Source organism: Ascaphus truei, chromosome 3, assembly GCF_040206685.1.
Source record: "Ascaphus truei isolate aAscTru1 chromosome 3, aAscTru1.hap1, whole genome shotgun sequence".
In the NCBI taxonomy this organism is placed as follows: domain Eukaryota; kingdom Metazoa; phylum Chordata; class Amphibia; order Anura; family Ascaphidae; genus Ascaphus; species Ascaphus truei.
Genome location: NC_134485.1, coordinates 254,910,896 through 255,187,898, shown reverse-complemented (window position 1 = coordinate 255,187,898; position 277,003 = coordinate 254,910,896). Strand labels below are relative to the sequence as shown.

The 277,003-nt window shown below is 41.7% G+C and overlaps 1 protein-coding gene and 1 long non-coding RNA gene across 3 annotated transcripts; both read left to right on the top strand.

Annotated features, from left to right (window-relative positions):
- Positions 1–57,224: 57,224 nt before the first annotated feature.
- Positions 57,225–244,033, top strand: LOC142491056 (uncharacterized). Of its 2 annotated transcripts, XR_012800244.1 has the most exons (4): positions 203,369–203,490; positions 203,938–203,987; positions 226,653–226,774; positions 243,815–244,033. It is a non-coding gene; the product is annotated as an uncharacterized LOC142491056 (long non-coding RNA). The 2 variants fall into 2 exon arrangements; XR_012800245.1 differs by lacking the exons at positions 203,369–203,490; positions 203,938–203,987 and adding an exon at positions 57,225–57,692.
- On the top strand, positions 180,227–182,662 carry SOX1 (SRY-box transcription factor 1). Its single transcript, XM_075590689.1, has one exon. The coding sequence runs from the start codon at positions 181,084–181,086 to the stop codon at positions 182,290–182,292; it is 1,209 nt and encodes a 402-aa protein (XP_075446804.1). The 5' UTR covers positions 180,227–181,083; the 3' UTR covers positions 182,293–182,662.
- Positions 244,034–277,003: the final 32,970 nt, after the last annotated feature.

The window sequence follows — 277,003 nt, the reverse complement described above, 5'->3', positions numbered from 1 at the left end:
TCCTGAAGGGAAAAGTTTTCAACTAGAAGACTAGGAAAAGACAGAAAGAGAGGACATCTTCGGTGGGTGCACAGTAATTGTGCACTGGTCGCTCACCCCAATATGAATGAACTGGGTGGAGGATATGTGACGGAGTCACTGTCCTTATGGACTATAGAGCTAGTAGCTATGGGACTTTCCAGCATACATGGAGTTAATTTCCCTTGGATAATCTACCCTCAGGTGCAGCTAATCAGCCTGGTCTGAATGAGCAAGGAAGTCTTTTAAAACAGACACAGGAAGCTGCCATGCTGGGAGTGGTAAGAGAGAGTTTGGATGTTTTCCCTGAGGGAAAGGGACAGAGAAGAGTTTCTCTGAAGTCGCATGGGGCCGAGCTCCCCTAGGAAGGAAGGACGCAAGGCTGTGTTGAAGCGGGGATGTCTGATCCAATGGACTAACAGATAAGAAAGACATTATATTGATGTGCATATGTGCATATGCCGGGGCATGTTTTAAGCTGGGAACCAGTATAGCTTGCCAGCTGCCGTTCAAAAGGGCTGGAGTGAAGTCTAGTTAGTTTCCCTAACAGGAATAGGTGTTTATGTTTATTATTTGGTTTTCTTAAAGGGAAAGTGCACCCAGTGTTTATTTGTTTTGTAGCTAATAAACCACTACAGTTAAAGTTTCACACCGTGTCTTAACGTCTTACTGACCCTGCCGCGAGGCTGTCCTACCACAATATATCGATTATGCTTAAATACAGTATGCTCTATCCTTGGACTTTCAATACTGCCCTTTCCATTGTACACTACACAACCTATGAACAAAACATGCCAACACCAAAAAATGGTTACAAATGGCTATAGCTTTAGTTCCAAAAAGCATTATAGGAATATTAAACCAGGTAAATATCTTAGGAACCAGGAAGTCATCGGACCTGAAATTAAGGTGGTCCAGCTCATCATAATAAAGAAAGAAGGTCTGGTGGGGAGCCTGCTCCTTTTTTTAATAGACCACATCCCACATACTGTAAGATAAATACAGTGCTTCCAGTGGGTTGAATTAATTTGCAAATTTGTAAAAAAAATAAAATACGTTTCATTTAAAAGGAAGTGCAATATGAATGACATTCTCTCATCCTACTTGTGGATGTGTGTGGGAGGATAATATTTAGCATTTCATGTATTTTAACCACTTTTTGTTATGCACGTAGAAGGTCTTGAGTTGTCCTTGTATCTCTGTATGTTATTAATTTCTTCAACTGATTTCTATTTTACTTCCACAGTTTCAATATTCTTCAGAGTTTTAATATCAATGCGTCACATATGCATTACAATAAATAAACCAATATATATAGGCGGTTTTCGGTTATCGATACAATGCATTTTGAAAATAGTGTCGGATAGTGAAGCGTTGTAATGCATATCCCTTTTTCCCATAAGATCAATATTACAAATTGATGTTACGTTCCTGATCACGGTTAAGAAGGCATTTTTAACATAAAATAACCCAGATTATTGCTCTCAGGAAATAATATATGCAGTGCATACAGTAATTATGATGTATAAATTGTATTGTATTGTATGTCTTTATTTATATAGCGCCATTAATGTACACAGCACTTCACAGCAGTAATACACGTGGTAATCAAATAAATAACAGATAATATAAATAACAGATCATGGGAATAAGTGCTTTAGACATTAAGGAAGAGGAGTCCCTGCCCCGAGGAGCTTACAGTCTAATTGGTATGTAGGGAGAACGTACAGAGACAGTAGGAGGGAGTTCTGGTAAGTGCGTCTGCAGGGGGCCAAGCTTTATGTATCATGTGTCCAGGATTATCCACAGTGCTATTCATATGCTTCTTTAAGCAAGTGTGTCTTAAATTGGGTCTTAAAGGTGGATAGAGAGGGTGCTAGTTGGGTACTGAGGGGAAGGGCATTCCAGAGGTGTGGGGCAGTCAGTGAAAAAGGTTTAAGGCGGGAGAGGGCTTTAGATACAAAGGGGGTAGAAAGAAGACATCCTTGAGAAGAACGCAAGAGTCTGGATGGTGCATAACGAGAAATTAGGGCTGAGATGTAAGGAGGGCAGATGAGTGTAAAGCTTTAAAAGTGAGGAGAAGAATGGAGTGTAAGATGTGGGATTTGATCGGCAGCCAGGAGATGAATTTCATGAGGGGAGATGCTGAGACAGATCTCGGAAAGAGTAGAGTGATTCTGGCAGCAGCGTTTAGGATAGATTGTAGGGGAGACAGGTGAGAGGCAGGAAGGATATTAAATATAACTATATACAGTACAGTATAAGCAATATAAATTATTGGAGGAAGGAAGAAGGTGATTGGAGGGTATCTTGAGGGGATTCAGAAGGGTTTTTTGGGGGGTGATTTTGAGTGCTTTTGGGAGGAGATTTGGAAGTGCTCTAGAAAGGGAATTTAGAATGGGTTCTTGGAAGTTGATTAGTACGGGATTTAGAAGGACTTCCTGGAGGGGATATAGGTGGACTACTCCCAGGAGTCTGAAGTTGAGTGTATGATTTAGTTCTCTTGAAGAAGCTCTTTAAGGAAGTCTGCACAGATGCTTTCCTTTTCTGCTTATAGAGCTCTCTGTAGCCACTGATTATGTTGGACATGCCTCAACTGGCTGAAGAGCTGCGTTCAATGGTAGGGTAATGTTCATCACGTATGGCTAATGCACTATCAATGTGCTTAAATAATAACAGTTTTGTTGTTATGGCTTTACGAGGAGAAATCTACAGTATTCAACAGATTACTGTGCCTCCTCTTCATCTGCAATTGTTTGTTGTTCTAATTACAGAAGGTCTTCATTGCTTAATTCCTTAGAATGTGATACCAGCAACTTATCAACATCCTCCTTTTCCACCTCTAGAGATCTTTACTCAGTTGCACAACACTTTTGTAACCTCTGCAACTGTCTGTAAAGCCTTGGAAATTAGAGACAAAATCAGGGAACAATTTGCTCCAAACACAATTTAAATTTGATGGTTTCACCTCAGTCCATGCCTCACCAATGTTTTTTTCACTGCATGGAGACTGTTGAAACCCTTCCAAAAAAATTTTAAGGTTGGACCTCCTTCCTCATCATTTACCCTGATAGCCTGAGCAAATGTTTACCTAAGATAGTAGGACTTGAAAAAAGCAATAACCCCTGGTGTATAGGCTGGATGAATGAGGTGGTTTTGGGGACAAGAACACTACCATAATGTTTGAATGCAAATCGTTCAGGAACACAGGATGGCCAGAACCATTTTTCAGGAGGACAATGCTTTAAAATCAAGATTCTTCTTCTTAAAATATAATTCCATAGCAGGAACAAAATGGTGCTGGAACTGGTTTTCAAAAAGGCTCCCTGTTACCCGAGCCTTATGATTAGACTTCCAATGCATATGGTTAGACTTCCAATGCAGTGGTCTTTGCATACTGTAAACCTTAAAGAGGCCTTCCCAGACTTTTTTTTTCCATTCATTTTTCAATACAGAATTGAAGCAAGGTATCTCCGGAGATGAACCCCATTAATTTCAGCTCCGGGGACCCCTAGCTTCCAGAGATACTTACCTCAATAGAGGTGCCGTTTGCCACTCTGGGGTTCACTATATGTCTGCATTTAAAAGCTGCAGGGCTCTGTGGGCCTCCAGGAAGCTGTGACCTCATCAAGTGCGGTTTCCTATTGGTCCATGTGATGAGGAAGCTGGAAACTGCAGAGAGCAGTAGAAGATACCGGCAGACCCTTCAGGGAGCTGAAATTAATGGGGTTGAGCTCCTGTATCCTCCTACTTCAAACCTGTATGGAAAAAATGAAATAGAGAAAATGGCTGGGGCTGCCTCTTTAAATGCCCTAAGGTTTTCTGCATGGTCAACAAGCAAAGGTTTTAACTTTAAATCTCCCTCAGCATTTTATCCAACCAAAAGAGTAACCCTGTCCTTGGCAACTTTAAAACCAGGCATAAATGTTTCCTCTTTTGAAATGTAGGTTCTACTGGGCATTTTCTTCCAGTAAAGCCGTCTCATCTATATTGGACACTTGATGAGCGCAATAGACACCATCCTCTATATTCTTTGATAATATAGCAGGGATAGTTTTAGCTGCCTCTTCATTAGAAATAGCAGCTTCACCAGTTTAATGTTATGCACATTTGTACTCTCTTTAAAATGCATAAACCAGCCCTTACATGCTGTGAATGTTTCATCTTGGGACCCTTCTCCCTGCTGCTGCTTCATGTCCTCAAACCGACTCCAAGCCTTGGCTTGAATTATGGCTAAACGTTTGGGCACACAACACTGTGATTGATTTTTCCAGCCATATGATAAGGAGTGTTTCAACCTCAGAAATAAGTCCATCCCATTGCCTTATTGTTTTTGCTTTGATAGGAGCAGAACACTTAACCTGCTCCAATATTCAGGCTTTGTCTTTAAGAATTGTCACTATTGTCATACGAGGGATATCCAACAATTGACCAATAATTTCTCTGAACGCCTTATAATGTTTAACTTTACCTCCAAAGTAACAGACTTTCTAGTTTGTTTCTGAGCAGAAACATCACTGGCATTTTTGCTTATGTCAGATACAGTAAAGGGCAAAAAATACACCACAAAATGTTCACACAGACTGAGCTGTGCAATTTCACTGAACTGTGCCTTTGTATGATTGATTTAACTTGTCAGTGTGGTATCATGTCGGATATGAGCATCAGATAAGGTGCATTGGCATCATAAAACTGCCCATTGGTGTGTATTATAAAGCGTTGGATATGCCATTCGCCGGAAAGCAAATACTCCCTTTACATTAAAAATATTTTTTTACAGAAATGTGCCAAGTAGTTATGCTTTTATTCTTTAGAGCCATATTCACATACAATTTTAGCAAGGAGCTTCACAATGTTATTTCTATAGTAAAACTTGCACTGTACTGCAACCTTTTCCAGTATACCCCAAACTTTTATTGTGGTGTCTTTATATTGAGATAAAAGTGATAAAAATCTGAGACCAAAAATTGCACCACATGATAATAGAAAATCCTATTTGTTTCCATGGGATTTTTTTAATTGATAAAGAGGGTGTAGTATTTTTTACCCTATCATTGCACCACTTTGTCTTACTACATTGACCCTCAAATAATGAAGTCTATAGCTTAATTTTGTTCCCAACAACTTAGGTGCCTAAACCACTCAGAGGTAAATTTTTCTAAATAACTCCAGTTTATAACTGGTCATATTGTCTTTATTTATTTTTTTGCTTGTACTTTGAAATTCTTATTTTTAGGGTGCATCCCATATACTTATCAACTTAAATCTGCCAAATATGCAGCAGTGGTACAAGAAGTACATGAATACAGTAGAACAAGTCTAAATAGATTGGTCCATTCTAAGGGGGCTATGCACTAAGCAGTGATAAGTCGTTTTAAGAGCGCGAAGCGCAAAGTGCACCGGGAGTCCCCGGTGGGCCTGACGGGTCACCTCACAGACCTACAGTAGCCCAGCACCATGTTTCAAACAGGGTCTGGAGGCCTATGTGTGGTCCCCGCCAGGCGCCATGGTCAACCAGGTGGTCTCCGTGGGTCACCGTGGGCCACAATGGGGTCTCTACGGGTAGGCCTGTGGCTGTCTGGGTGGCCCCGGGTCAGACCCACAGGTGTCTGATGGGCCTCGGGTGGTTCCCATGGGGGTCTGTGGGCCCACAGGTGGTCCCTACGGGTCCGCGGTGCCCCCAGGTGGGGCCACCGGTTCTTCCCCGCAGGTGTCCCCCTGTGGACTCAGCAGCCGTTTACCCGTGAAAAGTCAGAGGAGACCTCAGGTGGTCTCCATAGGTCTCCCACAGACCTGAGGAAACAACCCTGTATGTAAAAATAAATAAACATGTCCTATACATTAAATACATCAATCCCTCCCCCCCCCCCCCCAACACATACAGTACAATAATGTGCAAAATAACTATTATCCAGATATGGATAATAGATTATTTGGCCATAATGAAACACATAAAAAATGCATAAATCAAAACATGAATTCTTAATCTTAAAATCACCACATTGCATGTTACAAATAATCCAGCAGCACTTGTAAAAATAAACCAACAAACCAGCAGCTACACAAATGTATATGAAATGTCACACAATTGCATTGAGTGTGTACATGATGCAATTAATCTGTGCATCATGTAACACTATGCAAAATATATGTAAAAATGAAATACACAATGAACAATGTCCCCTAACCACCAATGCCATCCACAAAATCAAATAGAAACTAAGCAACATAAATACATTTAACATCAATTAATCAATTTCCTAAACCAATTACAATACAATACAAATCAATTATACAAATCCCTATTCAATTCCTAAGCCAAACCATTCCCAAAATAATTCTAATTGAAAGTAACCACCATCATTCCAATCTAACTACCAGAAATAAGCCATTAAAAAAAATCTGTAACTAAATTCAAATTACATTATTCCCACCAATGTATAAATAAAGCTGCTAAATACATTAGACATACATGAAAAGAGCATAAACATTAGCAAAACAATGGATTATTATCCCTGTATGTCTATCCATATAGATTGATATACAGTACATAACATACAGGGTCAATAATCGAGCATAAAAAACAATGCATTAACATCCAAAAATCACATAGAATACACCCATTCAGTGTCCCTGAAAGTATCTATGTATATCCAAAGGGACATAGATACATTCAGGGGCATTAAATGGGAATGAAAAAATAAAAGACATGAATAAAAAATCAAAAATACCTGTAAAAGTAAAAATAATAAACTTTTATTTTGTTTGCTTACCATTAGATGCCCACTCACCGAAATCCAGCCGACCCGGAAGCACTGGAACCAATCCAAAGGTAACCATAAAATAATAAACCCTTACAATCCACAACAGATTCTTCTTTCTTCTATTTGTAATCCTTTCCTTCAGTCTTGGGGTCTTCTTTTCTTCTTTGGGGTCTTCTCCGTCTTCTTCCATCTTCTTACGCCACGCCCTTCTTTTCTTCTTAGGAGAGGAGGTCCTTCCTCCTCGGCGTCTGGCTTCAAAATGAGACGACATAGGCTTTTATAGGCCTATGACGTCACATTTTGGTCAAATGTTTCCCACGGCCCTGATTGGGCCGTGAAAAACATGTGATTTGTGAATAAAAAAACTGATGACGTCATTTAAAGGCAATGACGACAGCCAATCAGAATGGCTGAGCTTCAATTGCCTTTAAGATGACGTCATCAAAACAAAGATGGCCGGCGACACATGACACACTCTGATTGGCTGAAGCAAAGCCTCTGTCACATGGTCTACCAGAGCCAATCCGAGTTGGGATTTCGTTCCCACGCTCTGATTGGCTACCATACCATGTGTCGCCGGCCGTCTTTGTTTTGATGACGTCATCTTAAAGGCAATTGAAGCTCAGCCATTCTGATTGGCTGTCGTCATTGCCTTTAAATGACGTCATCAATCAGGGCCGTGGGAAACATTTGACCAAAATGTGACGTTATAGGCCTATAAAAGCCTATGTCGACTCATTTTGAAGCCAGACGCCGAGGAGGGAAGACACTCCCTTCCTAAGAAGAGAAGAACGGTGTGGCGTAAGAAGATCGAAAAAGACGGAGAAGACGGAGAAGACCCCAAAGAAGAAAAGAAGACCACAAGACTGACGGAAAGGATTACAAATAGAAGAAAGAAGACACCATTGGGGATTGTAAGGGTTTATTATTTTATGGTTACCTTTGGATTGGTTCCAGTGCTTCCGGGTTCCATGGATTTCGGTGAGTGGGCATCTAATGGTAAGTAAACAAAATAAAAGTTTTTTATTTTAACTTTTACAGGTTTTTTTTATTTTTTATTCATGTGTTTTATTTTTTAATTTCCATTTAATGCCCCTGAATTGATCTATGTCCCTATGGATATACATACATTCAGAAACACTGAATGGGTGTATTCTATGTGATTTTTGGATGTAAATGCATTGTTTTTATTTGCTCTATTATTGCCCCTGTATGTTATGTATATCTATCTATATGGATATACATACAGGGATAATAATTGATTGTTATGATAATGTTTATGTTCTTTTCATGTATTACAAATGTATTTAGCAGCTTTATTTATACATTGGTGTGTGTAATGTCATTTTTATTTAGTAACATGTAATTTTTAATGGTTTATTTCTGGTAGTAAGATTTGAATGATGGTGGTTACTTTGACTTAGAATTTATTTGGCAATGGTTTGGGTTTAGGAATTGAATAGTGAATTGTATAATTAATTTGTATTGTATTGTAATTGGTTTAAGAAATTGATTAATTGATTGATGGTAAATGTATTTATGTTTGTGGCAGGATGGCCTGTAGCCGAGGTCAGGGAACAGTCCACAAGTATAGTTTCAGGATAAATAAAAACGTTCAGTGGCTTTATTTCTCCACAGTAACATAACATGCGGGTACACTGTCCCTTTAACAAAATAAATCCTGCTCCACTTTGGGAGAAAAACTGACTAATAACACAGCAGACCTATCTAGCAGGCTGGCTGGCTAAACCAGAACCAAACCATAAGGGTACTTTAAGCAGTCAGTAAACAAATGAATAATCCTTACTTTAGTTGAAGTAGTCTTTGGTGAAATCCCTCTGGCTAAGGGCTCACGCAGCAGTGTGCTTCTCTCTCTCTCTCTCTCTCTGGCAGCTACTGCCAGTCACATGATCCTTTATCTACCTTGCTGGCTCTCATGTGTCAGCTAAAGAGTTCTGATTTCCTAACTTCCACCTGAGTTAACCCTTATGAGTGCTGGATGAAGCACTCAGACATATGTCTCCCTGGCGTAACTGATAGGAGTTGACTTCACTCTGTCACATACCTCCCCTGTTTGTGTGTGGCTAGTGTCCCACACGGCTGAAGCCCGACCCTCCACTCCTTCCCTTGACAAAAAAATCAGCATTTCCATGGTCCTTTCCAGGTCTATGCTGAATATCAAAAGAGAAGGGTTGGAGGGCCATATACCACCTGGTCAACCTTGGATTTGTGTCCTTCATGGTGTTTAACCACTTCAAGGGCGCATGGTCAGTGACCAGGGTGAAGTGTACTCCGGCGACATAATGTCTCAAGGCCTCAATTGCCCATTTTACAGCGAGGCACTCCTTCTCAATAACGGAATACCTCACTTTCCTTTGGAACAGCTTCCGGCTGATGAACAGTATGGGGTGTTCAACACCATCAAATTGCTGAGACAGCACTGCTCCCAGTCCTACCTCTGAGGCATCCATCTGGATGATGAAGGGCTCTTTAAAATCTGGTCTCCGAAGAGCGGGGCCCTCTGACAGGCACTTTTTTAGCATGTCAAAGGCGTCTTGGCACTCCCAAGACCATTTAACTTGGGTCGGGGCACTCTTTTTTGTCAGATCTGTTAGGGGTGCAGATATTTCTGAAAAATTGGGGATAAACCACCGGTAATACCCTGCTAACCCCAAAAGGGAGTGGACCTGTGTCTTTGTCTGTGGGGTGGGGACTTCCTTTATGGCGGCCACCTTGCTAGCTAGTGGCCTTACTATCCCTCCCCCAACGGCATAGCCCAAGCACTTTGTAGTGGATTTACCCAGGGCACATTTTTTTGGATTTGCAGTGAGCCCTGCTTCTCTTAAGGATGTTAGGACTGCCCTTAACCTTTTTATATGAGATTGCCAGTGTCATCCAAGTAGGCCGCGGCATATGCCCTATGGGGTCGTAGTACCTTGTCCATTAACCTTTGGAACGTGGCTGGAGCCCCATGTAACCCAAATGGCATAGTGACGAATTGGTATAAACCGAGAGGGGTGGCGAAGGCAGTTTTGCATTTGGATTCTTCCGCTAGAGGTATCTGCCAATATCCTTTCGTGAGATCTAGGGTGGAGATATACTCTGCTTTACCAAGCGAATCAAGCAATTCATCCACCCTAGGCATTGGATATGCATCAAATCTGGATACAGCATTTACCTTTCGCAGATCCACGCAAAACCTCACCTTCCCATCTGGTTGAGGGACCAACACGATAGGGCTACACCATTCGCTGTGGGACTCCTCGATCACGCCCAATTCCAACATGTCTATTATCTCCCTCTCTACCAGGTCTTTTCGGCCCTCTGGCAATCTATAGGGACGGGACCGTACTTTTACGCCAGGTTCTGTCTCAATCCTATGGGACACTAAATCAGTCTGCCCTGGCAGCTCAGAAAAAACATCTGGGAACTGGTCACATACATCAAGTAGGTCTGACCTTTGTTCCGTTGTTAACTGCTCTCCCGTGGGAACCTGATGGTCAGTGTACGTATTACTCTTTGGAAGCTTTGGACCCAAATCCGTCTCTCCTTCCCGAGGGTGAATGAACAGCGATCTCATCGTTTTCCAGGGTTTCAGGAGGTTCACGTGGTAGATTTGTTTACCCTTCCTGGACCCTGGTTGACAGATCTCATAGTTCACCTCCCCGGTGCGGCGGAGAACTTGGAAAGGACCCTGCCACTTCGCAAGGAGTTTATTCTCTGATGTCGGTAGTAGTAGCATCACTTGGTCCCCAGTTTGGAAGACCCTTAAGCGAGCATTTTGGTTGTACTGCCTCTCTTGACATTCTTGAGCAGATTTGAGGTTTTCCTTCGCAAACCGACCTATCATGTCTAGGCGGTTTCTAAGGTCTATGATATACTGAAGGGTATTCTTGGATGGGGAGGGCTCCTCCTCCCAGGATTCCTTCAGTAGGTCGAGAATACCCCGAGGTTGGCGTCCATATAGGAGCTCAAACGGGGAGAAGCCTGTAGATGATTGGGGAACTTCTCGTACCGCAAACAACAGGAAAGGGAGAAGTTCATCCCAAGCTCGCTTTTCAGTGTCCATAAACTTCCTAAGCATAATTTTTAAAGTACGGTTAAACCTCTCTACCAATCCATCAGTCTGAGGATGGTAGACTGAGGTCCGGACGGATTTTACCTCCAATAACTTCAGGACATCCTGCATTAACTTTGCCATGAAATTTGTTCCCTGGTCAGTTAACATTACTTGTGGAATTCCTACCCTAGAAAACAGTTCTAACAGCCTGTGAGCAACCTGTTTAGCAGTGGCTGATCTCAGAGGGAAGGCCACAGGATACCTGGTGGCATAATCAACAACAACGAGTATAAATTTATGTCCCTTCGCAGAGGGTTCTAAAGGTCCGACCAGATCTACCCCAATTCTCTCGAATGGGACGGCTACCAAGGGCAGAGGAACCAAAGGAGCCGGCTTCTGTCCTTTTTGGCTAGTTAACTGGCATTCAGGACATGTCTCACATAGTTTCATGATGTCACCATGTATGCCTGGCCAGTAAAACCGGGACGAGATGCGGTCCATGGTCTTATCTCTGCCCAAATGACCACCCCATGGGAGAGTATGGGCTAGGGTAAACACTGTTTTAATCAACCCTTTAGGGACTAGCATCTGTCGAATGACCTCCCCTGTTTGTGTAACCTTATTCACACGATATAGTATGTCATTCAACAGTTCAAAATGTGGAAAAACTTTTACACCTTGTTCATCTATTATCTTGTTCTTGACCTGTACCACCTTCTCATATTGTCTAGCCAGAGCTGGGTCCTCCCTCTGCCTCTGACGGAAGTCAGGAAGATCCAGGTCTGGCAACACTCCCGTATCTATCTGTTCCCCAACCTGGTCATCCCCGGCCATGACCTGCAGTCCTTTGGGCTGACTAATGTTACCAAAAGTCCCAGCCTTTCTTAACCAGTCCTCTTTTTCCGCACGTCTCTGTTTACGTGTCTTTGGGACATGGTGTCTACGGGGGAAAATCTCTGGGGAAAAAGGGAACAAGTCTCCGGGCTTCTCCGGTACCAGAGAAGTAGGCTCCGTAGGAGTAGGGGCCAACAATGTTTCGAGGTAGGGCCAGTCTCGGCCAAGTAGAACAGGAGCAGGTAGCCAGGGAGCAACTCCCACTAGTAGGCTAGCCTCTTGATCCTGGATATGCAGTGTAACGTTCGCCGTCGGGTATCTCTTTGTATCCCCATGGATACACTCGATATTCCAAGGAGAGTCATAAGATAGTCTATTGCTTGGAATTAGGCCCTCTAGGATCAGGGTTTTTCCAGAGCCCGAGTCCAGCATGGCGTTTACTTTTGTCCCCTCCAGAGATGCTGGGACTAACCACGGATTGTGGTCCCCTCGGAGACAAGCTGTGGCAGTGGTTCTGCCATATGAACAGTCCATCTCCTCATTTGAGTCCGCAAACTCAGTCATCCGCGGAAGCTCTCGACGGGGCTCGGTGTTTGGACCTCTCCGCTGTTGGATGGGGTCCTCCCTTCTGGTTGGTGGGGTTATCCTCTCCACTGGGTGGGTGACAGGAGTCCAGGTTCTCGGGGAATACTGTGGGTGGCGGCCTCCCTTGAGTGATCCAGTGGCCTCGGACGCAGGATGGGCGTCTCTGTGGGAGTTTGTACCAGGAACCCTCCGAGATGGGAAAGGGTCTTCCGATCGGGTTGACTGGATCTCCCGAGCTGGCGGGTTGTAGACCCCTCGATTGTCTGCTCTCCTGCCTCTAGTATCACCGGAAGCAACTGGTGTTTGCACCGGCCGTTCCCAGCTATCCTGTTGGGTGTCGTCGCCCAGGAAGTTTTCCACCAAGCGGACCGCTGTATCCAGGGAAAATGCAGCGTGTCTTTTTACCCAGGAGCGGGAGGAGGGGGGCAGTATCTGTATGAACTGCTCGAGCACAAACTGTTCAAGGATCTCTCCCTTGTCATGTTTTTCCGGTTGTATCCACCTGGCACATAAGTCTACTAAGCGGTGGGCTACGACCCGGGGTCTGTCTCGGTTTGTATATTTGACTGTCCGGAACCGCTGTCGGTAGGTCTCTGGCGTGAGGCCTAGGCGATCCAGAAAAGCAGCCTTTAGTTTCTGATAGTCCATGGCCTCGTCCGCTGGAAGAGCCTGGTAGGCTGCCTGAGCTTCCCCTATGAGGAGTGGAGCCAGAGTCGTTACCCAGCGATCAACTGTCCAGCCGTGGGCCGTGGCTACCCTTTCAAAAGTGAGGAGAAATGCCTCCTGGTCTTCGTTTGGCTTCATTTTAGGCAGCATCACTGGTGGGTTATTTGGAATTCCTGGTCTGCCTGGGGTTGGGCCTTCGACCAGCAGTTGGAGTAGCTTTTCCTCTCGCCGGGCCTGTTGCTCATCTTGCTGGGCTTGTCGCTCATCTTGCTGGGCTTGTCGCTCTGCTTGCTTCTCTGCTAGCTGGAGCTGTTGCTCAAGGAACTGAGAAAAAAATTTCTCCATTTTTTTTTTGTGTGGCCCTTCAGATACAGGGCCCGTCCGACATCCCACTTCTGACACCACCTGTGTCAGGACGGCCTGTAGCCGAGGTCAGGGAACAGTCCACACGTATAGTTTCAGGATAAATAAAAACGTTCAGTGGCTTTATTTCTCCACAGTAACATAACATGCGGGTACACTGTCCCTTTAACAAAATAAAACCTGCTCCACTTTGGGAGAAAAACTGACTAATAACACAGCAGACCTATCTAGCAGGCTGACTGGCTAAACCAGAACCAAACCATAAGGGTACTTTAAGCAGTCAGTAAACAAATAAATAATCCTTACTTTAGTTGAAGTAGTCTTTGGTTAAATCCCTCTGGCTAAGGGCTCACGCAGCAGTGTGCTTCTCTCTCTCTCTCTGGCAGCTACTGCCAGTCACATGATCCTTTATCTACCTTGCTGGCTCTCAGGTGTCAGCTAAGGAGTTCTGATTTCCTAACTTCCACCTGAGTTAACCCTTATGAGTGCTGGATGAAGCACTCAGACATATGTCTCCCCGGCATAACTGATAGGAGTTGACTTCACTCTGTCACAATGTTGCTTAGTTTATATTTGATTTTGTGGATGGCATTGGTGGTTAGGGGACATTGTTCACAGTGTATTTTATTTTGAAATTGATTTTGCATAGTGTTTCATGATGCACAGATTAATTGCATCATGTACCCACTCATTGCAATTGTGTGACATGTGATATACATTTGTCTAGCTGCTGGTTGTTGGGAGAGGACATATCATTTATTTTTAAAAGTGCTGCTGGATTAATTTTAGTATGTGAAAATTATGAGATTCAGATTTGATGTTTTTATGTATACATGTTTATGTAATCCTGAACTATTTATTTGTATATTGGTGTTATATGTGTATATATGTATATATGTGTATGTATGTATATATATATATATATATATAACCCACTGTACAAATGAATGGTGCCAGGGTGGATGACCAGATGCCCATCATTGCCAGGGGGTAAGTAGAACACCATTTATTTATGCTGATTTATATGTTTAATAATGGGCAAATAATCTATTATCCATATGAGGATAATAGTTATTTTGCCCATTACTGTATTGTATGTGTTAGGGGCGGGGGGATGTGTGTTGTATATTGCTATGTTTATTGGGGGCAATTGTCCCCAATAAACATGCTATTGTGCTTTAACCCCTTCATTGCGTTAGCGGACAGCTGCTAAGGTAATGAAGCTGCTTTAATGTATTTTTATTAATAGTGCGCGGGAGCAGGGGGTCCCCTGAGCTGAACCGCATTGATTTCTGCCTCAGATACCCCCTGCTTCCCGAGTTACAGGCCCCAGTTTGGGGCATCGGTGCCAGTGTCGCCGCCATCTTTATAGCGTTCCCGTTGCGTCTTGGATGCTATAAAGATGGTGGCGACACTGGCCTCCGATGCCCCATACCTGGCCCTGAAACTCGGGAAGCAGGGTGTCTCTGAGGCAGAAATCAATGCAGTTCAGCTCAGGGGACCCCCTGCTCCGGCACACTATTATTAAAATGTACATTAATGCAGCTTCATTACCATTGCAGATAGCCGCTACGGTAAGGAATTATTGTTTATTGATATGTGTGTTTTGACAGTAGTGTAGATGTGTCGGGGGTCTCCAGAGCTGAACCACATTGGTTTCAGCCTCGGGGACCCCCTACTTCATGAGATACAGGCCCCGTTATGGGGTGCCGGTATCCCCTGCAGAATTTAAATGTCCCAGTCACGTGACGTGGAAGCTTTCAAAGTGCAGGGGATACCGGCACCCCATAATGGGGCCGGTATCTCCTGAAGTAGGGGGTCCCCGGACCTGAAACCAATGCGGTTCAGCTCCGGAGACCCCCTGCTCATGTACACTATTATTAAAATGTATTTATTTAGTGTACGATCGCCGTAACAGCCTTGCATGGAGATGCAGAATCTCCATGCAAATGTCACAGGCGGCTTATTTTTTCCATCAGCTAGCATACGGGAAGTTTCAGTACGCTAGCAGAGGGAAAAAACTTTGCACGCACGATAAGCCAGTTTTGGGCACGTCCGATAGAAAATGGGCTGAGGGCCTTAGTGAATCGCGCCGCCGGCTTAATTTTTTATCGGACGTGATAATTTTTTTCAGGCCGGCGCGAAAGCACCAAGCTTAGTGCATAGCCCCCTAAGTATTTAAACATTTGCATCTACCCGACCAATATGGTAGCAACATATCTGGATAATCTACAGTATAGAAATCCATCTGAGATTCAGAGTTTTGGTTCAAGTTACATTTTGATAATACTTTTCTACCTCTAAATATTTTGTTACTCCTTGCAATACTGGAAGGGCGGGGGGGGGGTGGCAATTAAATATTCTTTTGCATACAAATCCAGCTGCAAAAGTGAACAAAGGAACATTTTATACTAACAACCTGATACATTGCATTTCCAGCTGCAAAAGGACTCCAGCAGAATTTTCTATATTAGCAAACCTATTCCTTGAAATAAGTGTATTTCAAGAGTGAAATCTGAGATGTTTTAGTGCGTTTTAAAAATGATTGTACATTACTGTCATGTTCACAGTACTTTAATCTGTTATTGACCCATCCACAAAACTGACTGCTTATTTATAGTTTTGCCCTTAATGTTGAACATCTATGATTGGCACTTAGGCAGATGTATGTGGTTCTCATTGACCTTGTCATCATTACAGAGGTCATATATTTTCACAGAAATGAAATGGTCTTGAACAATTGAATCGGCCAAGTCAGAAGCAACCTCACCTTGGACATCAGTAATTCATGTGTTCTCTCATCATCTATTTTCCCCTTCAACAAACGTACTTATGTAGGCCACTGGACGGGGTAGCAGATTCTTTAGTACTACATGACCTCGATTACATTGTTTTTAAATGGCATGATAGTTGATTGCCCTGAAGTGTGATTGACTTCAGCACAGCATCTCTGTGTAGTACGCTAAGGAAAGGTAACAGGCCATCAAACCTTAAAAGAATGTCAAGGAGATAGACTGATAGCTGATGGAAAAATGTTTTATAGTTCTCCCTCACTCTTGTCACCTTTGCTTTATTCCTTCACTGTTCTTTGTTTGCATATGGTCTTGGGTCAGTATAGTTGTAAGAAACATTATTGTTATATGAAGAAAGAAAACTCTTACTAAATCATTCCATATATTTACTCATCTATTCTATATGTTGACTATATCATTCTATAAACAGGTATGCATTGAGACTTTCAGTAAAGTTATTGGGGGTTATTTATCAAAACTCCCTGCTGCAAAATTACACCAGACATATTGATAAAAAATAACATTCTCATTGAAACCAATTGGATTTTGTGTGTTTGATAAATGTGGCGTAGTATTTTGCACCAGTTTTGCAATCAGAAGATTTTGATAATTGGCCCCTCTTACAGTATCTTTAAAATCGAAGTGAAGGTGTGCAAACACACAAGAGCCTGTGTACTTAGCAAACAGCTTATTTGATGCAAAATTGTCACACACACATTGTTAGCCTACAGTATGTAATAATTTTCTTAATGTGTAAAAAATAATTTTTTTCATATTTTTTGTGCACAGAAGTGGACTACAGATGTGGCGTACAGATGTAGATGGTATGTGCTAAAAAAATATTTCTGTTCACCGAAAAGTAGAAAGTGCGTCTAAATAGTTCACCACGTTCAACCTGGCGTAAACCTAAACAATCTGTAAATAGTGTCAGCGCAGAATTAAGTTGCTGTGTATCAACTAAAAATGTATTTGACGCAGCATGGATGTTTCATTATTTGCGTTAGCAAAATTTATTATTTTCACAATATGGCTTATAGATATCAAAGAGAAAGTAGCGATGTCATGTGTACCGGAGCGTGCTAATTCAGTGAGCGAAGGTAAGTTTGAACCGGGGGGGAGGCATGGTGGGAGGTCCATCAGAGAAATATATTGGGTATTGGAGGCTGCAATGTAGCTACTGACCTCCAAGTAAGGACACAGGTAAAATCCCATCAATTGAGGAAATCCATTCCAAACCGTCAGGGGACTAAGTGGGACCGAAAACAAGAAGTAACAGCAAATCTGTGATGAAGTTTCAAGGCACTAACGATAAGCCCAAAAAGAACAAAAAGCAGGGAACCCAGGTAGTGAAAAAATCATAAAGACTTTATTAAGAACATTTAGAAGTGGTACTCGGAACAGAATGTGTCCTCCCACGCGTTTCACGCAAAAGTTGCGCTTTCTCAAGGAGTATTGGACAGAAACAAGCAACTTTATGTGTGCTGAATAATTAAGAAAATCACATCAAACACAGCTGACTGTGGCATAACAGTATTTTTTAAACATTTATTCAAAAATCACATCAACTGAGACTAAAATAAAAAAGAGAGAAAGGAAACAATGTGAGCACAATATTCAAAATCATTTGTTTTGTGGACACTGAGAATATAACTGTGTTGGAATAAACTCATCTGATAAACTGATAAATGCAATCTAAGTAACAAGTAATATGTTTTCTTTTCAACAAATGTTTCATCAGTTGAACATGGTAACGTCTTTTACAATGCACAGAATGATGTAACCTGCCAATATGAATATTTTCCCATTAATCCTTAGAAGTAAAGCAATACTGTCAAAGCAAACTGTGCATCTAAAATTAAATCAGATTATATGGCTATGAATCGTCCAAAAGAATTAGATAAAAAAAAGAAAGACACTATTGATATGCTATTAAAAGCGTTAGGATATAATAGCAATCACTCAAAAATCAGTGTTTGCTGTAAGGAGCATTGCAATAAATGTATCACATTTGTAAAATAAGAGTATGCGAATGCAGGTAATTACATTTTGGATAGTTTTTAACTATGTTAATATATTTATTTGACAGCATTTTAACAACTGTCAGGTTAAATAGGGCTATGCATCATATGGGGTTATTTATTATATGGGGGTTGCAAAATCTGGGGCAAAGTGGAGAAAAAGTATTGTACTAGATTTATCAAAAATAAAAGTTATATTGGTGTCGAAAAACATTGAGGCACTTTGTTCACTTTTTTTTGGTGCCTCAGCTTTGTATCCAAGATACTGTACCGTTATAAATGGCTCCTTATGTATTAAGTCAAAATAAAGTCAGGGTCGGCATTTGAGCAAGAAGAGCAAGGCAACCACCATGGGCCCTGTACCTTTGTGGGCCCCACCCTCCCCTTGCTCTCCTCTCCCTTATGTCGGCGCCAGGATCCAACTTTCACCCGACCGGAGGGGGGAGCTAAAGTAGGGAGCGTGGGGCTCTCTCCTCCAGCTCCACCTTCAGGTTGGAAGTTGGATACCCGTGCCGACAGGAGGGAGAGGAGAGAGCGCGGAGACCCAGGACCGGTAGAGTGGTAGGCGTGAGGAGGGGCAACATAATGTCATGATGCCGCAACATTGCCGTTGAGGACTGCATATCAATGTAAGTCCCATTTTTATTTATCAGGGGGGGCCACACTACCAGTATGCCGCCTTGGGCCCCACAAAGCCTAAGGCAGGCTATACAATTAATGGATTAAAAATCTTATGTAGCCATATGTAAAAATGGGTACAGCTCTTTTCTCATGCTGGCAGTAAACCTGGTAAGTATGCAGGGTTGCCATCAACAATCATGGAGGTTTGCCCTCACACCCTGGTGGGGTGTCATACTGCACCGACACACTTTATTCGAGCAAATACCCGGTATGTACCTGGCAGATACCTGGAATGCGCCGCTCCTCACCTCTGACAAGCCCCGTTGCATTTGCCTTCCCAGCCTGGGTTCATGCCTGGCTGATGGGCGGCTGATCTGTTAAATGATAATGATTAGGATTTAATAGGCTGCAATGCTTCGCGTGTCTACCAGATGGCATAAATTCATGAATTGTAATGCAGTATATATATATGTACTGTGCAGTATTGCAGCCAGCGGGAATAAAATGCTTCAATCCCTGCCTGGAAAATAACTCAATGCACTCGGGCAGAAAACAGTCACAAACCTCAATACACCCGGGTATACCCGAATTCGTGGGACTAGCCGAGCTCGAATAAAGTGTGTCGCCAGTGTATGTAACAAGGGAAGTGACAACATGTTCTGTGTCCACTGTTCGTGACACAGAGGTGGGTCTGTTCTCTGAGACTATATAAGACACAGCACTGCCAAAAGTTAGTGTGGTTAACCGGGAGAGACAAGGAGTGTCTGCAGCAGTTCAAGGCTGTCAGGTTCAAGTGCTAGCTGACAACACACTGTGTTCAGGGACCTGACACAGGTGGTGATCTCTCTTAGGGGAGAGGTGAACCAACTCTATTGAGAGAGGAGGAACCTTCTGAGAGGGATGTACTCAAACAGGATGAGCGGCTGAGCACGACCGCGATGAGGGGCAGTCTGCCTAATAAGATGACAATAAAGATGCCCTTGTTCACTACATCCCTTCTGTGTGAGTGTGGAGTCATTCTGCAGAAGGAGGTACCACAGAGGAGTTCCTCCTCAGATACATCCCCCTGCGGCCTCAGAGATCCTGATGGGGTGGAGGCGCTGCATCATATGTGAGTAGGACTCAGAGACACTATCTCAGATGCCTGTCATGCTGATATTCCCCATACCAACCAAGCGGGAGACTCAGGAGTCATGTAAGCCAGCAGGTGCAACACGACATACACATCCATGTAATTGGGGGCTTTCCTTACATATGGGTCAGGATAGGCAGGGCACAGGGAAAACACAGTTACAGTTGGAGGCGCTGCTGAGATTCCTATCAACAGGACAGGCTTTTTCTGGGCACACTAGGAAACAGGGAGAGTGTATGCTGCCAGTCAGTGCTGTTTATGGGGACGGAGCCTAGGGGCAGTCAGGAGTGTGATGGAATTGTCAGCTCGCAAAGTACAACCTAGGATCCTGAGAGGAGTACAGTGGGTCTGGAGCCAGGGCTATAGCTGTCCTAGTCACCTTGAGGCAGCTAGGGGTAGGATGCCTAAAGGAATAGCCTGGATAACTCAGGAATTCTGGAGAGGGTCTGCGCTAGTGGTGGCCAACAGTAGGTAGATGCCCTTGTACTGCATGGGAGAAGCCAGAGTACTCTAGCCAGAAAAAGAAAATCCCAGAATCACTTCACAGGAAATACTGATGCTCCAAATTGTGTGCCAGTTATAACAATCATCCAGAATAAACTGATAGTATATGTATAAATGAAGCCAACTTCTGTTCAGAGTCCAAGTGTTGTACATATAATGAATAATATAGTCACCCCACTTGATTGAGTGATAGTGGCTTCACACGGGTAGGGGCTGTATAGTGGTAAGTAGGCACCGCGGCAACAATACCGCCGCATCCCCTGAGAAGGGACAAAACGGCTAAGTATGCCGCCACCCTCCGCCACTGCCTCTCAGTTCCCGGCGCCACACCAGACCAAGAACCCCACTGCGGAGGTAATAATGGGGGATAAATGAAAGAGCAAATGCACTCACTGTCTTGACACGAAGTCTGTCTCTGGTCCGCGCTCCGCGTTCGGCGTCCACCATCAGCCGATGACGTCAGGATACTCTGTGCCAGAAGTGACGTGTAGCGTGCTCCAAGCCGGGGGAATCAAGCAAAAATAGAACAGGTAGGCGGTGCACTGCTGCCGTCAGGGTTGAAGGGAATCGAAGTCCACACGCAAAGTGAATTAATAAAAAGGTAGTTTATTAAAGTGCATATACACTAAAAAGGTGCTACAGAGCGAACTCTGACGCGTTTCGTCCCTGCCTGGGACTTTGTCAAAGTCCCAGGCAGGGACGAAACGCGTCAGAGTTCGCTCTGTAGCACCTTTTTAGTGTATATGCACTTTAATAAACTACCTTTTTATTAATTCACTTTGCGTGTGGACTTCGATTCCCTGCAACCCTGACGGCAGCAGTGCACCGCCTGCCTGTTCTATTTTTACTCTAGCCAGGAGCCAGGACACTTACCGCAGAGCACAGCCTGGAAGAAGGTAGACACAGCATACACTGAGAGAGTGAGCCTAGCCTGAGGTAGTGAAACATGAGTCAGACGTACATTAGATACATGTAGGTGGTGCATAGTAGCATTCTTTATTGCATCGAAATGGCAGCTGCCCCGCAGAGAGGAGCACCTAGTGTGATCCTAGAAATTACAGTGTGAAGATGGCGACCGCATGTAGAGAAGCTCCGCGCGGTGCGGAGAGTTCAAGATGGCAGACCACGGCTGATGGAGGGAGCACACGTGGTGTGTATGCCACAGAAGAGAGAGCTGCAGAAGGGGGAACTTTTGCAAGTCTGTAGTGGAGTGGCGCCAAGGCGGTGGCTGCACCGTTTTTGTCCTGCCTAGGATCCCGGAGTGCTACCCTGGAGGACAGTGTTGAGGACATTGTGGTTATGTGCAATGTGGACGGAGAACCTGATCGCCAGACGGTGATCCCTATACAAAGATCTACCTCAGTTGCTATTGTGAATGGCCGTGCAAACCACGATGGCGGTTACCGCTTCCCTGGGAGACAGTGTGGGCGGAGTGCAGAAAATTCTGCAAATGCTAAAGTTGCAAAGAGTTGGCCAGCATTGGCGCCAAAAAAAGAACACCACCCTGCTGGGGGGTATGGCGCAAAATCTGTGGCCACGCCCTCCTGGACTGTGACAGGCTCAGAGCCAGTGCTGGGTCACCCAGTGAATCTATGGGACCCTCCCCTAATATCCACCAGGGGGAGGGGTCTCTACCTTTGCCAAATGAGAGCGGAGCTAGCTGAGGGAAGAGTTAAAGGAACGACCCCTGCTCTGCAGTTGCGAGGAGCTGGTGAACAGGCAAGACCACTGTGCAAAGTGTCCCCTGTAACCAGCGCTACAAGCGAGAAAGAAATGGACATTTCAGCTCACCCCTATTCGTTGCCAGGAGGCTTCCTGGTGATCAAGGCGGGTGACACCAAGACGATACGATGCCTGTGTATGCAGTGCCGATTGCTGGGTGGAGAAGCCAGTACCACGGCCAGGTGTCCCCAATGTGGCATCCATTATCTGTGGGCCGTGCAGCCCTTTGTGCCGGGGTATACCGCGGAGGCATGCGGAGAAACAGCCAAGCTGACGGCTGAAGCCTCGCCCAATGTCAAGGAAGAGCAAGCTGATCCCGGAGAATGGGGATCGCTGTTGATGATCGCAACAGAGCCTAAAGAGATTGGGGCCTGCTACCGTAGTGAGAACCTGGAATCTCACTGTCGGGCCCCTGCGGGAGTGCCACTACCTGAGTCGGAGTCTGCATCTTCGGACGAAGAACAAGCCAGCCCGACATCGGTGGTGATGCGCCTACCGGTGGACCACTGCAGGAGAGCTGTAAAAGAACCCGCCCTTACCTGCAAAGCAGCGGAGCTGAGTCTCGAGGTGCCGAGATCACCTGTGCGGAGACAACCGGAGCGGAGGAGTCCTATGGCCGTGGTGACTTCCAGCACGGAAGGCGGAGGAGGCCCCATCGACAGCCGATGTAGTGGTGAAATACACCCTTACCCTCCACAGGCATCGGTGGCGGCGAAGATGGAAGGCCTAGCCCAGGCCCAAGTGGAGTGGAGAGCAGAACCTTCACTTCTGGTGGTGGATCTCATTGTGGAAGAAGAAGTTCCGGTTGGGAACCCCACCCAAGATGGCAGCGCCTCATCCCCAGAAACTGATGACATCACTTCCGGCAGACACTGCGGAACCGGATGGAAGATGGCCACGCCCTTGCGACCGCCGTGTTGTACCAGGTCGCCTGGATCCGGGAAGGGAAAGAGCTGGCAGGCCCTGCGGATGCCCGGGAACCAGGAGACGGATGAGCCTGAATCCCAACCTGCTGATACCGGCCGCGGTATCGAGAAGCTGAGGGTAGTAGTCCCGCATCGGCCTCTAGCGTTTCCCTATGCCCAGCCCCCGGCCTTAGTAAAAACCCCTGCCCCTGTCACCTCCTCATCGGGGTCCCAGTCGAGCCAAGGGTTGTCTGGGGAGTCACGGGACAAATCCAATGAACGGACTGGTTCGAATTTGGACTGGGGGGACTGTTTCACCTCTGATGAGGGATCGGGGAGGGAAATGTCATTGCGGAAAATGTCCACCTGTACCAGCAATGGTAATAGTGCTGTAAATGTAAGGTGTAGGCCTAAGCACCTCGGATCTAATTCGAGGTCCACAGGGACATCCGAGATTTCTTCGGGGGGAGATCCGGAGGAAAGTGAGCCTAAGGTAGTAGTCACTGAACGGGCATAGGAGAAGGAAACCAGGTGGTGGGCGCCCATGTTTGAAAGATTTGAGGCCTGGATGGACCGTACCCGGTTCATATTAAGGAGGGATGGAGTAGTGGACTACTGTGGGGAGATAGGACAGTTCTCTGAAGAGGAGCGCTTAGAAGAGCTCCGGATACGTTGGCATGATATTCAAACGGGGGTAGTTACTCACCGGGGGTCATCTATATTTCGTGACCTAATCAAGCCCAATGAGCCGTTGTCGTGTGTACTGCCAGGCAGGGCAGGCAATAAGAAATTAATATGAACTAGCAGGGCTGAAAGAGCCATTGTAACCAAGTACAAAAAATCCCATGGCCTAGAGTACCCCTACGTGCCTGAACCCTTAATGCAGGAGATTGAGGATAATAGGGAAGTGTGATTGAGGGAAACTGTGGAAGAATACATCATAGGCAAATCAGGTGGCTATTAAGGTTTTAAAACTGAGGAGCGAATCTCCCATCTTATGAGAGTGTGGAGTGTTGGGCGCAACATTTTCATGAATAGGATGGAGTACCGGACAGAAAATGGGCCGCCTTGATCATACAGCGTGACTGTGAAACATGCCAATGGTAGGGAGGTGCAGAAACCAGACCCTAGGCACTATTATTGATGTGGATTCTCCTTAGGAGTAGTGCAGTCTGCAGGTCAGAGTGTACTGTGTGCATTTATGTTTACTGTATGTAGAAACTTTGATGTGTGAAATAATGTACTGCCATGATAATATGTTTGTAACAGAGTAATCCCTGTTCAAGTAATGTGCCTTTAATCTAGCAGTGTGGTGGTTAACTGCTGGTAGTCAATTAATAAACACCACCTGCCTGATCTAGATTGCTTACAAAAGCCTGTCTGTTGAGACAGGAAGTAACTCCTTAGCTCTGACTGAGAGCTGAATTTTGGAGACAGAGCAGTGTTCTTGAGTCTCCCAGGAGAGACTGACCAAGAGAACACACATCTCTGGAGCTGACCGGTCTTGAGCTCTGCCCAGCATAGCTGATTGCAAGACACCAAATAAGACTTCTAAACCTGGATGCTGATTTTCTGTACACGCACGGGTGCGGTTCCAGGAGAGCAGAGAAGCTTACTCTACAGCAGCTAACAATTAAGACTTTCATTATTAAGAGACTGCTTATATCTGCTTATTTCATGCTATATGTTTTGGGGCCGCGAGACATGCTTTACTAAGGGAGATGTGAATTAATTGCATAGGATTTCACTAGAACTACTCCCAAGTGAATAGAAGCTTTGTCCCCCCCCCCCTGTGTTTGGTTGGTTTCCTGATGAAAAGGAAAAGGCACAATAAAGTCTATTATAATTTCACCTTATAAAGTCTCCAATTGTGTACCTCTATGAACGTCCGTCTACATATGGTGTCAGAAGTGGGATAAGAGGTGTCTTTGAAGTTAAAGGACCGGAGATTTTTATGCGAAATTTTTTTTGTTATGCTTTTTGCCTACAAACAGTCTGAGCAACTTAGAAAAAAACAAAAAAAACCCTCATGCAGCAGAGATCAGAGTTAAAGGGATACACACCACTGAAACCACACTGCACTGAAACTTACAAAACCACAGATGGACTCTTTGCCCCAATCCCAAGAGGAGAGAGACTGCTGAAGTAGCTAAACCTTATTTTGACTATCACAAAATGTCATATGGTCATTGAAATAGGGGTTTTGCCTTCCAGCCATAGTCAGGGTTCAAGAAGTGAGTCAGCCCTTAAAAAGGGATAGGTGTTTGTTGTTTTCAAAAGTTTCGCTGAAGCAGTGAATACAGATGATGACCCACGATTGGTACTGATTTTACAAATAAAGGTTGCCACACCGCATAGGGCTACCAGCTGTGAATGGAGTATATGCAGAAAAGTGTGAAAATTGATACAAGACTGTGCTGAAGCAGGGGAATTTTTAGCAAACAAATGCTGAGTGTAAAATTGCCCTATAGGGGAAAAAGTGATTTCTGAACTGTATAAAAGGTTTTTCAAAACCAATTGCTGAATGTTGAGTCACCCTGCCGGGAATGAAAGAAATAGTCCACTGCAAAGAATGTTTTTTTTCCTGCAAGTCAAAAAGTCTGCCTATATACTGTATATCTTGGGAGCAAAAACAGACAGCCAAAGTGTGAAGTGTGAATGCCATAATACCCAAAGATGAGACTGAAAATTACTGAACTCAGGCAGAAAACCAAATTCTGTTGCTGAAGTGGAGAGATTTTACCTAGCCAGTAAATGGTGTAAAGCAAACAGAAGTTTTTTCCTAGCAACTACACATTCAGCATACCTAATGAGAGTTTACCTAGCAAGTAAATGGTGTAAAGCAAATAGACTTTTTTACCTAACAACTGCACATCTTGTATACCTGATGAGAGAAAATGCATGCACAGTACTGCTGATATTGTAAAACTTATCCAAGAAAGAAAAATTCTACAGAGATGCCTGTGAGAGCTACGACCTCCACAAGCAAAATATGCCCACCTGTAGGACTACCACAATTGGGGGTTCTAGCAAATACAGTGGCAACAGCTGCAATAGCACCTCCTGAGGTCAGGAAGAAAATTATACCTGCTAGCCTAAAAATGGAGGACAAGATGCAGCGTTCCTGTAATGAACCCTACCCCACGGAAGAGTGGCCCTTCCAGTCCAATAAAGAGGAAGACATCTCTTATGGGGAACCCGAACCGAGTCACAACCACAAAACACCCCAAGAATGGTGGGGGTGCCTGAACTCGGCACGGACAGAAAAGACCGCTCCCTTTGATGACGAATATGATCAGCAGGAGACAGAGCGGGAGCAGCAGATCACCCAATTTTTCTGTCAGCTAAAGCAACTGCAAGAAAAGCCTGGTGTATATAATGAAGCTGCTAAAATTTCAAATGAAGGTGGAGACCCCAATATCCCTGAAAGGACGGTATCATCCAAATCAAAAAGGCGGGAAAAGAAAAAGAAAAGCAGTTCTTCACTTACCGTGGAAGGAACAGACACGTCCGCAGATCCTGTGGAGGAAAAGGGGGACCGAGTTGCCCTGCAGCCTAGAGAAAATGGAGAATTCGTCCCGCGGGTAACCGAATATCCAGAGGGCCCAAGGCAGAAGTCGTGTACCCCAGAGAAGTGTCTGTCCAGTGCCAACAGTGAGGAACCCTCAACCAACCATCCCAGGGAAGTGGAGCCGGAACCAGTGAGTGACGATCCCTTGATCAACCCTGAAGATGCCCTGAAAAATGCCAGGCATAACTGTGATATGCTCCGTGAACAATTGAAACAAAAGGAAGATGGTTACACAGAGCTACAGAAAAATAACGTGAAGCTACAGGAATATGTGCTCGCAAAGTACTCTGCAGCCAGGACAGAATTGGACGATCTCAAGACTGAGCTTGATACTGCAAAGGCTACTATTTCCACCATGGATGAAAAGCAGAGCCAATCTGATAAAATGGTGGCTACGCTAAAGCGGAAGTATGAGGAGGCACTGAAGCAGATGACAGTCTTCCAGCAAGAGGTTCACACTCTTCGCATAGAGATGAATGCCTCACAACAGGAGGTCAACAGTGTCCGGATAGAAGTGGACGTATCTCAAAAAGAGGTTCAGACACTCCGCAGAGCACTGGATGCCTCACATCATGAGACCAACAGCTGCCGCACAGACCTGGAAGGTTCCAGAAAGGAACTACACAGTCTCACTGACTAGCTGGACATTGCTAAAGAAACTATTGGTAATCTTAATACAGATCTCAAAGTCTCTCAGAAGGAGCTTCAGACCCTCGACCTAGAGAAGGAAGTGTCACACCAGGAGATTGTCATTCTCAAAGCAGATGTGCATAAATGGAAGGTGGACTGCAAAGAAGCCCTGAAGAATACAGGGACTGAAAAAGGAGAAAATTCAAGATTAAAAAGAGAAATCTTAAAACTGAAAGAAGAAATTTTTCAGTTGACAGAAGTAGTCCAGGAAAAGTTTGAAGCAGAGCACCGACTGCAGAACCAACTGCAAGGTCTGCGTATGCACCTCAAGAAGGCAGAGGAGGAGCAGCAAACTCTGCAGGATGACAATCTGCAGGCTGTTAAAGAAATTCAAGTGCTGCAGAAACGTCTGATGACCCAGTATGTCCCCGCAAAGCAGCATGAGAAACTGAAGGCTACCCTGAGCATCACCAAAGCAACGCTAAAAGCCAAGCTTAGAACCCAGGTGACGCGGCACAAAAGGGAGCACAAGAAGGTCCAGAAACTGAAACAAGTAACTGTGGCCCAAGCTAAGAAGTTCATAGTGCTTCACAATGCAATAAAAATGTGGAGGCAAGCTCAGAGAAAGCAAAGCATGCAGATAAATTCCCAGAGAAGAGACTTGCAAGATGCACTCAAAAAAAAGGGATCTCTCGCGGATGAGATTAAAGTCCTACAAGGACAAGTATTGACCCTGAATAAGCGTCAGTTTCCCACAGCCTCAAAAACCCATGAAGACAAGGGTACAGTGAGAGCTGGGAATACCGCTCATCTGAAAGACAAGGTTGCAAAATTTGAACCACCTACACAAGCACTAGCAAAACCTTCAGCCACCCAGCAGGCAACAAAAGAAGGTACACGTGCTGAATTAAAACCAGAAGAATCCTTAGCTGATGAAGCTGAAAAGATGGGACATTCTCTGGAAGTGGGTGTGGAATTGCAACTTAATCAAAAAGGGGCTGAACTAGCAACCCCATTGAGTGGGAAAAGGGCAGAGCGACAGCTTCAAGAGTGGAAAACTCAAAGGGCTGTTTTTAAACGCTCTGCAACTGCTGCCATACAGTATGCCTACAATAAGACGAGCACCCGGCGCGAGGGAAATCTCATGACCACGCACGTAGAAAAAAGACTATACTTGGAGAAAGTCCTCCTCAAGTGACTGATGGGTGCTGATCTCAAACACCTTCAGGAGGAGACACGAATAAACTGGAGAAAGGGCTCCAATCCCAAAAGGACTAAGGGTTCTCTTCCTCCATCCACTCTCATTCAAGTCACTGAGATATCTAGAATGAGAGTGGAAGGATGGGCTTTGGCCGTGGCAAGCCCGAGCTTCCCACAAACAGGGGAGGTATGTAACAGGGGAGTAATCCCTGTTCAAGTAATGTGCCTTTAATCTAGCAGTGTGGTGGTTAACTGCTGGTAGTCAATTAATAAACACCACCTGCCTGATCTAGATTGCTTACAAAAGCCTGTCTGTTGAGACAGGAAGTAACTCCTTAGCTCTGACTGAGAGCTGAATTTTGGAGACAGAGCAGTGTTCTTGAGTCTCCCAGGAGAGAATGACCAAGAGAACACACATCTCTGGAGCTGACCGGTCTTGAGCTCTGCCCAGCATAGCTGATTGCAAGACACCAAATAAGACTTCTAAACCTGGATGCTGATTTTCTGTGCAGGCACGGGTGCGGTTCCAAGAGAGCAGAGAAGCTTACTCTACAGCAGCTAACAGATAAGACTTTCATTATTAAGACACCGCTTATATCTGCTTATTTCATGCTATATGTTTTGGGGCCGTGAGACATGCTTTACTAAGGGAGATGTAAATTAATTGCATAGGATTTCACTAGAACTACTCCCAAGTGAATAGAAGCTTTGCCCCCCCCCCCCCCTGTGTTTGGATGGTTTCCTGATGAAAAGGAAAAGGCACAATAAAGCCTTTTATAATTTCACCTTATAAAGTCTCCAATTGTGTACCTCTGTGAACGTCCGTCTACAATGATGTTTTGTTGTGTGTTGCAGTGCTACCTGGAAGAAGGTTCCACAAATTTAGATCCAGCCGGGTCGTTGGGTTTCCCCAGGGGGAGAATGTAGCCAAATGTAAAAATGGGTACAGCTCTTTTTTTATGCTGGCAGTAAACCTGGTAAGTATGCAGGGTTGCCAGCAACAATCATGGAGGTTTGCCCTCACACCCTGGTGAGGTATCATATGTAACAAGGGAAGTGACAACATGCTCTATGTCCACTGTTCGTGACACAGAGGTGGGTCTGTTTTCTGAGTCTATATAAAGTTAGTGTGGTTAACCGGGAGAGACAAGGAGTGTCTGCAGCAGTTCAAGGCTGTCAGGTTCAAGTGCTAGCTGACAACACACTGTGTTCAGGGACCTGACACAGATGGTGATCTCCCTTAGGGGAGAGGTGAACCAACTCTATTGAGAGAGGAGGAACCTTCTGAGAGGGATGTACTCCAACAGGATGAGCGGCTGAGCACGACCGCGATGAGGGGCAGTCTGCCTAATAAGATGACAATAAAGATGCCCTTGTTCACTACATCCCTTCTGTGTGAGTGTGGAGTCATTCTGCAGAAGGAGGTACCACAGAGGAGTTCCCCATCAGATACATCCCCCTGCGGCCGCAGAGATCCTGATGGGGTGGAGGCATTGCATAGTATGTGAGTAGGACTCAGAGACACTACCTCAGACGCCTGTCATGCTGATATTCCCCATACCAACCAAGCGGGAGACTCAGGAGTCCTGTAAGCCAGCATGTGCACAACGACATACACATCCATGTAATTGGAGTCTTTCCTTACATGTGGGTCAAGATAGGCAGAGCCCAGGGAAAACACTGTTACACTTATATTGTCCCATATACAGTTAAGCAACTAGTGATATGGGGAGTGTCAATAAGAAGAGTTAGAAAGGGGTTAAAATGCTCACATATTACAATGTATTACATTTATCACCTTTGTGAATAATTTTTTTTTCATTTTAATGTCAAAACACTCTCAAGACGGAGGCAAAAAAACTCACAGCTAGTGACTTCAGTCCCATGTTGGAAAATGTACAAATATAACTTCATTAACAAATTTGCACACACTGAGAAGTTGTTAAGCAGCCCACACTGATTGTCAAACCATCTCTTATCCTGATGTACTGTAGCCGAGTCCCCCTACCCTGCCTCTGGTGCGGGGGAGTTGTTTTGTGGTTCCTCGGAGCTCCACGTGATTGGGAGGTGGGGGCGGCCATTTTGTGAGGCGCGCATGCACAAAGTAAGGAGTGCAGTTGCCATCTTAGGTTAGCTCCGCAGATGCAGCCGCAGTACTACATTTTCCAGAATTCCTAGAGGGTGGGTCTACCCACCTGGGGTTGCCCCAGCCAATGGGATTTGCGCAGGAGGAAGAGACAGGATATCCTCTGCATGCCGGGAGCGCGCAAGCCAGTCTGGACAGAGGAGGTAAAGAAGAATGTAGTGTCCAGGGAGCAGTGCTTCCTGGCCTAGGCCTAGATCTTGCCCCTTAGGTCCCAGTTAGGCCCTGAGCCATAGTAGAGGAGTGTTGTAGGGAAGGCCCTAGATAGGGACTTTTCCCCTTACTGATATTTCTGCACCATTGACCAAACGGCCAAGCGGTGCTCTGCGACCTGGGATCAAGCCACAGTTCCCCAGAACATTCAGGTGAGATCCTCCATCTGGATCTCATCTCACGAAGAGGATCAGGACCCTTAGGAGAGAGGGGATTTATGTTGGAGGCCCCACCACGTAGGACCCGCTCCAATCCCTCGCGACAAGCAGCACCTGGGTACTGGAGCACCCAGGTATGTACCCAATGTGCACCTACATCCACAGGGGGTAGCGCTACCTCACATTTGGATGGGAATTGCTGGGACAGGACATCAGGGGTATTGGTGCCACAGAACCCTCAGTACTTTGGGAGAACCACCATGTGTTGGGGCACTGGGTTCATACTGTGGGTACAGTTATTATATGTTATCTGTGTTAGTATGTGTGTACAGTAAACCAGTTATATACATTATATGGTGTATTACTTATTACTGTATATCTGTTCTTGTGAGGGGTTATTCCACCAATGCTCAGATCTCTCAGAGGTGGAGGCGCTGAATGCAAGGTGAAAGAGCTTACCCCAGGCTCCCAGAGGCCGGAAGCTTAGGCCTTCTATGAGCAAACAGGTACAGCAGCATGCGTAGTTGCCCACGTAGCTCCCTTAGGCTGCGGTCCCAGTAACAGCCTGTGCGCACGGTGCCGCCCCTCAATGGGGCTGGGCCCAATATGCACCGTCACGCTGAAGGTGCAGCCGCGCCGTGCTGCAAGGTTTTTTCCAAATCAATCAAATTGAGTTCAAACCTTGCGACGGAGGCGTGGCCACGCCCCCACCGGCGGTTCACCCAATGAGGGCGAACCAGCCGCGTTATGCAATGGCCACGCCCCTGCAAATCCCCGACCATGCCCCCTCCCATCGCAAGCTCCCTCTCTCCCCTCAGACCGCAGATCGCGGTTAGCGCTGTGCACGCTCCGCCCCCCCCCCGCCGGGCGCGCGTGTCACAGACATGACTGGGACCGCAACCTTTGACATAGGGAAAGGGGGCTACACTAACATGGGTATTCCAAACTTGAATCGATGTAAACGAATGCCCCAGTTAAACAGTTTATGTATAGGTGATCGGTGCCATAAAAAATAAAGGAAAGTATTTTTAAATAAAGTTTGAAATATTTAATTTTTCCATAATAGGCATATGTTTTGGATAACTTTTGAGCTCATTCATAAGGCTGTTTTTTGAACTTTTTAGTAAAGATGTGCAAACTTTTCACCTAACTACGTGAACCTCGCATAATGTGCAGTTTATTTCAAGTCAGAAAAATTTAACTTTTAAAAAAGTTCTTAAGGAGTTCTCAAGTGAAAATCTCCACAGCATGGGACTCTCTCTTTACCCCCTAACTCTCCCTCCACACCCTCTCACTCTCCCTTCCATATCTCTTACCCCTCTCTCTCTCTTTCCATGTCTCCCCCACTCGCTCACTTGCTCGCTTTCTTGCTCTGTGTTTCTCTCTCTCTTGCTCTCTCTCTCATGCCCTGTCTCCTTGCTCTCCCTTACAGATGTAGCAGGAATTACTGTCCCTGGTACCAGGGAAAGTTGTGAGATTCCTTCCACAGGAATATTTTGGTTACCATGAGATGCCTACGAAATGATATCCCACGGTTAGGTTTAATTTTAATATCAATTTCAGCATCTGTCCGCCAGAAGGTACAGTGAATATATTTTTTTTATGACCTTGATGATGCTATTGAACTGCTTAATATCTGAATATTTTAATATTAATATTCCCCCCCCCCCCCATAAATATAATGTGTTATACCCTGAACCGCATGTATGCATTTTCAGGCTGGTTGAACAGTTGTCTACGCATGCGTGTAAGCACACATTTACAATATTTCTTTTTTAACTTATTTTTTAATCAGTACACACCAAAACACCCTTCAACCCAACCTACCATCCTCCATCATGCATATTCTAAAAAAAAAGATCTGCTATTGTACATTGTGGCCATTAAAACACTATAGACTATGGTAAATACCTTGGAAACTTCACTTACTATTGTGTTTGTCGAGGGGAGGGGCAGCAGCTCCAGTATGTGTGTCTAATTAATCAGCATTGAGTAGAGAACTCATCACTTTAATGACACAGCAGATGACTTTGCCTAACAATGTTGACAGTGGGATGTTGGTTGAAACAAAGAAAATAAACAAGAGTGCTAAACACTATCATATTAACATATTGTACTACACAGTCTCACACCTTCCAATTAAACATTTCTCACCCCTGCTCTGCCCTTTTGTTGTGTTCATTTAACAAAAAATGTTTATTAATAGATATAAAATACTGTAAAGTAGTATAGTACAGTTACTTTAACTACAAGGTAAATATCATTCAGTAGTTTACCTGTGCATCGGAACATTATAGGGTTACTACTGTTTAACACGTGTAATGTGTACCTCCACAATCCCAGATAAGGTTCAATACTAATTGCAACATTGTTAAAGTTATGTTGCATGGGCCGCGTCACTTTCACTCTGGAAGTTTCCATAACGGTATAATGTATAAGGTGTGCACATTAAAAAGAAATATTGCTGCAGGCACATCCACCTAGAATGCAGAGAATGAAAAAGAATAAGTGCGCAACCCAAAAAACAACTTAATTGTGTTAAAAAAACAGTGTATGTCCTTGAAATAACAATATTGTCAACCCCTATATTGTATTGGACTATGCAAACGATATTAGATACAACCCTATTGTGAAGAGATAGTGAAAAAATATATAAATATAAATGTATTAAACCATACCAAACCGTAGGTAAATTGGCGTATGCTGCTATGATTATGAACATGTGCACAAGGCAAATAAGGCATGCAAAAGCACAATATTACTCTGACAATCTCCACCAAAATACATCAAACCCAGCTAACTTCTGTAAGGTTATCAACAATATATTCCAGCCTCCTAACCATCAACAACCAAGTAATATCACTAAGGGGGATATTACTCTGACATACCCCACTGACATTGCAAATGCATTCAATGATTACTTTGTGGGGTGTGCCACTAACTTATTAGCGAAACGCAGCACAAACCCCAAACATGAATCTCATCCTGGGACTATCCCTACAGTCCCACCCCCTCCCAACACTGCCCACAATTTTCAATTTAGCCCAGTATCTGAAGAGGAGATTACAAAAGCGCTCCTCAAACTAAAACTAAGCAGCCAATGTGGACCCGACTTATTACAATCTAGGTTCCTACGACTTGGTGCCCCAGCTATTGCCAAACCAATTGCGTCCATAGGTAGAAAATAGGGGTAACTACCCCCCTGGTGATGCTCTCACCAAACAAGGAAGTCCATATAGGAAGAAAAATATATGTCCATAAAACGGTATGATGTAAAATAAATGATATGGGGATTATAGAGTCCAGTGGGTGAGCCGATGGTGTGTGCGTGCCTGGAAACCCCCACCTCACCTGTATGCTGCCGTAGGAAGAGTCTCGCCACGCCGATGGATAACACTCATCCCCACCGATTGCTGTTGAATGGGGTTAATACCTCCTCAGCCGAGAATACGGTAACCCGGTGAATGGGGACTGGCTGCTGGAAATGGAGCTCCGTGTACAGGATCTCCCGCCTTCTCCCCCGGGTGCCGGATCGATGTTCTCCGAGTTGCCGGGTCGTGGCTGTCGGTGGGGTTAGTGCTGGCTGCTGGCAGTGAAGACCGGACAGGACACTCCACTCATATGTAGTATGTCCGTCCGCGATGTTGATTCCCGGAACAGGTGAGGAATGGTGACCGGCTGCACACTGGCAAAAACCCCGGATCTCTGCAGCTAGGAGAGGAAATCCTCTTGATGTAAACAGCTGCTCCGTGTAGTAGATACCGGCGTGCTGCAATACTAGGGTAAAAAATCAGGAACAGGGAGGAAAAAAGTAGAGCACTGCTAACGAAAATGAAAAAAGGGCCAGTTGCAAAATGATTGTTTATTTATTAGGCATATAAGCCAAAAAAAGGGGACAGACACACTAACATTTAAAACTCTGACGCGTTTCCCGCCGTGGAGGCGCTTTATCAAAGAGTACTAATTGTTCTACTCACATCAGATTATATAATGGTCAGAGGTAAGTATACGCCCACAATAAGGTAAAGGTTAATTAAATATGCAATCAGCTGTATCCTTATGCAAGTTAGAGGAGCGCCCTCACCTCTGAACATGACACCAATCCGGTGAGGTGAACCAATTTATCACAATAGACATATAAACATATATTTTAAAAGACAAGCAAAAGACTAATGTCTATCCAAAAACAGAAACAATACAGTGTCCAAAGGAATCATAAATAAATAAAGAATACTATATCAAACAGTAATGTGTCTTGGTGTTTAAGAAATATCAATTGATTTTTGATCTCAGCAAAGTACAGTGGCGGGAGAGTTACAGATGGGTAACTATGGACATTACCTCACTCTATAACATCATTAAACATGAACAGGGCATTTTCGCCATACAGCATTTTCTCAAACTTTCTCACTTATCACCAGCACTTTGCACGTTTTTATTAGACTCTATCACGTTTTTACTCACGCACAATTATTTTTCTTTTGATTCACAATTTTATTTACAAATTCGAGGCACTGCTATGGGCACTTCTTTCGCACCCTCATATGCGAATCTCTTCATGGGGTTGTGGGAGTCTGATTTTATTTTTAGCGACAAAAATTCTTTTAGACACCAAATAAAATTCTACAAACGGTATATAGATGATCTTCTATTTATCTGGGATGGTGACCTCACCTCACTCCAAACCTTTATACACTCACTTAACACTAACGATCAGAATTTACATTTCACTTATCAGGAAAATATTAATCACATTTATTATTTGGACCTAATGCTGTATGTCGACATGCGGGGTGACATCCAAACTGATATTTATAGGAAATCCAATGCACGAAATTCCTACCTCAGAGCGGACAGTAATCATTCCAAGTCTCTCAAAAAGGGCATTCTTAAGGGGCAATTTACAAGATTAAAAAGGTTGTGTTCGACTAAAGAATCTTTTGACATACAATCGAATGATCTCATTACAAGATTTTCATCCAGAGGTTACAAGATGCATGACATCATAGAAGCCCATAATATGGTTAAAGATTTAGACAGAAGAGATCTTCTATTATCCTCCAAAAAGAGATCCAAACAAGATCAGGTGACAGCTCCATTATTTATCACCCAACAGAGCAGGCAGTCTGATCGCATACGTTCCATCATTTATAAACATTGGGACACTTTAAAATTGGATAAAGATTTGACTCCAATTCTAGAGAACAAGCCAAAATTGGTTTTCAGGAAGGCTAAATCATTGGGCACATTCCTCTCCCCTAGTCTGTTTGATTCAAAAACAAATTACAATAGCATTACGACTATACCAAAAGGTTTTTTCCCATGTGGACATTGTGGGATTTGTAAGTTTGCCAGAAAAATAAAAAAACTCAATTGTATAAATCCCAAGAAAGAGCAAATTATACATACTTTTATTAATTGTAACTCTAGTTACACTGTATATCTCTTGAGATGTGGGTGTGAGAAAGGTTATGTGGGTTGTACCATACGACCCTTAAAGAACAGAATCATGGAACATGTCCGTGCAATAAATAAAAAAGATCTAACACACCCAGTCTCAAGACATTTTACAAATTGTCCACAGGGTACTATCAAAAATTTCTCATTTTCTGGAATAGACCACATACATGCCCCTATCAGGGGAGGAGACAGGTTGGGCATATTGAATAGAAAAGAAATGTTCTGGATTTACAGCTTAGACACTATGCAACCCTCAGGCATTAATATTGATTGGGAACTAAAGCATTTTTTATAACATTATATGTATCTAATAGTTCTTGCCTTCTTTGTGATTTATACTTATTATTGATTTACATGTATTTATTTTATGTACATGTCTTCATATATCTGTTTGATAATCTGTTTTTTAGATCTGTTTATTTAATATTTTATCATTATGTTTCATTGATAATTATTATATTTGTATAAACTGTTTATATAGCTGTATCATATATCCTTATCATCTACTGCTTTGAATTCATGCTTTAAAATATGTCACCATATTATGATATTAGTTCATGTGTGGCTAAATTGGCGGATTAATATCTCTACCAATATACATATCCCTTATATTATAATTTATTATATATATATTATTATATATATTACTTTATCTTTTCATATACTTATTAGAATTTGTTGTTCATTTTTTTGATATGATTTTTATCTATCTGGTGACTATTAGATCTTACACTATGTGTTAGATTAGGGTTTTTTAATATCTTTTTGGTTTTAGTTTACACATTTTTTGTTATTTACCCTTAAGACTATTGTCCATCAGTTTAAGTTTTTCTTTTTTCTTTTTCATTTTTCATTATACACATAAATACTCATTTTATATTATTCAATATTTTTTATTATCACATTCATTATACATACACATACATTGTTCTTTATTTAACACTTAATAGGTTACACTTACATCATTCTCCTTTAATTAAGGGGCTGATGTATTATAATTATCATGTTTTATAAATATACATATTTCTTACACACCAAGACACATTACTGTTTGATATAGTATTCTTTATTTATTTATGATTCCTTTGGACACTGTATTGTTTCTGTTTTTGGATAGACATTAGTCTTTTGCTTGTCTTTTAAAATATATGTTTATATGTCTATTGTGATAGATTGGTTCACCTCACCGGATTGGTGTCATGTTCAGAGGTGAGGGCGCTCCTCTAACTTGCATAAGGATACAGCTGATTGCATATTTAATTAACCTTTACCTTATTGTGGGTGTATACTTACCTCTGACCATTATATAATCTGATGTGAGTAGAACAATTAGAACTCTTTGATAAAGCGCCTCCATGGCGGGAAACGCGTCAGAGTTTTAAATGTTAGTGTGTCTGTCCCCTTTTTTTGGCTTATATGCCTAATAAATAAACAATCATTTTGCAACTGGCCCTTTTTTCATTTTCGTTAGCAGTGCTCTACTTTTTTCCTCCCTGTTCCCAATTGCGTCCATAGTCAACTCTATCCTGTCTGCAGGCCATATCCCTAAGACCTGGAAAACTGCCAGAGTTGTCCCAATCTTCAAAAGTGTGGACAAAAACACTGTCTCAAACTACAGGCCAATCTCACTTTTCCCAATTCTATCCAAAGTCATGGAAAAATGTGTCCACTCCCAATTAAGCGATTTCTACACCAAGACAAATTTCCCTAGCCAATTCCAGTCTGGGTTTCGTCCCAAACACTCCACCGTAACTACCCTGCTAAAAGTTTGCAATGAAATCCAGTGTGGAATGGAACGGGGTCAACTCACTGGTGCAGTATTCCTAGATTTTGCAAAGGCTTTTGACACAGTTGATCATGTTATCCTGCTTAACAAACTCCAGAGCTCTGGAATAGGGAAGCATGCTTTAAACTGGTTTCAGTCCTACCTATCAGGAAGATCCCAACATGTGTCCATCTCAGGCTCTAACTCCAACCACCTGGATATCACCTGTGGTGTCCCGCAAGGCTCTGTTCTGGGGCCCCTACTCTTCTCAGTGTTCACTAATGATCTTCCCACAGCTTGTAAGGAAGCCTCAATACACATGTATGCAGATGACACAATCCTATATGCACACAGCCATAGCCTCTCTGACCTTCAACACATACTTCAGTCTGACTTTTTGAGACTCGAAAACTGGATTTCCCAAAACAAACTGTTTTTAAACACTGACAAGACTGTAACAATGGTATTTGGGACCAAGACTAAATTTGTAAAGCTTCCAGTGACTGAGCTCCTGATTAGAACCAACGCTAACACCACACTAACACCTGTCACTAGTTTTAAATACCTGGGCTTATGGTTTGACTCCCACTTAACATTCGGGATGCACATTGATACCCTGACAACCAAGACCTATGCCAAACTAGGGGTACTTTACAGGAACAAATCCTCCCTAAGTCTCCTGGTCAGAAAGCGTATTGCACAGCAGATGCTAATGCCAATTATTGACTATGGAGACATAGTATATGGCTCGGCTCCTCAAACCCACCTTAGCAAACTTGACACCCTCTACAATTCAATTTGTCGTTTTGTTCTCCAATGCAACTACAACACACATCACTGCGAAATGCTAAAAGAACTATATTGGTCATCACTAGAGTCTAGGCGCAAAGTTCACCTTTCCTATCTCACCCTCAAATACTTTCTGGGCAAGCTACCCAGCTACCTGAACAAGCTCCTCACCCCTACCACATGCAGCACCTATCACCTGAGATCAGACTCCAAAAGACTATTCATGGTCCCCAGGCTCAACAAAGTATCCGGACGTTCCTCCTTCTCCTTCCGTGCACCCCAAAACTGGAACAACCTACCAGAGACTCTCATATCCACCACCAGCTTAAGTTCTTTCAAATCTAAGGCTGTCTCACACTTTAATCTGGTCTGTAACTGTTTCATACGCTCATAATATATATTTTCTATAACTGTGCACGCAATGTCTTGTATATAATGTATACCTTGTTCATTTATGTAACTGTACTTGTAACCATGTATTATTTGTTTTACTCTGTGCCCAGGACATACTTGAAAATGAGAGGTAACTCTCAATGTATTACTTCCTGGTAAAATATTTTATAAATAAATAAATAAATAAATGATTAAAGAGTGGCTCGGCACTCCCACGAACTAGAGATAAAAGACAAGAAAAAAGCGCAAAACGCAAATGGTCAAGTAAATTCAAAAACACGTGTTTAGTATAAAAAGGGGGTAAGTATTCTGCGTAAATCAATATAAAAGAACATTCGCATATACGTGTAACATTACACGATTTTACCACACAGCTAGCATCAGGGTGGGCAGTAGAAGGAAATCCTTCTTGTGTACAGTCCTCTACTGTTTCCAGATGTCATCTGGGTCTCTCACGGTGACTACAGCTTGTAGCAAGCATACAAGTAGTCTGGGGATCACATGTAGAGGGCACTCCATTGTCGTCTGGATATCGCACACGGCGTTGATATAAAGAGTCCTCAGTCGAGTTAAACACACTATGTGTGTAATGCAGGAAAGTCTTTATAATCATACGCCAATGCGTCGTTAGCAGGGGGAACACAGGGAAGTGTTCGCGTCTCAGGCCAAGATGGCCGTCGGCTAGAGATGACGATTCACCTCTCAAAGTATCCGCGCATCCATGTGACGTCACACTGAGGGCGTGACTACAACAATATACACCCGAGCGGTGTCGCGTGAGAATAAAATGCACAGAATATTACTGGTCTGATAACTACCTTGTGGGGTTGTTACAGGACTGTTAAGGAAGTATAAAAGGTACCAATAAAACCAAAAAACAAAGAATAATCCTTACGAGTTTCGTAGCTATGCCAAACCTGAAGAAGTAGCACCTCATAGCTACGAAACGCGTAGGATTTTTTTATTTTTTTATTGGTACCTTTTATACTTCTGTAGCCAGGTCCCCCTTTCAGTGCACCCCCCCTGTGGGTACTCACAGCAGCCGCTCTTTGGGAGGTGTGTTGGCGTGTGCGAGCATAGCGTGCCTCTCCTAGGGATGCGGCCAGTTGCCGGGGACACGCCCGGCCCGTTGCTAGGGCCGCAATCGCATTGCAAAGGTCCTGGCGGCTCACGGTGAAGGGCGCTACCATAGAGATCCTCGCGCATGCGCAGTGCGGCAGATAGCAGCGGCGGCCCCTAAAGTACTCGCGCATATGCAGTGATCGCGCGAACGTCACGGCCAATAAGCAGAGGGCTCACAGCAGGGACTACATCTCCCATGAGCCTAGGAACGTGACCCCAGGGAGCCAATAGGGCTACAGCATCTCCCTGCAGGGGAGATTGGATACATTTCGCGGGCTTGAAGCACGTTTGGCAGTAGGTGACCAGAGCAGCCAGGGGAAGGAGGTAGGGTGCAGGAGTCAGTGACTCCCTGCACTAGGCCAGCAACCCCCTAGGCCTCAGATAGCCCTGACCCACCAGTAGTGTTGTGTTGTTCAGGGACAGGCCCCAGGTTAGGGACCCTGCCCCCTATTATCTAGAGTCAGTTAGGGACACAGTGGACGCTGCGCGTCCATCCAGAGGTTTGGGCTCAGACCTCCGCTGCAGCTGCAGCAGCCATCCGGGTGGGATCGCCCCGGATGGTAGTTCCTGTATTCCCTCGTCATCAGGATCCTTTGTGAAGCTCCTTGTCAGGCCCGGGCACTGGAGTGCTCGGCAGGTAATCTACAAGTGCACCAACTATACCATCTATTCATATAAGACATAGTGGCTGCGCAGTCACACATATCAATCTCACGTGAAGGGACATATTGTGTTGGGTTACTGGACACGGGGTGGGATCACCCGGTGAAAGGGGGTAGCGTCCTGCGAGACGCAGAAGTTAGTGTCTCCTCTAGAGAGGGACACCTGTTGAAATATATGCATAAGTATGGTTGCTACAGTAAAGTTATTGGTTGGTTTACATGCTGTGTGTGTGATATATATATATATATATTGTCCTGCGACTAACCACTCCCCCCTCCGGTGGTAGCCATCGCAGGTGGAGGCGCTGCACCGAGTACGAGGTTACTCCTATTATTTGTACGTGCCCCAGGCTCCCCAATGCGGAGGTTTAGGCCTCCTGTGAGCCTAACAGGTAAAGCACCACACCTGGTAACATTAAGTTCCCTGCACACACATACTATATGCTATTGGGTGGGGGAATACCCGTTACACTTCCTTAACAGTCCTGTAACAACCTCAAAAGGTAGTTATCAGACCAGTAATATTCGGTGCATTTTATTCTCACGCGACACCGCTCGGGTGTATATTGTTGTAGTCACGCCCTCAGTGTGACGTCACATGGATGCGCGGATACTTTGAGAGGTGAATCGTCATCTCTAGCCGCCGGCCATCTTGGCCTGAGACGCGAACACTTCCCTGTGTTCCCCCTGTTAACGACGCATTGGCGTATGATTATAAAGACTTTCCTGCATTACACACATAGGGCCTCATGCAGAGAGCAGCGAATTAAAAAATTGGCGAATTTAATAAAAAGTAGCTTTTTTGGAGAGTTTTATTCTCCATATGCAGAAAAGTGCGAATTCTGCAATGTATAGCATGAATGCGTGTGGCGAGTTTAAATTGGAGAGATGCGCGCTGCAGAAATGTGTTAAAAAAAATCGCGCCTTTTTTTTTTCCTTTCCTATGGCCGCGAGCGCCAGCTTCTTGCCAACTTTTCCTGGCGAGGCAAATAGTAGAAAATCGGGCCATTTTATTGGCGCGAACAGCCGCTAGATGCCGTTCGCGCCTCTCTGCATTAGGATAATTTTAAAACTGGCGAGATGGAGGTTCTCGCCAGCCGCGAGGCGAGTTTTAGAAATACAAAATAAAAATTGGCGCGTTTTTCGTAACTCGCCATTTTCTGCTGTTTTCTGGGCGAAATTCTCCAAAAAATAGCGCTGCTCTCTGCATGAGGCCCATAGTGTGTTTAACTCGACCGAGGACTCTTTATATCAATGTCGTGTGCGATATCCAGACGACAATGGAGTGCCCTCTACATGTGATCCCCAGATGACTTGGATGCTTGCTACAAGCTGTAGTCACAGTGAGAGACCCAGATGACATCTGGAAACTGTAGAGGACTACTCACCAGAAGGATTTCCTTCTACTGTCCACCCTGATGCCAGCTGTGTGGTAAAATTGTGTAATGTTACAAGCATATGCGAATGTTTTTTTATATTGATGTACGCAGAATACTTACCCCATTTTTATACTAAACACGTTTTTTTAATTTACTTGACCATTTGCGTTTTGCGCTTTTTTCTTGTCTTTAATCTCTAGAAGCAGAGAAGCCTGTGACTTCTAATCAGAATGCAGAGAAGCGCAGTGCAGCTGAAGGGAAGGCCTATGTTAAAGCCTTAGATGGGTGATATTCCGCCAAACACTTTGTATATACATTATGCCCACCCTTATCTGCCTGGACATGTCATCTACTTAAACGAGACTGAGGGTGTGTGGGATGTAGAACTGGTCATGGTAAGTTATACTCTGTGTTTATGATATGAATTGCATACCTCTGGCCTTCCACAGAAAAAAAAAGGAAAACCTGGTTTTAATTGCAAAGAAGCAATGAAAGTTTTAATATCCATTAAAGGGTATCACCTTCTCCTTATTTATTTGAGTTTGATCATATTAAAGCTTTTAGGACTTGTTTGCTCTGGGTTTTTTTTCCTACAGTGTGACAATGGCCATGTCAGAACTTTATTCATAGAGTGTAACGCAGATAATTATTGCCTGAGAGCTCCATCGGAAATTCCCCTACCCAAGCTGATGAATGTAGAAATGGAACCAGCATACAACGGTCGTCATAAAGGGACATTTGGGATTCACTGTGGGTATTGTGCCTGGAAACACAATTGGATTGTTGAGTCTATTACTGAGGTTTGTGTCTTTTCATGTCCATTACTGCTAGTGAAGTCCTCTGTGTCATGAGTATTCTGTAGTTTTTATTAACATCTGATCTCCAGAATACATTGTTGTCTGTTTCTAATTTTAAAGAATGAGTCTGCAACAGACACGCCTTAAACGCCACAACTTATTTTGCATTTTGTGGAGTTTTAGGCCTCGTCCAGGGTGGTGCTTAGCGGGCACGTGCTCTCACAATGCGATAATGCACATGGCCTGCGTGAGCGGGCGGGTGCGCCTGCTCGGCGCTCAGCTGCTTGCCGAGCAAGCAAAATTGATTTTGCTGCTCGCAAGGGTGTCACGTGAGTGGTTCGCCCAATGATGGTGAACCAGCTTCGTGACATCACGGCCGCGCCCCCAGATGCGCACACACCTAGCCGGCCTAGCAGGGCGCAGCGCTGGAGCGCCAATGTGCCTGTTTCCACCCTGGACGAGGCCTTACAGTAACAGAATAAGGTGAAACACGTGTATGTACTGTATATTGTGTACTACTCCTATAACTTTGAAGTATGTACTTACTGTGTATGCGACTATCCATTTGACTGGATTCAAAAGTGATGTCCTTGTGTTTCCAATTAAAAAAAACTATTTTGAAGCCATACCGTTTTCATAATATTTAATAGTAAAAAAAAACTGGTATTGCTTTTCTTGTCAAATGTATATTTTACTTATTGATTTAGCTGTCTCTAAATGGAAATTCCAACCAATGCTATACTGTACTCGTTTATACATCCAAAGTAACACCTGATTTATTTTTCTTAACAGAATTATGCAGCACTATGCCTGCAAGCTTCATGAAGAGTCAATATACTTATTTTTTGTATTTTAATGAAACCGTGTTTATTGCACTGTAAATGACTGGTAAATGAAAAAAAAAAACCTTTATATATTTTTTACTTTACATATTTTATAAAAAAAAAGAAATGCAATCTTTAATTTTTATCGTAATACAATATGTACCTCAATTAAAAAAAAAAAAAAAATATATATATATATATATATATATATATATATATATATATATATATATATATACATGCTGTTGTCAGTCTACTACAGGCATGGGTGGCTTTACCATAAAAATACACATCATTTATTTTTTTCATAGTGCATTCTTACTTTTAGTCAGATGCTCCACAGGTTTAAATAGGATCTTGGTTGGAAAACACTAATCTAGTGCATATTGAAACATATTTACTGTAGCACGAACTTCACCATAGTTATCTGTCATACACTAACATTAGTAGAGGTTTCTATACAAAAGAGCATGTAACGAGGTCGCTCTCTCACTCCACCTCCTCCCTAACAAGCAACATATTCTGACTGCAGAGGAAGGATGGAATTGCCCCTGAATGCCATGGATCACGGTTGTCAGGGCCATCTCACCCAGACCAATTTTATTGTTATGCAGAAAAGCAGTACATGGTGACCACGGATTAAGGTTAAAGCAAAGAAAGCAATATGCGGTGATGCGCTTAAGAAAACAAAACCTCATACTACTGGTTCATCACTTGGCTTGTAAAATTGCACACAGCTTATGAATTAAATATTTTTAAAGTGAGGTTAGGTACTGTTGTGTTGTCCAGTTACAGGTACTGTATATTACAGGAATATTGTTCAGTCCATACAGTAAAGTAAATATCATTCAAGAGTAGCTGTACCAATGCATTGAAACACTATAGGGTTAGACATTATAGGGTTAATACTATTATCTCATGTTAGGTATTCCTCCACATGCCAGGATATTTTTCCATACTAATTGCAGCATTGTTAAAGTCACGTTGCAATCTGGCCCTTCCATAACAGGGTATATAACGTGAGCACATCAAAAAAATTGTTGCAGGGATGTAGAGTTCTTTTTTAAAGCCAAGTCAAGCTGTAGGGACATCCAGAAAGAATCCAAAGAATCACAGTGAAGATGAAGGCAAGGCCTGGCAAGTGACAGGGACTTCCAGTAGAAATGCAGACAAGTGTGGTGAAGCTGAAGGAAAGGCCTGTTCAGAAGAAGGCAAGTCAAAGCCAAATTGAGATTACATCTGGTCAAACACTTTGGAGATGCATCATGCACACCCTTACTTGCCTGGACATGTAATCTACAAAGGGGGTACAGTATGGGGGATTCAGAGTTGATCATAATAAGTGTGTGTGTGTGAGTGTGTGCGTGTGTGAGTGTGTGCGTGTATTAATGGAGGAAGAAACCGGCTTTGCTTTTCTTGTGAAAAGTATTTAGCATTGTTGTCTTTGTGTCTAAATTAAGATGTCCCTAGCCGTGACACTGTACTGCTTTTTGAACAACAATGAACATCTGATTTATTTTTCTTTCTAGAATTGTACAGACTCTGCCTACAGGATTCAGAAGGTTTGGACAACAGCATCTTTTATTTAAATGAAAACATGCTAAAGGCAAAAGGGAAGAAAAAATTAAAAAACCTTTGTATTAAAATGTGTATTCAATTATGGCACCTGTTTAAAAAAAAAAAAAAAAAAACCTGTGGAAACAATAGTAGTGGTTTATTTAAAAAATAATATCATAATATGCCCTTTAATTTTCATTAGAAATTACCATTTAAATAAAGCATCTTTTATTTCATTACTTGCTGCTGTTACTTTAGCACAAATTGGGGCCTATGCACTAAGCGTTCATAAGCCACTTATTGAGCACTTATCGCCCAAAATGCCTAGTCCGATTCTGTAAGCGTCGATAAGTGGGTGATAAAATAATGAATCGCCAAAAATGTCAGAGTTCCAACAAAAAAAACCGCAGAGTGAACGGCGATAAACCACTTATCGACAGGTTCTGAAACATGCAATTCTAGTAGCCACGATTAGGTTATCCTATCGTGGCTCTAGAATGGCGAGTTTCTCCCAAAATCTTGGTGTGAAGGTGCTGAGAACTTGCTGAGAAGTGGCGAGATGGGACTTAGAAAATAAATGTTTTTTTTCTGCATCAGATTAATGCCAGGGGTCTCTGGAGCTGATACCCACTAATATCAGCACTGGAGACCCCCTCATGAATCCCATGCAATAAAAATGCATTTACAGTCAACTTCATTACCTTAGCGGCTAACTGCTAAGGCAATGAAGGGGTTAACCCCTCCCGCTACCCACTAAGGGCCAAATACCCACCTCACCCAACCCCGCTACCCACAATAAACACTAATTCCCACCTCCTCTACCACCACATAATTGATACCATAGTCCGCGGGGGTCTGGGGTCAGGTAGTACCCGCGGGTGTCTGTGGGCCTCCAGATTGTCCCTGCAGGTGGTCCCCGTGTGTGTCTGTGGGCCCCCGGGTTGTGCCTGTGGGAGTTCGGGGATCCCCGTGGGTCCCTCCTGGCCTGCAGTACTAATCCTGTTGCAAAAAAAAAATTGACCTAAATTGCAATAAATAACCCCCCCTACTCCCCAACACATACAGTACACTAATGGGCAAAATAACTATTATCCAGATATGGATAATAGCTCATTTGCCCATCATTAAATCAAACATTAGCCAGGCAGCATAAATAAAGTAAATAAAACTTTCTACTTACCCCTGCCATCATGAAGAGCGTCCTCATCATCATACTGCAGGGCCATGTCCTCCCTTGCCAGACAGAATACAATAAATAATAGAGTCTAATGGTCCCAAACCCCTTAATCACCTTAGCGGTTAATAACCGCTATAGTAATTAAGGGATTAACCCACCCTCCCTCATTACCCACCCTGGAGGCCTAACCACCCACCCTGGGCCCACCATACCCAGCCTGTACCCATTGATTGGCATAGTGGTACATCATACCCATGTAATATGGGCATGATAAGCCACTATAGCACACAATGGTCACCGTAATAAAAAAGCCTCAAGGCCAAAAATACACAATAATAAAACATATACACAAGCACCACAATTCAAGAAATAAAACCATTAGCCAAGCAATTAAATAAATACAAGCACTAGACAACCAATCATTTAAAGCCCTAACCAGTGCTTGTAGACAACAGGCTTAGCAATATTCCCAAAGTCATGCAGTAGCTGCAAAGGCAAACAAGATCTTATCTTGCATTAAACGGGCAATGGATGGGGGGCATGTCTAGCAGCTGAGCCGTGCAGTCGCACAGCCACAGAGCTCCATGCAGGACCACAAAGAAAAAGGCTGGGGGACGTGCGGGAGAGCCCCCGGAGAGCCCCGGGACAGCCCAAGGTGAACGGGGAACCCCTGGGCTTCTATCAAGTGCCCGCTCCCACCAACAATCTGCTTCTGTAACCCTCGGAAGAGACCGGCGAAGTGCGGGCTCGCCGCCGCTTACGGGACGGATTCAAGATGGCGCCGGCAAGCTCCGCTCTCACCGAGGAGAGATTCTAAGAAAAGAGGCAGCCAGAGCAGCCCGAGCACCAGATAAGCCACCCAGGAGCTAAGAATTAGCAGCAGGGAAGCGGCAGGAGCAATAACACCACCCCCCCCCCTTCCTCCATCCCCCCCCTTCTCCCCATCAGAGCTCAGGGGACCCAGAGCCCCCACTTCTACTGGGGCAGCAGAGCAGATACTCTGCTGGGTGGTAGGGTGAGCAGTTACAACCCCCTCCCATGACAGGAGGCACAGTCAAGGGACTGTGGATATGAGTCCTGGCAGGCCGGCTGGCCCGTGTTTCCCAGTACCAAGATCCAAGATGGCTGCTGCCCACAGTAGTGAGTAGGGGAGCTAAGAGAGATGTGGCAGGCAACGGACGAGACGACTGTCTAGATGAGGAACAGTGACCACAGGGGAGTTACTACCACCATATAAACCAAACAAAATAACCTTGTAGCCACATACTGGCAGCATTAACCAAAACTGCCCTAAAGCAAACTAAAAACAAAATAGAAGTGCAAGGCAGCAATAGAATGGAAGAAAATGCCAAAGAAAAAAAAAACCTACAGCAGCTGAAAGCACACTTCAGAAGTTCCGGCGATCGGAAGCAGCGCCAAAGCACATAGGCACAGCGGATTCGCTAAAGCCATCTCACTCTCCGCAAAAGGGGGAAGGGTCCTCAGGCGCGTTGCTTTACTTGTGGCTCCACGGCGTGTAGAACGTATGAAATTGAAGGGAAGAAAGGGGAACCACAGTGAGAAAACAACACAAAGGTTATACACAATTCACTTCTTCATTTGGGGGGGGGGGGGGGGATAGACAATGAAAATTTACTTTTAGGAGGAGACACACTCACATCTAGTCTTCAATTTTAATTAGATGACTTCTCCTCTGTGGGTGATTAGAAGGGGTGGTGGGTTGAGGGGATGCCTCCTGGTAAATCAAATCTCTGATATCTTGAGCAGATGTCTTCTCCTCTGTATGTGATTGGGTGGGTTGAGGGTGAGGAAATGCCTCCTGATATCTTCCTTAACAAAAAATAAAAAGGGGAAAAAAATAGTGCAATACAGTTAATTAACAGGTGAAAAAAAGAGATTTAAAACTTACAAGCGACCGATAATTTTTAGCATAGGGAGGAAATGCCGCCAGACTCCACAGCGCATCCCTTTATGGGTTGGGGTGTCTTGTCTTGGCTGGTTCCCTGCTGGCAGGTTCTTCCTGTCTGTGCTTTGAGTGTAGGTGGCTGCAGTGCGGATATCCAGAGCCCGTGCACAGGCTGTGTCCTCCTCCGGCCGCCTATCCCCTCTGCACACACAATCCTCAGCTTCCCTACTCCGTTGCGCATGCGCATGCGCAGACGGCGAGACGCTGGGCCAGGAAACCGGGAAATCAAACTCCTCACTACGGTGGCTTGCAGTGACCAAAAAACGTCAGACACGTTTCGCTATTGCTTACTCAGTGACGTAGGAGGAGGAGGACACATTTCCTCCCTATGCTAAAAATTATCAGTCGCTTGTAAGTTTTAAATCTCTTTTTTTCACCTGTTAATAAACTGTATTGCACTATTTTTTTCCCCTTTTTATTTTTTGTTAAGGAAGATATCAGGAGGCATTTCCTCACCCTCAACCCACCCAATCACATACAGAGGAGAAGACATCTGCTCAAGATATCAGAGATTTGATTTACCAGGAGGCATCCCCTCAACCCACCACCCCTTCTAATCACCCACAGAGGAGAAGTCATCTAATTAAAATTGAAGTCTAGATGTGAGTGTGTCTCCTCCTAAAAGTAAATTTTCATTGCCTACCCCCCCTCCCCCCAAATGAAGAAGTGAATTGTGTATAACCTTTGTGTTGTTTTCTCACTGTGGTTCCCCTTTCTTCCCTTCAATTTCATACGTTCTACTCGCCGTGGAGCCACAAGTAGAGCAACGCGCCTGAGGACCCTTCCCCCTTTTTCTACCTATACTTATACAGAGGTTGGTGAATCACCTCTGAGAGACTCGGGCAGCAGAACTCCTTTGTGGAAAGAACTGAAGCCACATATTGAACAGTAGGAATTCTTTTTGGCGCAACTTCTCTTTTCTTCCTCACTCTCCGCCAGCCTCGCCTGGGCAGAGAAAAGAAAAAGATTTAATAATGGCTGCAGGACAGTTAGAATATGCTACAAAAGCAGATCTGACAAACCTAGTGACCAAAGAAGACATATAAAAGCTGTTAACAGAGTTAACGCTAATGCTTAAAACCGAACTGTCCGAGATTAAAAAGGATATTGCTACTTTAGGGGATAGGGTAGATGAGCTGGAGAAAGAAGCTGGAATGGTCACAACAGTACAGGAGCATGTAACTTACAAAGTGCAGGAACAGGATGAGACTATACAGAATATACTTCTGCATATAGAAGATTTGGACAATAGGGGGAGACGCTCCAATATAAGGATCAGAAGTATACCTGAAACGGTGCAATTCCAAGAGTTAGTCCCATATCTACAAAAATTATTCTCCCACGTGATGGACGAATCGCAGGAACGTACCTGGAAGATGGACAGGGCACACAGAGCACTTAGACCCAGACCCCAGCAATCAGAACCCCCGAGAGACACTGTCATAAAAATGCAAGACTTTTTGGAAAGGGAACTAATTATGCAGAAGCCCAGAAACATCGATAATATAGAATATGAAGGGGCCCGGATCCAGTTGTACAGCGACCTCTCCACGTTAACCCTTCAACACACGCAGAGACATGAGGAACATCACTGTGCATTTACAAAAAGCCAATGTGAGATATAAATGGAGATTCCCTACCAAACTGATTGTGATACAACAAGGGAAAGTTTCCATGTTCAGATACGGAGAAAACCCCACTAACTTTTTTGAAAGGCTCAATATTCCAGCTCCCAAAGAAAGTGAAAGACCGCAGGATTCTGCGACTTCAGGAACTCTCCAACCCTACCCAGAGCAGAGAGGGCAACAATGGGAAGAAGTGGGCAGTAAAACGAACAGAAGAAGAAGAGTAAATAACGGAGATTATTGACTATATAATGTTATGTTTTTTTCTGTCAGAACAGAGGTCTGGTTATGTGACAGTTTAAAGGTTTACAAAAAAAAGGTTCTTTTTGCTGGTAAGAAGCTTAGGTTAAAGTTAGTTATATTTACAGGATGGTTAAGCTTCTTAGATTGGTTTATAAAGAGATCTATAGTAGTGCTGTGATGTTATAACAGGTATATTATAGACGTTACATTGAAGCAGGGGGTCTCCGGAGCTGAATTGCATTCATTTAATTCCCAGGGACCCCCTGCTTCCTGAATACCGGCCACGGTATGAGGTATCAGTATCTCCCTCAAATTGAAATGTCCCAGTTACGTGACGCAGGAGAATTAAACTTGCAGGAGCTACTGACACCCCATAGCAGGGCCTATATCTCAGGAAGCAGGTGGTTCCTGGGGCTTAAAATAATGCAGTTAAGCACCGGAGACTGACTGCTTCAATACTATGTAATTAAAATAAAATAAAAGCCTTAGTGGTTAGCATTTAAGGTAATGAAGGGGTTGAAACTGAAGTAAATGGTTTGTTGGGGTAGGCAGGGTGGATGAAGGGGGTAGTTGCCCTGGTATGAGTGGGTAGGCCTCCCGGGAGGGTTGCGGGATGGGTTAATCCCTTCAGTACCTTAGTGGTTACTACCACTGCTAAGGTAGTTAAGGGGTTAAGCCCTGCTGCTACCCACCCAGGAGGCTTAACCACTCACCCAGGGGTAACTACCACCAACAATCCACCCCCCCCCACACACACACACAAAATGGGCAAATGCCCTAGTAGTCAAATACTAGTGCTTTTCCCATTCACATATACAGTAAAATAAAATACATTAAAAGTTACATAGTTACATAGTTACATACATAGTAGATGAGGTTGAAAAAAGACTTCCGTCCATCAAGTTCAACCTATGCTAAATTTAGACAACAGATATTTTATCATATATCTATACTTATTGATCCAGAGGAATGCCAACAAAACCCCAGAGTCACATCATCCAATGATATCTCATAAGGGGAAAAATTAATTCCTTCCTGACTCCAAGAATTGGCAATCAAATTAATCCCTGGATCAACATCCTTCCCATGTATACTTATTTGGTATATCCCTGTATACCTTTCCTATCTAAAAAGATGTCCAACCTTTTTTGGAACAAATCTATTGTATCTGCCATCACAGTCTCCATGGGTAATGAATTCCACATTTTAACTGCCCTTACTGTAAAGAACCCTTTCTTTTGTTGCTGGTGAAATCTCCTTTCCTCCAACCTTAAGGGATGCCCCCGAGTCCTTTGTACTGCCTGTGGGATGAATAGTTCTTTTGAAAGCTCCTTGCATTATCCCCGAATATATTTGTATATAGTTATCATATCCTCTCTTAGACTCCTCTTTTCTAATGTAAATAAATCTAATTTAGCTAGTCTCTCCTCATAAGTTAGATTTTCCATCCCCTTTATTAATTTGGTGGTTCTTCTCTGCACTCTCTCTAGTTCCATAATGTATTTTCTTAGGATTGGTGCCCAAAATTGTACCCCATATTCAACGTGTGGTTTTACTAATGCTTTGTAAAGTGGCATAATTATGTTTACTTCCCTTCCATCCATTGACCATTTGATGCAAGATAAGATCTTGTTTGTCTTTGCAGCTACTGCATGACTTTGGGCACTATTGCTAAGCCTGCTGTCTACAAGCACGCCTAAATCCTTCTCCATCAAGAATTCCCCCAATTTATCCCCATTTAATGTGTAATTCGCCTTTTTATTCTTGCATCCCAAATGCATAACCTTACATTTATCTATATTAAACCTCATCTGCCATTTACCTGCCCATGTTTCCAGTCTCTCCAAGTCCTTCTGAAGATAAACTACATCCTGCTCTGTTTCTATTACCTTACACAATTTAGTATCATCAGCAAAGATGGAGACTTTTCCCTCAATGCCAACCTCAAGGTCATTATTAAACAAGTTAAAAAGCAGCGGTCCAAGTACCGATCCCTGAGGTACTCCACTCACGACTTTAGTCCAACCTGAAAAAGTTCCATTTATGACAACCCGAATAGATGTTTTACTTACCCCTGCCAGGATGAAGGCCATCCTACTTCTCCTCCTCTTCATCCTCATAGAATAAATGAAGGGCCAATATCCAACCATTAAAACCGTAGTAACCCCAGTCAGGATGAAAGCTGTCCTCCTCCTCCTCTTCTTCATCCTAACCATAATTGAATAAAGAAAGGGCCAATGACTAACCATTAAAACACCAGTAACCCCTTAATTACCTTAGCGGTAATTAACCGCTCCCGGAAGTCTAACCACCCATCTAGGGCAACTACCTACTCCACCAACCCCCTTAATAAAATCAAATACATTACAATCAAATACAGTACAATCAAATCCATTACAATCAAAACAAACATTAGCCATTTAATCAATTGATTGCCACTGGGGTCATCTATGCCCTCAACTGGGGTACAGATAGCCACATTGGCAACCAATAGGTACCCTATATAAGGGAAATAGCCCTGACATATATTTTCCAATACCTCCCTCCCAGTTCCTTTCTCTGTCCATGGATGTGCTGCTATTTTCTGTCTGCTCTGGGGTTCTTCTGCCTGTCTCCTTGTTGCTCCTGTCTTCTGTCCTTATAGTTTACTGTTTCCTTTTCCTCCCTTGCCTTTTTGTGTCCAGACTCCCTCTGTTCTGATTTGTTTATGTTCCTATTCTGAGTCCTCTTCATATTAGAGGACCTTGCTATTGAACTAGATTGCCCTAGTCTGTTTCCTGCTAACAAGTCCCAGTCCTGTTCCTGCTCCCTAGTCTAAGTCCCTGCTCCCTAGTCTCAGTTCCTGCTCCAGCATTCCTGTTGCCAACCCAGCCTTTGACCCTGGCGATCCTGCTTGCTGCCTGCCACCTGGCCCTGATTGTGACCCCAACAATCCTTGTCTGCTCCCCGCTGTTCCAGACAACGAGTTCCTACCCGCTCCAGGCTTCTCTCCTTGACAGGCAGGCTGTTGCTACTAGTCGTTGCTCATGTGAAGTATTTGTTGCCTTGTCCTGTCTGAGCTCTGCCATGCCTTTGTTTTGCCTGCTGCCTGTCTTGACCTTGGAACTTAACCTGACTACCCCTTGCCTGCCGCCAGACTCGACCTCGGAATTGGACATGACAACTATTTACCTGCCTCGACCTCAGAACCAGACCGGACTACCCTTTGTATGTATTTAAAATAAAATATAAACATTGTTATTGTCTGTTAGAGATGCGCAAAGAGAGCGACCGCTTCTGTCTGCTCTCACTACGTACCACTTCCAAACTTGTGCAGCCTAGTAGAATTAACACAGCAGGAGTCCCATTCAGTAGCAGGGACCATAGCTGTGTTATTCTTGATGGGCAATTAGTCTGGCCACAGGGAAGCCGCGGAATTCTCGACAATACATCTAACTGCATCTGTACCTAATGCAACAGAGTGCCACTTGGATGCTCCTTGCTACAACTACAGCTGTATTCTTGTGATTGTGAATCCCTTGTTGTACATGTGCATTTTGTTTTGTTAATTGTTGGTGTAATAATGCAAGATTTATACAATTATCAGTGTACTGTGGTAGTAAACCAAGAGTCCTACTTATGATACCTTGTCCCAATAGAAATCAAATCACAAGTTCAGACCTACCTTACATGTACAGCTTTGGCCCCAGACAATGAGAAGTAACCAACTTTTAACACCTTTTCACAACAGACATCCAATCATATTATTAATCGCTAGCACTATAACCACATCAGCTGCATATAAAGCTACCCAAAAATTAAAGTGGCGCACAGCCAAATAGAAAAGGCTGATCTAGAGTAGAACTCCTCTTCTGCATTGCTCTTTTACATGTTTTGCTTCAATGAAGGCAAAATTTAGCTTTTACAGACTCAAGAACATTCTCAGGGCTGTATCAGTTACATCTATTCAGACCCTAGACCCTGAGAAGACGCAAGATCATTGAAGATAATGTCAGGTGACCTGTTACCCCCGGAAAGCAGCCGTGTACAGAATTCAGCTGACAAAGAAAACTCAGTTTGATCATCAAAAATTAAGGAGCACAGTGGAATAAGAAGCCAGCAAGAACCATTGCGATTAAAGTTCCCAGGAAAGCTGGTTCTGCACCAATGACAGCCTTGTACAATTGCCTAGATGTTCGAATACTGTGTTTAATATAGAAAAATCTTGTTAGTAAGCAAGAGAAGCCATATCAAATGCCCCTTTTTTATCTTTTAACTTGCAGATACAAAGACATGGTCAATGGAGATTACCAGAACACATCCCAACCTATCATCAACCTCAAGCCTCATCACAGCCTGCTCACCACATAGTAAACTAAGCACACCCACTTGAGACCCATCTCACCCCAACTCAGACCTAGCGCAACCAATTTTAGAACAAGCTCAACCAACCTGCAGGAAAGTGGCATCCCGGAGAAGTTACCTGGGCCTTTTTACCAAAGCACACCTTTGGTAACTGAACCACAGAGGTGGAGACAAACCAGTATCCACATCACTGGGGACCCTGTACCTGACATCCCTCTGTCCATAATACAAAGGGAATCCTTGGAAATATATGCAGCATGCTGCATGGAACAACCACATGGATTTGCCCAGTTGATTTTCAAGCACCATGTGCCTTTCGAGCTTTATGTCAAGTGGGCCAGAAAAGTTTACTTTGATGGCTCCTATGAGAAGGCAACACCGAGCTATTTGAAGGGTGCTATTTTAGAAGCTTTTCAGATGCCGTATAAATGCACAACTGCAAAATTCAAGAATGTCAAAGCCATCATAAATAGACTACTGAGGCATCTGAGAACGGTGGGTTAGAGTAAAAAGTGGCTGCAACTGGAAAAAACACAAAATATTAAAGCAATATATAGAACAAGAGTAATGGACAGCACGCTCAAAAAAAAAAGAAGGCATTTACAGACTATTTGCAAGGTGCCAAAGGAACAAGGAGGACCCTAATTCTTCCTAACACAATAATACATATACTGAAATGTTCCAGCACTCACTGACTATTGGAAAAATTGCCAAACAAGGATAATGCCAAAATGAAAATGTAATGAAATGAACAAAAAATATACTTAAACTTGGAACAATGTAGTGGTATAATGGGAAATATATAGTGGTATAATGGGAAATACACAGGAGAAGGGGAAAAGGACAAGGAAAAACCACAATGGGAATTCGGAATGGATCGACCCAATGGATCATATGGTTATTTCATCCATAATACAAAAGATGAGAAAAATATAACATAGCGTGATACTGTATAAAAATGTAATTTAAAAAAGGCCAGCAAGAATCTCACTCATGGATTCCCTGGTCTTTTGTGCTTTGTTTAAATGTACGACTGGTAATCCCGCAACGTCCTAAATTAGGAGTCCATCCAATCCTGAATGGCGGTCTTGGTATCCCACGAGCACCCAGAAGCCGGTTGCTTCCTGGTTTGCATCCTGGATCTGCCTCCTTTGAGGGAATCACCATCATTTAGTTTCGGGAACAGTAAATCTTGCTATATCTGTGTCTCTTTCCTTTCTAGCACAATCTATTGTATATTTCTGAGTATATTAATTTCTTGCAAATTTGACATCATTCACAATTTTGAATTTTCAAACTTTTGGAACTTCGAGCATAACATAGACAAAGTGAATTTGGGTAAATTCACACGCCTCTACTTTTTCTCTACTGCCAATCTTCTTCTTTATTTTTTATCTTTAACTCCTTTTCCTTCTGCCCTTCTTTATAAAATATTATCCTGTCATCATTAGCCAAACAGTTAAAAGTGGGTAATTTATTATCTGAAACAGGAGCGTTTCATAGGACCCACTGAAAAAATACCATGCGTTTCGCTAGGCGTAAGTGAGTAAAATGTTCACTTTTAGTGGGGGGTTTGAATAAATCTGAGGTAGACAATTACATTTCTCTTTTGGCATTGTCCTGCTATGTATAATTACCCCTTTAACACGTCTTTGTAATTGGTACAATGAAATAACAATGTGCATGTAATTATGTGAAATGGAAATAAATGGTTTACATTTAGGTTTTCTTACACTCCACTGACATGCTCAGTGTTTTGGAACAACGGTAGTTACTGCCACATACCCTATAGGCTATTAAGCAGATAATAATATTCTCTGATTCCATGCAAAAATGAAACAGGGATGAAATAAATGTGTTGTAAAAAACAAAAGACTGCCACATAATTTAGAGTTTAATGAATAGTCCATGTCAACTTTACACGTTGGCCCTAAAGTAAACATGTTGGTTTTCGAATGGTTACTATTAACAAGATTAACTTATTTCTCGCATGTAAAAGTTACAATAAAAATATTCATAATAGAATTACCTCCACAATGCAGTAGTGAAGCCTGAATAAACTGTGGCCTCCCTGCCCATATGCCATTCAGCTTCCCTCTGTCTTTTTGTTTACACTGGCAATACAATGGAAGCTATAGTGCTTCCAATACATCATTTATAAGTGTATTCTACCTCTGAATGTACAGACAGAACGGGCTGTGTGAATAAGCTCTGTGAATATTGCCAAGACACTGTGCTTTGTTCAGCATTTTTCTTCACAATAGATATCACACTTTGGAAGTAATTTTAAAAAGAGAATCAAAATAGTGGTACTTTTAGCCTTTGTTTCTTTTATACCACACTGCATTCTCCGTCTCTTATTCAACTGCTTCCATTATACTGACAAATTAAATAAACCACTCCATTGCTAAAGAGGCTGGGGCAGGCAGAGCTGTACGAGACGCCCGTACTGGGAAGTTCTAATAAACATTTATTCAGTTTATTCTAGCAAATTTAGTTAGTTTTAGTCCTGTATGGTCAAAGAGGAGTGCTTTAAAATTTGGATTGATCTACAGGCAATCTGGCATTCGAATCAGTGGAATGATGAAAATCCGTGTGTGAGGGTAATGAGATTCTTTCATGATCCTTCAGCATTTAGAAGCATGGAAAAGTTTTGATTCCTGCTGTGGGGCCTCTGAGAACATGGATTGGTAAGTTACAGAACTCACTGGCTCAAATAGTAATTAGTAAATCGTCTAACAAGACCGCAGTTTAACTGACAATGCTAGGGAGGGGATTTCAGCTTCCACACTAACCTTGACTGTGCTGTTATGTCAGATGAAGTACTGTACTATAGATGGAAGGGATTATTAGAACATTAATATTCTTTCATGTTTTTCCCTTTATGATGATCAATTGTTACACCAGTCTATCTTCAGATACTTGTATACAATTTTCTAGGATGGCTTATAGATATTGGTAAAGAAAAAAGCTTTTTGTATTTGAAACAAGTCTCATGGGTTCAAGTTAAAACAGGCTCTTATGGTAAATGTACAGTAACTTACTTTTCCAATCTTTTTTTTTTCACATCTGTTTCATTCACGTCAGACTTGAAGGAGCAGTGTGTTCTCAAATACTTGTTTTACGTATGCTTAGTTAGACCAATAAACGTACAAGTTGAACTGCATAATTATTTTCCGATTGCAAGTAAGCAAACACAGCTGCCTCACCATTGAATCCACTTAGTTTTGTAACTTTTAACTTCATGCTGTCATACAGTATATGCGTGAAAAGATGTACACTTATTTTATTTGTACGTTTTGTCCTCCTCACTAGCAATTACTATGCAACCAATCAAGTTTTTGTAAGTGCTCTGTATATTCATGCTAATTGGAGATTGCGTTGCCTTAAAAGAGTAAACATGATGAACCTCACAAGGCCTGTGATACCATATAGTGTGTCCAAAAATAAGTGCATCTTGTAGTTTTTGCTTGGCATTTTAAGAAAGAGGTTTGCAAAGTTGATAAATTATGGAGAGTTAACCTTACAGCACCTTTTTTCCTTCATTTTAAAGAGGACCTGCCCGTTTGTAGAAGTCTAAGGCAAGTTGTTTGCTTTAAAAAAAAGAAAGAAAAAAAAAATCTTAGAAAGTGTTGAATTTTCTTCTGAGAACAGAACTCCAATAAATGCCAGTTACAGAAGAAGCTTTGAAGACTTAAACCACCAACCAGGCTGACCTCATTTAAAATGCAAGGAGTCTAAAGTATAAACTGAGTAACTCTTGTGTTCCAGCAGAGATGCCCCTCGGCTTCTAAGTGAGAGATCACGGCAGGCAAAGGAAAATATTGAGCCAATGTAGTTTGTACAGAGCAATAAGGGTTCATCTTTTATTACCAAAAATCCCAGATGAATTTTTTGGACCATTGTCTAGAAAAATTATCTTTAATTTGCCCCGAGGGGAAATTCAACTGTTTTAACATTATACATGTCTCCTACTTCCTACTATGAGCATCATTCTTTTTTTATTCTCTGTGTACATTCACACACACACACTTTTTTTTTATTATTCTGCGTACCTCTCTTTAAAACGTAAATGCCTGCAGGGTCCCTGCAGAAAGAATTGGGCTTTGTGGAGAAAGCTGAAGGTCAGGCTTACCCACTGTGACATGACTTTTAAGCTAAAGAGGTTTTTATTTCTGTTGTTGCCATGTCAAGCCTAATTTGGTGTGCATTATGCTAACGGAAGGGTCTGCTCATGACAGGAGGGGGTTAAATGAGATTACAACCCTTAAGGCTTGTCAGCAGCTACTCATGCCTGGGTATGTTAAATTGCAATTTGATGGTCAGCTTTATCTGTATGGTATCAGTTTAAATCTGCTGTTTTCAGCAATTTAACTGGCTGTGTGTTTAGTAGGAGTTTGCATTGAGTAAGACGAGCTGGAAAGATTTGAAAACTGAATTATTAAAAGAAAGAAAATGCACGAATGAACTATTTGTTTCAGAAATACATACAATATATATATATATATATATATATATTGTATTTGTCCCGTACTAAAATCTGCGAATTTGGGAAATAATTGTGCATTTTGAAGAAAACTACAAATCTATTTTCACACATAACTGAACCGAGCATCTAATTTATTTAGTTGATTATAGGTGTCTGTCGGGGTATATGCAGGGTTTTTCTTTTTACGTCTTTGGGGGATATGTATATAAAAAAATGATGCAATGTGCTTTAAATATGAACTTAACATAGAGCATCTCCATCAATCTACAAGCAGTGACATAAGTATGAATCTTTCAAATCTTGCTTCTTACATTTGGCCCAGATCTCGTTTATTGCAGAGGAACAAGCCACACTAACCTGGCAGATTAAAGACAGAGAATAACTGCACCAACTTTAGATATATCTCATTATAACATTGCTCGGACTCTCTCCTCCCTTATCTCGTCCTATAGCCACTCCCCAAAATGTTCACGGTGCAAGTAGATCAAATTGGGACAAAAAATAGAGCATGGACACATAGATGTACAGTATAGTTAGAAATGACACAATTTGCTCTTTGCTGTTTTTTTATATGCCCATTTGAATTGCGGGACAGAGTTGTTCTTTCATACTGACTGGTCCTTAATCCCATGAACTATCCCTGTGTAGCCACATAGGTCGTTTGTTGTCTCGGTCTGATGTCACTACAATGCTATAATCCACAGCATGGTCAAAACAACTTTTACAACATACTTGCAAACAGGATTTTTTAAGTATGTTGTAAAATAAACAACAATGGTGTAGTGATTTTAGCCATTAATATTCCTTTCGATAATGAGGGCATGCATAGGCTATGGGTTAAGGAAGCTTTTATTTTACTATATATTACAAAGCACTTAATTAAAAGATAACAGAATGAATTAATCAATGTTTATAGTTATTTATAAACATGCCGTATAGTGCATATCACTGGGACATTAGCAGATGTTTACAGATACACAGATGAGAGGTATAGAGGTGCCACTGTGCTGTATCCATCTGTTAACTGGAAACACATTCCTTGATATTTTTAAAGAAAAGTACGCTTTTGTTTACTTTAGTAGCTATTACAGATTTTTCTTAAAAATATTTTTAGAATAGTGTTCAAGTAAGGGATTTGAGGACTGTTACAATGAGCTAATGTTCTGTGATGCATAGTGATGCCATCATGTTCATGCTACTTCCCCCGCTTGATTCCACCTGTAGGGTCATATGACATGACATATTGTTGTTTAATGCTGGAAGGGGGAAGTTGGAATCGTGGGATATGCCATAAACTCTCACAAATTCATTTTAAGTGCAGTGTCTTACTTTTTACTTACTTCTTACTTACAGTGTATGTTTGTTTGCTATTGGTTGTACACAATAAGCAATATCTTTAAAAAAAAAAAAAAAAAAAAGTGACACTGTGAGTGCTCGTTTCCATGTCATTACCAGAATTCATAGCGGCAGTGGAAGCATTGCATGCAAAGAGATAATGGAGAAATGCAGGATTGTAGAACTGACTAAGGCTAAGTCCCTGCTAGCGTTGATCGGGCTGAGCGGGTGGCGCTTGCGGAGGAGACTTACATATCTATCTATATATATATATAGATAGATATGTAAGTCCCCGCTCACGTGGTGCGTGCAGTGCTCTTGCGCTTGCACACACGCTCAGCCACGATCGGCGCGTAGGTAAACAAAAAATCTATACTTACCTGCACGCTGAACTGCCCGTAATGCCCCCTCGACCGCGCGCGCGTACAAGCCGGACACCCGGTGCTCATGCTTGGAGCGCTCTCCAAGCATGAGCGCACTCAGCGCCAGCGGGGACTTAGCCTAAGACATGTGAATGTGCTCACAAGTGATATTTTTATTTAAAGAAGGGAACCTCTAACATTCCTATCACGCACTGAATTCATTTCTCATTCTTGTTATCAAAGAATCATGCATGTCGTGCAGTACGTTTAGTTCCTCGTTTAACTAAATGACCAAATAAACAGCCGAGGCCCGTTCTATAGCACTGGTTTGAGAATGAGTTAGTGCGAAAAGTATTAACTACCAATTAGTAATTTATTACATTGTTCCAATGTGTCCATGAGCTATTGTATTTTAAGAAGTGAGCCAGCAGTATCCTTTACCGGCCATGTGTTCTTATGTAGCACTGACAGTGTATGCAGTGCTGTACATAGACTTTTGCAGGTATAACAACTCCCTGCTCGTAGATCTTACAATCTAATTTTGGAGCCTGCCAAAAGGAGATTGAGGGATTTGCCCAGTGTGACAAAAAGATGACACTGACATTCGAACCAGTTTCACCTGCTTCGTAGGCAGTGACATCCCCACTGAGCTACTGCTTCAGTTCATTTAATGTAATTTGTGAAGTACTATAGTATAAAGGCTGTCGATTACACATGGGTAATCACGAGGAACACACTGAATTTTGTAATTGTAAAAGAAAGATGGAGACATTTTTTTTTACAGGAAAATATGAGAGAAACAGTGATAATTGTAATAGATTTTTCTATGTCAAATACATTATTATGCCGTCAGATAAACACTAAAAAAAATTAATGCAAATCTGATGCCATAGGAAGAACTTTAATGGCAGACATCTTGGGTTGTCTTTTCACCAAGAATTGTAATAACCAATGAAAACTCCCTTGTACCACTGTCCAAATGATACAGTCGAAGTGATAATACCATAAATTTAAGAAGCAGGAATTACTGTGTGCTCATTCTGAAATGTCACATGCAAACCCTCATTACAAAAGAATGAATGCCTTTGAAAGCCTGTGTAATCTATACCAAACTAGAAATGCAAATGCATCATATTTCAGAGTTTCTTCTATTACATTTGAATCATTTTTGAAGAACCTGATCAGAATAAATAATCGTGACAAGTAGGAAATGATAGTTTAAGAATAAAATCAAGGCTAGTGGAACTCAGAGGTCGTATATCTAACTTATCAAAAATATTGTATTTTTTTTAATCAGTTCTGCATATTTTAATTGGCATATCACAGGAGATAAATATATAACATTAAAATGTGCATTAAGCACTTTATTACTGAGGGGGTTTCCAAAGCAATATGTAGTGAACCCAAAATGTGGGTGGCCGCATAGGTCTAGATAAAAATAAAAGTCTTCAGGTGATGTCAAATATATAGATCCTTTGGGAGTTACAAAATAAATAAAAAAAGTTTATGTGCACTTTGTACAAAGTTCTGCACCTCTCTAAGCAGCTGTCACATCTGTACATTATGGTACATTGAATCTCAATGAGGCTCTCCACATCAAAACCTTGCATCCATTATGATATCATCTCCTGCTCTAAGCTGTAATGCTTATTAATTCTGCACCCATACTCTCCAAGCTTCAGCAAATGTATTCCATCAGCCTAGCATTTAATTTAATTAGTACAGCTGGGCTCTCATTCTCCTTTCTGTGTCAGAGGTATTGTCAGCACGTTCTGCTATAACACAATTACTGATTGCTTTTAGATAGGCAGAAATATGATTAGGGTATTGGTTGACTGTATCATAAGCCTTATTAGATTCATTTGAAATCTGGAGATAAATAGGAAACTTTTATTTGCAGTGTAATGAGATTATGCTTATTAGGCCAAGGCCCCACAGCCCTCTGCAAAGAACATAGTGTATCTAAAGGATTACACACTGGAACCACACTTTTTGCTCAACACACATTTTTGGTTTTAACCATTGTATCACTAGTTGATAGAAAAAACAATATTTTATTTATATTAGCTTTAGAGGTTTTTGGGTAATTATTATAAAAAAATAATGTACAATATTCATTACTTGCTACAATGCTGGTCTATTCCATATTATATTTATAATAAATAGCGCCACTTGTGAACTGGTGTATATAATTTGTAAATCGTAATGTGTGTGATAATGTATAAAAATAAGGTGAAAAATAAATAGTTCTAGAGATTGAACCCTAGCTTATGTGATATGGAATAATTCTATGTGTGTAGTGCACAAAAAAAATCAGAAAAAACGTATACACTCTAAAAACATACAAAAGTGTAAATGCATATAATAATTTCCAAACTGGAAAAAACATGTGCAAAAGTCCAACCCTTAGATGAGTCCTGATACGTTCAACAGAACAGATAAATACTCCAGGGGTCCACGGCTGCTCTCAAATGGAAGAACCAATTCCAATGATGATTCTATAGAAACGAAAAGAGAACAGAGAGTGCACGCCCCATAGCGTAAAATTGTACATTTAATATAAAAATAAGGATTGGGGGAGGGATTAAGAACACTCACAAAGGTAGTAAATAACAAGCATTGTGTGATAATATCACCGCCAGCGAGGTAAGCACATCCTGGATCACAGCGACAGTCCAAAAGGAATGTTCCTGCCGATTCACCAGTAGAAGTTTATCCTCTGTATGTCCCGCAGATGGTAAACCACGTATTTGCCTCTTAGAGGAACCACAATAATATGACACACACACAGTGTATGCTAATAACAGTTTACTATTGCTAATACTAATAACTTCGGTACCTGTACCACACAGAATAATGCATATAACCATACACATAGAAGTGCACCGGATGCACATATCACCATAAATATTCCCTCCTCCAAAGTACTTGGGTGCTAGGCACCAATCCCCTGATGTCCCTTTATGTCCACACCCACTTAATGTGTTGGAGATAGCGCTATCCCTTGAAGTTTTAGTGCACTACTATAGGTACCTGCCCGGGGCTCCAGCCCACGGGTGCCGTTATACAACAGGGTTTGGATCCGCCTGATCCGATGTGATGTCCTCCTACGCATGGGGTGAATTCCGGCGTGGATAATATCACCGCGGCTCCGCACCGTCTGTACCTTGTGGGGATCTGTCTGCAGCTGGCAGGCCGCAGTCACTGCTTGGCGTGGCCTCCGTGAAGATAGTCTATATATATATATATATATATGAGTCTCTGGGAAGATAGTCTTTATATATAGAGGGGGTCTGAGCCCAGACCCAGAAATCAGTCTGCGCGCCACAGAGTTTTTTCTTTACTTAACCAAATAGCTAAAGGGGCAGATCTCCTTCTCTAAGGCCTGTCCCTGAAGCAACCAACAAACTGGGGCAAAAGTAACCGTTATCTGGGGCCTTTGGGGGTTATCTGGCCTAGTGCAAGGGGCTACTGCTCCCCAGCACCCTCACTCACCAGCTCCCTGCTCCAACTGACATACGCAGAGCCCGCAAAATGTATCTAATTGCAACTGCCGAGAATCCTTGAGCCCTATTGGCTGTTTGTCAATGGAGATTCCACTCGAAGCAGTGAAGCAGAGCACAGCCATGCAATGAGGATATATCAGGATCACAGCGGGAGGGTAAAAAACTTCTTTATTTGAACACCATGGTGCAGACAGGAATGGAGGGTAGCTGTTTACCTATAGTCATTTGAGCACTATTGTTGAACTCTGTTCTACTATCCTATTGGCTGTTTGGTGTATGTCCCCCTTTGCCTCATGGGAATTGTAGTCCCGTGGAGGCTGCTGTAACATTGGGGCCGCGTGCGCGATTCCACTGCATGCGCGACTTCCTAATGGCCGCCGCAAATCCCGCACTTCACTGCGCATGCACAACTACTGCGCATGCGCGTGCAAACCATCATGGCGGCCCCCGCTAGCCGAGTGCGCCACTGAGAATCCTGAGGCTCAGAACGCACCCTGCTCCGGCCCCCACCTTTGGAAACAGCCGGCGGGTCCGTCGCTGGCTCCGGCGGCACCCGCGACCGCGCTGAGGAAAAGGAGGAGGGTCTCTGGGAGCTGGAGGGGACTGGGGATACATAATAATACTAATAATAGCATGTTCTTGTATAGCACTGCTAGTTTTTACAGAGCCATTTTGCAGGCACAGATCCCTGCACCGTGGAGCTTACGATCTATATTTTTAGTGCCTGAGGCACAGGGAGATAAGGTGACTTGCCCAAGATCACAAGGAGCCGACATTGGGAATTGAACCAGGCTACCCAGCTTCAAACTCAGTGTCAGTCAGTGTCTTTCCTCACTGAGCCACTCCTCCTCAATGCATTAATCACCCTTGCTCCATTTCTGCTCCAGTGCAAATATTTGTGCACTTTGGAGTTTTTCTTTTCTACAGAGAGAATTAGATTTATTTTTCCTTTATAGTTATGGTAGTCATTTAGCTATTGTGAAAAGTGAAGTTCTTTAATAACTGTACACTTTAACTGGCTTATAAAAACAATCTGCAATGTTTCCCTAATTTTCATAAAGCTCACATTCCAATAAGGCCACATACTGTATCATAGTAAATACATTTCTACTGTACAGGCATACCCCGGTTTAAGGACACTCACTTTTAAGTACACTCGCGAGTAAGGACAAATCACCCAATAAACAAACGCCAGCTAACGCATGCGCATGTCAGCACGTCCTGAACAGCAATACCGCCTCCCTACCTGTACCGAAGCTGTGCGCAAGTGGGGAGACTATAGAGCCTGTTACACATGCGTTATTTACATCAGTTATGCATGTATATGACGATTGCAGTACAGTACATGCATCGATAAGTGGGAAAAAGGGAGTGCTTCACTTTAAGTACATTTTCGCTTTACATACATGCTCCGGTCCCGTTGCGTACGTTAATGCGGGGTATGCCTGTATTACATATTCTTTTGAATTAATATAGTTAAACGCTTTCCATTTTTCAATGCTATTCATTAGTTTTTGGAAAATGTGCTAATCTTCTCTACCCCATTATATCATACGTGCTTACTTGCTGTGGCTATATGTGCTTAGAATATTTTTAGTCATTTAAAAATTTTGCTTCTGATGGGCTAGGCTAGTAATACACGTCATGTACATAACAACATTCTTGCTCGTGTGCAACTTTCTAACTTTACAACAGAAATAGCACACATGAACAGAACAAAATGTTGACCACCAAACACACACACATTCCCAGATAGCTCAAACTCCCACACCCACCACATCATGAATATATATTTGTGCCAAAATGAGTGCTACTGAGCATGGCAAAGGTATACAACAAAAGACAGGGGTGCCCAATGCTACATCAAATTGACAAAACATATATGGTAATAAGTATAAAGTTTAAATACTTCAATAATAATAGTAATTACTTGGTTATTTAGTTAAACGTCACGGTATAACCAAAAATGCAGGTCCTAACACTAAAACTGTTAACCCTTCCAGTTACCTATGTATGAGGGGAAGGAACTGCAGTGAGTCTTGTCCATTCAGCAAAATGCCAGAACCTCCCAAGTTAAAAAGGTGGGGAGTGGTGAACTCTGGGGGGAGGTGCCACCTACCTCCATTTAAATGTTAGCAAACAATGTGCACATGTGGAAGTTATCCATTGGTAGCCCAAACAACCTCGTCTGGCTCAAAACCCTGAGAAAAGGTCTGTGAGCCACTAACACGAGCAGTGAAATGTTTTCCACCAGAGATCATGGTTCAGTAACCAAAGATTGTTAGGTAAAAACTATACATACTAAAAATATTTTTCATCTAGTCATTGAATATATATAGAGTAACAAATGTGAAACTTAATAGAAAACATAATCAAGCGCTACTTCTGCTTGGAAGAATGTATTTTTTAAGAATCATTATTTTGAATTGTGTGGTTTTTGTGTGTGTGGACCCATTTATTACATGTCATCATTATATTATTACTTAGAGAATGTTGCAAGACCATGTCTTTCAATTTGATAGGAAAGATAAAGCCCTCATTTTTGACAGTTATGTAAAATAAAAATGCAATTGATAATTTCTCTTCTAAGACATAAGTCTGCTTTGTAACTTACGTATGGTTCTGCTGTACATCTTAAACAGAACATTTCGTACACCGTAAATAATTCAAATAATATAATTACTAGAGATAGATATTAGCTAGTGCTATTTATTATAAGATGATAATGTGGGATGTTGCATAAAATGAAAACAGACAATTAATAAATGCATGGCTGCAAGCTGCCTTCCTGGTGCTTAGTGTGGATGTGAAGATAGTGTGCTTGCAAATATGAATCAAGTGATTTTTTTACTAATTTGTAATGCATGACATCGTCAAAAATGTACACAAAAGTGGTTTCCATTATGATGCATCAAGGGAGGAATACTTGTAGAAAACAACTTCCATTTGCGGACCACATTGTTGTCCAAATTTGTAATCTGGTAAATGTACACATTTTCTTTGTGGGTGGTTCAGCTTTAATAAGGGAAAGATTAATTAATTCCCACTTGTAAAACTATTGTTTTTATTTCAACATTACTGTAAGGTTAAAACTGTCTTCTGTAGCTCTGGAATTGATAAGGTTAAACAGTATACGCTGGCCTTGCTATTTTCACAGAGATTATTGTAAATAGCTTTGAGACCAACTGTTTTGTGCCTGTCATATGCTGTTAAACAAGACTACAGAGGACAGGACTGCCTTATAAGTCACCATTGTATATATCTCTTGCTCAGCAGTTAAAAGTTTTAAGATCTATAGAAAAGGCATTATGTAAAGGTTACATGTAAATTTAGATGTGTACCCATATTTGTAACAGATGACAACTGTATTTTTGTCCCTGCCTTATGTATAAAACCTGCTTTGTGAACCATTAAAGTTAGTTGTGAGAATTCAACCATAAGTCTCCTTGAATTCTTACAGCTCCGGGCTCGTCTGCCATACTATTTGAAAGAATTCCATATCCGTTGCGTTCGATGCTCCCGGGAGAAGTTGTGTTTTGCTTGCCCTAGAAGATAACCTGATCTGTAGAGATCTAACAATTACAATGAAATATTGTTGATGGGATCTGTCCTAGTGACTTCTAAAGCAGTAAGCATATATTACAAATTGTTGATCCTTGTATATCCATTATGATTTATATCAGAAGTTTATGCATTTTGAAAAAATATTCCGATTGAAATGGAGAGGCAAACTTGCAGAGATCTACATAATTATTTTAAAAAAAGAAGTAAAACAAATATTTACCATAATCTTGGTATCAATGTATTAGGTGTCTACGTATTCATTTCTGATATTGCAAATACTGCACTGTTAGTTTCAGAATAACACTGCTACCAGGCATTTATTAGTAATAATCTGTTATGTCACTGTCTTGTTCCTATTTCTTGTCATTATGATTCATATATTCAAAGCTACATATCTCAAATGAAGTGTACACAATTAATGCAGATGTATAACTACATGGATGCAATATACAGTAAATGCATCTTATACATGCTACAGATTTACACTAATTCTAACGACAAGATCATGTTTCAAAATGTCAATGCAAATAATGTACCTAGTAAGATAATAATTTGTATTTTTTGTAAGTAATATTTCAAGACACTAGAAATGGGTGAGTTCAGGTGAACTCTATTTTTTCTTTCAAAAATGTATTTAGTTTGGGGTCAAAATGTAGTGAGAACAAGAATTCTCGCAGCGTCTCCTCCATATTTGAGCCACGTGACTGGGAGGGTGAGATGGAGAGTTCCCAAAAGAAGAAAGTCATGGAGTGGGGAAGGAGGGGGCAAAAGAGGGAACAGAAGAAAAGGAAAGTTAGGGGCTTATTGTATATAAGCCAAGGTGGCCAAAATTCCCCAATTTGGGCTGAAAATGACCCTATTGACCGCTACATCTAGAATTAGTCCCATAGTGAGTGAGTGAGTGAGTGAGTGAGTGAGTGAGAAAGAGAGAGATACACACATACACACAGAAAAAGAGAGAGTGTAATAATGCTTGTATATCTATAAGGGGGCTGTACAAGTATATCAAGGTAAAAATAAAAGTATTTAGTTTCTGCAGTTATTTGCAACGCGTCTCTTAATTGCATAGAAATAATACAAAAGGATAACTATATGCACTGTGATGAAATGGACAGCAGGGCTCCTAAAAGGAGGATGAAGCCCTGACCTTCTATCCACTCTCATCAGTATAACTGTGGGCTACAAAGGGCTATTGCTGACCACAGGGGTGCTGTCTAAGTATGCATATGTGCAAATGTTTAAAAGCAGTGATACCGCTCTGTTAGGAGATTGTGGACACTCAGGGGTCAACCTGGACTCTCAGAAGAGGAGCTGTAATCCCTGTAATCACTGTGTAAATATCAGACATTGTATGCCTGGCAAGTAGCATCAAGTTAGCTATGTATATTTGGCCTGTTTTGTATGTGTGTATTGTGGGCTCATTGTTGGCGAACAAGGGAGAAGTCGACCGCCTGCTGGGAAAAGCAACAGAACGAAGCCGGAACTTTGTTCTGCTCTGACAACATGGCGCCAAAAACAGCAGGGTGCCTGGAACCCTGAAGTGGCTTGATGTGGCTGAAGGGGCCTCCTTGGATTGGCTAGATTCAAAGTTCCCTGCCAATGTGACAATCCTCTTGGGCAGGTTTTTTGTTGTAGCTATGGCACCTCATCGGATTGGCTCATTTTAGTCACCCACATCGCTTCTGATTGGTAGAGAGTTTAAAGGTACAGATGCAGCAGCTGTTATTCGAACATTTCACGCGTTGTATAATTTTGCGTTGTTATTCAAACATTTCACGCGTTGTATTCTTATAGATTTCACACGTTGTGTCATGGTGCGTGATTTCTCGAAATATTCTCGCGGTAAAATGCGACATTACTAGTTTTTTGATCGAGTGCAGAAAATAGCATTTTAGCATTGTCTTCAATACAGTTGAGAAACTGAAGTGGGCGATCGCGAGTTGTTGTCTTAAAATTCTAATTGCAATTCAACCTGTCTTTTATTGCCGTACAGTACTTCAAGTGTGTGTAATTGTAATTTGAAGATTAACCTTATGAGTTTATACAGTATACATGGGATATAAGTCCTTTTTGAGGCTCCTTAGCTAAAAATACAACGTTGCCTCTTCTGCTGAATGTGAAATATGTTTTCCGCGATTTAGTGTTTCTCAAATTGGAACCTTGTTGAAACGCATATGCGTGTCATCAAATTTTTGCGCATGCATGTCCTGATGTTTCTAAGTAAATTACTGTACAGTAAGATACAGTGCATTTCCTCACAGAGTACTGCTGTTAGTGTATCTACTGCTGCGGCCGAGTTTATTCGAGAATTTGCCCGTTCTTGGCCGCAGCAGTAACCTGGCGCGCGCCAGAGGGTGCCGGGCGAGCGCCGAAGACACGGAGGAGCGCCCTCCGATCGGGGCTTTCTCCCTCCTGCTGCCGGGTCCGCCGGGTCCCCCGGAACCCCCTGCCGCCGTCCCCCACATCGCGGGACACCAGGGCTCCCTCGGGGAGCCCTGGACACGCGTGCAGGGGGCGCAGGCAGTCGATGATGCGCGGCACGCCAAGGGAGTGCGGCTAGCATGCCGGGGCATCCCCAGGCTTGCGGAGCTAGCCGCACTCAAATAAAATGTGCCGCCTCTGTAAATAGAAGCAAATATTTAATTTTCTAGCTTTATACTGTATTTTGTACATAATAAAATGTACAAATATCAAATAATAATAGAACAATACAATGTTGCCTCTTCTTCAAAATTTACAATCTTGTCTTTTCCTTCTTTGCAATGGCTGGTGCTTATAGGACATCTGGGTCTGTAAAGAAAGAGACAATATTCTATATTATCAATTGCACCGTATATTATGGTTAAAAATTGCCTACATCGTCTCTCAAGTTTTCATCATGATCTACTGTATACCAAGAGTCACTGATTAATTGTAATTTGCTACTCATACAGAAAATAACAATACAGACCGGCACCTCAAAGTCCAAATGGAGGAACAATAGTGTAGTCCAAATAATGACGACAATGTCCAATGGAAGAAAATCCAATCTTTAGACAGCAGGAAGACGTCCAGACAATACAGGCAGGGATAAACAGTGTGTGTAGTCCGGCGGCAGCTACTGATGGACACGTGGCGATCGGGGGAGACTCCAAACACTTCCTTAGTTCTGCATCATCATATGCGTCACCATGGGTTGGTTCTCCTGATGCCGTCTGTCGCTCCGTAACCGGAAACACGTCACTGAGGGCGGGACAAGTCTCCGAAACTCCCTTCTCCTGCTTCTGTGCTCCGTCGCGCTCTTGTATTGCTCTGCTCTGCTCGATGCAATCACTCTCACAAACTGCCCAACGCGTTTTGTGCGCATGCGCACTTCTTCAGGGGACTCATACAGGACTTATTCAACCAGTGTGTATTAGTGCTGCTACAGTATACTAAGTGTCAGACTTTCAAGTTAGTATTGCCACAACAATGTTACATTCTAGTACCATGACACGAGTGCAGACCATAATTATTCAGAACTGTATCTTCTGCTTTTTGGGGGGGGGAGACAAAGCATGCATGGCTTCGGGTACAGCACTTTACATTAGGACTAGAGGTTTACATTTGGCTTTGGGGTCTGGGGGGAAGGGACTTGGCATGCATGGATTAGAGCAGGGGAGCGCAAACTTTTTGTGCTGCGCCCCCCTGTCTCTCTGCCCCCGGCTCTCGCGCCCCCCTGCCTTCCTTCAGGCACGTCAGATGACGCTGCATGTGCGTGTGACGTCAGGTCACATGGTGCCACGGCGTCTATTGATGCCGCGTTGCCATGGCGACGCAACACAGACGGCTGAATCCCGGTAAGTAAACAGTTGCAGGGGCCTCACGCGATCCCCCGGCATTTAATTTAAATGCCTGGGGGAAGAGCGCGGGGCCTCTGCAACTGCCCGCGCCCCCCCAGCACAATCTCCCGCCCCCCCTGGGGGTCACGCCCCCCACTTTGCGCACCGCTGGATTAGAGCACAGTGTCTTACCTGGCAGTATTGCTGGGAGAGTTTCCTGCACCAAGGAGGGGTTTTTCCTGTGCATTGCAAAACAGAAATAGAAAAAAATATTATAACGACACCAGTACAGACCATAATTATTCAGAACTGTATCTTCTGCTTTTTTTTCAGGGGTCGGGGGAGAGGAGACACAGAATGCATGTCTTCAGGTACAGCACTTTACATTATGACTAGAGGTTTACATTAGGTTTTGGGGAGGGGACTTGGCATGCATGGATTGGAACACTGTGTCTTACCTGGCAGTATTGCCGGGAGAGTTTCCTGCACCAAGGAGGGTTTTTTTCCTGCATGTTGAGCAGGGGACTTCGGGACGAACATCAGCGTTGATGGCAATGAAATGTCTGGGATGTCAAATTCGGCTTTGGTGGGTGCAGGGGCACTTCTGGGCCCGGCCAATGAACTTGGTCATGGTCGATTTTGGCCATTTTCTTCTTCACGTACAAAGGACCAGGCTTCTTTGCCTTTGGAGCCTTTGGAACCTTTTCTTTAGGCACCTTTGGCTTGGAAACAGCTTCTGACTTTCACTTTTTCATGGTCAGCACAGCAGAAGAAAGCAGGTTCCTGCGTCCGTAAAATCAGATCCATTAATGCAGATGGAAAAATGCACAATACAGTATCTGTACTAGAGCTCGTTCAGATAGAGATCAGCGTGTGGGAGGCTATGCCATTTGTGTCACCTTTTATGCACTGTGTCCCTATTTGAATTGTTTGGTGGGCATGGACACGAGCTGCAGGTGTTAAAAGTGGGCGTACTGTATAATAAACCTGTTGAGCGAAGTCTATTACATTATAAATACACCATCACTTCTATTGATTCAATGCACATTGAATATACATCGACTATACATTCCTCTCTGCTTGAATTATTTTCTAAAGCAGCGATGCCGAGGAAAAGGATTTCAAAGAATCTGAGAATACAAGATATGTACAAGAAAGGACACAGAATTTTACAGATCCAACGCTAGTTAGTTAATTTGGGCCTCGGTTTAGCAAAAAGCACTGTCAGCTATCATGCCCATGGTAAAGCAAAAAGTGTCAAGTGGAGTCCCCCAGTCACAACAGAGTAAGTATTTTTGTTTTAATTCTGTAATTTCTGTATTACAGTACTTGCATAAGCTTGTTGCATTTCCAAATGCATTTTTTTTTACTTGTTTTCTTTGCAATTTGATTCGAGCCTAAAAATGACTGCACTACTTTTAGATGAAAATATGAATGGTTTTTTTTTTCTCCTGCTGATTTTATGACTCTAAAAGTGTCTTGCATATTAAAATGCATATTTTTGTTTAGTTATTTTTGGGCCTAGCAAGTTGTTCTTGTTTCCTTGAAACTGTAGTACAGCAAAGTGCCTGGTGGATGAAATCAGCGAGGCTAATGATGAGCGCCGTGCAGAAACAGTCAATATTATTCTAGAGAAGAGTCACAATATCACAGCATCTGAGACCAGCATCAGGTTCATGAGATGTCGATTGGGATGGAAATATGGACGTGTAAAGTAGGTGTCTTACTGTAATAATGTACAGTATATTGCAATAATATGCAGAGTGACACAACAGGGTTGATACTGTACTGTAATTACTGTGCAGTAGTTAGGACAGTACAGCTAAAGTGTTGTACAGTACTGTACTTTAGTTAAAAGTGTGGTTTGCCGGTACAGTCCCTCTAAAATTCTTCCTTATCATTACAGAGCATATCCTATGATAAAGGAGGCCAACAAGATAAAAAAGAGTGGACCAAGAATGGGCATGGATCGAAAGTGGCGAGACTTTTCAGGATGTCATCTTTACTGACAAGCTATTGAGAGATTTGCCACTTTCGTATTTCGCAAAAAAGGACAGCTATCTCTGAAGCCGCAGCCCAAGCACCCACTGAAGATGCATGTGTGGGGTGCGATCTCTAGACATGGACCAGGATGCATAATCATCTTTAAGGGTAAAATAATGCACAAAGTCACATGCTGTAGCCTTATGCACTGTATAACTGTAGTGTATTCTGTACCCTAATGTTCATCTTTTTCATAGTTTTTTCTTTTCTTGTTCCAGGAATCATGTCTAAAGAATTTTTTAAGAGCAAATTGTCACCCGTATTGCTCAATACATTAGGCATCATTTCCCATCTGATGCCACTGTTTTTTCCAGGACAATTACCCTAAACATACCGCCTCTCATGCCAATATTCTTGCCAGTGGGATCAACTGGGTTAAGACACCACCGGAGTAAGTGTTCCAGTGTACAGTAACTGTTTCTCATTGTTTTAAACAGTTTCTATCTGACCAACTAATTCACCATTTTTTCCCCCTCCCATTCCAAATCCCCAGATTTGAACCCGATAGAATTGGTCTGACATGCGATGAAGGATCATATAAGAAAGGTGGTTAAGCCATCCAATAAAGAGGAATTAAGAAAAGGAATACTGAGTTTTTGGAACGACAAACTCACCGTACAAAAATGCAACAATTATATTGACTTTATTAGCAGCATTTTTCCCGTACGCTTAGAGCGTAATGGCAGGCAACCTGCATGTAGTAATGTATTGTACTGCAGTAAGGTAAGTACAGGTATAGAAAGTATAGTACAGGTAAGTATGGTACTGACAATAACCTGTTTCAATGTTAGCCTTATATTAAAGGTACTGTAATTGAATGTTAACCATTTTATATCTGCGCTTACACTCTCCACAGTCTACAATATATATTATATACAGTACGAGCATTATTTGTATTTGACATTTGTGTATTACCTATTATTTCTAATAATTAATTATAGTTTACAGATACGGTTATAGTTTTTTCGTTTTGTGTGCCTGTCAATAGTGTTACACAGTCAAGGCCTTCAATTCCCTAACCCTGCAGCCATTTTGTTTTCTTTCACAGGCAATTAATCCAGGCTTGTTTACGCCGAGTAATGTCACTCATCTAAACGCCATGGCCAGGGGAGGTGTGGAGATCAAGTATTGTACTGTAGAATGCCTTTTTCCTTGGCTTTGTGAGGGTGAGGGGGTGGAGAAAGGTGCAATGAAGTAAGCCATCTTTGGCTAAAGCTGTGATGACAGTAGAATGAAAATAATTTGAACTTTTTTCAAATGTAATAAAAGTTAAACTCCCTTGAGAACATATTTCTGTGTGTGTGATATTTCCATAAACAGTTTGAAAATCAGACCAAGCCTACTCAAATTTGAAGGTATTGAATTGTATTCCCCCTCCTTAAAAAAAAGTGTCTGCCATCTCCTAAAGAAATAAAAAGGAAGGGATTTTCAGACTGTAAAAATTGATAAAATATTAAAAAATGCATCACATTATATTTTCTTTAAATCACTCATTTATTAAACCCTTTCAAGAAATAAAGAAGAAAAAAAGCCATGCGTTTTTTCTCTGACTTGCAATTAACATTGGCAGTGAAGTCATTCTTGAGAAATCACAATGCAGGATTTATCACTCCTGCGCATGCGTGCATAAACGACAAAGACATTTCTCAGCCAAGAATCAAAGGCTTAAAGATTTTCTTTTTTCTGACTTGCGATTACAGTAACATTGGCAGTGAAGTTTAGAAATCACAATGCAGGACTTTATTTAGTTATTAATATTTATTTTTTGGGTTTCTTATCCGAATTAATTACACATGTAAAGTCTAATTACTGCTTACTGTAAAATGCAACATCATTGATAAAAGAAAACAGTAACATACAGTAGTGTTTTCCATTAACCAGGAAGTGGAATACTGTAAAAGCAAAAAACATCTCGTTGTGAAATTTTAATACAGGCTATTACGTGCAGTAATTGAATCGATAACATACTGTACAGTACTGCAGTGCATACTGTAGTGTGTTGTCAAAAATATTAGCGTGACAAAATATTAAAAGCGTGAAGCTGGTATTACTGATGGACTGTAGCGAAATTAGAGTTCCATCGAACGTCATCCTTATCTTTTGCTGCTCGATTTCATAGTTTCTTATCTGGAAAAAATGATGCTATTATTTCCAGTACTGCGCATGCATCAACTTGCGCTATATGGTGCATGTCTACAAGCATACTGTACACTACTGTAGTGTCATTGGGAATGAAAGCTAATACTGTATAGTGTAGTACATTATATTTACCTTCATTATAAACTTTGCCAATCGGGTGAAGATGAGCAAATGTCAGAGGTATATTGTGCGTAGAAGCTGGGGTCACTCATGTCGTCTGCATTATAGTTGACAAGTGACGGCTGGTAGTCAGATGGGACAGGTAGCAATGATTGTAATCAGGCGTGGCCAGGAAGCAATGATTGTAATCAGGCGGGGTCAGGTAGCAATGATTGTAATTAGGCGGGTTCTCTAGGTTTTCAGTGATGGTCAGCGAGCTATTGCAATCATATTGGAAAGCCGGGGTGTATTGTGCGTAGAAGCTGGGGTCACTCATGTCATTTGACAGTTGACTGCTGAAGCTGGTAGTCAGACGGGGCCAGGTAGTAATCATTGTTGACAGGTGGGGTCAGGTAACAAGGATTGTAATCAGGCGGGTTCACTAGGTTATCAGTGACGATCGGACCGTTATTGCAACCGTATTGGCAAGCCGGGTTGGTACATTGCAGGGACGGGAAATACGAATCTTAAATGGATTAAACCCGACCATTCTTCTTTTGAAGTTGCCATCAGCAAACTTACCGGCAAAAACTGGGAGCACAAACCAATAACCCCTGCTATCTACCTCAGGATGGGCAGTGTGAAAAAAACAATCCTCATTAGTTAAATTTTGCCTTATCCAATGCTTCCACCCACGATAGTTAGGTGAAAATTTGAAATAATCATAGTTCTCAAAGATATGATGATATGTTTCTGCTAAAGTCACCTTCTTATCTGTTCCAGCATTAATTGAAGAAAATATTACAAATGTGTAACTGAAAGTCACCTTCTTATCTGTTCCAGCATTAATTGAAGGAAATTACATACAGTATTCCTCTAGTGTCTCAGGGGACTAACTGCTAACTGCTAACTGCTAACTAACTACTAACTGCTAACTGCTAACTGCTTCCACCCACGATAGTTAGGTGAAAATTTGAAATAATCATAGTTCTCAAAGATATGATGATATGTTTCTGCTAAAGTCACCTTCTTATCTGTTCCAGCATTAATTGAAGAAAATATTACAAATGTGTAACTGACGTTCGGCTTTGAATAAAGACTTTTCATATATATGTAAAGTGAACACAAAAGAGTGTAATACAAACAAAAAAAAGGTCAAAAAATATATAATCGGAATATGATGAAAAAATATATAAAATATGATGAAAAAAAATAACAATGAAAAATAAAAAATAAGAAATAAAAATAAAAAAATAAATGAAAAAATGAAAAAACAGGGAATGTATTAAATTGAAAAAATAAATATATATAAGGTAACCAAATATTAAAAATTATTAAACAAAATTTGTAATAACTGAAAAGAGAATGAAACAATGATATATCTCTTATAGAAAATGGGCCAATTGCCAATCAATATTTAAACCCGAAGCGCGTTTGGAGAATGAAAATCCAATACGCTTCCCTACGATTCAATAAATTGATGCGATCACCTCCTCTAGGCCTATTATTAATTAATTCAATGCCCAGGAAGGAGAAATTCCTAATATCCCCCTGACCACATTCGGAGAAGTGCTTAGAAACAGGATGATTAGTGTCATGTAATCTTATAAGTCTTACATGCTCTAATATCCTGACCTTAAGAGCTCTACTCGTTCTCCCCAAATATATTTTGCCGCAGACACATGTTATAAGGCAGCGGTGCGCAAACTGGGGGGCGCGCCCCCCTGGGGGGGCGCGAGATTGTTTAGGGGGGGCGCAGGAAGCAGCGGCGATTTTGCCAGGAGCAGAGGGAAAAAAGCCGTCTGCAGCTGCAATTTTTCTTTTGGCCATTAGGTGGCGCTGTGCTCCGCTGTGCTACAGTACACAGCAGCATCTCGTTGCTTCCTGCATCAGCGTGTGACATGGGGAGAGGGGGTGAGTGAGACTGGCACATGGGGGGGTGAGACTGGCACATGGGGGAGTGAGACTGGGACATGGGGGAGTGAGACTGGGACATGGGGGAGTGAGACTGGGACATGGGGGGGAGTGAGACTGGGACATGGGGGGGAGTGAGACTGGGACATGGGGGGGAGTGAGACTGGGACATGGGGGGGAGTGAGACTGGGACATGGGGGGGAGTGAGACTGGGACATGGGGGGGAGTGAGACTGGGACATGGGGGGGAGTGAGACTGGGACATGGGGGAGTGAGACTGGCACATGGGGGAGTGAGACTGGGACATGGGGGAGTGAGACTGGGACATGGGGGGGAGTGAGACTGGGACATGGGGGGGAGTGAGACTGGGACATGGGGGGGGGAGTGAGACTGGGACATGGGGGGAGTGAGACTGGGACATGGGGGGGAGTGAGACTGGGACATGGGGGAGTGAGACTGGGACATGGGGGAGTGAGACTGGGACATGGGGGAGTGAGACTGGGACATGGGGGAGTGAGACTGGGACATGGGGGGGAGTGAGACTGGGACATGGGGGGGAGTGAGACTGGGACATGGGGGGGAGTGAGACTGGGACATGGGGGGGAGTGAGACTGGGACATGGGGGGTGAGACTGGGACATGGGGGAGTGAGTGTGAGACTGAGGCATGGGGAGGGTGTGAGTGACATGAGGGGGGTGAGAGTGTGACATGGGGAGGGGGGGCTGAAAGAGCTACATGGGGATGGGGATGAGAGAGACATTGGTGGGAGGGAGGGAGACACTGGCAGGAGGGAGAGAGACACACAATGGCTGGAGGGAGAGTGTGAGAGAGACACCGGGTGGAGGGAGAAACAATAGCTGGTTGGAGAGTGCAAGAGAGACACTGGGGGGAGAGGCAATGGCTGGAAGGAGAGTGAGAGACAATGGAGGGAGGGGGACACTAGGGAGAGGGAGAAAGAGAGAGAGACACACAGGGGGAGGGAAAGAGAGTGGGGGAGACACTGAGGGGAGGGATAGAGAGGGACTGGAGGGGGAGTGAGAAATACAGGGAGTTGGAGAGACTGGAAGAGGGGAGAGAGTGAGAGACAATGGGGGGAGGGAGAAAGAGACACACACTGGGGGGAGGGAAAGAGAGTGGGGGGGGAGGGGGAGACACTGAGGGGAGGAATAGAGAGGGACTGGAGGGGGAAATACAGGGAGAGACTGGAAGAGGTTAGAGAGGTCCTGAGGTGTTCTAATGTGGCGGGAAGAGAGAGATTAATAATACAGCAGAAATGGGAACGCTATTAGACAAATATTATAATATTTATTTTTAAGTTATGTAATTTGTGCTATAAATACTTTTTTTGTAGACGCGTGGCGGGGGCGTTACAAAGCTGGTTCGCCCTCAATGGCTGAACCAGCTCACGTGCGCTGACGTCATGTGATTTTGATTACATCAGGCAGGGGGGGCCCGAGAAATTTCATGGATGAAAAGGGGGGCTCGGCATAAAAAGTTTGCTCACCCCTGTTATAAGGTATATAACAAATTGACTTTTACAATTTATGAAATTATTAATATAAAATTTCTTAATGTGACTGTTGTCGTCATCATGTGACTGCGGCAAATTATCCTGAAAAAAACTTTTGGCTGGTTTCATATATTTGCAAACGCTACAAGAACCACATTTGAAAGAACCCCTGGTGATAAAAGATTTATCAATCCTAGAAGTAGTTATGTCACTTGGGGAAACATATGTTCCGATGGTTCTCGCCCTACGTTACACAAATGCAGGACCAGAATCGGTGTATTTTTGAGCACAGGGTCCATAGATAATACGTTCCAATGTTTGGAAATGATAGATTTAATTTTCCCACTTTGTTTGTTAAACTGTGAGATAAATAATGGACATTTATTATTGGATTTTGCAGACATTGGAACGTATTATCTATTGACCCTGTGCTCAAAAAATACACTGATTCTGGTCCTGCATTTGTGTACCGTAGGGTGAGAACCATCGGATCATATGTTTCCCCAAGTGACATAACTACTTCTAGGATTGAAGAAACCAGCCAAAAGTTTTTTTCAAGATAATTTGCCGCAGTAAAAGTCAATTTGTTGTATACCTTATAACATGTGGCTGCGGCAAAAGATATGTGGGGAGAACGATTAGAGCTCTTAAGGTCAGGATATTAGAGCATCTAAGATTTATAAGATTACATGACACTAATCATCCTGTTTCTAAGCACTTCCACGAATGTGGTCAGGGGGGTATCAGGAATTTCTCCTTCCTGGGCATTGAATTAATTAATAATAGGCCTAGAGGAGGTGAGTGCATCAATTTATTGAATCGTAGGGAAGCGTATTGGATTTTCATTCTCCAAACGCGCTTCCCTATGGGTTTAAATATTGATTGGCAATTGGCCCATTTTCTATAAGAGATATATCATTGTTTCATTCTCTTTTCAGTTATTACAAAAAAAATTTAATCATTTTTAATATTTGGTTACCTTATATATATTTATCTTTTCAATTTAATACATTCCCTGTTTTTTCATTTTTTCATTTTTTATTTTTTATTTTTATTTCTTATTTTTTATTTTTCATTGTTATTTTTTTTCATCATATTTTATATATTTTTTCATCATATACCGATTATATATTTTTTGACCTTTTTTTTTGTTTGTATTACACTCCTTTGTGTTCACTTTACATATATATATATATTGGTTCTTATATTTCATTTTATATTTATTTTCATATTTATTCCCCTGTTACTTCAAGCTAAATCAGTATTGTTTTCGTTCTTTATTTCAATTATTTGCTTTTTGTTTTTAAATACTATAATCTTTTTGTATTATATATTTTAAAATACTTTGTGGTCATATGCATTTTTAAATATTATTTCTCTCCTGATCGTTTTTGATTAGGTATAAGAGGTTCAGTGGTTTGCTCATTGTTATTGTCTTTTGACATTTCCTTTTTGTCCTACTGTGGTTACCGTATGTATTGCCCTTACTAACAAAGCTTCACACTGCCTATAGGGACAATTTTGCCCTCAGACGGCGGCGTGTCGCTCTGCGCATGCGCGATGACGCGCATTGCGTCATGACGTCATCGTGTGCCCGTTTTTGGCGCGAATTTGCCTGCTTACTACACCATTAGAATTACTGTGTTGCCGTATGCATTGCCCTTATTAACAATGCATCACACTGCCTGCATGGACAGTTTTGCCCTCAGACGGCGCCGGGTCGCTCTGCGCATGCGCGATGACGCGTATTGCATCATGACGTCATCGTGCGCCCTATTTTTGGCGCGAATCTGCCTGCAGGTAAGAGGGTATTTAATGGATGGTATTGCACTATGTTTTATCCTTGAAAAAGAACACTGTGACGTTCGAAACGCATTGGATGGGTCTTTTGTCACATTAAAGTGCCCTTTTATTCTATTTTTGATTCTGGGTCCTTCCTGCTCCGTTTTTGCTTGTGCGCTTTGTTTCACCATTTATCCCTGCTCAATTCACTATTGGAAGCTGCACAGCCTGCCTACCACTCCTAGGATTTGTGAGTATTGCTTATTATTCAGGGGAACCTGCCAATGAGACTGATTGTGGGTGGGCTTGTACCATCTACCACCTGTCTTCAGGAGGATAGTACCCATACAAGTGGTTATTATGTACTACCATTAATACTATTACTCATTCCTTATACCTTGGATGAAGTGGTTTTGGCTTACAATATTCTTTATTTCCTGGCATTGGAGCGCTTTAGCCTATTTTTTCTATCCCTACATATGAGGCCTTCCCTATGAACTTACCCACTAACCTAGTGGGGAGTGGGGCCTACCTGGGGCCTGGGGGTAACCTGGCCTAGTGTAAGAAGCCACTTGCTACTTACACACTTCCTCCCCCTTCCTTCTCCCAGCTCCAACTGACTAGCGTGGTCCCTGCAACATTGTATCCTTCTCCAACAGGAGAAGCTGCAAACTCTATTTGCTGGCTGGCTGCATGTGATGTGGGTGAAAGGGCGGTCCTCAGAGGCTGCTGGGAATTGTAGTCCACTCAGGACCTCTTTAGCATTGGGACCGCGTGCGCTATCTTTACTGCGCCTGTGCGAAGCTGTAATGGCCGCCGCTATGCTTAACTGTGCCTGCGCGACCTTGGGGCGTCCCTGCACTACGGAGCACCATCTCTGCCCCTTCGCACTCACTATATTGGCCACTGCGTCGTGTCTGCGCATACACGAGCCTTCGCGCCCGCGCGGACATAACAAAGATGGCGGCGCCGTGCCTCCGATGCCACCGAGAGATGCGCTCGCCCCCGCATCTGCCTTCTCACTGGTGAAGGTAAGGGGAAGAGGAACGGGGAACCTGGGAGCCAAAGGGGACTGACAACATTCTCCCCCTGGTGGAAATACCAACGTCTCCGCTTGGAGGACAGCGTCACATAGCACAGAGTTATATAATAAAAATGCAGGGCATAGTATATGCAACTTATCACAGGTGCTTTAACATCAACAGTGCATAGCTTAATCATAACAGTTATACCTGAGGCCAGCTGAGTGTTAGCTGTTTGCTGAGACCAATTGTGGGGTGCCGCTAACTGATAATGTGGGGGTACCTCACTTTGACTTTCGTGAGCCTCTGCAAACTCATGGTCAGGTGCAGCAGTCACTGGTTCCATACTACTTCCTCCCCATGGTGGAAGGAATAGCACAGTGTCTCTTGGCCAGACCTTTACCCAGCCATCCGCGGCATGGATGCGGTAGGCCAGGAGGTCTTGGCCTTTTCTGCAGTCCACCACATGGTGAATGGAGCACTCTTTTTTGTGCTTAAAGGAGGCAAATTTCACTGGATCACTCACAACACAGTCCTTGTCCCTAAGCACTTGGGAGGCTCCCACTGGGAAGCGAGCGATTAGCAAAGTCTCTGTACTCAAAGTCTCTGTTACATCCTGCAGGGGGTAAAGGGTTGATACCTTACCACTGCATTGCTTCACAGTGTCCAGCAGGTCATCAGGAACGCTGACCATTACCACCTCAGCTACACTGGACATCAGGGCAGAGTTGAATTGTCCCTCCACTTGGCAGATGGCCGGTACACACTGTTGATCCTGTACCGCCTGGTAGCAATCATTTTCTGGAATCTCGGGAGCGTTGGATCCCAGTCCTGGGACCATTTGAGTTGGAACGCACGGGCTCCCAGGTTGACGAGAGCCGCCGTTTTGGACTGGGTCCCGCACCGTAACTTCCTCTTCTTCTTCTACGTCCGGCGCCTCCATCGGAGCCTGTGGGGAGTAAGAGGGTATCTCACCACTCCGCTGGCTTGCGATGGGATCCTCTTCCTCCGGTCTCATCTCCGACTGTTCCTTCGACACACTGGGAGTTGCCACGGCCGTGGGACTCTTCTGCGGTTCCGGCCGCACCTGCGCTTGCTGTCAGGGAAAGTGAATGTACAACGGGCCCACTGCCAGGTCATGAGTAATCTCACCTCTGGCCCACAGGCCCACCGCAGAGCATGCGGCAGCATTTGGATACACCTCATCTAGGGCATACGGGCCCACAGCAGGCTCTGTATCCGCTGAGATAGTTGACTCTTGATCTTTGCCGGAGTGGTCTGCCGGTTGTCGCATCACCAATAATGGTGGATCAGTGTCAGTGATAGGAGAGAGAAGAGATACTTCCACAGGGGGACAGCATCTGGGTACCTTGTATTCGCTGTTGGCTATCAACAGCAAACAGTCTTGCTCCAGTGCCACTAGCGGAAGTGCACCCCACTTTTCCTGGGCATTCACCCGCTCGGTAGTTCTGACATCTGAGGCTCCTGCTCGGAAACCAGGTCCGGAACCGACATCTGGCTCCATGCCTATCCAGTGGCCTTCTTCCGCTGAGTCTGCTTCCAAGGCTCCTCCTGTTGAGGTGCTTGCCGGCCTGGATTCCGTTCCTTCCAATCTCTCGATTCTTCCGACCGTGTATCATAAGTTCCTGGATGTGTTCAACAAGGTACAAGCTGAGGTTCTGCCTCCCCATCGTCCGTACGATTGTCCTATCGATTTAATTCCAGGGACCATCCTCCCGAAGTCGAAGTCTTACCCTTTGTCCGTTCCTAAAACTGAGGCCATGACGTCTCACATCCAAGAAAACTTGGAGAAAGGATTCATCTGAAATTCTACCTCCCCTGTTGGGGCAGGCTTCTTCTTCGTGAAGAAGAAGGATGGATCGCTAAGGCCATGTATCGACTTTCGCGGACTCAACAAAATCACGGTAAAGAATCGGTACCCCCTTCCCTTAATCTCTGAACTGTTTGATCGTCTCCAGGGAGCCTCTATCTTCTCCAAGCTCGATTTAAGAGGGGCCTATAATCTCATTCGCATAAGGGAGGGGGACGAATGGAAAACCGCGTTTAATACGCGATCTGGACATTATGAGTATCTAGTTATGCCCTTTGGTTTATGCAATGCTCCTGACATCTTTCAAAAGTTCTTGAACAACATCTTCCGGAATGTATTGGGAACATTTGTTATTGTATACTTGGATGACATTCTCATTTTTTCTAAAAACTTAGATGAACACATTCATCATACCAAACTGGTGCTGTCTAGGCTCTGTACTAACCGCCTATACGCCAAGATGGAGAAATGTTTGTTCCACCAGACTTCTACTGCCTTCCTAGGCTATATTATCTCTAACCAAGGTTTTTCTATGGACCCAGAGAAACTGAAGTCTGTTCTCGACTGGCCGCTGCCAAATTCCCTCAAGGCCGTGCAGCGTTTTCTCGGCTTTGCCAATAATTACAGGAAATTCATCCGTAATTTTTCTTCCATTGCTCTCCCCATCACTGCCTTGACCAAAAAAGGTGCCAACCCCACGTCTTGGTCTCCTGAAGCCATTGAGGCATTTGAGTTTCTCAAAAAGGCCTTCGTCTCTGCACCCATCCTACGACACCCAGATACCTCTCTTCCCTTCACACGCTTCGGATGTGGGAGCTGGTGCAGTTCTTTCTCAGAGATCCTCTCCCCAAGGAAAACTCCATCTCTGTGGTTTTTTTTCTCGGAAATTCTCGTCTGCCGAGAGAAATAATGATGTTGGTAATCGTGAGCTTTTGGCCATTAAATTGGCTCTTCAGGAGTGGAGGCACCTTTTAGAAGGCACCAAGGAACCTATTGCCATCCTCACCGACCACAAAAATTTGCTGTATATCGAGGGGGCGCGAGGGTTAGGATCCCGTCAGACTCGTTGGTCACTTTTTTCCCCCCGTTTTAACTATACCATTTTGTATATTCCTGGTACCAAAAATATCAAAGCGGACGCTCTCTCTCGCCAGTTCGCCACGAAGAACGAATCTAATGAATCCACAGAACCCATTCTTCCTGCCAAATGCATAATCTCTGCCAATAATTTTGATGTGCTGGAGGAAATCAACAAAGCCCAGGTTCACATTCCCAGCAGGTTCAGGGTACCAGCGGGACGCTTATACGCAGCTCCACGGTTTCGCCACAAAATTTTACTTTGGGGACATTCTTCTAGATCAGCCGGGCATCCAGGCTTCAAGAGGACAGTGGATCTTATTAAACGGACATTTTGGTGGCCTAAGATGAACAAATAATTTTTTTTATTTCACTAGTGCTTGTCCGGTTTGTGCCCAGAGTAAAGCTGCCCATCACAAACCTTCTGGCCTTCTCATGCCTCTTCCCATCCCGGAACAACCCTGGAAACACATCCCTATGGATTTCATTGTCGAACTTCCCAATTCCAAAGGAATGAATACCATTCTTGTCATGGTAGACAGATTTTCTAAACACTCACAGTTAATTCCCCTCAAGGGTCTTCCTAATTCTGCTACTTTGGGCGAGATTTTTTCCAAGGAAATTTTCAGATTACATGGCGTTCCCATTTCAATTGTCTCTGACAGAGGGTCTCAATTCATCGCTAAGTTCTGGCGAGCGTTTTCACAGAGACTCGGAATTTCTCTTCTTTTTTCTTCCGGTTACCACCCTCAGACCACTGGTCAGACTGAAAGGATGAATCAAACATTAGAACAGTATCTCAGATGCTTCGTCTCTGAGTCAGAAGACAACTGGGTGGACCTGTTATCGTGGGCCGAATTTGCTATCAACTCTCTTAAGAATGAGACTACACAAGAGTCTCCTTTTTTCATCAATTTCGGTTCTCACCCTAGTAGTCTTCCCCTCTCCTCCCCCCTACTGGCGTTCCCGCGGCAGACTCACATGTTACGACCCTTCAGAATTCTTGGAGAAGGATCCTTAAGTCCCTACAAACTGCCGTCTTTAAACAAAAGACTAAAGCTGATCGACGTCGTCAACTGGGTCCTTCATTTAAGCCAGGTGACAGAGTGTGGTTGTCCTCAAAGAACATCAGGCTCAAAACTCCATCTCCAAAGTTGGCCCCAAGATTTCTGGGCCCTTTCAAGATAACCAAAAAAATCAATCCAGTCACCTACCGTCTAGTACTGCCTCCAACCATGCGGATCCCTTCCGTATTCCATGTGTCCCTACTCAAGCCCTTTATCCAGAGCTCGCACTTCCCGGATCCTTCCCGAAAACCCAACCCAGTGACTACCCTAGGACAACAAGAGTACGAAATTCACTCTTTAATCGACTCTTGTTGGTCAAGAAACAAGTTTCAATTCCTCGTCCACTGGAAGGGGTATGGCCAAGAGGAGCGTTCTTGGGTTCCAGTGCGTCACATCCATGCTCCCAAACTTCTCCGGCAGTTCCATCTGAAATTTCCCCAGAAACCATGGCTGGATCGTCCGGAGATCGATCCTCAAGGGGGGGATACTGTGACGGTTCAGGGGATTCCTTCCCCTCCATGTGTCCCTGGCGCTCTGCTCCTTCCTGCCTCTCATATCCCTTCCTTGCCTTCCCCGGCTATTCTCCCTTCCTCTTCCTGCATCTGTCCCCCTGCGGTAGCCTCTGACGCGCTCCCGGCGTCTGCGTGCGCTCCCTGCAAGACACGCACGCTTTCTCAGTCTCCCGTTCCCCGATGCAGTGCTCCCCGCTCACGGCCCCCCTCGGCTCCCGTTCTGGTTCCCTTACCTCTGCAGTCTCTCCTCCTGTCCTTCCTCCACTCTCGGCAAGCGTCCCCCTCCTGTCCTTCCTCCACTCTCGGCAGGCGTCCCCGCGGCGCGATGCTCTGCCTCGTGACGCAGCCTGTGCGCATGCACTCTAACCTTACAGAGGGCGCGCGCACACGCTCCTCTTGTAGGCTTCCCCTGGCTCCTCCTCTCATACTCTACAGGCTATCTCCCTCACTGGCTCACCTGTCTCCTCCTCTTCTCCTCCTCTCCTATCCCTGCTGCCTCCCACTTCACCCTCTGCTCCTCCTCTCTCTCCCATTGGTGTTCCCTCCTTTATAATCCCTGTCTGTCCTCTCTCTCATTGCTCTGCATAGTTCTTTGTAACCTCTGTTTGTGCAGTCCTATGCTTGGCTCTCCTGTGTTTTCCAGCTTCTGTTCCTGCTCCTGCGTATCACTGGATTTCCCTAGCTTGACCTCTGCTTGTACTGGATTACCCTGCTCTCTACTGCCATTGAACCCTGCTTACAGACACGACTTTCTGTTATCCCTGGACTCTGGCTTACGAACATTACGATCCTGCTCTCTGTATCCCTGGACTCTGGCACACGGACATCACTATCCTTACTCTGAATCCCAAAGGCATTGCAAGTATATCTAACCATCTCTCTACAGGCCCGGCAATGCCATACCACACTCCGGGCACGCCCTCACTGCTGTGGGTGCGTGGTAAAACCCTTCCCACCTCAGTACTGGGGACTGGCCAGGTCTGCGGGCATACAGGCGTTACAAACATACAGTATTCCTCTAGTGTCTCAGGGGACTAACTGGGCCCTGGGGGTATACCTCTACCCTAGCCCCTGCATGCAGAATATTTCTTGCAACTGGCACTGGTGATATTACACACACTGTATAACTTAGAAAGCAATCCCACTTCTTCCTATGAGGGGCCTTTCCCTGACACAGCCAAAACAACTACTCTAGCTGCACTGTCTCTTCTTGTCAGAGCACACAGCACTGCAGCTGTGTCTCTGACTAGACTTACACTCATCTAAGGGCAGGGTCCCTACCTAAGGGGCCTTCCCTATGAACTTACCCACTAACCTAGTGGGGAGTGGGGCCTACCTGGGGCCTGGTGGTAACCTGGCCTAGTGTAAGAAGCCACTTGCTCCTTACACACTTTCTCCCCCTTCCTTCTCCCAGCTCCAACTGACTAGCGTGGTCCCTGCAACATTGTATCCTTCTCAAACAGGAGAAGCTGCAAACTCTATTTGCTTGCTGGCTGCACGTGATGTGGGTGAAAGGGTGGTCCCCAGAGGCTGCTGGGAATTGTAGTCCACTAAGGACCTCTTTAGCATTGGGACCTCGTGCGCTTTCTTTACTGCGCCTGTGCGAAGCTGTAATGGCCGCCACTATGCTTGACTGCGCCTGCGCGACCTTGGGGAGTCCCTGCACTACGGAGCGCCATCTCTGCCCCTTCGCACTCAAATATATTGGCCGCTGCGTCACGTCTGCACATGCGCGAGCCTCCGCGCCCGCGCGGACATAACAAAGATGGCAGCGCCATGCCTCTGATGCCACCGAGAAACGTGCTCGTCCCCGCAACTGCCTTCTCACTGGTGAAGGTAAGGGGAAGAGGAACGGGGAACCGGGAAGCCAAAGGGGACCTTACTACATATATATGCGTTAACCTCTTGATAAATAACAGGTGTTACTGATTTTGATAACAGCACTTTATGGATCCTGAGTTGATGGACCTGTGTGGATCTAGACCTTGATTGGCTATACCTTTCACCACTATTGCTACTGATTTGTAGAACAGGAATTAAGATTAAAGCACACTAAATACAAGTTTTGTCTAACAATTTTTTTATCAGGTTTAAGCTAGTGATCATTCTGCTTAATTCAGCAACAGTCCAATACATGATGTATTAACACCTTGTGAAGGAATAGGAAATTCTGAAGCGCTCAGTCAAATGACCATGAGCTCTGAAGTCTCTGCTTAATGTTCTGTTAATACATCAAAGAATTGAAATTGTTATAAAAGCATATAAAATGCCAACTGTACAACTCTGCAGTTGCATGTGGCAGTTATTGGCACAGATTGTTCTCGTTGCCATTATACTGTATAGGTATTGTTTGTTATATAAAATATATTTAATTGTTTTCACTGTAGTGGTAAATCATTTATGACAGTAGTAATATGCATTTATGTAAGAATTCTTTATCATGCTATCACTTAGATACCATTACATTTCTATGAATTAATAACCCTGTCTACCCCGAGGAAACCAGAGTAGAACATCAAAAATGCATGCGACTTCTCTTATCCATTAGTGTTAGCCATTTCATTCTTTAAGTCATGATTGACACATCACTAATTATGAAGGCAATAATAACACTGGCACCACTAAAGAGGAAACTTCTAGAACCCATTAACAGTGTTATTTTAAGTGACTTAACTGTGAGCTGCTCAATTCTAAATTACATTACATGTCCATCTCAAAGACGTATGCAAGTAATTAAGTGGAAGCAAAATAAATCACTATATAGACCACCAGGAAGTCATATTACAAAAGGTATAAACTCCAGTACATAATGCATATATTTTACCTTCCCTCTGTCTTGAACATATGACATTTCACTTCAGTCCAAAGTACTAGTACAAACCTTAAACAGTCTGAATTGGCATATTTCCAAATTATATTTGTTGCTGCAAATACTTATGCTACATTGTTCTTGTAGTGATCGCTCTGGTTTAATGCCTAATATTTTGTTGCATTGACATATCCAGATTACATTTGTTTTAATTAAGGCACATATTACTCCAATAGGTAGAAAAATTAAATAGTACTTTTACATTGAAGGTAAAATAAACAAACAGTTTCTATACAAATGGTATACAGCGTACACTTTGTTTAATGTACATATAGGGGCCTATACAGTAAAGTCCGATAGAAATTATCGGCAGGGTTTTGAACTCGCCATGTTTTTGCCGAGATGCTCTCACAGTATGCAGAAATGCCTGAATACCAGTGAGAGCAACATTTCCAAACATGGCGAGTTGCCAGCGGTGATAGGGCCTGCCCTCCAATAAGGGCTCACCCGGCGACTTGTATCTGCTGCAGAGAGATCCGCCTCTGCGAAAATCTCGCCGGAAAAAAAAATATTTTTACATTTGAATTTGATTAATAGTGTAGATGAGCAGGAGGTCCCCAGAGCAGAACTGCGTTAGTTTCAGGTCCGAGGACCCCCTACTTTCCGAGATACAGGCCCCGTTATGGGGTGCCGGTATCTCCTATGCATTTAAATGTCCTGGTCACATGACGCAGGACATTTACATGAGTCCATGACGACACGTATGATAGCGGCTGGTCCTACCCGACTGCAAGAGTTCAGTGGGGAAGCTCCATCATTAGAGCATGGTTCGGGAAGGTTTTTGTATGGCGGGGAAGGGGTTTCTGCTGTCTGGACTCTACATGTCATGGAGTGGGGAGGGTTCAGCCAAATGGAAGTGTTTTTTTTTTCTTGAGCTGTACATTTCTTTGCAAAGTGGCCCTTCATGCTACCGCTGTAGCAGCGGTTGGAGCAACCTTCGCCAGCTGTGGAGGGGAGAGCTAATCTTCTTGGTGGCGGGGAGATTGGTTGAGACAGCCTGTGAGGAGTCGGATCCTCAGATTTCTCTTTAGTCCTAGACGGTTTCCCTAGAGTTTCCTTGTTCTCCCCTTTGGAGGAATCCTGGGAGGTTTTAGGGGCCTGGAATCTCAGTATAGCCTCCTGTTCTTGAATTTGGTCCATTAGATCCTCAAAGTTGGGAGGACTAGTGATGGAGATGGTGCAGGAGATCCTGGCCACAAGGGGGTATGTGAGTGACACTCCTCGCAAGAATTGCCTGGCTCTATAAGTATCTAGGTCGGCCTTCTGGATGACCTTCTTGCTGGTCAGGGTCCACAACATCATTTGTAGCCAACGTAGGAAGTCAGATAGCCTTATGGGGGCTGTAGTCCACGCAGAGCGTCTCCCTCTCTTGTCGCCGCCTGTGCTTGCTTCATTTGCCTTTAAGGTGACATCACTAAATCCAAGATGGCCAGCGCACATGGTATTTCAGCCAATCAGAGTGTGGAATTGGTTCCCATGATCTGATTGGCTGAAATACCATGTGACGTCGGCCTCATGACGTCATCTTAAAGGCAAATGAAGCACAGCCATTCTGAGTCATTTAAAAAAAAATTAAAGTCGGAACATGGTTTTAACAGCCAATCAGGTGGCTGTTAATCATTTGGAGGTTAAATGTGACGTCACAAGCTCTATTTAAGGCCGTGACTTTTCATTTGAGCCCAAGAAGTCAACGAGACAACATCGGTTGGGATCTACTATGGGCTTTTTGGATTGACAGATGAAGATAGAAGATAAAGAAGATCAAGAAATGGTGACAGATGAAGATAGAAGAAGGTGATTAAAGAAAGAAAAAAGAAGATTTGGGTACCTGATCCGGATCTTCATGGCGGATGGCATCGGATGCTGTTGGAGGCCTTCAAGGTACGTGAGCTTCTTGTTTCCCCCGGGAGTCGGAGGGCCACCGTTTCTAATGTTAAGTAATATATTGAATGTTTGCAAATGTCTCTTTTAACAGGTTTTTTCATTGGATGTGTTTTTTGATTTTTGGGGTGAGGCACATTGACTGATAATATATTAATCTGTACCACTTTAGGGTACAGATTAATACATTATTATGACAATATTTGGGGGTGCATTTCTGGCTTGGTATTGCTATTGTTTTTTTAAATTACAGTATATTATGTGGATGTCATTGTTTGATTCTTTCCTGCTTGATGGTAATCAAATGTTTGCGATTGTTGTTCGTTTTTAGTTAATGTTGTATTATGTTAGCTAATGCGTTTAATGGTTATTTCAGATATTGTTTGAATTTATTTCTTTGTATTTTAATGTTTAAATTAATTCATTATTGTTGTAGAAATTAATTGGTTTGATTGGTTAATGTTACTATTAATTTTGAGTTGGTTTAGTAATTAATTGGTTTGATTGGTTACTGTTTAAAATAATTCAGAGTTGTTTTAGGAATTAATTGTTTTGATTGGTTAATGGTTTAATTAATTCATTGTTCATGTTGTTATTGCTTGTATTCATTGGATTAGCTGGCTACTGTTTTTATTTAGTGGTGTGTTATTTTGGAGTTATGTTTTATTATTGTGTGTCTGGGGCATTAATGTATTGTGATTTGGGTGCCCATTGAGTGCTATAGAGGCTTATCGTGCCCATATTATTATTATATGGGTATGATGTACCACTATACTACTCAATGGGTACAGGGTGGGTATAGTCAGTCCTGAGTGGGTGCTTAGGCCTCAGAGGTGGTAAAGGGGGTATTAGCCCTAAGGATGGGTGTCTTGACCTTGCGAGTGCGTAGCGGTTGGGTTAACCCCTTTATTACCTCAGCGGTATTAACCGCTAAGGTAATGAAGGGGTTAAGTCCCCCCGCAACCCCCCCGCAAGGCCTAAACAGCCACTAAGGGCCAAATTACCCCTTCACCCACCGTCGCTAGCCACAGTAAGCCTGGCACAGGTATTTAACCCTTTCATTGCCTTAGCGGTTAGCCGCTACGGTAATGAAGTTGCTGTAAATGCATTTTTCCTGCATCGGATGCATGCCGGGGGGCTCCAGTGCTGGTATTAATGGCTATCAGCTCTGGAGACCCCCGGCATCAATCTGCGGCAGGAAAAGTCCCCACTTATCGCAGCTCATCGAAGCATCTCCCCAACAATCTGCCAAAATTTTGAGGCGTATCGGATTGGGGAGAAGATCACCTTTTTAGGGCTGCGATATGCGGCGACAGCCGACTCGCGGGTACTAGAATCGCGTAAGTTTATGATCCTTCCGAAAATAGTCGATAAGTGGCTGATCGCCGCTCAATCTGCGTTTTTATTTGGGTCATAAGATTTTGCAGCAATACAGGCCGTTATCACCCACCTATCGAGGCTTACTGAATACGAGTAGCCATTTTGGCCGATAAGTGGGTGATGTGCCTTATCGACGCTTACAGAATGAGGCCCCTAATGTCAACAACCTAGATAGAACTGAGCATGTGTGCCAGGGAGCCTGCTCATTGGTGCTTCGTCTAGTAACTGTGTTGCGAGTACGGCCATGATAGTACTCGTGCATGCTAAACAAAAATGTCAACAAAGCCCTCTAGGTCCCGCGGATATCCCGGCCTAATCGGGTTGTCATGGGCACAGTCCGTCAACTAACATGTATGGACGAGTGCCTTGAGACCTCTCTGTTGGTTGGCTTGTTTGCATATGTGAATAGCAGATTCTGCCAAGTAAGTGTATACTAGAGGCTGAAAAGCAGGCAGGATGACAGGCAGATATACTAACAACTGGAGCACATCATTAACCCCTCGTGAACAAGGGCGTGCCAGATGAAGAAGAAGATACAGATGAAGAAGAAAATAGAAGACCCTCGAAGACCACAGAAGACCCAGAAAGACCCCAAAATTGAATTACAATTTACAGATGAAGAAAAAGAAAAAAAAATGACTTTGAATTGCTTTTATTACCTGTGGCCCATTGCTGTGGATCGTGGATTGGTTCGAGAGCTTGCGGTGACCATGGGAATCTGAGGGTGAAGACATCTATAGGTAAGGAAAAATATTGAATGTATGTTATTTTTCATTTCCAGGTTTTTTTTTATCGTATCTTTTTTGTGATTGCATTATTTTTTTACACATTCATTCCAAATATATTTATGTATGGCCCATTAGGGTTATACATACATACATACATACATACATACATACATACATACATACATACATACATACATACATACATACTGTAAGAAGCAATGGTTGTTTTGGCAAATGCTTGCTTATATGTATTTTAAATGGATATTGCTTCTTTGATTTTAAATTTGTATGCTATTTATATTGCATATTGATGTAGTGTTCAGGCATTTTTTTCTGGTGTTTTAAAAAGTTTATTTCTGGCTTTTGATTGATTTGCTTTTTAATGTTGGATTATTTTTTGACTTTTGATTTTGAATGATGCAGTTTATTTATTTTATTTATTCATGGTTTGTTTTGGTGTTTTAATTGTTTATTTTGGATTTGATTAATTGATTGGTGGTAATTTTGTTCGGTTTACTTCGTTATTTGTTTTTAGTTTTAGATACTTTTGAATGCATTGGTCCTTGTTTGTGATTGTTTTGAATGCATTGGTTTTTGTTTGTGATTGTTTTGTTTAGGTTGACCATTTACTGGCATAGTGTTAAATCATGCCCATATTATACGGGCATGATGTACCCACTGTGCCATTCAATTTTTTGATTGAAATTTGTAATGTGTTGATTTTGCAATGTAATGTGTTTTTTTATTTGGGCCTGTTTTTTTTATTCCTTTACCATTTCTTGCTATAGAGGTAAATCATGCCCATATTAGATGAGCATGATGTGCCCACTATAAAAATTAATGGGTGAAGGGTGGGGGTAGTTGCCTGGTGAGGGTGGTTAGACCTCCTTGGTGGGGAGTGGGAGAGGGTGGGTTAACCCCTTAATTACTATAGCGTTTACTAACCGCTAAGGTGATTAAGGGGCTAGGGGACATTAGATTGTATTTTTGATTGTATTGTTTGTGTCAGCAGAGGACATGGACGGTGATGAGGATGGCCTTTATTGTGGCAATCTGGTAGGGGTGAGTGCAATTTTATTTATTTTATTTTGGCAGCTTAATGTTTTATTTTAAATGGGCAAATGCACTATTATCCATATCTGGATAATAGTAATTTTGCCCTTTACTGTACTGTATGTGTTAGGGGGTAGGGGGGAGTATTTATTTCCTTTTTTTTTGTTTTTAAAGAACAGGATTGTACCGCAGGCCAGTGGGGACCCCCAGACACCTGTGGGGACCAACCGAGGACCCCCGGACACCCACGAGGACCACTCAAGGGCCCCCTGAAAGCCTATAGTAACATTCCTGCGCTTTAAAAAAACCAAAATAAATGTAATGTATGTTAGGGGGGTATTGGGGTTGTTGGGGGCACAGGGGGTGGGTGCCTAGTACATAGTGCAAGGTTTATTGAGGCAATTGCCATCAAAAAAGCTGCTATTTGGCCTTTACCCCTTCATTGCCTTAGTGGCTAACCAGTAAGGTAATGAAGCGGCTTTAATATATATTTTTTAATAGTGTATGGGAGCAGGGGTTCTCCTGAGCTGAACCGCTTTAATTTCTGGCTCAGGGATCCCCTGTTCCCAAGTTACAGGCCCCGGCATGGGGCATCGGATGCCAGTGTCGCCACCATTTTTAAAGCCTCCACGTCACATGACGCGGGATATTTAAATAATGGAGGAGATACCGGCACCCCAAATCTGGGCCTGTAGCTTGGGAAGAAGGGGGTCCCAAGAATGAAATCAATGCGGTTCATCTCGGGAGACCCCTGCTCCTGCACACTATTTATAAAAATGACATTAATGCAGCTTCATTACAATAGTGGCTAGCCGCTACGGTAATGAATAGTTTTTTATTGATATGTGTGTTTTGATCATAGTGTACATGAGCAGGGGGTGTCCTGAGCTGAACCACATTGGTTTTAGTCTCGGGACCCCCTACTTCATGAGATACTGGCCCCGTTATGTGGTGCCGGTATCCCCTGTGCTTTAAAAGCTCCCACGTCACGTCACCGGGGGATTTAAATCTTGCAGGGGGATGCCGGCACCCCATAACGGGGCCTGTATCTCATGAAGTAGGCGGTACCCGAGGCTGAATCCAATGCGGTTCAGCTCAGAAGACCCCATGCTCATGTACACTATGATCAAAATCAATATTCTTAATGCACGATCGCCTGTAAGAGCCGTGCATGCAGACGCAGCGTCGGCTGCTTTTTTTCAATCAACTATCATGCTTTAGATTTTTAACAACGATAGCAGGGGAAAAAGAAAACAGCTTGCGCGATCGGGCATGTTTTTGCCCGCACCTAACCAAATGTGCTTCACTTCTTAGTGAATCCCACGTCTGGCTTCATTTTATCATGAGATTACAGATTTCCCAATCTGGTGCAAAAACTCACTGCTTGGTGAATTGCCCCCATAGCCTTATACAAAGCTGTATCCATCTTTCCCCATCTCTGGGTTTCTGGGTGTTTATACAGTAAGTCTTTCTATGAAAAAATTGTCTTTTGTTTGAAAAGTACACTACAGAAATATAATTTATTTTACACCTGAACAATTTCCCACCACTGAAATCAGTTCAAGTAGTGTATAAAATTACCTGTTAAATTATTGTGCTGGTCAATAGGCTCATCTTGGACATAGACAAAGATATTCCTTATGCCACCTGCCGGACACATACTGAATTGCAATTAAATATATCAACGCTGCAAAAACGCTGGATGCAATTCCTTCGCCTGTCCGCAGCAAGATTGTTGTGCACAAAGTGTCCCCGCATGCGGAATTTCATGCCTTGTCATGAAACCAAAGACAGTAAGTCTCGTTACATCTGTAATTATACAAATGAGTTCTTACTGATGTAATTTTTTCGCTGACCTAGTGTTACTGTTGTTTAATTTACCTGAGATGGATAAAAGATAAAGATATATATGTAGCACTTGAGAGGGAAGAATGAAAGGGAAGTTGCTGAGACCCGAGTCTCGTAGGGATGTTGACTTTAGTGGATGGAGGTGGGGCTGTAACGATGCTCATCTTTGAATAGGAAGCGGACCCGCAGGACTGAGGTAGGGGTATAAGATCACTGACCAGAACCAGGGGACAGAGTCCTGTTAGAGTAGTCGTGATCCAGGCAGAGGTCAAGGCAGGCGGCAAAAGTGCAAGTCCAGGTACAGGCTGGGATTAAGGCAGGTGGCACAGGAGCAGTGGTCGGGGTAACAGGCGGAGGTCGGCAACAGGGAATCCAAAAGAACAGGGAGGGCTAAGGAACAGGGCAGGCTCAGGAATCAGAACAAATCAGAACACAGGCACAAAAGGAAATGCATACAATGCTCAGGCAGGGGCTGGGAGTCACTGATCGCTATTTAAGCCCTAGAACAGGTGCAGCCAATTCAGGAAGTTTAGGTAGAGACTTGCCAGGACCTAACATGGCCACAACAGTGCATCTCTGGCAAGATCCAGCAAAACCCTTGACTTGAACTCTTACAGGGGCCCAGGACTCAGCAATGGCTTGGGCTGCGGAGAGTTTTTGAGTGGCGAGGAGAAATGGTGGCATCCAGGATTACAACTCCCTACCTTGGCCCCAGCGTACTGTTGAGTAGGAGTTTCGGCGGACTTATCATTTTAGCTGGGAAGATCGGTTCAGGGTTTGAGGTTAAAAAGAAGGGGTAATATACTAGGCCTTGGCCCTGGTGAAGTCTGAACCGGGGTGGGGGTACTACAAGTTTCAGGTGGTACTACAGCGGTGGACAGTCTTGTTGAGTGGACTTAAATGGGCATGATGGAAGGCACACTGCATAGTCAGTGAAGGGTCCATAGGACCCAAGATTGTTAGTGACAGTCTGACTGAGAGACAAAATTGAGCCTAGCACCTGTGCCACCATGTTACCTGTACTAGTACGCCACACCCCGCTCACAGCTGCCCAGACCATCACCAATGGCTTTGTGCAATTTTAGCTGTCCACCTTCCAGTGTCTACTCTGAAAGAATATTTACAACTATCAGTGGATTTGATGTACTTATCGGCATATATATTTTATATATATTTTACGTTTCTCAGAAATAATATTTTGTTTAATTGGTTTGTTTTTATAGTTTTATACTTCGCTTAAGACATTTTCATACTTTTAATGTTGTTTTAGCATTTTCCTGATTATTTTTAGTTTCTGCCATATTTGGTAAAAATGTAAAACCAAAAACAAACTAATCGAATTTTTGCAAAAAAACAAATCCAAATACTGTGGTTCCTATGATATTTCTAAGAGCATGACCATCCTAATTTTGAGTCTTAGTTATAACTGCTAGTTGAGTGTGATTTCCAGTTTCATATTTAGTGTTGAAAATGTACATATTACATTAATATTCCATTGCTTTCTTCCACCCATTATGATCCTCAAGCTTTCACACACAATAAATACACGAGATACAGTAGATATTCTGTTTCTGTTTATTACATATGCCCAATACCTCTGTAAGACTGTGCGGTGGTAGAAAGATGAGAATACTTATTGATTAGTGAAAAATGTGACTAACTTTATTTTACCCCAAAAAAGCTTACACTGTTTCCAGCTTCTGATGCCTTTATTATTCTAAAATACAAGCAAAAAGACATGGGAGGTTTTAAAAGTTATGTATACACTATTCCATCTATGACCAACTCTCTTATTGGTCCAACATGCTACAACCTAATTTGCAAATGGACCAACATGTAAATATTATAATACATCACAAAGGTGAAGCACCTGCATAATTGTTGTGGAATCGCTGAGGAAGATTGCCTTTTCTTCAGCCGCAGACTGCTTATGAGATTCAAGTTATTCAAGACTGCACATGGGCCCATATTTATTAAGCAGTGCAATTTCATAAGACATTTTTCAGTGTCAGAAGATACTTTTTCGCCCATCCAAGTGAAGTCTTATATGATAGCACCGCTATGTAAATATTGGCTATGGTCTTTTCATGAAGTTTTAACATTTGTGGGAAAAATGTTTATTCATTAGAAAATCTATACATTATAACTAGATATAACCAGTTAAAACTAAGCAATCATTTATTTATGGACAATATAAAAAAATCATATTGGAATTCAATTTATACTAGATGCTAAACTGTGTTTGTTTTTTCTCTGATGAATGCAAATATTTTCAAGCTAGTCTTGCAGTTGCTGGGAAATCTTGGCCATGAAGATATGCTGAGAGCCAAGACAGATTTTCTCCACATGCTCACCTAAACATCATTGGAAAAAATACCTAAGGTTTAGGCATGCATGATAAATGGATGCTTTCAAGCACAAATAATGCTATTTAGATATTTAAATGGGTCATAGACATCATAATAAAATTCTAAACCCCCATCTACAAGCTTGGACCGGACAACTAATGTTTACACTAAGCAATGATAGAACCTAGCTCTAAAGTTTGTGTGTGTGTGTGTGTGTGTGTGTGTGTACACACCATCCCAACCACTTCCAGTTTAAAGGAGGATATTATTCTTACCCAAAGATTAATCAAGCTCCACTACATGTTAACACAGCTGAACAGGCATTACATGCCTTGAAGCTCCCACAGAGCTTGATGAATAACCCCTTTCGGGGTAGATTCGCAGAGCTCCGTTAAATCAGAGCAACTCACATGACATTAACTAAATAGGTAACAAACATGAGCTTCCCCGAGTTTAACGGAGCTCCACAAAGCTAAATACATGCAAAAACAACAGCAGTTAAGGCCCTCGTTTCCATATGGCTAACACAGAGTCGGGATTAAACACCCTGGTGCTGGCTGCTAGTAATGCTGCCTCGCATTAGCCATAGTCAAAGGAAGATGTCAGGTGCATATTGCAGTGCAATATATACCATGTCAGGTATATACTCTTATGAATTACTCACTGCCTTCCCAAGAAAAAAAATAATACTGTTAACCCCTTGGAAGCCATAAGGGCCATTAGGGCATGCATTATTCATGCCGCCATGGTCACTAAGGTAGTCAAGGGGTTAATAGCAATACCCTAACTACCCTACTATTCATTGTATGCTATACCAGTTATGTTTTAAACATTTAACTGTTTTATATACATATACAGTTGTAACGGGTATTCCCCCACCCCCAATCGCAGATAGAGTGAATGTGTGGGGGAACCTATATGTTACCTGGTGTGGTGCAATATACCTGTCAGGCTCACAGGAGGCCTGAGCCTCCGCCAGTGAGAGCCTGGGGTGAATCCTCTGGAACGATCTTACTTACAGCGCCTCCACCTGTGTAGGATTCTAGGAGTGTAGAATGTTCCGTACACAGGACCCACATACACAGTAAACACATACACCGAAGTATATATAAGAACTGTTTACTGTTTACAATATAGAACATAACTCATACATCAATGACAATAACCTTATTGTCACCCCTGTAACACTGGGCCTCATAGGCCGTAACCTCACACCATATATCCCTGAGTCCCAAGTGTCCCAAGAGTCCCACAACCCCACCCACGTGTGGGACAGCGCTGCCCACTAAGATGAAGTGTATAGGTGGTGCACTTGGTGACTTGGATAATACCTGCCCGGTGCTCCTGCTACCGGGTGCGCAGATGACCTTTACTTGGAATCCCTTGCTCCAGGAGATGATCCAAGATGCCTCTGCCTCAACGGTGGGTGGCTCCCGCATGGAGTGATCCACCTTTATAATGTCTGTTATCTCTGCTAACGCAGTGGATGTTATACCTTCACGCAATTCACCTTCACAGCAATTCACCTTCACAGCAATTGCCAGGATAGTTACGTTTCCTGGCTGGACTCTCACTTGTCTAGGTTCTACAGGACCCTGTCCCTATCTCAGGGGAGTCCCTGCAGTAACCACAAGCTGGGGGTGAGTAGGGTCTTAGCTGGGGCCTAAGGGGAGACTTCTGGCCTAGTGCAGGAGGCTACTTTCCTCCCTGCACAAAGACACCCTCCCCTCTCTGTGTCCCAGCTCCTGCTGACACTCTCACACTCATGCTCCACTGTCAGCTTCCTGACTCCAGCACGCAACATTGTATCTCCTTTGCTGCAGAGAATCTGTAATAGTTAGTGGCTGTTTGACTGCATGTGCTCTGGGTGAAAGGGCAGTCCCCAGAGGTTGCTGGAAATTGTAGTCCACTCAGGACCTCTTTAGCATTGGGACCGTGTGCGCTATCTTTACTGCGCACATGCGATCCTGTAATGGCCGCCGCTGCACTATACTGGGCATGCTCTAACTCTGGTAGGCCATGCGCTACTGTAATGGCTACCGCGGTGGTTCTATGCATGTGTGACCTCACGCCAACCTTAACATTGCCGCCGGAACTCCTGGCACTGTACAGCGCGTGCGCGGCTGCACTGCTCAACCGCGAGCTCCTGCAAGATGGCGGTGCCCTGTAGCTGATGTCACGGCAGCCCCCGACGATGCGAACGCCCCCGCAGCAGCTCCCCGACATACCACGGGGGTCCCCGTTCTCCTGCGGTAGTAAGGGGGGCCAGGGGGAAGCCTGCTACACAGTATTATGTGTAATGTTTTTTTTCATCTTTATTCCTTGTCGATATACTTCTAGATGAGGGCCTCCCCAATGATCTACGAGATACTGCATTTATAAGCTTCTCTTCTCCACATTGCTCCAAGATTTTTTTTTTACTTCATTCTCCCATCTTACTTTTCGTCATCATCTTGGTCTTTTAATGCCCCTTTAAATCCAGTTGAGTACCATCATTTGTCCAACGATGGTCATTCTTCTTGAAATATCTCTGGCCCACTGTCAGTTTAATTTCTTCACTTTTGAGAGGTCACTGACTTTTGTTTTCAAATCTATTCATTCTTTTCCTTGTCTCTTCAGGCAATACCCAACCTACACATCTGTCCATACTTCTTTGAGATGTCTAAAGCAAATCCACATGGGTGCACAAGCAGAAGACACTGGTCAAAAAGTTTCCTCGAGGCACAGTGGATGGTTCTCTTTAAAGATTGTCTTTTTACTTCCAAATGAGCTCTATCCCATTTTCATTCTCCTATTGATTTCGTTCAAAAGATTCCTATCCATTGTTACTTGACTAGAGTTTATACATTTATTGAACATTCTTTTAGTCTTACTGAGATTCATATGGAGGCCCACTTTCTTATTAGCTGCGGCGAGTTCTCGAATTTCTTAGGTCTTTTGGACATGTGGAAAAAAGAACTTCACCTGGAAATCGTAAGTGACTCAAATATTAATCGTTGATTTTGATTTCTTTTTCTTCTTCTCAATGCAATGTCTTGAACAATTCTTCAAGTATTGCTATAAAAAGATTTGGTGACGGTGTCGTCCCTTCACAAACTTTCTTATCTTTATGTTGTTTGTATCTTCATGTAATCTAATGGTTGATGTGGCATTATTGAAAATGATCTTTATAATATCAATGTAAGCTTCTTCAATGCTTTGTCTTTTTAATACATTTTAGAACTGCTGAGTTGTAGACATAATCAAATGCTTTTTCGGAATCTTCGAGTCCTAAACTGAGTGGTAGACCGTATTCATGACTTTGAGAAATCACTTCTTGTATGACTTGGATGTGGTCCATTGTTTTATCTGTCATGATTTTCTCCCACAGTACTTCTCGTAGACCTGTAGGGATGTACAGAGGAGTCAGTTTCAGACCCAGAACTGGTAAGAACTAAAACAGTCCATGAGGCCAGCTGACATCTTAGTTTTGGTATAAAACCCCACCCAGTCTTAGTTCTTTGCGTCAACGTTCTGTTTACAGGTGTGGCAGGACGGCCTCGCGGCGGGGTCAGTAAGACGCTTGACACGATGGGAAACTTTCAACTATAGTTGTTTATTAGCCACAACCAAAATAAGTACGGGTGCACTGTCCCTTTAAGAAACTACTTTCTTGAAAATTAAATCCTAGTCCCGTTAGGGACACTAACTCACTTCTTGAGCCCTTACTAACAGGACAGCCAGCTAATCTGGTCATGCCCAAAACATGCTACACAAAGGTTAACCGATACGTATAAGAATAAAGTCTTATCTGTTTCAGCTCCAAACAGCAAACAGGAACACGGTTCCGGGGAGAAGGCTGTGTCCAGCCTCGCAGGAATCTGTATCTTTATCCTGGGTTGGGGTCCCAGCTGGTCCCAGCAGCAAAGCTCCTCGCAGGACTGGGGACCAGAGCAGCAGCAGCTGCTACGGCTTCCAAGCCGGGAGAGTTCTCTCCACCTTCCTGTGGAAAAACAAGCTCACCATGTGTGAGCAACTTCCTGCTTTTTAAAGCACTTGTTTCACTGATAGTTCAGCCCCTGTTTAATTAGGCTGCAGGTGTGCTTCTTTCTGTCTGAGGAGATTAACACTCTGTGAACTGGCTGCAGCGTCTCTCCATTCACTATTCCAGCCTACTGAGTTAGTGACTGTCACATATCCCTCTCCCCAGCGAAACATTGTCCTGTGGAGCGGCCCGTGCACCATTCCCGTGCACCAGCATCTTCGTCGAAAATGTCTGACGTCGGCCCTTCCCTCCCCCTTTTTTTTTTTCTTGCCTTCCAATTTAGGCATTTTCTTTTTGGAGTAATTACCAGGCTACCTGTGTCTGAAGACTGGTACCTCACTACACTGGCGACACACTTTATTTGAGCTCGGCTAGTCCCACGAATTCGGGTATACCCGGGTGTATTGAGGTTTGTGACTGTTTTCTGCCCGAGTGCATTGAGGTATTTTCCAGGCAGGGATTGAAGCATTTTATTCCCGCTGGCTGCAATACTGCACAGTATATATATATATACTGCATTACAATTCATGAATTTATGCCATCTGGTAGACACGCATTGCAGCCTATTAAATCCTAATCATTATCATTTAACAGATCAGCCGCCCATCAGCCAGGCATGAACCCAGGCTGGGAAGGCAAACACAACGGGGCTTGTCAGAGGTGAGAAGCGGCGCATTCCAGGTATCTGCCAGGTACATACCGGGTATTTGCTCAAATAAAGTGTGTCGGTGCAGTATCTCTTTGTCTTGTGCCAGTTTCAGTTTAAGGTTGATGCTCCGCTTTTTTTGTGTCTCTTCTTGACAAGGTTCCTGAGCATCCTGCTGTATATTAGCTCTCCCTGCCAGGACTCTACGCCACGCTGTGACCTTGATCTGTAAATCCTGAAGATGCATTGTTGTCCTTGTCCTCTTGTGCTCAGAGTCTCCCTATCCTGTAGAAGAGCATTGACCTCGGTCAGCTCATTGCATACACTCGCCAGTGACTGTTTGGCCTTCTCTTTTGGACCTTTCTTCCTCAGTGTACCTTCAGTGTTGGGTTCCTCACAATTTATCTTCAGTACTTCAACTTGGTCAGGATTCCTTTTAACCCGAAGTACACCCCATGGCACCTCCCTTTTACGGTCAGCAGACTCATAGGCTTGGGCCTTTCTGTCTTGACTCTTTAACTTACTCTGTTGGGAGATTTGCTGGACTATCTGTGCGGTCTTTCTCCCCTTATGATCACGGGCACACTTCCGTCTCATTCGCGGCTGTCTCTTCACAGTGGCTGCCCTCATGACAAGGAATCCACTTTGTGTCCCCTGGGCACTGTAGTTTGATTGGATTCTTACTGTGCTAGTGCATCGCAATTTGGCCTTCGCATTCCGTGCCTTGTGGAAAGTAGACTGTAGTTCTGCAACGGTATCACGGTCATGCTTCCTGGAGTGCCTCCCTTGTTTTATCTCTACCGCCACCTTTTCCTTGGACTGCTTCAGTAACCCAAACATCTGTCTTGGGGTTGCAAGCTTTTCCTCCAGCTTCATCTGAGAAACCTCCTGCTGGTCAGCCGTAACGTAGCGTCCCGCTCAGTCTTCAGAGCCTCAAGCTCCTTGACCAGGTCACACTTTTGTTTCTCCGCCATCTTGCGGCCAGCACACTGAGACTCCAGGTCCTTCCTCAGGTCTTGAAGCAGTCCTTCTGCCTTTCTTCTTTCACTCAGTGCGGCTGCTAGTTCATCTTCGTTAGAATTGAGTCGCGATTCTACGTCTCCTAGCAGACTCAGAGCAAGGCTTAAATCTGTCTCTCTTTCTTTATTCTGGACCTGCAGCTGCTGGTGCTCCTCCCGGACCTTGTCTAGCTCCAGCTGTAGCTGGGCCCCCTCATTGGTCGTGTAGTCCAGCCGCTTGTGGATATCAGCCATCTCGGTTTCATGGTGCACCATCAGGCAAGCCACCTGTCGGACGGTCACCTTCTCCCGCTCGGCGAGCTGTATCTTGCACTCAGCAACCTGCGTTTACAGCTCTTCAATCTGATGCTGCCAGTCCCCTCTCAGGGCCTTCACCTCTTCCCGGTGCTTACTCTGGGTTTGCATCAATGCCTCCTCCATCTTTTTGAGCTCTGCAGTTCTTGTCGCCAGTATCGCTGTTGCTTCTGTCTTCCAGGCTTCTTTCTCCTTGGCATACTGACTCATGGAGATGGAGTTGCCTCTCTGCTTCTCCAGCTCTTGCTCCAGTCTTTGGACCTTCTCATGTTCCCTCTCACACAGAGTCACCTGGCTTCTAAGCTCCGCCTCCAGTGATGCTCTTGTGGCGCTCAACGTGATCTTCAGCTGCTCCAGGGCGAGGCATTCTTTTTCCAGCATTTTCTCTGCATTCTGCAGAGCAGCCTGTACTTCATTTTTTTCTTGCGCCAATTGCGTCTTCACTTTCTGCGCTTGGTGAAGCTTCTCAGTCCCATCACTGACCTGACCAGTCAGGTTTAAAACCTCTTCCTTCAGGTTTATATTCTCCATTTTCACAGTCTCTATATCCCTTAGGACCGTTTCATTCGCTTTCTTCAAAGTACCCAGCTCTGCCCCTAGCGATGCTCTTGTGGCGTACAGCGTGGCCCTCAGTTCCTCATGCTGTTCTGTGGGGACATACTGGGTACTCAGCCGTTCCTGTAGCACTCGCTGCTTCTCCTTGGCTGCTTGCAGACTTGCATGTAGCTCTTGCAGCTGGCTCTGCCATAAGTGCGTTGCCTGTGTGTGCTGCTGCAGGGAGACACGTTGCATCCTCTCTGCATTCTGCAGTGCTTCCTGCACCTCTAGCTTTTCCTGGATCAATTGCTTCTCCACTTTTCCTGCTTGGTGGAGCTTCTTATCACCTTTACTGATTTGATCAGTTAAGTCTGAATTTTTCTGCGTCAGACTTACATTCTCCTTCCTTACAGTCTCTAAATCCCTCAGGGCATTCTCATGGGTTTCCTTCAACATACCCAGCTCTGTGTTTAGACTGTGGCCCTCCTGCCATGAGAGCTCCAGCTCTGTTTTGAGCGTGCTAGCTTCTTGGTGAGAAACTTCTAAGTCTTTGATGAAGTTTTGCACATCTCTCTGGGACATCTGATAGCATAGTCTCCAGTCAGGACTTGTTCTCTCTGATTCCATGTTAGCAATTGCGGTGTTGGCCTTATCCAAACTTGTCGTCAGCTCCTCCAACTCACTCCGTAAGAGATGCTCTGTTTTCTTTAAAGCCGCATACTCTTGTATAGCTGGGAGTATACACCTCTGTACCTCGGCATTAGCTTCTCGCTCCCTATTCAATTGTTCCTGCAAGACATCATAATCACGCTTTGCAGTTTGGAGTGCAGAAATTAAGGCCTCTTTTCCCTGGATCAAGGATTCAGCTTCCCTTTGCTCCTCCTTTTCCTTTGCCACCGTTCCTGTGACAATTCTTCCGGTCACTCCGGTCTGCAGCACATCTCGGCGCCTTTCTGATGCATGTCCTGACAGCGCAGGTTCAAGTGGCTTGGTCACTTCCCCTGTGATTTGAGGAACAGTTTTCTTTTTCTTCTTTCTTTTTGCTTTATTAGCTCCAGAGAGTGGTACTGGGTACACGCTCACTGGTATCAGCTTCCACATCTTGCTTGCACTCATAGGGCGTTGCTTGCTTTTGCAGCTGTTTGTCTTTGAAAATTTTGGGGCACACATCTTCCATGGGACCTACTTTATGACAGGCCCAGCATACTAAATTCATTTGTGGGTACGGCTCTCCTCCAGGGGCCACATACGAGTCGTCATCATCATCATCATCGTATGGCCTGAAGGGACACTGTTTTGTATGGTTATGTACATTGCAAAACTGACACATGACGGTGGCCATTTTAAAACCCCGTATTTTTTTTTTGTTTGTTTTCTTCACACCCGACGAGGCAGACTTTGCACAACACACGTAACTTGTATGGGCTTTACAATCTTTGAACCTTCTGGGTTCTTCTTAGGGCAACATCTTTGCCAAAATTCATTTTCACTTTCTTTTTTACCAGACAGGGCAAACTTTGCTCACAGCACTTGCTAGCTGCAAATTCACTCACTTCAGCAAAAGGCATTAGCTTTACACAGCAATCCTTTCATACCCGATGGGGCAAAATTTACACTCGGCGCTTGCTAGCTGTAACTTCCATGCTTCAGCAAAAAATCATTTTTTTTTTTCGGCTTGAGTTCAGTGTCTCAACACATCTTCATCTACTGACCCCCAGAGGCGTAGCATCCCACTTCTGACACCATCTGTGGCAGGACGGCCTCGCGGCGGGGTCAGTAAGACGCTTGACACGATGGGAAACTTTCAACTGTAGTGATTTATTAGCCACAACCAAAATAAGTACGGGTGCACTGTCCCTTAAAGAAACTACTTTCTTGAAAATTAAATCCTAGTCCCGTTAGGGACACTAACTCACTTCTTGAGCCCTTACTAACAGGACAGCCAGCTAATCTGGTCATGCCCAAAACATGCTACACAAAGGTTAACCGATACGTATAAGAATAAAGTCTTATCTGTTTCAGCTCCAAACAGCAAACAGGAGCACGGTTCTGGGGAGAAGGCTGTGTCCAGCCTCACAGGAATCTGTATCTTTATCCTGGGTTGGGGTCCCAGCTGGACCCAGCAGCAAAGCTCCTCGCAGGACTGGGGACTAGAGCAGCAGCAGCTGCTACGGCTTCCAAGCCGGGAGAGTTCTCTCCACCTTCCTGTGGAAAAACAAGCTCACCTTGTGTGAGCAACTTCCTGCTTTTTAAAGCACTTGTTTCACTGATAGTTCAGCCCCTGTTTAATTAGGCTGCAGGTGTGCTTCTTTCTGTCTGAGGAGATTAACACTCTGTGAACTGGCTGCAGCGTCTCTCCATTCACTATTCCAGCCTACTGACTTAGTGACTCTGTCACACAGGTCAGCAATCAGGTTGGTCTTCTCTTTATTCAGGCTCCTAGTTCTGCAGGTACCTTCATGTTTGTTGTCTTGTATTTTCATTTGCACTATTTGCCCCGTTTAATATTTGTTTCCTGCTACTATTAAATTTTGCATGTAGTGCTAAAATACTTGCAGCTAACTTTAGTTTGTTCTGTCATTTCACTTAGCACTATTTGCCCCCGGACCTTGTTTGTTCCCGTAGCTACCATAACCTTTTGCATGTATGTCTGAACTCTTTCAAGACTCCATTTATGTTTTCCCAATTTTGTTTAATATAGTGCAACAATAAACCCTGTCAGTTTTTACTTATTTCGGCCTCCTGTCTTTTGTGGGTTTCCATGTTACCTCAGAGCATTCCATACATCCTGATAAATTGACAAGTCCAAGTTTCAATCCCTCATTGGTACATGGATTCCACCAGAATACAGCTGGCTACGCTAGCCAAAATTCAGGGAAAAAATGGTAGAAGCAAACCCCAGCGATGCTAACCAGAATAATGTCCATGTAAGAATATATTCAACATATGAACCATAAGATCTTCTTTTGTTTTGCTTGTAGACAGTTATGTAAGCCTGGTTATATCAATATCCTGCACAGTCAATACTATATACTGTACTTTGAAATCCAAGCACTTTAGAGACAACACTTAGTGTGCTTACTCAATAGCCTTGCGAACAAGGTAAGTCTTAGATGAGTATGCAGTGGTGCACATAATAGCCAATAGTTGCAATAATGTGGCAAGTGTAGCAAGTGCATACAAATGAACGGTTACTCACTCGATACAGCGTGGGAATCCGGGTACTGTCGGCATGCTCCTACCAGGCAGGGTCAAGGAAGAAATGGAGTGAAAGAGGCAGTGCAGCTGCCTTGGAGACAAACATGTGAACTGGACTGCTGTCTTCTTGGTACAAAAGATTGCTTTAATGGCACATTAATAACAGCAAGAGAAAACTTGTACGCGTTTCGCACGGTACACAGTGCTTTATCATTCAGGACATGCAGCGAAATTTTTCGAAAACCTTGCAGGACAAGCAGGGAGATTTGTCAATTACTATGTAATTATGCAGGGAGATGTCAGTGCCCAGAGTAGTTATAACGAGTTTAGCTGCTAAAATGGAAAGTTTCCAGGCTCAGGTAACACCTTTACCCGAGGGGTGCCACCGACTGTTGCTATTTCCCCCAGTTTTACTCCGCAGGGGTCTCCTGACCCTCAAGTGGTCAGTCAGGTACCACACATTTCTGCATTACTTTCCCCAAGCAATTCCTTAAGCATCACCAGAATAGTATTTTTGGGGATCCCCAGAAATATCAGATATATTTGACCCAATGTCAACTTAATTTTTTAGGCAGGCCTATGTCTCTTCCTGACCCTCAATCTAAGGTAGCATTTATTGTATCTTACTTTGGAGGGAATGCAGCTGCATGGCAATCTCGTTAGTCAATTTAGAAAACCCACTGCAATCAATCTGGATCAGTTTAAACCAGCATTTTTATGCTGCTTGCTGTGGCAGACAGACCACCGGAGGCAGCTCACTACCAGGATATATGCACGTGCCCCTTTCAAATATAATCTTGATAACCAAAACATCAGACCACCAGTACCTACATTGGGAACATGCATATCCCATGCATATCGACGAGCTGTCGTCTAAGCAGCAGATAACAAACTTCTGTAGCTTTGACAGGGCAACAAAGACATTTTGTCGTATCTTACGTCAGTTCAATCGTCTAGTACTAGAATCCACTTGGCCTGAAGATAAAAGAGTTCCCTGTTTTATAGAGGTCTCAGAGATGAAATTAAAGATGGTTTGGCCGAGGTTGTTCTGAAACTGGCTACCTACTCAGGGTTAGTGGATTTAGTTCTTCAATTGGAAGACACACAATCCCAGCAATCTCTAACCCCAGAACCCACCACATCATATATATCAAACTGGAGTAGCGCCTTAGTGTATTTGGTTAGAATTAAGAAAAGCTGTGTCAGATAGGATTGGATTATAGGGCTAAACTGACCAATGGATACCTAAAGACGATAACAATTTGATATAGCAGCTGATCTAAACTATGAACTAAAACACTCAAAAATGTATGAATATATCAAATCAAATATATATATATATATATGAGAATAATAAAAATGTATAGTGTATATAAAAAGTGATTTTATACAACCAGTCCACAGATTAGAGTCCACAGATTGTAATCCACCGGAGTCCTGCAGACTGAATATAAGGATCACCAAATCCACAAAGATATCTGCAAAAAACAAGACAAAACAGGTGCACTCCTAGTGTATTAAAGTATAAAAATAATTTATAGGACTAAAACATATAAAAAACGCACTCACAAACAGAGTTCAATTTAAAGCATGTATGAGATATACTCAATCGCCAGAGAGCTGTATGGATCCACGCCAAACATTCTGTTGGTGACAAGGTGTCTCCTCTGCTATATTTTGTGGTTCAACAGGATGTGTGGGTATTCTAGAGACCGGATGGTGTCATCACTCTGTGTGTTCCACAGAAAGACTGCCTGCAGCTAGACCTCCTTCTGTTGGTACTGCTCACCACAGGAACTTGCAGACAATCACAGTTCAATGAAAAATTGGCAGTCCATTCACCGCTCTCTACAGCCACAAGTCGGCTCTCTGTTCGTGGATAATAAAATCAGCTGCTACACTTGCCGCTTTAGGAAACGCCCTACACATTTTGTCACAAATGACTTCGTCAGGGGTAACCCCTTCAAGTTCCTGTGATGAGCAGTACCAACAGAAGGAGATGTAGCTGGAGGCAGTCTTTCTGTGGGACACAGAGTGATGACACCACCCGGTCTCTAGAATACCCACACATCCTGTTGAACCACTGGACACAGCAGAGGAGGCACCTTGTCACCAACGGACCATTTGGCATGGATTTGTACAGCTCTCTGGCGATTGAGTATATCTCACATGCTTTAAATTGAACTCTGTTTGTGAGTGCGTTTTTTATATGTTTCAGTCCTATAAATTATTTTTATACTTTAATACACTAGTAGTGCGCCTGTTTTTTCTTGTTTTTTTGCATATATATATATATATATATATATATATATATATATATATATATATATGTATATATAGCCAAATGTATACAAAAAAAGACAAAAATTCTCAATGCTATACTCAATTGGTACGTCTGTTTCAATGGAATAAATTACAATTTGTTTTACCTTCTTGTTTTGCTCAATGTTATGATTCCGGTAAAAAGGTGAAAATGCTTGGTCTCCCATGACACACCATCACTTTTATCTTATTGTTTTAGGTGTTATTCACCTGATTGCAAATTATATGCTCACTCATTTCTGCTTAACTTTAGCAAGTCCCATGTGGATGGACTGCCCTCCCTCCACCATTGGTATTACCATTACATTATATATTTTAAAACAATTGTGTAGTCCTAGCTGTAATAGGCAGTCTATATGTTTCCTAGTTTTTAAGCCTCTGAGGTTAAGGGAAACCCATAACAATCTTTTGACGTGTTATTTAGTGTTCTTTTCTTAAAGCATATTATAAAAAAAGTGTTAAATAATCTTTCACCCCTATTTGTACATTGAAAATATGTTTTTACCATTTAATGGGTCAATAACTCTAAACAGCCATTTTTATCATCCCAGCAAACACTTCACCATTTACTTTAACAGAAATGTGCCCTACATCAGCGGTGCGCAAACGGGAGGAGGAGGGGGAGGGGCAGGAGATTTTTGTATGGGGGGTGTGGGCGATTGCAGATGTCCCGCGCTCTTCCCCCCGCATTTAAACTAAAGGCCTCTGAAACTAATTTACCGGGATTCTGAAGAGCTGCAGGGATGCATTGCCATGGCAATGCGGCATCAAATGACGCCGCAGTGCCATGCGGAGTGACCTCACACGTCCATCTCCATGGCAACGGTGTCACGTCACGTGACCCCGCGGCTTCATTTGACGCCGCCGAACAAGGTGAGGGGGGTGCGAGAGCAAGGTTGAGCAGGCAGTGGGGCGCAGCTGAAAAAGTTTGTGCTTCCCTGCCCTACATGGTCCTTTCCATTGTATTGTCTGCCACAGTTTCTAAAGTAAAGGCTTACTTTTAAAAAGACAGTATCATTCATAACAATGGACTTATTATAAGACAGATCAATCGAAACGGAAATAAAACCCTTCTCAAACACATCATTAATGTATCATTATTATTATTACTATAAATATTAAACTACTCCTGCAATTATTTACCACTAATAATAAAAATAATAATATACTAGACAAATATAATGAAACAAGTAATAGTGAAGCATAGGGCACGAGGAATGGGCACATAGTAGATGGGAAATACGAGCTACTAAAGTGCTCTACAAACAACTCTTTTTGCTATTGCAATAATTTTAAATTAAGTTTTCAAGCAATTTGATATGTAATGTGTATTAACAAAAACATTATCTCTGGACAAACACCAATAATCATAAATGAAACAATATTGTATTGATAAATATGAAATGAAACAAAATTGATTGCACTTCAGAATTCCCTTGTTAAATAAAGTTGAATTGATTTATCATCCTTGAAATCATCAACCTATACTGGATTTCATCAATAACATTGTGTGCCTCCTACAGCTTAGCTGAGATGGTATTGAGAATTTCTCACAGTTCTGATCAGTCATAGAGCTTAATATAACCACAGTACTTTGAAGGAGCATTAACCTCTTTATGAAAGCATTGAGAAAAAAAGCCACATACTAGGTCTATCAGGAGTAGATGAATAGAGTAATCCCCTCTCTTATGTAAGATAAGCAGCAGCACAAGTTTTGTATTGATTAAACTTGTAATACTAATTACTTCAGGTAAAGGCCATCAGTGTGTAAGAGGGATGAATTAGTTTATCAAGTGATATTTGGCTCCTGAAGTAGGTTAATAGGACAGTCAGATTGTTTTTTATAGGTTGTGAAAACTCCTTCGATAAAAGACCTCATAATAAAGTAAAAAAAAGGGGAGCATTTATGTTTTAGATACCAATTAGAGATGGGCGAATTTGGATCCGCAGCGGAGCGGCCGATTCCTTTGGTCCACAGATTTCAGAAGATCAAAAAAACAAAAAAAGCTTGTCCCGCCCCAATTTCCAATTAGCAGTTTTTATCATGTTCCTGTGTATCACAGACCCAGTATGGTTTTTTCTCCCTCCAGCAAAAAAAGAGAGGTACATGAGAATTATAGCAGGTAGTGTTAGGACCTGCAAATTGGTCATGCCTTGATACTGGCTGCAGGTTTATAACTCTTTAGCTAAAGGATTTAACTAAATGACCCCTTCTCATGAGCAGATTAGCACTGAAGTATTGTACTATATGTTTTGTCACTTTGGATGTTGTGCTGGGCCTTTCTGTTTTTTTTTTTTTTATGTCAAAAAGGGAGATTTGCGTTTTACAGATTTTTTATTATTATTACCAATGCACTCCTCGTATTCTGCAACCTGTGGACGGATTTGTATAATCCAATTCAAGGATTTTTAAGAATCCGCCAACAGATTACTGAATCCACAGATTGGATTCTAGAAATCCATCCACGGATTGTATCCAATGACGGATCTTGATGAATTCGGGTGGATTGAAGCCACCCAAAACCATTTGCGGATTTTACACCACAAAACCGATTTTGGAGGGTAACATTAGTGAAAATCCAATAAACAGATTTGATTCGCCCATCTCTAATCCCAATTCCCTCTTTATTATGTTTACCCAATTTGTATGTATCTGTATATATGGGAGGGGGAGAAAGGATGAAAGTTTAACAAGTTTTTTTGTCAGGAGAAAAACCTGGTATTTGCTTTAAGTTAGTAAAAGTACAATATTTTTTTTAATTTGAGAGAATAAAGCTTAGAACGAATGCTGATTGTGTATTCACAGTTCCATTTCACTACACATTTGGGGGTTTATTTATTAAAGTCTTCTGGGTACAATTTCTGCTGACGTTTGTGAACCATTGAAAATTAGCCAATTGTTTTCGCTATGAAGTACATAAAAGTTGGCAAGCATCAGAAAAAATGTTTGCCAAGCATCAATGGTCAATGTTCTAGGTAACGTAGCACTTTACATATTGCCATTCACTGCCATCTTCACTGAAGCCTACTGTGGCAAATTTTAGGTGAAATTGGTGGCATTTTTGTGAAAATTAACAAAGCCGAAAATTCGAAGTAATGTGAACCTATGCAAAAATTTCATGAAAAGGTGGGGAAAAAAGGGAAATACACATAAAAAAAATTCCCAATTTGCACAACTCGGGCAAAAAAACCGCACCAAATGTTTCAAAGAAAAAATAATCCCATTATAAGCAAAAATATATATTTTTTTGTTTTGCACTGGTTTTACCACAGTTCTGCAGCTGGGATACTTTAATCACCCCCACTGTGTATATGTTTTGGGAAATTAATTTTAACCACATCTTCAAATTAATTCAAGTTATATTTATAGCGGAGTGCACATTTTTCCCGTTTAACATTTTTCTCCTTTATTGCGGAGGGATTCAAGTTGACACAATATTACGTACGAGTTGCAGAAGACATTACAGATTTCTAATTTAGATCAAACAAACAATAGGATTATCACCTACAATATTATAACTATCTGCCATTTAAAAGTCTTCTAGTGGACATTAAGGCCAGTAATATAGAGCGCGGTGTTGCGCTACCATGCGCACGCGTCAATTACAATTGACTGTGGGAGGCTGACGTTGATAAAGTCAAGACGCACGCGCGCGTGCGCACGGCCGTGAGTGGTGGCGAGGCAGATCAGAGAAAGTACAAGAGAATTGTATTTTCACACTGTTGCAGTGCCACGTGATGTTATGAACCAATCACAGTGCGGTCTAGCGCTGTGACGTCATAGCCATGCTCCCTAGCCGCGCGCATCACCGCTTACCCTCTACAAATGAAACGCCTGCGCTACATGCACGCGAAACAACGTGCCTGCACACGCACCAGCGCGCACTATATTACAAGCTTAATGGAGGGACACTGACACTCATATGGGACAGCATTTACACAGGGACACAGGGGGTCACTGACACACACAGACACATTAGGGTACTTTAAGGCACAGAGGGATAGCAAAATGCCCAAAGTGCAATTCTGAAATACATAGGACATTAAAAGACATAGAAAGCAAATTAATCGCGCATTTCGCAATAGCCACTAGGTGCGAGATTGCAGCATTATGGATGCAACCAGAAATCCCAGTTATCCCCAAGATTCGAAATAGGATTTGGCACGTTTGCCGGATGGAACAATTAACGAGTTTGGTTAATGACACCGGCACAAACTTTCTAAAAGTCTGGTCGCCTTGGTTGGCACAGACAGATATCCCCGGGGTGAATGCCACCGCAATTCTGCTATAATAGGTTCAGACGCGTTCTCCTCTGGGGGTCAGAGACCGGACGACAAATAGCGACGAACAGGTAGTTGACAGCCCCTGGTGTAGTAGCCAAACACGCCAAGCCTATAGGGATAACAAGGCATACTCGAGATAGAAAAAAAGAGTGCCAACCAAAAAAGACAGGAAGCTCGTAAGAGACAACACGTCAGCAGGAATACCCGGAGAAGACCCCTCCCTCCCCTTTACCCTCCCCTCCTCCCCTTCCCCCCCTCCCCTGTCCGTCGTCTGGTCTGTCTTGTTTGTCCTATACGTACTGTTCGTGTTCTAAAATGTGGCAGTTAAAATCGCCTGATGTATGTTTTAAAAACATTATTGGGGGGACGTAACACAATAGGATGTGATACAATGTAAGAACCTGTGACCCCAATAAAGAAAATTTGAAGTTGGAAAAAAAAAAAAAGACATAGAAAGAGGTCATAATACATACAGTCACTAGCCATCCCACACATACGCACAGGTGCTAGCCATCCCACACATACGCACAGAAGCTAGCCATCCCACACATATGCACAGAAGCTAGCCATCCCAAAAATACGCGCAGAAGCTAGCCATCCCACACATATGAACCGGACCTAGCCATACCACACATACACATAGAAGCTAGCCATACCACACATACACACAGAAGCTAGCCATCCCACACATACGCGCAGAAACTATCCATCCCAAATATACTCGCAGAAGCTATCCATCGCACACATACCCACAGGAGCTAGCCAACCCACACATACACACAGAAGCTAGCCATCCCACACATACACACAGGAGCTAGCCATCGTACACATACACACAGGAGGTAGCCATCCCACACATACACACAGGAGCTAGCCACCCTACACATACACACAGGAGCTAGCCATCCCACACATACACACAGGAGCTAGCCATCCCACACATAAACGCAGGAGCTAACCATCCCACACATACACACAGCAGCTAGCCACCCCACAAATATGTGCAGGAGCTAACCATGCCACACATACGCGCAGGAGCTACACCATCCCACACATACTCACAGGAGCTAGCCATCCCACACATATGCACAAGAGCTAGCCACGCCACACATACGTGCAGGAGCTACCAATCCCACACATACTCTACACACAGGAGCTAGAACACTTACAGGCATATAAGAGAATTAACAGGTTCAAGCCTTTAAAAGTGACAGAAGGTTCAGAGGAGAATTTCCAGAAAAGCATGTGCAGGGCCCAAAGGCTTCTGGAGGAGGTTGATTTATATAGGAAGATATTCCACCTGAAGGAGGGAGATCCCCTGAAACGTTGTGCATTTGCAACCTGCAAAAAACCACTTCATTACATTACAGTATAATGTCTGGTGTCTGACTTTATTAGAACAGTGCGGCTAGCAGATATCCAGTTTCAAGTCAGTACAATCCAGTATTTCTGCTTGTCACACAGCTACAGTTTATCTTATTTCATTGTGGTTTGTGTCAGATTTGAATTATCATAGCTTTTGTAAATCTGTAAGGATAGGAAATGGAGTCCTTAATGTCACCTTTGTCAGCTGTGAACCCAAGTGATTTGTATCGGCGCTAAGTACCACCCTTAAATAGTTAAAGTGTAGATAAATAAACACGCAGTGAATAGGTGTGTATCCAGAAAATACTTCTCAACCTTCACAGGAATTTGTAAGGATTCCTTACAGAAACAAGCTTGGTCCAAAAGGGAGGGAAGGGAGCGGTACAGTCAGGAACACACCAAAAATAAAAAGATAAACACAATAATGGTGCAGTATATTCAAACAATTTGGAAGATAGTTGAATCTTGGCTCGAATAGAATTCCTACTTACAACAAGTAGAATAAATGTAAGCAGTGGTCTGACTAAGTCAGTGTGGATCAGGTAAGGTCTTTAACAGAGATGACTCTGGATATGCAGGAACTTCAAACGTAATTCATTGAAGTGATGGAGACTCCGGTTCACGCAGAGTGTAGGGATCATATGCAAAAGAAACGGACTATAGTGTGAATCGTATAACACAGTATTTATCCAATCAAACAAAGTAAGAAATGTACTTACAATAAGTACATAGGGCATGTACACGTAACAGTTTCGTGAGACAGTAGAGGGCTCTTAGTTAAAAGAAGCTAGCTGGACTCTTCTCCCTTTGCTCCCACCTCGCCGCCGGTGGATGGCGTCTGACGTCACTTCCGGTGGAGTGGGTAATGACATCCGGTAGGGAGCGGGGAAGAAGAATCTCGGCCGATCAGCAGCAATTTCGGCAGGCACCTCACATGTCTTCACCCTTAGAGCAACTGCAGCAGACCTAATGAATCTTATCCTTTTTATCTCCTTAGGTAAAAACCATTTCTAAATCCTCTCATTGAAGCCTTTGCTGTGTGTATTATAGTATATGCAAGCATGTGCAGGGCCCAAAGGCTTCTGGAGGAGGTTGATTTATATAGGAAGATATTCCACCTGAAGGAGGGAGATCCCCTGAAACGTTGTGCATTCGCAACCTGCAAAAAAACACTTCATTACATTACAGTATAATGTCTGGTGTCTGACTTTATTAGAACAGTGCGGCTAGCAGATATCCAGTTTCAAGTCAGTACAATCCAGTATTTCTGCTTGTCACACAGCTACAGTTTATCTTATTTCATTGTGGTTTGTGTCAGATTTGAATTATCATAGCTTTTGTAAATCTGTAAGGATAGGAAATGGTGTCCTTAATGTCACCTTTGTCAGCTGGCCAGAGAGGCCTTAGGAATTTTTTATATCGCTATGAAGATACAATGGCCAGATCAGGACAAATCTGTGGTACCTCTGCACACTGTCACCAGTCACTTCACTTATAAACCTGTTCCTTTACATTGTTTTATTGGCCCATTAATGCAAATACCATGACCGCCCAGGTTACCCTCATGGGAGACAGAGAAAAATAGGTATTTTAAAATGAAAGTTAACTCCTTGTTTGCTGTATTTGATCTCACGACTCAACATGTTTCTCTCTAGTGTGACAGTCTACTTCACAGATAGCAGAGAGGAAGTGGTAGAGCCTCACATTGGAGGTAATATATTATGTAGGCATAAGAAGTTAATCATTTAAAAATTTATTAGATGGCACACAGGTAAAGAGCTTACGTAGCACATAGGGACTGTGAGACTAATGAGGAGAGGACCGTTTGATGAGCCATATTATAAAAGTGAAAGGGCCTCCATTATTACATATATAGTTTTTGTTTTGTTTTTTAAAATAGGAATCAGATTATAGCATTTGCTTCAAGAAGAATGTCATGGAAAAATCAATTCTAATATCTCAGATTAAAATTAACAATTTATTTGAGATAAGATAGAAGTGGTATTTCTTACTTATCCATAGGTTGTAATTATTAACCTGCTAAGCTCATGATAAAAAAAAGTCACAAATCGTGTGTTCCAACCTTTCATGCGGATCACTGTGATCAAGATAACTAATACTGCACAAACTTTAAAATATCTAACACATCATTGTAATTTCTATTCAGAGTATGGTATTCTGCAAAAAATGGCACAGGTCAATTCACAGTACTTTATTAAAGCATTACATTATATGACATTAGTTGAATTCAAGTTGTGTGCTTTACCAAGATAATAATGCATACAGTTGGAGAAAACAAGTAATAAATGTATCAAATGAGTGCAGTCACACAATTTTGTCACATACTGGAGCGCCCACACCTCCAGTGTCAGAGAATACCCATAACTTCAGTCTTTTACCTTCTTGCCTCTCTATGGTCAATGAAATCCCATGTATCTTTAGTTTCAGTCAGCATGATCAATACTGGTGTGTGTGTGTGTCTGGTTCAGCATGGAACTTAATGGAGGTTTGCCGCATTATATCTATATATATAAAACTGAAAAATTGTTTGTCCTTGGGTTTGTGTGGTTGATAATTGGTTGGCGGCGGCTCACGCTCTCATTGGCCTGCAGGGTGGGGTGACATCACAAACATGGCTACACACGCCCTCAGCCTCCTCACACCGTGTGTCCCTCTGACCGAGAGCCACATGCCGTGCAGCGAGATAATTGACCGTCCTGAGCCACACATCATCCTCACCGAGGCCTGCCCCCTCACACCCTCCACCCGCCGCCTCACACCTTCCACTCGCCACATAGCCTCACACCCTCCATCCGCTCGCCACCCTCGCCCTCCACCTGCCCCACCACCTCACACCTTCCACCCGCCCTGCCGCCTCACACCTTCCACATGCCCCGCCGCCTCACACACTCCACCTGCCCCACCGCCTCACACCCTCCAGCCGCTGCATAACACACGAGCCACACGCCCTCCACCCGCCGCATAACACAGCTTCACACTGATGTGCAGGGGGGGAGAGTGAGGTGCAGGGGGAGGGAGAGTGAGGTGCGGGGGTGGGGGGAGAGAGTGAGGTGCAGGGGGAGGGAGAGTGATGTGAGGTGCAGGGGGGGAGAGTGATGTGAGATGTGGGGGGAGGAAAAGGGATGTGAGGTGCGGGGGGAGGGAGAGTGATGTGAGGGGCAGGGGGAGAGTGATGTGAGGTGCAGGGGGAGAAAGTGATGTGAGGTGCAGGGGGGAGAGTGATGTGAGGTGCAGGGGGGAGAGTGATGTGAGATGCAAGGGTGAACGGGGAGAAAGAGAGAGGGGGCGGGGAGAGGGAGAGAGGTGAATGGGGAGAAAGAGAGGGGGAGCGTAGAGAGAGAGGGGAGCGGAGACAGAGGGGGAGCGGGGAAATTAAATCCCGGGCAACGCCGGGTATATCAGCTAGTTGTTTATTATAGCAAGTTACAGCTGGCTAATTACAAGTGTCAGTATCAAGCAACTTGTATCATGAGAGTAGACTCCCTCCAGTAATCATGTAAAAACAATTGTTTTTATTTATAAGTTGCAGCAAATTGATCGGTTATCATGGGATGTTTCAATGAGTGTGCCATACAATTAAAAAAATCTTGCAAAGCAGCCCTGCATCAAATTGGCGTTGTATCATAATTTTGGAACATGACTCAAATTGTCAGCCAACTATAAAGGGGTCCATGTATCAAGGCAATTAGGGCACAAAACCGGGGCATCTATATTTCAGAACTTGCGATGTCAAGACTGGTAGAAGGGGGAGCAGGGGAGAATTTACATGGTGCACATAAAATGAAATGCATCACATTCTGCGTCTTTGTGCGTCATAATTTTTCCCTTTTATTTGCAAAACAATCCCCTGCTATTTTTGAAGTGGCGTAAGTGCAAAATTCTGCATCAGCATTTCAATCCAAAATCCTTCATTCAGGAGTGCTCAGTGAGTAACGACATTGAGTTTGAAGCAGGGAAACCTAGTTCAATTCCCTGTGTCCTCCTTGTGATTTTGATTTTTACTTTATCTCCCTGTGCCTCAGGCACCAAAAAACATAGATTGTGAGCTCTATGGGGTAGGGTGCTACGTAGCGCTATAGAAGAACAAACCATTATTATTATTATAGTGAGAGCCAGAATTTTGAACCCATAAATATTATACAAATGGAATATCGACCAAGGTTGCCCGATACCTACTATGTTACTAAAGAGAAGCAAAAGGTGACATGTGTTCATTTGCATATCATTTCCCAGTATCCCTGCAGTGGAAGCATTGTATGCTAAGATATAATGTTAAAGAGGAAGCTTGCAGACCTGTCTGAGACATGTAAATATGCTCACAAATTCTATTTGTATATACTGTGCATTGGAAGGTTTTTGGAACTTTTTACCCCCCATAACTTATTTAATGTGTGGTTGACTAAAGAGACATACTTTATGCAGCAGGTCAATTCATGAGAAGGCTAGTATTTTGGGACAAAGTGCTATAACCTATGAATATTGTATATATTACTTGGATCCAGTGATTATGCATGTACAGTATGTGATTAAAGAAATACAGTATATACTACAGTAGAGGCAACTCTTATTCGAACAAAAACCAGTGGCAATTCCCCAAAAAAACCAGGAAACACCCAGGTACATTCTGAATACATGCCTTAAACTTTCCTTAAACTAGCCCCAGCATTTCTGCATTGATTAATGGCCTATCAGATTAACAGCGGGGGTCCCTGGCAGTCCCATTCAAACTGAATTGGACTGCAAGGGATCCCTGCTGTGTTAATCCTATGGGTCGTTAGTCAATGCAGAAATGCCTTAAACGTGCCTCAAACTAGCCCAGAACATACCCAGCACATACCCAGCACATACCCAGAATGTAACCCGGCTAGTTTACGGCAAATGTTAGAATAAACGTTGCCTCTACTGTATGCAGCTGGGCAATGGATGGATGGGATGATCAGCAACATATGCCAACCTATACATAGGTTGGTGGGAGGAGGTAATTGTCTTCAGTGATGAGTTAAATCAATATACAAAATATGTTGATTTATGGACGAGATACATAGATGACATACTCCTCCTTTGGAGCGGACCGTGCCATTTATTTGAAGAATTAATTGACAAACTAAATAACAACAGTTTTAACCTCAAATTAACTGCAGAAGTAAGTAACACCACTCTCAATTTTTCAGACTTAAAAATAGAACGAGATCACCATGGCCTTCTGCAAATAACTATTTTCAGAAAGGAGACCTCAACAAACAGTCTGCTTAGAGCTAGTAGTCATCATCCTTATCATCAAAATAGGAGTATACCAAGAGGTCAATTTTTGCGGATATGCAGGAATTGCTCCACCATGGATGAATTTGAGAGACAAGCTGTTGACCGTACTGAACGATTTAAACAAAGAGGTTGCTGTAATAAAAATTTAAGACAAGCATATAGGAGAGCAAAATTTACTCCACGAGAAACTCTTACAAGACAAACCAGTAAACACTCTAGAACAGAAATTAATTTGTTTTGTGGCAACCTGCAACAATCAATGGTATCAAATAAAATCAATACTGCAGAAACCCTGGCACATCTTGTTGCATGACGAGATAGCAAAAGAGGTACTAAAAGACTACCCTATCATGGTTAATAGACGAGCCCAAAAAAATAAATGATAGGTTAGAACATAGTCACCTGCCAGTGGAACACACTACTACATGGCTAAGTAAATCACAAATTAAGGGGTCTTAAAAATGTTCAACCTGTAAGGCTTGCACGGCGATGTTACCAGCCAAGAAATTTCAGAATTGGGATGAGACTAAGGAATTTTTATATCCATCAATTTTTGAATTGCATATCGACTGGTTATCTACATGGCACTATGTACTTGTAAAAACAAATATCTAGGTAAAACCACACGTCAACTCCATAGAAGGGTTCGTGAACATATTGGTACAATTATATATGAAAAAGATACACCTGTTGCTCGCCATGTTAATCTCTATCATAATTGAGATAGTAGCTGTTTAAAATGTACAGCCGTTGACAGTGTCCCCCACAATCAGAAGGGGGGACTGGGATAGAGAAATATTGAAAAGAGAGACATTGTGTAAGGTCCGGGGGAACACCTCTCTCTAAGGGGATTCCTCCCGCGACTTTACCTGCCTCCGCTCCAGCTCTGCCTCCTCGCCGCCGTGGGCGGGATCTTCCTTCTCCTCCGCTTCCCGCGGCGGCTACTGAACATGCGCATGCGCGCGCACGGCCGAGGACCTTTACGTCCTCCCTCAGGAGGAGTTCCCACCCCCAGCTGAGGCCGCGCGTGTCTCTCCCGTGCGGCGCACGCGCCTGATGCGCGTGCACCGCTCACAAGCTGCACATCTAGCGCAGCTGTGGTAAGTTTCTTCCTACCAATCCTTATTTTCCCTGGGGCTGCTCCCTCGTTACTCCCCCTCTCCCTATTGGTCCTTCCTCCTACTTATACGTTGCTCAGCCATTCATTCTTTGGCTGAGCATAGCTTTGTATGACCTGTGTTAACCACGGTCGTGCCTGCCTCAGTTCCTGTTTCTTTGTCTCCTTAGTGATCCCTTGTGTACCGAACCGGCCTGGCTGTGGATCCACTCTGGGCTTCTACCCTTGGTTTGTATCCTGACCTCCTCGACTCCCCGACCCCTTTATCTTGGTTTGCGGATTCTGACCTACCTCCCGGCTCTGGACCCCAGGATCTCGGTACCAACTATCTTCTGGAACCTCCCTTCTCGTCTGGCGAGTATCTTACTTTATCTTATACTCCCAGACGGTTCCAGACGCCTATTTTCCACTTTCCAGGCATGTCCCCGTAGCTGTGGGTGCAGTTTGTTACCCATCTCACCTCAGTTTCGGGGTCCCTCCTTGTCTGTGCTCAGCCCAACGGACATGGACCCCAAAGGTTGAGCAACCAAGCCCCATGCAGCGACTTCTCCAGCAAGAGGCGCAGCTTGCCTCCATGACGCAGGAGCTCTCTAGACTCTCCTCGTTGCAGCATTCCCCAGGGTCTTCTGCCATGGCAGCTGCGGCATTTCCCTCCCCGGGTCTTCCTGTGGCTGTGGATCCTCGTCTCCCGGCTCCCAACCGCTATGCAGGGGATCCCCACGAGTGCAGAGGGTTTCTTAATCAGTGTGAGATGCAATTTGAATTATCTCCTTCGCGCTTCCCCACTGCACCTTCAAAGGTGGCCTATATTATGTCTCTCTTGAACGGAAAGGCTCTAGCCTGGGCATCCCCCATCGGGAGCGGTAGCCTGCCATGACGCATGACTATTCTCGCTTTCTTCGATAATTCAAGCAAATATTTGATACGCCTGATCGCCAAATTACGGCAGATTCTTCTCTCTTCCATATTTCCCAGGGTACTCGTCCTGTCGCCGAGTATGCTTTGGACTTCCGGACCATCGCGGCGGAGACCTCCTGGAACGATAGCTCACTATCAGCAGCTTTTTGGCAGGATCTGTCGGATGCCATCAAGGATCAGCTGGCCACTATGGAGAGACCCACCAGATTGGAGGATCTCATTGCGGTCTGCATCCGCGTGGACCAGCGACTACGAGAGAGAAGACTTGTACGCGCTCTTCCTCGTACCACCTCCTTCCGGTCTTCCAGCCGCAGTCTCGTACATTACGTTCCCCAACCTATGGATGAGCCCGAACCTATGCAGCTCGGAGCCCATCGGCTATCCGCGTCTGAGAGACAGCGCCGACGAGATGGTGGACTGTGCCATTACTGCGGTCATCCCAGTCATCTGCTGGTAAGCTGCCCTCTGCGACCGGGAAACTCCAGGACCCAATAAGGTATGAGAGGGTCTCGTTGGGTGTAACCTCTTCTCCTCTTTCTTCTTTTAAAGTACTTCCCACTCGTATAATGCTGCCTATTTCTCTGGCCTGGAATAACTCCCATATCCCCGCCTCTGCATTTATAGATTCTGGGTCTCAGGGAAACTTTATTGATCAGAGACTAGCACAAAAGCTCCTAACATGCCTCTTATGACATTGGACCATGCCCCCTTGAAGAAAGCCTTTCCGCCTTCATCCCGAGCAATTTTCTTCCAGCAGTCTATTGGGATTCCCTTCCGATCTAAGGCTGTTCCAGTTGGTCTGGAGGCCATAGACGGGCGTCCACTCCAACCAGCCTTTATTTCCCTGGAGACTTGTTCTCTATCCCTCTCCACTGAAGATGGTAACCAAGAGAAGATTATCTTGGACGTGATCCACACTCCATCGGTAGATGTGATTCTCGGACTCCCCTGGCTGCAACTTCATAACCCACAAATAGATTGGGTTAATAAAGAACCCATACGATGAAGCCCCCAGTACCTTAAGACCTGTCTTCCCCCCAAACGGATGTTAGCCGGAGTGGAATTACCCGCAGAGTATAAAACTTCCCTTCCAACTGTCTACTGGGACCTGGCGGACGTTTTTGATAAGGTACGTTCTGAAGTGTTACCTCCCCATAGAGATGTTGACTGTCCTATTGAGCTCCTTCCCAGTGCTACCTTACCCAAGAGCCGTTCTTACCCCCTATCCATACCCGAGACCAAGGCCATGACCGAGTATATTCAGGATAATTTGAGGAAGGGTTTCATCCGCAATTCTTCATCTCCAGCTGGAGCTGGATTTTTTTTTGTTAAGAAAAAGGATGGCTTCTTGCGCCCCTGTATTGACTACAGACGTCTTCACAAAATTACGATCAAGAACCGTTACCCCCTGCCACTTATTTCCGAACTCTTCGATCGTCTACAGGGGGCAACAATTTTTTCCAAACTTGATCTCCGCGGAGCCTATAACCTTGTCCGCATTCATCAGGGCGACCAATGGAAGACCGCCTTTAACACCCGGGATGGGCATTATGAATATCTAGTCATGCCTTTCGGCCTGTGCAATGCCCCGGCAGTCTTCCAGGAGTTTGTCAACGAGATCTTCCGTGATCTCCTCGACAGCTTCGTTATCGTATACCTTGACGATATCCTTATTTTTTCCAAATCCCTCTCTGACCACATTCAACACACCAAATTAGTCCTGTCCCGCCTTCGGGAGAACAATCTCTATGCTAAGCTAGAGAAATGTTCTTTTCATCTTTCTTCCATTCCCTTTCTTGGATAGATCATTTCTAGTACTGGCTTCTCTATGGACCCAGTCAAACTCAAGGCTGTCTTAGAATGGCCACAACCCACTTCCCTGAAAGCCATACAGCGATTCTTGGGATTTGCGAATTACTATCGTTAATTCATCAAGAATTTTTTTCTACCGTGGCCCCCATTACTGCCCTCACCAAAAAGGGAGCTAACACAGCAGTCTGGTCTCCTGCAGCTCTCCAAGCTTTCGACTCCCTCAAAAAAATATTTCGCTTCTGCTCCTATTTTGTGTCACCCTGACCCTGGGCTTCCCTTTACCCTAGAGGTAGACGCATCCGACGTCGGTGCTGGCGCCATTTTCTCTCAGAGACAGTCCCCACAGGCCAAACTTCAGCCCTGTGGGTTCTTTTCAAAAAAAAATTCTTCGGCAGAACGGAACTATGACGTCGGAAACAGAGAGCTCCTGGCTATTAAACTCGCCCTTCAGGAATGGAGACATCTTCTGGAGGGAACGGAGACCCCCATTTCGATCTTTACTGATCATAAAAACTTACTTTACATTGAGAGTGCACGTCGACTTGGGGCGCGTCAGGCTCGATGGTCTCTTTTTTTTTCGAGATTTAATTATCTCATATCTTACATTCCTGGTTCAAAGATTTCACGTCAATTCCTGTTTGAGGACAATTCCGAAGTTATCTCCGAAACAATCTTACCCTCCAAATATATTGTTTCGGCCAACTATTTTGATATCCTGGATCAGGTCATGGCAGCACAATCTAATCTCCCGAGGGGCCTTAAGGTGCTGGTCGGCCGTCTGTATGCAGCTCCATGCTTCCTTAAGAAGATTCTTGAGTGGGGTCATTCTTCAAGGTCAGCCGGTCATCCAGGCATTAGCAGGACTTCTGACCTCATTGGTCGTACCTTTTGGTGGCCAACCATGTTGCAGGACATGTCGGAGTACGTAAAAACTTGTCCAATCTGCGCCCATGTTAAGACCGCTCGTAAAAAGCCGTACGGCCTTCTACAACCCCTCCCTATACCAGAATGCCCATGGAGTCATCTGTCCATGGACTTTGTTATGGAACTTCCAACCTCTAAAGGGATGAATACCATTTTGGTTGTCGTGGATCGTTTTTCCAAGCAGGCCCATTTCATTCCTCTCAAAGGCCTACCCAATTCCCCTACCCTGGCAGACATTTTTGTTAAGGAAATATTCCGCATTCACGGAGTTCCTCTTTCCATCGTATCCAATCGAGGTACACAATTTGTCTCAAAATTTGGGCGGGCCTTTGCTCACAGGATGGATATCACCCTCCATTTTTAGTCCGGGTATCATCCCCAAACTAATGGGCAAACCGAGAGAACGAACCAGACTCTGGAGCAGTACCTCCGATGCTTCATCGCAGACAGCCAAGACAATTGGGTAGATTTACTTCCGTGGGTAGAGTTCTCCCATAACTCTTTAAAGAACAGCTCCACATTGAAATCCCCTTTTTTCATTAATTATGGTTTTCACCCGGGTCAGCTGCCCATCACCTCAGTTCCTTCCGGAGTTCCAGCGACCGATGACCGAATCAAGGATCTTCAGGAATCCTGGAAAAGGATCCAAGAGGCTTTGAGAAACGCAACCCAAAGATAAAAGGCACAGGCAGATTGTCACCGTCGTCAGGCACCAGTCTTCAAACCAGGGGATAAGGTCTGGCTCTCCTCCAAGAACATTAGACTGAAGACTCCAAGCCATTAGCTGGCCCCCAGGTTCTTGGGTCCATTCTCAGTAATAGAATGGATCAATCCTGTGGCATATCGTCTGGAACTTCCTCCATCCATGAGGATACCCTCCGTGTTCCACGTGTCACTGCTGAGACCTGTGTCCCAGAGTCCACGGTTCCATAGGACACCGATTGACCCTAAACCAGTCATAGTTCAGGGGCAGGAAGAGTTTGAAATTCAGTCTATTCTGGATTCCAGGAGGACGAGGGTTTCGGTACAATACCTGGTTCACTGGAAGGGCTTTGGTCCAGAGGAAAGATCTTGGGTACCCTACCATCAAATACATGCCCCCAGACTGCTGAGACTCTTTCACTCTAAATTTCCCCAAAAGCCATATTGGAGTCGTCCTGAGGCTGCTCCTCAAGGGGGGGGGGGTACTGTAAGGTCCGGGGGAACACCTCTCTCTAAGGGGGTTCCTCCCGCGACTTTACCTGCCTCCGCTCCAGCTCTGCCTCCTCGCCGCCGTGGGCGGGATCTTCCTTCTCCTCCGCTTCCCGCGGCGACTACTGAACATGCGCATGCGGGCGCATGGCCGAGGACCTTTATGTCCTCCCTCAGGAGGAGATCTCGCCCCCAGCTGAGGCCACGCGCGTCTCTCACCTGATACGCGTGCACCACTCACAAGCTGCACATCTAGCGCAGCTGTGGTAAGTTTCTTCCTACCAATCCCTATTTTCCCTGGGGCCGCTCCCTCGTTACTCCCCCTCTCCCTATTGGTCCTTCCTCCTACTTATAACTTGCTCAGCCATTCATTCTTTGGCTGAGCATAGCTTTGTTTGACCTGTGTTAACCACGGTCGTGCCTGCCTCAGTTCCTGTCTCTTTGTCTCCTTAGTGATCCCTTGTGTACCGAACCGGCCTGGCTGTGGATCCACTCTGGACTTCTACCCTTGGTTTGTATCCTGATCTCCTGGACTCCCCGACCCCTTTACCTCAGTTTGCGGATTCCGACCTACCTCCCGGCTCTGGACCCCAGGCTCTCGGTACCAACTATCTTCCCTTCTCGTCTAGCGAGTATCTTACTTTATCTTATACTCCCAGACGGTTCCAGATGCCTATTTTCCACTTTCCAGGCATGTCCCCGTAGCTGTGGGTGCAGTTTGTTACCCATCTCACCTCAGTTTCGGGGTCCCTCCTTGTCCGTGGTGAGCACAGTGTAACACTTTGTGGATATATAGACGTGGCACTCTAGCCCCACAGGGCCTTAATGAGGGTTTCCAATTCTCTCCTTTTGTTGATTGAATCCACTGGACCCCATCACCCCATTTTCAAGCATTTTGTAGTAACTTTCAGTCTGTTCTTAAAGTAAAATATTCACTTCTGTTGAGTGCTATAGATGTTCAGTGTGTTCTGAGCATCAATTAGCCTCCACATTTTTGGAGAACAGTAACATCTCTTGGTATACCAGTATATAGAGATATTTACACTGGGTACCTCTTTGTATTCAGTACTTTACATCACATTATATGGCACAGTACAAATAAAGGTCTCATTTTGTACTCGTTAAGTCCACGTTTTTAAGTTGACATGACCTGACTTGAACATTTTACCTAATGCTCTATAATTTATAGTTACAGTATACATATCTTTTTAATAATATTAAATTAATACTGATTTATGAGTCACTGTATTACAGTATTACTATTGCTGCTACTATTATTATACTTTTTTACCTATTTAGTCTAAATTAAGAATTTAAACTAATTATATTCAATTCAACAACTAATTTCTAAGAGTTAAGTCACTAAAGATTAACAAACAACTAATTATGTGTATTTACTAAATAAACATTGAAACCTAGACAGCAATAGACTTTACTGTATTATAAGATCTTCACTAGTCAAATTTGCTGTTCTGTTTCCCAAGTGTACAAGTATAGTGACTTCTCTCTATTCCTATACCGTAAACAGTTAAAACAGTTGGTTTACTGTGGTCACCATGAAAACTGATAGGGTACTTAAGGACACTCACCTCTATTTCGCTACTCTAGTTTAAATATTGATTCTACACGGGGGTTAGACTTGATACTATCCACGAAGTACTGGTTTCATTACATAGCAAGTGACAGAGAAGCCCAATGCTACATCCAATATGACAAAAATACACAGTAAAATACTTATATATTCTCTTGAAAAAGGGTCATTTAGTTTAACCCTTTGGCCAAAGCGTTGTAAGCCTGCGAGCCACGACAAGGCAGACCCAGTTCGCAGGTCCTAACACTACCAGATAAAATACTAATATATCTCTATTAGGAGCAGGCTTACAATACTTTGGCCCAAGGGTTAAACTAAATTACCCTTTTTGAAGAGAATATGTAAGTATTTTACTGTGAATTTTTGTCTTATTGGATGTAGCATTGGGCTTCTCAGTCGCTTGTTGTATACCTTTGTCACGCTCAATAGCTCTCCTTTTTGACACTTATATACACATATATTTTGTGGGGGCTCAGGGGTTCCCAAAAAGAGCTTGCTGGGGTTCTGTGTGTTGTTTGTTTTCATTACATAGCAGCCTGCTATGTGTGAGCTTTGAACTTTTGTTGCAGCAGCTAGTTTTTTTCAGTTCACAGAGGAACTATACACGACTCAGGGCACTGCCCTCTATAGAGCTTTTTCTCTCTGCATTTGATACAGGCTTTCTCTCCACTATCTCAACTGTTCATCAATTACTATTTGCGACTTACAGCTGATATAATTGCCTCTCCCCAGTGGTACCTATAATTTTTACTGTACTATGCTATTTGGATTTATATGAGACTATCATTCTATGTAGGGGTGATTAACTCAAACCACGACTCCACCAATTTAGCATTGGTCCTCCTAGATGTAATGGGTGCTCACCACAAAGGACGAACCACAAGGCTGAGGTGGGGATGTTAGAATACTCCGACCTACAACCGGATCCTTATTGCAGAGTTGTAATCATATAGCCGGGTCAGGGTAGGAGAGGTTAGAATGGTCGTGATACTCGCCATGGTCCAGGGTTGGAGAAGTCGGATGGTCGTTGTGCGTAGCCGGGATCCAGGAGTACAGAAAGTGGGAATCCAAGCCGAGGTCAAGGGTCAGAGAAGGCAGAGGTCCAGGTACAAGCAAAGGTCGGTATCACGAAAAGGCAGCAGGCAGGAAACACAAGTCAGGATGCTTGAGGCAAGCACTAGTTACAAAACAAAGGTTATGCTCAGCCACTTCGATCCAGTGATTATATGTGACAGTTTATAAAATTGAACTACGGAAAAGAATAAGTTACCTGCAATTTGAAAGCTATTGATACATATCTGAAAAATATATTTGTAGTGAGGTTTGAGTATGCTAAATCTGCACTGTGCCACATTTTCCAGTTATTGTTGTTTGTATTTAGAGTAGCCTTAATTAAGTAAGGTCGGTTTAAATGAACTACTTTCAATATTGAGTCAGATATATTCAGCGTGAATTATAATTTATATTTTGCACTTTAATTAGATAAGAAAATTGTATATAAACTATTTTGCAGAGAAGTGTATATCATCTTGAACATATTGCTGTATTTCATTGTATGTTGAAGTATTAATTATATACAATTTTAGTAACAACTTTTAGTAATAATCCTCCACTCCTATATTAAGTTTACATATTAGCATGATGGGCCTTTATATTATACTGGACGTCCACACAAATCCAAGCTTCTGCTCACCACGCAGCAGCAAACCTTGGAAGCCCAGGGTCATTATCTGTTCTATTCACAGAGAATGATTTTCTATTTAGAACTTAATAGATAGCTAACATATAGTAACACTGAATATCGCAAGTTCATTTCATTTGTGCTCAATAAGTAGTATAGACATTTGTATCAAATCCACTGAGCTATTTTAATGTCACTTGAATTTTAGTGTATTCTTCATCGTAATTAGTTTCTGATACATAATGCTTTCACTTATGTATCATTTAGATTGATTATTGTGTTCACTTTTAACTTCATAGATCATTTATAATGCACCTGCACTTTAACATTTGGTTTAGCCAGACGCCACTATGTTTAGGTTTGTGATGCAGTAGAGATGATTTGTTTATAGTTGCCTAGCAACATACACATTGACGTTTTGGGGCCAATTTCTTCCATTTTGGTGTCATTGTTTAGAATGTAAGGGTACATATACCACGAGATTTTGTGGATAAGTATCTCTAAAAAAGGTCCAAATAGGAACCAAAGTGTTGACTTGTGAAATACATAATAGTGTTTATTTAACACAAGACCATTGGCATGCGGTTCACTTTTTCTACTTCCATATGAAGCTACACCGCTCCAAACAGTTGAGCAGTGCATCAAAACAACTTGTTCTCTATGTTGATATTTAGACCACAAAGTTTCACCAATGGATCTTGTATAAAAAAATACTAAAAAAAAAGTATATTCCCTCTGGAAGACATAACACTTTTCTACATTTTCTAAATGGAGCTCATAATTCTTCCATGTTTCCTTACAGTAGGGATTGCAGTGTGGGGACTTTGTTACGTTATAAAAAGGTCTGACTAGACAAACGATGTGGGTGATGTTTTTGTTAAATGGTGGAGAAAAAAAAGCATGTTCATCTTCTGTTACTTATTGTTTCAATATAGGTCAGTTTGAAATTTGATTTGGGTAGTATTAACTGGAAGAGTTATTGAGTGGTTGCATGATGTATCACAATCTTATTGCATCATGTTACCTTATACTAGAGTCAAAAATCTTGGCCAGGTGTAAACCTGATTACAAAAATTCTTAGATTTGTCTTACACACAAGCAGAAAATAAGAGTGCATCAAAGAAAACATTTCTTTGCAATGATACATTATTCTCAGTATGGCACTTTTTACCCCCCCTCAGTCTTAGTAAGGAGGATGCATTAATGCAAAGGAAATGTTTTGATGTATTGTACCATGTTCTCCTTGTGACTGCATCAAATATTGAAAGCTTGTTAATCAGCGATCTCTCCGACCTGATGAGCTTCTTGAAGAATGTGAAAGGGAAAATAACATCCAAAGACACATAGGTAATTCAAAGCAGAAAACCTTAAGTTTTTTTTTCAGTATCGAAAACCAGGGGGTTTTCTGGGGCTGATCCACACTATTTTTACTGTGTAAACTCACCAATTCCTGAAAAAATGCACCAGTTCATTGCTTTGCAAAGTTCATCAAAAACGAAAGATTGCCACCAAGGTCATCCAATAAAAAGCTGCAAAGTCATGCTACAATGACATTTGGCCAGCAGGGTAAGGTATTTTGAATGTGTAGAGCAGCGGTGTCCAATAGGAATTCAAAGCTAGCCACACTTGTGTTGGTTCTCTTTCCATATTCGCCATATTCTTGTATCAGTCACAATAGTGTCACACTAGCGAGTCATACCACCTGCTGCGTTGCACCTGTGGCCATGGCTGCAGACAGTTTTCCTGGGCCCTCTCTCCCCCACACCCAACCTTTCTGCCCACACCTCAACATCTCTCCCCCACCCCTCCACCCCTCTCCTCCACCCCTCCACCCCTCTCCCCCACACTCCCCCTAATACACAACCTAAGCTCCCCTCCCCAATACACATAACCACCCACACTCCAAATACACAACCCCACACCCCAAATACACATAATAAACCCCACACCCCAAATACACATTGATTCTGAATAAATAAATAAATAAATAAAACAATTAAAAAAGAAATGAGTAGGGGGGATTGCTGCTTAAAGGTATGCTGGTTTTTTTTCCAAGTACTGATTAAAACTTTTTCATACTACAACCCTACACTTTTTTTTAGACCAGTTAGTCTACATAGGCAAGTGTCAGGTTTTTTCTTGGTCCTGCTCCCAGCTGCAGTTCCTGCACTCATCCACCGGGACTGCTGCTTCTCTTGCTAGTTCTGTCAAAGAACCTTCCAGACAGTGAAACCAGATACCCTGCACCTATTTTCTTTCACTCAGTCTGCCCTATATATAAACCTCCCCCTCCTGTCTATCAGTGCCTGTTTATATCGTTCCTCCAGCACCTGCTTTAGGTTGCCCTGTTACTGTGTTGCCGTCTCTTGTCCCAGTCCTGCTCATGTGTTCCCATCCTGGTCCTGCCTCCTGACTTGCGATCTCTGCCTGTGACTTAACTACGATACATTGTCGCCTGCCTCTGACCTCTGCCCATGACCAAACTACGATACATTGACACCTGCCATGGACCTCTACCTGTGACCCCGCCTACCCTTTTGCTTACTGCCTGCCGTTCCTACCACTGGGATCCACTCTTCCATAGATCTCCCCTTCACAGCAAGCAGTGTAATTGCACAATCACCCAAAGTTGATAGTATCCTACAATTCTGTAAGACATCCATTAGTGGATTTGGTTGGTATATACTGTACTGTATACTGTACTGTATATACAGTAAATATATATACAGTGACAAGAATAAGTTTGTGAACCCCCATGATAATTATGGAAATTCCATAGTTTTCCATGATAAAATTCTTGTATCAAAACTAGTCTTTTAAAAATATCCAATAGAATTTATATTAACCATTTCCATGTCTTTTGAAACAAATGATGTATGAATTAGACAAACAATGAGAAATTAAGAGTCAGCGTATGTAAAAGAAAGCAAGTGAAACTCTGGTTTTATCTTCTAAATTAAAGGGGATAATTACAATATGGTGTTTAAATACTCAGGTAATCTTCAGGTTTGAGTTTGGGAGGCCCCATCCTATATAAGATCAGAAATTTGGTCTTCACCATACAAGTGTGTGAAAACACGTCATGCCACAATCAAAATAAATCTCTGAGGACCTCAGAAAAGCAGTTATTTATGCTCATCAGTCTAGAAAGGGTTTACAAAACCATTTCTAAGGATTTGGGGCTCCACCAATCCACTGTCAGACAAATAGAGAAAGTTCAAAACCACAGTCACGCTACCCAAGAGCGGCCGTCCTACCAAAATCTCTCCAAGAACAAACCGACAAATCATCCGGAACTCACAAAGAACCCCAGACTAACATCCAAGGATTTGCAGACCACTCTCATCTTTGCTAATGGGAGTGTTCATGACTCAACTATCAGAAAAAGACTGAATAAGAATGGTGTACATGAGGAAAGTCAGTAGGAAACAACTGCTCAGTAAAAAAAGAGCATTGCTGCCCATCTGAAGTTCACCAAAAAGCACATATATGATCCACCAGACTTCAAAAACAATGTTCTCTGGAAAGACGAGTCAAAGGAATTCTGCATTTTATCAGAAGATTCTAGAGGAGAATGTCAGGCCACCTGTCCATGAGCTGAAGTGCAAGTGGGTTATGCAGCAAGATAATGATCTTAAATATACAAGCATATCTACAAAAGAGTGGCTGCAGAAGAAGAAATTCCATGGTTTTGAATGGCCTAGTCAAAGTCTGGACCTAAACTCCATTGAAATGTTGTGGCAGGACCTGAAGTGAGCTGTCCATGCATGGAAGAACTCAAATGTCACTGAGTTATAGAAGTTCTGTAAGGAGGAATGGGCCAAAATTCCTCAAAACCGATGTGAGAGACTGACCAGCAGTTACAGGAAATGCTTAGTTGAAGTTATTTCTGCTCAGGAGGTGCCACCAGGAACTGAATCTGAAGGTTCACAAACTTTTTCACACATGGATATTGAATGTTGAATCATTTGTAGATACATTAATGTTGAAAAAGTATCATGTTTTTGTGTCATTTGTTTGCAGGTTATCTTTATCTATTATTAAGACTTAGATTAAGATCTAATAACATTTTAGGTTTGAAATATGTGAAAAATGTGCGATCGGTGATTGCCGGTCTGTGCTTGCTGCTTCTGCTCATGCGCAATCGGCGTTTGCTACTTCTGCGCTTGCGCAATTGGCAAGTGCCGATCGTGCATGCACGGACCAGCATGCACTGATCGCGCATGTGCAGAAGCGGCAAGCACCATTTGTGCATGCTTGAGCCGGCAATCACCGATCGCGCATGCGCAGCAGTGGCAAGCACTGATCACGCATGCGGGGGCCAGAGATGTTGCCATGGCAACGGGATAACGTGGTGCTAGAACAGGAGGGCGGCATCAGGTATGCGTAAAGGTGCCATTTTTTTATTCCGACACTGAGTACAATCCTTCCAGTACTCAGATTGGTCAGGCAATGTTATTAAGAGGTCTGCTGCTCAAGCCAACAGACTTTTGGTATTAACAAAGCCAGGTTGCTTCGGAGACGTGCTTGCAGAACAAGGACGGGACAAAAGCCCACTTTTTTTTCTTCTTCTTCACTCAAGGCTTAATACAATTCGAAATCCATTTTTATACTAATGAGTATGAGCACTCGTATTGAGAAACAGCACATTTGTACCATGGTAATAAGTTCATACTTTCCTTGTGATTACCAGAATTTACTTTCTACTGTCACTTTAAAGCAGCAATTTCCCCAAAAACAATTATTTTATAAAGCTTATCTTAACAGGTGTGTTTGACACAAAAGAAAATTACAGGCATGGCTGCAGGGTCACCCCTTCCCCCCACCCACACAAAATAATTAATATCTCAAGAACCAGGGGAGCCCTTGATGTCAGAGGGCCAGGGATCAACTCGGGGGGTGGCAACCTGTTAAGTTGGGGGGAAAAACACCACCCGCACCGCCCAAAAAAGGCCAGCATATATTTCTGCTTCAATGTCTCTGTAAGAAACAATTAGAAATTCAGCACTACTGTAACTATACAAGGCATAATGAAAAGATTCAGTTGAGTGTTTAAAACTGCAGTCCTAGCTACCACTTTTTTTAAGTGAAACATCTTTGCTACATAGTTTTGATGGGAAAAATCTTTTGCCTTGTAAAGAAAATGCATAACAGAAGAGACGTTATGGCCTGGAGATGGCTGTGCATGTGCAGAAGCGCCCGCTGTACTCGCGCATGCGCAGAAGCAGCCACTGTACTCGCGCATGCGCAGAAGGCCCTATCCGACACCGCACATGCACAGAGGGCCCTGCACGAGTCTGGGCATGCGATGAAGGAAACACACAGAGACGCATACACAAAGAGAGACACACAGACACACACACAGAGAAAGAGACACACACACAGACACACACACAGAGACACACACACACAGCGACACACACACACAGAGACACACACAGAGACACATACACACAGACAACCCCAGCACTATACCCACACTCTATACTTACAGTAGATGAGTGATTTAGTGTTGATAATTAGATAGTATAAAATAGTATAAAATATACAATTAACAATATCCACAAATATTTACAGGTGTTCAAAGTCCACCTCTATATTGAAGTCCTGCAGCCTGGATTGTCGAAATCCTTTCTAGAAATTTGTAGAAAATAGTGGTGCTGGTCCTCAGTGGTGAGTGCAACGTGCAGTATGTGAAGAAAAAATATATAAACAAAAAACAGTGTATAATATCAAACAGTAAAGTGTTACAGTTTGTCTTCCATACAGTATTGAACAATTCTTATAAAAAGGGTCTGTGACACTGTGAATAAAGAGATTTAAAGACAACAGTGGTGTAGATTATTTTGTGATCCTTGATGTGTGAGGGATTAATATAGTTATTATTTAACCCCTTTGTTGTATATAATACATAGAAATATGTGAAGATATTCATTGATATAGTTCAGACTCACATTACAAATTTCCTCTTGGTAGAAGTTGGAAACTCATTTGGAGACAATGGAATGCAGGATTGCATAGGTTAGTACAATCAATTGCATATAATAAGAGAAGAAAATGACATTGTACAGTACTGTAAACAAAATGTAATAAAACACAGACACTAGGAGTGCCACTCAGGAATTATCCATTCTTTTGTACTTAAGTAAGTTGCTGTCTCTCTGGGTTCTGTAGCCTGGATCCTCTGTAGTTTCTGCTCCTTCTGCGTCTGTGTGTCTCCACAGGACTTTTGCAGATATTTCGGTAACCCAGCTACTTCCTGGATCTTGCTTCGACTCAGCCTCCCGTCTCCAGGCTCCGTTTGGGGGAGGAAGTAGCACATTTGGCGGTGCATGCTGCAGCACATTAATGTACTGGTCAATACTATCTTCACCATCAATATGTTAAAAAAGCGATGGGCGGACAGTTAGGCCAAGGTGAAAAAAATATTGCACACCATGCTGTAGAGGCTAAGAAGACTGCAGGTGGCCCACATGTCCCCTTGCAGCTGACCCGTCTGGAGGAGCTGTAAAGCTCAGTGGTTGCAGGCTCCAATATCGGTAGACTATCTGAGCTTGTGGAATCCACGGATTGTGAGTGAACTGGTAAGTGACAATACAGAACAATTATAATACACTAGATATCAATCTCATGTATACACGTCATTTTAGACATAAGAATCACACAGAATCAGACACAAGAACATCAGAACAAACATTACTGTATTATTTGCAGTGCACTCACACATACAGGTGAAGAGAACTTAGCTAAATAATGTATCGGACATGCTTACATGTGTGCCCTCATAAGATTAGAAAACATTATAGGCCATTCCTTCTACATTGCAGAAAAGGATCAATCAGGATATATATAATGCCTTACCTATTTGAAGACCACATAACCACTCACTCATCACAAGAACAGTAGTTTAAGCTACCCTTCAAGTCTGAGACTGATCTGCAGAAATCTGTGTTCCAAAAAAACCTGCAGATCTAATTATCTAATTGCACCACAAAAGTGTTATAAACTGTAGCATGCCTCGGCTCTCATTCATGTGCATGGGAGTATAGGCCTTCTAAAGTTTAGCAACGGTTTGTGGTCAGGGCCTCTATATCGGCCTGTGTCACGTATGGCACACATGTGTGTACGTGACCTGCATATGGGACAAGGGTTAATATACAGCTATCTAGCTGACCCACTTTTCACCTTCCACAAAGGTCCCTCAAATGAACAATATCTCCACTCACTCCATCCCAATATACCATCTGTCATGGCCAGCATACTTGTGAGCAAGTGACTTATAAATGCAACCAGGGTTAATAAACATGGCTACTCTAGCCAACTCACATTTCTAATCTTAAAGGTACTTCAAATGAGTTAGTATTTACCCTTACTCGATTGCAATCTATATCTATCCGCTGCCATCACCAAAGAAATATCAAATATGAAATTATTTGCTGAGTCTAAGGTCTCTGTTTCCTAAAGCACTTAACACACACAAATCTGTTGAAACGAAAGCTGTCTGAAAATTTTCTTTACTCTATATAAAGTGTGCACCAAAGCATTATTTATTAAAGTTTTGTTTTTATATATGTAAAAATACAGTGCTTAGGTTGCAGAAAAGATTATTAGATGATCATAGTTATAAATGCAGACAAGTTTCTAAAAATAAAAGGAAAAACAGCAAAATTCCCTATACATTACCACACATCATAAGTTGTTCCCAGAGAGGTCACTGGTGTAGAGAAGATGAAAATACACGTGTCTAATCCCAAACACACCTCTGTTGAATTCTAATTTTCTATTCAAACATGCCAACATTTATTCCCAGACCTTCTTGCATTGAAACACACATAAGACCCACCCCTGTCATAAATCACCTCTAGCTGACATGTATTACATGAAATACAAAAAATCTGTCTTGTGATGTTTAAAAGTCTGCTTTAATATATGAAAGATCTCATAACTTTACTCGTAGAATTCTTGAAATGTAGTGAGTCATATAAATAGGTTCATTTGAGTTTCCTAAATGTAACAATATAAATTGTGTGCTTGCTTCTAAATATGAGCAACAAATATAGATATCTATCTCTTTCCCCTTCCTAAGCATGAAGGGATTCTCCTTATTGTATCCATCTATTTTCAATTGTTTCAAATATCTATATGTTATTCTTCAGAATAGATGTCATCCCATGATATACTAGATTTAAAATAGCCATCAGACTAAGTGGTGCCCTGTTTGTCACCTCTCTCTGATGCACTTGGTATATTTCAAGAATGTAAGGATTTCTTTGAGGCTGACAGCCCATGATCTGGCTATCATCTATAGCATTTCAAACAATCAATGTTTCACTTTTAGTGGCGCATCAGTCATAGCCCCCCGATTGTAACGTTGCTGACTGCAAGACAGGATACGAACCCACAGGGCAGAGGTAGGGGTTTAGTTCATCGACCTTGGCCTTGGATTTGAGGCCTGAGATGAAGGGGTAGTCAAGTCCAATTGTGGGGTGGGGCAGGCAGGGATAGTCGGGTCCAATTAGGTAAACACAGAGGCAAAGACAGGGCTCAAGCAGAACAAGGTACAGAGTACTTTGCATGAGAACTGACAGGGAGTAACTGCCTGCTATTTAAACGCCAGAAGCAGCTGCTGGCAATGAGGGCCAGAGAGAGGCTGACTTCCTGTCAGGAAATTAGGAGCAGGAATTGCCAGGAAGCAAGATGGCCACGGTTGCTTCAGTGAGGGTAAGAGGTCACTTCTTGTCGGCAGCCATCTTGGGTATCCGGACAGATCCCTTATAGTATCCCCCCCCTTCAGGGTCGAACTCCAGGGCAACCAGATCCTGGTTTATCTAGACATCCATAGGGGGGAGGTCGGGGTGTATCTGGACGAGTACTTGGGAAAGGTTGAGGTGTACTCTGGGGAACTGGGGCTTTTTGGGCTGCGTCTTGGGCAGGTCAGGGAGTAACTGGGACTTGTCAAGCTGTAACTGGGACCGTGGTGTTATAACTGAGACTGGTGGGGCAGGTTGGGAGTTACTTGGACTAGTCGGCTGTAACTAGGACAGGTGAGGCTGTGACTGGGGGAGGTCGGGGAGTAACTGGGACTGGTGGGGCTGTGGCTGAGAGATGTCAAGGAGAAACTGGCACTGGTCGGGCTGTAACTGGAACTGGTGGGGCTGTGGCTGGGGGACATCGAAGAGTGGGAGGTGAGAGAGGTGGGCAACTTGGCCTGGGTTTTCTGGACGCGTTGGAGCATGGAAATGGCGGACACGATCTTAGCAGGAGGAAAGATGGGAACCTTATCCGTAGATGGCAAGATAGCAAGATGGCCATAGTAGCTTCAGTGAGGGTAAGGTCACTTCCTGTTGGCAGCCATCTTAGGTATCCGGAAAGATCCCTTATACCAATGAAGCCCTCTTTAAAGATCAACACAGACACAGGAAAGGTCTTGACCCTTCATAAAAATTATTATTGTATTTTTAACACAATTGCTAACCAACATTAACCCCTGAAGTACCAGATTGATCAAAATACTTAATATCCCTTGCCATTTTTAGTACTGTCTGCTAAAATGTTAAGAAAATATTTTTTTGGCCTAGCAAATCTATACTAATATGCTGACATGTACCCACGTTGTGTATGAATGTATTTGATGATATAGTGTCTTTCTTTTTCATGATCATCATACAGACACCATTTGGCTACGGCAAGACAACCTGTGCCTGTGAGTGCAGAGCCCATTGTTAAAGTGGCAGAGGAGTCCCCCATGACCCTCTATTTCACAGAGTATGCTCCATTACAACCAGGTCCCACAGGCTGCACAAGCTGCTGCCCATCCTGCAGCTGTCCAGCTTGCACCCCTGACTGCCACTCCCACAGCTCTGAGGAACATGACTGTCTTTCAAAGACATACTTATGGTACACCAATGTGAGCTGTTGGAAATGTTGCAGAGTTGATTTCAGGACATCTCGTCCCATCGTGCCCTTATGGAGGCCAGGGCAGAGGCTAAAGCACGTAAAAGGAAGCAAGCAGCCCTGCGGCAATGAGACAGCTTTCTACTGCTGTCACAAATAGTTTGGCCCAGGTAACAGCATCTTTAGATGTGCTCACCTGGACAATGCTCACCTGGACAGTTTCCGTGCTCCCTCTATGCTAACTATCCCAGGTGAATTTCTGGCCACATCAGAGAATTATAACATACCAGAGAGTCCCTGTTCTCCTCTACCATCAGATGAGATGCCTCACTCTCTATAACCAGGGTGCAAAGTATACGCCGCGGAAGAGTCCGTATCCATTTGGCCAAGTGCTCTTTGTGTACATAGTTAGATTATAATTATAATATATATTATTGTTAAATGTGTTATATATTTTTTCCACCCAGTGACTTAACTGTGTGTAATAACATTTTATTTTTCCAACTTCTTTTTCCTTACACTTCTTGGTCTCATATGTAGAATCATTATTGTATACTCATACTTTATACACTCAATATTAGAGACAGTAGGACACAAACATATTACATTCCCTTTCATAATTAAAAAGCATATTATATGTAAGAACATGAAAAAACATAATATTACACATGTAATGTGTCACGGACGAGACTTCTGGAGCGGCTAAGACCTCGGTGGCCAGAAGAGTGGGGAGCAGGCAAAGAGAGTTGGGGTCACAGGCTGAGGTTGGTGGCAGGTGGTTAGCAGGAACGTCGGGGTCACGCAGAGGTCTGAGGCAGGCAGCAATAAGGAACATCGGGGTCACAAGCAGGCTTCGGCAACAGGAGGTTATTCAGAAAAAACACTGGATGGCGCTCAAACCCTCTTACTCAGTGCTTGTATAGCTTGTAGAACCAATGATAAATAGTGAATATATATATATACACACACACATGTACATATATATGTGAATATATACCAATAATAATTAGTGAATATATAAATGTTGATATTAAATCAATGAACGTGACTATGTGTAATATAATGACCACACACCACCATGTGAAAATAGTGAAAGGCTAACAAACGTCCTCTCAACCCTTAGTCAAGACTGTCTCAGAGTCTTGTCACACACGTTCTCCAAATTCCAGGATAGTCAGCCATGTAAAGAAAAAACATAATATGGTGCAATATTGCTAAAACAGTGAATGTGAAAAAGAAAAAAAGGGGCTCCAAAATTCCTACTCACACTTGAGTAGAAGTATTATGGCACATATCCAGTCAATTGCAATGATGTTGCTGGATACAGGATACAGTAGATTCAGCAGATCTCGGAATCAAAAAGATACACAAGCCATAGTGCAGATTGCACAAACATTTATAAAAACTATAAATTCACAATTGAAGGCTTACAGTGTAGCAGTCAATCAGGGGCACGGTAAATATCTGGTGAAGACTTCTGGTGATTTGCGACCTCACCGCCTCACAACCCGCGCTCCGATCAATTCCGCGTCCACTGAGTTCCGCCGACGTCACGTCCGGTCCTCAAAGAACACCTTCTGACAACGCCAAGGGAAACCTCAGGGACGCCTCTCTTCCAGGATTACGCCTCAAGCCACGCTCTACGCATTTCGCCGTGTAGTAGTGACTGCATCCTCAGGAGTGACTCTACTCTCCCACAAGTGCTATAAATAGCCACTACTTAATCACTAAGCTTTCGCTATTGGTTCTTTGATTTAGGGCACACCTGTCTTCAGTGCTTAACCTAACAAAGTGACTAATAGTACAAATAATATATACAATGCTAAAATATTTTAAAATGACAATATTGATAATAAAAAATATTAATAATGAAACATATACAACATAATTCCAATAACAATCTGCATCTTATTCCTTAAAAACTCGAATCAATAACTAAATGGTCTGCACTAACATTTCGACGATTGGTGTTTCTCCATTTGGGGTTAATGATAAAAAAACGAGGATGAAAAGAAGAAAGAAAGGTATTAGTCCCATCACAGAGGGGTACCCTTGTACCATATACATTTAAGATTATTAAAATAATAAATACAATAAAATCCCATCCTTATAAAACAATACTCTCACAGAAAGACCCCTAGCTCAATATCGATGTAAAAATCCAGAATGTCTCACGTTTGGTGAGTTCCATATCCCTGTTTCCCCCTCTCCAATGGGGCAACACATGCTCTATACCAATGAATTTCAGGCCTGACGGATCTCATTGGTGATGGGTAATAAAATGATTTGAAAGTAGATGTGTAGTCACTTTTCTCCTTATATTCCCAATATGTTCTATAATCAGAAATTTTCACACTTCTAGTAGTTTTGCCCATGTATTGTAACCCGCATGGGCACACAATCAAATAAATTATGTGGTCTGTTCTTCATGTTATGTGTTTGTTCACTTCAAACTTTTCTTTGGTGACATGTGAAAAAAATGTAAATGTATCCAAATTCCTAAACCTACATGCCTTGCATGTGGTGCAACCACAAAAACCTTTCATTTGTGGAAGCCATCTATTTTTATCTTTTTTGATTTTCATTAATGCACTTGCTGCAAGTTTATTATTTATTGTATTAGCTTTTCTAAAAATAATTGATGGCTTTTCTGGGGCAATCTCACCTAAAATCGAATCATTTTTCACAATATGCCTGTGTCTTTGACAATTCTTTTAATTTTTTCCGCTTGTCTATTGTATTTAGTTAAAAACGCAAAATTAAACCCGATCTTTTCAGACTCAGGTTTTGGCATACTGTACTGTCTTTTAAAAGTTCTCCTCTTTCTAAATTCCTGGCTTTTCCCATTGCATCTTTCACGTCTTCTTTTTTGTATTGTCTTTCAGAAAATCTTTTTTCAAGAAACTCTGATTGCTCATCAAAATCTGTAAGACTAGTGCAGTTTCTTCTAGCTCTTCTAAATTGCCCACAGGGCACATTTCTTATCCAGCTTTCATGATTGCAACTAGATTTCAATAGGTAGTTGTTCGTATCCACCTCTTTAAAGTGCGTTTTGGTCTTGATTTCTCCGTCATCAATAAAGATGACAAGATCTAAAAATTTGATTTGACTTTTACTGTACTCGCAGGTAAACCTCAAGTTCAGCTCATTGTCATTAATATGATATATAAATTTCAAGTGGCTCTCTTTGTCTCCTCTCCATATAAATATGATGTCATCAATAAATCTCCGCCATAGGACCAAGCTCGCGCCTTGCTCCGCAATTGACCAAATCGGCAACAGGAGGGCAGGAACAGAACAGGGGTGCAGGGACTGAGACTATGGAGCAGGGACTGAGACTATGGAGCAGGAACTTAGACTAGGGAACAGAGACTGAGAGCAGGGAACAAACAGGGACAAGCCAGATTACCAGCAAGGGCCTTTAATAAAGGTACAGGACTCCAAACACAGAGCAGGTACAGGAACAGAAGCTGCGGCAGAAGCATGGACATAAGGAGTCTGACACAAAACAAAGGCAAGGGAGGAACAGGAAACAGGAACTATAAGGACAGAGGATAGGAGCAACAAGAAGACAGACAGACAGAGGAACCCCAGAGCACACAGCGGTGGACAGAGAAAGGAATAGGGAGAGAGGGAGAACTAGGAAAATATATGTCAAGGCAATTTCCTGACATAATAAAAGATGGGTAACACGTAAGACCTGCCTTTTTCCTTTGTAGGCTGTTAGTATATATACCGCAATGCTCCTCGGGGTCTGGATGTGAATAAGGGAAGCTTTTGAAAGGTGTTAAAAATTTTGCATTATTACATGCATTAACAGGCACCTCTGGTTCAAGGATCTCCATTAAGTAAACTGCTAATCACCATATGATTTGCGTATGAGTAAGCCTAAAGTCCGTTATAATGTATCGATCCATGATTTTTAAGGAAAATGCCAGGACATCGTAGCACTAACCACCTTTGGAGATTTGCGTTCTGCTCAAGGATGTCTTCTGTCTACCAGAACACTCTCCTACAGTTATCCCTACTTACCACTTAGATTGGAAGCTATTTTTGGCAGGGACTCTTTTGTTCTAATGTTTTATGTCTGAATAGCTTATTCCCATTATGTGTTATAATATTATGTCACATGTATGACTGCGGAAAAGTGCTATGTACCTGGATAGCGCTGTATAAATAAAGACATACATACATACATATGCGTTATGGATATCAATACATTAAATTGAGATCAGGATGTTAAAAATTTAGTGACCTTCGGAGGATTTACCGCTGCATCTCCTGGTTTTGTGTGGTGGATATGATCTAGGATCAAAGTAGACAGAGTCAGACTCAATAATGTCAGCAAAATGTCCAAAGCCAAAAGTTATCAATTAAATAAAGATGAACACAGTGTCACTATGTTCAATACAGAAATGATCATGGCGCACAGGCAGTGAAGACAAGGTGAAGTGGCTGTGAAAACTAGAGTGACGAAATGTTCTCAAATATGCAAATCTACATGTACAGTAAATATCAGTTTTCACCCAATTAAGTATGCACATGCTCAGGTGATTATTACTAGACCATTTAAGATATGTATCTCAGTTTTTCTTCACCTCGTACTGTGGCTAATTGACCTGTGGTTTTCCAACTTTTAAGAACTGCACAACCATTTGAAAATGTATTATGTGTATTGCTGAACCCAGGTACCCTTTCCTATGTACATAAAAATACTATTGTAGTAATAAGGCTTATATTGTTTTAAAATATATGAACAGCTTTGTATATATACATATCATTTATAACATTACAGTATAACACGTCTACCTTTCTGAGTTATGAAAAGAAAAAATATGGCACAATGTTCCTCATTACTCAGATTTTCTCAGGGGACGCAGACTAACTGAAAGACAACTGGAACACCATAAAAAGACAATCACTTAAAAAAAACAATAATGGACAAATCACAAAAATCACAATAAATCTTTCTCACAAACCCCTCCCATTTCTGTGTGTTTCCCACAACCTCTGTGCTTAGGGAAAATTGCTTTCAGCATTCACAAGCACATTTATATTTATCAATCATTTTTTTTATTTGAGATCATTTTACTTTCTGAAGATATTTATCACTCTCTAGTCTGTGGAAATTAGAAGTTTATTGTACCTTGCCAATGCATATTTAATTCTTAAAGAGGCAATCCAAGCAGATTTAAAAAATATATATTTTTTTTTATTGTAATATATGCAGTATTTGATTACCTTTATTGAAAACTAATTACCTAAACTGCTGGTCGACTCATTGTCCTGTAAACGAGCAGCAAAGATCCTGCTTCCCAGGGATCACTAAATGGCTGCCTTTCAGTTTCAAATCAATCCTTCATTTAGTGTAACTCATCAGCTACAATGTATTCTTATATTTCTACGGTATCATTATCTATTGTTACAGTTTGCAATTTATACTGCTGGGAATATTGGCAACAAAATATCACAAAGAGGAAAGTGGTACAAATATCTTGCACTGTTAGGGAGGTGTGTTAAAAGCCTGTTATATAAATCAAAAGATGCTCAGTATATTAAAAATCATTAAAAATGGAATTAAGAGTTGAATTTAAAAATTAAATAATGTAGTAAGTATTATCTAATACTACAGAACTGATTTATTAAAAAAAAAAAAACATATGTAGATGTTTGATTGATCCTTGCTTGGATTGATCCTTTAAAGAATTAGTTGAAAAAAAAGAAATGTATCCCTGTGAACACAAACCAATATGGACTTTATTGAGTCTGGTCCAAAAAGCTTTAGCAAATATACATTATTATAGGCAAAACTGTTAACATTCCGGCCATAATTGAAATCCCTGCTCTTTAATTGGTCAAAATGGAAGCTTTTAGTTGTCAGAGCAGCTCTCAGAGAGGGGAGGTGATTGCACAGGAGGCAGCAGCCAGGCAGTAGAACACAGCTCTACACAGACTTAGGCTCCGGCCCCAGTGCTCTCTGCTGCACGTGCACCTGGTGGCCTGGCGGCACACGTACAGATTATAGCCGCGATCTGCGGTCTGTAATGAACTATGGGATGCGCGGGGGCGGGGCCATGACAGGGGGCATGGCCATGGCAGGGCAAGGCATATCTGCCCTTCCATTGGCTGCCCGCCAAGCACGTGACCGCGTCGTGGCATGGGAAGACAAATTTCTTGTCTTCCCTGCCAGCGTACACATCACAGCGCTTTGCACACCCACACACAAGCGGCCACTGTAGCAAAGGGCTTGGCTATGATGTGTGGAGCACACACCGCAGCCACCACTCGGGACTTACACATACATACACTCTGCAGCTACAAACACAGACATAAACAAACTCTGCAGCTTTACACACATACAAAGACAAACTCTGCAGAAAGACACACACACACACACTGTAGCCCCACACTCTATAAACACACACACATATTTACGTACACACACTGCAGCTCTACACAGACATACACAAACTCTGCAGCTCTACACACGCACATATGTATGTGTATATATGTGTGTATGTATATAGAGCTGCAGAGTTTGTGTGTGTGTGTGTGTGTGTGTGTGTGTGTGTGTGTGTGTGTGTGTGTGTGTGTGTGTGTGTGTGTGTGTGTGTGTGTGTGTGTGTGTATGTGTGTGTGTGTGTGTGTGTGTAGAGCTGCAGTGTGGGTGTGGGTGTGTATGTGGAGCGGTATTGTGTGTTGTTTATATAGATGGAGCTGCACAGTTTGCGTGATTCTGTGGAGGCTGCAGATTGTGTGTGTTTATAGAGTGGGGGCTGCAGTGTGTGTGTGTGTGTGTGTGTGTGTGTGTGTGTGTGTGTGTGTGTGTGTGTGTGTGTGTGTGTGTGTGTGTGTGTGTGTGTGTGTGTGTGTGTAACAAATGCATGCTTTAGTGTATTTACAAAAAAAAAAAAAACTATATATCTATACAAATGTGTCTATTATTTATGAAAAAAGCCTACATTTAGCCTATAATACTAATAATCCCACAGAAAAGGGCTTTACTGGCTAATAATGCCCTTACTGGGTTAAAGTCTCTTTGCTTCACCTCGGGCCTTCAACTCTTCCAGCCAGGGCATTATTGGCAAGTAATGCCCTGTTCTTCAGGGATTATTAATTAATTATAAGATAACTATTAGAAATTCCTTGTCTCTCATTGGTCAAAATCCAGACATTATCCATTCAGTAATGGCCCAGAATATTTGGTTCCTTAAAAAGTTTTTCAGCCAATCAACTTTGAGTTCTCATACACACTGAATTAGAGCAGCTCTCAGACAGGGGAGTTTATTGGACAGCAGGCTGTATAAAAATTTAGAAAATTCACCTTAGCACACTTGCAGGATGTCTAATGCTTAACGTGGTAGTCCGTTTGGTTTCCTGTGCATAAACCGTTGGTGTCAACAACAACATGTTTCAGAGAGGATACTAAGCCTGACGAAGGATGGGCGTGTCCTCCCGAAACGTTGATTCCTGATGACCCTGCTCGGACGCTTAATAAAATACGGATCCATCTGAATTGTGGTACCATTGCCCTGTTGCACTTGGTTTTTTTTACTCCAGATTGAACAGGAGGCCCCAGCCAGGCACTGGCTCGTCCCCCACCCTGTCTGCAGAGAGCTCCGCTCAGTAGAACACTTAGGAGAAAGGTGTTTGTCTGCAGTGTGTGTTTTGTGGATGTGTGTGTGTCTGCTGTGTGTTTTGTAGGTGTGTGTGTCTGCTGTGTTTTTTTTAGGCGTGTGTGTCTGCTGTGTGTTTTATAGGTGTGTTTGCCTGCGTTGTGTGTGTGTGTGTAAAGAGGGAGGCTGCCTTGTGTGTTTTTGTTTGTATAGAGTGTGGCTGCAGTTTGTGTGTTTGTATGTATGTGTATAGAGGGCGGGTTGCATTGTGTGTTTGTGTGTATAGAGAGAGGCTTTAGTGTATTTACAATTTAATGTTAATATACAAGTACAGTAAAAGTACAAGAAAATTTAGAATGTCATGATGATAAAAATCAATATGATTGTTCAAAAGTGCCTATCTTTTTTATAAAAAATGTAAAAAAAAAGATTACAATTAGCCTATAATAGTAATACTACCCTCAGAACAGGGCATTACTGGTTGGGTTAAAGTCCCTCAGCTTCACCTCGGGCCTTCAACTATTCCAGCCGGTGCATTATTGGCCAGTAATGCCCTGTTCTTTGGGGATTATTACTTAAATATAAACCCAACACCCCATATATACTTGCTCCACATGGAGGGCCAGATACACTAAGCTCTGATCAAATAACGGTAGGTTACCTAAAATATATGCATTAGAACAACCCTTGTCTAACTCATTACCATTGGCTTAACATCAGGTTCAATTAGGAGACTGCCTTACAATAGCTTAAAATAACATGGCATTAAGCATGTCTTAGCTAAAAGTGATGTTATTCCCATCCCGACCCTGACATATTGGTGGAGTGAGGAGGGGGGGGATGGGGGGTTGGTGAGAGAAAGAGGAAGAGAAAATGAAAATGTACTTTACATATCCAAATGAGGTATTTTTCCTTGTATTGTATAAAGGTGTGGTTGAGGAGATGTATAAGTCACTTGGTCTCATGTATCATTCATTTGTGTTCAGGATAGAAGGAAACAGCTGGGAACATATGTGTGGGTACACATTGGATAGATGTACTCAATGTAACTTTACCAACATCACTTTCTCTCTAAATTTAGCAAATAAAAATGCCATTTACAAGCCCATTCACATATCTCAGGCAGGTCTACAAACCTGCCTCTGCCTATTATCGCTTAGCATACAATGCTTCCACTGCCGCCAGGGATTCTGGGTAATAACATACAAGCGAGCACTCGGTGTGTCACTTTTGGCTTTTATCCATTTTAACATGGGTTCTTATAAACTTATGCCTGCTGTATTACACAGCCTTTTCAGCACAGCCTGGGTTAAAGAAGTGGATGGTTTTATATTTATAAGCAGTTATATAATTCACCCCTCCCCACCACCAACTCCTCCTTTAATCCAGCTGCTTCTCTGGCCATGCTCTTTTCAGTTTCCTTATCTGCCATCCTCAGCATAGCTCTAAATCTGCCAGACGAATAATGTCTCCATATGTAGCTCTACTGAAAACACTAGCAGTAATTGTATGTGAATTTCCTTAGGTACAGGTATTTGTTAACCCTAATTTATTCCAGTTTCTCACAAATGTTATCAGGTTCCCTTTGAATAATCAATCAATTGAATGCCCACTATCACAATTTATTTTTTTGTCTGAATTGGTGTGTTGCCAAATTAAAAAACCTAGAGATACAGTTCAAACTACATATATATGTAGAGAATAGCAATCATTGATTTATTTAAAGATTTCCAAGGCTATTTTAGATAGTACCACATATATAAATCTTGAATATATGTTATTAAATTAGTTCTAATTTAGACTTCATTAATTAGTTCTTTTGAAGCATCATTTGTGAAATTATTATAGTTGCTCATATCATAACATTGAGTTGGAAAGATTACTGTCCACCATAAAGCTGATCTATCTTTTTTAGTGACTTAAAACACTTAATAGCAGAGTCCAGCAAAGTTTCCGACATCCCCCATAAATGATATGGTATCTTTTCAAGTACGTTTACGTTTGTGATGCACACACAGGGTTCACTCCTGGACTCAAGAACTGTCTATCTTTTTTCACTCTCCTAGTTTCTCACCTGACATCTCACCTTTACACCATCAAGTTATTTTACTGTCCAGTGGCAACAATACTGATGCAGCGGCCATTATTCGAACACTTCACGCGTCATGTACATCGGAATTCCGATTTGAAACCACGGGATGAATTCCAGCCTTCCCGCACTAAGATGCGAGCGCGGCGAGTGCAGAAAAACAAATTTTAGCGTTCTGGCTTTTAAAAACATGAAATTGACACAGTTGCACAGTACTGTACACATTACAATTCATCCCTTTTATTGCAAATGAAGAAACAGAATCCATGAATTTCAAACAAAACTTCCGCGATAAGCGCGGGTGCCTGGGGCGATTAGCCGCGTTCATGCTGCGTGGGGAACAGCAGAGAACTCAAAATCGGTGCAGTGATGTTTTCGAATAATGGCCGCTTCATCAGTAGCTTGTTCTCCCCTCTATTATTTCTTCACAATGCATATCCTGCACTCCCTCCTCCCAATACTAATACTGTAGTTCTTTCTCCCTTTCACTTTGCTTCCTCCCCCCATAGTTCCTTAAATCTTCAATCCAATTGATCCCCCTAAAAATATCACCTTTTTTAACTCTGTATCACCAGATTATTCTCTTTCTGCCTTTGTTTCCCAACAGTAATTATTGTCGTTTTCCTCTTTTTGTGAAAAAATACTTTTGCAACTACATGAGGCCAAGCCCCAACCTGAACTACAGTATTACCAAGCGAAGAGGAAACTTGCTTAAACCAGTAGTTCTTAACTGTTTTTAGTTATTCAATCTTACAAACTATAGAGTCGTATATTCTAAACTAGAGAAAATGTGCAAACATACTATTTATAGCTTTTGTTCACAATATATCCACATTTCTCTGCTCTTAATTCTACAGGGCTATGCAAATAATATTGATGTTGTTTACTAAACAGTAGTTAATTGTCTAATCAAAACCACCCATTACTGTATGTTCTACATACACATATTGCTATATTGTGTCATTCTATCACAAAAAAAAAAGAAATAGAATACGCAATTCTTGAAAGGAGCAAATATTTACTGCCCTACCACTAGAAGTTGGCAGCATTGTCTCACATAAGATACATGCCATAGATTTTTTGTGTTCTGTTCATGCATAGTACTATTGTAATGCCATCTTTGTGGAGGAAGGCTGGTAGTACAATTGTAGAAATCTAGATGGCCTGGCTGAGTAATGTTGGATAGATGTTTATTGTATGCCTTGCTAAATACGAGTTCCACCAACGTGGGGGGAAATATTCCATACAAAATGAAGAGTTACGTGGGAGAGAATATTTCTGGGTGGCAAGGAATACAATATTATATTTCTTTCATTACCCAACAAACAAATACTCCAATGGATATTTGGTTGAAAGACTGACCTGCTGAAGATTATTGTCCTTAAATTACAAGAGAAATGAAGATTCACAAAATAGTTAATAGGAGAGAATCCTTCAAGCTCAATGTGGTTATACGGAACACAGGTGATGAACATAGTGGAAACCCACACTAAAGAAATGTAGACTGATGGTCTTCTCAGAGCAGGAAGACAATAATGTATTGCAAGATAAATTGCCTGAGAGTATTTTCTTTATACATTTGTTTTGCTTGGTTCATTTGTCGGCCGCCACCTGTTCTCAGAGTCCTCTCTTATACAGTATTATATCTTTGAAGATTTGTACCTGCATTTAAGATGACTCAGCAATAATATATATACAGTATAAATATATGTGTGTGTGTGTGTGTGTGTGTGTGTGTGTGTGTGTGTGTGTGTGTGTGTGTGTGTGTGTGTGTGTGTGTGTGTGTGTGTGTGTGTGTGTGTGTGTGTGTGTGTGTGTGTGTGTATGTATATATATATATATATATGTATACACACACCTAACATGGATTATTAATTTACATGTTTAGACAGTACAGTGTCATGATTATCATTTAGAGCTGTGATGGAGTTATCATTTGTTTTGTATATGGACGTTATCTTAAAGGTCATTGAAAGGTTATCTAAGTGAATCATGTCAGCTCTGACATCTGATAAAATCAGCACCATAATATTCCATATTAAAAATAGAAGAAAATAGTTGTGGATTAGACCACTTGTTAGCGTAAACAATGGTTTATGTATTTATTTTATATTTTTGCCTTAAAGAAATAACAAGTGTCATTTAAGGGATTGTATTTTCCACTGAATTTGCCCTTTAAGTATTTCATTGCACAGAGTATCTCTTGGTTACAGACCAGGGCTTAGCAAAGCAGCTCTTGCATTTGAATAAACATTGTGTCCCAAGTTTTATGCTAGGCAGATCACTTGAGCCCTTTTTTAGTTAGAATTAGTGACAAATTACATGTTATACATAAGACATTTATTCTCTCATGTGCTGCATATATTAAAATCAATTATTTTCTTAGTATTAGCTGAAAGCAGTATACTTTATATGCTGCTAATTTAAGAAAAAAAATATTATTCTATGACATACTATTTGTACGTCTTGATTACTTTATATTTAACTTTAAACAACATTTTTATCATAATTATAGGATTCCTTAAAGCTTATAAGCAAATATTATTATTTTTTTAATGTCATATTACATTTTAAAACTGATCTCAAAAACAGATAAATAACACAGCTTTATTTTGTCATACACTTTTTACAAATCCCAAATGCTTTAGGCTCATTCAATATCAGCTAGGAAAACACAAGTTGTAGTGCGTACACTTCTATGTAATAGTATTGTATCTGTTTTCCACTACACTGCATAATCTATCAACTGTAAAGGGTGGACACTTGTGTCTAATACTTGTTCCTTTTTTGGTCTTGCGCACATAGGTGCCAGATATACTAAGATCCGTTTAAATTAGGGCAAAAAACATCAAGAACTACAATTAGTAACAAAGAAATTCCTCTGCGCGAGTATGCTCTGAGTTAACTCAATCCTATGATGTCAGAAATAGCTGTACTTCCTCTTGCTGATCGTCTCAAGTGTAGCGATGAACTCCCCACACTTGGAAACAAAATATGGAAGAAAGAGACAGGCGTACTGAGGTAAGTATAACAAAATATGTATACAAGTAGATAAAGAATATCAAAACTAACAATTCTGAAAATATCAGCACATTCATAGCGGCAGAACCAAGTGTTAGTATCAGATAGCAGGTTGAGCAGTGTCTAACATGCACAGGTGCTGCTGCAGCTGTACTTAGTCCACGAGGCGTTACCACACAAATTAACAAGTGATGTCATGTTGAGCGCCATCAATCCCTGCGCGTTTCGCACTACAGTGCTTCGTCAAGAGTTGTTATATAAGGATACTTGTACAAATGTTATATTATAATTATCTCAGTGTGCCTGTCTCCTTTCATATTTTAACAAACGGAAGCACACACCTGTGGAGGAACATCATACGGACCATACAAATGTCAGTTATATTACTCTTATACACCATGTCATCTGTCCACATTGATGCATACATGTCTGGACACTAGCAAGTGGGAGTTCTCACAACCAAAGGAGTGGAATTCCATCCAGCTATTCGATACTTCAAGGAACATAGCAGTGGAATAATTACATGTTTCAATCGTTTGCTCATACCACCTACTGATCTCTGTTTGAGCACCATACAGCTTTTTTTCTCCTTTCATATTTTACCATAATTAGTAAATCCCTTTTTTTCCTGCATTAATCATATCCACAAAAGTTACATCAGGCTAAATTAGCACTAAGCTAGACAGAATATCTCTATTGCTTTACCTTGATCCTATACCACATTAGAGGGAGATTCAATTTTTTATCCTCACATTTATCACTGTTGTCACTGCTTGTGATTTTTGGGGATTATTTTTGTGTATTTATTACACACCCACTGGTGGTCTTGCATTTTGTTTTTTTTGGAATATCAACACAACCTTAGCGCTATATAAAATGTGTCACAATGTTATACATGCACTTGATGAATACGATACCGATAAGATTACAATCCAATGTCCTGCAGCCTGGAAGACCTGAAGGTCTGTTCGAAAACTTCTTAAATAAGATGCAAAAAATAGGATAGTCCTCCTTGGCGCTAGAACTATTGTATAAAAATGCTGTTATTCTCCATTGGACATAAAAAAGAAAATGATATTACACTTGTACTTCAAATGCAATTTCAGATATAGGCTTTTGTTCTTAACCACCTTATTTAGCACCTTTCTGTATTTCATATGAACTACTTTATATAGTGTATTCTCAAACACCTTTCCCGGATGCTTATATATTCTGACTTCACAAACACTCCAAGTGTTATTAAAATATTACAAATCACTTATTTGTTAATAAGGATAGTATATGGATATATATTATGAGTTTAGCAATACCCACACCAAAAGGACAATGCTATATTGCCACTACTATACACATTCTTGACTAATTTAATGGTATACAGTGGCAACCTCATTATATATGGGGTACATAGTTACATAGTTACATAGTTACATAGTAGATGAGGTTGAAAAAAGACGTACGTCCATCAAGTTCAACCTATGCTAAATTTAGACAACAGATACTTTGGGCCTTATGCAGAGAGCATCGTTATTTCGAAATTCGCCATTTTTTGTACAATTTCGCGCAGAAACCGGCAGAAAATGGCGAGTTCCGAAAAACACGCCATTTTGTTTTTTCAATTGCTAAAACTCGCCTCGCGGCTGGCGAAACCTCCATCTCGCCATTTTTAAAACTCTCCGAATGCAGAGAGGTGCGAACGGCATAAAGTGGCTGTTCGCGCCAAAAAATGCCGCGATTCTCGCATTTTTGCCGCGCCAGGAAAAGATGGCAAGATGGCGCTCGCCGCCTATAGTAAAGGGGAAAAAAAGGAGCGAATTTGTTTTTACACGTTTCTGAAGCGCGCATCTCGCCAATTTAAACTCGCCACACGCATCCATGTTAAACATAGCAGAATTCGCACTTTTCTGCATATGGAGAATAAAACTCTCCAAAAAAGCTACTTTTTATGAAATTCGCCAATTTTACAATTCTATGCTCTCTGCATGAGGCCCTTTATTCTATATCTATACTTACTTATTGATCCAGAGAAAGGCAAACAAAAAACCCCATTAAGGGGAAAAAATCATTCCTTCCTGACTCCAAGAATTGGCAATCGGATTAATCCCTGGATCAACATTCTTCCCATGTATACTTATTTGGTATATCCCTGTATACCTTTCCCATCTAAAAAGATGTCCAACCTTTTTTTGAACAAATCTATTGTATCTGCCATCACAGTCTCCATGGGTAATAAATTCCACATTTTAACTGCCCTTACTGTAAAGAACCCTTTCCTTTGTTGCTGGTGAAATTTCCTTTCCTCCAACCTTAAGGGATGGCCCAGAGTCCTTTGTACTGCCCGTGGGATGAATAGTTCTTTTGAAAGCTCCTTGTATTGTCCCTGAATATATTTGTATATAGTTATCATATCCCCTCTTAGACGCCTTTTTTCTAATGTAAATAAATTGGTGGCTCTTCTCTGCACTCTCTCTAGTTCCATAATGTCTTTTCTTAGGATTGGTGCCCAAAATTGTACTCCATATTCAAGGTGTGGTCTTACTAATGCTTTGTAAAGGGGCATAATTATGTTTACTTCCCTTCCATCCATTGCCCGTTTGATGCAAGATAAGATCTTGTTTGCCTTTGCAGCTACTGCATGACATTGGGCACTATTGCTAAGCCTGCTGTCTACAAGCACTCCTAAATCCTTCTCCATCAAGGATTCCCCCAATATATCTCCATTTAATTTGTAAGTCGCCTTTTTATTCTTGCATCCCAAATGCATAACCTTACATTTATCTGTATTAAACCTCATTTGCCATTTACCTGCCCACGTTTCCAGTCTCTCCAAGTCCTTCTGAAGAGAAATTACATCCTGCTCTGATTCTATTACCTTACACAATTTAGTATCATCAGCAAAGATGGAGAATTTGCTCTCGATCCCAACCTCAAGGTCATTAATAAACAAGTTAAAAAGCAGGGGTCCCAGTACCGATCCTTGAGGTACTCCACTCACGACTTTAGCCCAACCTGAAAAAGTTCCATTTATGACAACCCTCTGTTGTCTGTTCTTTAACCAGTTTTCAATCCAGGTGCATATATTATTACTGAGTCCAATTGTCTTTATTTTGTACACCAACCTCTTGTGTGAAACCGTATCAAAAGCCTTTGCAAAATCTAAGTAGACCACATCAACTGCATTACCCTGGTCTAAATTCCTACTTACCTCCTCAAAGAAACAAATAAGGTTAGTTTGGGAAGATCTATCCTTCATAAATCCATGCTGACTATTACTAATAATTTTGTTTTCCATTAGGTATTCCTGAATATTATCCCGTATTAAACCTTCAAGTAGTTTCCCTACTATTGAAGCCAGGCTTACAGGTCGGTAATTCCCCAGGTGTGATCTAGCTCCCTTTTTAAATATAGGCACCACATCTGCTTTACGCCAATCTTGTAGTACTGAGCCTGTGGAAATGGAGTCCTTGAATATTAAATTTAATGGTTTCGCTATTACTGAGTTTAACTCCTTGAGAAATCTTGGATGTATGCCATCGGGGCCAGGTGTCTTATTTACTTTCATTTTTTCAAGTCGCTTATGAACTGCTTCCTCAGTTAACTAATTGGTCATTAATATGGAGGTTGTGACTTCCTCCTGTGGCGCTACTATTGAACTTGATTCTTCCCTGGTAAACACAGAGGCAAAGAATTTGTTTAATACCTCTGCTTTTTCCTTATATCCAATAATCTGCCTACCCATCTCACACTGAAAGGGTCCTATATTTTCTTTTCTCATTTTTTTGTTATTAAGGTACTTAAAGAACTTTTTAGGGTTGACCTTACTTTCTATTGCAATTCTTTTTTCATTATCCATTTTTGCTAATTTAATTGCCCTTTTGCAATTTTTGTTACATTCCTTATAATTCTGATACGATGTCTCTGTCCCTTCTGACTTAAAGAATCTAAACGCCTTCCTCTTCTTGTCCATTTCCTCCCCTACCTATTTATTTAGCCACATTGGTTTTGACTTATTTCTTTTATACTTATTACCCAAGGGTATAAGTGTGCTTTTCTAACAATATTTTAAAGACTGCCCATTTATCTTCTACATTTTTCCCTGCAAAAACATCATCCCATTGTATTACTACTAGATTAGACCTCAGTTTATTAAAATCTGCCTTTCTAACGTTTAAAGTCTTTGTTGAACCCAAGTAATCTGTTTTTTTGATAATTTATTTCAAATGAGACCATGTTATGATCACTGTTACCCAAATGTTCCAGGACTTGAATATTTGTTATTATTTCTACATTGTTTGATATGACCAAATCCAGAACTGCCCCTCTCCTGGTTGGTTCCTCAATAATTTGGGTCATATAATTATCTTTAAGCACCCCCAAAAACCTGTTTCCTTTTGTTGTAACGCTAATCTCATTGCCCCAGTCTATGTCTGGATAATTAAAATCCCCCATTATGCAAACATTACCCAATTTTGATGCCTTCTCCATTTGCAAATGTATTTTAGCTTCCTCAATCTCACAGATATTTGGTGGTTTATAGCATATTCCCACAAACATTTTCTTTATACTTTTACCTCCACTGCTAATTTCTATCCACAAGGTCTCTACATTTTCATCATTCCCTTCATAGACATCATCCCTTATAATAGGTTTTAGATCTGGTTTAACATATAGACATACTCCACCTCCCCTTCTATTTGTTCGATCCTTCCGAAAAAGAGAATACCCCTTTAAATGAACTGTCCAGTCATGATTTTCATCCCACCATGTTTCAGTAATGCCTATGATATCATACTGCTCCCTTGTAGCTATTAATTCAAGCTCCCCCATTTTATCTGTCAGGCTTCTTGCATTAGCAAACATGCATTTAAGTTTTTTTTCAGCCTGTACTATTATCTTATCTGCTCCTTCCTTTCTGCTCCCACTTGGTTTAGTCTTTAGAAGTTTTCTGGTATTATCTCTATTTACTATGGGTATCTTACTGCTTGTCAAACTTGCACTTGCCCCCATTCTACCTCCATACCACCTTATATCCTCATCTATTCCATTTAGTTCATTATCTGTTTCATTCCCCTCCCCCCTCCATCCTAGTTTAAAATCTCCTCCAACCTTTTTAGCATTCTTCCCCCTAGCACAGAAGATCCCTCTTCATTGAGGTGCAATCCGTCCCTAGAATATAGATGGCACCTCTCAGAAAAGGAGTCCCAGTGCTCTAAAAACCCAAACCCTTCCTTCCTACACCACTTTCTTAGCCATGCATTAACCTCCCTGATCTCTGACTGTCTCCCTGCGGTAGCGCATGGCACTGGTAGTATTTCAGAAAATACTACCTTGGAGGTCCTTACCTTAAGCTTTTGGCCTAGATCCCTGTAATCACTTTTTAGGACCCTCCATCTTTCTCTAACTTTGTCATTGGTGCCAACATGTACCAAGACTGCCGGGTCAATCCCAGCCCCCCCAACAATCTGTCTACCCGATCCGCAATGTGCCAAACCCGAGCACCCGGGAGACAACAAACTGTTCGGTTCATGCGGTCCCGGCAACAGATTGCCCTATCTACCTTCCTAATAATGGAGTCCCCTACCACCACAATCTTTCTTTGCATCTGAGCATTCTGAGTCCCCACTGTGCTGGAGGAACTATTCCCCTGGCTGCTAGAGGAATTAGTCTCCCCCAGCCTTGCCATTTCTGCCCCAACATTCCCAATATCTTCACTAAACATGGCAAATCTATTGGGATGTGTCAGCTCAGAAACGACCTGCCTCTCCCTATTGCACCTGCTTCCCCTTCTAACTGTCACCCAGCTACCTACCTGCTCCTCACTAACAGCAACTAAGCTACCTACCTGCTCCTCACTAAAAGCGCCACCATCTGCACCACTAGTCGAAGCAAGGGCCTGCTCAGTGAGCTCTAATTCCCTTTCAAGATTGCCAATGTCCCTCAATATTGCAAGTTGCCTCTTCAGATCAGCAATCTCTGATTCTAAAGAGACCACCTGCTCACACTTTTTACAGCGGTATGCTCCTTGGAACAGCTGCTCCAAGTGCACATACATGTGGGAAGATGTGCATTGAGTGGCATTTTCAATCCTGCTCATTCTAGCAACTATAAAGTTTAGAAGTACTAACAGTAAACTGTACTTCAATAAACTATACCTTGTTTAACTGCTTCCTTGTTTAAACTGCTTCTGGTTCTAACTGCACACACTTTAACCAACCAGCACTTGAAATCAACCACACATATTAGTCAGTACACGCAAGCTCCCGTGTGACGTAATGTCACTGTATACAGTAATAGAGAATCAACTAGGAAAAGAAGCTATCAAATGAATCCTAGAACAAGATAGGAACATGAACATGAACATGAAGATTTGATTACTTTTTTTATTGGATGCAATAATGTTCATATTGGAACACAATTATTTCAATTTTGATGGAGAGTTTTTCCTGCAAGTCTGTGGAACAGCTATGGGACCAGATTCGCACCAAGTTACGCGAACATATTCATGGGTATGTGGGAATACGATTTCATCTGGTCTGGTAACCCATTTGGTGCGAATCTGGTGCTCTGGTGCCGTTTCATAGACAACGTGCTATTTATATGGAGTGGCACAAAGGAGAATTTGAAAAAAATGGTACTTCATATAAATAACAACCCCCTACAGTTGAAGTTTACATGTGAAATTAATCATCAATCGATTTCATTTTCTAGATTTGGTCATTTTTTTGGAGAGTAATACAATTCAAACAAAAACATATCATAAACCTACAGACGTCAACAATTTTCTCCGTGCATCTAGCCACCATGATAAAAAATAGATTAACAATATCCCCTTACGCTAGTTCTCCCACTTGTGAAGAAATAGTTCACAAAAGGAAATTTTTAAGGAGCAAGCGGAAGAATTGAGAACGAAGTTTATCACAAGGGGTTATAATGAGAAATGAGTACAAACGGCGAATAAAAAGGTTGACACTGAAAATAGAGAAAAAATGATAGAATATAAAATTAAAAAGGTGAATACAGAAGAACAAACTAATGTTTCATTTATCACAGTAAATAGTGATATTGCACCAAAAATGTAAAGTATCCTAAAAATAAATTGGGGAATTTTAATGGGGGACGAAAGTCTGAAAACAATACTTCCACAGAACTCCTGTGTCATTTTCAGAAGAGCTCCAAATTTTAAACAGGTTTTGGCTCCCAGTCAAATTAAGGCAAGGGATTAAAAAAATTGGACCAAAGGGCTGAACGGTTATCATGTTTTCAATAACTGCATTGGATGCAGATATAGCTTAGGAGGAAAAACATTTAGATCTAATGTGACTAATGAGGAATATGCAATAAGATCATTCATTAATTGTAGGAGAGATCACATTGTATACCTTCTTGAATGTCTGTGCAGCCTACAATATGTGGACCGCACGAGCACGCCACTAAAGAGAAGATTATCAGCACATTTTAACAATATAAAAAAGGGTTTAAAGACACACATGCTAACTCATGAACAAAACCCAGAAGGTTTAGTCTGTAAAGGCATTGAATGCCCACATCTTATTTGGAGGGGGGGGGAATAGAATCACTCAAATATCTAGAAGGAAAACCTACTGGATTTACCAGTTGAGAACATTGTCCCCCCTAGGCCTTAACCTGGATTTTGATTTAGGATAATTCTTCAAAGAATGATTCTATTTATGTATGGTATTGGGAGCACATTTACTTACAGTGTAAATTTATCCCCTCAAGATTGGCGGTGGGTGGTGTAATCCCGGTATTATACAATACGAGTCTGACTACTAACTCCGTATCTAATACTTTGAAATATAGGTTCTGTAACATACTTACAATAATAATGTTCATATTTTTCCACAAAGTATTGATTTAAAGAGATTAACTAATCCATTAGCCATAATGAGAGTAATAATGCTCCATAGATAAGTGATATAAATTATCTATGTCTACTAACTATATCTGTTCAATATATCTGTCTAAATAGAATAACCTACACAATAAGTATAATGAGGGTTTATAATGCTTTAAACATTTATGCGAATTATGGAAGATTTGTAGTTGTTTTTAATAATACTAGTGTTTGTGAAGTCAGAATATATAAGCATCCGGGAAAGGTGTTAGAGAATACACTATATAAAGTAGTATATACTGTATAATATACAGGAAGGTGCACAATAAGGTGGTTAAGAACAAAACCTACAGTATATCTGAAATTCCATTTGAAGTACAACTGTATAATCATTTTCTTTTATATGTCTATTGGAGAATAACAACTTTGTTTTTCTTACTGCACTTTCCACAAAAGTTACATCAGGCTAAATTAGCGCTGCCTTGTATTAGCTTCAAACAACCCCTGACTTACTCAAATGTTACTCCAATCAAGACTCTGAAATTTGGGGAGAGAGAATATGATGTTAGGGGGTGCTCTTTTGTATATGTAACCAGGTAACCTGATGGCTACTATTCTGCCCCTGTACTGGCAGTAAGCCCTGGTACAATCAGGTTGCCAGTAGTTGATATGGGGCTTTCCCCTCCGAGGAGCTGCACTTGAGTGACAACGGGAGGTGGTGACATCCAGCCCCGGCATGACCAATCATGAGACAGACCTGGTGCCCTCCTCCTGGCTGTACTTAAGGGCAGAGCCGCCCCAAATTCAGGAGTGCCTCTACCTACTTTAGAGGGGCAGGTCACAGAGCCAAGAGCCTGATTATTGGGCCTACTCTGGTCCTCTTCCCTCCGGGGGAGAGGGAGTGTGTACCATACCTCTGCCCCTGATAGAAGGGTAGGGAAGAGCTGGGACTGCTGCGGGTGCCCTTGGCCTGTAGTGAAGGTCCAAGGACCATCCTTCAGTTGCTGTATTGGGCAGAACCCTGCCGTGTACTGTGCTGCAGAGAGAGACAATAACCCATTCCTGTTATTATACCTCCGGCCTGGTGTGTGATCTTATTGGGGGAGAGTCATCGGTTCTACCGTGGGAGATCACCTTCAGTGCCCTGGAGCCTACGGCAGATGGAGGCATTGCACTGCTAAAGATATGTGGGTAATGTACCCCAGAAACCTGATCCTGTGTCCCCACTACCATTGGCAGACGACTCAGCCCTCCTGTTACCAGCAGGTATCATGTACCACATACGTAGTAATGGCCGAATCTCCCAACGGGTGTGGGAAACACCGTTACACATATAATTACCACTAAGACAGAAAAATGCAACCATGTGCTATAATGTTAGGTTATTCTCTTATGTGGCTAAGCACTATTATTAACCAAGCAGTTATTTAGTTTAGCATTCAGCTATATAGCCTAACCAAGCTTAGTGCACCTGGCCCAAAGGGTCTTATTCTATATAGTCTCAACCTCATGGACACAAGAACAATGATTATACCTGTATTGAATTGTATAAAGTGTTGCATAAAGTTTTCAAAATATAACTTCCACCATGGTTTCAGTTCCATGTAACATTAGGCAAGTCGTTTTATCTCCCTGAGCCTCAGGCCTAAAAAATATTTGGTTAGATCCGCAGTATGTCGCTAATTTCTTCCTAATAACGTGACATTCACTAATAAAAAACGCACCTTATTTTTCTTATTATTAACGTGGATCCTCAAAGCTAATGAGATGCAAAAATAACGTGTTAGCAAAGCGACCATGGTAATGTTAGCTAGATGAACGGTGATTATTGTAGCGTTCAGTCCTTAAACAATATACTGCACATGCGCATCGGGACACAGTGTTATTAGGGAACGTCAGTTAGTGACGCATTAGTGTGTGCCTAACACCGTGCCCGTGAGCATGTTACAATTTCAAATAAATACACAATCCCAACTGCAAACCTCAGCCATTTTCAACTGCTACACAGAAGAGATGGCTGCTCTACTTTCTACCTCCACTGCTGGGGCTGCTCCTGCTGCTGGGGCTAGGAGAATTAGACACTTTTAATGTAATGATGAGGAGCTGGAGATCTTAATAGGAGGTGTGGTGCCAAACCACTCCAAATTAATGGAGGCTCTCTGTCAGAAGACCAGCACTGCTGAAAAGCAACACATTTGAGGTTGCATGTGCCTATGCTAAGCCAGTAACAAGGCATATTAATGCTCTGTGCAATACTATTCGTACCATCAACATGCTAAAAAAGTGATCGGCGGACAGTTAGGCCTACATTTAAAAAAAAACTGGTGGATCATGCTAAGGGGGCAAGGAATCCTTTTCCTCCATCCGCTGGTAAGCCTTCAAACACAAAGGGTGGATGGCCAGTAAAAGGGGACACCACACCAGGATATGTATAACCGGTTCATGGATAGAAGGAATAGATATAATACACAGATAATAAAGTAACTACGTAATCCTTAATACTACAACCACCACATACACCGAGCAATACAAGTACTAACATCACATTTCACCCAAGTGCTGCGCATGTGTGTGTGTTATAGTCACTGCATCAGGCCTCCCAGCCCTGGGTGACCAGTGCGGTCTGTGTGGTACCAGTATCTCGTTGGAGCTCGTGTATTTAAATATAAGAGGCAGGCCTGTACTTCACAAATGCTGCTCCGCGTCTCTGCAGCTGGGTTCTCTGCTGATCTGCTCTCTTGTCTCCTCGTGGGACACGTCCGGGTTCTGCAACGCGGGAGGCTCTGGATCACAGCCTCGCTTCCTCAGCACCATGCAGATCTGATCTGTCACAGCTGCCCCCAGCACTTAAAGCAGCAGTCCAAGTATTTTTTCATAGTACAGAACTGGTTTATTTCAAATAAAAAAACACACATGTAGGATATTGCTTGGTCTGCAGCTTTAAGGCTCACTCCCCCTCATAGTCCCTCCTCCTTCACCACCCTTGTTACTGGCTTAGCATAGGCACATGTCCATGAACCTGCTAGGAGGCAGTGTTGTGGTGTTGCTCAGCAGACACAGGGGATTACAGACACATTTCCCAATATTATAACAAGATTTGCATTAGTTTTTGGTAACACACATGCAAATCTCTGTTAATAACACTGCCTTAATAACGTGCTTTAAAGTTTGACCAATGCGCATGTGCAGTGTATTAAAGATTGTGTCTGAGACATGAACATCACAGTTAATTGTGCTACTACTGTACTTTGAAGAACGGACGTTATTTTTGCAACTCATTAGCCTTGAGGATCCCACTTAAGAAGAAGAAAAAGAATGTCCGTTCCCTATTTCGTGAACATAACGTTATTATTTTTAACATTTCTGGAGCTCTGAGGACCTACCCCTTAAAAACAATAGGAGATTATTTATCAGTTTCCCAGCTGCAAAACTGGAGTTAAAAAAACTGCAACAGATGCTCTGAGGAAAAACACTCCCATTGAAAGCAATGTGATTGGTTGATACATTTGGTGCAGTGGTTTTTCCCCCAGGTTTTGCAGATAGGAGACTTTGATAAATGACCACTGTCCATGCATAAAATGGGAAACTAATAAAGGTACACATTTCATAAAGAGCATCATACATATAAATAGGCCAATATTTACTCAACTGCACTATTCCATAAGACAGCACATGGAGCCAGAGAACACCTTGAAGCACAATCATGTGAAAGGGTCACAAAGTGCCTTCTGAAACCCAAAGATGTCTTATGGAGTAGCACATATTAGTAAATATGGGCCATTGTAGATATGATCCATAGAAATCATCACAGCATGCAAATAGTCCTATTTTTCTCCTTCATGTTCTAATATAATCATTTTATTTACATGTATAATTATAATATACATAAATTAATAATAACATTGATAAATTGATGGTTTTATGTAATATACATTGTGGGGAATTTCTACTGTACTAGAAAAGGTTTATTCACAAATGTTCTTGCTGGAAAACATCTTCTAATGATAAGTTCCTATGAGAGCTCAGATATATATCTGCAACTACCTCATGCTATCTGGCATAAGTCAATTGAACCTTTTCACTGCCAGAAGGACCTGAGCGATATGTTTCAGGTCCCTCAGGCAGCAAAAGGGTTACGCAATGTAAACCCATAAAAGCTTGAAGCAAATATCATTTTAATGTAAGCCAATGATGTTATAATAATGTGCTTACCTCAGCATGCCAATGCATACTTCCTTTAGTAATATCTATCTTTAAACTGAACCCAGTGAGTGAAAGTGACATACAGTGCAAATTTTTTTTTTTTTTTTTAAATAGAAAATCAAATGTTGCTATTGGAATCCGTTTTGTATAAAGTCTGGACTGGTGACGTATTATGAATGAATATTAAGGCAAATAATATCATCAGAACTAGTATATTCAAAAGAACATGCATGCAGATAACTAGTACAGAACTTGCCAAACATTACCTATGTTTGAGAATTTGTATTATAAATTATACGCACATTATTTGTTTTCGTGCTTTGAAAACCTGAATGAAAATGTAATGTAACAACTTTTTTCCAAATAAAAGCTGTTTGCTTTCGTTTTCTGCAAAAAATAATGAGTTGCAGTGCAGTGCCTGAAACCCATGAGTTTGAAATCCTCTGGCTGAGCAATCGTGAATCTGAATCTCATGAAATTAATTAAAAAGGTTAATCGAGGAAAATGGATAAAATATGAAATAGAGAGAGAGAGACAGACAGATGTGCTGAGAGTCCATATATGTATCACAAACAAAACAACTAACATATTGTAACTGTTTGCTCTGGTGGAGACTTTAACTTGACAGAAGCTTGTGATAATTATTCCCTCTTTCTTTGTTTAGACAAAATACAGATGTGTGCGATGCAGGTGATTCATCTAGAAATATACGTTAATGAAGAGTAGTGTATCTGTACTCTGTACAGTTTCACACATTCAAGAGTATTAAAGCACATGGATAGAATAAACATTGTAAGCCTGTACAAAGCTGGGCATTAAAGATCGGATCACTAAATGCTTGTTGAACACCCATGTTATACATATGTATACAATGGGACAGGGGCTTACCACATTAACCTCGTTTTTATGCACGTGTGTACTGTGCCTTTTTGGTTTTAATTGGAGACCCACAGTCTCTATATTATTAATATGACTGGTTACACAAGTGAGTATCCATTCTACCGGTTCTTTATTGCTTAAATACATTTATTCCACAAGATTGATTTCTGTTCATAATGAATCAGAGATCAAAAGTAGAGTAACAGTATGGAAACAGAATGGTCATAGCACACACCAAAATAAAGAAGAGGCTCCTTGATGCAAAACAAAGGAAAAGCTCTGCCCCAAATGTATCAAAGTAAAACATCTAATTGCTTCCCAAGGTATCCTTTTATTTGATAAGTTTGATGAATGTTTTTGCTCCAGTTTTGCGTCACTTTTGCACCTGGGAGATTTTGAGACATGACACCCATTGTGAGTTTTGTATTACATGATGGGGAGTAATGTGGGTTCAATCCCCCGTCATCAAACATGATGATTATAGGAAAACGAATCTGTAATTCTGGGTTTCCTGGTCTCTAAATAACCATTCTTGGGATAACAAAAGAACACTGTCAAATCCTAATTTTGCCATAGATTTGGCACACTGGGGGCATTTTTTTCTTATATCTCTGGGAGAGGTAACATTTTATTCCTAACCCACATGTATATGAAATGTACTGTAGGTCTGACATCTGCCTGCCAGAGTGTTTTTGCACTTAGCCTAGCACCTACTATTAAGTGACAAATCGGTGGCAGGCTGTCAAAGCCAGCTGACTGACAGCTGCTAAGCTTTTACAAATGCATTCAAATATGTGCAAGGAAAGGACCCTTCTGCTATGCTCTATCCTGTGTTTCTCTTCTTCTATTCATAAAATATATATGTATACTTACACGATTGTGTTAAGAGATGTATGTTTTATACCTTATTATAAAAAAAATATTTGGCAAGTTTACAGTTGACCCAAGATTAGGCCACACCAGTCCTCAAGAGGTCAGGTTTTCAGGATATCCCTGTTTCAGTGCAGGTAGCTCAATCAGTGGGTCGGTCGAAGACTGGACCACATGTGCTGAAGCAGGGATAGCTTGAAAACCTGACCTGTTGGTAGTTTTTGAGAACTGGAGTTGGCTACCCCTGGTCTACACAATTAATGCTATTCAGCATATAACTAATCAATCTGTCTTTTAAGTGAAATTTCCTGAACTAAATGCAAATATGTTTTCGGTAAAATAAGTATAACTATTTGTTTAACATCAAATAACAGTTCCAATATATGATTTATTGGATTTCCCTTAAGTGTAAAAAATATATTGGATTCTTTATATTTCACACAATGCTCTGATATGACCATGAATATATAAATAACAATAACATCGTGAAGTTTTTAAATCTCTGTTCTCTACATAGCTCCAAAACATTAGATAGATGCATAATTAATTGTAATTATGTAGAAACAAAGATACATGTCTCATTTCACTATAAGCTCATCACTTCATTTATGTCACCCTTTTAACATAACATTTATTTAAGTGCTTATTAAATATATATTTTCCCTGATGGTTTTCAGAATGTAATTTACAATGCAGAATCTACCACACTGGATCCTGCTCCTATTGGTTGCAATACTGAGACTTCACCCAACTGTTTAGGGAAGCTTGGTGGGAATATAGTATTTATAACATTTACAATATATCCAGATGTAATGTATTGATATGATAAACAGGTGTTTGTGTGTCCGTTTAAACCCTTATTGTTTTTTTTTTATATATAGGAAGCAATGTCTAATTTACCATGTGCATACAGAATGGTATTTGTTAAATAATGTTACTTGACAATATAAATGATGATAATTGCTTTTTCCGAGTATTATTTATGGTTCATATATCTATTGCCCATTATGTGTTTGCAGGTATTTTGCTGACTTTACTGTCGACAGTGTTTCCTTGATTTACCCTAACTCGTCTGCTTTCACTGTATCAAAACTACAGTATTATTATTCTATTACAGCTCTCCCACTGCCCTCAATGCGCGATTCTCACATTGTATAACAGCTCATTTAGTGCTGACTAAGAAGTCCCTCACTTGACCCGCTCTAACTTTCTCTACCTGTCTAGCCACTGAGTCCTACAGTACACTCATACCAATCCCATCCACTAGCTCGCCCTCAGTGCTGACCTCCTGCTGTGCCCAAACATGTACAACTGGGCACCCTCTACATTAGCTGAGACAGCACTTTTAGAATTATTATAGCATTCCTACAATAGTGCTGGTTAAATATTCCTCCCCACCACCCTACCTGTGCAGTACATACAATCATTTCACCCAAACACAAGCAAACCCTTTGCCATCCCACTGTAGCGAGAGGTAAATACAATCTCAAGGCAAAAAAAAAAGATCATTCTCCCTTTTCCAACATCTTCACGCACTGCAGCCAAATTACCAACCTTTTCGGCCTTTACAGTGCCCTGTGTTCCTTTTTTGGGATTTTAAGGGCCATTTATACTTTTCTCAATCCCCCACAGTAAGCTCTTCCATATACTGTAGAACTCGTGCACAAAGAACCTATGTACACCACCTCCCTCCTCCATAACAGTGACTCTTCCACTTAAATAGTAAGCATTACCCCTGCCAACTAACCTGGGCTCTGCGGTCACAGACAAGACCACAAACCCTGCAATAAAAGACTCATTCTGTACAAAATACACATTTACCTGCATATCTGTGGTGCTTTTTGTCCATTTTTATACCCTCTACCGGTTGTACTTCCTATATCGGCTGTGAGGTTGGCAAGGATTGGATATGAGAGCAGAATAACAAGTAAGAGCAGTGAGAGCAGTGAGAGACCAGTGCAGAGGGAAAGCAGCATCTTGCATTTCAGGAGCTTCAATCACCGACACTCTTTCTGTAAGGAAAGAACTAGTTGTTTGTGTTCCTCGGTTGGTTTTAATCCCAGAAGGGAACAGAGGAAACAATCAACCACATATTAGATATCATGCAAAAGATAAACAGATCGAAATATACAACTGGAATCCACTAGGAAACGGTTGTGAGTGTGAAAGCTGCTAATCATGCTTCAACGTGATATAAATTGAGTAGCAGACAATTGTGAGGGGGACAAACATTGTGTAAAAACATAATTTTAGGAATAGGTTTTCAGGAGGCACAATGGAAAATCAAGATCACACATGATGTGAAAATCAGAGGCTCTTGAGAAATTAGAAAGCCAGTAAGCAGCAGAAAGCACTAAGAACAAATGTAAAATTGTATGGAGCAATAAGGCTATCAGAAACAATGAAATCATTATTAAAGGGAAAGAGAGAGAGGAAGTGAGAGAGAGGGAGGGGGGTAAGGAAACCCGTCTCTGAAAACGCAGGACATTGAGAGAGAAAAGAAAGAGCACGGGAGGAGAGAGAAATAAAGAAAGAGAAGAAGGGGAATATGGGCAGAGGAAACAGATGAGAGGAGTACAGAAGGGCTGGGCTCCACCTCCTCGCTTACAGCGTCCCAGCTGCTCTCAAACCAACTGCTCAATTCTATTCACTGCCGAGACTGAACAAAAAAGTGGCTATTTATTAGAATACTTGTTTGGTATTGTTCACTGCCACACAAAAGACGTTTCATTATGTTAGGGGAAAATGCCTCCTTTTTTTTTCCAGAGAGAGAAACAATAACTTGAAATTGTCTTCAAAGTCTTTTCTATCAATAATAAATGTCATTTTCTTGTCTCCCTGCCTTGCAGTGTATGTGTGTAGCCGGGCACTCTGCTTGGGGAGCTTTGGCTGGGCTTGGTGGCTGTAATGGAGGTTAACATTTTATATCTATATATCTGTGTGTGTGTGTGTGTGTGTGTGTGTGTGTGTGTGTGTGTGTGTGTGTGTGTGTGTGTGTGTGTGTGTGTGTGTGTGTGTGTGTGTGTGTGTGTGTGTGTGTGTGTGTGTGTGTGTGTGTGTGTGTGTGTGTGTGTGTGTGTATTAATTAAAATACTTCACATTATAGGTGAACCGCTTGACCGACAATTGGGAGGATGGATCTGGAAGAGGAACTGTAAGTCTCTATAACTTCTATGACTGGGATGTACTGTAAGAGTTCGTATTTTGGGATATGTTTAACAATTTTTTTTTGTGTGTCTATTCTATAAAAAAAAATGTTGTCTTGCATAAGGTTCAAATGTGAAGAGCCGGAATATTGAATATTATGTATATATGTTTGTATTTTTGGGAAGGGGGGGGGGGGTAATAGGATCTAAGAGAGGTTGGGGTAAGAGTGAGACCTGTGGGGGAAGTCATGCTTTTGGAGGCTACATGGAGGGGGGGGGGGGGTATGAGGGGAGGTGTCTATAAACTCATCCAGCGTCTTATATTCATGGATTTAGAGAATGAAACAGACCCTTCGCATGCTGGGGATCAGTTGTGAGCTCATTCTACTCCGTTTTCTATAGAGTACATTCAATTAATGTTACAATTACTATTAAAATGAATGTGCATGTTAAAATGCCGTGCCATGTAGTGAAAGGTGTTTAGGACAAAGACTCAATTTTATACTGACTGACCAACTGACAGTCTTCATTAACATTGCCAAATTTAAGTCTACAAGTTTATATAAGCATGATCGCCTTTTCCTTTAACTCCCATCTGCTGCATACAGAGAGCATTGATGTGAGCTGGTGGCATTTAGACACCTACTGTAACTTGATTGAGCTCTGCGACCCCTCTCATAATCTTTGCTCTGATCTTAACATACAGTATTTATGTTGGACTTCAGTGTGGTGACAATTCTGCCTTCATGTGAATGGTCCTGGGCTACACCCTTGATGGGAAATTGCATTCTCGTTAAGTCTAATTAAGTAAAATGATGAGACCCTTCAATCAATCAATAACTACAGATAAAGAAACTCTTAATTACCAGGTGTAAGCATCACAGGCCAACCCTTTAGTATTGTTTAAATAAAAAATGACTTCACTTTTTTTTTTATAAGATTTTGTTTATGGCCGCTTGCCAGTAAGGTAAGAAAGATACTAAATCCCTACTATATATAATAGGTGACATGTATGTTTTATTTTGTTCGATCAACAGGCTGTAAAAATCTGCAGATATTGATTGGGCAATGACATAGTTTCACTACAGAAACAGGTGTTTAAACATGATAGTAGCTCAAGTCAATTAACCCATTAAAAACGCCTTTATCGCGTTGTTCCCCGCAGACTGAGTGACTTTAAGGCTCATTTTTAAAGGAAGAGAAATACAGCATAGGGACTAAAGAAAGAAAGAGAGAGGAGGACAGAATGTGCTTTTTATTTATGTGAGCTGCTAGGCATTAAACGTTCATCTACCGCAACAGCATATGTATTTGTTTGCAGATAAAAGGGACAATCCCTTAAAACTAGCTCTCTGTTTTTATGATTTGTCATCTATTTATTCTCTGTATTTTGGGAGCTGCTGTGCACACGTATTTAAACAGAATTGCAACAAACAAACAAGAAAAAATCTTATTTTTTTTTAAACGATTTCTTATTTTGGATGAGCTTTTGGCGTTGGTCTGCAATAGTTCTGTGTAAACAGAAATGAGCTCTAAATGCAGGAAATCCCTGGGGTTTGAATATGCTGACTGTAAATTGTTCTTTAAATCCCAGTGAATCCTGCTTTGCTTCATCTTTGATAACACAGCATTGTGAGATAAGCCCATAAAGGCAAATAGTGCATTATAGCACAAGTGGCACGAGGAGCAGCCTCATTTAGGTGGAGGTATGAGAATGAGATTAAGGAAGCTTCCTGCCAGTTAAAAACTGCACCTGGCACATGTTGGTTGAATTTAACCACAGGATTATTCCCGATATAAAATTCAAATGATACTGCTAATTTGCTGTAACGGGGGCACCAGAGATAGTAAAGATTTGAATGTCGCCATTACAATTGTAATTACCAGTGCATTACACGTGCCCAAATCCACTATAAAGCCAAAACGCGGGGTACACCCGAATCTGGTACAGTATATATAACCCCTCATTAGAGACTCTGATTTCCATGTACTCCAGCGTGTATTTATTTCCATATATATAAGAAGATACATTCTAGACAATCTGGAAAAATATGCATTTTTGATGTGTATCAGGCACATTCACTGGCTTTCGTTAATAAAGGTTTATTACGATAAATATTAACCAAAAAATATTAGCAAAAATCAGAAAATTAGAAAACACTCGCATTTAGCTGCTGATGTTTTGCATTAGTTATTAGAAATAATGTAATAATGTAATGTAGCACAGCACATATTTTATTGGGTTTCTGAATAATACGGGTAAATATTTCGTTTATTGGTGATAAAGTCGCATGTTTACTATTTATATATATATATATATATATATATATATATATATATATATATATATATATATATATATATATTTACATTTTTTTCTGAAAAGTTTTAACTATCTACCTTATCTACCATTCTTATTAAAGTCTCAATTGTTTTTATTTTATTTATTGAGGCGTCCCACCTTCAGGAGATATTCGATTGCGGCTTCAATCACACAGTTCGAATTCAATACATAGCTCTTCACATACTGAATGTCGTTCAATATCTACAAAACTAAATTAGATATAATGAGTCCTGCAGTACCAACACAAGCTATTGAATTATTGGTGCCACCTTATTACCTATTTATTTGACTGTTCCCTAAATTTGATGTGTGTGTGTGTGTGTGTGTGTATATATATATGTTTGCAGTGTAAGGATAGAAACCGCACTGGATGCGAATGAAAGGTTTTGAAATCTTGTCAAAGTGATGTTTTAATCTCATTGTAAAGTGTATTAAAGGACTAGATGTAATTTATGTGAGATGCTTGGATGAAAAGAGAGATTGAAGTGGGATGATCCTTTCACTCTCCTGTGAACCTCATGTCATGTTTATACTGTTTGAAGTCTGTGCAGCTAATCTAATTTGCAATAGCAGGGATGGCCTGCAAGAAAGAGACTAGGTGGTTTCATTTTTGTTTGTGTATAATTCGTTGTGACTTGTGTACTACTTTGACTGAATAATGACTTTTCTGTTTTGTCTAATGACTAACCGGGGAATACTGAAAGGAAATATTTACAGTTGCATATGTTTGACTGGCACCTATCTCGCATGATTTATTATCTTTTGTTAGACATTAATACTACACTTAACTTGTACAAAAAGCCTTCTTCCACTTATTACAAAAACAAACCCCATACTTCATCTCAGATGAGTTGGATAGACCCAGCGCAGTGCCATTAATCTAATGGTAACTGATGCTTTCAAATCATTTTAAGGCTTGGTTTCTGCTACTGTCATTTACTTTTATTCTATTGCATATGAAACATATTTCTCTGACGAGTATTTTATTTTGATGGGGACAATTTCCATGTGTGCATTTTACTTAAGAGATTTGACAGATATCTTAAACAATCTTAAGGAAAGTGACTCAACTTTAGGATGTGGTGTGTCTTTCATACACCCCAGGCAGCTTTTCTTTAACATGCGTGTTCATTTTACAGTATGTGTTTGCCATGAAAAGTGAATGGTTTTTCATACTGTATACTGGTATTAGAAAGTCTTCTCTATAGAAAAAAAAAAACATTAAATTGTATAATTGTTTTAATTGTATATGTATACATCTGTGTACAACGTTTTACAATTTCAACAAATATTGATAAAAAAAAACACATGCTTAATTACGTTTTAAAAAACATTATCGTGTACTAAGAACTAACATATTAACATAGTAAGAAGTAACAGTGTTATTAATGATTACATTATAATTGAATTTATTTATTGCCAACAATATGAAAGGTCCCGCCTGAACTGATTTTCTTAGTGCAACTACATAGAATGCCCTTCACATAGAACTATAGCTCCACATACATTGATAGAGTAAGTGCTACAATATAAATACAGGTACATCACGTTGCAAGAGTTTCACCTGTATTATTGTTCGAAATTTGCAGTCCGTTATATTTACAATAATTGTAGGACAGTAACCATAAACTAACTGCATTTGAGATAGTTAGGTTAGTTTTACCCAACGGCATAATTCTTCATTCAATAGCTCTGCGTTATATTTGCAGACCCCGCGTGTTTATTTTGCAGGTATTCTATCTTTCGGGATCTCCAACGTTGACCTACTCCTAATAATAAAGAATGTTATGGGTCAATTAGATCCCACAATCTGCAACGAGTATACCCTTTTCCCTGACCAAAATAACACCGCACTACTTATTTTATCATTTGGTACCGATCTTATAATGTATTATACCAACAGATACCTCACTTGTGCTATATATTGCTATTTGCAGCCGAAAGCGTATCTCAAATACAGAGACTTCAAAATTCTGACCCCCCACCCCCCTATTCCCATTTAGAACAGTAGCACGAAATGTTCTAACTCTTTCCGTGTTTTGTTTTGGTTAAAAATGAAAGATTTGTCAGTAATACTCTTTTTTTTAATTGTTTTTAATTATTATTATTTTTTTATTATTATAATTAATATACGAAAAATGACCTACTAAATGACCTACTGCAATAACACGCACTGAAATAGCAGCCAAGTGCCTCTACAAACGCAGAGTATTGCTCTTGGTGTATAGGATGCAAAGTTATTTTCCTTTCCTGCGTTCCCCCACCTGCCTCTAGTTTTGGGGAGACTGGAGGGTAAAAGCGCCCCTTTCCTTGTCTCTCCATTCAGAAACCGAAGGGCTACACGCAGCTTGAATATTGACGTTCCTCCCCAACTGCTCCGCTGTTAACCCAATTACAGAATTCCTCAAGAACTGTATTGAATTATCTCTTTCCATACAGTATCAGCATTAGCCTAATTAAAAGCTATAATGTTTGATATAATGATTAAATCGTTAGCTCTGCTGTAGGGAAGCAATATTTTGTTTTCTCTTCAATTAGAAGCTGATTGAGGTTTTCAGAGCAGGTCAGCTGTGAAATTTGAATTATATGTGTGAGTACCGCTCACAGGGTGAGACTCTACTCCAAAGCTCCAGAGATGCTCAAACATCCTTTGACTTCAATAGGGAACAGAAAACATTATTTGTTTTACGGTGAAGCATTTAGCATCCCTAGAACGCCCTGTGAGCTTAAGTTTCGATGGACAGATTACTTTTGAGAACACCGTGCATTAAAAAGATATATGTATATATACATACATATATATATATACATATATATATATATATATATATATATATATATATATATATATATATATATATATATATACACACATACTTTTGAGAACACCGTGCATTAAAAAGATATATATATATATACATATATATATATATATATATATATATATATATATATATATATAGTAGAAAAGTCTACCTACTAGACACGAAAAATGATTGCTTTATTTACCCTTGTTTTTAAATGAGGTGTAATAAAAAATAATAATTGTAATTTGTTTCCGTAATTTGCAATATACATAATATATAGCAAATAATTAACATGCTCAGAGTTAAAAGGTAAAAATAAATAAATAATCTTATCTCTTGATAAATTCATGCAGCAGAAACAGCAAACATAAGTGTCTTTGTGTATGTGTGTTCTTCTGTGTTGCTTATTCTAAACAAAAAAAAGAACAAAATACGAATTTACCAAGAAAATATGTTTATTTTACTAGTCTTGGTAGTGGTCCAAACCAACAATGTTTATAACCAGCAGACGGCGATCAAACCCTTTCTAGAGACTGTCTATGTAAACCCCATGCGGAGACCAGGATGGGATTCGTCTCCTTATCAAATTCTCTACAGGCTGCTAACAGAAAGCCTGGTGGTTCAGAGTTGCAGGATAAGGAGATGTAGCCAGAGGGCGAACTGTGTTCAGCTCAATCAGTTCCCAACAACATGCACTGGGACACAGAGACCCTCTCCAAATTCGGGCAAGATTTCAAAAGTCACATCTCAAAAAGAAAATGGTAGAAGGAAAGAACCTGTTTCAGTTTCACTTGTTTAACCTATAATTAAACTTATTCGGCACATGGATTTGTTAAATTAGGGTTGTACTTTGAGCAAATTGTGGCACCTTGCTGGTCAAACCAGCACAAAGTTTATACTGTATCTGCATTACCATATCATACCATAACATAACTGCTATTTTCCAACAGCTAAAACTTCCACTTTTAACGAATAGACAGCTTTCCAGAATGGATAAAAACCGATCCCCATTGTCAGACACCGATTGACTCTTCTCAAAGAGCAGAGTAAATACCTATAAGGTTGCGAAAGACTCTGCTGTCCTCGATTGCGGTTAGGTTGAGTAGGCAGAGGCTCAACAATAGTTAGCTACCTTAGGGTGTGTATTAAGAATGTGTTTATGGAAGCCTGGAAATATACCGCATCAAAGAGCATTATTACACAAGGCACTATCCCCTCTGTGGGGGGGAGAAATCCCCCCCCCCTATGCCCCTTTAAATTGTGTTTATTTGTTATATATGGGGTATAATGCCCTTTTGACTTGTTGGTACAGCATAGACTTGTTGTGTTAGTAAAGTTATTGTAATATTCACTCTCATGGATTAAGCAGGTGCATTGCTATTTAAGAGGTGTTTTGGGTGTTGGGATTGTGCAACTGATTTCACCTTCCGAAATCTGAATGACAAATGAGGTTATCCATAACACAAACATTGCAGGATTGACCAAACAATGAAGACTTTAAAGATAGAGCTTAGACATTTTGCCATGTTCATACTATGCTTTATTATGATTGTACAAGTGTCAATAAGTCTCATAATTTTCGTCAAAATCGAGGGAAATCGCCTTTGAGATCTAGGTGTTTTATTATACAGCAGCTGGACATTTAGAATAATTGTAATTACAGAGAGACTTACTGATAGAAACTCATACATGTCCATGCAGTGACATGATCCGAGCGTAGCACACATTGGTATATTAAACTTTTTGGCTGATTTATGTATTTATTTATTTTTAATATAAGTGTAACATACGTGACTAGCCTTGTATTGTAGAAGTAAATATATTACTTCTTCAAAGTTTCCTTTATTAAACTGCACTGTTTATACGTACAGTAGTGCACTACCCTTGGAATCTGGTTGCAAGGTGGCAGTGCAAGTTATGTCTGGGAAGCAGTCCGGAAACCAGTCAGGGAACAGATAGGATGTGGAAGCTATTGGTCCTGTCTTGTGATGGAAAAATGACTCCTCTTTCTTTTGTTTCGTGCTCTTACTGTAAGTGAGGTGGGCGGTACAGTGATATTTTAATATTACTCCCTAACTTGCCCTGGTAGGAGGTCTTTAAGCAGCAATTTGGCACTAAGATTGAGCAAGCGCCTTTAAGTCAATATCTTATATGGTGATATGTATTCACTTTATGTTCCCAAACTGCTGTAGGTTCACTTACTCAAAGTTACACCAGGTGCACTGGAACTCACATACTACATTGTGTTCTTCCTTACTTTGCTCTTTTTAACAAGGTATATGTCTCGCATACTGTACATCTCATAACTCATCATAACTATCCTAAATGGCATTCAGAGATATACTGTAATGACCCTGTTTCTAAAATTAGTTTTGTCATGATAATGTTAAAAACAATCGTGACAACGCACTACAGACTTTATTACAAAAGAATACATCGATGTGGGGATTCCTTTCTTTTTTACATGACCACATTACTTTGTATTATGTTGAAGTTACGTTATTTTTGGGTACATGTTACCTTTGCGTTTTCAATTTAACTCGATACGAGACGATTTATTCAAGAAATTGACTTCAACTTCTGTAGTGGTTACAAAATAACAAATTAAGATTGCATTACTTGTATATATCGGCCTCTCCTTGTACATATAACACATCATCTCTGTAATACACCAATGAATACTAATAATTTCTGCCTTTGATTTCAAACAGAGCCACCGTTTGAAAGTTGGCTATGTGTATGTGTGAGGGGTGTTTTCTATATAATGATCTACATTTGTTTGCTTTTTCCTTTAATTTTGTGACTGATGCATAAGGTGCATTTGGGATAAAATGGTTGGTACATTGCAATGAGAACTTAATTGTATCTTGTAGTTCCCTCTTAATTTCCCCTCCATCCTATCCGCCAGAAAATAAGATGCTATCAGCCCTGGCACTGGGTTCCTTGATGTGTGATTGACACAATCTGTAACCGTCTCTCACTTGTCACTTAGCAACAATTTACACCTGCAGCCTGAGACTGTAAAGCTGACAAATATCTGCACCCAGACAACTTGTATAACTAAAGCACCCTTCATCATTAAAAGATTACTCTTCTTAAAATTGCAAGAATCAGCAAATATTGAGGATAGCTGAGACTATATATATATATATACATATTGGGCAGTATACGTATTACCTGGAAGATTTATGAAATCTGTATATCATAGCGCTGATTTAGGAAGAATCATTTCTAGTGATGACAAAATGATAAAGACAGAAAAATATGTTGAACATTAATGTTTGATTTATCAATGTTTGCGATTATTGTGCCCCCTCGAAATTCACTGAATCCGGTTTCTTCTTACCAACTGTATATGGATCTATGGGAAAATACAAAGTAAACAATATTATATTTTGACATATACGTAGAACTTTTTCTATAAACCAATGCATTCTTCTTTATTCGAGTTCCTTCCTCCCCCTTCCCCCTCCTCCCCCTTCCCCCTCCTTCCCCTTCCCCCTCCTTCCCCACCCCTCCCCAAGAATACAAAATGTATTTCGTTTTGAGTCCATTTGTGCACTATCTGTGAATGTCACTATCCATTTCCTGACTTTCACCTAGTGATGTTGAGACATGTTTAAGTGTCAAGAAGTGTGAGAATTCCTTTAACCCCAGTGGATCTGTGCATTAATAAGTATAAGTGATGCCTCCTACAGAAGACACTATCCCCCCTTTTGCCTGACATTCTATGACCTCAGAAGTGGGAGGTGGGAGGGGGTTACCCCTACCCCACACCCCTCTTATTAGATGTATTTGTTCTGGTTTCTGCTTGAGTTCACTGCCCCCCCCTCCCCCTCCTCCCGTCCTCCCGTCCTCCCGTGGAGGATTACAGGGGAAAGCGGGAGCCATCGCCTTAAAAGGTGCCCAGTTTTTATTTTAAGCCTTTTACCTCTCTTCATCCTCCAGTTTGTATTGCTCACCCCTGACGTCACGGGACAGCGTGCCATGCAAATCATGCCCCCCTTGCCCACACTCACACACCCACAGCCAGGCAGGGTACTGTACGCCCCTCCTCCACTCCGCCCTCCCCACCTCCCCGCCGGCCGCCGGCCTCCCATTGGCCACGGTAAAGTCATTTAATCCCAGCTGACGTGCGCCGTGTGGCTGCTCTGCGCCTCGCTCTGTGTGTCTCCTGCCGCAGGCGAGGGGGGAAACTACCAGACAAAACCAACTCCTATATCACCGGCTGCTGCACTCATCCTTCCAGCCACTCTCTATCGGTTGCATATCCACTCCCCTCTCTCTGGGACTTGGATCTTTTATTTTGTATATTGTTCTGCACTTTTTTTTAATATATATATATATATATACTGTATATATATCTTTAATCGTTAGTGTTTTATTCTACGTCCTTTTTTTTTTTTTGCTTTTGTTTTGGCTGAGGCACCAGTGGCACAATATTATGATTTGCTGAGAGTCACCTTCTTCATCCGTATTCCTGCTGCTAAACCAAGATGCCCTTGACACACAGTATCTGAAGCGAAAAACAGCATGAAAAGTTAAAAAAAAAAAAAAAAAAAAAAAGCAGTGACAACTGGTGTTGGTAAAAGGCAATATTGAGACGGGAGGAAGTTGGAGGCGAGGGAGAGAACTCGCTGCAACTCCAGCGGTGAGGGAGACGCGGCGCTTTGCACCTGTTGGAGCAGCAAGTGCTCAGCCAGCAGCAGCAGCAGTGATAGAAGAGGGAAGCTGAGACCTGAGAGGGGACTTCCTACTTTGGCTGCAGGACCAGTGCAGGCTGCCCCCTTCTGCTTGCCCGGGCCCATGCTTCTTTGTCACCACTTTTTGACTGCAGTGAAAAGTTGATTACCCCTTTCCCCCCCCCCGCGGATAAGAAGGAAAAAGCAGCAGCCACCCAAAGTCAACCAGGGGAACAACCACAGTGTGCCCACAGCCTGCACTTCCAGCCCCTGGGCAAACAGTCACATAAAAGAGACCCCCACCCAGCTTTGTGAATGTACAGCATGATGATGGAGACGGACTTGCACTCCCCCGGGGTCCAACCCCCGAGCAACACCGGGCAAACCGGGGGGGGAGGAGGGGGGAACAAGGCCAACCAGGACCGGGTGAAGAGGCCCATGAACGCCTTCATGGTGTGGTCCCGGGGCCAGAGGAGGAAGATGGCCCAGGAGAACCCCAAGATGCACAACTCGGAGATCAGCAAGAGGCTGGGGGCCGAGTGGAAAGTCATGTCCGAGGCCGAGAAGAGGCCCTTCATTGACGAGGCCAAGAGGCTGCGCGCCCTGCACATGAAGGAGCACCCGGATTACAAGTACCGGCCCCGGCGCAAGACCAAGACCCTGCTCAAGAAGGACAAGTACTCCCTGGCCGGCGGGCTGCTGCATGCGGCCGGCGGGGGGCACATGGGGGTGGGCCTGAGCCCCGGCGGCGGAGGGGGGGGAGGGGGCGGGGTGGTGGTGCAGCGGCTGGAGAGCCCCGGGTTGGGGGCAGGAGCCGGGGCAGGAGCCTACGCTCACATGAACGGCTGGGCCAACGGGGCTTACCCGGGCTCGGTGGCGGCGGCGGCGGCTGCCATGATGCAGGAGGCTCAGCTCGCCTACAGCCAGCAGCAGCAGCAGCAGCACCACCCGGGCGCCGGGGGGCACCACCCGCACCACCACCCGCACCACCCCCACCCGCACCACCACCCGCACCACCACCCGCACCACAACCCCTCCCCGCACCAGCCGCCCCCTCCTCCCCCCCCGCAGCCCATGCACCGCTACGACATGAGCGCCCTGCAGTACAGCCCCCTGCCCGGCGCGCAGAGCTACATGAGCGCCTCGCCCTCCGGCTACAGCGCGCTCAGCTACAGCGCCGGCCCCCCGCAGCCGCAGCACCAGGGCTCCCCGTCCTCGTCCTCCTCCTCCTCCTCCGCGGCGGCGGCCTCGGGGGCCCTGGGAGCGCTGGGGTCCCTGGTGAAGTCAGAGCCCAGCGTCAGCCCGCCGGTGAGCGGGGGAGGGTCGCACAGCCGGCCGCCCTGCCCCGGGGACCTGCGGGAGATGATCAGTATGTACTTACCCAGCGGGGGGGAGGCAGGGGACCCGGCGGCGGCGGCGGCAGCGGCGGCGGCAGCGGCAGCGGTGGCCAGCAGCAGACTGCACCAGCACTACCAGGGAGTGGGCACAGGGGTGAGCGGCACGGTGCCGCTGACACACATGTGAGGAGGGCCCGCACAGACTCCGCTACACAGACATATACAGTATATATATATATATATTTGGTAGGCAAACACTGCAGAGAAGGTTCAGGAGCAGACACGGCCCCTTCCCCACAGAGATCAGAGGAAGAAGAAACGAATATAACGAATACGAGCCATGTACTGCTGCTCTCGGACTGCTCAGAACTGTCTCTCTCTTTTCCTTCTTTTCTTTTCTTTTTTTTTTTGTGTTTTGTACAGAGATGTTTTGATGTTTTTATACAACAATTTAAAATCAGACTTTAAAAAAAAAAAGAGGAAAAGTGAAGGTAACTCGTTTTTTTAGAAGCTGTACCCCATAGCTTGTCCCTGAAGCCAGGGTTTTGTTTGGGGTGAGAGGGGAGGGGGGGGGGGGGGCAATGATGTTTAATTGGTTTTATTTTGTACATTATTTATCAGTTCTGCACAAAAAAACATATAGATTTCTATTTGGTTACGACATGCCATATGCCAACCCCCTTTTTTTACATTTGAGAATTACACTGATTACACTTGGATACTTTCTTCTGACTCTTCATCGCTTGATTTATGAACAAGTGTGTCCTCTCATTATTATTATCAGCGGCGAATCCAAGTCACACACAAGACAAAGTTTTGAGGAAGTTGCCGCATTTGTTTATTTATGAACCATTTTCAGACTAGAAGGTTATTCTGGGTTTTGTAAGCGTTTCTGTATTCGTTTTCCTGATTTTGTTTTGTATTATTTCTTGTAAATTCCTGGTGAAATTATTTTTATTTTAAGCGTTACGAATTCATATTGTGTACATATTGACTAAGCGTCCTTTCTCCTATAAAGAAAACAATATCAGAAGGATAAGTTGAATTTTAAGTTAAATAAATTTTCAACTGAAAAAAAAAACGCAAATTGTTTCTTCTATAAATCGTATTTCGGGTATTTTTTTTTATAAAAAAAAAGTACAATCATCTATTTTTATTGAAAGTGCGCTGTGAAACGAACTATTAATGGAATTTCAAATTAAAATCCTAGAACTACGGTAAAAAATGCAGTGAGAATAGCCGATTTTGAAAAATATTCGTAATGTTTTTACATCGTAACTAAGTAGCAGTCTAGGTGTTTATTGTTTCATAATCTATAGGGTATTTTTTATATACCTATACATCTAGGAACTATTTTAATATCTTATCCTTTGATATTACGGTGCAATTTAAGACTTCATCTAGGTTCAGAGTAAGAAAGGTCTAAATTGTAAGCAGCTGCACGGGTAATTATGCATTTAATTACACATATATAAAAACACATTATAGTATGATTTCGATTAGAAAATGTCTGCCCCTTGTATCTTTTGAGTTGGGCAGTTCGAATTGGTTTATTTAATTACTTCAATTTGCTTTAGCAAACAAGAACAAAAAATGTTGGAACACGCATTTTTATTCTAGTTGGGCTGAAGTTGTTAGTAAATTGTTTTTAAGAAAAGAAACTGATAAGGAATGTGAAATAGGACTGCATTCTGCTGAAGATGTCCCAAGTGTCTACACTTTTACTAATCTGAGACGCTCAATGTGTCAAATTTCTTTGGTTTTAGTGATCTGGGCATTATTTATTCAGATCATTCTTTTACATTTTCGATTTTGTTCTTTACTGAATCTTATTAGATATTTTGAAGTGTTCACTGAGAAGTTGCAGTTTAACAAACTCTTGCATTGACTGATACTTTTTGCCAAGATGTTAACAATATTTTTCTAGGGAGGGCAATTTAAATGCATTTGATGGGTAATTCTTCTTACAGATAGCTAAATAGCAAATGCCGTCAGTGGTACACTAAACAGTTCAGATTTTTTATTCTGTATGAATTCCATTTTAATTACAGTACAAATGAGTAATTATTTGGTGTCATGTTGGCTTTTTATGTGGTTCGTTAAACCCATTGCAACATTTTCATTAGTATGTCTATTAATTTAATGATGTCACAATTAAGCTCTACTTAACCTGAACATTTATATTTTACATGTCATTACAGCTACAATTATCACAAATATTCGTTTCATGAGTAGTTTATACTTTTCTTATACCTTGTGTATTGGTTTTACATTTAAACAAATTAAGCAACATTTTAAATCCGTGAAGGTTTTTTTTTTAACACCTGGGTCATTTTTAGTTTAAAAATAAGAGTGTATTTGATATGTACGATTTTAAAGAATGAATTTTACTTAAACTAGATATTAGTACAGCAGATTGCTAAAACAAATGACATTTGCATTTCCAAAATGATCAGTTATGTAGGCGCATGTGTACATATTGGGAAACATTTGTTAGGCCTAGCCTTTTCCATTTATGTGCTGAATATGTGGATTCCCTTCTTTTATTACTTAAGTGTTCGTATGCCTTTATTGAGATGTTAATTTCCCCCTCCCCCCTATAATGCAATGACACTTTACATTTCATTTATTACAAGAAAAACAAATGTCTGGAAATAATGACATTTGCAGGGAATCTTAATCCCACTTACAGTAGGCAGTCTCTAGCGGGTGGCCCATTACTCCAGCATTTATTTCACTTCTGAAACAATTTACTCCGAGATTGTACCCATGTCAATTGCAAGAAACCGCATGTGGTGGCATTTTATTTATTGTGGGGTTTTGTCTTATGTTGTAAGGAACGAGCAAACTAAACTATAGTCTGGGGCCCAAACTCAAGAAGTCAAATTCTCAAGCTTTCTTTCGTGTCAAACAATAATGTCAGAAAAGGGACAATGAACTGTATTGACAGACTTCAGATTTAAACAAGGCCAATGGGGCATTTTGTTTTTTGTATTTTTGAATTGTGTGTTAATTTCGAGAAACATGTTTAACGCAAAGAAAAAGTATTCTTTTTCGAAATATTTAAAATATGGATGCAAAACCTCTGACTTCCCAGACAGGGAAAGTCAACTCTTCGTGGATTTTCGAGCATCTGTTGGGTCTCCACATTAACATGTAATTTTATCACCTGCAAGTTGGGGGTTGAATCTGATTTAATATCTTCCTAAAAAAACACACAACTCGTTACTAAGTTTTCTCTATCAATAAAACTTTTAATTCCCCCTGAAACTGATTTCTATGTACTTATATAGCCGAGGTGTTAAAGTTTTTTTTATTACATGCGATACTTTGAACACTGTTTTGCTGCTTTCACATCATGACTGAGAGATTAACCTCAGAGATACACCCACTTCGATCCCTAACTCCATATTAATGCTTGTACATTATTCTTCATATACAATAACTGCTGTTGTTGAGTATAATTGACGAGGCTCCTTGCAAATTCAAACTGAATGCTTCTTTACAAAGTTGAGTTTCCAGGTTAGTTTGTGCATTGAGAGCCCACGCAATTATTTAGCGGGGTCAAATTCTAGCAAGAGATGTACTGTAGCCTGGTGGATACATCACATGTACCAGGAGACCTGCATGTAAAGCCTACTTCGTGCTTGTTTCAGATCCTTCACCTTCTTCACTTATTGGCTACTTTGAAAAATAAGACTTAGAGGGTTTTTTTTCTCTCCCTCTCTCACAGTCTCCTGGATCCAAAACTGGGACAAAAAAATTGCACCAAATTTGTGAAAGATTAAGGAAAAACATTTCCATTGATACCAAATGGATTTTCTTGATTCATAAATCTGGTGTAGTGTTTTTGCACCTGTCGCAGCTGGGACATTTTGATAAACGACCAATGAATCTTCAGGACCTGTGTTTTTACATGTCTTAAGTTGGAAGGTTATGCGAGTATTAACGAAATAATTAATCCATACGTGAATATGTTGCGTTTCTAATTATATTTTTTGACTATTTAAGCAGGACAAAATGTAATGTATCAAAAGCTTTCTTCTGCAAGAGTAATGGATAAATAGCATTAGAGTGACCAAATTAACAAATTCTATTACAAGCAAAAATAAATGTATCTTTGGTTCATCTGGTGATATTTTTTGCAACACTTTGCACTAGGGAGACTTCAGTACATATCTTACAAACATAACATAGTGTATATTTATGTATATATCAGTATGTATACATAGGTTTTCCATGTGTCAATATATGTAATGAACTTATTCTGCTTTAGCCTAACTTGTTTTTTTTTTTTTTCGAGCCTGGAAAATTGTTGTCTGGACCGAAACTTTGAAAGTTCATCTAGTACCTGACAGCAGACAGTATTTAGCGCATCCTATATGTTATGTGTCAGCAGAGATTAAGATGAATGAGACTGGGCAACGAGCAGAGTGTTTTGTGTTATCAGAGTGTGGGATTAGTGAACAGAAGTCCTGACCCTTGGGTCATCAGTGAGTCAAACCCTTTTACAATCACCCAGTGGAACCGAAACATCTCATGATGCAGCACACTGGCAACAAGTGAAATTAGAAAGCTCCCAAAGGGACGGACCTTATGGTGTTGAGGGATCAATGAGTCAATACTGGACAAAATGAGGATAAGGACTCAGAGGAGGCAAGATGAGCGTTCAGGCTGGTGAGTGGGGATTTATATCACCGGTTCCTAGTGGTCTATTAAATCCTCCAAATAGACACACATCTGAGTGCATTTCATTTTCTTTCCTTATTTCAGACCAGAATGTTGTTTTTGCAGTGTTTGTATGTTAAGCACTGGAGGACAAAAAGCTTATTATATTAGCCAAATCAGAAGGGCGAGGCTTGGTAGTCCGACTATTTTTCTAAGTGGCAGTTCCATGTAATTTTAGACAAGTCATTCCATCACGCCGTGGTCTCCAAAACTAGGTTGCAGCCTCTCGAGGGCAGGGACAACATATTGAGACTGCAACTACTTCCATGTTTGGGTATATTCTTTGAATTTATAATTTAGGTGTATAGACAGCACGATTTAAACAAAATCATGAAATATGGCAGATCCCCCAATAGGGGTTTGGTAATTTTCTAAGGTGGAAAATGGGTGCTTTATACACAGAAGTAGTAGGATAACGGAGGATATGAAGAGTTATCCTAATAATAGAGGGGAGCGCATGGGGTTGAGTAAACTAGCAGAAGTGAGCAGCAATAAACTGAGAAGCAACCTTTGGGTGCTGAATCCCCCCCCCCCTTTCCCCTTTTGGGGTGAAGCAGACAGGGTATGTGTTTGGCTGTGGGATAGGGAGAGGCCACAGAGATACCCCCAGTAAGCATGGAATTGCTAGATGTTCCCACCAGAAGAGAATCAAAAAGCAGGATAAATCTTCCCAAGGGACATGCAGTTATAGCTTAGATTTAATGGAGCGGGCATGGTAAATACTGCTCCCAATGGAGACCAGAGATTAAAGCCGCGAGTTAAATTGGATAAAAAAATATGCAAATGAGCAGATCTGAATGTTAGGGTTAGAGGAATTGAAGCGAGAGGACACGCTGTAGAAACAGATATCATTTGGTGTGTGTAATGCAGCCACCCAGCACTGCTTGCTCCGAGTTATAACACAGATTTAAGCTTATTAATCACAGCTACATGATCATTTTGGGTTAAAGAAAAAAAAACGTGTCAATTTAAGGGGATTTTTTTTCTCCAGCCTTCAAAACTAGGGCAAGAGAATTGCACCAGATTTATCAAAGAAAAAAAAAGCATTTTTTTCTTATGCGTCCTCTTTCTTTGCTAATTGTGATGTATTATTTGTTCCAGTTTTGTCCCAGTTTTGCAGCCCGGACACTTTGCTACATGGTCCCCTTTGTGTGGGAGGTTTGTTATATTCCAAAGCAGTGGCTATGCATAAACATGTATATAACATGTATCCCATCAGTATTAGATTCTCTGTCAGTTGAGATGCAAACATTCATATTTATTTTCATTTTATTATTGAAATAAGATGATACATTACAGTATATACTAAGAAAGAACACTGTGCCAGATATGTATAACATTTGATGTATACCACGTCATAAGTCCATTTAAGTTGTAGATACTATAGCAGAGTCCTGGTCTGTTTTCAACGCTGTCATTCCAAGTTTATTTGACTTCTGTGTATGTACAGTTATATAATAAGGAAGACAAATATGAGCGTCTACGGCTCCGGGAAGACATCACCTACAGGACAAAATAGTTACCATATTCATAGTATTAACAAGTACAATTAAGGTTAATTAAGGCTTTCTATACGTTTGTTTACTCTAAATTGCACAACAGCAAACAAATGTCAAATTAGGCAAAACGACGTGTGCTCAAATACTCTTTGTCAAATAACATCCTCAAAGTTTAAATAAAAGCAATCTCATGTAAATAACTACAGAACAAATCAACTTTCAATGTTGTTTCACGGGGATGTACCACCAGTGATCCAGCTGTTACAAATAAACATAGAGGCTATCAAATATATGTGGGGAAATATATAAAAATCTCCAGAAATATGCATAAAGCTCAGATCCTTGGCTTGTCATTGCATTGGTAATCATTTCTAATATTTATCAATATCTGGAATACTCTTCCACGTGTGCCATCATGTAAGATACGCAGTTGGTTATATTGAGCAAAGGAGGGAATAATAGGCAAATAAGAAAGTTGATTGAAGCACATACTGTATGTCTATTTCAATTGTGCATCACTTGTCATTTTTTGTCCAGGACAATGTCTTATATCGTTCTGATTTTGGGTTATTTCCCCCATGTAATGCAAGCTGACTGTTCATTTAGTAAATTGACGCTTTCTTATGAATTGGTTTCCACCCATATTTGCAGATAGCAGCGCAGATAATCATACCACCCTGATGGCGAAGAGGGTGACCTTACATTGGGCGATGTACAGTATTAAAACCCTGGTAAATGTTTCTACAGGTACAGCTCTAGTAAGTTGTGCTTGGCTCTGCACATAAAAGTTACACACATTGGGACATACATAGCAAGGCAAAGTGGAGCAATTGTGCGGCAAAAAAACAAAACGGCATCATTTGTATCAAAGAAAAAAAAATCACATTTAAATATATAGGATTGTTATTTCACTCACCTGGAGCAATTTTTTTCTTCTCCCTATAATTGCACAGCTTTCCCCTTGATACATAATGTATGCCTCAAGTTCAATTTAAGAATCTAAATGTTACTACATTTTATGTCATGTAAGAGATGTGTTAATCAAGTGTCTATCATAGACACAGATCCCAGTGAATTACCTTTGTTACATGCCAAAGTTATAATAATAATAATAATAATAATAATAATAATAATAATAATAATAATAATAACTTATAGACTTACAGCAGATCTTTCACAGACAAAAATGCACACAAAAAGGCGATGTATCCCCAGGTAAAATGATAAAGCCAAATATAATATTTGTCTTGGCTAACTCCTCTTACAACCACCCTTAAAACTGAGTGCTAAAGCACATGTGAAATCCGAAGCGAGAAATAACTTTCTATATTGGCACTATAGTCGATATGCTTAATACTGGTGCTGTGGGCATTTTAAACATGCTTTTGTAAGTATCAAAATATTGAGGTAAGTTTTTCTTCTATTGCAGTGTTCATTAGTTTGCGACGTGGAGTGGGCTATGGTGTACACGAGACGTGTTAAATTAGGGTTAACATATGTACACAATTCTCCCTGAACAACCGGATGCCAAAGCAATAAAGACGGCTCTATATTTAAATGAAAAAAAGCAACAACTACATTTTCGGGAACGTTTATTACAGTTTTATTTTACTGCAAAACTGGAGCAAACCCCTACACCAGATTGATCAAAGAAAAAGATTCCCATTGAAAGCAATAGCATTTACTTCTTTGATCAAATGCATTGCAGGGTTTTCCATTTTACCTTAGTATTGCAACCTTGTGCAGTTTTTCATGTGCAGATTAGCCCTGCAGATGAGGTTGTTACATCACCTTTGTGCATTTATTTTTTTTGCATCAAACTTATCCATCAAGATGTGTCTTCCGGCTCCGGCTACAGCACCGGTGCAAAACTGCAGCAACAAATGTCGCACAGGGGGTCATTTATCAAAGTCTTCTGTGAGCAAAACTAATGCGAAGCCGTTACACCAGATCTATCAAAGAGGAGCAACCCAATGAATGTTTTCATGATAAATGTGGTGCCATTTTATTGCCCCGGTTTTGCAGCCAAATGATTTTAGTAAATGATCCCCACTGGTTTGTCCTTAAAAATGCACCAATGTATATGTAGGAATTATACATGAACTGTGGCTGCTTTAGTTTTGTTCGGGTCACCAATACGGAGGGTGTAAGAAGCAATGGTCAGTGTTAGGGAAGAAGCAATAGTCAGTGTTAGGGAAGAAGCAAAGGTCAGTGTTAGGGAAGAAGCAAAGGTCAGTGTTAGGGAAGAAGCAAAGGTCAGTGTTAGGGAATAACTAACACTAACAGTGTTAGGGAAGGAGCAATGGTCAGTGTTAGGGAAGAAGCAAATGTCAGTGTTAGGGAATAACTAACACTAACAGTGTTAGGGAAGGAGCAATGGTCAGTGTTAGGGAAGAAGCAATGGTTAGTGTTAGGGAACTAATGGTAAGTGTTAGGGAAGAACTAATGGTCAGTGTGAGGGATTAAGCAAAGGTCAGTGTTAGGGAATAACTAATGGTCAGTGTTAGGGAATAACTAATGGTCAGTGTTAGGGAAGGAGCAATGGTCAGTGTTAAGGAAGAAGCAATGGTCAGTGTTAGGGAAGAACTAATGGTCAGTGTTAGGGAAGAAGCAATGGTCAGTGTTAGGGAAGAACTAATGGTCAGTGTTAGGGAAGAAGCAATGGTCAGTGTTAAGGAACAAGCAATGGTCAGTGTTAGGGAAGAACCAATGGTCAGTGCTAGGGAAGAAGCAATGGTCAGTAGTAGGGAAGAACAAATGGTCAATGTTAGGGAAGAAGCAATGGTCAGTGTTAGGGAACTAATGGTCAGTGTTAGGGAAGAAGCAATGGTCAGTGTTAGGGAAGAAGCAATTGTCAGTGTTAGGGAAGGAGCAATGGTCAGTGTTAGGGAAGAAGCAATGGTCAGTGTTATGGAAGAAGCAATGGTCAGTGTTATGGAAGAAGCAATGGTCAGTGTTAGGGAAGAAGCAGTGATCAGTGTTAGGGAAGAAGTAATGGTCAGTATTAGGGAAAAACCAATGGTCAGTGTTAAGGAAGAACCAATGGTCAGTGTTAGGGAAGAACTAATGGTCAGTGTTAGGGAAGAACTAATGGTCAGTATTAGGGAAGAAGCAATGGTCAGTGTTAGGGAAGAAGCAATGATCAGTGTTAGGGAAGAAGCAATGGTCAGTATTAGGGAAGAAGCAATGGTCAGTGTTAGGGAAGAAGCAATGATCAGTGTTAGGGAAGAAGCAATGGTCAGTATTAGGGAAGAACCAATGGTCAGTGTTAGGGAAGAAGCAATGGTCAGTGTTAAGGAACAAGCAATGGTCAGTGTTAGGGAAGAACCAATGGTCAGTGCTAGGGAAGAAGCAATGGTCAGTAGTAGGGAAGAACAAATGGTCAATATTAGGGAAGAAGCAATGGTCAGTGTTAGGGAACTAATGGTCAGTGTTAGGGAAGAAGCAATGGTCAGTGTTAGGGAAGAAGCAATTGTCAGTGTTAGGGAAGGAGCAATGGTCAGTGTTAGGGAAGAAGCAATGGTCAGTGTTATGGAAGAAGCAATGGTCAGTGTTATGGAAGAAGCAATGGTCAGTGTTAGGGAAGAAGCAGTGATCAGTGTTAGGGAAGAAGTAATGGTCAGTATTAGGGAAGAACCAATGGTCAGTGTTAAGGAAGAACCAATGGTCAGTGTTAGGGAAGAACTAATGGTCAGTGTTAGGGAAGAACTAATGGTCAGTATTAGGGAAGAAGCAATGGTCAGTGTTAGGGAAGAAGCAATGATCAGTGTTAGGGAAGAAGCAATGGTCAGTATTAGGGAAGAAGCAATGGTCAGTGTTAGGGAAGAAGCAATGATCAGTGTTAGGGAAGAAGCAATGGTCAGTATTAGGGAAGAACCAATGGTCAGTGTTAGGGAAGAACCAATGGTCAGTGTTAAGGAAGAACCAATGGTCAGTGTTAGGGAAGAACTAATGGTCAGTGTTAGGGAAGGTGCCACCTGATGCACCAATAATAATAATATGATTGAAGTTCAGTGTTTCTTGGGGATATTTTCCTCCACTTATTATCTCATAGAAAGCTGTCAGGTGGAAATTGACTCAATTTTGCATAAAACTATTTTAAAATTGGATGCAGATTCCCAAAGGGCACAGTAGTGAAACACATATGCTCTAGATGGCTTTAACTTAAACCCCAAGTGCTTGACAGACAGAACCATTGAGGGCTCTTTACTTTAGCCCTTGTCCTTGTCTGCTTGTTTTTCTTTCCCATCATGGCATACTTTTCCTACTTATTTTTACAATGCCTGATTTACCCCACTACATTACCCTACAATTCTGAATAAATGCATTATATCTTGCAGTTTATCTTGCTTTTTCCAGTCAGCTATTAACAGAGCAGCACAAACAAATGAGCGGTTCGCCATTATGACCCGTTTTCTGTTCATTTGACTCTAAGATGCACGTTTTCATTCTACATATCTTAAAAGGTAGTCTTTGGTTCAATACAAAAGTGGCACGGTTCTGTAGCAACACGATTGATCTATCAAGGGACAAACATTCAATTGAAAGCAATACATCAAAATGTTTCTACACCTGGTTCAACTGACTGTTACCATTTTTTCACCACTTTTGACGTGATACATAAACCCTTGCGAATCAATGCACTTTACATCTACAGTATGTTTGCCCCATGTACACCGAGCAGTGTTCGGATTAATAATAGAATGAAGTCTAGGAGACTTCCAAGACACACAGATTCTGAGATGTGTCACATTCCCCATTTGGGTCTCTCATTTTTCCTAACAGTCGGCATTACTATATGACATTTACGTTTTCCACCTTTCCTACATTTAACGTGGAAGACATCGAATTCATAAAATGAACATTTTCAGCAAAAATATTTACATATAATGGGTTATTCGTAGACTTATATCACTTCCATATAGCAACATGATTTCCAGGTAGTGCATTGGGGAAAAGGTCTGGCTGAACCACTCTTTTTTCCTACATGTTTTCAGATGTAGTTGCGCATACTTGTCTCCTGCAGCATCAGCATCTCACGATGTTCTTGTAAATCCATTAATTGCCTGTAAAAAATAAAAAATAAAATCCGAGGTAAAAAATAAAATCCGAGGTAATGTGGAGAAGATATTGGAATGGACTGTTTTGTGTTCATTCACCACACGAAAAAAACCTCAATTATTGTCTACATATGTACTGGTGAACGATTGAGGCTGTATAAAATTCAATAGTTAGAAGCCAACAATAGAGGCATGATATACTGGAATTTTAACATAGAACAGGAGTGGCTAACTCCAGTCCTCAAGGGCCACCAACAGGTCAGGTTTAAAGGACACCCCGCTTCAGCACAGGTGACTCAATCAGTGGCTCGTTCAATATCCTTAAACCTGACCTGTTGATGGCCCTTGAGGACTTCAGGACCCCTGCCCTAGAACATATTGGATTCCCAAAAAGAGGTATCCTGAACTACAACAGTAGGTCAAAACAGCATGATCTTATTTCCAGCCAAAATATCATTCCGTGTATTATCACCATAGCGGTTGCCACAATACAATGGCTGTGTTGCAGTCAATTACAGCAGATTAGCTGTTCACAAAGTATACTAAACAATACATGCATTGTACCTTCCTGGAGAAGCCCAGAACAAAACAAGACTTTCTGATTATGGTACTACTGTCATTAATCTATAACACGTTACTCAACTGATATATCTGTTAACCATTGCTGAAATATCATGTTCACGATTTGTCTCATATATAAAGTTTGTGTACAATACTTCAGATCCAAATCTTCTGAACAACTATTCATAATGGAAAAATGTATAAAGCTGTTGCAAGCTTTTCATGCCTTGGATGCATTCAAAAAACGACACATTCACAGCGTCTAGGACATGTTAAACAATAAAGTGTTTACTTATGCACACATAATTATATTACATGTACAGTATATTTAATGTTAGTACTAATTAATGAATCTGCATAAGTACACAAATAAATGCCATAACTAATTGTTCCAGTTATATGTGTATAGTGTATATGTCATGATAACTTGATAAAGGATATATAATTGTTTATCAAGAAAAAGATAATTAAGGTAGACTCTGTTGAACAGATTCATGTTTGTTAGATAAAAATACCTGACTGAACGAAAAATCCAAGATGATTACATAGTTTCTAAGAAAACCCTATCTAGGATTTTATTCTAACTACCGGCACACCCCCATTATGGTACTTTACTGTTTAACACTAGACAGTTCCAGATTATGTAAAGGCGAAATACAGTATGGGGAAATGAAGAACTCATGTATACACTAATCATATACAGAGAGCCTATTCAATGAAAGTTTATATGACTGTTGTAGAGTAACAAGCTTAATTACTCAGTATAGTATATATGCTATAAATGCAATATTTCATATGCAACTCAATGTCTCCCATCATTGCCTGGTCACCTGTAGCAAAGCTGGCAACTGTACAGTATTAACTTTTATTGACTCAATTGATTTAATTTTCTGACAATTTATCATTAAAGCAGCAGTTCATGCTGCCGTTTTTTTTCAACTTTGTATTTTTAGTTCTTTTATAAAACAACAACAGATAACATTACAGAATTTTGAAATATACATATAGCATTGGGTAGGGGGTAAAGGGGGATTGAGGGATACAAAGAGGGAAAAGGAAGTGTGGGAGGGAGGTGAGAGGGTAGGTGAGGCGGTGTTGATGGGAGGGGTGAATAGGGACATGGCAAAACAGTTAAATGGTTATAATTTATTAGGTTCAGCAATTGTTTATTTTCCAATACTTTTATTAAATACAACATTATTTTAATCTGTTCTTCTATATTAGCATCACAAAGCTGCCGTTTATTTATTTATTCCCCCCCCCCTTTAATATGTGCATCAATAAAATCAACACAATGATAAGGAGTTAGCTAAGTTGCCAATGAATTCATTCTCCTGTAATGGATTGGTGAAGATTAGGCTCTGTGGTTCACTAAATGACTGTCAGTGCATCAGAAGAAGACCAAAGATGCAAAGTTCTGTGGGGAAAATCATGTGACCAGGGAGTCATTAGATACAATTGGTGAACTGGTAGAGAGAGGTCAGGGTTAAAAAAGGGGATGTGTCTGTTTCAAAAGAGGAAGGGGATGTGACTTTGTAAATTGTTGCTATAGAAACAAAAATGATTGCTACATTATAATACATAAAAAATGTAATTCAGAGTTGTTGTTTTTTTAAAAAGGCTACAAGTATTTTCTCATAGTACAGAACTGGTTTATTAAAAAAAAACACACGTGTAGACTATTGCTCGGTCTACAGCTTAAAGAAGAATTCGAATGTGAAGTTGTTTTAGACATAAAAGTGGAGTACAGGGAGCTCACCTCAGTTTAAAAGTGGAGTGTGAGCATCTCAGTATAAAAGTGGACTGTGAACACCTAAGTATTAAAGTGGAATTTGGGCACCTCAGTATAAAAGTGGAGTGTGAGCATCTCAGTATAAAAGTGGAGAATAGGCATGTAAGGATAATGGTGGCGTATAGGCACCTCAGTATAAAAGTGGAGTTTACGCACCTTAGTATAAAAGTGGGGTGTGGCACCTCAGTATAAAAGTGAAGTGTGGGCATCTCAGTATAAAATTAGACTGTGGGCACTCAGTATAAAAGTGGAGTGTGAGCATCTCAGTATAAAAGTGAACTGTGAACACCTGAGTATTAAAGTGAAGTTTGGGCACCTCAGAATAAAAGTGGATATAGCCAACTCAGTATAAAGGTGAAGTATAGGCATGGCAGTATAAATTGGAGTGTTGGCACCTAGTATAAAAGTGGAGAATAGGCATGTTAGGATAAGGGTGGAGTATAGGCACCTCAGTATAAAAGTGGGGTGTGTGCATCTCAGTATAAAAGTGGAGTTTGGGAATATCAGTATAAAAGTGGGGTGTGGGCACCTCAATATAAAAGTGGGGTGTGGGCACCTCAGTATAAAAGTGGGGTGTGTGCACCTCAGTATAAAAGTGGGGTGTGTGCAACTCAGTATAAAAGTGGGGTGTGGGCACCTCAGTATAAAAGTGGGGTGTGTGCACCTCAGTATAAAAGTGGGGTGTGGGCACTTCCAGTATAAAAGTGGGGTGTGGGCACCTCAGTATAAAAGTGGGGTGTGTGCACCTCAGTATAAAAGTGGGGTGTGGGCACTTCCAGTATAAAAGTGGGGTGCGGGCACCTCAGTATAAAAGTGGGGTGTGGGCACCTCAGTATAAAAGTGGGGTGTGGGCACCTCAGTATAAAAGTGGGGTGTGTGCACCTCAGTATAAAAGTGGGGTGTGTGCAACTCAGTATAAAAGTGGGGTGTGGGCACTTCCAGTATAAAAGTGGGGTGTGGGCACCTCAGTATAAAAGTGGGGTGTGTGCACCTCAGTATAAAAGTGGGGTGTGGGCACTTCCAGTATAAAAGTGGGGTGTGGGCACCTCAGTATAAAAGTGGGGTGTGGGCACCTCAGTATAAAAGTGGGGTGTGGGCACCTCAGTATAAAAGTGGGGTATGTGCATCTCAGTATAAAAGTGGAGGTTGGGCACCTCAGTATAAAAGTGGAGTTTACGCTCCTTAGTATAAAAGTGGAGTGTGAGCATCTCAGTATAAAAGTGGATTTGGCCACCTCAGTATAAAGGTGGAGTATAGGCATGGCAGTATAAAAGTGGAGTTTGGGCACCCCAGTATAAAAGTGGGATGTGCGCACCTCAGTATAAAAGTGGGATGTGCGCACCTCAGTATAAAAGTGGGTGTCGGCTTCAGTTTAAAAGTGGGGTGTGTGCATTTGCTATAATACAGCCAGAATTATAATGGAAGCACAGGATACATCTTATCAGTTATGTTTCAGTGGAGTATACAGTAGGTACCTCAGCGTAAAATTGGGCTGTGGCCCCTCTGTATAAAAGTGGGACATGGACACCTCTGTTTAAGGGTTGTGGGCACCTCAGTATAAAAGTGGGATGTGAGCACCTCTGTATAAAAGTGGGATGTGGGCATCTCAGTATAAAAGTGAGTGTGGGGACCTCAGTATAAAAGTGGAGTTTAAGCACCTCTGTTTAATTAAAGTGGGATGTTGGCACCTCAGTATAAAAGTGTGATGTAGGCATTTCAGTATAAAAGTGTGATGTGGGCATTTCAGTATAAAAGTGTGTGTGAGCACCTCGGTATAAAAGTGTGTGTGAGCACCTCGGTATAAAAGTGTGTGTGGGCACCTTGGTATAAAAGTGTGTGTGGGCACCTCGGTATAAAAGTGTGTGTGGGCACCTCGGTATAAAAGTGTGTGTGGGCACCTCGGTATAAAAGTGTGTGTGGGCACCTCGGTATAAAAGTGTGATGTGGGCATTTCAGTATAAAAGTGTGTGTGGGCACCTCAATATAAAAGTGTGTGGGCACCTCGGTATAAAAGTGTGTGTGAGCACCTCGGTATAAAAGTGTGTGTGAGCACCTCGGTATAAAAGTGTGTGTGGGCACCTCGGTATAAAAGTGTGTGTGGGCACCTTGGTATAAAAGTGTGTGTGGGCACCTCGGTATAAAAGTGTGTGTGAGCACCTCGGTATAAAAGTGTGTGTGGGCACCTCGGTATAAAAGTGTGTGTGGGCACCTCGGTATAAAAGTGTGTGTGGGCACCTCGGTATAAAAGTGTGTGTGGGCACCTCAGTATAAAAGTGTGTGTGGGCACCTCGGTATAAAAGTGTGTGTGGGCACCTCGGTATAAAAGTGTGTGTGGGCACCTCGGTATAAAAGTGTGTGTGGGCACATGCTATAATATAGTGTGACAATCAGTAGGATGCTCCTCATTTTGAGAGCAGACCCTGGAAGATCCCCACTAGAATAATAGACTTAACTGTAGCATCAGTGGGAATTATAATGAAAGAACACGATACACCTGATCAGTTATGTTTCAGTGGAGTATTGGCACCTCAGTATAAAAGTGGGGTGTGGGCACCTCAGTATAAAAGTGGGGTGTGGGCACCTCAGTATAAAAGTGGGGTGTGGGTACCTCAGTATAAAAGTGGGGTGTGTGCACCTCAGTATAAAAGTGGGGTGTGGGTACCTCAGTATAAAAGTGGGGTGTGAGCACCTCAGCATAAAAGTGGGGTGTGTGCACCTCAATATAAAAGTGGGGTGTGGGTACCTCAGTATAAAAGTGGGGTGTGGGCACCTCAGTATAAAAGTGGGGCGTGGGTACCTCAGAATAAAAGTGGGGTGTGGGTACCTCAGTATAAAAGTGGGGTGTGGGCACCTCAGTATAAAAGTGGGGTGTGGGTACCTCAGTATAAAAGTGGAGTGTGGGCACCTTAGTATAAAAGTGAGGTGTGGGCACCTCAGTATAAAAGTGGGGTGTGGGTACCTCAGTATAAAAGTGGTGTGTGGGCACCTCAGTATAAAAGTGGGGTATTGGCACCTCAGTTTAAAAGTGGGATGTGGGCAGCTCAGTATAAAAGTGGGATGAGGGCAGCTCATTATAAAAGTGGGGTGTGGGCACCTCAGTATAAAAGTTGGATGTGGGCAGCTCAGTATAAAAGTGGGGTGTGGGCACCTCAGTTTAAAAGTTGGGTGTGGGCACCTCAGTATAAAAGTGGGGTGTGGGCACCTCAATATAAAAGTTGGATGTGGGCAGCTCAGTATAAAAGTTGGGTGTGGGCACCTCAGTTTAAAAGTTGGGTGTGGGCACCTCAGTATAAAAGTGGGGTGTGGGCACTTTCAGTATAAAAGTGGGGTGTGGGCACCTCCATATAAAAGTGTGGTCTGGGTACCTCAGTATAAAAGTGGGGTATGGGCACCTCAGTATAAAAGTGGGGTGTGGGCACCTCAGTATAAAAGTGTGGTCTGGGTACCTCAGTATAAATGTGGGGTATGGGCACCTCCATATAAAAGTGGGGTGTGTGCACCTCAGTATAAAAGTGGGGTGTGGGCACCTCAGTATAAAAGTGGGGTGTGTGCACCCAAGTATAAAAGTGGGGTGTGTGCACCTCAGTATAAAAGTGGGGTGTGGGCACCTCAGTATAAAAGTGGGATGTGGGCACCTCAGTATAAAAGTGCGGTGTGGGCACCTCAGTATAAAAGTGGGGTGTGTGCACCTCAGTATAAAAGTGGGGTGTGGGCACCTCAGTATAAAAGTGGGGTGTGTGCACCTCAGTATAAAAGTGGTGTGTGGGCACCTCAGTATAAAAGTGGGGTGTGCACCTCAGTATAAAAGTGGGGTGTGGGTACATCAGTATAAAAGTGGGGTGTGGGCACCTCAGTATAAAAGTGGGGTGTGGGTACCTCAGTATAAAAGTGGGGTGTGGGTACCTCAGTATAAAAGTGGGGTGTGGGTACCTCAGTATAAAAGTGGAGTGTGGGCACCTTAGTATAAACGTGGTGTGGGCACCTCAGTATAAAAGTGGAGTGTGGGTACCTCAGTATAAAAGTGGGATGAGGGCAGCTCAGTATAAAAGTGGGATGAGGGCAGCTCATTATAAAAGTGGGGTGTGGGCACCTCAGTATAAAAGTTGGATGTGGGCAGCTCAGTATAAAAGTGGGGTGTGGGCACCTCAGTATAAATGTGGGGTGTGTGCACCTCAGTATAAAAGTGGGGTGTGGGCACCTCAGTATAAAAGTGGGGTGTGGGCACCTCAGTATAAAAGTGGGGTGTGTGCACCTCAGTATAAAAGTGGGGTGTGTGCACCTGCTATAATACAGTTTGACCATCATTAGGAAGCTCGTCACTTTGATAGCAAAACCTGGAAGATCCCCTCCAGAATAATCGACTTACACACTGCGTCAGCCGGTTACAATGAAAGCACAGGATACACCTTATCAGTTATGTTTCAGTGTTTATGTGTAAAATATACATAACATATTTTTGGGGACTGACTGGAACCGCACTTGACATTTGCGGTTTGACTTTCCAAAGCCATACGTTAGTCATATGATTTTGGTGTGTTCTGCAGTGATCCCCCTGGCTCCTTTATTTCCTTTTCCACATACTTTCTGTTGGGACATTTCTGTTCGTATTTTATATTTGTTTGTCAGTAAATACGATGGCTGCAGTTAGAAGTTCAGGCTGCATTAATACATTTGTTTAGGATTTGTAGGAGTTAAAGCTGTGAATCATATAAATAAAATCTCTTTGATGGTCCTATTTGTATGTGATAATAAAAGTAAATTAAATAACCAGATCCTTGCCTGGTCTGCACGGATGATTCGATGTGTGCCCTGATCATGTTTTCCTCTGTCTAAGCCACAGCTGCAACTATTTGTGAGGGGAACAGAACCATTCTTATTGATTAAGGGTGATGAAGGGTCAGACATTTGAACAATATAGGTCTCCAATGTTTGATGGGCACATTTGGTTTCTGCGCAGAAGTATTAAGCTGCCGGAGGTGTCCAATCATACTTACTACATTTTTCCCCAGCAAATAATCTTTACATACAGTAGGTGTAAGAAAAATAATATGCTTCCAAGTATAAGACCCAAGATGTGTAATAATCCAATTTAAACGTACTGGATTGTTATATTTTGTAGCTTTTAAAGTCAATATTGTATGTGTATAAATACATCAGTAGATAGTAGTTGAACAGCACATATAGTCATCAATTTGATATGCCCATTATTCTCAACTTTCTAATCACACGTCAATGGCTCTTTGAAAGATAGCCACACCCACCCAGCCTAGTTTGCAATAGATTTTGAAACAACGGTGGGTTAAATGGGACTTCAATGAAACATACTGTATACTGAACATACAGTAAGAGATGACAGCAGAAATACATGTGATATGAAAAGGCCATAAACGGATTACTTTTCTTTAGCAAACATCATCGAATTTTACATCACTGAGCGATGTTATGTGAAAATCAATATTTTACACAGTGGATTTCGATTAAAAAAAAAATGAAATTGTAAATATTTTCATTTACAAACTTTCGTTTCTTTCAAAACTTTCGCTTTTGTTTTTCATCTCGTGGCAATAAAACTTTCCACAATATTTTCTTTGAAGGTTATATATTTTGTAACATGTTTTACTAGATAATTTATTAAAGTGAGATTATGTATGGTGGATCACTTATTATATTAATGCTTATGCAATTCTTTTCAAATTTGACATTTGCACTGCCATTTTATAAATATGCCATTTGGGTGTATATAGAAATGGATAGAAACATTAGAGATATATAGATGTATGTATGGATGGATAGATGGATAGATAGATTGATAGATGTATGGATAGATAGATGAATAGATAGATGGATAGATAGATGGATAGATAGATGGATAGATAGATGGATAGATAGATGGATAGATAGATGGATAGATAGATGATAGATCGATCGATCGATAGATTGATAGATGGATATACAGATGGATAGATAGATAGATAGATAGATAGATGGATAGATGGATAGATAGATAGATAGATAGGTGGGTGGGTGGGTGGGTGGGTGGGTGGATGGATGGATGGATGGATGGATAGATGGATAGATAGATAGATAGATAGATAGATAGATAGATAGATAGATAGATAGATAGATAGATAGATAGATAGATAGATAGATAGATAGATAGATAGATAGATAGATAGATAGATGGGTAGATAGATGGGTAGATAGATAGATGGATAAATAGACAGATAGATAGATTGGTAGATAGATAGATGGGTAGATGGATAGATGGATAAATAGATAGATAGATAGATAGATAGATAGATAGATAGATAGATAGATAGATAGATAGATAGATAGATAGATAGATAGATAGATAGATAGATAGATAGATAGATAGATGGATAGATAGATGGGTAGATAGATAGATGGATAAATAGACAGATAGATAGATTGGTAGATAGATAGATGGGTAGATGGATAGATGGATAAATAGATAGATAGATAGATAGATAGATAGATAGATAGATAGATAGATAGATAGATAGATAGATAGATAGATAGATAGATAGATAGATAGATAGATAGATAGAAAAACAAGAGCAAATCCCAACTCTAGCCAGACTGTAACAGTATGCTCACTTGTGGGGATGGACAATCATCCATGTAGCGCCTCAAGTGAGAAACAATTACAATGTCCTATTAGACAACACTGAATCCCCTGAAATAATCATTAACATTTCCACACATGGCAGTGGCGATTTTTAATACATACACAATAATTACATAATAATCCATTTATGTTTTGGTTCCATCTACTCGGCCATCGTGCCCATCATATTATAAATGCTACATGTGTAATTGTTATAACTAACTTTTATGGAAAAAATCTTAAACATGCTTCATAATTATTTTTATAAGGCAAATGCTTGCTATTATTAGAGAAAATAGAAAAAAGTTACAATGTTTTGTCTTCTTTTTCACGTACATTTCCTATATAGTATATTGTTGATTTTGTTTTTAAACAAAGTGTTGTCCAATTGCTCTTGTTAATATTGTATATCTTTCAGCTTTGTTCTTTCTGAGAGCAGATGATCTCTCTCATGGATTATCTACCGTATGTGCAATTTAAAGGAAAATTGCCTTTCCTAAATTATTTGTATCTTATCAACTAGTTCTATATTACAAGGACTTGTATTGACCGAGCACAAAGAAAGAGCAAGTCATGGCACACTGCCAAATAAAAGTGTAATGTTCTGGTGAATGTAGCCTAAATAAATTTACTGCAGTATAAAAGTGGGAGGTAAACCCTTTGACCAATAAATCTCTTCTGCATGTGAAAACCCTTATCTTGTGCTCTCCAATATATTCCGCACTAGGAAGCCATCATCATTGGCTCTGGTTTGTTATTTGTAAACGTTGATCTTCTGCACTTGGTGTCCTAAATATGGATAATTAGCATCAGTTTATCACGCCTCTGCATATTTTCTCTCCTCTCTAAACATGCATGCTTCTATTGGCTGCCATTCTGTTACAGAAGATTATGGAGACAGATTGCAGAGAATGAATGTGCTAAACGAGATTAGAAGGGAATAGAAATAGCAACTTGGCCAATAAATTCCTCGTGAGAGCCTTATCATACAATTACACGTTGACTTGTTTCACACTCTCCCAGCCTCTTAATCCAACACCCCACCAAGAATAACATTTCCCTAATTTCTGAATTACTGCATATCCATACGACTTGTCAATGAGACTATTTGGGAAAGGTAATATTGACACAAATACCAAAATGTAAATAGCATTTGCACAATTGTGCGCAGCTATATGAGGGGGAATATTTAAGACTATTTAAAAGCTTGTGTGTGCTTTGAGTTCCACATAAAGTGCTGATGTATATACTCATGTAAAGCTAAAATTGATTACTAATATTAACCGGAATTGAAAAAAACATAGCATTTTAAGGCAGTGTCTAAATTGTCTGTGCAATTAAAAAGTAAAAATAAAAAGTATGACATTAATGACATAATCCTCATAGTAAGTGGTGCCACTTTGTTACTCAATGGTGCAGTATTACAATATGTGGATTAAAACTGATACAAGACATCACTATGAGAACCTAAAATATTCTGAGAAACAAAGTGCCAAGACTGAGTTACATGCTGATGTACACCACCGTTTCTATATAGATTCAAATATGTTTTTTTTTTTTACAGCTGAAGTGGAGTCAGGAGAAGGTTTGAGATTTGAACTGAAACAACATTAAGTATGCTCAAAATATTGAAAACGTACTTGTATAGTAGATTGGAGTTTTCTTTGGTAAACTGTTTTGGGGAACAGATTCCGGGTCTGTTATCAATTTTATCTACTAATATACCGTCGCTGACACTGCTTGTTTTAAACTTGTGTTGCATTAAACTCAAATTGTTCAAAAGTTGGCAAAAGCCAAAAGAAAATCACGAATTTAGCAAATGAAGGTTAGTGATAACAGTTGTAGGTAAAGTAATACCATTATCCCCAGCACCATAGCAACCCAGATGTTGGTTGCTGTGCGTTTGCATCAACCTATAGATCTTACTCCCACAGGCATATACACTACTACAGATCTGACCAAACCGCCCAGCCTTCATATCAGCAGTATATATCCAAATGTAAACACAGAGGTGCAATAAGGGGAAATAAACTGTATATATATGCACACAACTCGTGAACCCCAAAGGGTCACCCAAAAGGTCCCCCAGAATATGCACTCTCTGTAAAAGTGGAAGCAGGATGACAAATTCAATCTAGGAATGTAAAGATCCCTCATCATAATTTTAATTGTTGCTACTTTGTCATGCATCTGGGCGTCTTTGTTTTTCTCCCTGTCCAACTATTTTTTTAATATCTTTATAAACCAGACTGACCCTTAACACACCATACTGTAAATAGTGGACTATCTGATGGGGACTGTTTTGTGGTTACAGACAGGCGACCCTTGTTGTGGCTGTAATGTGGTTAATAACCTTTTTGCAAACCAGAGAAGCATAGCATACCAAGTCTATTTTGCATGGAGCTCTCGTGTTAGATACTACTACTGTATTTCTGTATTTTATTGTGGGGTTTGCATCAGCAATAGTGGTGGACCATTAATATGGGAACCAACTGCTAACCCCAGGGACTGGTATTTTAGCTTTTCTTTTCTAACTTTTCTTAGTGTGGGGAAAGCAGTGCAGCTTGTGTGGAATGATTGTAAGGGTCTCTGCTGGAATTTGGCAGGCCAAAGGCTTGGAGAGCAGCCCCATGCTGACTCCTATTCACTGGGCCGGTTCTCTGTGAGCTTTGGAAGTTTCACTCAGCCGTGCACTCAATGGCTTCACAAAGCTGATTACAAGCTTCAGTGAATTCCTGAAGGAGCCAAAAGCGACGCAGGTGCAAACGAGCCGAGGGAGCCCCTGATCCCAGTGACAGAATGAGACAAGCTGGGAAAGGCTTGGACCACACAAAACCAAGCTTCTGCTCACCAGGCAGCAGCAAACCTTGGGAACCCGGGGTCATTATCCGTCCCATTCACAGAGGACCAAGCAGTAAGTATAGCGTTGCATCCAATCTCTCACTGTGAGCGGCAGGATCGGACAGCTCCCTCAGATAACTAAACCACCAACTTCATCCCCCTCTCCTGCAAGGAAGGGGACCCAATCTCTCTAGCTCTCTCGCAGTGCACCCAATTAGGAGAGTTGATGCGGATGCCTGTATTGCACTGCTCGTTTTCGTATAGTTTCTTCCAAACTCTTATTTTATATCCTTAATCCCATTCTGTTTTATCTTTGATCTAAGTGGTAAACATTATGTCAGGGACCCATATTTCTGCATTTTACAGGTGATCTCTCTTTTATGCTAATCAAACATGAATTAGAAAATACGCCTCCCCTTATTGTATTTACTATATTATCCACTGTATCTGGCACTGCATATAACCAAGTAATCCCCTAATCATCCCCAGATCATTCCTGCTCCACTCTCAACTCAATCAGGTGGAAGTCTTCTGCTTTGTGATGCCTTTTGTATCAATGTGTTCCAATTCAGCTTTACCTCTAACTAAGTACTACAAACTAATGACTTATGAACAGCCTCATTTGTAGCGCTGGGCAATAGGACATCACTAGGTGAGAACCTGAAGCTCCCAAACCAGACAGTCTTATTATTATCATGGGAAATACACAGTCAGACCCAACATTATTTTGAATGTTCACGAATGTGACATTAAAGCGTCAGCCTCACTTATGACCAAATTGAACTAATGACCATGATGTTTTAATGGGGACGATCTAGGCGACGGTAGACTTTCAAATACAAACACAAATAAGGATGTTAGATTATAAGGAAAGGGTTGGTCACGCTGTCACCTAGTTTTCACCTATTACGTACTGTATGTCACTGTCAGTTCCTTTACATGGGATAGCACATCAGAAATCAAACCGAAGCTATACTTTCCCCTGTAGTTTTCAGAAACCAGGGCTGTGTGGACATTGCACATAAACCCATGCCTTTGAATGATGAATTTAATACAAACAAGCCATTTTACATAACTTTCCCTTTCCCCCTCTTTTCCTCAAGACACACTTGCATAATTCAGGTTTGTCATTAACTGGTAATCTGCTTTGTGGAGCTGTCCTGGCATTGTCTCTTTCTGAGGTCCTTCCCTTCTCCCTGGTGATGAATGATGGAGGAGAAATGAGGAGGGGGTGGCGGGGGTTTAACTTTATCTGCCCCTTTCCCTTCCCGTCTTCCTACTGCAGAATGATGCTGAGGCTTTACATTAAATTAGGGAAGACGTGCTTTTCAATGTTAAATCTCATTTGCACACGTTATTTCTTTCCTTTCCTATATCTATTTATTTCCGAGTGCTCACAGGGAAGCTCGGTTTAAAAGCTTCGTGGCATAATTAATTATGGTCATTAAACGCTATCAATTACTAAGAAATCAACATTTCCCAAGGGAGGAATAATCAAAAGGCTTTCAATCTGGCAAACTCGGAGATCATTTTATATCAGGAGGAACTGGCATAACACTGCACAGGTGCCAGAGATACAGCCACAAGCCCAAACCAGACATGTATGTTTCATATCACAGTTAATTCTGGGGTAGCATTGGGGCCTCGTGTCAGTAGTGAGCCATTCGGTTCCTGTTTCTCACTTTAATACAGTGCTCCTGCGCCTTTCCTGATTTATCAGATCAACAGTCACCTCACCCTGTAGAATGATCAAAGATGGCACCCACCCCCCACATGGGTATGCCTGTTGCAACATTAAGCAGTACCGAGTATACACAATTGTGTATCAGCTTCCTCTAACAGAATACAAATCCCCCCAAAACATTACAACTTACAAATTGACAGAAGATAAGAATAACTTATCTTAGGCTGTCTATTTTGCCCATAATGAAGCTGCACCAATTGCAATTGATAACAATTTGTTCAGATGCCCGATATCCATCCCAAGCTGCTAACATTGAAACTCCTTTAGTTGAAAAGGCTCTCCTGTTGGCTACATGTGACTGTAGGTTCAAATACATTTCAGTTGAAACCTCACTAATACAATATGGCAGACCTAGCAATGATTTGTGTGCTTGTGATCTTTACATTCTAATTTCCTTGAGAGAATTAGTTGTGAGGAGCCTGAAGTGTATACAAAATATGTTTATTGATTTGAAAAGCAGGAGGAGGGTGTTATTTTGTTTTTGCATCCACAGCCATGTAATTCTGATTGAACCATTTTACTGCCAGATGGCCTGCAAGCAGCACTGCTGCGGAATGCTGTGCAATCCATTACTGGCCGCTCGTTCTGCCACCGACTGATTCCTACCATGTCCATTCTTTTCAGCTTTATCCTCTGCAAGTGCATGTTCCAGGTATATGGACACAATATAGAAAATAAAAACAAAGAACCTTACAGGTTCACACAGGAAAAATAGAAACCAAGAGTTAACCATACAGGAAAGTCAAAAATAAGTTAGGAAAGCATATTCTTTAGGCTGTTATGAATAGCAAAAATAGCAACGTTTCTGTGTCCCCTAAAGCCTGAGAAAGGGATTATGAGACACTGAAACTTTGCTTTCTTTGCTATTCATAATAGTATGTGTCTGAAGGATATATTTTGCTAATCTATTTTTTACTTTTCTGTATGCTAGAAGATACCAGCATTAAATAAGCCAACTACTTATAGCATACTACACGGACTCCGTAAGGTTTTTCTACTTTTTCTAGTATTTCAATGTTTTGAGTGCCGATTCACTGTTGTATTGTTGTACCAGGTATATAGACACTGGACAGGTTTCTGATGGCAACCATACCCCTGCAGTGCATTGCTTTCCTCATCTGAGAATCCTCACAGACACTAAAGTACAAGTTTCTGCTGTGTGCACCACTAGTCTCCAACAATCCGAGCCACAGAACAAATGAATGAAGGGAACTGGTCACTGGGCAAAATCTAGCAACATTTTAGAAGTTGTAGCTGCACTTGTCTACGCAATTTGTTTCATATATAATAAGCCTTAACTCCTTACAGACACACTTACCAGAACACCTTCCTACTGTCTCTGTACGTTCATCCTACTTACCAATTAGATTGTAAGCTCTTTGGGACATGGACTAATTTTCCTATGTGTCACTTTTATGTCTGAAGCACTTCTTCCCATTATGTGTTGTTTGTATTATTTGTAATTTATATGATTATCACGTGCAGCGAAGCGCTATGTACATTAATGGTGCTATAAATAAAGACATACCTACATACATACATACATACATACATACATACTGCATTCGAGCACTTCATGCACTTGCTTGCCATGCATGGCAAGGGCTGTTAATTATATGGAGATGATATATAAAGTTTAGGTGGTTTTGAGATTCCCAGTTCAGCCATTAAAATGAGGCATAATTAATAAAGCAAGTTCTGAAGAAAGGTAAGTTGTTCTTGGTGTTTAACTTGGGAGATGAGACATTATAAACTGCTCATTCTGCTTTAAAGTAATTAGCCATACTCTGTTTTGAAAATCATACATTTCTTCAATGCCACCTTTAAGTAGACTATTTTTTTACCCTCTTTTATAATCGTGCAATGTTTGTGTTTTGATGTTTAAAAATAGACAGACTATTATTACCTCATCAGAATAACAAATTTAATGAATATAATAGATTTGAATGAGAAATCTAAAAACACTGGGTTCTGATTTTTTTTAGGGCACCTTGTTTTGTTATGTTATTCCCCAAAACATTTAGTGAAGGACTGTAACACTGATTCAGTGTCAGCAAGAATGGTCACATAGGTGCTAACATGCAAAGAGTATATATTGTATATACAAACATACAATACATAGTAATATAAACAACATTTGGATTTTATGTTATTGTGCTGTGAATACTAATCAACTAATAGAAAATGGGCTATACATGTGTCCTATATTTCTACTAAATACAATGCAAAGGGTAATCAGGAACACTGATCTCTTTCCCATGCACTCACACAGAAAGTCTACTTTTTTCTTAGCTGTTTAGCAGAAAGTTTTTGGGTATGCACAGTGTGTGTGTCCAGCACTGTGTGTGTGTTTGTGCATGTGTGTGCAGTACTGTGCGTGTATACAGCTGTGTGTACAGTATGTGTGTGTGTGTAGCAGTATGTGTATATGTGTGCAGCACTGTATGTGTGTAGCACTTTGTATGTGTGTGCAGCACTGAATGTGTGTATAGTACTGTATGTGTAGCACAGTGTGTGCGCGCGCAGCACTGTAGGTGCTTGTAGCACAGTTTGCAGCACTATATGTGTGTAGCCCAGTGGATTGTAGCACAGTGTGTGTGTGTGTGTGTGTGTGTGTGTGTGTGTGTGTGTGTGTGCGCGCAGCACTATATGTGCGTGTAGCACTGTGTTTGCAGCACTGTATTTGCAAAGTGTGTAGTACTATGTGTATGTGTGCAGAACTGTGTATGTGTATATATGTGTGTGTGTGTTGATATATGTGTGTATGTGTATGTGTGCAAGTGTTACATATGTATGTGTGTGTGTGTATATGTGTGTGTGGGTGTTTGTGTGTGTGTGTGTCTGTCTGTCTGTGTATATGTGTATGTGTGTGTGTGTGTGTGTGTGTGTGTGTGTGTGTGTGTGTGTGTGTGTGTGTGTGTGTGTGTGTGTGTGTGTGTGTGTGTGTGTGTAGTATTGTACAGTATGTGTCTGTATTTGCTGCACTGTGTGTATGTGTGTACGTATATGTGTACGTATATGTGTATGTGTGTGTGTGTGTGTGTGTGTGTGTGTGTGTGTGTGTTTATATATATGTGTGTATGTGTGCATGTGCTACATGTGTGTGTGTGTTTATATATATGTGTGTATGTGTGCATGTGTTACATATGTGTGTGTGTGTATGGATGTGTGTGTGTATGTGTGTGTGTGTGTGTGTGTGTGTGTGTGTGTGTGTGTGTGTTTATATATGTGTGTGTATATTTTTGTATGTTTGTTTATATATATATAAATATATATGAGGAAGGTCCCATTTTGGAGGAACGAAACGTTGGGTTTCTTGATGTACCACTATTTTCAATAATACATTTTGTGAAGTTTTCTACAATTGAGTGCGGTCTCTTGCTTTACCAGACCTCGGAACGTTAACATATGTCTATATTATCCATATGGGACAAGCACCTACAAGCACCTACAGCCTATCAGCACATATGGAGTGCCAACTGTTCTATTTCACTATATATATATATATCACAACAAAAGAAGAACTATATTAGCGCCAACCTATCACTATATAAAATCTCTATAGAATAAAAATATAAATAAAAATGAAATGGAATATGTTATTACAAATAAAAGTAAAAACCTATGCTAAGCACAGTGGATGTAGTAATTTTTTTTTTTAAATAATGAACCAATAGAATACATAATAAAATATCAAAAAAGAAAATGTCCAGAAAAATATATGTATTTGTGTGTGTTTGTGCATGTGTGTGCAGTACTGTGCGTGTATACAGCTGTGTGTAAAGTATGTGTGTGTGTGTAGCAGTATGTGTATATGTGTGCAGCACTGAATGTGTGTATAGTACTGTATGTGTAGCACTTTGATATACAGTATATACAGTGGGCTCTCCATTCATTTTTATTCACACTGATACACATACACACTCTTTCTTCACTTGCTTTCAGTAACCATTTAACACCTCTAGCCATCAAACACATCCACACCGGGGGAAGGAACAGCACAGATAACATTCCAAGAGACACTGTTTTTAAGTTTACCTTTTGCCTCATTCATTGTAACATCGCCGGAAGAAGAGATCAGTGTATCTCGAAAGCTCGCACAAATAAAAGCATTTCGTTAGCCACAGAACGGTATCATCTAATTTATATATATATATATATATATATATATATACAAAAACACAGAAAAAACAGGCGCACTCATAGCGTAAAATTGTATAACAATAAATTTATGGAGTAAGGGATAAAAATGCACACTCACAAACAAAGCTGAAAAAAATGCGTTTTTGAGTACAACTCAGCCCGTTCAGATGCAGGAACCCAAGGAGGAGGACTTCGGTGTGATGTCCGCGGTGTGTCTTGCCACAATAGCCCCTCTAGGTCCTGGCAGGGACCGAAAGCCATGAGGGACGCCGCCTTCCCCTCTCTCCGGTGCTACACAGAGCATACACTGAATAGAGTCTCACGTGAACTCGATGTCACACCGAAGTCCTCCTCCTTGGGTTCCTGCATCTGAACGGGCTGAGTTGTACTCAAAAACGCATTTTTTTCAGCTTTGTTTGTGAGTGTGCATTTTTATCCCTTACGCCATAAATTTATTGTTATACAATTTTACGCTATGAGTGCGCCTGTTTTTTCTGTGTTTTTGTATATATATATATATATAAATATATATATATATATATATATATATATATATATATATATATATATATATACATACAAGGCAGACACCTGTTCGCAAGGCCTAACACTACCAGATAAAATACTAATAGAGGTATATTAGTATTTTATCTGGTAGTGTTAGGCCTTGCGAACAGGTGTCTGCCTTGTCGTGGCTCGCAAGCTTACAACGCTTTGGTCAAAGGGTTAAACTAAATGACCCTATTTCAAGAGAATATATAAGTATTTTACTGTGTATTTCTGTCATGTTGGATGTAGCATTGGGCTTTTCTGTTGCCCAATATATATATATATATATATATATATATATATATATATATATATATATGTATGTGTGTGTGTGTGTGCATATATGTGTGTGTGTTTATATGTGTGTGATGTGTGTGTGTTTATATATATTTGTGTGGATGTGTGCATATGTGTGTGCGTGTTTGTGTGTACTGTGTGTGTGTATATGTGTGTGCATATAGAACTGTGTGTATATGTATGTGTGTGTGTATATATGTGTGTATGTGTGTGTGTACTGTATTTGTGTGTGTATACAGTACAGTTAAAATCAGAGACAGAACATAAAACACAGACAGAGCTCAGTTTTTAGCACATCCAGTGAAACTCATACACGGTACAGTGCCTAAATATACTACCTAATTGTAGCTCACCCCCTCCCACATGTAATGGTTAAGGGCTCACTCCATAGCATCTTCCACTCAGGGGAACTTGCTGGCTTGCAGTATGGTTGTGACAACTCTAATACAGAGTGCTTTTCCTGGTAATGTACAGGTTATTAAAAGCTTCAATCAGACTTAGAACTTTGCAACTAATATTGACAGATTTACTATAAATCATTCTTCCTGTTACTACACAGGTTATTAAGAATTTATATTAGCGTTAGGGACCCCTGAATTGTGGTCTGCCGTGCAGTTGGCTCAGGGGCTTACAACAATTTTGGCCAAAAATGTTAAACTAAAAGACCATTTTACTTGATATTTATACATATATATTTAGGCACTGTACCGTGTATGAGTTTCACTGGATGTGCTAAAAACTGAGCTCTGTCTGTGTTTTATGTTCTGTCTCTGATTTTAAATATATATATTGCCATGCTCAGTAGCACTCCTCTGTGACACTCATATGCTTATATATATATGTTGTGGTTATTTTGGGGGTTCAATAGGAGCTTGTTAGGTGTACAGTATGTTTTACAATTGTTGTTCAGCTAGTCTTGGATGTTTGGAGGGTGGCAACCTCCTACCTAATTGTAGCTCACCCCCTCCCACATGTAATGGTTAAGGGCTCACTCCATAGCATCTTCCACTCAGGGGAACTTGCTGGCTTGCAGTATGGTTTTGACAACTCTAATAAAGAGTGCTTTTCCTGGTAATGTACAGGTTATTAAAAGCTTCAATCAGACTTAGAACTTTGCAAATAATATTGACAGATTTACTATAAATCATTCTTCCTGTTACTACACAGGTTATTAAGAATTTATATTAGCATTAGGGACCCCTGTATTGTGGCCTGCCATGCAGTTGGCTCAGGGGCTTACAACAATTTTGGCCAAAAATGTTAAACTATAAGACCATTTTACTTGATATTTATACATATATATTTAGGCACTGTACCGTGTATGAGTTTCACTGGATGTGCTAAAAACTGAGCTCTGTCTGTGTTTTATGTTCTGTCTCTGATTTTAAATATATATTGCCATGCTCAGTAGCACTCCTCTGTGACACTCATATGCTTATATATATGTTGTGGTTATTTTGGGGGTTCAATAGGAGCTTGTTAGGTGTCCAGTATGTATACAGTACAGTACAGTATGTGTGTGTGCATATAGCACTGTGTGTATATGTGTGTGCGTATATATGTGTGTGTTTATATATTTGTGTGGATGTGTGTATATGTGTATGTGTGTTGCGTATGTGTGTGTGTACAGGCAGTCCTCGTTTTCCGAATGGCTTATCCAACGCTATGCAATGCATACCTATATTCATTTTTACAATGGCAAAATGGCTTATCCAACGCTCTTACGACGCTTTGCAACATTGTGTATGTGTGTGTATATATATATATATATACACACATTCACATAAACAACGTTGCAAAGCATCCTAAGAGCGTGTATATATATATATAATATTATAATATTATAATATACTATATAATATATTATTTATTTTGTTATATTATATATATATAATACAGTATATACACTATATAATTATGTGTGTGCTGCATATCTTATTGCCTGCATAAAATATTTTGCGTATTTTAGCATTAAAAATGCCTTCAGGAACGGAACCTTTCATTTAAACAGTGTTCCTATGGGAAAACGTGTTTCGCTTTACAACGTTTCGCTTTACAACGCCATTTTGAGTAACACATTGTGTTGGATATCCGAGGACTGCCTGTACTGTATGTGTGTGTGTGTGCATATAGCACGGTGAGTATATATGTGTGTGTGTGCATATGTGTGTATATGTGTGTGTTTAGATATATTTGTGTGTGTATGTATGTGCATATATGTGTGTGTGTGTGTTTATAAATGTATGTGTGTGTGTATGTGTATGTGTATATGTGTGTGTGTGTATGTGTGTGTTTGTGTATATATCTTTCTGTATTTATATAGTTGTATGTGTGTATGTGTGTATATATGTGTGTGTGTGTGTGTGTGTGTATATATGTGTGTGTGTGTGTGTGTGCTTATATGTGTGTATGTTTGTGTATATGTGTGTGTGTGTATGTATAAGTGTGTGTGTATATATATCGTTGTGTATTTATATAGTTGTATGTGTGTATGTGTGTATATATGTGTGTGTGTGCATGTGTGTGTATATGTGTGTGTGCATGTGTGTGTATATGTGTGTGTGTGTGTGTGCATGTGTGTGTATATGTATGTGTGTATATGTGTGTGGGTGTTTGTGTGTGTGTGTGTGTGTGTCTGTCTGTCTGTGTATATGTGTATGTGTGTGTGTGTGTGTGTGTGTGTGTGTGTATATCTGTGTGTGTGTCAGCCCTCAGTCCCCGTGCTGGATGCTGCCTTGGCAGAAAGGTACTGCTTTCCGATGTTCTTTTGTCTGATAACTAATTCAAGTTAATGCGATCTTTATGTAAAGCTAACAGCGGATAATTGTCTATTTTCTCGCCAACAATCTCCATCACAATCACTTATCTGGAAACCTGCGGTTGTATTAATCGTTATATTCCCGGAGAGAAGCGTCTCTTGAATTTATCAGTAAACACACACAAAAAAAGCAGGGGAGGAAGAAGCACAAACTGCAGCTGATCTCCCCTGGTTCCTCATACAGTGCCAGCCCGGGGACCTTGAGAGGAAACTCTGGCAAAGCTCCCACTTCTCGCTCCTTCACCAGGGGGGAGAGGGGTGGGGGTGGGACGGTGCCAAACCTTTGCTGTCAGTGTCTACTTTGGGTTGTGTTTGCACTGTTTGATATTCAGCATCTGGAGCCACATGTACATGTCATCACATGGACATTACACAGCAGGGACTTGCAAATAGTATAACTACCATTACCAAAGGGAAGCATTGCTCCTGATTCCCCATACCTGATAAGGGATCTGCTACACCGAGGTGTTGCTGCTTTGTGTGCTACTAAGAAACTGGTGTAAAAGTCAATGGGATTCCATCATGTTGCTCTGAAACATCGTAACCTCGGCTAATTATCAGTTATATTTATACCAAGCAGCGGCTGGGAATCCCAAAGGACCTGAAACTTTGACTTCTGAAATCACAGCACAGGCATTCACATTTCAGTTACTATCAGGTGTCACATATTCCAAATTGTGCTGAAACATCTCAAGGGAGGGTGTTCTGGAAATATACGAGATTTTGTCTCTTTGAAATGGAGTCAAAACATCAGTATCAAATAAGAAACGATTTTTTTCCAGAAGTGATAGAGTATATTCTGCTATGATGAAGACTATGAGAAAAGGAACCCAGGCATTTCTTGCTTCAAGCCAGTGTCCCTGGTCTTAAGGCATTTCGTCCAGTGGGAGCTTATATAGCATCGGTTTTAACTAGTATTTATACTCCCAAGATCCTACCATTATATGCAGTTAGTGGTCTGACATTCTCATCCACACTACCGCATGATATTCATGGAACTAGTTCTGAACAAATAGTCTAAGGCCTCGGGCATGGTCAGCGCTCATGCGCTGACCCGTGCTGAGGCGCGCTGCTGCTCGGCACTGAGCCCCTGCAGCCGCAATGAGAGCGCTTTAGCAGGGGAAGCGTGTGTCGCACACAGTTTTCAAATTTGGCGCTTGCCGGAGCGCAGGGCCGGTCACGTGAGCGGTTCGCCCAATGAGGGCGAACCAGCTCCGTCACGTCAATGGCCCGCCCCCAGACCCGCCCCCGACACGCCCACGGATGGAGCGCTGTGTAAGGCCAGGGAAAGCACCGCTTTCCCTGAGCCTCAGCGCGCCTCAGCCCGGACAAAATCACTATGTCCCAGGCCTAAGGCTGCGGCCCCGCTGCCGCTGAGCTCCATGAGCGGTGATGCCACCAGCTCTCCAAGCATGAGCGATCGCTGTCCTGCAACATTTTTAGAGCAGGAGTGGGGGGGCGTGGCTATTACGGGAGGGGGTGTGTAATTGGCTGTATTGGGACTGTCTGTGTTTCTGTGTATATCTCTCTCTCTATATCTCTCTCTCTCTGTATATATATATATATATCTCCCCCCCATTGCTCTCTCTCCCCCCCATTGCTCTCTTTCTCTCCCTTCATTGCTCTCTCTCCCCCCCTGCGCTCTCTCCCCTGCCCCCCGCGCCATCTCTCCCTTCTCCCCCCCTCTCTCCCAGCCATCCCCCCCTCTCTCTCTCTCTCCATTCTCCCCCCTATCTCTCCCTTCTCCCCCTCTCTCTCCCCCTCTCTCACTCTCTCTCTCTCCCTCCCTTCTCCCCCCCTCTCTCTCCATCCCTCCTCCCACCCCTCTCTTTCTCTCCCTTCTCCCCCTCTCTCTCTCTCCCTTCTCCCCCCTCTCTTTCTCTCTCCCCCTCTCTCTCCCTTCTCCCCCTCTCTCTCCCCCCTCTCTTTCTCTCTCCCCCCTCTCTCTCCATTCTCCCCCCCACCACACCACTCCGTTTGCCCACACACCACACAGCAGCACTCCGTTTGCCCCCCCCCCCCTTTCCACTTCTCCCTGCTGAATTCAGTGTTGTGTTGTGTGTATGACAGCAGAGTAGAACATGCCCTCTCTCTTGCCATTTGTCAGAGCAGGGTCACCCTGCTCTCAGCACGAAAGTATCTCTCCCTTGTCTCCCCAAGCAGAAGGCTTGGGAGAGCGTGTGTGCACGCGCATGAGCGTGCGAGCACAGCGGGAGAGGAAATGTGCTGATCCCCATTGAAGAAGGTAAGCGCGTCAAGCACCAAGCGCCAAGCGAGCTCAGCGCCAGCGGGGACTCAGCCTAAGCCGGGTATTGCTACATATATAAGGTGCAAAGAATGACAATATAAATATGACATTTATTCTGTGAAGGGTTATTAAAACCTAGAGGTAAAATGACATTACAACAATCCCGGAAAACTGCTGAATGAGTGAATGAAGAAGTCAATTTAAGCACTAGTTTTAAAATGTATTTATGATGTAAAATTACATACTATAGAACTCTTGTGAAAAGTGACCTACATTCTTCAATAGAAGAATTTGTAAGAGAAAGATTATTAGTTAGAGATCCATGGTGTTCAGGCCCTCTAGTCAACTTATATTTGGATCACTAGTACCACATTGCTATTCTTGATTTGTACGGAGGCGTCTATTTTCCAACCTGCATTTGAAATAATTTGAATCGGTGTTTACTCTTACCAAGCTAGAAACTCTGTGATCAATAATTAAGTATTAGAACAGATTCAATTTTTCATTAAATACAAGTGACGATGGCGAGGACTTTGGCAATGAAATTAAATGAGTTACCGTGTACAAGTTAGTTGTCCCCCTATCAAAGTTCCCATAATTGTTTTATTTTCTTTCTTGTAATGGTATGACAGACCCACCCCACTTCATCTCTCACCTGAGTCTTGTCATCCCTGTCATCTTTAAGTGATCACTGAACAATAGTTGTCCCATAGGCAGACCAAGCTGGGCATTCAGGCAGAACAGACTATGCAAATGGGATGGAGAGGCAAAGCCACGAAGAACACTGGCTTTCATTGTCCTGAGGATTTCAAAGAGAAGCCCAGCTGCAGCAGCACTGCAGTCTCGGACCTCAGCCTGCCCCACAAATGTCATCATGGCAAAACATCACACGTCAAAAAGTTTACCATCAGAATTCATTAGCACGCCCTTCAAGAGTCTCCAACACTTTTTTGTTCATGGCATGATTCCGAGGCACTGAAAGTTAATGTTTATTTGGGGGCTTGCAACCTAGCAATAGGGTTCATGGCTGATGCATTCATGATTTCAAACGGAAGACATCCTGTTAAATGAATTTAGAACATAACCCAAACAATATGTTGCCGGACCCTTAATATTTGCACACGCCTTGTGTCAAATATGTCACATTATATTTCTTACCTGATGGACCAGCCGCCCATCACTAAGTCATTTTTTAGAGGCTTATAAAGGTAGTGCGAGAAGAAAACAACAGACCACAGGATTTCCAACCTGACTCAACACCATCATGGCATTTCATACCAGACTCCTTTGTAAATCTTACAGCATATAGGTCACACTCGTGCTGCATTTTTATTTGGGAAAAAAATCCTTGAGTAACCAGCATTGCAATACAGTCTTATGATGACATGAAGCTAATTGACCATGTTGAAAATATACACTTGGCCCCTGCAATTCAATGTTCCTAAACATTTGAACTACATACAGATAGTTAAACAAAATCTAAAAAAAAAGTTAATAAAACATTTCTGTTTATCCAGACTCTAAACTATTTCTAATTTGAATGGTAAATTTGAGTTGCAGATGACTGCCTCCTACTTCTTCTGAGGTGAAAAGCTCACAGTCTGGATATTATGGCTTTGAAATTATAATAACAAGTTGTTTAAATTATCCATCTCTTGACCTCAATCTCCCACAGTATTTTGCTTCCATTAATTTTGCCCCAGTAAGAGAGGGTGTCTTAACTATTATTTGATGAAATAATAGGAAAAGTTGAGGCACACTTGTGATAATGGAATGCATACGTTTTAGCAATTAATGCTGTCATTATTATTTGTGTCAGTTTAAAACCAGTTCTGAGCTGGTTTTACTTAACTTGCTTAAAATGTTTGGAATTAGTTTAAAAAAATGTTTCTTGCAAGTGACACAGATGCCAGAGGACAGAGTAGTAAATTACAGATGCTGCACATCATTAATTCAGTCGGCTTGATACATATCCCCAATAGAATTGGTTCATTTGCATGTTAAAGATTAATGACTAGCTGCAATCTGACTGAATGACAGTCCAGTTACTAAGGCAAATACTTGCAAAACTAACAATTTCTGTTATGTGTTGTAATCAGTTTGTGCTGTAGATGATATATTCTAGAGGTTTTTGAGGTACTGCAGAGCCTGACATCATATAAATAAAATTGCTAATCATGCATAACAGTTAATTGGGGCTATTTCAAAACATGGAGATAAACAGCGCCTTCTTTTTTTTTTCAACTGTATATTTTAATTTAATTTATAAAACAACAACAGATAACTTTACAGAATTTTTTAAAATATGCGTATAACATAGAGGAGGGGGTGAGGGGGGATTGAGGGATACAAAAGGGAAAAAGAGAGGGAGGTGTGGGGGGTAGGTGGGAGGGGTGAATAGGGACATGGCACAACAGTTACATGGTTACAATTTATTCGGTTCAGTACAGGCAGTCCTCGGTTATCCAATGGAATCCGTTCTGGAAGTAGTGTTGGATAGTGAAACCGTTGTAAAATGAGTCCCATGTTAATCAGTGACGGTGAGCGTTGGATAACGCATTCCGGCATCGAAAAATTGCCCATAGCATTGCATTGTAAAGTGTTGGATATGCCATTCGTTGAAAAGTGAAATGTTGGAAGGACTACCTGTATTTGTTTATTTTCCAATACTATTATTCAATACAACATTATTTTAATCGGTTCTTCTATATCACATCACAAAGCGTAATCGGAGCTGCTTAACTCATTACCACACAGATAAACTGATAACCATCCCGGGGCTGCCAGCCACAAACCAACATCATCTAGAGTTCCAGATCTTGTCCTACAAACCCTGGTTCTGTCATTCTCTCTAGCCAAGGTTCCCAAATATTTCTGAATTTGTGCATGGAGTCTGTTAAATACGCTGTAATTTTTTTGTAGCGAAGTGTTAGCCAGACTCTGTTGATTATTTTGGCTACATTTGGCGTAGGACCCTTCCAGGAGACAGCTATAGCACACCTAGTTGCTGACAGAATATGCATAATGAGTTTACACTCGCAATATGGTATATTTAATGGGGACTCATTTAGCAGGGCTGTCCATGGACTCAGTTGTAATGTTATATTTAAAACTCTATTTATTAGGTCAGCGATCACTATCCAAAGGCCAGCAGCTATCAATAAGCAGTTGCACCAAATATGCGTCATCGTTCCTCTCTCACCACTGCCCCAAAAAAAATCTGGGGAGATGTTCCCATAAATTCTGTGTAATATGTCTGGGGTCAAATACCAGCGTTATAACTATCTATATGCATTTTCTTTTATATTAGTATTTATAGATATAGAGGATGTCCTCCCAAGTGGAAGGGTCCTGGGATTCCCCCAAATCCTCAACCCATCGTCTAATATAAACTTTATCCTGTTCTAGTAAAGGTGGGATAATTGTGTGGTAGAATACGGTTATCTGGCCTTTTTCAAATCAGTTTGTGAGACAGATCTCCTCAAATATAGTTCTGTGAATGGAAACATTTTTATTTGCTTGTTGCGTGACAAAATGGCTCAACTGCATATACATAAATAGTTCAGAGTTTGGCATCAGATGTCTTTCCTGCATCTGGGTGAGGGTTTTGACCTTACCTCTCTCTATAAATCTCCAACTCTGTTCAGACCCTGATTTATCCACCAATGATTACTCTGGGGATCACAGCCTGGCCCAAACACTGGGTTATTAAATAGTTAAAATAGTGGATTTGGGGGTTGTCAAACTTATTGTGTTCCACACCTGTAGAGAGTGTATGGTTGTCAGACTTATTAACTTGTCAGACTTATTGTGTTCCACACCTGTAGAGAGTGTATGGTTGTAGGAAGGACAGTGTCAAGGGTTGATCTTCGGCTGTAGATCCCAGTGGCAGGAACCGCAGGGAGGGTGGTCGGGGTCACAAGCAGTGGTTGGAAGCAGGCGGCAGTGTAGTCAGGGTCACAAGCAGAGGTCGGAGGCAGGCAGCAGATAGCGTGGTCGGGGTCACAAGCAGAGGTCGGAGGCAGGCGGCAGATAGCGTGGTCGGGGTCACAAGCAGAGTTTGGAGGCAGGCAGCAGATAGTGTGGTCAGGGTCACAAGCTGAGGTCAGCAATGAGGAGACTGGAACAGGACAATAGCAATAGCAGTAAACACAAGAACCTAGCTGGAGCTGAGGAACCAGTATAAACAGGCACTGACAGACAGGAAGAGTAAGTTTATATAGGCAGGCTGATAGGTAGAGCACAGGTGCAGAGGTGTCGGGTTACAGGGTCTGGAATGTTCCTTGAAAAAGCTAGCAGAGCAACAGCAATCCTGGTGGGCAAGTATGGGTACTGCAGGCTTAGAACATGACAGACGTGTCACCCACTACTCTATTAGCCTTAGGTACCTACAGGAGAGATCCCAAGAGCATCAACGCAGAACAGGAGTCCTCTATATCTGCCCATCTCACCGAGCCAGGAGCAGTATGCCACAGCGTCAGTTGAGCCATCTGGGCCGTCTGATTGTAGGATTTTATATTTTGTTCTGCAAGCCCCCCTCCCTGTTTTTGTCTCATTAGGGTGTTAAAAGTAACACGTGGCTTTCTGTTATTCCAGATTAACCTGGTGATAGAGCTCTAAAGACTAGAAATATCGCTATTCATAAGTGGTATCGGCAGGGTCCTATAGAGATACAAAATTCTGGGTTGGAGGGTCATTTTGACCACCGCTAATCTACCAAACCAGGAGATTGAGTATTTTGACCAGGACTCGAGATCTTTTTTTTTAGTTTTTTATACATTGAGGGAAAATTTGCCTGATACAATGGGTGGTATGAGTTTGTAATTTTAACTCCTAAGTAAGTTTTTTTCCATTCAAAATCGAAATTGAGTGAAAGGAGTTTAGTTACTTCTGCTGGCATATTTATATTGAGAGCCTCTGATTTGTTCTTATTTATTTTAAGGCCAGAGATTCTGTCAAAACTATTTAGGCTAAATACATTTGATAGTGAGGTCATATCTTTGTTTATAGTGAGTAAAATATCAGCGTCGAAAAGACTAATTTTATATTCCAACCAGCTCCTTCTTAAAGGTGCAAACCATTCTACTTAGGGTGCTACTTGTGACTGATCATTATTTCATATCAGGCTTGAATCAAAGTGCAGTGTATGCATAATGCAGGTGCCACCACCATCAAAAATCTACAAACAATGTTCTCCAGTATATACAACCAAGATGTCCACAAGAAATGCAAGACCTGCCGATATATACATAGAAATGACCTTATCGACAGTTAACGCCATAGACCAGGCCAATCAAACTCAGAATTGGCTGGGGGCTAATTATTAAATCTAATTGCAAGATTCGAGCCACATCAGAGGGGCAGAAGGACCAAAATAAAGTAGCATGCGGCCTAACTGACTTGTATAGTTACAGTACCCGCCTCTCTCTATGTCTCTCTTCCCCCTTCACACTCACCTCTCATTCTACACCCTCACACCTCTCTCTCCCCCTCACACCTCTCTCTCTGACCCCTTCATACCTCTATCTCTGACCCCTCACACTTTTATCTGCCTGCTCATCTCTCTCTCTCTCTGCACCCTCACACCTCTCTCCCCTCTCCTCCCTCACCTTCTTCTCTCTTCCCTCTCTCTCTCATCTCACCTCTTTCTCTCTCTCTCCTCACCTCTTTCTCTCTTCCCCTCATCTCTCTCTCTCCCCCTCACCTTTTTCTCCCCTATACCTTTCTCTCTCCCCCATACCTTTCCCTCCCCCCTCACCTTTCTCTCTCTGTATACCTTTTTCTCTCACTCCCCTCTCCTTTATCTCTCTCCCCTCACCTTTCTCTCTCCACCCTTAGATTTATCTCTCTCCTCGCTCATCTTCTCTCTATCCCTTATACCTTTCTCTCTCCCCCCCACCTTTCTATCTTTTTTCTCCCTTTTTTATTTTCTCTCTCTCTCCTCCCTCACCTTTCTTTCTCGCCTCACTTCCCCTTTTTTATTCTCTCTCTCTCTCTCTCTCTCTCTCCTCACTTCTTTCTCCCCCACCGGGTCAAACAACCTCTCCTTTCCTTCCTATCACCGGGCCAAACAACCCCCTCTTTCCCTTTCTTACCTCCGGGTCAAACAACTCCCTCCCTGCCAACTTCCAGGTCACATATCTAAGCTTCTTGGGCTGCATGTGGCCCACGGCTGCTCATTTGACAGGCTTGCCATAGACCATAGGTGGCCAAACACACTCCGCAAGAGCCGCAAACATGCCAGGTTTTACGGATATCTCTGCTTGAGCACAGGTGACTCAATCATCACCTGTGCTGAATCAGGGATATTCTTAAAACCAGGCCTGTTGGTGGCTCTTGAGGACTGAGTTAGATCACCCCTGAAAAACTTACACTATTTCCTCAACTGCAAATTCATAAATGTAGTGCATCTGACCACTGAAAGAAATGTTACAATGTGCTAATTCAGTAAACCCCCCCCCCCCAAAATGCATCACACACAATACATGTTCACATATATGCTGATTTAAACAAACAAACAAAAAACCCACTCCTGTCAAAACACAGGCTTACAAAAGAACCAAGCTCAACTAGTCTGATCACTGGAATATAGTGTACTTATAAACAGCGTACTCAGTCTGTAGGGCCAGGGTAGAAGGTCCAAAGTCCAGTGTTTCCCCTGGTGAAGGGAATACCTTGGTATGCAAGAAAAGAAAAAAACACAGACAAGGACAGCTTGTATAAGAAAAAATTTAATTAAACACAGATAAGAATAATATACTCCATGATTAGGATGTTCAACGCAGTCCTAGCAGGGGCTCCATTCTCGAACCAGAAGCTCCAGGCGTCAATCTCATTAATTCATAAAAAAGGCAAAGATCCCACCAATTGTCAGAGTTACAGAGTTACAGGCCGATCTCATTAATAAATTCGGATATCAAAATATACTCCAAATTATTGGCCAATCGATTGAGCTCTATACTGCCTAGGCTGATTCACCCGGATCAAGTTGGATTTATTAGAGGTAGACAAGCGGCCGATAATACCTAAAGAATCATAGATGTAATTGACTTTATCAATGCCAACAAGCTATTGTAAAAAATTAAAACCTACAATTAAAAAAAAAAATACATTATATACAAATTCTGTACAAGGTGACGACAAAGGCACAGATTGACACTTAGCAAAGCCACTGTCCTTGATGAGCCGATAATACCTAAAGAATCATAGATGTAATTGACTTTATCAATGCCAACAAGATCCCGGGGATTGTATTAAGTTTAGACGCAGAAAAAGCCTTTGACAGAATAGACTGGGCATACCTTGAGGCCATGCTTGGGGCGTTCGGGTTCGGGGGCAGAATCTTAAGGGCAATCAAAGCATTATACACTATTCCCGCAGCAAGGGTCCTTCATCAAGGCTTTCCCTCTGAGCTGTTCAGAATTAAAAGTGGCACGAGACAAGGCTGCCCGCTTTCGCCTTTGTTATTCGCCCTATTCATGGAGCCACTTGCCACCCAGATCAGAAGCAATCAGGATATTTCAGGAATCCAAATCCAATCGCAATCCCATAATGTTGCGTTATATGCAGATGATGTCATTCTGACGTTATCACGGCCCCTCACCTCGCTACCCAACCTCTTTGAACTTCTAGGGAAATTTAATAGTATCAGACTTTAAGATTAACCAGGCCAAATCGGAAGCTTTGAATCTAAATATCCCAAAAGAGACAGAAAAATTAATAGAAATTAATTTTAAATTCAATTGGCAGCCCCAGGCTTTCAAATATTTGGGGATAAATATCACAAAAGCGGGAAGTCACTATACCGAGAAAATTACCCTAAACTCTTACAGTCCCTGAGGAGAGAATTGAGGGAATGGTCCTCATATGGAATCTCATGGATTGGAAGAATTTATAGTGTTAAGATGAATCTTCTCCCTCGTTTACTCTACTTGTTTCAGACTCTTCCGATACCTGTGGTAACAACAGACATATTGTCTTTGCAAGCACAGATCTCAAAATTCATTTGGAAAAATAAGAAGCCAAGTATTAAAGCAAGGATCTTGCAAAGACCAAGGGAGACTGGTGACTCAGCATTACCTTGCTTGCTCTCATTCTATAAAGCGGCCCAATTGTGCCAAATTATGCAGTGGCATGTAGACCCATGCCTGCGAAGGTGGGTGGCTTTAGAAAGCGAACAATGCGCCCTGTTAGAGCTTCGCAGCCTAATTTGGTAACCTAAATCCAGGCTAAAAGCATTAAACAAACCACTGCCCTCAATGCTCAACTCACTCGCAGTTTGGGAGGCCTCCAAATTTAGATGCTCGTTAACTTCTAGGTATTCCCTGATGGCACCTTTATATGGTAATCCAGACTTTGCTCCAGGGCAAGAAGGCAGGAATTTCAAAAGTTGGAGACAACAGGGGTTTAAGGGATTTGGAGGGTAGAATCACTATCAAGACATTTGATCAGATTAAGTCGGAAAAGGACATTCCCAACACAGAATTTTTTAGATACCTCCAAATCCGGGCATTTTATAACAAACACACAGTACGACCTACATTGACAAATTTTGAAACGCTCTGTGTGCGAGGAACTGACACAAGGGGACTAACATCTAGGTTATACAGAGAAGTAATTGGCTCAGGTAAAGACTACGCACGGAAACTTAGCTTCATGTCTCAGTGGGAGACTAACTTAGACAAGACTCTAGATGACGAGGAGTGGACTGAGATATTTAATACAGCAGCTAAAAGCTCTATCTGCACGACATTAAAGGAGAACTCATAAGGTATTGATGAGGTGGTATCTCACCCCAGTTAAATTATCTAAATTTGTCCTGGGTTACACCCCTTTGTGCCCCAAACAGTGCAGAGAAATGGGGGACTTGCTGCACACGCTGTGGTCCTGCCCTCATAGAGCACCCGTATGGGAACAAATTAGAAATTGGCTGCAGAAGATTTTGGGCCTCGAAATTCAGTTGGACCCGTGGCTGTTTTTGCTAAACAAACCTGTACAGGATCTATCCAGAGCGGGAAATAAACGAATTGCTCATTTTGCAACCGCTATGAGGTGCGAGACCGCAGCATTGTGGAACCAAAATACAATTCCATCTATTGAAAAGATTAGAAACAGAATTTGGTTTGTCTTCCAGATGGAGAAGTTGAAGAGTTTAGTTACCGACACTGGCCCAAATTTCCAAAAGGTCTGGCTGCCGTGGCTGGCCCAGACAGATATCCAGGGGTTGAGCAATGCCACCGTTTGGCACTGATAGGAATAAGTGAGTTCTCCTTTGATGAGATGCAATAGGTAGGGAACTGGAAAAACAGGCCCGGTCTAGGCCTTACAAGGAAGCTGTGTGGGATCCATCAAGTTGGCAAAAGCCAAACCACAAGGGACTGCCAGGAAGCAAGTTCAAAAAGAGCGGACAACACTTCAACTCCTCTCCCCCCCTTTTTTTCCCAACCCATGGTGAGTTTTATGTTGTACAGTATGTCTGTAGGTCTATGTGACATAGGGCATGAGCACAACATTTCTGCAAGAAAATTAATGTGATAACATGTACATACTGTATGTATGTTATCCCTTGTGGACATAAATCGATAAATTTGAAGTTGAAAGAATAATATATACCCTCATATTGCTTCCGGGTCTCCTCAGTGCAGGGCGCCTGGAGCAGAGGAGCAGCCGCACCGACACTAGTTTGGACTACCTGTGAGAGCGCCGTGATCTGTCTGCGTTTGTGCCCACTCTACTCCACACCCGCTGGTGTTAACTCACATGTAAGTGAGCAATATTATTTTTATCTGTGTTTCAATACATTTTTCTTATACAAGCTGTGCTTGTCTGTGTTTTTTTTTACACCTCCCTAAAGGCAACTTGAAAAATTCAGGATAGGAAAGACTTCAAGGTATCCACTTTCTACTTCATTGGAACTAGGATCAACAACATTTCTCATATGGGATGTAAATTGCATAACAACATACATTTTCTCACCAGTATCCAACTTCACTGAACCCTTATTTCAGAGCTTAAGATATACCAGAAAAGTGGTGATCTTGCATCCTTCCAAACAAACTCAATGCAGGGTGGGCATGCCATGTGTAATTAGCTACATGAAAACACAGTCAAAAAGTCCAAAATTATAAAAATAGCACATCACCATGCTCATCATATTAAGCTACATGAAACACATGAGAACCTTTGGACCGGGGGTTGGCCTGTAATATTTGTTTCCTTCTGCATGAAATAGTTTTTTTGTAATACTGAATACATTCTGTAAGTAAAAAGAAAGAAAAGAACCCCTATGTTGAGAACAATCTGGTGGCTGGTGAACTGATATTGCTAGACCAGGAACTAAGGTAAGTACACTAACTAATTGTAATGATGAATACGTTAAAATAAACTTTATTAGGAGGAATCCTCAAATAAAATATGTAGGTCAGTGGGTAGACCTCTGTGTGAGGTACTGTATGGTCAATGACAAAGCTAATCTTTTTCAATTTTATGTAGTCTCAATAAATGTTTTTAAGTCTTCGCAGTTGGTGAGCTGATGGTGCATTTTTGGACTTAGCGATTTACTTTCCAATCTTTTCCACCACGACTCTGTGTGAGGTATACCTGAACAAATAAGCAAAATATTAAAATAGGGGGGAGGGGGGGAAAGGGAAATTGACCATACTGAAAATAATCTAGTCTTATAGAAACACCGCCATCCAATATGTGGTAACTGGGTGACACAGAAGACGAGTTCATAAATGTGAGCCAATACCCGTTGAGTCTTTTATATATGCCTATCGCTGGCTGAAGGCTCAGCAATAGCAGATTGGTATGCTCACAGGGTATCCTGTCTACCTCATTGGAATATCTTAAATTAGACACATTCTGTATGTCCAATAGTGTGGATAAAGTGTAAGCAGAGGCTGAGAAGCTACTATAAGAACTTCATAGCCCACATAAGCAGATACCTTTCATCAGTGTGTTTTTTGTCTGGACAAAAAGGCAGACTGTACACGTCTGTCAGAATGTCTCTATTGGCAAATAAGCTGAGCATATATTTATAATTTTACATAAAAGATGATACTGCAATGTTAGAGCAGGTAAGTGTAATGTTCAGCGCACTAGCTTGTATCCCAGGAGCATATATTCTGCCTTAGAGAGGTATATAGCACTTTTAGACTTATAATTAATCAATATATACACTGAATGTGTGGTTGTTTATAGGGCTGTGAGTCAAACAGGTTGGCAGACTAGAATTGTCTGGCAAGATGTCATCAGTGACCACGTCTTATGTCCAGAGAACCTTAGTAAGTCCCATAAATCAAACCGTCTGGCTGTAAAATCCTTGGCATTGAAAGTATCTAATATGCTTAAAATGGAATAGTCTGCTTAGAAGTTTCATAAAATATCTCCAAAGGGGGTGATACACCCGTGTGTGTCACTCTTCAGAAGGTAGTGAAAAGTAAAATAATTAAATAACATACACACTGCGTGACTGGACAAAGTAGCAGACTGAAAACGTCTGACACTATGGGGTCTATGCACTAAGCATCGAAAAAATGCATTCGTCAGTTTTTGAATTCACCATGTTTTTGGCGTGTTAACCTCGCTGTATGCTGTAAGGGCCGAATCCCTGGCGAATGAATGTGCCACCACCATTTGATATAATGACGAGTAACCGGTGGCGAGACGGCTGCCTGGCGAGAAGGTGTCTGCGGCAGAGAGAGATCCGTTGCTCTCTCGGCGCAAACATCGGCATATTAAAAATTATTTTATATACAATTTTATTCATAGTGTACATGTGCAGGGGGTCTCCGGAGCTGAACCGCTTTGGTTTCAGGTTCGGGGACCCCCTGCTTCCCGAGATACAGGCCCCTTTATGAAGTGCCGATATCCCTCTGCATTTAATGTCCCGATCACGTGACCGCGGAATGTAAACAAAGCAGAGGGATACCGGCACCCCCTAAAGGGGCCTTTATCTCGGGAAGCATGGGGTCCCCGGACCTAAAACCAAAGCGGTTCAGCTCCGGAGACCCTCTGCACATGTACAGTATGATAAAACACACATATCAATAAACAATCATTCCTTACCTTTGCGGCTATCTGCTATGGTAACGAAGCAGCATGAATATATTTTTAATAATAGTGTACAGGGAGCAGGGGGTCCCCTGAGCTGAACCGCATTGCTTTGTGGACCAGGGACCCCTGCTTCCCGAGTTACAGGCCCCGGTATGTGTCATCGGGTGGGCAGTGTCGCCGCCATCTTTATGGCGTCCCATACGCGATGTGCCCACTCTAAAGATGGCGGCGACACTGTAACCGATGCCCCAAACCGGGGCCTTTAAGTCGGGAAGCAGGGGGTCCCTGAGCCACAAATAAATGCGGTTCAGCTCAGGGGCCCCTCTGCTCCTGCACAATATTATTAAAATACATTAATGCTGCTTCATTACATTAGCGGATAGCCGCTAAGGCAATGAAGGGGTTAACGCATAATAGCATGTTTATTGGGAACAATTGCCCCCAATAAACATTGCAATACACAACATACAAAACAGTTATGGGCAAAATTACTATTATCCACAAATGGATAATAGTGCAGTTGTCCATTTAAAATACATAAAAAACAATACATACATTAAATACATATAGCACTCACCCATGTCCGGCTGCCACGATGAAGGCCATCCTCATCTTCATCCTGCCAATGCCCCATCCGCTTCTGCAAAACAGAAACAAGAATAAAAACATCCAATGTAATATCCCCTAACCCCTTAATCACCATAGCGGTTATTACCCACCACTCGGGAGTACTACATACCCTCCCCCACTAACCCACCACCCCATGAGGCCTAACCACTCTCACCCACTACCCATAAGGGAGGCCTACCCACATACCCTTGGGGCCAATACCCCCTTCCCCCACCCCAACACATACAGTACAATAATGTGCCAAATAACTATTATCCAGATAGGGATAATAGATTATCTGGCCATTATTAAACACATTAACTAGCATAGTAAAATAAATAAACTTCTACTGACCTCATCAATAAGAAGGCCCCGTCGCCAGCATCATCCATGTCGTCCGTTGCCAACATAATACATAGCCAATACATTGCAATTACATTCACATATCAATGAACCCCTTAATCACCTTATCGGATAAAAACCGCAAAGGTATTTAAGGGGTTAAGCCATCCTGGCCCGATACCCACCCTTCACACAGTCATTTGTACAGTGGCTTCATCATGCAATATATATATATATATATATATATATATATATATATATATATATATATATAAATGCAAATATAGCTGTATGCTCATCTGCATGTCTTAGGCAGGTCTGCAACCCCGCCTTTCCCCATTATCACCCAGCATACAGCACTTCCACTGCAGCAAGGGATTCTGGGAAATGACATGACATATTTGCTTTCCAGTGGAGGGTTTTTGTCACTTTTTTTACTCACCATAACTTAACTCAGTATTATGGTTTTTTATATATATATATATATATATATCAAACAAAACAAAAAGAACGAAGTAGCGCCTGTTTCTTTTCCTTTCTTTTTTCATATATATATATATCCAGGAATGTATAGGATTGCACGTTTTCTATACATTCCTGGACTTATGGGATGAAATTTGGACACAATGGACTAGTGTGCTATTTTTTGGACACTATCACATTTTGACCAGATTGATATGTGATTTCTGTGTTATTCATTTTTCTTATATCACACTGTTTTGGTCATATATTGTTGGTTGGCCCTGAGATTAAGGGCATTTAGCTCATCATAATACCACAATGTGTTTAGTTTTGGATGGTGCAGGGTGGAGGTACTTATACAGTACTTATATAGTGATGAAATGTATCTGGATATATTACCCACCATCTTGTTACTATTCTTTACTTATAGATAACATGAAGTACACTACAGTCTCCTTTCCCCTAAAGAATGCTGTTATAGTGCCCCCACATAATGCTCCATTTATGGCACTCTTTACATACTCTATAGACTATGCCTGTTGCCTATTGGTCGTTTTTGGACCATAATTATAGTGATCTCTCTAGTTCTGCGTATAAATGCTGTAAAGGGCACTTGTATTTACAAACATTTTTGTTTGCACTTCCATACAGGGTCATGTGGACCGATTTACATATCCATTATGCATGCGCGATATGCGGTCCAAGCCGACACGCATTGACAGAATGACATGACATGCTGCGTCTTATACTGACAAGCGATGAGAGTGAGAGGCAACATACTGCGCACGCGCAGCAGACAGCACTGTAGGGTATAGATTTAGAGACAGAAGTCAGGACTTACGAGTCGCGCATGCGCACACTACACATGCGGACCCTGTCATGACTACATATTACAATGCGTGCCAGACTGACACGCGGAAGTGGCATATAGCTAGTAATTGAAATAAGCAGCTGCAGCTGTTGCCACTCCTACCCGTTTTTGGCGCAAAATTTAATCCTATATAAACAGTCCTCTGCCCTAGTTCCCTCACCACTCCAAGTCTAAGTCTCTGGACGAAACGCGTCGGAGTGGGGGTGCTAGGCAGGACCCCTGACAGATGTTCACGTAACTATGCTACCCAGCACTGGTGCAACTAATCTCTGGACTGTGACACTCTATTTTTTCATCATGGATACTGACAACACACACAAGGTTATCTAATAGGTGTTCATTAGGCAATTTTCCATACATGCTATTCACACACTTCATTGTTCTACACATCTAGTGACTTTATCCCATCATGTCACCTTTTTCCTTCAAGTGATTAATTTGTGCTGTTGGTATTGGTTACATAATTGTATGCTCAAACAGATTTATGATGGTTTGAGATTGTCATTTATATTTTGACTAGTCACTTCATTGGTGTTTAGTACGCATTATCTTTAGCTTTGTATAGGTGCCTGTGAACCCATTAACCTGTTGTGATTTATTCTGATCTATCCAAGTGTCTCTTGAGTCACTATCCATTTTCATGTTAAGGGTTGACAATTTGAGTCATTCCCTAGTTTTGCCCACATGTGTCTATGGGTAGTACCCGTGACAGGGGTCCTAGCCTTTTTAAAGTGTTTTTAATCATGTACTGTTTACTAATCTTTTTTTGCACTGTGTCAAATAAATAAAATACTATATGTTAATCTGCATACCTGAGTGCTCCCATACGGGTTACTTTTTTCTCTTTTTACTCATACTATTTACAACCCGTGAGCACCGCCAATTCTTACTGATGTAAAGTTATTTATTGGCTTATGGTGGCATTAATATTGCAAAAGTAGATGCGAGGTTTTTCCCCACCTTCCCCTTTTTTCCCCCCGTTATTTGAATATATATATATATATATATATATATATATATATATATATATATATATGAACAAAAAAAAATCTCGAGAAACCTATGAAAGAGAAGGAAAAGGGAAAATCATATCCATTATGGATGCCCAACAGACCAGTCCTATTAGGAAAAAGCGGGGCAGGGGAGTTAGAAGCGGGAGAGTCATCCAGAGAAAAAAGGAGAACAGAAGAAAATTAACCCTTCCAGAAAGTAGTGGAATATTTAATCTTTCCACATTTCAATTGTCCATGTATCAGGCACTACTTCTGGTAAAGGGACTCTCCTTTGCACCCAACACAGGCCCCAATGCCTTCCAATTATTTGTGGATCTTAATAGTTTTATTCATAAACTTACGCTCAAACGTCATTTTAATATACAAGATAAAAATAAAAAACTAGCAAGATCCACATCTGCTACTAGTACTCAGGAGGAGGTTTGCCTTGAGGCCCTCACAGACCTGTTGATTGAGTCAGAGGGAACGCCGGGTTCCTTCAACAATGCTTTTGATAAATTCGATATTTGTGTGCATTCAACACAAACACTGGATATGGATCTGGTTGGAGAGGCAATTATTATGCATTCCCCATTCAGGCCGAAGTCACTGTTTTTTCCCTACCAATCGAAGGGAGGATACATTGATGCATTTTATAATTTAGTACTTAAAGATTTTGAGGCACTGTGCAGTAAACCGTATAGATTCAATCAGAATCTATCCAAAGGTGAATTGAATGCACTTTGTGATTTGAAGAACATTCGGGACATCGTTATTAGACAGGCTGACAAGGGTGGGGGCATAGTCATCCAGGATAGATCGGCTTACTTATTAGAAGCCTATCGACTCCTGGGTGACTCTGCCTCCTATTCTCCCTTGCCAGATGATCCCACATCACGGTATCAGGTGTTACTGAAACAACACCTGACTTCAGCTTTAGAAGAGGGTGTTTTAACTAAATATGAATTTAAATTTATTTATTCCGATCACCCCCGCACTCCTATGTTTTATCATTTACCCAAGGTCCACAAGTCTCTGGTGGATCCCCCTGGAAGACCTATTATTTCGGGAATCGAGTCGATGACGTCCGGCCTATCCCAATATGTTGATTATTACCTTCAACCCTTTGTAGCAAAGCTCAGGTCACATGTTCGGGATACTCTGCATGTCATCGACTCGATCTCCGAGTTTAAATGGAAGCCCAGTTATTTATGGGCTACATGTGATGTGTCATCATTGTACACGTCCATAGATCATTCCAGGGGGATCAAGGCCATTGACTTCTGGCTGAGCACGGATTCCTCTATTCCCATTATTCACAAGAATTTTTTTAGAAAGTAATATGTTTATTTTAACTCACAATTATTTTTCTTTTGAGGATTCTTTTTATTTACAGATCTGTGGAACGTCCATGGGTACGAGGTTTGCTCCCAGCTATGCCAATCTCTTTATGGGATATTGGGAAGAAACATCTGTTTGGCCCAATGTGGAGCTGGGGGCGGGCATCGTATATTATGGCCGTTTCATCGATGATATTATTATTATTTGGGAGGGTGATATCACAACCTTTTCTGATGTCCTGAGTTCTTTCACTCACAATGATATGGGCTTGAAATTCACGTTCGACATTAGTCCTAAATCTGTGGTTTTTCTGGATCTTGTTTTAACTTCAGATCCAGAAGGTAATATTATTACTACCACACATTTCAAGTCAGTTGCAGTGAACAATTATGTTCATGCTTCTAGCAATCACCATGCACAGTGGCTCAAATGCATTCCCCTGGGACAGTTTCATCGTCTTAAAAGGAACTGTTCCAGGGAAAGTGACTTCATATGCCAATCCAAAGATTTGTGTGATAAATTTTTGTTGAAGGGTTATGATCCCGGTTTGGTCTGTGACTCTTTCAACAGGGTGAGGTCTTCAGATAGATCATCATTACTTAGAAAGTGCTCCATCAATAATAAACATACTAGTTATAATACTCCGAGGAGTGGATCATTAAATACAGATGGGGTTTCTCGGTTTATTACCACGTTTAACCAATCCCACAGATCCATTCAGGGTATTCTCAATACCCACTGGAACATTTTAAAGTGTGATCCACATCTAGGTAGCATACTCACAGAGAAAATTCCCATTGTTTATAGGAAGGCTAAGAACATAAAAATACTTTAGCTCCGAGTAAATTGAAACCAACGGTTGCGACTGCCAGTGCCATATCTGTGGGCCAAATTGGTAACCATAGATGTGGCAGGGGTCGTTGCATCACGTGCAAACATTTAAATACCAAATCGGAGTTTGTCTCCCTTCATAAGAGCGGACGATATGATGTAAAGGGCATCATTAACTGCCTGAGTACATTTGTCGTCTATCTCTTACAATGTGGTTGCGGCCTCCAATATGTTGGCCGCACCACTCGATCCCTAAGTACCAGATTCCTGGAGCACAGGAGGAATGTCATCAATGGTGTCACCACCCATAGTTTACCTAAACATTTCACCAATGTACATCATAAGGATCCAGAATCCTTAATAATTATGGGTATTGAGCACATTCCTCCTGTTGAACTAGGAAGGAACCGTTTCAAATCTCTTTGTAGAAGGGAGACATTATGGATACACCGGTTGGGGACACTCACCCCCGGTGGTCTAAATGAATGTTTGGATACCAGTACTCTGGTATAAGCATGTAGATTGGTTTTGGATCTGTGCTCTCTGGTTCACTCTCTGTGATTATAACATCCCCATCCCCTCTTTTTATTCATCCCGAGTCCTAGCTGTACACCCGCTCCCTTTCCCCTCCCTCCCCTCCCTTTCATTTCCCCCCCCTCCCATTAACCCCATCTCTTCCCCTTATCCCCCCTTTTCCCATCACTTCTCACCCTAGATTTTCCCATTTCCCTCCTTTTCTTTTCATGTTTTATTTTATTTTATCTTAATATTGATATATATTTATATCTGGTCTAGTTCATATATTATTAGCACTTGGTACCCGTGTGTGCGTGCACACCTCAATATACATTCTTTGCGCACACAGTATTTATGTTTGTGCTTGTGTGTATGCAGTTGTGTTGACACACACGGATATTATTAGATTAATGGGTTGATATAATGAGGTTTATGATGTTACATTATATATGTATTTTATGATTATATATATATGATTTTTTACAAGATTTGTAACACTTTAATATATTTTTAGCTTTTTTATGATTTTGAGTAATAATGATTATATATTCTTAATTATTATATCTTTTATAATATATATTTGTGTTGATTTAGCTTCTTTGTAGTATTAGATGCTGATATTGCTATTTGTAGATATTTATATGACAGTGTGTCTATGCTTGAGTGATCGTTTATTTATTATTTATTTATTATAATTTTTTCTATATCACTTTTCATTTAAATTATCACCTGTGATTCCCGTTATACTCTGGTTCCCTTTTAGGGGCGGAATCTCTAATAATTGAGTTACCAATCAAGATCGAGACACTCTAGTATATTAGCACTGCCATTACTGTTCAGGGACATTCCCTTTGATAAAGTTGCATTTGTTGCGACGAAACGCGTCAGGGACGTACCTTGCAACATTGCGTTATCACGTTGCATGCACCCTTTACGGCCGCAGAGTGCATGATGTATTATCGAGGCCAGCTCTGATACCATATTGTATGGAGGACTTCGAGTGAACTTTGAAAGGTTTAACGCTGTCGGGTGCCTTGTTCCAGTTGATATTGGACTGCTTACCTGTCATGAGACGTTACCTGCCTCGGTGGTGATTATATATCACAAACTGCTTTATTTACACTTGTATATTGTGAGTGTTTTTAATCCCCCCACCATTCCCTCTCCATATTAAATGTTACAGTGGTACATTATGGGGCGTGCTCTCTCTGTTTTTTTGTTCTTATAGATTCTGCATTGGAACTGGTTCTTCCATTTGAGAGCTGCCATGGACCCCTGGATCCTGTACATTGTCCTGTTGTCATCTCTCAGGACTTACCATAGGGTTTGGACATTGCACTTGGACTATTTATTATTTTAAGTTATATATATACATTGTTGTATTAGAGTGTTTATTCTAGTTTGTAATTATTTCACTATTTTATGGGTATATTAATATTTATTTTATTTTTTAGGTAGTTTGAATCATATTTGTCATTTTCACATATCTATCTATTGTTTCACGATTGGCGCTACTTTAATCACTTCCTTCATATATTATATATATATATATATATGCAAATACAACTGTAGGCTCATCTGTATGTCTTAGGCAGGTCTGCAACCCCGCCTTTCCCCATTATCACCCAGCATACAGCACTTCCACTACAGCAAGGGATTCTGGGAAATGACATGCAAATGAGCACACAGTGTCACTTTTTATGGTATATATATATATATATATATATATATATATATATATATATATATACACACATGATGAACCAATATACAAATAAATGTCTCAGGGTCAACAAAAACATGCTTAAATAAAAATACCACTTCTCCATTACATCCACAATGAAATACAATGCTATTTCCTAAACAAATCAAATGTAATCATCCAATCTAAAGCATCAAATGCCAATCCAAAGCCTCAAATGCCACTTAAAACATTGCATTTACATTGTATACATGCTGCATAAAATGTAAGCTACATGTAGACGCTGCAAATCAATGTTACCAATACAATATTTCAAATAAAATAGCATTACATCAAAAGAAGTATACAATGTAATCCAATAAAGTCACCATCAATCAATTAGCATACATGAATTACATCCCAAAACAATTAAAATAGCATCCATACCAATTACACAATTAACTATAGCAACCGTTAAAGAGAACAAGTTACCATCATACAAAATAGAAGGACACCAAAAAATAAAATATACAAAATCAAGCCTCACCATGACCTAAAGTACAGCATACAAGCCCAAAAATTACATCTATCTAATTATAAAATACATTCAACACACATCTATGCATAGCAGCATAGCCAAAATCATTTAAAATAGTGCAAAGCAAGCTTTTCAAACACAATCATTTCTTACCCTGTATGTATATATCTCTCTAGACATACATACATAAATACATACAGTGGCAAGAAATGATGTAAAAAAAAAAAAAAAAAACACATGTAAAAAGCAAAAAAATACAAGTTACATAGAATACATTTCTTTTGTTCACTTACCATTACTTGACCCACTCACCGACTCCCATTGAACAGCTTACTCGCGAACCAATCCACGAACAGGAACCCATAAAATAATAAACCATAAAATAATAAACATTAAAATAATAAAACAAATCAATCCACGGGTCTTCTAGTTGTAATCCATCTTCATCTGTATTCTTCTTTCTTTCAGCTGCGGCTCTCTTCCGGGGTCTTCTAACCGTCTGCTGCCACACCCTTGTCTTCTTCTTCTGTAGGAGGTCCTTCCTCCTCGGCGCCTGGCTTCAAAATGAGACAACATAGGCTTTTAAAGGCCTATGACGTCACATTTTCGTCATGGTTCCCACAGCCCTGATTGGGACGTGAAAACCATGTGCTTTGGCCGATTTAAAAAAAAAATGATGACGTCACTTAAAGGCAATGAAAGCACAGCCAATCAGAATGGCTTTGCTTCAATTGCCTTTAAGATGATGTCATTAAAAGAAACATGGCCGGCCTCACATGGTACGGTAGCCAATCAGAGCGTGGGAAGTCTATCCCTACTCTGATTGGCTCTAGTACCAGGTGACAGGCTTTCAATGACGTCATATCCGTTCTCCCCCAAGCCTCTGTCACATGGTCTACTAGAGCCAATCAGAGTTGGGATGGAGTTCCCATGCTCTGATTGGCTACCATACCATGTGAGGCTGGCCATGTTTCTTTTAATGACGTAATCTTAAAGGCAATTGAAGCAAAGCCATTCTGATTGGCTGTGCTTTCATTGCCTTTAAGTGACGTCATCATTTTTTTTTATCGGCCAAAGCACATGGTTTTCACGGCCCAATCAGGGCTGTGGGAACCATGACGAAAATGTGACGTCATAGGTCTTTAAAAGCCTATGTCGTCTCATTTTGAAGCCAGACGCCGAGGAGGAAGGACCTCCTATAGAAGAAGAAGACAAGGGCGTGGCAGCAGACGGTAAGAAGACCCCGGAACAGAGCCGCAGCTGAAAGAAAGAAGAATATAGATGAAGATGGATTACAACTAGAAGACCCGTGGATTGTTTTGATTTATTATTTTAATGTTTATTATTTTATGGTTTATTATTTTATGGGTTCCTGTTCGTGGATTGGTTTGCGAGTAAGCTGTTCAACGGGAGTCGGTGAGTGGGTCAAGTAATGGTAAGTGAACAAAAGAAATGTATTTTATGTAACTTGTATTTTTTTGCTTTTTACATGTGTTGGTTTTTTTTTTTTACATAATTTCTTGCCACTGTATGTATTTATGTATGTATGTCTAGAGAGATATATACATACAGGGTAAGAAATGATTGTGTTTGAAAAGCTTGCTTTGCACTATTTTAAATCATTTTGGCTATGCTGCTATGCATTGATGTGTGTTGAATGTATTTTATAATTAGATAGATGTAATTTTTGGGCTTGTATGCTGTACTTTAGGTCATGGTGAGGCTTGATTTTGTATATTTTATTTTTTGGTGTCCTTCTATTTTGTATGATGGTAACTTGTCTCTTTAACGGTTGCTATAGTTAAATGTGTAATTGGTATGGATGCTATTTTAATTGTTTTGGGATGTAATTAATGTATGCAAATTGATTGATGGTGACTTTATTGGATTACATTGTATACTTCTTTTGATGTAATGCTATTTTCTTTGGAATATTGTATTGTTAACATTGATTTGCAGCGTCTACATGTTGCTTAGATTTTATGCATCATGTATACAATGTAAATGCAATGTTTTGAGTGGGATTTGAGGCTTTTGATTGGCATTTGATGCTTTAGATTGGATGATTACATTTAATTTTTTTAGGAAATAGCATTGTATTTCATTGTGGATGTTATGGAGAAGTGGTATTTTTATTTAAGCATGTTTTTGTTAACCCTGAGACATTTATTTGTATATTGGTTCATCATGTGTATAAATATATATATATATATTTATATATGTATATATATATATATATATATATATATATATTTTTTTTTAAATTTTATTTGTAATTTTTTTCATGATGAAGCCACACTACAAAGGAATGTGTGAAGGGTGGGTATCGGGCCAGGATGGCTTAACCCCTTAATTACCTTTGCAGTTAGTATCCGATAAGGTGATTAAGGGGTTCATTGATATTTAAATGTAATTGCAATGTATTGGCTATGTATTATTTTGGCAACGGACGACAAGGATTATGCTGGCGACCGGGCCTTCTTATTGATGAGGTCAGTAGAAGTTTCTTTATTTTACTATGCTAGTTAATGTGTTTAATAATGGCAAAATAATCTATTATCCCTATCTGGATAATAGTTATTTGGCACATTATTGTACTGTAGGTGTTGGGGGGGGGGATTGATGTATTTAATGTATAGGTCAGGTTTATTTATTTTACATTCAGGGTTGGTTCCTTGGTTCTGCGTGAGACCTCTGGAGACCACCTGAGGTATCCTCGGGTATCTCACGGGTACCAGGCTGCGTGGTCCACGAGTGACACCTGTGGGGAAGAACCGATGGCCTCACATCTGTGGGGGCACCGCGGACCCGTAGTGTGCAGGGAAGAACCGATGGCCCCACATCCGTGGGGGCACCGCGGACCCGTAGTGAGCACCAGTGAGTCCCCAGAACCCCGTGAGAACCACCCGAGGCCCCTCAGATACCTGTGGGTCTGACCCGGGGCTCCCAGACATCCGCAGGCCTACCGTGGGGACCCAATTGTGTCACACGGTGACCCGCGGAGACCACCTGGTGGCCATGGCGCTTGGCGGGACCCACCAACAGGCCTCCAGAACCTGTATAAAACAAGATGCTGGTACCCTGTAGGTCTGTCAGGTGACCCACGAGGCCCGCCGGGGACTCGCGTGGGGCTGGGGTATTAACCCTGTATGTAAAAGAATAAATCATGTTTTTATGGGGGGGGCACAGGGTGGGTTATGTATTTAATAAATAGAATGATGTTTATTGTGGGGCTGTGTATTGTTTTAATTGTGGGTACTGGGGGTGGGGGGAGGGGGTATTGGCCTCAAATGTATGTGGGTAGGCCTCCCTTGTGGGTAGTGGGTGAGGGTGGTTAGGCCTCACGGGGTGGGGGATTAGTGGGGAGGGTATGTAGGCCTCCCGAGTGGTGGGTGAGGGTGGGTTAACCCCTTAATGAATGTAGCGGTTAATAACCGCTATGGTGATTAAAGGGTTAGGGGACATTACATTGGATGTTTTTATTCTTGTTTCTGTTTTACAGAAGCGGATGGGGCATTAGCAGGATGAAGATGAGGATGGCCTTCATCGTGGCAGCCGGACAAGGGTGAGTGCTATATGTATTTAATGTATTCATGGTTCTTTATGTATTTTAAATGGACAACTGCACTATTATCCATTTGTGGATAATAGTAATTTTGCCCATTACTGTATTGTATGTTGTGTATTGCAATGTTTATTGGGGGCAATTGTTCCCAATAAACATGCTATTATGCGTTAACCCCTTCATTGCCTTAGCGGCTATCCGCTATGGTAATGAAGCAGCATTAATGTATTTTAATAATATTGTGCAGGAGCAGAGGGGCCCCTGAGCTGAACCGCATTGATTTGTGGCTCAGTGACCCCCTGCTTCCCGACTTAAAGGCCCCGGTTTGGGGCATCGGTTACAGTGTCGCCGCCATCTTTAGAGTGGGCACATCGCGTATGGGACGCCATAAAGATGGCGGCGACACTGCCCACCCGATGACACATACCGGGGCCTGTAACTTGGGAAGCAGGGGTCCCTGGTCCACAAAGCAATGCGGTTCAGCTCAGGGGACCCCATGCTCACTGTACAATATTATTAAAAATACATTCATGCTGCTTCGTTACCATAGCACATAGCCACAAAGGTAAGGAATGATTGTTTATTGATATGTGTGTTTTATCATACTGTACATGTGCAGAGGGTCTCCGGAGCTGAACCGCTTTGGTTTTAGGTCCGGGGACCCCCTGCTTCCCGAGATACAGGCCCCTTTAGGGGGTGCCGGTATCCCTCTGCTTTGTTTACATTCCGCGGTCACGTGATCGGGACATTTAAATGCAGAGGGATATCGGCACTTCATAAAGGGGCCTGTATCTCAGGAAGCAGGGGGTCCCCCGACCTGAAACCTATGCGCTTCAGCTCCGGAGACCCCCTGCACATGTACACTATGAATAAAAATGGTTTATAAAATAATTTTTAATGTGCCGATTTTTGCGCAAAGAGAGCGGCGGATCTCTGTCTGCTGCAGACACATCTCGGCAGGGGACGGCTTCTCGGCAGCTTCTCTACAGGCAGCCGTCTCGCCACCGGTTACTCGCCATTTTATCAAAAGGTGGTGGCGCATTCATTCGCCAGGGATTCGGCCCTTACAGCATACAGCGAGGTTAACACGCCAAAAACATGGCTAGTTCAAAAACTGGCTAATGCATTTTTTCGCCGCTTAGTGCATAGATCCCATAGTGTCAGACGTTTTCAGTCTGCTACTTTGTACAGTCACGCAGTGTGTATGTTATTTAATTATTTTACTTTTCACTACCTTCTGAAGAGTGACACACATGGGTGTATCACCCCCTTTGGAGATATCTTATGAAACTTCTAAGCAGACTATTCCATCTTAAGCACATTAGATACTTTCAATGCCAAGAAGTATACAGCCGGACGGTTTGATTTATGGGATTTACTAAGGTTCTCTGGACATAAGACGTGGTCACTGATGACATCTTGCCAGACAATACTAGTCTGCCAACCTGTCTGACGCGCAGCCCTATAAACAACCACACATTCAGTGTATATATTGATTAATTATAAGTCTAATAGTGCTATATACCTCTCTAAGGCAGAATATATGCTCCTGGGATACCAGCTAGTGCGCTGAACATTACACTTACCTGCTCTAACATTGCGGTATCATCTTTTATGTAACATTATAAATATATGCTCAGCTTATTTGCCAATAGAGACATTCTGACAGACGTGTACAGTCTGCCTTTTTGTCCAGACAAAAAACACATTGATGAAAGGTATCTGCTTATGTGGGCTATGAAGTTCTTATAGTAGCTTCTCAGCCTCTGCTTACACTTTATCCACACTATTGGACATACAGAATGTGTCTAATTTAAGATATTCCAATGAGGTAGACTGGATACCCTGTGAGCATACCAATCTGCTATTGCTGAGCCTTCAGCCAGCGATAGGCATATATAAAAAACTCAACGGGTATTGGCTCACATTTATGAACTCGTCTTTTGTGTCACCCAGTTACCACATATTGGATGGCGGGGTTACCATAAGACTAGATTATTTTCAGTATGGTCAATTTCCCTTCCCCCTCTTCCCCCTATTTTAATATTTTGCTTATTTGTTCAGGTATACCTCACACAGAGGTCTACCCACTGACCTATATATTTTATTTGAGGATTCCTCCTAATAAAGTTTATTTTAACGTATTCATCATTACATTTAGTTAGTGTACTTACCTTAGTTCCTGGTCTTGCAATATCAGTTCACCAGCCACCAAAGTGCTCTCAACATAGGGGTTCTTTTCTTTCTTTAGCTATTGAGTTATTTCCCCTGATTGCAGCACCTCAGTCTAGGCAGTAGCGAGAGTCCTTCTCCCTTCTCTTTCTCCCCCCCCCCCCCCCCTCTCCTTTCCCTGGTTGTAATACATTCTTTAAGTGTTACGTTTTGAAGATAGCTCTGGTTCTGTGTTTCGAGTCGGTGTTTGTAAAATTGAATATATTCTGTATGTCTTACGTTTTGATGATAGCTCTTGTTATGTGCTTTGAGTTGCTGTTTTGCTGCAATCCGAACATAATGGACTAAACCACAGCACTGAATTTATGAACTACCCTGCTCCCCATTGGGATCAACTGTTTCTTTAAAATAGTAATCCTCAATTATTGTTGATAGTAGCTGGACTTGCAGTGTCCTACAAAGCCAATACATGGCGCCCATGACCTCTGGGAACCACCTGTATCCCGAGATATCTGTATTTTATTCTGTACTTGTTTGAGAGAAGAAAACCACAAATGTGACTGTAGGGTCACCAAAAGGAAGCTGCAAAATCCTCCCTCTTGATAAAATTCTGGCTTTCTGTTGGCCGACAGACAGAGATGGTAAGGTTTTGGGGACACAGCCTCTTCCTCACACAATGCTACCAGTGTGGTGTCAATAGTTTGTCTGGTGCTGAGATCGACCAACTTTTATCCATTTAAAATGATTGTTATATAAACAAAAGTTGTGCACTGGACTAACTTAACACCTTCAAATGTTAATTTTATTTATGTTCTTTCTTACAGGAGGAGATTTTTCTGTGATATGGGTTTGTATGAGACCGACTATCTCCAGGAGACACTCCAGAGCAACACGTGCACATGAATATTATACAAGTATCCAAAGTATTATTAATATTAAAATGAATGAATTGGACATAAGGGAGCCTGTTTTAGCGCTAGCACTTACATGACGACGCCAGCTTCTTTGTTAAATTGTAAAAACAGTGTGCTTCTATATAATATACAGTTGTGTGAAAAAGAAAGTACGCGCTCTTTGAATTCCATGCTTTTACATATCAGGACTTAATAACAATCATCTGTTCCTTAGCAGGTCTTAAAATTAGGTAAATACAACCTCAGATGAAAAACAACACATGTCATATTACACTGTGATGATTTATTTAACAAAAATAAAGCCAAAATGGAGAAGCTATGTGTGAAAAACTAAGTACACCCTTACTGCTTCCATAGGAATTAAGAAACTAAGTAGCAGACATGTGCTGCTAATCAAATGCCCTTGATTAATTGATCATCAGCAAGTGCGACCACCTTCTATAAAAGCCGAAGTTTTAGCAGTTTGCTGGTCTGGAGCATTCAGGTGTGTGTTAACACAATGCCAAGGAGGAAAGACATCAGCAATGATCTTAGAGAAGCAATTGTTGCTGCCCATCAATCTGGAAAGGGTTATAAGGCCATTTCCAAACAATTTAAATCCATAATTCTACAGTGAGAAAGATTATTCAAAAGTGGAAAACATTCAAGACAGTTGCCAATCTTCCCAGGAGTGGACGTCCCAGCAAATTCACCCCAAGGTCAAACCGTGCAATGCTCAGAGAAATTGCAAAAAAAAACAAGAGTTGCAACTCAGACACTACAGGCCTTAGTTAGCATGTTAAATGTTAAAGTTCATGACAGTACAATTAGAAAAAGACTGAACAAGTATGGTTTGTTTGTAAGGGTTGCCAGGAGAAAGCCTCTTCTCTCTAAAAAGAACATGACAGCATGGCTTAGGTTTGCAAAGTTGTATCTGAACAAACCACAAGACTTCTGGAACAATGTCCTTTGGACAGACGAGACCAAAGTGTAGATGTTTGGCCATAATGCACAGTGCCACGTTTGGCGAAAACCAAACACAGCATATCTGCATAAACAACTCATACCAACTGTCAAGCACGGTGATGGAGGGGTGATGATTTGGGCTTGTTTTGCAGCCACATGACCTGGGAACCTTGCAGTCATTGAGTCGACCATGAACTCCTCTGTATACCAAAGTATTCTAAAGTCAAATGTGAGTCATCTGTCCGACAGCTAAAGCTTGGCTGAAATTGGGTCATGCAACAGGACAATGATCCCAAGCACACCAGCAAATCTACAACAGAATGGCTGAAAAAGAAAAGAATCAAGGTGTTGCAATGGCCCAGTCAAAGTCCAGACCTCAACCCGATTGAAATGCTGTGGATAAGAGCTGTGCATAAGCAAATGATCACAAACCTCAATGAACTGAAGCAACGTTGTAAAGAAGAGTGGGCCAAAATTCCTCCACAATGATGTGAGAGATTGATAAACTCATACAGAAAATGATTACTTCAAGCTATTGCTGCTAAAGGTGGTTCTACAAGCTATTGAATCATAAGGTGTACTTAGTTTTTCATACATGGCTTCTCCATTTTGGCTTTATTTTTGTTAAATAAGTCAATTCACGGTGTAATATGTCATGTGTTGTTATTCATCTGAGGTTGTATTTACCTAATTTTAAGACCTGCTAAGGAACAGATGATTGTTATTATGTCCTGATATGTAAAACCACAGAATTCAAAGAGGGTGTACTTTCTTTTTCACACCACTGTATGTTTGAAATAGTAAATGCAGCACCTTTAATTGTTGACCTAAATGTAGTGAAAGCGCAAGCAGTCTTATAGACTTATAGAAGTAGATTGTGCAGGGAATCTATGTTTATATGTATAGATGTTCATTTTGTATGATAAGGACAAGAAATAGTCAGGAGATATTACACTGGCGACACACTTTATTCGAGCTCGGCTAGTCCCACGAATTCGGGTATACCCGGGTGTATTGAGGTTTGTGACTGTTTTCTGCCCGAGTGCATTGAGGTATTTTCCAGGCAGGGATTGAAGCATTTTATTCCCGCTGGCTGCAATACTGCACAGTATATATATATATATATATACTGCATTACAATTCATGAATTTATGCCATCTGGTAGACACGCGAAGCATTGCAGCCTATTAAATCCTAATCATTATCATTTAACAGATCAGCCGCCCGTCAGCCAGGCATGAACCCAGGCTGGGAAGGCAAACGCAACGGGGCTTGTCAGAGGTGAGGAGCGGCGCATTCCAGGTATCTGCCAGGTACATACTGGGTATTTGCTCGAATAAAGTGTGTCGGTGCAGTATAATCCCATATATATATATATATCTTTAAAAAAAATACAATATTATATTAAAATAAAATATATATAAATGATTGTCCATATATATGTATGTCTATATTTATGTGTGCATAGGTGTAGACGTGTATACATAGGTGTATATATATTTATTTATATATTGATGATTTGATGGAATCTTTCTTTACACTGAATAAAGAACATTCATAGAAAACTGCTCCAAGTCCCTGTGGAAAAGTTAAGCTGTGTACTGTACAACGAATGGGGCTAATCTAATAACTATGAGAAAAATGAGGCTATATCGCCATCTCAGAGGTAGCGGTGGGGAAAAAGGAAAAAGTAGGTAACTTCAGTGCTTTTTAAAAAAAAACTTATATTGTTATTGAAGTTTTCAACAGTGAAATGGGAAGAGGTGGGGAACAAAAAAAAAGGGAGAGCGGGACACACAGCCATCTTATACATACTTTTACACACATCAACAATCACATTCTATATCAGACAACAAAGGTGGTTCTACAAGCTATTGAATCATAAGGTGTACTTAGTTGTACTTAAGGTGTACTTAGTTTTTCATACATGGCTTCTCCATTTTGGCTTTATTTTTGTTAAATAAGTCAATACACGGTGTAATATGTCATGTGTTGTTATTCATCTGAGGTTGTATTTACCTAATTTTAAGACCTGCTAAGGAACAGATGATTGTTATTATGTCCTGATATGTAAAACCACAGAATTCAAAGAGGGTGTACTTTCTTTTTCACACCACTGTATGTTTGAAATAGTAAATGCAGCACCATTAATTGTTGACCTAAATGTAGTGAAAGCGCAAGCAGTCTTATAGACTTATAGAAGTAGATTGTGCAGGGAATCTATGTTTATATGTATAGATGTTCATTTTGTATGATAAGGACAAGAAATAGTCAGGAGATATTATAATCCCATATATATATATATCTTTAAAAAAAATACAATATTATATTAAAATAAAATATATATAAATGATTGTCCATATATATGTATGTCTATATTTATGTGTGCATAGGTGTAGACGTGTATACATAGGTGTATATATATTTATTTATATATTGATGATTTGATGGAATCTTTCTTTACACTGAATAAAGAACATTCATAGAAAACTGCTCCAAGTCCCTGTGGAAAAGTTAAGCTGTGTACTGTACAACGAATGGGGCTAATCTAATAACTATGAGAAAAATGAGGCTATATCGCCATCTCAGAGGTAGCGGTGGGGAAAAAGGAAAAAGTAGGTAACTTCAGTGCTTTTAAAAAAAAAACTTATATTGTTATTGAAGTTTTCAACAGTGAAATGGGAAGAGGTGGGGAACAAAAAAAAAGGGAGAGCGGGACACACAGCCATCTTATTCATACTTTTACACACATCAACAATCACATTCTATATCAGACAACATTTTATAAACTTCAGTGATTTTTACATTTTTTTTAAATATGATAATGTTTCTTGCAACATAACATTTGAATCAATTGAATATACTTTGGATATCCAAATTAACATATTCCCCTGGTGTGTTGAGTTTTGTTTACAGGTATCTCTCCACGTATTGTTTAAAGGAGTGTTTGGGGATCTGTATAAGTCACGGGTAGTCTAAAAATAATGTAAAATAGAACACCCTCACGCCAGCTTACAAAACACCCCATTAATGCTATATTAACCTTATAGGACCTTAAGGTGGATATGTGATGTTAGGAGGACACACCTCGTTTGCTTATCATTATCACTAACATCCATACAAAATGAATAATGCAGTACTTAAGTTACTAAAACTGGGTTAACATAATTCACTTTAGTGTATATGCGGTACTATTAACATGTCGTTAATTTAAATTAACGTCATGTTAAATAGCCTTAAGTAACATAAAAGAGCTTATGGACCTATGAGTCAAGTGAACAGACAGACACGATGATGTCCATAAAAAGCTTAGTAAATATGGGTCTATATACTTAAATATAACAGTTGTTTTAAACAGGGAATAAAAGAACTTCCATTATGTCATTTACAGTCATGACAACTAGACTACTTTAATTATAACCTTTTTCTATCTGTGATTTCTGTAGATCTTCATTGTCACTCAAATATAGTATTATAACACGTACGTCTAGTCAGACCAAAGCTGTACAATCTGTTTGAAATAATAATGCTAATAAACTAATAATAATAATAATACCTCTGCTATAATAGTTCATACCTATACTGTATATTATTATCAAGGTATAAACATTGGGAAGATTGGCATACTGTTATGTAGACAGTTAAAAATGACATTATACAAATATATCTTGCATCTCTGGCTTTGCTCGCATGTAAATCATATATAAATCAAACATCACAATAGGTTTTATAACATTTCTGAAAAAGTCATAGATATACAATGTTCACTTGTAATTAAATTGCAGCAGAGAGATCAAACATTGAATACTGTGGGCGCTATATAAATAAAGATATACCGTATTTGCCGATTATAGGGTGCCACATAAAATTAGGCGACCCTCACATACTCACTCTCTCTGTGTCTGTCTCTCTGTGACTGTCTCTCTGTGTCTTTCTGTCTCTCTCAGTGTGTCTCTCTCAGTCTCTGTGTGTGTCTCTCTCTCTCTCTCTGTCTCTCTATCTCTTAGTTTAACTTTCTTGCCACAAGCAACATGGCTGCCTCAGGCTAGGTCCCCAGTGCAGCCGGCACGTGTGCCTCTCGCCAGCCCCTTACCTCCTCCCTAGCTGTCACGAGTGCCCCCCCACTTCCTGGCTCACTACGCACTGTGACGCGTCAGCCAGCAGGGATACAACAGGATTGTGTTCCCGTGTGGCGATGCGTCACATGGTGTGCCAGGGAGCCAAACAGAGAGGTGGTTTGCTCCTGCTTCTGCCCTTCCCCTCCCATCACTGTCCAATTTGAATCCTCCTCTTCCACTTCTTGAGCCAAGTGATCTCTGATGTAGGCTTTTCCACGGTCACTCATGCAGCATTTTCAGGTTTTTCATTTCGGGAAAGGGAGGGGGGAATCGAGCTGTGGGGGACTTTATTTACTCTTTGTTAACATAAAAGCCATCATGGCCGTGCTCGCCCCTTTTTCGCCACGCCCTGAGAACACTGCCTGCAGACCACAGATCGCGGTCTAGCACTGTGCACATGCCGCCAGGACACCAGGCGCGCGTGCAGCAGCCTCCAGCGGGTCCTTAGCCTCAGGTCCCCAAGGTGGAGCTTCCTGCATTTTGCCCTTTTTCCTCATACATCTGACTGCTGATTCTCTCACAAATTTGCCGGGCCCGATTATAAGACTAGTATAGATTTTTGAACTTAACTTTATTAAGAAACATCAGCTGGGAGGTGCATGCGTGGCGCCAATGAAGGAGAAGGCTGACTAGAGCAGCTCAGTTTACAGCCAAGTTTTAAACAAGAAAAAACGGTCTTTAAGCAATCGATTTGTACATCGGACCCCTGCAGCATCCACTGAAGTCACACACTACGAATAAATGCACAAGAAAGGAAGGGGGAACGGACAGCAGGCCAGAAAATCAGAGGAATCTCTACTCATCAGACGGATCACGATGGCTGCAATGATGGCGGAGAGAAGCTCACATGAGGATGACTCATAGTCCTCACAGACCCCACTAACCTCAGAGGGAGCTGGAGAATTGTTGATCTCTACAGAAATTCAGGATCTTTACAAGAATATTACAATTCTCTTTCAAAGTGAGTTACAGAAAGCACTGAAAGAAATTGACAGGGAAGTGAAGTCCTTGGGCCAGCAACCAGACACAATTGAAGGTGTAAAAGATGAGCTCATTACTAGAGTGTCAACTCTTCAACAGAGCCTCCAAAAATAGAACCAAACTATTTTGGAACTGCAAGAGCAAGACGAAGACATGGACAACAGACAGCGCAGAAACAATGTGTAAGGAATCGGGGAACACGTCCCCTGCGACGTGTTCCTTCCTTACCTATTGCTCCACATGCCTCTGCACCCCATACAGAGCACGCGCACACACAGAGGCTCTCTCAGAACATCACAGAGCTTGGCCCCGCATCCCGATTGCGTCACGCATCACGCATGCGCAGCGCACTCATGCGACATTCGTGCACCGCTCCCCAGGCATGCCTCCGCTGCTGTGGGTGCACAGTTCTATACTTTCCCACCTCAGTACCGGGGTCCCACCTTGTTCATGATGCGCGCAAGCATTACACAATGCTCACATCAAAGATATCCCGGAGCAGGTAGACAATATTAACTCTTACCTCCCCTGTCTGTTTAAACAATTGCTCCCTGACACAAACACGGAGCTGTTCCACCTAGACAGTGCCCACAGGTCCCTCAGACTAAGACCTAAAGATGGAGAAAAGCTCAGAGATATAATTCTCAAATTCCACTATTTTAAAACTAAGGAATGGGTGATGAGGGCGGCAAGAGATGCAAACAATCCGAACTTCAAAGGCTTCCCCTTCCAGACATACCCCGACCTGTCTCCCATAACGCTGAATAAAAGGAGAGACATGAAACCAATTACAGAGAAATTTATCGAGAAAAAAAAAAAATATATATATATTTAAATGGGGTTTCCCCTTTAGGCTGATAGTAACTTACAAGGACCAGCAAAGATCTTCAAAAACAATCCAGGAAGAATGTGCCATGTTGCGAGACATGGGCCTGATCACAACCCCACTTAAAGACTCTCAATCTGGATTACTGCCTCCAAAAGTGCCTCTCCAACTGATGTGGCAGGAAGTCCAGAGAACAAAATCCGCCCACAACAGAGCAACGAGACCAGCCCAGACTGAGAACCAGAGATATTACCACTCATCAGTCCCACTTCACAGACTGGTTTAACGCAGATGTGACCCTATTGTCAGTTAAGGGCTTCCTGTCCGACCTGGAGCATACTTGTGTTAGGCCTGTCTTTTGCAGACGGACGTTTCAAAACCCCCGACCAGTGGGAGGCAGCCCGTGTGGGATGGCTCGGTTTCTATGTCCCTGCACAGGCCTGTATATCATTGTGACAGGTTGTATGATGGATACGGGGGCACTAGGAGTTCTGGAGCTTCTATAAAGTTGTTATAGATTGAAATGTAACGTCTGTTTAAAGTTTATGTCTAGTTTTCCTTCTGCAACAAGTTGTGTGCACTGTTATATTTGTGGCAGAGGCCTCCTTTGTTCCCTTCAATTGTGAAAGGTCGGAGGTGCGATGAGCCCCGCCAGAGTGGACAACTCTGCTCCAGTGTCCGTCCGGCGCGGTACTGGTACAAATTGTTTACTGTCTCCAGTATAAAAAAGTTTATCAAGGTTTTAATTGCTCTTCTATTTTTTCCTCTCTCAATTTGACTTGGAAACCAAAACGATAGTTACCTTGGCTAACATAAGGAAAGCCTAAAGAAAGAGTAGAGGGTCACGTTGACCAGAAACTCCAAAATCATGTAATTGTTTAAAAAAAAAAAAAAAAAAAAAAAACACTATGGCCAGTTTACTAAACCAGGCTGCAATACGGCCTCCTTCAGAAGCAGCGCAATGTTCACCCCAGATTACCCCCATCCAGATATTCCCTGATACCCTCCCAACCCCCTAGTTCTGGGACCATATGTCTGGTGCCCGTTACTACGGACCTATCTTATTTCTAACCCTCCCCCCTTCCCAAGTTACCCCCTTCTTTCCCCTTATAGGGACATTTAGGCACAATGCAAAAATCATGGTTGAAATGAATATGGTAGTCTCTGTAGCATATCACACACACCACAATAAAAATGGTCTATAAGATAGTAACATATAATACCAAAGTTCTTAATAGTCCAAGAAAGCATAGGATAGCGTTCTTTGACAATAGAAAATTAAAGGCTGATATACTTTTTGTAGAAGAAACACATTTCAGCTCTACATCTTTCCCGAGCTATCTGGATAAACATTTTTCTCAAGTATACCTGTCATCAGCTACGACGAAAAACAATGGATTAGCCATTATTTTTTTTTAGCAATAATACCATTTTTCTATTAGAAAAAAAAGTATGCGATAAAGAGGGAAGATATATCATTTTAACTTGCTCCATTCAGAACACCGCAATCACTCTCGCAAATGTTTATACCCCTAACGGACCCCCCAAACTTTTTTTTAACGATTTTTTTAATAAGTTAGGAGAGGTAAAAAAAAGAAGACTTGTTGTAGCGGGTCATATCAATCGTGTAATAGATAATACCATAGACAGATCCCGACCAATTCAACCAGGAGTATTGCTAGAAAGCGAGACAAAGGGGGAAAAAAAGTAATAGCAATAATTTTTTAACTAAACATCTAAAATAGTTTTTTCTACTAGATGCATGGCAAACAATGTACCCACTGAGGAGGGGCTATACGTTCTTCTCTAACTCCAACAAAACACACTCAAGGATAGATTATATTTATATAGACTCCAGTACTGTATGTTTTCTCAGATTCGCACTGCTAATATACTCTCAATCACTTGGTCGGATTATGCAGAGGTTGAAATTACTTTAACTCCTGGTACAGACCTCTTGCTCCTCACTCCTAGAGATTTAATAGTTAATATCTGGGAGTCCTGGAGATTGTTCATGAAATCAACCATGAATTAGAATTTTACTTTTCCATAAACAATAACAAAGATACAACCTCAGATATTTTATGGACAGCACATAAGGCATTTATTAGGGGTATGATAATACAAATAGCGTCATACAGGAAAAGGTTAGCAAAAAAATTTAAATTAACGAAAGAACGTTAGGAATTAAAATCCCGCAACAATCAAAAGTTTGATACAGTAGTTAACGACAGAATCCAAGGTATCAGATGAGAGCTGGACATACTTTTGACGGATCAAGCTGAAAAGGCTTTACGCTGGACAGGACAACTTTTCTACCAAAAAGGCAATAAACCGGACACAATGCTGGCACGTAAATTGAGAAATAAACAAAGCCAACAATATATTTCAGCTATCAAACTAAAAAAACAGGACCTATACACGTAACCCTGAAACCATCAAATCAGAGTTTCATAAATTTTATACGGAACTATATGATGGGCAAAAAACCCAGATAAACCAAAAAGCAACAAAAGAGAGAATAGATTTTCTAAAAGAATGTAATTTACCAAGGGTGACTCCAGCGGAACTAGAGGGTTTGAATGGTCGTTACAGAGGAGGAGGTCTCCACTACAATAAAATCATTAAAATCAAACGGCTCTGGGACCTGATGTTTTCCCTGGCCTATATTATAACTTAACCCCACATCTTACAAAGTTATTCAACAACTTTATTGAAAGTAAGACTATCCCAAACGAAATGTTACAGGACATGATTACGCTTATAGATAAGCCAGGGAAAGACCAGATGACCAGAAAACCGCAGTTACCGACTGATATCTCTTATTAATACTGATGTTAAGATTCTGGCCAAAATTTTAGCAACCAGATTAAATAAATTGTTTCCTAGATTTGTTCATTCCGACCAAGTGGTATTTATTCCACAAAGACAAGCCCCAAATAATATTCGTAGAGTGACCAATCTAATACATATTGCACAAACAAATAAGATACTCACAATGCTACTTACTCTAGATTTGTAAAAAGCTTTTGACAGGGTAGATTGGTTGTATCTATTTACAACACCACAGTCTTTTGGTTTCAAGGGAAACTTTCTCAGCTGGGTGCCACTTCTCTATGCATCACCAGAAGCAGTGACACGCAGCGTAGGATGCACCTTGGACTTGGTACCAATTAAAAATGGCACAAGACAGGGCTGCCCCCTCTCGCCCCTTTTATTTGCGTTGGTGATCGAGCCCCAGGCTAGTGGTGTCAGGCTTAACCCAAGTATAGCTGGAATGATGGTAGGCAGACAGGAATATAAAATTAGTATTTTCGCAGATGATATTCTATTTTCTATAAATAAAGCTATGACCTCACTACCAAATTTGTTTAGCCTTCTAAAGATTTTTTTTTTAAATTCTCTGGTCTTAAATAAATACGAGCAAATTGGAGGCTCTCAGTTTAAATGTGCCAGTGGAAGTAACTAAACGCCTTTCACTCAATTTGGATTTTTAATGGAAAAAAAATTGTCTTACTTATTTAACAATTCAAATTACGAATTCATACCAGACACATTAGGCAATTTTTCCCTCAATGTATAAGAAACTGAAAAAAGATCTTGAGTCCTGGTCAAAATACTCAATCTCCTGGTTTGGTAGACTAGCGGCGGTTAAAATGACCCTCCTGCTCAGAATTTTGTATCTCTATAGGATCCTGACGATACCACTTAAGAATAGCGATATTTCTAGTCTTCAGAGCTGTTATCACCAGGTCCATCTGGAATAACAGAAAGCCATTAGTTAGCCTTAACACCCTAATGCGTCCAAAGCAGGAGGAATGACTGGCAGTACCACATATAAAATCCTATAGTCAGGCGGCCCAGATGGCTCAACTGACGCTGTGGCATACTCAGGACCGCCAACAGAAATCGTGGGGCCCAGGACAAACATTTTAAGCAGGCCGCCCCCCCCCATGACGGCGTTGTTGCGAGCCATCCCCCCATTCCACACCTAATGAGCTCCCTCTCTTCCCATGTATTTCTCTCCCTTCCATCTCACCCCCTCTCATTCTCACTCTCCCGCCTCGCATGTATTTCTCTCCCCTGCGTATCACTCTTACTCCCTCTTTCCCTCACTCACCCCCCTCTCCTCTCCCTCCATCAATTATCCCACGCTCACTCATTCCCTCCCCCTCACACAATTCCCTCCACAAGATATATACCAAAAAACTTCCAACACCCAATGCAAAAAACTTCCCACCCCAAATACATACAAAAAATCCCCACCCCCAAATATATACAACCTCCCCCACCCCCCCAAATGCATACAAAAAAAACACCTATCCTATACATATAAAAAAACAATACATATACCCCCCCATACATACATACACACATACAAACACACATATTCATCAATCCCCACTCATCCCCACCTCCCCTAGTTCTTGAGAAAGCCTCGGCGAAACGTGTTGAATTGTTTTCCCGGAGGACCAATAGATCCATCTACTGTCAGCCACGCTATTGCAGACACTCCAACCGCCCCACCACTGACGTCACTGGAAGTGACGACTGCAGAAGCAAGGGAGACACGCAGGAGATCGGGAGAACGCCAGGAATCACAGAGTCCCCTCAATTGAACGTTACACATATGTAAAATGTGAGTGAATCTTATTTTTATTACTGTTTTACAATACAAATTTGGACATACTACCCTATGTTCGTATACCTCTCTCTTATTGATGACCAAAATTTCCACTGACGGACAACACTGGAAGCACACGACACAAAAGGAGACAACACATGGAGGTGCAGTTGTCACTGAGCTCTTATCAGAAAGAGGTGTATCTCTGATCTGCGGGAATTTAACATCCTCATTTTTGAGTTGGATTTACACAGATTTTCACATAATCCATTTTTTGCTTGTTACTTATTACACTATATTTTTGTTTTTTTATCTTTCACATATGTTCCATCTGATTTGCAAGCGCTCCCCAAACTTTTGGATATCCAAGCTGCTTTCGGGACCAGAGGGCGGTCTACAAAGGGGTTTTTGAGCCGCTGCACTTACCTTGATTTATTGCACATTAATTTCACTTATTTGTGGTGGAAGCATTATTGAAGGTTTTTATGTGTTTTGACATATAAATAATTACGTTTGCACAGTCATCGCACTGAATATACATTATTATTTGCACTTTATTGTTGGGTTATGGTATATGCACTATAGCCAAATCCACACCCATAAATCTTTGAGCGCCCGGTTAACCCCTCTTTTTGCTGCAACCTCCCCAATGTTATATGCATATTTCAAAATTCTATAATGTTCTCTGTTGTTGTTTTGCAAAATAAATACAAATACTAGGTTGAAAAAAATCATTGCCTTATAATCGGGCCAATACGGTACATACATACAATACTGTAGGTACAAATGTTACAACTAATCAATGTACATTAAAAACTCTTTAATGTTGCCTTTACAAAAAAAGAAAATGGAGCACCTTATGGGAGAATGCTTGCATGCAATTGTGTGGCTCTTATGGAAAAGGGTATTTTGATTACAGGGTTTAACATGCAGAATAATGGTGGTTCTTAGATTAGTTCTGTATCGGGCTTCAGGTGATTCTGCCAACAGTATAATCCCATCAAATCCCTGTAAAATAAACTACCGACATGGCCCATTTTGCTGGTTGATAAATCTTTCAATGTCAAAGGGCAAGATGTATCCAACAATGGATATTCCCTTCCTTTAGTGCAGCGGTGGGAACGTCCGGCCCGCGGGCCTTATTCAAAATCATTTGGTCCGGCCCCCGTAAGTCAGGGGGCCCGACCGCACGGCCCCCCTGCGCGTCCGTGCCCCTCAATAAATCCCGTCGCCCGGTTACCATTGGGTGACAGGATTTAGCGTGCTCGCGATGCGCCTGCAAATAAATAAATAAAAATAAAATAAATAAATAAAAAAACCTCCACCCTCTCCTGATTGGCTGCCGCATGCTGGCACTCCCACCTCCTGATTGGCTGCCGCCAAGATTTTTTTTTTTTGGCCCGCAGCAAGCTCTATCCGAGCTTGCAAAGCGAGGCCTGCCTCTTCCTGCATGGAGCAGGTAAGGTAACCACTGCTCCATGCATCCCTTGCTTCCCCTTGCCCCGATTTCCCACCCCTGCTCCGATTCCCCCCTTCTCCGATTCCCCCCCTGCTCCGAACAAGCACGTCTGTCCACACTCCCCCCCCCCTGCTCCGATTTCCCGCCCCACTCCGATTCCCCCACCCCCACGCACGTCCAGAGCAGCAGCAGCTGCCGGAGTAGGAAGCGGAGTAGGAGGGGAAGATGGAGGTGATAAAGGACCTGAGTATCACCAGGGCGGCGCGAGTAAGCAGCACTCCGGGGGGGTATAAGAGTAGTGGGGGCTTGGGGGATGGAAGAGCGAGTCTGCGGAAGGAGAGACACCTCATTACCGACTCTCCTCCTCCCCACACCGGGCAGCAGCTGCGGAGAGGACACCTGCTCCGCAGTGCGGCAGTGTAAGAGGAGAGGGAGCCACGCAGGGCCCTGACAGGGGGAGGGCAGGAGGGCCCTGGGACACCATCAGGCCGGTCACTGAGTGATACCTAATCCCAGCATCATTGGTCTCCTTGACTTCAATACATGTATGATTAACTTTTGCAGAACCCCCCCAATGATCTGTGCCCATAAAATGACTCAGTGTGATCTAAGCTGTCAGACCGTCCCTCATGCATCTCAAGTTGTCACTTCTTGCAGCTGATTGTCATTCTTGTTTAGCATCATTGGTGATGGATTTCGGTGCAGGTAGTATTTGGAGTATTTGTATTCAATTTGCAATTTTTTTACTTCAGGAAGACTAAGTCGCACTCACTCGGTTGATTAAACTTGACTGCCATGTCCGCGGTCCTGTCAAGTGTCACTCACTTCAACTGAGTGCCACTCAAGTTTAACACTTGTCTTTGGAGCCTTCAGTAGGATTTTGCTTGAGTATTTGAGAGTGTCTGGGTCTGCGAGAGAGTGTCTGAGTCTGAGAGAGAGTGTCTGAGTCTGAGAGAGAGTGTCTGAGTCTGAGAGAGAGTGTCTCAGTCTGAGAGAGAGTGTCTGGGTCTGAGAGAGTGTGTCTGGGTCTGAGAGAGAGTGTCTTGGTCTGAGAGAGTGTGTCTGGGTCTGAGAGAGAGTTTCTGGGTCTGAGAGTCTGAGAGTGTCTGAGTCTGAGAGTCTGAGAGTCTGAGAGTGTCTGAGTCTGAGAGGTTCTGAGTCTGAGAGTGTCTGAGTCTGAGATTGTCTGAGTCTGAGAGTGTCTTGGTCTGAGAGTCTGAGAGAGTGTCTGGGTCTGAGAGTCTGAGAAAGTGTCTGGGTCTAAGAGTCTGAGAGAGTGTCTGGGTCTAAGAGTAGGAGAGAGTGTTTGGGTCTGAGAGTCTGAGAGAGTGTCTGGATCTGAGAGTCGGAGAGTGTGTCTGGGTCTGAGAGTCGGAGAGAGTGTTTGGGCCTGAGAGTCGGAGAGAGTGTCTGGGTCTGAGAGTCGGAGAGAGTGTCTGGGTCTGAGTGTCTGAGAGTGTCTGGGTCTGAGAGTGTCTGGTTCTGAGAGTCTGAGAGTGTCTGAGTCTGAGAGTGTATGGGTCTGAGAGTCTGAGAGTGTCTGGGTCTGAGAGTCTGAGAGTGTCTGGGTCTGAGAGTCTGAGAGTTTCTGGGTCTGAGGGTCTGAGAGTGTCTGTGTCTGAGGTTCTGAGGGTCTGAGAGTGTCTGGGTCTGAGAGTGTCTGGGTCTGAGAGTGTCTGGGTCTGAGAGTGTCTGGGTATGAGAGTGTCTGGGTCTGAGAGAGTCTGGGTCTGAGAGAATGATTCCCCCGCCCCCCTGCTCCAAATTCTCAGATTTCTCAGAGAGTGCGAGAGTGCGAGAGTGCGAATACAGACACCAACCCACAGTCAGTCATATAGTCACCCACCACCCAAGTGTCAGTCAGTCAGTCACCCACCCAAAAAGAAGCAGTTCCAGCCATCACATTAGGGGCGAGTTAATTAAATGTTTGACCAAATATAGCAGGCTCATTTTAAAGTTGATAATTTTGTATGGCCCGCGAATAATGTTATAAATATCCAAATGGCCCTTGGCAGAAAAAAGGTTCCCCACCCCTGCTTTAGTGGATAAGACGTAAATAATGATGCCACATGGCCTAGAAGCTCTGTTAAGTCACATTAACCTAAATTAACATAACATTAACACTAACAGTGTATCTTCAAAGGACAATAATCTAACGTAGTTGTGACTACTTGTCTGGACACTATCTGATGTTGTCAGTGTGGACCAGCCTGGCTGCACCAGGATCCTCACTGGCTGGAGGCGGTGTGTTATGAAAGATCATCACTGACAGCCTGTCTTGATGTCTCCCCATACCACCGCGGAGTTCTCAGGGCCTTCTGTTCAACCTCACAGGTATTTACCGCACCAGTAAGTGAGGTCATAGAGCTACCGTGTATTCTGGTGCGGTGCATACCGGTGAGGTTGAACAGAAGGCCCTGGGAACTCTGCGGTGGTATGGGGAGGCATTAGGACAGATTCTCAGTGATTATCATTCGTAGCACACCGCCTCCAGCCAGTGAGGATCCTGGTGAAGCCAGGCTGGTCCACACTGACAACATCAGATAGTGTCCAGACAAGTAGTCACAACTACATTAGATTATTGTCCTTTGAAGATGCACTGTTAGTGTTAATGTTATGTTAATTTAGGTTAGTGTGACTTAACAGAGCGTCTAGGCCATGTGGCATCATTATTTATGTCTTATCCACTAAAGGAAGGGAATATCAATTGTTGGATACATCTTGCCCTTTGATATTGAAAGATTTATCAAACAGCAAAATGGGCCATGTCGGTGGTTTATTTTACACTCTAGTGGGGGAAAGTTGCTACATGTGGAGTCGCTGCTGAGATAGCATCAGGACAGGTTTTTACAGCAGGAAAATGGAGTTACAGCATGGACCCCTCCTCTCCAAGTACATGCTCGTGTAGTGTGTGCAAGAACTGCTATTATTACCAAGAAGAAGTGTGGGGTAAGTGTCTCGAGGCTTCACCGAAGAGACTATGGCCCCCCTGTGCTATTCAACTAAGAAGAGGTGTGAGGGTAGTGCCTAGAGGCATCACCGAGGAGACTACAGCCTACCCATGCTATCCTATTTTGTGTTAGCGGGCCGGTATCCGTTGAGGAGCGCCTGATCCGCAGCTAGCCCGAACCTCCGTTTGAGGAGCTTCAGCCATGCTAACCCAGCTTCCCGAGAAGGGGAGCTGCATACTATTATGTGACATCACAAAATGGCGGTTCCCGTCGAGAAAGAGGACCGCGTGTTAGTTTGCAGAGGATTTCCAAACTCTTATTGCCACAAGCATCTAGGATTGGCGCAAAATACAGGGACCACACCTCTTTCTCCCCCCTGCATGGGACGCCTGGATCCACCAGGGGGAGGAGATAGGGCATGGCTAGCACTGGACTGCCCATATGCGAAGAGCGAGGAGCTCAGACACACGTGGAACTCTGGTGCTTGTAGACTTGTGCAGAACTGTCCCAAGTATCACACACTAAAATGGCCGTGCAGCTAGGAACCGTCTATGAGCTAACTGGAGGTGTCCTAGTGATCTCGGAAGGCAGAGAGAATCTACTACTAGTGGTCTGTCCCTTATGCGACTGCCCTGGACCGGAGTTATGGTTACTAGCTAAATGTGACATATGCCAAGTAGCCTATCTCCAGCCCAAAGAGAAAGGGCCTGAGTTTCCCGCAACTGATCTGGACACGGAGGACCTGAAGAGCCTATTTTCTCTTGTGCAGAAACTATCGATGCTGGCCCAAGGATCATCGGTTGATGCGCAAATTCATTACATGGCCTTAGTGTATGAGTTATTTCAACCGGAGCCACCGATGACCTAACCCGGTTCCTGCGCGGAGTCTGGTGCGGTTTGTCGAGACTCTGGAGTAGACTCTCTACCAGAGTGAGGCGGAGAGGAAATTCCCTTTTTATCCCTGAACATGGATCGAGGCCCCAAAGGACTTACCTTCTGCCCTGAGGGGGTCGGAGTAATCCTCTGTGTCATCCGAGGTGACATCAGAGCCATCCAGTGCCCTGCCGGAGGTCCACAGAGGAGGCCTGACCGATTACTCTGAGGTATCCAGTGTAACAACCACACTGACCCGCTCCACAAGGGAGGTACCTGCCACACCGGATTCTGCTTCTGGTTCAACGGACAATGAGGGTGCGACCGTCCCCGAGGTACAGGTTGAGGCATCCCCCACTCCCAAATTGGGTGCTGTCCTACCCATTCCGGAACCTGATGGCTGCCCTGGGATGGAGATCCTGGCTATCGATCCGTGCTGGGCTCAAGCCCAGGATGCTGCCGGTCAATATCTGAGGTGGAGCCAGGAGATGCGCGAGGCTTGTGCCTGCGCTGCCGCATATGTGGTTGCATCTGAGAGGTATTTCACGGAGTTTGTGGAGGAGCTCACCAAGGTAGTTCCGGCCGGTACTACATCCACCACCACCATCCTTATTCCATCCACACGATTGGAGAGAGTTGAGCGAGTGGAATTGTCCAGATGGATGGACTAAGAACATTGCTCCTTCCCCAGTGAGTGATCGGACACCAGACCTGTTTCTTTTGCAGTGTCAGGAAGGAAGGAAGCGAGAGACCACCAAGAGGCTGCGGTCGTTGTTGTCGCCAGGACCTACTGCGGGTCCTGGTAAATTGAGCTCTTCTGGGACTATGGACACTCATATTGCTCGGCCTGGGGAGGTCTCTGTAGTTCCCCAGAAAAAGGTCTCTAAAGAAACCATCCCGCCCCACACCGCCAGTGTACTCAATGCAGACCCCATCCTTAGCTGTAAACCCCTATCATCTCAGCCCTTGTCACCGGTAATGTCTGTGGCTCCAAGGAGCGGTTCTGTTGTAATGCCTGACATGTACGTTACATCTGTGGTGGGCCTTCTGTTGTACATCACAGGTATACACCACACCAGAATACACGGTATCTCTATGATCTCACTTAGGGTGGGGGAAAAGGTGCTACATGAGTATTGCCAATTCCTTGTTTCAATGATCAGTTGAGCCCTCTTTCTGCTGGTCGCAGAATGAGTAGAGAGAGGGTATTTAATAAAAGGTTTTTTGAAGCAGATCATCATTTTGTCGGCTTGGTTTCATATGTTACGTTTAACATGGGCAATTATTAATAATACAAGTTTTGAGTTGAGCAAAGAGAAAATAAATAACTTCAAAAGTCCAAGGGTGGTGTTGAAAAAATAAATTAGACTAAGTTGTACAATATTTCATATTTACAGATGACATTTGCAGTCTGTGAGTGCATAATCAAAACAAGCATTGCTTATATTTATGACCAAATCTCTGAAGAGTCTCCCTCAAATCATACATGTCTATACAGATTAAGTTCACGCAAGCTATTAGCCCTCCTTAATAGGCGTGCTCAACTGAACTATAATCTATTTAATATTCTCAAATTAATTATCTACGTTCCCCTAATATTTATGAATAGCAGGATCAGAAGGGAGAAATGTAATGGTGTTTGCACTTCACAACTGGATCGTGAGAAAGGAAGAGTAGGTTGTATAAATCAATGAAAGCATTATTTAAGTCACTTTATTGTAGAATTTTTACAATAAACTATAATATTTTTTAGTTCCATAAAAAGGTATTGCACACAATTGAAGATTTTTTTCCTACATACTATGTTAGGAAAAATATTAATTGTAACATTCCCTCCAACGTATGCATCTCATTTCCTTTCGGCGATTAGATCTTTCATCTGTAGACAAGTCACATTTCATATTCTATTAATAATTTCTATGATTCAGTGGGTGGGGTAAGTAAATCATAAAACATAGTTTGTCTGTACAGCAAATAAATTAAGCTGGATACATGAGATACTTCATTGCGTAAAAAAGATTACCACAATGTCAATTTATAATCTGCTATGCAATAAACAATACATAATAAAGGCAATTAGTATCTCTTCTTGTGCCTCTCTTTCTGTCCCAATGTTTTCTTGCTTTCTAAGCTCTCACAATTAACGGAAATAACAATATATTCAGTGGCGGTCTTATTTTTCTGTGAACTTCGCTGTTCCAAGTTAATGTACTTTTCAACCAATTCATTGCTGAATAATCTTAGCGTAAGAAGATATGTTCCTAAAGTGAATTGCTACTATGATCCCTTTTTAAACTGTTGTACTAAAAAATCAATGGGTTATTTACCAGTCTCGGCTGCAAAACTGAGGCTAAACTAGTGCAAAAAAACTGTACCAGATTTATAAAATGCAAAAATCCCATTGATTCCAATAGGATTTGGTTCCTTTGATAAATCTGGTGCTATTTTTTGCACCAGTTTTGCAGCCAATATATTTAGCTAAAAAGCCCTGCAAGCATTTTCACCATTGATGAAAGGTGGATTAATATGTTGGTATAGAGTATTTAACAGAATAGAATGTAGAGCTGTAGGCCCATTAGCAGTATTCCCAGTTCCCAGGATTGAAGTCTCAACCCGGTCCCTGGGTTTTTGATTAGGGGCATTGGCTGCATACAGATTATCTCTTTTTCCTGTTGGAGATCTGAAGACATGCAGCTGCTGGCGGGCCTCTCAAATGTGCTTCTGTGAAAGAGCTATTCACACAGGGAAGCATGGGGAGGCCTAGCCAGCAGGCTGGATTTTGGTCCAGGAGCCCAGAACCAGGGTCATATCAAGGTAAGCCATTGCTGAACAGGCGCCTTGCAACTAGGAAAGGGTAGATCTCCTTCCCCAGAACCCAGTAAGTGTGTATATTCTCTGTTTCTTATATTTCTGTGTGTTTCTGAGGTCTTATCCGAATAAACCTCAATTTATTTTACTGCCTGTTTTGCCTTGTGACTGATCCCTTAAATATAAAGGTGTATTTGGCCTGGCCTACTGTGACAGGCGTATTTACTGGTGGGGAGAATGTGTGGACAGGTTTTTGTTCGGTGGAGAGGGAACAAGGTGAGGGAGATCAACAGCCAGCTGAGCACCCGCGGGGGAGGGGGAGAAGGTAAAGGTGGAGGTGGGATAGGATGGATCTGGTTAATTGAGTTCTGGTCTGGCAAAGAAAGGGATCAGCCAATCCTTAAAATCAGGCCCAACTTCTTGGTTTGCTGGGCCTCCCTCTGATGGGTCCAGCACAGTTATCCATTTTTTTACCCTTGGGCGATGGCCTTGCGCGTATATTGTAAGAAATTTGTTTTTAGAAAGCTTTAAAATCTGATACTTGTTGATATATAACTAACTTGGTTTTATCTCACACCATACCCACATATTTTTTTTATTTATAAAAATGTTTAACCAGGAAGTAATACATTGAGAGTTACCTCTCGTTTTCAAGTATATACTGGGCATAGAGTAAAGATGACAAATAATACATGGTACAAATACAGTTATATAAGTGAACAGGGTATACATTATATACATAACATTGCATGCACAGCTAGAGATAATATATATTATAGGCGTATGTAACAGTTACAGACCAGATTAAAATGTGAGACAGCTTTAGTTTTGAAAGAACTTTAACTGGTTGTGGTTGTGAGAGTCACCGGTAGGTTGTTCCATTTTTGGGGTGCACGGTAAGGGAAGGAGGAGTGTCCGGCTTCTTTGTTGAGCATTGGGACCATGAACAGTCTTTTGGAGTCAGATCTCAGATGATAAGTGCTGCATGTGGTAGGCTGAGGAGCTTGTTCAGATAGATGGGTTGCTTGCCCAGAAAGTATTTGAAGACCAGACAGGAAAGATGAACTTTGCACCTAGACTCAAGTGATGACCAATCTAGTTCTTTGAGCATTTTGCAGTGATGTCAACCACGTTGTGCATGCCTTGTGATTTAAAGCATATGTATTTGGCCTATAATTCTAATTAATATAAACTTAGAGTGCAAGTCAGACATCCTTTGTCACCCCCAACCCTAGGGCAATCCAATACCTTAATTCATCCCAACTCCCTCCTTTAACTACTCAACCCAGCCATTGTGCTCAAAACTGTTTATATTTGGGACTTCGTGTGCACGCAATCTGGGGCCTTCCAGCCATTCTCCCCACTGTAGGAAACACTTTTCTGACAGGGTTCTGTGTTTGCTATAGATTAGTAATGTTTCCCCTAGTGCCCCGACCCCAAGACTAAATTATACATTCAATGTTGAGGTGCTTTCACGTCTCTTTACTTGTGTGTAAATATGATACCTTTTACTTTGTTTGTATCATGCCCTTTTGACTGTAAATACAGCTAAGGAGCACGTAAACAAAATTTCTGGTCGTAAACTTCAATTCTTTGTTCACAGTTTCACCATGCAGTATCATGGACAAATGTCTTAGTTAATTGGATGAGCCAGTGAAGTCAAGATTTCAACTAGACTTTGTGGCCACTTTGGGAGTGTGTTTACCTGTTTTTTTGTCTGAGTGTTCTCTCTCTACAGGCCAACGTCTTGACCGATTCTGATGACATTTTGAGGATACCTTTCTGCCATCCTAACTTAACCTAGATCTGCCAGAAGTTTTAACCAAATCGGTGCAACCCCCATCTTGGAATACATTTTTGTTTTTTCAAGTTTGTGTATTCTCGCTTCACAGATCAAACACTGTGACCGATTCTGATGATATTTTGATGGTAACTTAATGCCATCCTAATTTAGATCTGCCAGAAGTTTCAACTAAATCGGTACAGCTTCTATCTTGGAATCATTATTATTATTATTTTTTAAATGATAAAAAAATTAAACGTTACATCTCATCTACCGGATTCTTGATCTTGAACATGGAAAATATTTGCAGACAATTTGCTTGAAATGTTTCAGAGAAATGAAAATGTAAAAATAAATTAGTAACCAGGTTAACAAACAACACTGTACAACAACCACCTTTAGCTTGACTTTGATATCTACTCTAGGTGGCATTGAAAATGATTTACTGCCTAGTAGGTATTTTATTGCTTCCCATTATATTCGCGACGTCAAATCTTATCTTGCATTAAACGGGGTATGGATGGAAGGTAATGATGTCACGGTATAAAGCCTTAGTAAGACCACACCTTGAATATGGAGAACAGTTTTGGGCACCACTCCATAAAAAAGACAATATGGAACTAGAAAAAGTGCAGTGAATAACCAACAAATTAGTAAAGGGGTGGAAAATCTAACTTATGAGGAGAGGCTAGCTAAATTAGATTTGTTTATATTAGAAATGAGGCATGTACAGTAAGAAGGGATATGATAACTATATACAAATATATTAGGGGGTATACAATACAAGGAGCTTACAAAAGAATTATACATTCCGAGCAGGACAGACGACACAGAGTTTTTTATTTTTCCACTCTTGGATAGTTTTTTTTGCGAATGTGATTGGTACATGGAAATGTTCTGAAATTTATGATATACAGTATTAGACTTTTTTTTTTTATAGTTGCAATAATGTGAGAGTTAAAGTCGTATTTAATATTTACATTTTTGTTTGACTGCAAGACGGTGCCAGATCGTTGTGACAGACAATAGCCGGCCAATCTGGACAACTTTGTTGCCTCGACTGTCAGTGGAAACTCTGCTTATTTAGGCTCGTATAATACCACACAATAATGTGAGAAGTAAATTGGCCAGATATTATCATTTTTAACTGAAGTTTAACAATACTAGGACAATTTGATGACAAAATCCACAAGTTAATGGCATTTCAAGTTTTTTTTTGCCCGTGTTTCATTCCGTGTTCTGAATTGTTGTCCAATTAGGTGTAATCACTCATCCCACAATGTGGTATCAAATATAGCATTTTCCTAGTACTAAGTTACAAGCATATTATTTCTATGCCTTAAAAAGAATAACACTGGGAAATATGCATGTATTTAGGTCAATGGGTGCTCTCCCAAATAGGTCGCACTTTTTCTCTACCTGTCTATCTCTCTCTCTCTCTGTCTTTCAATCTCTACAGTATCTCTCTTTTTCTCTCTCTCTCACTCTCTCTGTCTCTTTCTGAGAGAGGCAATATGTCTGTCCGCAACTTTCCTGACAGTCTTCAAAGTAGCAGTTGAATGAATAATCCGCAAATATGTAATTTTGCGAGTTTGCCTTATTTGCATAAAAAAAGTGCATATAACATGGAATTTCATAGCCATTGGTTGATACCCGTGCCACAAAACCCGTAAGTGAGCAAGTAGTATAATCCTACATCTAAAAGAGAACTTCATCATAAAACGTTACGGGGTATGCAGACTATAACACAAGGATTCTGGGTTAACTGCCATTTAAGTCAACATATGTGATCAACGTCTAAATATTTGTAATGACAGTCTAAGAGACCTCTATGAAAGTGGTATCAGCATTGGTTTGTAGGAGAGGTAAAAGTGAATGCGCTCTTTAGGGGGAGGTGTTGGTTTCCCATATACAGGTGCGCCGGATGTGTATTCTAAAACTTGACTTGGAAATTCAAACTTAATGGGACTGCCTGGGACCCCTACTGTGTTAATCTGATGGGCCATTAGTTTTTCTGCAGAAATGTCACAGAAAATGTTGCAGCATTACTGGGGTATTGTTGGTGATTGCCCCAGATTTTCCAAGGCAAGTTTTAGAATACTTGTCGGCGCACCTGTATGTGCTCTGGGGCAGATGGATAATATAATCCTTTGCATCCCTTATCACACTGGGTGCAAATGGTTTGATTAGGTATTGTGGAATGGTAGATGGTGGTCATCAAGGCTTTGCATTGACCACTAAATGGACACCTTGGTTATCTTCATCACGGCTATTATACAAAAAGTCATATCATATTGCCAGCCTGAACAAGTCAAAACACGTTAAATAAGTAATTTGGTACTAATTACTTATTAACATGTTACTGTGCCTAACAGGCAAAGATTGTTTTGCTTGTATGGTCGATGCAGCTTTACTGACATTTTCTAGCACAAAATGAGTTCTCGAGTGTTCCACTTTTTAATTGATATCTTTTGTAACCCATGTCGGACTTACACAACAAACATTTCCCCACTGTATTTTCTGCATTGTTTTGTAGAATTGTATTTCTTGTCAGAAATTACAAGCCCACGTTTTGCTTTGGGGTTAGCAGTTTTGCTGAGAGGTTCTAATGTCCACAGTTATAATAAACTTTGGAAGACTACTTTCGACAATAGCTTCACTGCCCAACATACGTGTTATACATTTACATTAGCTATCTTGCTTCCTTTATAGTGTACATAGGGGATAATGTATACATTGGTTGTTGTAGAAAATGTAAAACAAATCTTAGTTTAAAGCAGCACTTCTGGGGACACTTCTGTGTTGTTAATTTTTTAATAGGTATGAAGCAGGCAGTCTCCGGAGCTGAACCGCGTTCTTTTCAGCTCGAGAGAACCCTGCTTCCCGAGGTAGTTACCTCGGAAAATTGGTGCCGGTAGCAGCTCCAGTTGGGCTGGTTTGGGCTAACAAAATGGTGGCTTAAATGTCCCATCTCTTGTAGGCAAATAGGAAGCCATGACATAATCCTTTGTGGCTTCCTATAGGTCCATGTGACACAGCAGAAAGATACCGGCACCCTCCACGGAGCAAAGTATCTTGGGAAGCCGTGGGTCCCTGGAGTGGAAATCAATGCGGTTCGGCTCCAGAGACCCCCTGCTTCAAACCTATTAAAAAAACAACCATAAAACCCCCATAAAGGGTCCCCAGGAGTGCTAGTTTAAATGAGCAGTGTATTACTTATTTGCAAGCAAAGCTCTAGAAAATCACAGTTCCAGATATACAATGGATTGCAATAGAAATAGAGGATTTTGATTCACATCCAAAATGTACCTTAAAACTATGAACTATTTTCCGGCAAATAAAATTTGCAATATAAATGTATATCTTGCAACAAGTGGCAACCTCACCAGCTGAGGGTTCTTTCTTAGTGTTCTTTTCCCAGTATAGCCATTTATGACTCATTTCCAGATTGTCAAACTGTTTCTTTCATTAGAAACACTTGTGTTAGCTCTGATAAAACTCATCACATCAGAGATGAGCCATCCAGGACTGAAGTGAAAACAGTTATCTAAATTACCCAACAAAGAAACAGAAACAGTGGCCAGCGTCACTTTTAAATTCCAGATAACCACAATGTCACTAGATAAATGTGATTGAATACAACATCAACTCATAACTGCATATATGATTGGTGCTATATAAAATAAATATAATGCTCATAATAATAGTGTGTTATTTCTTGACAAACTGCACAGAGGAGAACTTGTGCTATATTCCCAATCAGGGGAATGTACCAAAATGTATTCCTCACAAGTACATCACAACTATTTCTTATTACACATACTATAGAAGATCCTGGATATAAAGTCTCCCAAAAACAACATGTGGGTCAGTTACTCAGGGCTATTAAATTCACATGTTACACTCATGTTATCACACGCTTTTACTTTCCAGGATATCAGGCCTTAAGTCCTTATTTACCAGGACTCCTTAGAACCTTCCTCACTTAACAAAAAAAAAAGTTGGGGTGTGTGCTGAGCATGTGCGTTCTAAGTGAAACTTCTTTGTGTTTTGTCACTGAAATTGTAATTATACTCTCAAAAGTCTTTAATTCAATCAAAAACATCAAATTCAAAATACAATTTCAGTGACAAAACGCAAAGAAGTTTCACTTCTCGGCACACACACCCCGTCTTTTTTTTTTTACAATAGGTGCAAAGTGTGACGTCTGGTCATTTTGTTTTGCTTTGCTCTGTTTGTATGTATGTTTGGTATTCTCTGTGAATGTGCACATGCAGTATTTATCTTAAGGCCAGATATGGTTCAACATGTTCTAAGAGGAGAAGGTCTAACAAGAGCGTTTAATGTGCTTTCTTTTTCAAGATGGCAGATTTAAATCGGTAAACAAAAATTTATCCTAAATTGGAGAGGTAGAAGGATTGTAACAAGAAAGTAAAATTAGAAATTGTGGTTGACTTGTCATTTTACCAATGTATTATTCTTAATAGTGTAATGTTTTATTAATTTATAGCACTCACAGCCTATTACTCCCTTTACAATATGTAATATGCATGCAAATGCAGTCAGTACAGTTGTATCAAACCATTTTAATAGTGTTAGAATTGAAATGTGTATTATAAATGATAAATCTCTGTGCTGCAAGTTAATTGATCAGCCAGTAGGAGCTGGTGGTACTCAGTTGGCAGGAGCAGAGGATCTCGACGGATTTCGTATTGGTGGCAGAGTGTGGTGAGCAGTGTGGTGGGCTAGATAGGTCCCTGAAGGAGGGAGGAAAGATACAGCTGTAAATGAAATGGTAGAGCTCAAAAAAATGCTAACCGATCAGGGGTCAATAGTGGATTAGTGGCATGACTAAAAAATAAAATAAAATAATAAAATAGAATAAAAAAAAAAAAAGTAGGTCTCCTTAGTACCACTCATATCTCCTAATCAATTGGCCTTAAAAAAGATACTGAGGTTAAAGTTTAAAATTGCAGTGATCTAAGCTACAAGAGCTCATTGTGCGGAATCCCTAGCATGCCACCAATTGTTTAATCTCAGACCATATTTTCACCTTAATTTCTCTCATCTATCATCCTTTCCTCTCATCCTTACCCTTCTATTTCACTAACTTCTATCTATCATCCTCGCTCCTCTCTTAAACACAGCCCTCTCTCTAATATTGCCACTGGCCGTTTCTTTGCATGCACATACACTACCGACACACTTTATTGAAGTGTGGTCGGTACCGCAAGCCGGGAAATCTCCCGGCTTGCTAGTGGCCGCCCCTCGGCGTGCCGCGCGTCATAGACGCGCGGTCACGCGTCATCGGGAGCGTGCGCCCCCTGCACGCGTGTCCAGGGGCTCCCCGAGGGAGCCCTGGTGTCCCGCGATCGCGGGACAGCGGCAGGGGGTTCCGGGGGACCCGGCGGACCCGGCAGCGGTAGGGAGAGCGCCCCGATCGGAGGGCGCTCTTCCGCTGCTTCGGCGTGCGCCCGTCACACTCGGGCGCGCGCCAGGCTACTGCTGCGGCACAGAACGGGAAAATGCTCGAATAAACTGTGCCGCAGCAGTACAGCGCTAGCCACTTCTGCGCATGCGCGAGCGGTGGGGAGATTAGCCCGCGGGGGCGTGCATACTCATGCACGTGCCTTACGTCTCTTCCGTTACACATTTTCGTCTCCATGAAGGAGTTTTGTCCTATGAAAATGTACTAGGTGCCAGCAAAGAAGTTTCAGATTTTTAGCATTGCTAAAATAGACTTCAGTCATTGGACAAACAAAAATGCACATGAGTAAATCCTTCTTGTAGTTTATGTGATAAAGTCAAAAACCTTCTTCTTGCTTGGTTACCAGTCCCCAATTAAATATAAGTTCTTGAAGATGGGTGAGTTACAGTTTGCCAACTGTTACCCTGCACATACTGTATGTTAGTTTACAATTATTTATTAACAATTAGAAATCTGTACATTTTGAAAAACAATACCTCATGCTTAGTTATGAAAATGTGGTTTTGTTACTAAACTTCTACATCAGGTAACCATCAGATAAATATATGCATTATTTCTAGCATCTTGCTGAGAAAGCTGTTAGATGTGAAGTCAACCAAAAATCTAAGTTATATTAAGCCATTGACTCGCTTTATAAATGATTTATGGTGATAATTATCAACTATCAAAGTAGATATTTCTATACGGATGGCACTTTGAGGTAGAATTTTCTAACCCATGTCTTGTTATGACTTTATTTAAAAAGATTGCATTGACATTTACTCCACATTCATCTGAACCATGCAGAACTGCACATGCAGCCTGTGATAACGAATTTCTGGCCTTGCATAAGCCAGGTGATCAAGCTCTTTCAAGGTCACACCCTAAATCCCTTTGTACCTTCTTCATAACAACCAATTGAACTGTTGTTGCACCAACATATTTAATTACTTATAGGGAGCAGCGAAACACACTACCAGCTGCTACCATGTAGCCCACAGTGAAACATTTCACTCTTTTCTGTTGATGCTGTTCTCCCGGCCTGAGGACCAATCTCCAGTCCCTTACGCCAGTACATTGCAGCCCTGTGTCATATCTGCTGCTGGCTGGGGGGGTCACTTGGAGCAGAGTTTTGCCCTCTCTGGTATGGGCTCCTCCCACCACAGGAGGGAACCACCTTTCCTTTAATCTGTGTTCTCTCCCACCATACTTGCATTTTTCTTGCAGCTTCTTCCATGTTGACGTCCCAATGAATAAGTAATTCCATAATCTTGGTGCAAGTCTGCACAGTTCATATAAATGTCCTTATGCCTGATTGCCAGCTCCCCTGTCTCGATCAGGAATTTAGCTATAGTGATATGTACTTCCTTCCTGATCCTATAACACCCTTTTGGGATCTGCCTTCCTTCAATTACCTTCTTGGAATTATGTCAGACCATATTATTTTCCTAGGTTTTAGTTTAGCTTTTATGCTGTCAAAGATGGTAATTCTATAAAATGTGTGGCTGAAAAGTCCAATTGAAGTCTATGTGGATTTTCAGGATTTTTGTTCTCGATTAGGTGAGATGTCATTGTGTTTCCTAAATCATTTCACCTACATGTTTGAGCACTCTGTGTGGTTGACATTATCATGTTGTGAGCCTTTGAGGTTCTTGCAGTACAGTGAACCTTGATGATTCCCAGCTACCTATTCCTTTTATTGCTATTTTAGGATGGGATATTTTTTAGCAGGCTACCTATTTTCATGAATGAGGAATCTCCCCCACCCCTGGTGGCCTGGTGTTCTTGTACGTTTCTACAATCTTTACAGTGCATACAGTATGTGGTTATTATAGTAGTGTTACCTATTTTTGGCTCTTTTTTTTAAATCGTTTTTGGAACTTTCTATCCTAATAGCTTAACATATCCCCCTCCACCTCTACATATTCTACAGACCCTCGGCTGGTTCACTTATTCTAAATGTAGCCCCCTGTGTGATGAGCTCCATAAACTCACAGTGCCCCCTGGCAGGTACCTCTCCAATATGCTCAGGACATGTGACTGTAATGGACATGAGAGCAGCCAATAATAAAGGCTGGAGGAGAGGAGTCTTTAAAAAGGGAGGCAGCCATGTTGATATCAGATCTGCGCGAACCAGAGTGCAATCAGATTTGGTCGAGGATTGCAGTGTGTACGTGTGTACGTGGCAGCAGGAGTAGAGAGTTACGGTCCGGACATGAATGAGAGTTCAAGCGCTGTTCGGAGGGAACCCGCAATGGCTATAAAGCACAGCGATACCGAAGCACACTTTTCAAAGTACAGGCCTGCAACAGTTAGTACACAAAGAGCTCCCACAGTGTGCCGGCACCATCACAAGCCAATATCCCCAGGACTGGGTGGCAAATGCACCAGTGACACTGATTTACACCCATGCAGCATCATTGAGGACTGTGTTATATTGCATAATGTCTGTAGTGATCCTCGGGTGAGGATCACAGGTTACTCGAGTTAGTAGTGACTAAGTAAACTTGTTATATCACCCGTATACAGTGTCCATATTATTTCTGCCACCTGACAGAAGGCCACGTGTGGCCCAGTACATTATCAATTGGGACTCAGGCCCCTGTCTCAGCAAGTCTGAGAGATAAAATTACAGCGGTTGCATAAATACCATGAAGAATGGTAGTTTGAAAGATCTTGTAAATAGCGTCGCCTTGCGATGTGGGGTGGCAAATCATGTCCAGCTGCTGCAAAGGACAATCTCTATTATGGGTGCCCACTAATCCCCTCTGTTGCACCCTTTTCTCTATCAAACTTGTGCTCTACTTACTTGAAAAATGTAAGGACTACTAATTCTGATGCTGCCCATATTTACGTTTTGTCCTTTTGAAAGCCCCAAGAATAAAATTATTTAAGACCTATTTAATCCTTCATACCTTAATTTTCTTCCCTAAATTTCATCCAGCTGCTGTAGGCCTGCTGGCTTCTAGCCCATGTACCTGGTGTCATGGACTGCCTGATCAGTTCCATTGCCTTATCTCCTCAATTATCCATAGGTTCAATGGATATTCCCCTTCCTGCACAGCTGACTCAAGACCAGGCCTACAACCAGAAAAGAGACCACTGTAAATGAGACAGCAATAGCAATGTTATTCATCACACTGGGTACCTTACCAACTGGGCCTTGAATATGCGGACTTAAAAGTAGGAAATATCGTAGTAATCTTAAAACTGGTGAAGAAGCAGACATGATCACATTGACCCCACTCTCAATATCCTACCATCAGATGATGCTCTTTCCCTTCTTTTCATCTCCCCATTTTTGTATTGTTGACACTATGAGAAACAATTCCAGCACTGTAATTTTCCTGCACCATACGTTCAAATGTCAATAATTTTAACTGGACAACCAACCATTAAAATCTTTCAGGAAAGTATCCCATATCCTCAGATCATCCCTTATTACCCTTATCTTGTGGTGTACCCTTATCATGATGCCCTTCCCATCGGCAGAATCCTGCATGCAAAATTAAATTGCCCAATTAAAGATTGCATTTGTTTCAGTGTTACATTTTCAGCTTGCATATTTTTTTCTTTGGTCTCCCTCAGGTTTTCACCTTTTCTTTAGGTCACCGAGATTACATATTAACATAGTTCCATTCTATTCCCATGGTTGCTATGATTGTTATTGGCCCTTCCATTTTGCTGGTCGCTAGGGAATGCAAAACTGATGCCAGCTTTAACAAATAATTAATGTTTTGTGACCCTGTTTTCAATTTCAGTACCCACTAAATGGGCCTCCAAATACACACAAGATAAGGTGCAGTCCATTGGGATGCATTTATCAATGTAATATTACCCTTACCAGTATGCACCTAGCAATTAATAGATTTTGGGGTGAACCCTAATAGTTGACTCAATATCTGCTTGGCCACATGGGGCACTTTACCGCATCTTTTTAGGAGCCGCATAGCATTCTCCATGGAGGTATATGTAACCATACAAACTTCTTTGTTTATATATACCATTGTTTACTGACCCCCTTGTGGCAAGACAAATTATTACATTATATTTTTCATTCTGAGATTTAGTATCAGTGGCCCATCCTGCCTAGTCCAATTTCCTTTTGTAGTTTTCACTGACTATGCTTGAGTATTGATATGCTGATTTTTAAATTCCTACTCCCCCATTGAAGGAGTGTGCCATTGAAAGGAATGTTAAATCCCTTTGAAAAACCTTCCTGCAGCATTTCAGCATTTTCCTTTCTTGCGTAAACTCTGAGCCATGGTATTATTCAATTTAGATTCACTGGGGCATGTGTCTTTTTAAATTGACCCTGCTTTCTCATTACCCCTGTCTTTCCTGAAGCATCTGCGTGCCGATTGCTGCTGTGATGTCTAAACTTGCATTCTGACTGCCATTTGTAGTACATTTTATTACACTTCAAACAAGTCTCCCTCCTGGCCGTGCCATTTTGATGTGAATTACAGTAGGACTCTCTGAAAGTCATATACCTAATCTAGGTCTATGTGGGGTCATAAGTGTCTACCACAAGCCAATGCTCCTATCACCTCAGTCCATTTTTTCTCTATGGCTGTGTGAAGGTGTTCGTCTCAAATCAGGAGTCGGACCCGCAGGGCTGAGGTAGGGATACAAATAAACTGACCACAACCTAGGGATAGAGTCCAGTAAGAGTATCCGTAGTCAGTATGGAAGCAGGGGTCAGGGCTGGCAGCAGAGGTACAAAGTCAAGGAGGCAAGCGGAGGTCAGGGCAGGCCGAAGGCAGCGAGGCCGGGGTCATGGTTCGGGGTCAGCAAAAGGAATTCAAAACAAGCAAGAGGATAAGGCGTAACTGTATAGACTGACAGGAGCTGCAAACACATAAGCGGCTATGCACTATGCTCCGTGCTTTCGCGCTGGCTTGAAAAAAATTAGCACGTCCAATTAAAAATGAAGCCGGCTGCACGATTCACTAAGGCCCGCAGCCCATTTTTTATCGGACGTGCCCAAAACTGGCTTATCGTGCGTGCAATGTATTTCCCCCCTGCTATCGCACTTAAAGTTCCCGTTCGCTAGCTGATTGAAAAAAAAGCCGCTTGTAACATTTGCATGGAGATTTGCCATCTCCATGCAAGGCTGTTACAGGCGATCGTACAATAAATAAATACATTTTAATTATAGTGTACATGAGCAGGGGGTCTCCCGAGCTGAACCGCATTGGTTTCAGGTCCGAGGACCCCCTACTTCAGGAGATACAGGTGCCGTTATGGGTGCCGGTATCCCCTGCAGAATTTCAATGTCCCGGTCACGTGACGCGGACGCTTGACAGTGCAGGGGATACCGGCACCCCATAAAGGGGCCTGTATCTCCTGAAGTAGGGGGTCTTCGGACCTGAAACCAACGCGGGTCATCTCCGGTGACCCCCTGCACATCTACACTATAATAAAAATATATATTTAAAAAAGAATTAACAAACATCAATACACAACCCCCCTCTTGCCCTCCTCCCTAACACATACAGTGCAATAATGTGCAAAATAACTATTATCCAGATATGGATAATAGATTATTTGCCCATTATTAAACACTGCATTAGCATACCTAAATAAAAACAGTAGCCAGCTAATCAAATAACTGCTAAACAAGCAGTAACAACATCAACAATGAATTAATTAAACCATTAACCAATGAAACCAATTAATTCATAAACCAACTCAAAATGAATAGTAACACTAACCAATCAAACCAATTAATTACAACAACATTAATGAATGTAACATTAAAAGACAAATAAATACATTCAAACAATCTCTGAAAGAACCATAAAACGCATTAGCCAACATAATACAACATTAACTACAAACGAACACCAATCGCAAACATTTTATTACATTAAGCAGGAAAAATACAAACAATTACATCCACATGAGAAACTGACATTAAAAAAACCAACAGCAATACCAAGCCAGAAATGCTCCTCAAATATTGTAATAATAATGTATTAATCTGTACCGTAAAGTGGTACAGATTAATATATTATCAGTCAATGTGCCTCCCCAAAAAATCAACAATCACATCCAATGAAAAAACCTGTAAAAAAAGACATTTACAAACATTCTATATATTACTTACCATTAGAAGCGGTGGCCCTCCGACTCCCCGGGTAACAGGAAGCTCACGTACCATGAAGGCCTCCAACAGCATCCGATGCCATCCGCCATGAAGATCCGTCTCAGGTACCGCAATCTTCTTTTTTCTTTCTTTAATCACCTTCTTCTATCTTC

Excerpts from the sequence above, each read along its gene's own strand:
- SOX1 (XM_075590689.1), top strand. The coding sequence starts at position 181,084 with ATGTACAGCATGATGATGGAGACGGACTTGCACTCCCCCGGGGTCCAA.